General features: G+C 36.8%; 4 protein-coding genes and 2 long non-coding RNA genes across 60 annotated transcripts in view; 2 read left to right on the top strand and 4 right to left on the bottom strand.

Annotated features, from left to right (window-relative positions):
• Nucleotides 1-266: 266 nt before the first annotated feature.
• Nucleotides 267-36,210, bottom strand: mapre3a (microtubule-associated protein, RP/EB family, member 3a). Of its 5 annotated transcripts, none has more exons than XR_015512637.1 (9): nt 36,112-36,210; nt 22,748-22,871; nt 22,274-22,419; nt 17,924-18,080; nt 10,401-10,534; nt 9,888-10,040; nt 2,566-4,484; nt 1,383-2,390; nt 267-1,308 (listed from the first exon to the last, which is right to left on the bottom strand). XR_015512637.1 is itself a non-coding variant. In XM_087289203.1 (7 exons), exons 2-7 carry the CDS (start codon nt 22,866-22,868, stop codon nt 4,416-4,418), a joined length of 822 nt encoding a protein of 273 aa, XP_087145329.1. In that variant the 5' UTR covers nt 22,869-22,871; nt 36,112-36,210; the 3' UTR covers nt 267-4,415.
• On the top strand, nt 8,138-27,668 carry LOC147840028 (uncharacterized). Its single transcript, XR_015513655.1, has 3 exons — nt 8,138-8,507; nt 9,666-10,789; nt 26,373-27,668. It is a non-coding gene; the product is annotated as an uncharacterized LOC147840028 (long non-coding RNA).
• Nucleotides 36,211-40,917: 4,707 nt separating the features above from the next.
• Nucleotides 40,918-163,380, bottom strand: dpysl5a (dihydropyrimidinase like 5a). 2 transcript variants are annotated; one of them, NM_001018149.1, is given in 13 exon segments: nt 40,918-42,618; nt 47,322-47,490; nt 47,569-47,776; nt 48,775-48,917; nt 51,445-51,586; nt 52,466-52,622; nt 52,739-52,814; nt 54,992-55,036; nt 55,253-55,321; nt 56,328-56,507; nt 56,864-57,022; nt 66,877-67,145; nt 74,642-74,793. In NM_001018149.1, coding segments are annotated over 12 exon segments (1,695 nt in total). In that variant the 5' UTR covers nt 67,138-67,145; nt 74,642-74,793; the 3' UTR covers nt 40,918-42,532.
• On the bottom strand, nt 75,948-192,047 carry dnmt3ab (DNA (cytosine-5-)-methyltransferase 3 alpha b). Of its 29 annotated transcripts, none has more exons than XM_087289045.1 (23): nt 191,934-192,044; nt 189,648-189,742; nt 177,783-177,884; nt 151,123-151,456; nt 133,952-133,998; nt 133,365-133,511; nt 112,336-112,686; nt 106,152-106,310; nt 103,679-103,786; nt 103,415-103,571; nt 100,406-100,540; nt 97,341-97,385; nt 97,171-97,250; nt 95,446-95,558; nt 95,191-95,374; nt 90,562-90,646; nt 89,877-90,022; nt 87,289-87,370; nt 85,509-85,657; nt 83,281-83,366; nt 83,124-83,193; nt 82,924-83,042; nt 75,948-80,005 (listed from the first exon to the last, which is right to left on the bottom strand). In XM_087289045.1, exons 2-23 carry the CDS (start codon nt 189,726-189,728, stop codon nt 79,858-79,860), a joined length of 2,928 nt encoding a protein of 975 aa, XP_087145171.1. In that variant the 5' UTR covers nt 189,729-189,742; nt 191,934-192,044; the 3' UTR covers nt 75,948-79,857.
• On the top strand, nt 137,942-145,294 carry LOC147840029 (uncharacterized). The gene is made up of 3 exons (XR_015513647.1): nt 137,942-138,543; nt 138,624-142,139; nt 142,186-145,294. It is a non-coding gene; the product is annotated as an uncharacterized LOC147840029 (long non-coding RNA).
• Nucleotides 192,048-201,266: 9,219 nt separating the features above from the next.
• dtnbb (dystrobrevin, beta b) overlaps nt 201,267-228,084 on the bottom strand; it is an 89,124-nt gene continuing 62,306 nt past the window's right edge. For 5 of the 22 annotated variants that reach the window (XM_087289219.1, XM_087289218.1, XM_087289212.1 and 2 more), the window contains 9 exons: nt 227,246-227,336; nt 226,929-227,014; nt 225,378-225,491; nt 223,778-223,874; nt 222,476-222,496; nt 214,332-214,491; nt 211,636-211,725; nt 211,494-211,547; nt 206,840-208,697 (listed from right to left, as the gene is read on the bottom strand). In XM_087289219.1, coding sequence (XP_087145345.1) covers nt 208,648-208,697; nt 211,494-211,547; nt 211,636-211,725; nt 214,332-214,491; nt 222,476-222,496; nt 223,778-223,874; nt 225,378-225,491; nt 226,929-227,014; nt 227,246-227,336 — 763 coding nt within the window. In that variant the 3' untranslated portion in view covers nt 206,840-208,647. 22 annotated transcript variants of the gene reach the window in all.

Below are 228,084 nucleotides of genomic sequence, written 5' to 3' on the forward strand. Positions count from 1 at the left end.
CTTGCTGATCTCTGCTTTTAGGTCGGTCTCTGTAGAGCAGAGGGCTGCAGGTGCTCAGTGAAGCTCTTTAAAGAGTAATGTTGTGCTGTTGCTTTGAACTCATTGCAGTTATCCAGTCATTTCCTCCCACAGATGGACTAATGGTAAATCTGCTGAGGCATTTTGGAGGAGTATCAATGAGAGGTTACATTTTAAATCTTAAGCATAAAGAATAATAAAAATGCATTTTGTCATGATGGTTTGTTTTATGGAATGCGTGGACAATGTCAATTTTCACCAATGTTTATTTACTCAAAACAATGTATGCAAACACAATTATGGCCATACTGAGACAATACAAGACGACTCAAGACTGTCTAATTTGATCCGGGCCTTTTACAAATCTGAAGTGATTTATGGTTATAAGCCCATTTGCTATTCAATAGCTGAGCCAAATAAATACAAAAACGAACAAAGAGTCACATTAATGCAGCAACACTAGCAGCAAACGTCAGTTCAATTCGACATGACATCATCTGATCAGTAGTATCACGTGTTTGATTGCCACTAAAATAAAATAAAATGTGCACAATAACAACGAGTTCTGTCCCTCATGCTCAAAGCTCTCATGAAAACAAGCTAGATTTGACGCTGACAGCACTTTCCATCAATATGCTGAGCTTCCACTTGTCAATCTGAGGAGTCAGAATGTCAAAATCCAGCACAAAAAGAAAAACAAGAACGATTTTTGAACATTCACTCATCAATTGTCAATGTATAACATTCACATGCTCCCTGGGTAATTAGCAAAACAACCTGTCATACTGTACATTACACATTTAAAGCCATTTGAGTTGACCTTGTCACTGGCTCATCCACGTTTAAAAGTATAAAAGTCCTGTCTGCAGCTTAGCATTTACAGTTGTCCATCATGTCACTGACGAGCTTGACATCGGTATCTTAGCAGATATAAAAGATTGATGGACTTGATATTTGAATGTTTTTTTCATTAAAGGGACAGTTCACCTAAAAATGACATTTTTATCATTATTTATTCACCGTTGTGTTGTTTAAGATGTGTTGTTTTGATTGTAGACTGGATGGAAGATTTCAAGCTTTAAAAAGTATGTAAAAGCAGCATAAATAAATGTAAATTGGACATACAGTTGAAGTCAGAATTATTAGCCCCCCTGTTTATTTTTTCTCCAATCTCTGTTTAACGGAGAGAAGCTTTTTTTCAGCACATTTCTAAACATAATAGTTACAATAACTAATTTCTAATAACTGATTTATTTTATCTTTGCTATGATGACAGTAATTACTATTTGACTAGATATTTGTCAGGAAACTTCTATACAGCTTAAAGTGATATTTAAAGGCTTCACTAGATTAATTAGGTTAACTAGGCAGGTTAGACAATCCAAAACAAAAATAGCTTAACGGGGCTAATAATTTTGACCTTCAAATGGATTTTAAAAAACTTAAAAACTGCTTTAATACTAGACAAAATAAAACAAATAAGACTTTCTCCAGAAGAAAAATATTATCAGACATACTGTATAATTTCCTTGCTCTGTTAAACATCATTTGGGAAATATTAAAAAAGAAAAAGGGGGCTAATAATTTTGACTTCAACTGTACATGCAATGTATATTGTAGCTGTAAGATAACTTTTTGTGTGAAATACAGCCTAAAATGTACTGCTGAGAGAGCAGGGGATTCCAAACTCAATCCTGTCCTGCAGATTTTAGCTCCAACTAACCTCAACAAACCTGCAAGGATGTTTCTAGAAAGCCTATTAAAAGCTTAATTCGCTAGCCCAGGTGTGTCTGATTGTAGTTGGAACTAAACTTCGCAGGAGTTTGGACACCGCTGGGTGAAAGGCTTCAATTTAATTCAATAGAATTCATGATACAGCTCTTCAATATTGTGGCACATTGCTACCATATTTTATTTTGTAGACTCAACGATGCTGTAATAGCAAGATGCTGTCTTGTTAAAACGCTATATTTTCTCATAATAACGAGTTGTTCTTGAAACAATATATTTTATTGTAACATTGTCAAATGTGTTTCTTTAACACTGTTTTTAAATTTAATCTATTATTGAAAATGACAATATTAATACTCAAAGTGAATCAGCTCACAGTTCAACAAAACAACACCTTGTTAGGACGAGAATATATATTGTACTAATTGATTTCATCATCAGAAAACTGTTTAAATTATAAATTAATGCTGCTATTTTAACAAAAACTGCTCAAATAAATAAGAATAAAGCATACAGATCACATCCTGTTTAAAGCCTGAACGCTTCAGTTATTGCAAAGAGCTTAGAATCACCAAGAGGCGACACTCAATAAAGCGATTCCGGCGATTCCACCATTTTGGATTGAAAGCGTTCGACCATATCTTATTGCTGTCGTGATGGCGAGCAGCTGCTTTGTTTGTCATTAATTTATTTAAAAAGCGCATTAAAGCTAAGATACAACCTGAAAAACGAAAATACAACACTTACTATCACAATCATCTATTTTATTCATCATTTATTTTACAGACCTAATGTATATATTTTAACCTATGTTACATTAATCTATGTTAATGTATATTATTATTATAAATATGCATACTGATCTGAATCCAATTAAACACATATGGGGAATTCTGAAGAGAAATTATATAGAGCATCTCTTTGAGCAATTCTACAAGAGGGGTTATTTTTGAAGAATGGAAAAGATAGATGTTTTAAAATGGAGCCAACTTGTTCATTCCATGCCTAGAAATCTCAGTGCTGTCATTAAAAACCATGGTGGCCATACAAACTAGAAAAAGTAGTTTTTAATGTGTGGTATACTCATTTTTGCACCACCCTAATTTAAATAAAGCAAAAAAAAATATTGTAATTTAAGTTATTTTGTTAACCTTGTATACTTTCCTATCATAGGTTAAACAGATATTATATAAATCATAGTCTTGTCAACATTTGGAAATTGTTTTCTTTTCACTGAGATATTGTTTAAAATGTTGCTTTCCAATAGTGGGGTATGAATATATAATATTGAACTCATATTTATGTCTTTCATTCTGTCTAGCGTTAGTTATACGTGCTGTTATTTTATCGGAATTTTCATTCCAAAATGGCCTCTGCATGACACTAGCGCCATCTAGTGGCTGTTTCCCCAAACAGCAACAGAGTGTCGCCACTTGGTCAAGTGAATTTGTCTGCAGACTGCAAGATGGGGGCGTATGATTAAGAGGCGAAACTTGCAGTTATCGTCACAACGTGATGGCGGAAATACTTACCAGAGAACATTTTCAGCAAATGTTTCATGAGCTTTCTTTAAATTTATCCACAACCAATTCATTTGATATAATATTATATTCATTAGCAACTCCACCATGCTACTTCACTCGCTGACTTTATCTGTTTTGCACTGACAGTCAACTTGGCGCCGCCCCCTGTGGTTGCAAATAACAGTACAATGGCAAGCGTGTCAAGTATGAAATTCTCTGCAATTTGTTGCTGTACGTTAATAACTGTAATGGTTGAGTTTAAGTTTGGGGAAGGTGAAGAGTTAATAACTGTGATGGTTGGGTTTAGGTGTGGAGTAGGCGTAGGCAGTAATAACTTAGGTACAGCGCCATCTTGCTGAAAACATAGTTTTGACATGTGGGCCTCAAACATCAAGTTTCGCCTCTAACGTACTACAAGTTATGCCCCAAAGGCCTCGTCACGTTATGCCCCTGTCTTGCAGTCCGCAGACAGACCCTTCTCCTCTTGGTGATTCTAAGCTCTTTGGTTATTGTAACCATGTGGAAAAAATGACCTTATTTTTACCCCTCTTTGTAAAGTCCTACAGGTAAGGAACAACTTGACGGTGAGTAAATGAAAACAGAATCGTTATTTCTGAGTGAACTATCAGAAATGTAAAGTGTGGAGTCAGTGAGAGAAACACATTAGAGCCGAAGACACAGATGATAGACTGATACTGATCATTTCATACTGAATGGAGCCAAGGCAGACCTTAAAGGAAATGTGTATGAAATTCTCACAACAAACGACTGCATTCCAGGAGACACCTGTCTACTTTTTTCCTTTTAAAAATGTCTTTCCCATCACAATATTTACATTTTTTTCTCAGTCCGTTGCGCTACCCACAATATATGCCTACCTTTGTAGTTCATTCTCTATGTCGATATGTAATACATGCTGAGACTGCTAGGATGTGTTGTTGTTGTTGGTGGTGGTGGTGATGCTACTGTCTGGATGAGGTGCATAAACCAGTGTCAGAGGACAAACAGATCGAGTATATATGGTGAGCCCATAGATCTGGAGGAAACTGAGGGGATTTTAAGATCGTGCGTTTTGGGGGGACTCATTCAAAGTGATGGGGAGAGGAAATGGTGAACGGGTCACGACCATGTGGAAGAGGAGGCTCAGTATTCGTCCTGGTCCAAGTGAGACTGCTCGTCGATTTCATCATCTTCTGGTGGTGCAAAGCCATCCTGTATGAAGAATGAGCATCTTTTAGCATGATCATGGATTTTAAACTTGGATTTCTGCCACTATAAATGTATACAATTAAAGTAACATTTGAAATATTACAGTGATTTTAGTGCAGTTTCATATTAGGCATTTGACTATTTCCCATCACTTTTATGACCAACATGTAATGCCTTACGACTAGGTCCAGACAGAATTTTTTTGCTATTTCTGCAGATAATTTTGTAACAAATCAGCAGATTTATGCAGAATGATTTTGGGAGTATCGAAGTAACTAAAAACGTAATCAAAGAAATGAAAAATAATACCTTTTAAACTTCATTCATTCATTTTCTTGTCGACTTAGTCCCTTTATTAATCCAGGGTCGCCACAGCGGAATGAGCTGCCAATTTATCCAGCAAGTTTTTATGCAGTGGATGTCGTTCCAGCCGCAACCCATCTCTGGGAAAACCTTTTTTTTTTTTTTTACTTTTATTTAATATTTACAATGCAAGGCCAATTAGACCCATTTATTTGGTAAACAAAGCAAGTCTCTCATGTAATATAGCTAATAAAAGACAAAATATTACATCACAAACTATATTGTGAATAAATCATATGAACATTTTTATATTAGTCAATAACATTACTGTAATTAATTTAAAAATTGATAAACATAAATTTACAGTAAAAAAAAAACTGATTTAATGATGGGCTAAAAATCTGATGAGATCTGCTGATTTTTGTGCACGCAGATTTTATGTGGGCCTATGTATTACTAAACAAAGGGCACCAATGTAAGTGTGCACAACATGTAAGTGGCACAAAATGCCATGTATTAAAGCAGTGGTTCTCAAAGTGGGGGTCGGGATCCCTTGAGGGGTCGCAGAACAATGAAGGGGGGTCGCCTGGTGATTTCCAAAAATCTACTTATTATTATTAGGCCATAAGAATTAACATATTTTATCCATAACCAACTGAAGAGAAAAAAACAGTCGTTTATAGTTATTATAGTAGCTTATTTACTTGTTCTATTGGATTGCGACCCCTGGGGTAAATACATTATATTAAAGACAGCAATAGCGTCAGATGCAGCAGATTGATTTTATAACACCAGGTTAAACTTTCTGGCCCGTTTACAGCACTGATATACATAAAAAAAAAAATTAACAGAAGAATAGACTTTGGTCTATTGGTGTGTGTGTGTGTGCACCATTGCATGCAAGTTTTCTGTATTTATAACCACCTCAGAGGATATTGGGGGTCGCGAGTCACAATCATTGTTTTGGGAAAAAAGTTTGGGAACTCCTGTATTAAAGCATAATTAAAAAAAATTTTATGTTCGTATTCTTGTATATAATTGTTTGTATATAATTGTTATATAATTGTGTGTGTGTGTGTGTGTATGTATATATATATATATATATATATATATATATATATATATATATATATATATATATATATATATATATATATATATAACAAAATTAAGATTAATACAAATAAAAATAATACTAGGACAAAGTTCAAATATGCCTGTCAATGCAGAGGAATTAAAAAGCTGTAAAGAACTTCTGTATGTTTGATTTTACATTTCTTTGATTTAAACTGAAAGTTACTGCTATTTCATGCAATTGTCTTTACTATTTCGCAAACATTTTCAGTTTTAAAGTGCCCATATGAATTGGAATGGTGTTGAGTTGTAGAGTTCACCTCAAAAACTGAATGTCAAATTTAGCATTTTTTAAGGCAAAATATTATTCCTAAATCCTGAATATATAAGATTGTATTTTAATAGCTTTTTTATTTAATCCATTGTTTCATGCAAGGATATTTAACAAGATGTTTATGGTTAACACAATTTAAAACAAGCTTTAAAACAAGATTTAACATTTGTTTGAAGTTTGCACCATGTTGACCACTTAGGCTACGTTCACACTGCAGGTAAATGTGGCCCGAATCTGATTTTTTTCCCCCTCATGTGACTGACAGTGTGAACAGCCCAAACCGCATGGAATCTGATCTTTTCAGGTCAGATCTGTGCCACTTCCATATGTGGTCTTAAATCAGACACAGATCTGATGTTCTGCAATGCGACCACAGTGTGAACGGTCATGTCGGATTTCATGTGACTTTTACGTAATCTTTGGGTGACATGCGTCATCATTCTGTGCTGCAGACTTCATCTACCCCTCAGCAGCACAGTAGAATAGTACACAGGGCGATTACAGCACCACAGAAAGTTGGTTGTTCATGTTGAAAAAGATTTTGAAGGCATAACTGGTCCTTGTTAACTAATCTGTTTAACGATTGAGGCACGGGTTGATCGCGAAGCTGAAAAGCGTTGTGGGTGTTGCAGATAGGGGATTCGGGTGCAAATGAGGAAGAACTTTCTCTTCGAGAGAAAAAAAAGGGCAGGTGCTCAAGCACCCAAACCGCTCTTCTGCATGTGTCTGCTGTTTATAACGAAGTAAAATTAAATGACTCCGCAAACTGAGATAAACCAACTCCGCCTTCACAGTTCAGTCTGCGGCTGCTCATTAACCCTTGATGAGTTCACTACACCGGTGGTCAGAGCGCCACGCACAGCACTTGTCATAAATCACAAACGATCAGTGTTTTTTTATTTTTTTATCACAGGAGACTTATTTTAGGTCTCAAATGCCGAAATACACATTAGTAGTAGCAGAGCAATCATTTACAGTTCATGAATTACATCACGGTTGTCCGTGAAAAAGGTAATAATCATAAAAGCATGATCTGACAACATGCTTACTCATGCAGCATACACGTGTGCGGATAATTAGACATTTTGTGCTTCTCGTAATGCACTTTTGCGCATGCGGGTCAGTTTAGGACCATGATCTGTCCACACTGCAAATCTGATATTGGCCACATTTATAAGAGCAGTGTGAACAGCCATGCTAAACAATCAGATCTGAGAAAAAATTTGATTTGAGCACTAAGCCTCGCAGTGTGAACGTAGCCTTAGAAAAAAAAACTTTCTTTAAGGATTTTAAAGTAAAAAAAAAAAAAAACATAGATCTTGATTTTACCAATTATAATGTTAAAAAATCTTGCTGCCTTACATTTTTTATTTGAATCAAATTAACTAGTCATCTCAACAACTGATTAAAATTTAGATTTAGGGCTCTATTTTAAGGATCTAGGCGTAAAGTCTAAATAGCAGGGCGCAAAAGCATTAAGGGCATGTACGAATCCACTTTTGCTATTTTCAGGACAGAAAAATATGCTCCACACCGTGACGAATGGTCTAACGGTGTGTTTATTCTTTTAATGAGTCTTATACCCTATTCCTTTTAACAGTCAGTTGATTTACATAATTGTGCATTTGCTTTTTACATCTCGGACTTTGTAATTAAAAAAAAAAACTGAACGCTTCACTAGCGAGAAAACAGTTAAACACATTATGTACAACAAAAGGGTAAAGAACGAGCCTCCTCCTTTCGGCCTCTTTACTTTCTCTTTCTCTTCACTTTCTACGTCACTTTCATGGACAAGGAAATGCCGGAAACTCACTCCACTGAAGACATCCATTACTAGCCTACATATTTAATTTAGTTAAAAACTATTTCTTAATTCAGTTTTAATTTCCAGCAATAAATGAACAATAATAATAAAGTGTGGTCAGAAACCGGAGTTATATCCAAGCACACCTCCTATACTTAGTGGATTTTATATTTCCGTAGAAAGTAATCATTTTTGTACAATATTTTAATCCTTTAATTCTTTTTCATTTGTAAAGATAACTGCGTATTGCTGTACATCCTGTGCATATTAAGCAATGTGTATACGTTTAGGGCACGCAACTAAAGGGCTCTGCGCTAGACTTTAGACCTGCAGTCTATTTTAATCCCTCAAAATAGCAACACAGCAATAATGAGCCTTAACACACCTCCTTTCTGGACTGGAACATCCATGAGTCCACAAAGCCGGGCAAATAGACTTACTATAGACTTACTATTTAAACAACATGGTGCAAAGCAGAACAATTGCATTGCGTTGGTCTGAACCATAGACTGTAAAATATATGGACGTAGTATCCGTGACGTCACCCATAGGTTTCTAAAGAGCGCAAAAGAAGCCACAAGTAGGCGCGGCCAACCGTCGCCATTTTGTTCGCGCGTCATCACACCCACGGCGGGATACCAAGCAAGGGCAAAGAGGCGGAGAGTGAGCGGAGCTACAGACACCTGCAGACATTTAGCTTGGACCTGGTTCAGACACACTTTACTTTGGGAGAAATGCTTAATACTTTACCACCTGTGACTCGTTTGTATTCTGACCACTTGTGCTTGGTTGTATACTATATCAATAAAGTGTTTAGTCTTTTAAAAACACTGCTGTAATACATTGAGCCACTAAACATTGTTCTTATGACGTTTTTCAACAGGAGGAAAACGCGAATTACTTACAAACACTTCAGATATATTCTGTGTTAGTAAATGAATGACTATTGATGAAATCCAGCATAACACTGTATGACAACGCTTCAGATGACTGTTCTAGAGCCAACAGCTAATCAATCTGACAGATTCTGAAGTGCATTACAGCTCTAAATATAAATATAAACGATAAATGTTCTTAAAAAAAACAAATACATGTATAGAGATGGTATATAAGTATATAACTTTACTCACATGGGAAACGGAGGCCACGTGAATGGTTTGTGAGCACAATAAAGTGCACACAGCATGACATTCCATCAAATAAATGTAGGAAACAAGTCCAAAAGACTGTGTAAAGCCACATAAAACAACACAGAAATACGATTAATATGCCGAGTTCAGTGGCTAATCTGCAGGATTCAGCTGAGGTGACGTGACGGCGACCAACGAGCCCTAACTGTCACTCAAGTGGCCACGCCCTTAATTATGCAAACTTAATATAACTTAATATAAAGGAAACGGATGAGTTATAAAAAAATGCACCCCCCTCACAGTTGTCATGAAGGGTAATATTAGCTGTATTAACCAAAATCTTTTTATGTACCAGGCTGTAAACACCTTTTTTCTGCTGTAAAGTTGGCCATTCTAGCAGTGGGCTCAATTGAAATTTGCTCTGTTTTGGAGCCAGGAGCGGCCAGGACTAGCGGAATTTCGGATGAATTGCAGTTTTAGTTACTTCCGTATTGGCTTCCTGAGGGAGAGCGGGAGGTTGCCGCTTGGTCTGAACATAGCAACACATCGCCCAAACACGTCTTGCACCTTATTGCGCCGGGTGTATGATAGGGCCGATAACTTTTAATATTTGTTAATAATATTTGTTGTCTTGACTTTTAGTCATTTTTTTTCCCGGTGTTTTGAATATGAATTGTATTCGGTGTATGAATTGACCTGATGAGTAGATCAGTCATATAATTGGCAAAAAAAAAAAAAACATATAAAGGCATTAGAAGTACCTCTGTGGCATACAGAATGTCAATTATCCTACTGATAACTGGGCTGCTTTCAGGCTCATGGTCTTGACAGATCAGTTCAATGTCTCGTAGTTTGCTGAAGTAGAAATCTCTCTCCTTCTCCAGACCGTCAACAGTTAACTTCAACTCCATCAACTTCACAAAAAAGCACAAGACAAAGAACAAAATGAAGATACAGCTCATCAAAACAGCAGACAAAATCTCAGAATGATCCATTTTCCCCTCAATTAAAGCTAACAGGTGCTAATGTTGTCTTAATTGACGCTCAACAAACACAAATCTATTTGATTATTATAATGAAATGATTCACTTCCAGACTAATTTTAGAATATTAAATGCGATTATCTGAACAGCTTGGATAGAAGATCAGAAATGGTCTGAAGATAAGAAAGACAAAAAAATGACAAAAGCAAAATCTTCCTACACTTTTCTTCCTATACAATCCAAAGTATATTAAGGTAGAGTAAGTCATCCTTACCCTCCCGGGGACTCTACCTGTTGATTAAGCTCCGTGATTTCAGCATCACTCCCCCCGTTTCGGGCATGTGTGGGGTTCTTCCTTATGGTGGTCGTCACCCTCTGTGGCGTGGGCATGTTTTTAGGTACTGTTGGTGATGTTCTCTGAGGCCCTGAAATTGGAAATATTTTGCATTTGAGCAACAACAACAAAAAAGAGAAATAAAAACATGATTCATGCAAGTTTTCAGTTTGTCTCGTTTCTTTTTATTGTAGTCCTTATAATGCATTCAGATCTGTTCTGACCCAAAGACATACACTAAAAAATGCAGGGTTCTACACGAGTCGTTCATTTGTTGTTTCAGCAAAATTTGTTTAAACATTATTTGTTTTTACAAAATAGAGTGGATTAAACATGAAACAATTAAGTTATCCTCAGAAAAACCTCAAGAATTGTGATGATTCAGCTCATTATAAATAAGTAGTTTGCAAAGCAAGCTGCAAAAATGCTTTTTAAACGTATATTAATAATATCATGTTTGCTGTTTGTTCAAACAACTTACTTAAAATGAGCTGAATCAACACAATACTTGAGGTTTCTTAGACAATTTAATTGTTTTATGTTCAATCCACATACATTGTAAAAACCAATAAGTTAACTTAATTCTTCATGTGGCTCCAACACAAATCAATGACATTTTTTTAATAGTTTACAGTTTTAAAACCTGCATAGATTTTAATGAGGGAATTAAGCAATCCACAGTTTTTTAAAACCTTCCAAATAAACTTAATTTATTATTACTATTATTATTTTAAGAAATTATTACAAATAATTTATTTATTTTTATTTTTAGAAAGAATAAATGCGTCGGCACCAATAGCCTAGTGGTACTGTGCGCCAACCTGTTCACGGCGACCCGAGTTTGATCTCTACTGTCTTATCATAATAAAGGTTAAAAAACCCTAAAATAATATTATAAAGAAAAGAGTAAATGCAGTAACAGCAATAAGGTGAGAAAAAATCATCAACTAATGAAAAAAGTTGATGTAAAGACACAACATGGTTTTATCTTGGAAAGAAGGTAAATTCTATTTGAAAAAAATGACATTTCTTTGGATCAGAACAGACCTGAATGTGAAAACGGTGTACAAATATTAAATGCATAAGCAGAATTAACCTCATTTAGCTCTGTTCCAAATCCTAGTGGGCCAAAATGAACCATCACACATGATTGATCTGAAACTTTCTACATAGTGCAGCAGCATTCTTCATTAGGAAAGGTTTTACAGTTATTTTTAATCTTGCACCCTAGGATTTTGAACAGAGCTAATAGCTCTCTAAAATGAGCTTCAGTAAGATCAGCATTTAATAAGCTACAGCACAGGCAACCTGTCACCTTATTACTTTGGTTAAGCCTGTGTATGTGTGTGATCAAACATTAACTGTTTCGAAAGCTTGCTATTCACTTAATATCTGGCAGGTTTAACCAAAGTCAGGGAAGTGTGACAAGATGTGACTACAAAAAATAAATGGAGGTCAGATTCCCCAATCCACTCCAATAACCACAAAAGTAGTTGACTGTCTGCAAATGTTCTAGATCTCCAAAGGCAGCAGCTTATGGCTATTAACCCTCTATTGCGCAACACTGACTTAAATCAGTCAACGCTTTTCCATCAGGTTTAAGATGTCAATAAAGGATTGTTAGTAAAAGGGTTTAAACCAGTGGTTCTAAAACTACATGTACAACAAGTAGTATGCATGCTTCCTTCTAGTGGTACGCGGAGGAATCGCTGAATAATTCAAGTAAAAAAATGAACACACTTTTACCCCTTTGACGTGTACGATAACAACGTTGTGATCAGGAAATTGATTTAATAGGCTAAACTTTTTATTTTATTTTCATTTTTCTAATGTTTGTTATGTACTCTATCATTTGAGGTTATTTTCCTTCCCATACTTGTAATGGTTGTTGAGGGCGTATCTCGTATTTTTACATCCCAATGTTGACAGGTATAGTTTAATCACTTGCTTCCTTGACACACATAGCCTACTCTAACAAGCAGTAAGCAGATCTAATTTAATTTAAATATGTAAATCCAATTCATATATTTAAAATACAAGTTAACATTAAGATTTCAAAGACATAAAAATAAGACATATACATGCAACATATATTTCCAAATTTATTAAAAAGAGTTAAATATGAATATTATGACATATGGTGTAACCTATATTTATGAGGTCCACAAAACATTTGCAGGTTTTGATGAATAGGCTACTTTATGATTATACTTTACATTTAAGTACAGCAGTTTTCTTTTAACTTTATAAGAACACAGTGCTATTTTAAATAACTTTTAAAATCACATTTTAATTTAAACGTTGACATTTTATTCATCTTTTTTTTTAACTGTGTGTTATTGTTCAAACTATTTATTATGTTCAAAGTGGCTGACAATAATAAATATACATAATAAGTTATAATCTGTAGTTTTGTAGTAAGCTGTATAGCCGCCTAATTGGCCCTGCTATATATTCCAATACCAGTCATTATGGTGGTACTTGGACAGACATTTTTTTTCTGAGGTGGTACTTGGTGAAAAAAGTTTGAGAACCACTGCTATGGACAATTCTATAGAATACAAAAAATATGTTTTATAGAATTATTCGCCAACACTCAGAAAGCAAGTTGGGTTTAATTTTTACATTTGTTCACTTGCTATAAATGCTCATGTTGTTTTCAAACCAAAAGAGTGATGGATAGTCATAACCGAATCGAACCGTCAGACCAGTGTAGGTTCACACCTCTAATAACATCTTATGGAATCCTGCAGAGAACATGTTAATGGATGAGCTAAAGTATTCAACACTCATTATAATGGAGGTATGAAGCAGAGTAAATCTGAGAACTGTTGAAGCGAAACAAGAGCGCAGAGGCAACTGCTGATGAGAGATGAACACGACGCGAAGCAGCGCGGCACGAAAGCAGTGGAGCTTTTATTATTTCACTCCATTTCACTATCGTTTATTTTTTTCAGGATTCGAACATTTTTTGAAACATTTGGGAAAATGTAAGTATAAAAAGCAGCAAAATATATAACACAGTTATTGTGTTTTTGGATATTTTAATAAAACAATTGGACATATTGTGCCTTTGTTGTTTTATTTCACGTTATTTAAAAGAAACTTGTGCCCACAAAAGCTGTTTGTTAAATTAAAAAAAACAGTAAAAATGCGCATTATTACTACAACATAATTTAGTTTTGTCTTTCAATGCTTTAAAATGTAATTTATTCATGTGACGGCAGAACTGAAGTTCAGAAGTTTAGGATTGTTACTCCAGTCATGGTCATCGTTGACCAATAGGAGCTCAAAAGCTCTTTCATTCATGACTGCCAATACAATAAGATGGCAAAACATGCCACTTTTGGTAGCCAATCTTTAGAATATTTCCTGTTAATATACTCACCCACAGGTCATCCAAGATGTAGAGTACTCTTTTCTACAGTAGAATATTAAAGAAGCAAAATTTGAGCTAAATCCGTGGTGCTTGGTAATCATTTGATAACAGTAAATGGTCATTGATCCAAATTAATGGCTACTGATGACACACTAAGGTCTTGTAAAGTGAAACGATCGGTCCATGTAAGAGACTGAACATTATTTAGAATAGTATTAGCCTCAATCCAAAGTCTGGTCAAATAGATATCAGCGCATAGGTGACTGTAGTCTGATAATAGTTTGGTCGCTTTTGATGATGAAAGCATAAGAGCCGGTGATGTAATCACCAATATCAGCCAACTGTGTCACCCGACCTCCTGTTCAAATACACTCTCTTAATTTTGTGATCAAAAGCAACAGGACTACAGTCGAACTACATGCACTAATATCTGATTATAAAAAGAGAGCTTTTTGGATGATTCAGTCACAAATGAAACATTTTTGTATTTCACTGCTCTTTGTAACTTTCATGTGTACTTCATACACGTGAAAAAAAAACTTTTATTTCTTTATGATTTTAAATTTTAGAATAGTGATTGCTTTTTTCATAAAACAGCAATAATAAAAACAAATAGTTTTATTTTAAATGAAGAAAATAAATGTTTATTTTACTCGTGATATGGAACATCCTCACGTTATAATATGCATCTAAACTAAATTATTTATTTTTATTTATATGTATGTAAAAAGGCAGAGCAGCTTATTTAATATCGGCTGTTGGACCAAGTCTGTGCACTGTGCCTTGAACACATAACTTCCCTCCTGGCAAATATATTTCAACCCACCCCTTTCTTCAGCACAACCTTAGGAAAACAACACCACGGCTTGACTTGTCAATTTCTAAGAACGAAGGTCCCAGGAGGTCTGACATATTTCTTGTCGTCATTTTCTTGTCAACTTAAAATTGCATAACCCAACAATCTTAACAGACAAAATAAGTGTATGGTATGACATAGTTTTCATAATGCATGCGATAGAGCAGCAGTTCTCAACCATGTTCCTTGAGAACCACCAGCACTACACATTTTGCATGTCTCCTTTGTCTGCCACACCCTTTTCAGATCTTGCGATCTCTGCTAAAGAGCTGACGACCTGAATCAGGTGTGATTGGTTAAGGAGACAGAAAATGTGCAGTGCTGGTGGACGTTCCTCCATGAAATGTGGTTAAGAAATATGGTTAATATAACTGCACATTGCTTTGATAGCTACAACCCTTATGTTAATTACGTTTACATGGACATCAGTAATCAAATTATTTGCCTTAATCTGAATAAAACATTAATATTATTAAGGTGTTTACATGAGTTGCTTTTTGAATGTTCCTTTCATGATACTGTTTTACATGCTGAAGCACATAATTTGATTAACGTCATTGTGTCACTGCAATATCCACGTTTCCTCCAGAGTTTCGTGTAATTTCGAGTGTTTCATTTTTTATTTTTCGACGTTAACTGCAGTTTGGCACTTTCACTTTCATTCAGGAACATTTCATGCATGCCCTCTAGTGACAAACTGAGGTATTGGATGCGAGTATAAAGTAAGGACTGGTCCTTTACTGACTCGGTAGGTGCAGAGAATAGTGTCTAATAGCCATGTGTATATGAAATACCGTCACTAAATGTGGCGAAAAATCCTATATAATAGTAATAGTTTGATTACGGTTTTTACATGTCTGTACTGCACTTCAATAATGCGACTAAATTATACACCACGTCTTAATCCAATTTCTGTTTAGTTTGATTATGACTTTAGTCCACATATGTCTAGGTCAAGCTCCGGCCTGCGAATTAATTATCTATGGCCCCCGGGATGATATTTAATTACAATTGAAACCGGCCTGTAGGCCGCAGCCGCCTGCTTGTGTTTTGCACACACCAACACTACATTTTCCACAATGCAACGGTAGATTGCAAACTCACTGCAGCGCAGCAAGCGGGCCTCGGCTTCATTATTCGCCAGAAGTCAGAGCAGATTTCAACTTTCAGCTACTTCGAGCTGCATGAGGAGATCTGTCTGTTCATGAAAAGCAAACGAAAAGACACAACAGAGCTCTGAGATGTGAAACGGCATTTCTGTGCGACATCACGAGACATCTGAATGTGATGAACCTGCAGCTGCAGGAACGAGGGTGAGAGCATCACAGAGCATTAGCGTATTTTCAGTTTTTAATTCAGTTAAATGTTTACATTTGTTACTACAAGACGTGATTTTTCTTTGTGATTACCTATGTTTCCATCCAAAAATGCGAATAAACTTTATGGGCAAAACTCGATTATCGCATGAAAGTTGTGCGAATGAAGCATCGTTTCCATCCAACAAGTCAAAGCGAACAAAATTGTCACTTCCTGATTAACTGGCGCCAAATATCAACAGTAAAAACTGCATTTGATGCAGTAGGAGAAGCTGCATCAATCTTTTCTAAATGAATGCGCCTCAGAAGACAATCCTGACAAGTAGTGAGCGCGCAGTGGCGTTTGAAGGTGTCAGACGCAGAGCACAGGCGCTCTTGATTCTGGAGGTCATTAATAATATAATAACATTAATACTGAAATGGTAAGGTGTTTTATAATAACCAAAATAACATTTCAGATGTTTTATAATGTGCTCAGCCTGACGTTTTGTCCATTCACACACATTTTAAGTATCACATGATCTCTTTCAACAAAATCACATGACCTTTTTTAATGCGCATGCTGGAGTTTGTGCGGTAAAAGTGTTTCCATCGCAATTTATGCGCATCTTTTCTTATCGAATAAAAAGTTTATCCTACCCAGTTAAGTGCATAAGTTTTTTATGCGCATTTTAAAAATTTATGCGCATCATGGCGTTTCCATCAACTGTTTTTTTATGCGCATTTGCAAAATGCGCATAAATAGGTGGATGGAAACATATCTATTGTTTTGTTTGTGTGCCATAGATTTTTGTATTTTAGATTATTGTATTTTATTCATATATATTTATTTTTCAGTTGAATACAACTGATTTAATTTTTTTATTTTCTCATTTTACTATTTGAAAGCGGTGATTGGTATGATCTTAGAGCAGCACAATAATGCATTTTCAGTTTAGAATGCATGCAGTTTCATTTATGCATTTATCTTGACATTTAGGAACATATTTTTGTTTTTAAAGGACATTTACTTTTTTGCTATTTACCTGTTGAAAAAAAAATCCTTTGATTATTGACAGAGCCATAAAAACATTTCTTTATTTATTTAATGATTAGATAATATACTCTGTGTTAGGTCTTAGTTCTATTGATTTAGTGCAATCATTTTAATATGTTTTAATAAACATTGAATAGTCTGACCCTCAGCTTGTAGTAAATTAGTTTTTTTGGCCCTCTGTGATATTTGACTTTGACATCCTTGCTTTAGTCGGATAAAGGTAATCAGAAATCGCTCTTTACATGGTAGACTCTTAATTAGAGTATTGTCTTAATCGTATTAAAATCATATTATTGGTGTCCATGTAAACATATTCAGTGACAACTAAATAATTGGGAGGGACTGAGGGATGAATAGGACTGCCTGAAGTGCCACTATAAGCAAGCAATGGCTGTTTGAGAAAAGCACATGAGAGAACACTGAGAAAACGCTTTTGCAAAACTGTTTGTTAGTGCTGTTAGTCAATAAAATTTCTTAGTAAAATTAGTTTTTTTTTAAATGAACAAAATAACCTGCCAATGGGGTAAGCAAAGTAATCTTGTTTTTTTTTTTTTTTTTTGCTTAACTCACTGGCAATGATTTTGCTTGTCTAGAAAGTGCTTCTTGATTTAATTTTTAAAACGTATTTGGACTAGAAAGACAAAAACACTAAGCAAGAAAGGCTTTTTTTGCAGTGCAAATGTTTATAGAGGCACAGAGCTGCTTTAATGCTGAATTCATTGTTTTCTCATTAATGAAAGCCTGAGCATGGAGGAACTCTTTCTGAGGCCTGTGCATTGCAAAGCGCGCTGTCAGTCAGGAGAAGCTCAGCGATCGATGCAGCAAAAGGGGCAGCAGAATCTAGAGGTTACCTGAGGGACCAGTTCTCTTGGGTTTGTGGGAAAAGTGTTCACCTGGATTTGGTGGAGGCGCCACGTCTTGGCCCTGTCTAGCTTGGATGGGATCGTATTCTTTTCCGTCATAGTTGGCATCAAAGAATTTTTTAAACCACTGGACGAATTCAAAGTTGTCTTGGAATTTTCCTTTCACTAATCTTTCCACAGGAATTATCTGGATGACAAGGAAAAGAGGAAAAGAAAGGTAAGGTGTCTTATTTATGTTAAAATATTTTCTGCTCTAGCAGGAATTTCATAGCATACATTAGATTTATTTGATAAATGATAAACAACAATAGACACATTGATATTTTCAGATGATCTGGCCGTATGAACATACGTGGACAAATAGCTTTTAACACTAATTTCTATTAGTTACGACAGTCATTATATATAATGCTCAAGAAATTAGTCAGTCAATTAGTCAAATTATACAAATATGGCTACTGAAAATGTGCGAGTGATCTAAAGTGCTGTCGCATCTTAATGCGGTAATGCGTGACAAGCTCAACATGGTCTAACACAAGAAAGACATGACCAGCAGGGGGCAGTTATATAACATAGTGAACATACTGAACTGATACTGTAGTAGCCAGAGGCACATAAGCAGAAGCAGAGAGGTGTGACGCTCCGCTAAGCATTCTTCCATGGTCTTACGAACCGCCCAAAGCAATCGCTCTGTAGCATTACGCTCACGCTCGCCGGTAAACCAATATAGCTCAGATTAGCGCCGACATAAAATTTCTGTATTAGGCAAATTTTTATTTTTTTTTTAACTAAAAAATCTTAAATAACTGCCTAAAACTAAAGCACATTGATAAAATAAGTTCCTGTTTCATCTCTCTAGTACTTTATTTCTTTTACTACAGTTTTTTAAAATAATAATTGAATAGGAGTAAGTGAACAACTGTGATTTTTCCAATCATATGTTATATGTAAAAAAACGAGCGTTCTTAGTAGCCATATCTGTAACTTGAGTAATTTGTTAATTTATAATATTTTATATATATATATATATATATATATATATATATATATATATATATATATATATATATATATATACATGTATATATATATATATATATATATATATATATATATATATATATATATATATATATATATATAAATACAACAGTTCTGTCTGGTTCTTGAATTTGATTGGCTGATAGTCGTGCGATATTCTGCAAATAACAGCACTTGTCCAGCCTCATCACCCTTCACCCTTGCGTATTTCTCCACCCACATACAGGACAAACAGAAGACACTCTACAGTTTAACAAATACTGCTGCTGTTGGACAACATAATGTACTTTTGAGCCTTTTTAGGAGAGAATGTAGTTGTTTGGATTGCAACTATGCAGTTTGTTTATAAGGATAGTGTCTATTTTGAAATAGTCTTTGAGCAAAAACGGCTAACGAGGTTCATCCACAAGATGGCGACAGAGACCACATAATAAGCCCTAAGCGAAAAACTGCGTAATTTCAGGGTGCTTTCACACCTACACTTTTGTTTCGGAACGCATCTCGTTTGCCCAGTTAGCGCGGTTCGTTTGGCATATGTGAACAGGGCAATTGCACTTTGTTCCGCGCCAAAGTAATCGCTCTGAGATCGCTTGAATGAGGTGGTCTCGGCTCGATTGCAACAAACCCTGGAGCGGTTCGATTGCAGTGAGAAAGCGATCTGATCCGAGCGCGGTTATATCACAGTGTTTTATGGATATGTAATAGGCTTACGGCTATATGAAGAGAGAATTATGAGTAGGGCGGGAAGATTTGCAGGTCTCTGGATGCCCGCAAACGAGTGATGATCTCCCGATAATCTTGCGTCTCCCTCCCGGTCCTCAAATAGGCATCGTCGCGCACCCTTCTCAGCCCTCCCCACCGCGTCTCTCCTCAGACACGTCGCGCGCACCCTGTCAATCACCACCAAACCACCACCTCTCCTGACAGCTGAGCGGGACGCTGCAAAATAAACCCTGACACTCTGACCAATGTAACGAGTTTACTCGCACGTGACTTGTTTTAGCTCTTTTGGTCTGATTAGAAACTTTGCAGTGTGAAAGAGAACCGCTCCAAGAGCAAAGAGCCACAATGTAACAATTGTAATCTGTTTTGGAACAACTGAATCGATTTACAGGTGTGAAAGCCCCCTTAAACTACAGCTGATCAAATCATTATTAAACAGGTAAATGACTTTGTAAGTCGATCTCTCTCTTTTGCATGTTGTAGTGCTGAATTTATACTATTTAGGGCGTACTCACACTATATACAGTTGCCTTGAACCAGGCCAAAGCACGCTTGTCCCCCTCCCGTCTTCTCCGACGGCCCGCACTCACATTACATTCGGGCCTGGACACGCTTACATCATCGATGATGCGCTATTCAGTCAGCACTTTCGCTCAGCACAGTGTAGATTTCTTTAGTCATATTGTTTAAGACGTTTGATAGGCAGTTACACACAGTCAAATATTTTGCTGAACAGATCACTCAATTTTGATGCTCATAAACAATCAAAAAGTCCTCGTGCTGCAGAAATTGAAGGTTTGCTGAAGTCGCAGCTGTCGTACAGTGAGGGGTTTTCATCTTTAATAATCTATGACAGTTTGTGTTCATTGAAGAGTAAGAATGCTTAATAAATCCATATGAAACAGTCCCTTAAAAGTCACGTCTTGCTTTCTGTTTCGTGCTCAGGCGCGTTTTGCACTCACACTAAAAACGTCCCACTCCAAACTCCAAGTGAACAGCGCTCTGGCACACCTCTTCCAACCGGGCCAGGTCCAGCCATGTGAACCATGCCTGAGCCCGATTCAGAGCACTCACACTTCTCAAACGATCCAGGAAACGGGCCTGGGCATGGTTTGGAGAGCATAGTGTGAGTCTGCCCTTTTACTATATTGTCATCACTTTAGATATTACGCTAAGGAATCATTCAAATACTAGCTCTAAAGTGACGTTGGTAAATGAGCAATGGTTTCTGCTGTTCTGACATCACCATATTATTTGGATATTTCTTAAGATGAAAGTTATGTAAAAAACACTCATCTATACAAGAGAACTGTGTAGATCAGAAGTTAAAATTACAAGCAAAAATTATCCTATTTTAAATTATACATTTAAAATTGATCTTTTACATTTTTAACTCAAGATATTTTAATTTTGTTCTTATTTTTATGCAATCTGTCATTGTAGCTGTTTGTTAAGTAGATTAAAATTAAGTAGATTATAGATTTTATTATTTCTGTTTCCTTGTAACTTAACATGCAATTTATAATATTTTTATAATATTTTATTATAACCATGTATTATATAATATTTATATTATAGATCTAGTTTATATAATTTATTTCATTGTTATTTTTTATCAGTAGTAGTAGGAGGAGGAGAATTGTTGCTTTGGCAATAAGCTGAAGGAAATCATTTTCTTCTTTTTTTGAGTAAATGTTAAATTTCAAGTTTTTAAAAGGTAATCTTATTATTATTATTCATTATAATTCACATAATCATTTCACTAGTGCACTTCATTAATGTTATTCAGGCCCATAGCCTAGAAAGGTCCAGTATTTGTCCCATACATTAGCTCATTTGTCCTATTTTGACAGTTATGCCATCATAAATGATCAAAATAACCCATCGAAAAAGTCTTTGAGACCTAAAGTAAGACCTGCAAGTAAAGTCAACGTTCACTGTGTAGGTTGTTAAATAGACATTTTACAAGTAACTTGGGCATTATTCTTGAAAGAAAAAATGACCAATAAAATGTTGTGAAGCACCATAGGCAGCCCATAATAAAGTTACTTGTAGTACTTATTAGGCTATTGTTGTTATCCATGAATTATCAATGTACTTTTTGCAAGAGATGCTATTAAAATCGTAAAGCTCAACGCTATTAATTTTTTATTATTCAAATGGGCAAAAAATTCTGACTGGGGAAAGTTAAATTTGCTGCCCAGTTTGTTATTTGTCTAATAACTGACAATAGGCAAAAGTTTTTAATTTAAAACTTTATCAGATTTCTATTTTAACCCCCCAGTGATATATGATGTAATAAATGTGTATTTTAAATATAAGTAGCCTGTTTTTCATATTTCTTTATTCTAAATCTTTAGAAAATGTTTTCAGTACATCAATAAGTGTGACCATCTGACAAACTAATCTAGCAAAAAAAAAAAGTGCCTAAAATGTCACTAAAATGCAGTATTTAAACTTCATAATTAAAAAGAAAATGACTTGAATAACTGCAAAAAGTCCACCAGGCTGGCTACAGGCTTGTTCTTTGAATATACTGTAAATAAAATGCTATTTGAACTTAAGAAAGTTGTGAGATGTACTGTGAATAAAAACAAATGTTTAAAAGTCACTAACTTTATCGACGTTCATCCTCTTAAAAGCTGCCTGGAGTACTTTGAAGTTGTGTATAAACTCATGTTCCAGCTTTGCCTGAAATTTCACTTTCTTTAAAAGAATACACCCAGGGAACAACATCTCCATGAACTGACAATAAGCCGCCCCTGAAGACAAACAACAGAAGATAACAGTGGTCAACACAGCTCTTACATTACACAATAAAAAAGGAGAAAAACATCTTTAATCAACAAATATGCAAGTGATTGGTTTACCTAATTAGTGTTTAGTGATAAAGAATGCAAAGTAAATGCTTCAGTTTGACTGACTGCACTTAATGCACGCACTCAGTACATGTTACCTTTCAACATGACAGATTAAACTTACAGTGGTGCTACTGTAGATGATCTACAGTGGAGCAGGAATAAAAATATGTAGTGCTGTTCATGAGATCAAAGGCAGAATGACTTCATGAAATCAGGCAGTTGGACCCACCTGAACATAACTGCTCTATTTTGGTGTAGGTGAGCTGAAGGGAATCGTTCACCCATGCCAACATGTCATGTCGGCTCAGGTTCTCAATTGTTACTGATGTCGAGTATACATTCACTGCCATCTCCTAGAAAGACGAACAAAATAAAACAAAGTCAACATGGATATAAATGAACTTGAACATTCTGCCATTGCTTGCTCACCATCCCTTCCTATAAGACTTCCAATTCATTTTCACAACAAAACAATCTGAGATTTCTGTCATCAATCAAAGCTCCTTAATGGCTGTTTCTTAATATGCGTTCTTCAGCGGTCTCATGTTCTTGTGTAACGGCATCATCAACTGCCAAAGTTCAGTTCCAAAACTCAAGACCGCAAGAACTGAGAATGCTTAAAAGTTCCCGGATGTGTTCTTGATATGGAGGACGTCTTGAGCTCTAGAAGTCCCAGAAGTCATTTGCGACTGAATGAAGGAGGTGGAAGTGCAGCATTTTATATAGATTTGTTATTAAAGTTTAGAGATATGACTTATTTATCTATGATGATGCAGTGGCGCAGTAAGTAGTGTTGTTGCCTCACAGCAAGAAGGTCGCTGGTTCGAGCCTCGGCTGGGTCAGTTGGCATTTCTGTGTGGAGTTGCATGTTCTCCCTGTGTTCACGTGGGTTTCCTCTGGGTGCTCTGGTTTAGAAGTCTGCATTCCCGACCAGATTTCTTGCGCCGCGGGAATAAATTTCCGAATAAAGCTCGGGAGCGGTCGGTAACTGGTGTAATTTTAAACGGAAGCAGGCGGTCTAACAATATCGCTCCCGACTCCCGAGTGAGCAATGCGCGTATGTATGTGTGTGAATTTAGCTTGTTTTTTGCTGTGTGTGTGTGTGTGTGTGTGTGTGTGTGTGTGAATGAGAGAGAGCGTGATGTTGTCTGTGTGTGTGTCACTTGCTTGGTGCTTATGTGTGTGTGTGTTTATACAAACAGTTTGTTATAGGCTGTCTGGACTCTATATAGCTGGGTGGTTTTCGGTTTTGTTCTCCCCCCCGCTCATTAGCGGGAACTGGCGAGGTGGGTAGAAAATTGGGTGGGCTGGGCAGCGGGACAACAAATGCTTAATATAAGCAGAAACGGTCGTGTTCGGACTACAACCTGGCAGGAGCGGGATTCAAAATTTAGTCCCGTGCAGATCTCTACTCTAGTTTCCCCCACAGTCTAAAGACATGTGGTACAGGTTAATTGCGTAGACTAAATTGTCCGTAGTGTGTGAGTGCGAATGAGTGTGTGTGGTTGTTTCCCAGAGATGGGTTGCGGCTGGAATTTGTATTAAAATCTGTTTTATTTGTATTGTGCAACATACAGTGTATTTCTTTATGCACAGAATATATAGTGAAAAGGGAAAACAATAAATCGCTGTATGAATGCTGTCAGGTTTAAATAATTTTCCATTAAAAATGTGTGAAGGTCATGTGACCATCAGGAAGAACCAGGGAAGACCGCAGCATCTCATTTCTCAGAGGACACGTTCTTCCGAGGTGACCTGGCAAGACCGGTCTTCACAAGAAAACAAGTCCGTTCTCTGCTTTCTTGGAATTGAAAAAAGCCAATGTCTCTTCACAAAGTTTTAATTAAACTGATCATTTGGATTTTGTTTTAAATCAATTTTGAAGCATTGAACAATTTTAAATGGAGAGACAAAAATCCCTTAGATTTTGTTACAAATATTTTCATTTATGTTACAATTGAAGATAAACAAACAGCTTAAAGAAACATTTCACTTTTTTGAAAATAGGCTTGTTTTGCAAACAGCAACAAAAAATGGCAATCACATATTGCACCTTTAACTCTAGGTTGCCTGTTGGGCATTCACATGTGGGGAGGGAGAAGTGGAGGGAATCATACATGTTTTTATTCTTTTATATCATTTAAAAAATTATATTTAATCAGGTGACTACAGTATGTCATGTGACGGAAATTAAATGGACTCTAAGCACTTTTGTGCAATATGAAAATACATGTCATCTGGAATGTGGGACCAGAAGCCCATACTGAATGTCACTATTCGTGTGTTAAAACTAAATCTAAATGTGTGAATAGGTGAATAAATGTTACAAGATGAAAATCAGTCTTCTGAACTCAATTATAAGCAATAATTATGTCAACAGGCCCGACTTGACGAGTATTAAATTGGTTATGCCTCACACGGGTGAGTGGGCTTGACAAACCACCGGCAGAAAACACTCTTTCATCTCTCTGACACTTTAACCTACACTTGCACTAGTTTTGCCCATTTGCACCAGACACTTTATAACAATGACTCCACATCTCAAAAAATAAAAAGTTCATTTATGAGGTGTGCTTCACACAGGTGAGTGGGCTTGACAAACCACCTGTAAAAACATCTCTCTATAAAAAAAAAAAACACTCCCACCTTCTTACTTGTGTGTGAATGAGTGTGTTTGGATGTTTCCCAGAGATGGGTTGCATCTGGAAGGGCATCTGCTGTGTAAAACATATGCTGCATAAGCTGTGGCGACCCCTGATTAAAAATGGGACTAAGCTGAAAAGAAAACAAATGAATGTGTGTATTGCTTCATCTTGTTGAATCGCTGAATGCCTCCTCAATTTTAAATAGCAAAAGCCTGCTTAATTACCAAACATAAATCTAAAGGCCTTACGGGCCGATCACACCAAAGGTGCTTTTTGCTTTGAGAGGCACCTTGTTTGAATGGTTTACTAGCGTCCGCGAGCATTTTGCGCAATGCTTATGTGCTCTGCGCCTCGCGTTTTTGCTGTTCCACACTGAACGCTTCTGTGAGCAGACAGAGTGTACTACGTCACTCTTTACTTTTTTCATCCTCCAATCAATTGAAAGCAGAGGCAGGGTTTGTGAGAGGCTGTCAGAGACTGTCTGTTTCGCTCTATGGTTTCGCTACATGTGGATAGCGTCACATCACCTGTCCAAGTTTGTTGCAAATGTGACATCATCCGGATGGAGGAGCTTGGCCAGATGCGCCCCAGCTCAAACCAGTCATGTGGATCGAGCACGCCATTGTTAATATTAGAAGGAAAATAAATATATTTATGCTTTTTTGGACTCAAACACTTTGGACAACGCTTGAACGAAATTTAAGACCTCGTAAAAATGCCCTTAAGACTTTTTATCACATTTTACCTTTCTCATAATTGATTTATCAACTTTTAATACTTTTAAAAACCCTGCGGACACCCTGTGTATGAGTCATAAATCTTGAATATTACAATATTATTAAATATTAAAATTATTTTAGTATCAACAGCAACTCTATCGCACAATACCCCGCTGATTCATTCGTTGCCTAGCGACATAAACTATTTTTCTTGTCAACAAAGAGGGCACTGTGCTGCGCCTCACGTTTTTGGATTGTAATTGCAACTGGTGTGACCAATAGGTAATTTACATTAATAATTAATTAAATTAATTAAATGTAAACATTCAAAAAAAGTATGTGCTGTTTGTAACTTTCTCAGTGCACTGCATCTGTTGATATCATCTTAGTCCTGCTTTCTGTTTTTAATTAAAACCGTGATACAAACTGAGGCGTGAACAATCATTGCACCACTAATATGGAAGAACAAAACAGAAATGAAATTCTATAGTTCCCCTTCGGGGGGAACTTCAGCACTATAAGTGGATTTGATTGTAAAATCCACGCATTGGGGAGGTTCGGTTCAGAAGCTACTCGTCTGAAAGAGTATTGAACGGGCCAATTAAGAATGAATTGGCAGCGCAAGCCTGCGCAGGTGAGCGGCATAAGCAATCAACTGAGTATATAAGCTCACCTGGCGCCAGCAGACGCTATCCTTTTCGCTTCAGAGACTTTCTGATCGAGTCGATGAGGGTTCCTCCTGCTGTGACCAGCGATTCTGAGCGAACGAGAGCATTCTCCCGGTCCAGAGTGTGTACACGCAGTGGCAGACGGTCGAGCTGGGTTTCTCCCTTGCCTGGCGTTCTTTGGGTCCGGTCCTCCAGAGCGGTGCGTATAAAGTTGCAAACTTCACAGAAAGAGCAACACAGTCGTGCAGCACGTCCTTATCAGGACGGCGCTCCGACTGTGCGTTTCTGGATGCGGTGGTTTCCTGTCCTCGGATGATGGGCGTGGGCACTGCGTTACATGTCTGGGGGTCCAGCATGTTAATGCGCTGCTCGCGGGCAGTTCATGTCGTCATTGCGATGCCATGACTGTTGCGCAAGATCGCGGTTAGCCTTTGCAAAAGGGCGAACCACCCCAGTTGTCCCCTGCTCTGCAGCGGGCACTCGGGCAGATCTGAGGGTTTCAGCGAGAGATAATCCGTCGCCCACGGGCCCGCGGACCTCCCGCTCCTCTAAGCGCTCCATCCAAGCTTCGGGCGGGGGAAGCGATCCGTCTAACAGATGGTAGCCCTTACGCCCGATGACACCGGAGACCAGATGTCCACCGCGGCATCGGAGGGTGGGCTTTCATTGTCCGATGATGATCCAGACCCGCTCGCCCCCTTCGGGCTGGTGAGCGCTGTCACTACGGATCCTGAAACGGACATGTTAGCCATGCTTTCCCGGGCTGCTTTGGCCGTGGGTTGGAGATGGTTTATCCCCCAGCTCCGCGGCCGGACTGACTAGAGGGGCGTTCCCTTCTTCCCGGAGGTGCACAGTAGGCTCACGCGGTCTTGTAAAGCACTTTTTTCTGCTCGTGCTGCGTGTTCCTCCACCCTAACCACTCTTGACGGTGAAACAGCCAGGGGGTATGTGGCGATTCCTCAGGTTGAGTGCGCGATGGCGGTAAATCCGCGCGGCGCCTCTTCTTGGCGGGGTCCGCCTCGTCTCCCATCCAAAGCCTGTAAGTTATCTACCTCCCTCGGAGCTAGAGCTTACATAGCTGCGGGCCAGGCTGCTTCCGCCTTGCATGCGATAGCCACCTACCAGCGCTACCAAGCGCAGGCGCTGGCCGAGCTGCACGAGGGTGGGTCCAACCCAGGCTTACGAGCTTCGCACCGCCACCGACTTAGCTCTTCGGACTACTGAGTCCGCTGCGTGTGCGTTGGGGAGGACGATGTCCACATTAGTGGTCCAGGAGCGCCACCCCTGGCTGATATGCGCAAAGTCGACAAAGTCCGCTTTCTTGACTTCCCCATATCCCCAGCCAGGTTCGGCGACACTGTCTGTGAATTCACCCAGGAATTCAAGGCGGTGAGAGAGCAGTTGGTGGGTGATGTCTTATCGGCGGTCCGTAGCCCGCTCCGCCCGCCGTGCCATTCATACCTGCTCCTCGCCGAAGGCGCCCGCCTACGAGAGCTGCTCCGCCCCCGCACACGCCTCCGGCGAAGCGAGCGCGTCGGGCACCTCGGAAGCAGGCAGCCCCCCTGCCCAGAACGCCGCTAAGTCCGGCAACGGACCGCGAAGCGCCCCTGGGACAGGCCATCTGGAGAAGAGGGAACTTGCTCTTTCCCCGCTGGAGGGCGGGGCCCCATTTCCAACGGCACTTTTTACTGCCATGAAAACATTATGAAAGGGCACTTTTCACTTCCCCAGATGTGACAGCCCGAAATCTGCCAGTCGGGGACGCTATGCTTTCTAGCTTGCAGATTCGGTGCGTTTCGCCAGTGGCTCACGAGCGCTGGGAGGACGGTCTCCTTTCTCCCACCCCTTGAGCCTCCCCTCCGGAGCTCGGGTTTGGAGTGAGAGCAAATATCTCACCTCCAGCTTTTCCGTGGGACCCGCGAGCTTCCCGGATCAGCACACCCACTCCGCGCTGCCCCACTGCTGGTACGTCAGCGATTGTAGCGATGAGTCCATTAGCGAGAGCTCTGCCTGCCTGGTTAGCGCGGGCCAGCTCTTCGCGGTGGCTCATACGCACAATCAGACTCGGCTATGCGATTCAGTTCGCGAAACGGCCCCCCAAGTCACGGGTGTGTATTCACCAGGGTCAGCCCCCTGTCCGCCCCTGTCTTGCGAGAGGAGATTGCTGTCCTCCTGGCGAAGGATGCAATCGAGCCGCTCCCTCCAGCCGAGATGGAGAGCGGGTTTTACAGCCCACGCTTCATCGTGCCCAAAAAGAGCGGTGGGTCACGGCCAATCCTAGATCTGCGCGTTTTGAACCGCTGCCTGCACAAGTTGCCGTTCAGAATGCTCACGCAGAAGCGCATCCTCCGGTGCGTTCGTCCTCTGGGTTGGTCTGCAGCATTAGACCTGATGGACGCGTATTTCCATGTCTCCACTCTTCCTCGCCACCGACAGTTTCTGCGGTTTGCGTTTGAAGGTCGAGCTTGGCAATACAAAGCCCTCCCCTTCGGGCTCTCTCTGTCTCCGCGGGTCCTCACCAAGCCCGCGGAGGGTGCCTCAGCGCCCCTTCGGCTCGCGGGCATCTGCATACTCAATTTCTTTACGACTGGCTGAATTTTGCCCTCTCTTTTGATTATGCACAGAGTTGATTATGCACAGAGACAAAGTGCTCTGGCACTTCCACCTGTGGGGGTTTCAGGTCAACCGAGAAAAGAGCAAACTCGCCCCCGTGCAGAGGATCTCTTCTCTCGGGCTAGGAGCTGGACTCGGTCACCATGGCAGCGCGCCTCTCCGGAGGGCGCGCTCAGCTGATGCTGTACTGTCTGAGAGAGCTCGACAGTAAAATAGTGGTCCCACTGAAACTATTTCAGAGGCTCCTGGGGCATATGGCATCCGCAGCCGCTTCATGCCGCTCGGATTATTCTATATGAGACCACTTCAGCACTGGCTTCACGATCGAGTCCCCAGACGCGCATGGCACGCGCGCGCACAACGAGTCTATGTTACTGCGCTGTGTCGCCGCGCCCTCAGCCCTTGGAGCGACCCCTCGTTCCTACAGGCCTGGGTGTCTCTAGAACAGGCGTCCAGTCTTGTTGTCGTTTCAGCAGACGCTTCCAACATGGGCTGGGGGGCTGTGCGTTGCGGGCATGCGGCTGCGGACCTGTGGAAAGGTACCCAGTTGCATTGGCATATCGCCTGGAGCTGTTGGCAGTGTTCCTCGCTCTCCACCATTTTTTTCCGGTGTTGGAGCGGCAACACGTGCTGGTCAGGACGGACAGTACGGCGGCGGTGGCGTATATCAGCCGTATAGGGGGTATGCGCTCTCGCCGCATGTCTCAGCTCGCCCGCCGTCTGCTCCTCTGGAGTCATCTGCGGCTGAAATCGCTGCACGCCATTCATATTCAGGCAAGCTCAACCGTGCAGCCGATGCGCTCTTACAGCAGCCTTGCGTCCTGGAGAATGGAGACTCCACCCCGAGTCTGTTCAGCTGATATGGGCGCGATTCGGGGAAGCCCAGATCGATCTGTTGCTTTCCCCGAGATCGCTCATTGCCAGTTGTTCTTTCCCTGACCGAGTGCTCTCGGCACGGATGCACTGGCTTACAGCTGGCCTCGGGGCACGCGCAATACGCGTTTCCCCCAGTGAGCCTGCTCGCACAGTTACTGTGCAAGGTCAGGGAGGACGAGGAACAGGTTACTGGTTGCGCCCCTCTGGCTCAACCGGACTTGGATGTCAGAGCTCTCCCTCGCGATAGCCCTCCCCTGGCAGTCCCTTCGAGAGAGCACCTACTCTCTCAGGGACAGGGCACCACCTGGCACCCTCGCCGATCTTTGGAGATTTTTAGACGCGAGGAAGACTTAGGTAACCTCCGATTGCGGTGGCTAATACCGTCACTCGGGCTAGAGCCCCCTCCCCGAGCGCGCCTATGCCCTGACGTGAAGTCTATTCACTGAATGGTGTGTCTCTCGCTGAGAAGACCCCCGTAATTTGCCAGATCAGCGTTGTGCTTTCTTTACGCCGAGAGAAGTTGGAGAGCAGGCTGTCGCCCTCCACACTCAAGGTTACGTGGCTGCCATCTCCGCTCTCATAACGCGGTGGCTGGCAGCACCGTGGGAACGCATAACCTCATCATCCGGTTCCTCAGGGGCGTTAAGCGAATTAACCCCGCCCCCTCTCATGCCCTCTTAGGATCTCGCCCTCGCTACACAAGCCGCGTCAGATCCCTTCGATCCTCGACTCAGTATATTTCTGTCCCTGAAGACAGCTCTGCTGGTCGCGTTGATATCGATTAGAGGGTCGGGGACCCGGAGGCATTTTTCGGTCAGTGACTCGTGCCTGTAATTGGGCTGGCTTCTCTCACGTCCTGAGACCCCGCCCGCGATATGTGCCCAAGGTTCCTACCACTCCGTTTTAATACGAGGTAGTGAGCCTGCAAGCGCTGCCCTCGGAGGAGGCAGACCCAGCCCTTCTTTATTGTCCAGTTCGCGTTTTGCGTATTATCCGGACCGCACTCAGAGTTTAGATCATCTGAGCAGCTCTTCGTCTGTTATAGCGGTCGGCAGCAGGGAAGTGCCGTACCGAAATAAGTTCCCACTAGATTGTGGATGCCTTTCTTTCACTATCAGAGCCGAGATGAGCCGCGTCCCCCGAGAGCGCGTGCGCACTCCACTCGGAGCTTAGCATCCTCTCGAGCGCGCGCACGCGGCGCCCCTCTAACAGACATCTGTAGAGCTGCGGGCTGGGTGACACCCAACACATTTGCAAGGTTTTACAATCTGCGAGTGGAGCCGGTTTCCTCAAGGGTATTAGGTAACCCTTGGTGATTGAGGAGACAATTCGGTAGGGTGTTGAAACACGCTTGCTGCGCCATTTTCCCTAACACGGAGATACGTGCGCCTTTTTATCTGTCAGTAAAGTTCCCCGTCAAGTGAGCCCTGCAGATTCCTCCGTGGCCCCCAGCACTGACTCAGCGGAGGAGTCACTTGCTGGCCCACTACGTTGTAGGTCTGCCCGTTGGTCAGCCCGCGTTTTGGGTAAAGGTGCCTGCTATGCGTGGTCCCCACTAGGCGATCCCATATGCTTATTCAGCCACGGTTAAGTCCCCCCCCCTGGGCGGACCCGTGTCTTCCCTCCCCGCTAACCACTCTTTTGCTATGCGTACTCCCCCTTTTTAGGGCTAGTCCATATGTAAATTCTGCCATCTATCCCCCCTTGGGTAACGGATGGCCTCCGCAGCGTCCTCCCTATCGGGATTGCACGCTTCCCAACGTACTGTCGTATTTTCCTAGAATTATCTAGATGCTCACGACTTCCCAAAAAAAATATATAAATCCGTAAAACTTCTGTTGAAGTAGGATAAATTAGGGCCAGGGACACGTTGGAGGACCGCGCCCCCCATGATGTGGATGCGTCACGCTTGCTTGACTATCTCCTCATCGGGGGTGTTGGTAAGGTGCAGTCATTATGGCGCTTTCAATGGGCTCCCAATGCGTGGATTTTACAATCAAATCCACTTATAGTGCTGAAGTTCCCCCCGAAGGGGAACGTTCGAGGTTACTAAAGTAACCCTTCGTTCCCCGAGGAGGGGAACGGAAGCACTATACTCCGTCGCCATAATGACTGTCCCTTAGCTGTTGAAAGTCTCTTCAGCTTAAAAAGGATAGCGTCTGCTGGCGCCAGGTGAGCTTATATACTCAGTTGATTGCTTATGCCGCTCACCTGCGCAGGCTTGCGCTGCCAATTCATTCTTAATTGGCCCGTTCAATACTCTTTCAGACGAGTAGCTTCTGAACCGAACCTCCCCAATGCGTGGATTTTACAATCAAATCCACTTATAGTGCTTCCGTTCCCCTCCTCGGGGAACGAAGGGTTACTTTAGTAACCTCGAACGTTTCATATTATGCACTACCATTTATTTGATTGCGGTGTTGGGAAAATACACTGTTTATGGTAAGATTTTTTTCATAATTTAGATGTTAAACTGCACCACAGGGATGCAGACAGAAACGTGAATAACAGCAAGTACAAGGTTAAAAGTACAATGTTTCCCTTTGCATTTTATTTAGCATTATTTTATGTTCGGCCAGTAATCATTCGTTTTTGAAAAGTATTTATATTATTTTTCTACATTCTTCCCAGCCCTAAATTCTGCAAAAATGATCTTCTTACATTATTTTTTTGTATTGTTTTCTAGTGCAAATATAATTAAAAATATATAAATAAAAATATATTTTTATATAAATAAAAAAAAAAAACACATTGTCTTGTTTTAAGAAATAATGAGCCAAAATGATGCACGTTTTTTCTTAATGCAAGCAATATAATCTGCCAATGGGATGAGAAAAATAATCGTATGTTAGAAGGATTATTTTACTTACCCCACTGGCAAATTATTTAGCCGGTTTTAAGGAAAAACTCACTTAATATTGACATATTATTTCTGAAAATAAGACATTATGTTTTGCTTGCCTAGAAAATGCTTCTTGATTTAAGAACTGGACAAGAAAGCCAAAAAATCTAAATAAGAAAAGCATTTTTTGCAGTGTAACTCTGAGTGTTTGTATATTATTGACACCCTGATTAATGTTAAAGCCATGTGAATCAAGACTTTTTATTTTTTCACAATATTTTTCCAGTGCCTTGGACTAACCCATTTTTTTTAACAATAAAAAAACATGCATCTACAGAGCACCGAAACATGGAGTTTGTACCCCTGCAGCATCTTTAGCATGTCAGTGGATGTTTATGTTCTATCACTCTTCTGTTGTCACCGCATCCTGTCAGAGTAAAAACTAATCACACTATAAGTTTCAATCCTCCAGAGATAATCCACCCAGATTAAAGTGTTTCTGAGATGTTTTTAACCAGGCACATCTGCTGCATCCAGCAGACTGAAGGATGGAAACGACATCTGTAAACCTTCAGCATTAAACACACACATCTACAAAGGCACAATGTGTGTGTATTTCACAGCAGTTTTAAAAGGTCTGAGTCTGGAGTACTGTGACAAAATAATATTCATTTTCTTTTCAGCTTAGTCCCTTTATTAATTTGGGGTCGCCACAGCAGAATGAACCACCAACTTATTCATGTTTTACGCAGCGGATGCTCTTCCAGTTGCAACCTATTACTGGGAAACACCCATACACTCCCATACACTGTTGACAATTTAGCTTACCCAATTCACCTATAGAGCATGTCATTGGGCTGTGGGGGAAGCTGGAGCACATGGAGTAAACCCATGCAAACCCCACACAGAAATGCCAGCTGACCCAGCCAAGGCTCAAACCAGCAACTTTCTTGCTGTGAGGCAATCGTGCTACCCACTGCACCACCGTGATGCCACAAAATAGTATTTAAAAAAAAAAATCATGATCTCAGCTATACGTGTTGAATTGTCAGCATGAACAGAGAGAAAATTCCACTGATAGAATAACAATTCTATTATAACTGATAGAATAAAATAACAATAGTTTTGAATATCATATTAAATGTATCGGCTTTATTTTCATATTTGTGTAGAAGTTAGAGGTGCACAATATTAGAAATAAATGATATTGCAATATTTTTTGTGTCAAAAATATTGCGTTATGAATATAATTAAACAAGATGAATATTTGGTGGAAAAAAATCTAAAAGTATACAGAAATACACAAAATAATATAATTTAAAGCACAGATGAAAACAATAGAACAAAGATAAAGATTAAATAAACAACCTTATGGCTTTTGGTGGAGTCTACCAGTATTGAGATATAGAAATTCAACAATCAAATGTAAATAACAGTGTCTTCACTGTATAATTACTGCATATAAACCCAATTAATCAAATTTAATGTAATTGTTAAAGCAGAAAGCTTTATAATGTCTTGTGTCCAAATGGTTTAAATGAACTTGAAATCTCTTGAGATCCTGTGATATGACCATTGCAGATTCGCAATCGATGCTGAAACAATATAGTGTGCAGCCTTAGCAGAAGTTAAATTTTATCATAAAGTTATACGTTTGTAAATTTAAATATGAGTAAAAGATAAGATGGACCATGTTGGTGTTGCGTTAAATAAATTCTTCAACTAAATGTTGTGGGGAAAAAATAAATACCATATAAAAAACTAAACATATACTAAATCACATCTTTCTGACTAACTATATTGAGGGTGTACTTTAGGCCTTAAATAGTCTTTTATTTTGAATTTTTTATTTAATTTAATTAAATAGAACACAATAAAAAAATCTTGAAATATTGTTTTTTTATTGGAGGTTTATTCTTAATATATTACCTAATCATACACATTTGCATACACACAAATATGTCATAATCTCTTTCTTCTGTGAGAAAAATATAAAAATATAATATTTCTTAAAGAAGTACATTTACAAGCAAGAAGGTTGCTGGTTCGAGCCTTGGCTGGATCAAGTTGGCATTTCTATGTGGAGTTCTATGTGCATGTTCTCCCCGTGTTCGCATGGGTTTCATCTGGGTGCTCCGGTTTTCCACATAGGTCCAAAAAAAAAAAAAAAAGACATGTGGTATAGGTGAATTGGGTAAGCTAAGTTGTCCCTAGTGTGTGTGTGTGTGTAAATGAGTGTGTATGGGTGTTTTCCAGTGACGTGTTGCAGCTGGAAGAGGATTCGCTGCGTTAAAAAATTCTGCTGGATAAGTTGGTGGTTTATTCCTCTGTGGTAACCCCAGATTAAAGGGACTAAGCCGAAAAGAAAACGAATAAATGAATGATATTTTGACCAAGACAAGGTTTCAATCAGAGTAATGATCATCCAAATAAAATAACCAGTAAATAAACTAAAAAACTTGTTTTATAACTTTCTAGTTAAAACAGTCTAACAGTCATCAGTCAAGTGAATATATTGTAAATATATTGACAAATAAAGTTGGAGGATATTTTTTTTTATCACGCCTTAAACAAAACATGGCTAAAAGACAATTGGCATTGTGATAATATACATTTTCTGATTTTTTCTAAATAAAGCTGGGTGTATTTTGAATAAAGTAGTGTAAACAAAAAGGCCTATGAACGTATTTTGAAGATAATTGTCAACAGCCTAACCTTAAGTCTGAATACAGCAGCAGTGACTGACAGGTGCCATCAAGTGTAGATATTATAATTGTGCCGTGCTCGTTTTGCTTTGTCACGTGATCTTACTCATACTATAATATTTGTATATAGCGCAAACTAATATATTAGGTTAACGAATATTTAAACATACTGCAGACGATGTTTTGAATACAGAAACTATACTACAGCATCTTTTATATGATGGGGGAATCACACAGGCCGTATAACGCGCAGTTTATATCCCTCACACGCCATTCTTACGCTTAAATCAGAATATGAATAGTATATTTTGCTCCGTTACTTAGCATAAAGCAGTCTGAGGTGATATGTAATACATGTGAGTCCGCTGAACAAACGGCTCATTATTGTGACAGCTCCTCCGCAGGCCCTGCCGTACACACACGCTTGAGCCATAAACACATCATTTACACACACGACGCCAGTACAATGACATTCATTAGGAAGAATTCCAGTGAATTGTGACACGTTAACAACATTGTACTCACTGTATTTTGACTGCGTCCTTTCTAATGTTGTTATTACACTGGCTGAAGGCAATCCGCTGCTGCTCCTGTGGGTTGCCAGATATGCGCTCTTCTGCTGCTTGGTTACGGGCAGCCCACGATAGCGCCACGCTCTTCTGCAACAAAACGGCTCCTCTTTGCGCATGCGCGCCGCCCCTTCATTATACACGCACGCCTTTGTGAAGTATTGACAGTGGAGAAAAACATCACGGTAGTTGGGATGTGTTGTGTCTATCACGCATGTTTTTTCATATTGTAGTATAAATGTATATTTATTCTGTCATTAAGATACTATTATACAGTTTTGTAGGTAATTATATTCATGATCGATAATAATAATAATAATATTAATATTAATTAATTCATTTTCTTTATGCTTAGTCTCTTTATTAATCTCGGGTCGCCACAGGGAAATGAACCGCCAATTTATCCAGCATATGTTGCCCTTCCAGCTGTAACCCAACACTGAAAAACACCCATACACTCTCATCCACATTTAGCTTAGTCAATTCACCCACAGCGCATGTCTTTGTACTGTGGGGAAAAACGGAGCACCCGGAGGAAACCCATATAGATAATGATAACTCTTTTAGGCAACATTTTAACAAATGACTACACAGATTACACATAATCATTTGGATTAATCACATAAATAAATACTAAATACATATGTATTCTCTGTAAAGACAACCTTAAAATTTTGAATATTAATATCCAAATGTATTCTTTTAGCTTTTAAAAAAATTAAGGTATAAGTTATTAGTTTTTTCATAACAGATGTTATGTATAAACTGTTATTTATATATACATTTCTTATGAATAAAAATATTTATTAATGTAAAACATAAATACATAAAAAACAAGGACAGTTATTCAAAAATCTCAATAAAAAAAACAAGACAAATAATCAACTTGTTTAATTACTCATTGTAATTAACTCATAAAATCAATAATTTTACACACACACACACATCGGTCATATATATATATATATATATATATATATATATATATATATATATATATATATATATATATATATATATATATATATATATATATATAAATAAAATCGTAAAAATTATACCATGATAAAAATGACTGTATTAGAACAAATTACGTTTGAATTAATAATATAAAGTCTTTACACTTAATAAAAGGTGACATGTTGTTGCAGTAGGTATTGCTATCGCCTCACAGCAAGAAGGTCGCTGGTTCGAGCCTCGGCTGGGTCAGTTGGCGTTTCTGTGTGGAGTTTGCATGTTCTCCCTGCGTGGGTTTCCTCCAGGTGCTCTGGTTTCCCTCACAAGTCCAAAGACATGCAGTACAGGTGAATTAGGTAAGCTACAATTGTCTGTAGTATATGTGTGTGAATGAGTGTGTATGGGTGTTTCCCAGTGATGGGTTGCAGCTGGAAGAGCATCCGCTGCGTAAAACATATGCTGTGTAAGTTGCCGGTTCATTACGCTGTGGAGAACTTAAGATTAATAAAGGGACTGAGCTGAAAAGAAAATGAATGAATGAATAAATAAACGTAATAAAATAAATTAAAAAAATAAAAATTTATAAAAATTAAACTAAAATAATTTAGGGCTACAAAAGGTGCCCTATTTTGTAAAAGTGGTTTTATTTTCTTACAAAGAAATATGAATTAAAAATGAAATCATTCATTGTGATCAGTGTGTAAACAAGCTAATCATTATTTTTTTCAGGGTTTCTGCAGTTTTCATCAAGTCAATTTTTTTAAAGACCCTTTTAAGACCATTATGAATGAGACTTTACACGTATATGTGTAAAGCACTAAGAATTTTTTGTAATGGCCCAGTTGGACCAATGGAATTGGAAAAAACTATTGTAATTATTTCTTAACCACATATTTTAATGTGTCAAAACAGGAAAACTCTAGTTGGATAGACTTTTTTCAACATGATGTTTCTTTTTAATGACAAGTTTAGCATTATTAAAAGTATATTTATTATGAAGAAAACTACACGAATAATCCAAAATATATATGTGTTTGCTTTTGGTTCAAATGAATTAGTTATAACTCCTACTGAAGCTAATGTGTTTCTGTTATAAAACCTAAAGTTTCATGCCTATTTACAAATATTATGTCCACTAACACTTTCTTCAGTTAATAGATTTTTGTAAACGGAAGATTATGTAAAGGGATATATTGCTGTTATTAGGATTGTTTTTACTTTTCTTTTCCTGATTAAGGAATTTAATTAAACAAATTTGCTGTAAAAATGTCTTAAAGCTGTTGTATAAAATAAACATCTCTTTCCATTGAAAAAATTCAATATATACGGTTGAAGTCAGAATTATTAGCCCCCCTTTGATCTTTTATTTTCTTTTAAATATTTCCCAAATGATGTTTGATAGAGCAAGGAAATTTTTACAGTATGTCTGATAATATATTTTCTTCTGGAGAAAGTCTTATTTGTTTTATTTCGGCTGGAATAAAAGCAGCTTTTAATTTTTTTAAAAACATTTTAAGGTCAAAATTATTAGCCCCTTTAAGCTATATTTTTTTTGGATAGTCTACAGAACAAACCATCGTTATACAATAACTTGTCTAATTACCCTAACCTGCCTAGTTAACCTAATTAACCTAGTTAAGCCTTTAAATGTCACTTTAAGCTGTATAGAAGTGTCTTGAAAAATATCTAGTCAAATATTATTCACTGTCATGATGGCAAAGATAAAACAAATCAGTTAGAAATTAGAAATGAGTTATTAAAACTGTTATGTTTAGAAATGTGCAGAAAAAAAACTTCTCTCAACTAAACAGAAATTAAGAAAAAAATAAACAGGGGGGCTAATAATTCTGATTTCATCTGTATATAAAAACAAATTATTTAGATAGATTGTTGGTGATTAGATGAGTGTTGACCTGGGGCCTGTTTCAGAAAGGAGGTTAACTGAAAACTCAGAGTATTTTAACCCTGAAATGAGAGAAACTCTGGGTTTTCCGTTTCAAAATGGCAGGTTTGTTAAACTTGAGAAATCAGGGTAAGTCAAGCCTGTTTCTGAAAGAGAGTTAACTTTAACTCAGAGTCAGTTACTGTGGTAACTTACTCTGTGAATCTAACCTGGTCAGAAGCAGGTTTTATTCTCTAAACTCAGAGTTTCTGTCTGTCTCCTCCCCTTTTTTTAAAGATGAAGCGGTATTTCTCGCCTTAGCCTTACGTTTCCACCCACCTATTTTAATGCTCATTTTGGATACGTGCATAAAAACGATTGATAGAAACGTCATGATGCACATAACTTTTTAAAATATGCATAAAAAACGCACATAACTGAGTAGGATAAACTTTTATTCGATAGAAAATGTGCACATAAACTACGATGGAAACACTTTTACTGAACAAATTACAGTATGTACATTAAAAAAAGATCATGATCATATGATAATGAAAATGTGTGTAAATGAACAAACCAGCAGGCTGAGCACACTGTAACACGTCTTAAATATTGTTTTAGTCATTCTAAAATGCCTTAACTGTTTTAGTATTAGTGTATATTATTAATTACCTCCGAACGTCTGGTGAGTGTCAAGAGTCTCCGCGTCTCATGGCTTCAGACGCCCCCACGTGTTCATTGTGTTTCAGCATTGTCTTCTGACATCGAGGCACAAGTACATTAATTAGGCTAAATAAAGAATTAATTGACGCAGCTTCTTCTACCACAGTAAATTCTGTTTTTACTGTTGATATTTGGTGCCAGTTAAATCAGGAAGTGACAATTTTTTTCTCTTTGACTCGTTGGATGGAATTTTATTCGCATCTTTTATGCAATATTCCAGTTTTGCACATAAATTTATGTAATATATTTGGATGGAAACATAGCTATTGCCTACATTTTAGTCACACACAGAAGAACTGTACTAGAATGGCTTATCCTTTTTTAATAAATAATTAAATTGAATTCACCTTTGACATGCATGTAACTAGATTAATGGGATTATTATTCTTTCTAAAAATAATTTTTAGTACTGCTTACCTTCTAAATGTTATATTAACCTCTATCACTTGATCAATAAAAAAGGCAGACACACAAGTGCACTGTTAAATCATTTAAAACTAATAAATGTATAAAAGAAAGTTTAGAAAAAAAATATATAAACGTCACAAATTACATTACTTATTTTATTATACTTAAATATTTAAATACTTAAAAGGTTAAATTAGGCATTAACTTGAGCAGCTGTTTTCCCACGCTAACTGGTTGATGGCTGCTTCTTTTCAAATATATACACTCATATTTGCTATAACTTTGCATGAGAACATCAAGTTCAGCTGGAGAAAGAAATGCTGATCTCTTTTATAAGATATTGCCATAGTCACTCGTAATGTCTGCGCTCCACTGATAATGTCTTTTTATAGTCACGGTGCGCGCGCTTAACTCTGAGTTGGTCTAATCGAAGTTGATTGACCCAACTCAGATCAGCTGTTCTGAAACTGAAAACTCTGAGTTTTTAATCTCTCGGTAAATCAACTCAGAGTTCAAGTTTAAACTCTGAGTTGTTTGAACCTCCTTACTGAAACAGGCCCCAGATTGAGTAACTTTACTTCGACAAGATTTAAAATTAAGACCTTTTAAAAAATTTTAAACCTACAACACAATATTTCTGTGAATTTAAGACTTTTTAGGGCTTAACATTTTGTTTTGGAAATTTAAAACATTTTAAGACTATTTAAGACCCAGCGGACACCCTGTTTTTTTTTTTTTTTTTTTGCACAGTATGCATCAGTGTTTCATTTTACACAACAAAACACATGACCATGAGGTTGAAGGGAGTTTATTTGCACTTTTCTTTTTTTCATGAGATAAACAATACGTTAATACGTACAACTGTAGTGCGTACACAGCTCATATTAAAAAATCGAAAAAAGCATACTGAAAATACAGAATAAAAAAATACATGGATATTCAGCACCAACAGAAACGTTCTCGCCATTCTACCGCTTGTGTCACAGGAACATCGAGTTGTACAAGCTAAAGTTACGGTGTTTTAAATGGTCTCTACAGAAGGTCTTCAAGTGCTCAGTTAGACACACATGTACAAAGAGAACACATGCCTCACCGGTAAACTGTCTGCTGTCTTTTTACCTGGAGTTTGTGGAGCTCATTGATCAGAAGTGAGTTAATTGGAAACATGCAGATTAATAGTTGCAATAATGTTCATTGAGCAACCAATGGAATGACACTATAGAAGTAAATCTAGAACAAACAGCAAAATTATGCTAATGTTATGAAGAATAATTCAATTATGAGATTTAAAAAGAAGCCAAATTTCAGATCAACAAAATTTGATATATTAAGGACAGTTTACACAAAATTACAATTCTGTCATCATTTACTCACTGTCTCTCTTGTGTGGATTAAAAAGAAAGATTCTGAGGAATGTTGGAAACCTGTAGACACTGACATCCACCGTCTTGTGTGGATCAAAAAGGAAGATATTTTGAGGAATGATGGAAATCTGTACACTGATCCAGTTTTCTGTCCTACTATTGATTTTAATGGCTGCATTTTAACAAACATTCTTCAAAACATCACAAATAACACATATTCATAACGCTTGAGGGTAAATAAATAATGACAGAATATTATTTTTAGCTACACTATCCCTTTAATTCACATTTTAGGTCAGGTTTGTGTGCTTATAAACAACAAATGCTTCATAAAAATGATTTTCTTTCAAAGAGAATAAAAAGTGGTCACAAACCAAAAACATGGATATTTTCTTGTATTTGCTTTGAATCATCAGCATATTAAAAATGAATTAAAAATAGAAATAAAGAATATTAACACCTCAACGAAAGTAAAACCATCTTTTGATGTCTGCTGTCAGAAAGTGTTGTCTGTAAGTGTTGTAATAGAGGCCGGGTGTGAGTGTACACACGAGAGAAAAACACTGAGGTAAATGTATAGTCATCTGCCAACACATTAAAACAGTTAAAAGATTAAATAACTTTACAATGGTTCACATTTTATCAAGCCATGACCAACTACACAAACTAAACATCCCCATTTCTTTAAACGGCAGCAGAAATGTTGTGAATGTGTTAGTGTGGAACAAAACCAATATCTGCGGTTAATTTAGCACTAAAACGGTGTTGTGTTTGAAGTTTTGAACATAACCCTAAGTATTTCAGAATAAAACACCCTGTAGCATTTTGTATTACCAAATCTCTCTGACTTTACCTTGTTTTCCAATTTCTGCACAAATGTTTTTTTTTTCACCTCGTACACATGTATATATATATATAAAAAAATCAACACTGGAAGTTTAGTTGCGAGTGGTTAAATTAAATAATTTTCACCAGATGTGAGGTTGTCAGAATGCACCGTAAGTGTGTAATTTCAGACTTTTTCTTTGTAAGTGTTGATCCAGTTACCAGATTCCACTTGAACGACCACCAGGGGGCGCCAGAATCCTTGCAGAAGCTCTCTTTGGAACGTTATCATCAATTTGGGCACCTATTCGAAAGTAAATAGGTTAGAAATGCAGATATAGACTATAAAATTAAAGTGTTGTGATAATCTGGTACTAAAGGTAAACATATTTAAAAACATACGGACACATACATATACAAAAATATGTAAGTAATCCATTGCAATGTCACATGTCATTTTTTTACATACTAGACCCAGATACATTGATGCGGTGGTAAGTTAATATATTTGTTTTAGTGATTATTTATTCATTCATAGAACACACATTTTTTTATTTATTCTCAACATAGGCATTTTGATTTATTAATTTATATTTCAATGACATTAATAAGCTTCTGTATGTTAAAGAAATTAAAGCATTTGTTAATCAAAGTCATTGGTAATTTTAGCATTTGCTCTTATTGTTTAATGAACTTAAGCTAACATTAATTAACAATAAACATTTGTGTTTTTTATAAGCTAGCATTAACGCATAATAATAAATGCTTTCCTTCGGCTTTGTCCATTATTCATCAGGCGTCACCACAGTGGAATGAACCGCCAACTACTCCAGGACATGTTTTACGCAGCGGATGCTGCAACCCAGTACTGGGAAACACCCATACGCTCTCATACACTAAAGCCAATTTAGTTCATCCAATTTACTTATAACGCATGTCTTTGGACTGTGGGTGCAACCGGAGCACCCGGAAGAAACACACGACAACATGGGGGAACATGCAAACTCCACACAGAAATGCCAACTGGCCCAGCGGGGACTCGAACCAGTGACCTTCTTCTTTGCCTCTGAGGTGACAGTGCTAGCCACTGAGCCACCATGCTGCCTTAACAAATGCTGTAACAAATAATTTTTGTTAACAAATTACCATGAACTAAAGTGTTATGTGTTATCAAGATATTACAATATATTACCAAAATTGAATTCCACCTAGCACTAAAACCTGCTGAATATTCTTACAATGTAAATAATTTAGAAACAACATAAAGACAGTATATTTTATTATTATTTTATTTAATTTTTCTTAAGTACACCAATACGCAATACCTTTATTTCTGTTTACATTTTGTGGATGGAATGATTAGTTATTTCCAAAAACAAACAAAAAGTGCCCTGGGGTAGCTCAAATAACGTGTCGGTGCTCTTTGGGCAATGAATTCATCAAAACAAACAGCAAAAATCAGTCCAAGGCACTAGAGAGATGTAGTAAAAAATATTTAAAAGCCTGTATTTACATGACTAATCTTTAAAAAATGTACGCGTTTCGACAGAGAGCTGCCTTCATCAGGGTAACAGTGATGAGGTTAGTTATTACCATTCAACTTTGCAGTATATTCAAAAAGCACTTAAGTGATCTTAAATTAATCTTCACACAAACCCATAATTATACTTTAAGTGCCACATCCAGTTGTAGACTGTGTTGTATACTATATATTCGGCACAGTAATATATCATTGCTTTAATGCCAGTACCACTACTATTTCCGGCCCCTGTTGCTCTGTTTTGTAGATCTTTCAGGTTTTGTGGTATGGCGACTAGTAGCTCATTGTTGATTTTTAACTCCCATGTATAAACAGCCCTTGTGTTTCTTTAATCAGCTGACAGTATAGTTCACCGTTTGTTGTTTTGTTATCTTTACAATAATTAACCTAGTTATTTTTACTTTCTTCTATAATCTCCATCTAAAAATGTTACTTTTGTACAAAATAACAAAAAAAAAAAACGTGACTTGAATGTTTGGACACTCTTTTTAAACAGCACAATATCAGCACCGGTGTTTACCAATGTTTCCCCTAGGTTAGAGTTTAGGGGAAAGGACTGACACCATCTCAAACATAAGGAGGCATGGTGTTAATTTGTTTCTTTTAATGACAGCAGTGAAAAACTAATCAATTATCTAAACTGTACAAGTTAAAAATTAACGTTTATTTTTCATATATTTTTTCTTTATTTTTCATATATTATCTTGACCTGCAAATACATTAACTGTTAAAATTTAGCTAAAAAGAAGCAAATTCAGTGGTAAAAAGTATTTATTACCCTGTTCATGGTTAAGACGTCCCACTCACAGTTTACACTGCTGACTGGCAATAGAAGCTATTTTAAACTTAAAATAAAAAACTATACTTTTAAAAACTAGAAAAGTGGGCCAGTTCACAAGTACACAAGTACACTACTAGTACATTGATATTAGTACTTACTTACTAAATAAAGTATGCTTTTATACTTGACCTTTACTTAAGTAAACTTCTTTTTCCTAAGGGTGTATTTACTGACTTGCTTACTAAGATGAGTCTTGTACAGCCAGGAAGAGTATTGCTGCTCTGACAGCCACGTTGGGTCAAGGCCTGTCTCTTGGTGTAGTGGTGGGAAGTTCAGATCATTTTACAAATCTGGATTTGCCAGTGTACATCTGTTTGCCCCTGTGTTGACCATTGCTTGCCTGACCATTCTGCTAAATAAACCTGCGTTCGGATCCGCACCCCTGTTGTCAGCGTCATTTCACGTTACAGAAGACTCAGCCATCAGTCTCAAAGTAAACCGTATTTATTTGTGTGTAATCAGTCATTGAGATATTCATGAATAGCATCAGCTGTGAGAGTGTAATCAATGGTGACTTGGAGCAGGTGTGTGTGTGTGTTGCATGACAGGATCTGTAGTTCATTTTGAGGCAGGATTGTAGTTCGTGTGAATGTGAATGTTCTTCAGCAATCTATGGTGGTTAAATCGCTGGTGATCGTGAGTCTCATACAGTGCCCGATTCAGATAGCAGAAATGTGTAATTGCGCAACCATGTAGAGACAGAAATGACATGCCATTGTGTAAATAGGATATTACATACGGCTATTTAGTTTGCTCATTTAAGAACTTGTGATCTGGTGCTATATAGTAAATTATATTAACTTGACTTCAAGGAAGGTGGGGAAAGCCGTTGGGAGGGCGGGGCGCCATTCTAATATAATGGTAGGGGAAGCACTGCAAAAAACAATAGTTGGTGGAAAAACTTTGATTTTCAATCACAACGAATAAAAACATTTGTTATTCTGACGAGCTGTAATTTTCTGAAAATAAACTGCACTAAACAGTTTTTTTATTTGACAAATTTAGTAATTTTGTGGACTTTGACATTTTTTAGTCTGTCTAGATTTATTTTGGAAGATTTTTTGTATATTAAACAAGTTGAAATTACAGTGCAATTGAAAAGTATTCATCATGCTTCACTTTTTCCACATTTTTTTATGTTACAGCTTTATTCCAAAATGGATTAAATTTATGTTTTTCCTCAAAATTCTACACACAAACCCCATAATGACAATGTGAAAAACATTTTTTGAAATTGTTGTAAATTTATCAAAAATAAAAAAAGTTGAAAAATCACATGTACATAAGTGTTCACAGCCTTTGCTCAATACTTTGTTGATGCACCTTTGGCAGCAATTACAGCCTCAAGTCTTTTTGAATATGATGCCACAAACTTTGCACACCTGTCTTTGGGAATTTTTGCCCATTCCTCTTTGACGATGTACAGCCATTTTTAGATCTCTCCAGAGATGTGCTTTGGGTTACTGTCCTGCTGGAAGAAGAACCGGCGGCCCAGTCTAAGGTCAAGAGCACTCTGAAGCAGGTTTTCATTCAGGTTGTCTCTGTACATTGCTGCATTCCTCTTTCCCTCTATCCTGACTAGTCTTCCAGTTCCTGCTGCTGAAAAACATACCCGGAGCATGATACTGCCACCACCATGCTTCACTGTAGGGATGGTATTATTCTGGTGATGAGCGGTGCCTGGTTTTCTCCAAACGTAATGCCTGGCATTCACTCCAAAGAGTTCAATTTTAGTTTCATCAGAACACAGTTTTTTTGTTTCTGATAGTCTGAGAGTCCTTCAAATGCCTTTAGGCAAATTCCACACGGGAGTGGCTTCCGTCTGGCCACTCTACCATACAGGCCTGATTGGTGGATTGCTGCACAGATTGTTGTCCTTCTCTAAGGTTCTCCTCTCTCCACAGAAGAACGCTGGAGCTCAGACAGAGTGACCATTGGGTTATTGATCACCTCCCTGACTAAGGCTTTTCTCCCCCGTTCACTCAGCTTAGATGGTCCTGCTTAGAGTCCTGGTGGTTCCAAACATCTTCCACTTGTGGATGATGGAGGTCACTGTGCTCATTGGAACTTTCAGAGCAGCAGACTTTTTTTTCTGTAACCTTCCCCCAGCCTTGTGCCTTGAGACAATCCTGTCTCGGAGGTCTAAAGACAATTCCTTTGTCTTCATGCTTGGTTTGTGCTTTGACATGCACTGTCAACCCTGGGACCTTATATAGACAGGTGTATGCCTTTTCAAATCATGTCCAATCAACTGAATTTATCACAGGTGAACTCCAATTAAGCTGCTGAAACATCTCAAGAATGATCAGTGGAAACAGAATGTACCTGAGCTCAATTTAGAGCTTCACTGCAAAGGTTGTGAATACTTATGTACATGTGATTTTTCTTTTCTTTTTTTTTTTTTATAAATTTGCTACAATGTCTTTGTAGAGTATCGTGTGTAGAATTTTGAGGAAATAAATGAATTTAATGCATTTGGGAATAAGGCTGTAACATAAAAAATGTGGAAAAATGTAAGTGCTATGAATACTTTCCGGATGCACTGTAAAAGTATTAACATTTCACATTTCCATGTTTGAGCAACATACCCATACAGTTAAGTATGATAAAAAGGAGGCAACTGTACCAGACAAACTAAAGCTGGACTCGTGGAGGTCTCTCACTCCTCCGTGGCGTGTGCAGGGTCGTGGGTTCATGTCCCCGTCTGCAGGGCCGAGATCCTTCTTCCCGGAATTCTGCACCGCAGCCACATCTCCAGTATAGGGTGTGCGCTCCACCCCCTTGAGTGCTTGACACTGAGGGTCAAAAACAAATTTAGTCCAGAACCTGCGCTTCACTGTAACCACACATGTGCAAAAGTAGAGTAGAGTTACCTTCTCCCTCTGGACCATTTTCTTGTAGAGATAGTCTGGGAAGGTTCGGAGAGGGTAGAATTTTCCGGAGCCCTCAGCACAAGTGAAGATGCCGTTTTCATAGACCACGCGACCGCGGCTGATGGTGACCAGGGGGACGCCGTGACAGCGCAGGTTCTCATAGAGGTTCACATCACCACCCTGCCACTGAGTGGTCACTGAGATGGTCCTGAGATAATCCAGATGAAGCCATGGAAAAAAAAAGTGTTCTCTTTTATTTTGCAATCTCTGGTTTGTGGAATTTTACAGTGTTCCCACGGTTTCATGAATAGCAGAGTCAAGAACTTTTTAATGCTGCATTGATTTTAAATCAAGCAATTTGTACCCCAGCATTTGTAGCGCCATGCAAGTGCTGTACTTAGCATTTCACTTACACTTAATATTTATGTAAAAAATGCCATTTACAAAAATGTTGACCATTTTAATGGCCATGTTTAAAGAACTTCCATAAAATTTGTTGAATTCCACACTGGTAATGTTCAAATGCAGTTTTCGAACTATAAAAAATGTGCATTATTTGTTAGTGTTATTGTACAAGATTTAAATGTAAAGTTTTTTTAATTTTAGAATTTCATTTTATTTGTTTTGTTTTGTAACAGTTGAAATAAAACAATAAACAACTTTGATTTGGAATTTTATTCAAGAACTATCAAAGTCCTACGCTAGTTTTTATCAGGGTTCATACACATTATTACTACTAAAATTCCACAATTTTTCCTTGACTTTTCCAGGACACTCAAGTAAATTTTCATGACCTAATGTTTAATGTAATGTCTATGTATACATGGTTAATAAAAAAAATGAATGAATGAATGAATGAATTACACAGCATTCATAATGTGAGGCCATCTTTTTGCATAAACGAGAAAAGAGGTAAAGACAACTAACCTATATTCAAGTTTACAGATATTTGTTAAACTAATTTCCATCACTTTTCTAAAACTTTCTGGGTTTTTCTGATTTTCCAAAACTTTTCCAGGCCTGGAAATGCCTTGTCAAAATTCCAAGACTTTTTAGGATTTCTATGACCGTATGAATCCTGTTTTAAGCACTTTCCAGGCCTTGAATCCATGAATCAAGTACTTAAATCAAGTATTTTTAAAAAGCATGGGAACCCTGATTTTAATTTAAAGCTGCTTTGAATTAAGGCCTTTTGGCATACAGTACCTTGTTGATTCTGGATCCCAAACCACCACGTCAGCATCAGCTCCAGGGATGATCCTGCCCTTTCTGGGGTAAAGGTTGTAGATCTTTGCAGCATTGGAGCTGGTGACAGCAACAAAACGATTCTCATCCATCTTGCCTCCAACCTAAAAGATAGATAGTATGATCACTTCCTGTGCTCTCAATGATTTTTGTCTTTTGGTGGTTCATATGGTAAAATACCTCTGGTCGTAGGTAGATACACACAACTATACATACTGTACTATGCATACAACAGCTTTGAACCAAGACGGGCTCATAGAGAAAAATGCATCCGTCAGCCAGAAGTGTTTTATATTGGCACAGCTCTAGACATTTATCTTCTGACCAATGCTGAGACTGAGCTGATAGTGCCGCATTTTAAACAGAATCGGCCCAAAAGTGCTTAAAGTGCTGAAAACATTAAATTGCACTTAGCTTATCATCTAATATCAATAAATATTCAGCGTTTGCATAATACTCATTCTTTTATCAAGTTTAAAGGCTTATATATATTGTTTCTTCTATGCTGTTTTTTTTCAAACAATGATGTAACTTGCGCCTGAACTACCATGGTACGATGCATTGTTTGGGAAATGAATGTTTGAGAAGTAACGCATGTTTCCCAAAATCGTAGTTTCTCTGTCACAGATCCAAGTTAATAATAGCGTAAAATGTACATAATTATGCTCTAAACAGGGTTTAGTAACAACTTCTTTAGAGAAAATCTTTTTTATTTTTTTGTGCCAACGATGTTGTTTTACACGGACACACATTGTTAAAATAATTCAATATTAGTTTTGAAAAAAACATGCACTTGTTTTCCATATTAAAAGAAATATATGTAAACAGCACAAATCGGGCCTAGTGGGCTATTACTTTTTGTTTTGAAAAGTCTACTTTTACGGCTTTTACAACAAATTCAGTCTTGCCATATAAAGCCAATGTACATTAATACAGTACAGGTATATTTCTTAATAAATAGCCTACCTATAAATTAAAACATCTGTTCTATTCAGATGTATCTGTATTCTATTTACTTTTGTTTTCACAAGCTTTGGAGAAGTAAAGTAGATTGCACTTTTAAATCATAGGTCACCTATAGCTTTGTCATGAGCCACGGCTGCGTTCAAAATGGCCTAAATGTTTTCAAAGTGCATCACAAATGGAGCGCAATTGTCAATACGAAGATCGCTAAAACTCAACTGTAAAAAATACTTTGAAAGCAAACTACACCTAAGTCTACAACACAGTTTGTGAATGTTCACTAAAAAACAATGGATTTAGGAAATACCAAATCAACAAACTGTTTGTAATGAGGGAACTTGCAACCTTAGTTGGCTAACGATGGTTTTCGGAACTATTCATTCATTTTCTTGTTGGCTTAGTCCCTTTTATTAATCCGGGGTCACCACAGCGGAATGAACCGCCAACTTATCCAGCACGTTTTTACGCAGCGGATGCCCTTCCAGCCGCAACCCATCTCTGGGAAACATCCACACTCACATTCACACCCACACTCATACACTACGGTCAATTTAGCCTACCCAATTCACCTGTACCGCATGTCTTTGGACTGTGGGGGAAACCGGAGCACCCGGAGGAAACCCACGCGAAGGCAGGGAGAACATGCAAACTCCACACAGAAACACCAACTGAGCCGAGGTTTGAACCAGCGACCCAGCGACCTTCTTGCTGTGAGGCGAAAGCACTACCTACTGTGCCACTGCCTCGCCTTTCGGAACTATTAACTACTGTTATTCTTTTTTTTTTATATGTGTCATTACAAATGTGTAAATCATAAAACTGATTCAAGATCAGGTAAACAATATAATTGTGTGAAAAAAAAGGATTTGCAATCTTAGCAAATCTGTATGATTCATGTGGATTTGATTATATTATACAGATCGTTCCCCAGCAGAGAACCGTTGAATTTTCAAAATATTTCGAAACAGTTATGATGGATCAAAGCCCGATTTACTGAAATCACTAGACCATGACTTCATGAAGCAGTACTTTGAAAGCAGCCAGTACAAGTTGACAAAGCTACTTTGTAAAGAAACACTATAAGTATAAACACATATGGTCCATGTTTATCAAGTAACCACATTGCATGTGTAATACGCATTATATAGAGATGACATTTTCTCAACACAGATCAATTTTTTTTATAATTATTTTTTAGGGGTTTTTCAACTGGACAGTAGAGGTTGCAGACAGGAAAGTATTGGGAGCAGAGAGAGGGGAAGGTTCAGCAAAGGACCTCGAGCCAGGAATTGAACTTGGGTCGCCGTAAACACCATTGGTGCCATATGTCGGCACACTTAACCACTAGGCCATTGGCGCCGACAACGCAGATCAATTAAATGAATGTCAAACAGCATTAAAACATTTCTTATCAAACCAGTCCTGAATAAAATAAAAACAAGCTCAAAGCTATTTTCATATCTGTCTAAATGGATAAAACTCAAGCCACATATTATATTCACAATATTAATTTTTCCTCCTTAAGTTTTATTGACCGTCTGCTACATGTGTGAACAGATTGGACGATTTCAGTTGAGACAATAAAACTGGTATTAAAACTATTCAATTATATTGTAACAACACTAAAGAAACCAAGCAGTGTGGATTCTGTGATGAAATGAAACATACCACTCCTCGTTCCCACATGACGCTCATACGGTCCTGAACTCCAGGAACGCCGTGAGGGATTTTGGTGAAGTCATCTTTGCCCATCGCCTTCTGTTTAGTGGTGAAGGGTCGGTGGTCCGATGTCACAACGTTCAGAGTATCACTACAACACAATGAAAAAAAAAGTTTATTTGACTGTACAACCCAGCGGGTTAAGAGATCCCATTCATTTTAATTAGTGTGGTTATCGCCAATACCGTTATTATTATGTCACACGCTAAACTAACATGATATTGATATTTCATGTTTTGAATATGACGGTTATCCTCAATAACTGTATATTGCCACACCCTAATAAGAATATAAGAAAAGTAATCCTTCATCTGAAAGCTTAAGTTCCAAATTGCAAATTTACACTAGACATTGTGTCCCTACATGCATTGTAAACTACCTTGATGTCAAAATTACATCAAATTGACATCTAACTGGGCGTCACGGTGGCACGATTGCCTCACAGTAAAAAGGTTTCTGGTTCGAGCCTCGGTTAGGTCAGTTGGCGTTTCTGTGTGGAGTTTGCATGTTCTCCCTGTATTCTCATGGGTTTCTCCGGATGCTCCGCTTTCCCCCACAAGTCCAAAGACATGCGTAATAGGTGAATTGGGTAAGCTAAAATTGTCCGTAGTGTATGAGTGTGAATGGATGATTCCCAGTAATGTGTTGCAGCTGGAAGGGCATCCGCTGTGTAAAATATATGCTGGATAAGTTGGTGGTTCATTCCTCTGTGGCAACCCCTGATTAATCAAGGGACACAGCAAAATAAAATGAATGAATGAATGAATAAATGAATGAATGAATGACATCTAACTTTGGCATCAACAGTCCTGTAATCCATGCTGACATATTTTTGACACCAATGTTACATGTCATATTGATGTCAGTTGGAAATCAAATCGATTTGCATTTTGACGTGTTTTTTTATGTAATTTGGGAATTACAATAGGTCATTCAATGTAGTTATTCAGAACATGGAGAATCCACTTACTTTCCCAGAAGGCTGAGCAGGTAATTGGGTGTGTTGGGGTCGAGTCTGAGTGGCGGCACAGTGACAAAAGCAGCTGCGTGGGCCCAGTCCTGGTGATAATACTGCATCCCGTTTAAGACAGCGTGAGCAGTGGTGGTCTCTCCATGCACCACTTTCCCTGTGGACCGATCATATGTCAGTATTTAGTCATATTACATGCAATAAAAGATTCAGGTGTCATATTTTTTAAAAAGTATGCAAGGTTTTGTGCTGAAAATCCCTTGCATTCCTTACCTTGCATTTTAGCTGAGGCTAAAACGTCTCCTGCTGACATGCTGGAAACATTCACAAGATATATGGGACAGTGGGCCTAAAAGACAAAAAACACAAGCTGCTATCTAACATGACATACTGACATTTTGTTTTACACTGTTTGTGCAATATGCTGTGTGTGAATACTTTAGTGTTGAAATTATAGTAAAAAAGAACACTTTATTTTTTATTTTATCTCCCTTTGGTATGAGAATAGCAGTGTATTTGACAAAAACACCATTAAGAAGATAATAAAGTCAGCTGGAAGTCCGTTGGAGTCAAAATCACATCTATTGAGGAACTGTATCAGCAACGTTGTCTGTCTAGGGCTAATAGCATTTTAAGGGATCCCACCCACCCTGGCCATAGTCTGCTCATGCTCATGCCATCAGGCAGATGTTACAGAAGCCTGAGGAGCAAATCAGTGATAGTTTTATCCTGTCATTATAGGACTTTTATATAATGCTGTCTCTTAAATACTATTGATAGCAACCGTATTATGTAATAATAAATCAATTAATAGTTAAACTAGCACAAATTGTTAATATTAGAACTTAATTTAGTATTATGCATCAATTTATCCCCTTCTGTGTTTTTTTAAATCAGGTGATATTTTGTATAACTATATATTTGTGAAATTATAAAAGCTTATTTATTATGTTAGGCTTTTATAATGTTTAAGGTTTTTTTATGTTCTTGTTTGGTCTGATGTAAGATAGTTTTGTTCTGGATTAAATGTATTGTAATGTTTGGAATGACAAAAATAAATTCAATTCAATTCACCTTTATTTCTATAGCACTTTTACAATGTAGATTGTGTCAAAACAGATTAACATAGAAGATTATAGTAAATTGAAACAGTTCAGTTTTCAGAGTTTAAGTTCAGTTCAGTTTAGCTCAGTTCAGTGTGGTCACTCAACACTGAAAAGCAAATCCATTGATGCGCAGCTCTACAGGTCCTGAACCATCCAAGCCAAGGGCGACAGCGGCGAGGAAAAAACTTCACCAATTGGCAAAAGTGAAGAATTAAGGAAACTGAAACTAATTTAATAATTAATAAAGCAAACTGAAACTAATTTAATAATTTGTAAACTTAATCTGATACTCAACCAGGATTTATTAGACCAAAAATAGAGCAAAACTATTTAAATTACATATTTTAAAATGCAAATATTCATGTAATGGACAGTAGTCATAATGGACATAATGGACATAGTGTCTTACATGATCCTGCATTATTCAAATAAATATATTAAAATTTATTGCCAATATGTAAATATATGTTAATATTTATCTCCAAGAGTAGCATTATGTCACACCATTAATTAACACGATATCGATATTTCATGTTTTGAATATGACAGTTGCCATCAATGCTAAATAATATAATGCTAATATAATTTGGGAAACCCCTAATAATGGGAACATAAAAAAAAAGTTTTATTCATTTCCAATTTGCAAATTTACATTATACATTTACATAATAAATATGTTAATGCAATGTACATACGTATCTAATAAACACTTATTAAAACTATTAAAACTAGTAAAGTATTAAAAAATTATTATTGCCAATACTGAAAACAACTACTGTGGCGAGGGGGCGTGGCCGAGAGCCGTGGGAACGGAATGAGGCCACGTGTAAGTGAATGCACCTGTGGTGCGCACCGGTCTCGAATCCCACGGAAGGAGCTCTGGACTATAAGAGGAGGGATGATGGCAGAGGAAGCCGAGAGAGGACCGGGCTCGGGCATTTTACTTTTGCTTTCAGTTTGACGGCAGTCTCCGTGAGGAGCTGCCGTCCGTTTGTTTTGGTTTAGATGTCAGCCTCCGTGAGGAGCTGCCATCACTGTTATTAATAAATCATTTAAAAACTGCGTCGGTTCTCCGCCTCCTTCTTCCCGGTGGCCAAAGGGCCGTGAACTTCATTACAGCTACATTGCTTAATATTTTGCTAGAAATTATGTGTATAGGCGACACGGTGGCTATTTAGATGGAAATTTAAAACTGAAATACAGAACTGTTACTTTTTATAATCCACCCTAAAATGCTTATGTGAACAACTACTTTCATAAGACACTGCTGTAGCCGGACCAATTGTCCACACAAATGTTAGTGTATGTTGGTACTATAGTTTAGAATCATCGCTTCTGTACAATAACTATGTACCAGTGTCTGGGGATAACAATGGAGCCAGGAATTGACTATATTCCCAGTCGAGTTGATAATACTCACTCTGTTAGCGATGGTGATGGCTCGATGGACGGCCTCTGCTTCCAGCTGTACACATGGAAAATTCCCATGGTAAGTGAGAAAACACAAATGTCACCAGTGAAACCTAATGATGAACAGACGCTTAAGAGTATTAATAATCCATGGAAATGCAATATGGAGACGGGAAAGACTAGGAGTTGGAGAGAGAGAGAGAGCAGCGGTGTGACTAATATCTTAAAGGAAAACCATTTCATGGTAAGAGGATTTGAATGGTTAGTTTACCTCCTCAGGTCTGCTTATTTCAATGCCCTCTGGTCCACTTATACCCAGATCCAAGGCCTCTCGGGCACCCTTGTGTGTAAAAATGAAAACATGAGATAATGACGACTATGCAGGAAGAAAAACAAGATCTAGTAACATTATGCTATCATTATTTAAGATTTTTGTTGACAAAATAAAGACGTTGTACTGTACACATCACATTATGGTTACAGTAATTTCATTCAAAATATTGGGAATGGTTGGTTTTGTTTTAAAAGAACTAATTCTGATTATATGTATTATTAATAATAAAAATAATCATTTCACTTTTTACAAAAGACAAAATAATATATTAAAGTAAAATAAAATATTATCCAAAATATGTTATACATTGCATTAAGTAAACTCAAATTTAAATAAAAAAAACCCACAGAAATATACAAGTATTGCAGTTAAAAAACTATTAATAATAATAATGATAATAATAATAATAATAATAATAATAACAACAACAAGTATAATACAATTATTGAAACCTTTAAAAATAAACAATAAAACAATAAAAAAACAAAATGATTATAACAATAAAACAAAGAATAAAAAAATAAAAGAATTACACAATTATTGTAACAATAAAACAATAAAGAATAAAAAATAAAAAGAATGACACAATAATTATAACAATAAAACATCAAAAAAATGACACAATAATTATAACAATAAAACAATTTAAAAAAGAATTAAACAATAATTGTAAAAATAAAACAAAAATTCATAAAAAATAAAGAATTACACAATTTGTTTTGCATTGCAACTGAATTCGTAAATAAAATGTTATTAAGTAGTAAAATTGTATAAATGTAACTACAATCAAATGTTATGTAAATGAAAATGTCATTTTACATTGTATACATTTCATGCTTTCAGTGAACCTGACAATAAATTAATTTAGAAAAATAGAGAATATTAAAATACATTTATTACTGTTAACTATTAATGAAATAAAACATGAAGATAGCTGCTTGAGGTGTGTAAAGCAGCTCACTAGGATTTGTATTTCTACAGTAGAGTTTTACAGCAGCTCCCTGATTTATACCTCAGCAACCAGCTCTCCGTTCTCCGCGTGGACACGGGCCACAGCACCAATATCCTTACAGTTCTGCAGGGCCTGAAACAGCTCGCTGTCCCTCAGCATGTACATGTCCTTATACGCCATGTACATCTGGAAGGAGTTCACCCCTTTGTCCCGCACCAGTGTCTCCATTTGAGCCCTAGCCTGTGATACAGAAGCAAGGACATCACTTCTTACAAAAAAATAAATAAAAATGTCCACTACGCATTTATACAGTGTGCTTAACACAGGTTAGTGGGCTTGACAAACCACCTGTAGAAACACTCTTCTTACCTCTCTTACTCTAGCACTTAATTGGCTAAGAACTAACAGTTCCTTTGTACAATTAGCACTTTCTGTGTGTATTCTTTTAAAATTACTGAATTTGGACAAAAAGCGTCTGCCAAATGACTAAATGTAAATGTAAATCTATCACATCAAGACTAAATTCACACACAAAAATTCCAAAATTTCAACACATTTTTTGCTGTTCGTGTTTGTGTTTGAACATTTGTTTGTACCTTAGGTCCCCACCAGGTCACTCCCATATGCAGGGCATAATCACAGCAGGCTTTGGCATCAGCGTGAGAGCGGGCTTTTTCATAGGCATCCAGCAATGACTCGTTCTTCTCTGGTAGCACGTGACCAATCACCATAGTAGTGCCTCCAGCCAGAGCCGCCTGGAAATAAACACACAAACAACAGACTGACTGCTGCGGGATCCATACAGCATCCATACCAATTACTCGGTTTAATGGCTTGACGACATTTTCACAAAAGCTTGTATGAAATGAAATGTTACATAACGGTACTCTGTAAGCATCAATCAAGGTTAAATTAAACCTGTATTCAAGCTGAATTTAAATATGTTCTGAGAGGGTAGTAAGCCTGAATAATTGCCTTATAGGTATTTATATAATGTTCTTTTTTGAAGGTATAATTCACCTAAAATGAACATTTCCTGTCATTTTACTCTGCCTCAGGCCATCAAAGATGTATGTGACTTGTTTTTATTCAATAGAACAGTAAAGAACATTTTAGCTGCAACTGTATCTATACTGAGCGACATGGTGGCTCAGTGGTCAGCACTGTCGCCTCACAGCAAGAAGGTTGGTGGTTTAAGTCCCGATTGGGCCAGCCTGGAATTCTGTGTGGAGTTTGCATGTTCTCCCTGCGCTGGTGTGGGTTTCCTCCAAGTGCTCCGGTTTCCCTCACAGTCCAAACACACGCATTATAGGTGAATTGGATTAACTGAATTGGTTGTAGTGTATGTGTGTGTGTGAATGCAAGAGTGTATGGGTGTTTCCCTGAGCTGGGTTGCAGCTTATTTTATAATATATAGTTGGTGGTTCATTCCACTGTGGCGACCCCGGATAAATAAGGGACTTATCTAAAGAAAAAAGAATGAAATGTATAGATATAATGGACTTTAACACAAATATATTTCAAAACAAACCATTATTTCTTCCAGCGGTGATGCACGCTAGGTGCAACAAACTGAGCATTATTTACAACTTTGTTACCTGTTATTCCTGGGCAAAAATTTCTTAGTAAGTACACTGAAGTACACTATGAGCATTTCAAGAGTTCCCACTTAGATATGCTTGGCACTTATAGCAGGTTTGGCATGCTGTCCCGGGAGAGAACCCTGAGCTCGGAGATATTTGAGCCCAGGGCTCCCGCCCGGTCTAGAAGCATATCAGGAGAACCGAGATCAGGTAGGTCTCGATCGCTCCCCCTTTAGAAGGGGAGAAAAAGGAGGAGATGGGGTGGAAGGGGGGATTCTTCCAAAATGAAGATAGTGCAATGGGGAGAAAGTGATCCATTTATACTAAGCTAGGATCATTCTGATTGGATTATTACTGATTACGGATGAGTGGCCAGCGGTGCACAATCATATCACGTGCTCCTCTCGAAATTAGTTTATGAAACTTCACCTCGTCGCATGACATTCTTGGTTCTGACATCACACGAGCTGATGCACTTGAGTTTGTTTACAGCAGAGCGAGAGAGAGGAAACACCTGCAAATATGTTGACTGTTCAATTTGTTGCACTGTAAAATCAGTCATGCATCGTCATGAGCTACTGGTAGTAATTATGATATGATTGAATTAGGGATGGGTAATATGGCTTTTTTTTTTAAATCCCCTATTTTATTACAAAAAAAATTGATGATGCCTTATGACTTTAAATCAATTTTGCCTCCACTACTAAAAATGTCCCTTTTATGATAAGATTTTCTTGGAAATTTTCCCTTAGGGTTAAACTGCGATCAGAAACAAGCCAAAAAAGAAAAGATGACAGGTAACATAACACAAGTGTTAACGTATTGCAATGGGCCACTGATAAACTTTCGGTGAAAGGTTGATGCAACTATTAGATTTTATATGGTTCCTTTAACAGTAGGGGTGTCAAAATTAATTGTTTTCTTAGATGCACAACGATGTAGATGTGGACAATTTGGTGTTGCTTCATCTATAAATCATCACCTGTTATTACGTACTGACATCATTTATCTCATAAGCGATATGTTGCGGTAGAGTACTATTCAAATAGGGCGAGGGCGAGTAATTAAACGCTCCAACTACGTAAAGAGCAGACATCTGTGCACAATTCACTGCATGCGAGTTTACTGGACAGTCTTTCACTGACACTGAAGTACAGCAGTACAGTACCAGGAGACACTATTTCACTGCTAGGAAGAAAATGAAAGCTCTCTCTTTCTCTCTCTCACTTTAAACCTATGAACTGCTGACATGTTTGTAAGGTAACTTTTCCTCTCCTCTTTGGCTTAATTGTGGATCCTGACACGAGTGTGTCTGTAAAGTGAGTTTTCTCCACGGCATCTATCACAAATACTGTTATATCAGTTTAATTAAACTATAGTCCATTAAATAGACATCATCATTCCTTTAGTTGTTTAAGTGTAAAATGAGTTGAAAGCTAGCAGCAGTTTTTAAACACATTTTGCAGCAGTGTGTTGTTTGTTCATTGTCCGACGCTGAAAAACCAAACCAATTTCATAAAACAGATGACACGGTGCCTTTCTTAGGAACGAGTTCTTCCCTGCCCACTGCCATGTTGTTTGTGTATTTTGATGGCAATGCACGGTGAACTATGGGGCCCAGAGGAGCATCAGCAGATGTTATAGTTAAAATTGATGTAAACTATACACTCAAGTTATTCATAAAAAACTATTTTATTTTGAATATGTTTTATAATCTCACAGTGATGCCACGATGGAATCTTGAATTGCCTTTAGTAAACAGGAAGTTTTGGATGAATTATCCCTTTACGGCAGTTCAAGGGTCATGACTCCATTTAGGGTCACCAAAGATTTATGGGGGGTAACTATTGACCTTATTCTTCATGTACGAGCGAACGCAGCCATTTGAATCCTTTTGGCTTAAGACTTCCGGTTTCATTCCCTTCCATTCATTTTTAAATGTTAAAAACAGCTTGTTGTGCTGCTTGATGTCGCAAACTGATATTTTCTTATAATAATATTCTGCTTTGTTTCTACAGTCATAAACACACTTGTTTGTAGAGCAAGTAGTTTAACCATTTTCTGCCGTTTATTATTCATAGTCATATCTACCATAGGCAACTGAATCAGAAGTTCTAAAACAATTGCAAAAACAAGCGCACTTCCATATTAATGAATAAGGTCAATAGTTTGAGGGTTAGAACAAAAAAAAAATATATATATATATATACATATACTAATTTGAAGATAAAACTAATTATTGAACATTTATTTAACCATTTTATTAATCATTAAAGTGTGTTTTATTTGAGTCCTGCATCCCAATTCGTCTACTTGCACTACATCCTTTAAGTATGCACTTTTTTGTGAAAAAAAATTATATAATTTACATTTTATATTTAATTTTCTACCGTACGAAAGAAGCAGCAGCAGGTTAATCTGCCACTTCACAGGTCTTTTAATGAGAACAAATCTCCTTAAAATTTAATGATCAAACACATTCCCATTGTTTTTGCAGATTTAATATAACACAAAAACGTTATTCATTAGGTTAGACTTTTTAACGTATGAATCTGCACTTCAAAACAGCGATAGTAAGACTGACCTTTTATGCACTATTGCAAGTTTAAACAAAAATAAACAGTGCATTCAATGCAAACAAATAATAATATGAACATAGAACATCTTAGGAAATCAGGTTTTGTAATTTAACCAAGCAATTTTTAATAGCATTTAAAATCTAGCCATCATTGTTCATTTTAATACTATGTTAATCTTTGCTCGTTTGTTGCGATTTCTTTCGATCTTCTGTCTGTGTTTGCCTTCTATTGTTTTTTTAAGGCCTTCGGTTGCTAGGGTGTTGATAGGATGTTCTGGAAGTTGCTTGTAGGGGTTAAACATTTTGCAGTTGATCAGAATGGAACACATCTATGGTTAACCACACTTGTGATCTACAAATTAATCGTGCATTTCTCTAAACTTGGGAATTATTTGCAAAGTTTAACGATCGCAAAGTGAAAGACTGCTTCTACTTTTTTAAAATAGGCTACTAAGTTTGTTTGCTAATGAGTTGCAGCATACAGAGAAGGTCATGTATTCACGTAAATGGGGCATGTTAATCAGTCTAGCGGAGAATTTTAAAAACAACTTGAAAAGCCCCCACATCATTCAAGCTGCATATACAGTATGAAAGCATTTTGCCAATAACGTGAATCTGTGACTGTTGCATAAAAATAAAGTAGTTCTGATATGTATATATACTGTATTAATGTAATTTTACTGTAAATAAAATATTATATATTGATCTTTTTTATTAATCTAGATGAATCTGTAATGTTAAAATAAAAAGTAAGACATTATTTGACTCTCCTTTGGAAATTTTAAGTTCTTTTTTACCATTAGAAGATACGATAAAGAGAATGATAAAATAAAGCATAGGATGTGGCTGATGTTTTTTCAAGTGCAATATTCATGAAAATGATCTCAATGCCTTTGGGTAATGTGGTGTTTGTTAGGGACTTTCTATGTTTTTTAATGAGTTCCTGCTGTAAGAAATTCATAGTAAGCAAATATCCCAGATTACTAGATTTTTACAGTTATTGTTCTGTTGGTTTTTGGGACACTGATTGTTGGTAGGGAGTTGCGAAACGATTTGAAAGTACTGAGATGAAGGCTGAGATGTTCAGTTCAATCCTAGGACTTTGCTCCAGCTTTTAGATGATTGCATGGCAAGGCTCAATTTACAGAGAGTCTACAGAGCTTTTCATATGTTTTAAATACATGCTGTAGCAAATGCAGTGTGGTTTATCCAATATTAATTACAATATTAATTAACATCCCGGCATACAAATCTAAGCTTAAAACTTAAAACACTCTATTAAAAAAAGACTCCTCTAGAGTTGAATTTTACCATTGAGTTGAGTTTTATGCGCTACACTAGTTCGCAAAATGGCTAGTAATGTTAATGTAATCCCAGACATCCCAAGTCTCCTGGAAGTTTTGGGAGTCTCCCGCAAATACATAAGAGACTCCCGGATGCCCGCAAGCGAATGATAAATCGCGCGTCTCCCCCCCGGTCCTTAAATACGTCGCACATCCTTCTCCACAACATCCCTCCCAGCTCTTTAGGTACGTTGGGTACAACTCATCGTCTCTGCTGCTCAGGTACATCCACGCACACACCTTCACCGCTCTTCAGATACATTGCGCACCATCACTGTCACCAAGAGAGTGGGAAAAAAATGACATCTGCTAAGAGAGTAAGCTATTTTAGCGGTAATATTTGAGCATATCAACTCATTTACACTGACATCACGGAATCAGTACCAGGAACTGGAACAGCATTCAGACAGGCAATTCCTACAGATTTGAACAGGGCAAAACAAATATCAGAGACAATCGGTACATTTATAGCTGTGGAAATGTGAGATCTTAATCGTGAAAATGTCGGGTTTTAAGAAAATGTTAAATGTAGTAGAGCCCTGTTACATTAGTCCTTCATAAGCCCATTTGAGTCAGATAATTCCTGCTTTTCAGATCCAATAAAATGGCAGGTGACAGTCAAATCAAGCAGATCTGTGCTGTCTGAAGAAAAGGTGGACAATCATCTTTCTGAAAATTGGAAAAAACTTAAAAACTGATTGAACTGAGTTCCATATAAAAACTAAATTGTTCTTTTCTTTTTATTTGTTTAACTACTACAATATTATATTAGCTTTTTACAAGCAGCTTTTTGGTTTTGAGTATAAAGAAGGATTTGTTTTATTTGCTGCTAAACAGAAACCCCTGAAGTATAGCTCTAGTAAGTAAAAGAAAAAAACAAGATCATACTTTTATGATGTTGGTTTTATTACATTAAGTGAAGTTTATGTATAAACAAATTTCGAGAGGATCACGTGCTTATGATTGCAAGCGGCTGGATCCGCATTATCCAATTCACTACGCTCCAATCAGATGACTCCTAAACTACTATAAATACCCTGGGTTTCATTCCACTGCTATCTTCATTTTGAAGAGTCCCCCTTCCACCCCTACTCCTCCTTCTTAGATGGGTGACACGGTGGCCCAGTGCGTAGCACTGTTGCCTCACAGCAAGAATGTCTCTGGTTCCAGGCTTTACCAAACCAGCAGACATTTCTGTGTGGAGTTTGCACTTCTCCCCGTGCTCACGTGGGTTTCCCCCGGGTTCCCCGGTTTCCTCCCACCGCCTAAAAACATGCAATTAAGTTAATTGAATAATCCAAATTGGCACCATAGATAAGCTTCTAGTACGTAGTTATCTTCAAGAGCAATGACTTACTGTTCATTGGTTACTACAGCAGGGGAGTTGTCGAGATCTACCTGAGCTCAAACTCCCCTCCCGCCTTGCAACGGGAGGGAGCCCTGGGCTCGAGGATCTCATGAGCTCAGGGCTCTCTCCCGGGACAGCATGCCAAACAAGCTTTTATAATTAATCATTAGCTAAGAGTGAACTCTTGAAAAAAAATTAAATCAGAAAAATTCTCTGCCTTTTTTTTTTTGCTGTATTGAAAACATACCAAACCGTGACACCACTGTGTCGTGTCGAACCGCACCGTGACTTTTGTGAACCGTTACACCCCTAATATATAATCATATATGTGAATATGTGTGTGTGTATGTGTGTGTGCACATTCTCATTAGCCGCAGCTGTAACACTAATCAATCTCTCTTGACGCAAGTCCCTCCCACTTGATCTAGTGGTGTGAATCTAGTGTGGCCTGAAATGTGTAGGTCTGCTGCTGCATATTACTGACTTGCACAATAAGTGTGTGTAATACCATTGCGCCTGCTGGAGCCATGGTGCGGCAGCGAAGTTACCTAATTACTACGCCACATTCCTGACATTCTATCCTACCCGTCAGATTATCATTCCAACCCTATATGAATGGTTCTATGATCGTGGTTAGGGATTTACGGTGGGTTAGTTCGATTAATACAACCTCATATCCCACCACTCCACATCAAAATTTACATTAGTGGCACAATCTGATAGGTAGCATATTTCGTCATCCAAATGTGCAGTTACTTTTTGAATAGGAGGGTTGGACAAATCGACAGAACAACGAAATAAGAGAAAGTTCCTAGTCATATCGCCTAGAAAATAGCAACTTTCATTTTAAATTCATTTTCGTCAGTCTTAGTACACAATGTACTGTAACTACAAAATAGTCAAGCTTTCAATAGGAAAATGATCAAAACTCTGGTCATTTTGAAGCGAGATGCTAACGGTCTAATTTGATTCCATGATTTATGCTAAGCTAAAAGTGCTCCTGCCAGACTCGGAAATCGGCTGAATGGATTAAAAAATTTAAATTCAACAGTTTAACTTTAGGGGAGTTGTAAAATGAGCCTATTTTAAAACGGGGGAGTGTTCTTTTAATATCTAACAATACACAATTAACCTTCTTTATTACGAGCAAACCTTTTTAAATAGCAATTCAACCACAAAAATATTTCCTATTAAAAAAAAACAACCCTCAGCTGATACAAGCCATGCAGCCAGATCCAATGAAGGGGTTTGTATTTGTGCACCATTGTCTTCTAGCACAATGGCACAAGTGAAAGGCTTTTGCAGCAGTCTTTGCAGCAATGCTCCTGTATCTATGGAAACAGAATCTGATCTCCATTTGTCTCTGTGCCTGGTGAGTCTCATGGCGGTGGCGTGGAGGAGGGAGAGAGAGAGAATGCCACTTGTGTTGCCAAGGCTAACAATAACAACGCCGACAACAACTCTTTATTTGTCATTTCAATGCCTGTAGCGGTCGCAGAATAAGAGTGTGCATGTATTTGTGATGGTGAATCGTGCCCTGCGGTTGATGGGGCCAGACAGAGAGTGTGAGTCTGCTAAGTGACCCATGGGATTTATTTAGGCAGGGCAGCTGAAGCGTAAGCATCTCGGCTTTTGAAGTATTTATAAAACATGAACAAATGAATCTGACAATAAATGGATGTTACATCACTCCTCCTTTTGGTTAAGCATTATATAAAGCTCTTTCATTTTATGCAGTCATTTTTCTCAAATAAGTCATATTGCATCAAATACAGTCAATATTGAATAACAATAATTGTAGTGGAAATTAGGGCTGCAGGATATTGGAAAAATCTAACATTGCGATTTTTTTTATTCTGTGATATACATTGCGATATGCATACAATTTCACTAAATGAGTTGATTAACTATTTGAAAGAATTTATCATTTTAGATTGATTTGGATGATTCTGTAAGGGAATACATATGCATAAAATGTAAGAAACAATTTACATGCGTAAATAAATTCAATAAAAAAAAGATACCAAATAAAACAAACAGCGTTTGATTGCTTTTTCGATGAGTCGAACTGTATTCAGGTGTACAGTAATTGAATAATGAAATGTAAAATAATACTGCATAATCTTCGTTTTACTAACAATTCAATCGTTATTAATTTGTCAAAGTTATAAATTGTACAATTTCTAAGGCCTGAATGCTTTTAACACCCTCACACATGCCTAAAAAAAAAAAAGATCAATTATAATCCAGACTCTGACCGGGGGGGCTAAGTCGGAGCACTCACTCGGGCTCTGCGCTGGTGAGAAAAATTCCAAATTGAACCAAAAACAAACTATTACAATTGGCTTAACATTGGCAATCAAAATTCGGGACATTGCAAACTGCAGAACCTGGAAAATTAAAAAAAAATAAATAAAAATACAAAAAACAGCCTCAACATTGCATATGTTTGCGATGTGACTACTGCAATTTGCGAATGATCACATTGCGATATTGATGCTTAAATGCGATATTGATGCTTAAAAATTTGTGTAGCCCTAATAGTAATTCTAACAATTTCAAACAAAGAGTAGACTTTATATTAGGCTCTAAGCAGTACAATCATACTAGTTTGGAGAAGCACTTATTGAGTTGTTGTGAAATTAAAGGCCCCTGACAGATGGTGGGGGCCACAAAAGGTGTGGGGTGACAGAAGACTAAAAATCTATCTTTTTGCTTCGACTTACTCGTTAAATGTGTCAACTAGAAGCACGTTAATCAATCTTAAAAGTGGCAAAGCTAATGTTGGACGCCTTCTTAACAGCCTGTCTCTGTAATATTATAGTGAACTAATGTATAAAAAATATATAATCCCAAATGTATGGTGTCCTACTATAACCATAACATACTGTTACCATGACTTAAAAATTAATTTCAGCCATAATTAGTTTCTTTCCTCTTTAGACACGATCTAACTAATTAAAAATGAGGGAACAAGTGAATAAAACATGACATGAATAAATCTATTATCTAAAATGTTTAAAAAAGAAGACAGAAAACAAATTATTTCAGGTCTTCAGAAAGACTTTAGTGAAAAAATTGCTGCTTCGGTGCAAGATTGGATCAATTCGCAAGTAAAAATGAATACATATTTTCAACATGTACTCTATGGAATGTGTACATGTAATATTGAGACTACACAAACGGTGAAATAAATAATTATAATACTTCTGATGTTTGACATTGTGGGAATCCAAATATATTCTTAACCAAAGCCTTATATATTCAATCTTATAACTATAATGTGACTTATTTTTAAATCAAACAAGATATTAGATGTAGATATAAGAATAAGATATAAAACGAATCCAGGGGCTTGATTTTAACCATGGAAAAGTAGATGGGATTAAAATATGAGGCCTTGATTATAAAAAGGGGTTTGGATAACATGTTCTGTAACATAATTCCCAATAAGACGCAATTGCTTGGTAGTATCATATAGTAATAAGTAATTATTTACAGAAGACACCTGCTAAAATTTCAGTGTTACAACAGTTTAAATAGCAAAAGAATCTTGCATATTCAGAACAAAAGAAATCTGATGACATATTAAAGGACTTGATTAACATAAGTTATTTGAAGCATTAACACAGACACTTTACATTTAATATGCTTTGATGTGAATATAAAATCGATGGTTGGGGTTAAGATTTAGCCTAATAAAACCCTGGGAGTAAGAGTATGAAAATTAAATCATTTTTGTAAATGACCCCCATACCTTTGTGCCGCTGTAGAAGTCGTCTGCTGTAGTGCCGTTCATGAAGCTCTCGTTTAGGTGAACACTGGTGTCTATGCCACCCGGAAGCACCAGCTTTCCTGTGGCATCTATAACCTTGGCCCCACCTGGGATCATCAGCTCTTTGCCCACCTGCTGGATGATGCCATTCTCGATGTACACATCCGCTTCTTGTGTGAAGTCATCGTTCACCACTTTACCTCCCTTTATGAGGATGCGCACTGTTGCTGAGCTGGAAGACATGGTTCAACCTAAAAGAGTCAAAAGACAGAGTGATGATGCGTATTATAAATCCTATGATTACGGGTTCATTTTAAGCATTTTCCATTCATTTGTATATAAATTGAAATTATATACAAATATATGATTTAGAGTAAACTGAATCAGCAAACATTTCAGTTTTCATGTAAAAGGCATGTTTTATTTGAAAATAATAATAAAATAACTTAAATTAAATTATTATTTCGTGGTCAAAATTAAAAATTGACCAGCATATCTTGCAAGGAAAACTAAAGTTTTAACAAAACACCAGTAAATGAAATATTTTCTATTAGGGCTGCACGATATTGAAAAAAGTTGATATTGTGATATTTTATAATTCTGCAACATATATTGCGATATGAAAACAATAGTTTGAATTTCTCCATTTGCTCCATTGTCTGGGTAGTCTAACAGTATTCAGGTTCAGAAATTGAATAATCACAATGCAAAAAATGCTTTTCAAAATATCAAAATTCTTAAATCAAGAAGCATAAAAATATTGTTTCAAGAGTTTACACTTAGCTGATGATTGATTATAAGGCTTGTTTGGCATGCTGTCCGGGGAGAGAGCCCTAAGCTCAAAAGATTCTAGAGCCTGGGGCTCCCTCCCGTTTGCAAGGTGAGAGGGGAGTTTGAGCTTAGGTAGATCTCGAGAACTCTCTGTGCAGACACCTTTTTATCTTTTCATCAGTTTTTAGCGAGGTAAGAGGGGTTATTCATGAGTTAGAATTGTTTTGTTATCTTTCTTTAGTTTGGCTTCACTATCATCCACTTGCTCGAGTTTAACTAATTTTTGTTTGATACTTTGTTTGAATTTGTTACTTTATTATATTATTTTTATAAATGTAAATAATTCTCTTTTTTTGTATATATTTGGGAATTATTCTGGTTTTACTTTTGTACATTAAATCACTTTTGTTAGCAGTTCTGTTGCTTACACCCTCACATTGTGAAATTAACACACTTTTTAAATGTTTTTCCTTATAAGAAGGTTTCGTGAAACAGTTAAGACAGATAAGCGTGCGCTTTGTCTACGACAAGAATTCCATTCCTGTACTCCACTGGAAAACCAAAATGTTTCTACACAGAGGAATTAAACGTGTCTGAGGGATCTGCAATCTCAGTACTATGTGAAGCAGCCATCCTGCGTACAGTAGTAACGAGTGTGATACTCACTCAAGTCACATGACATGACATGCACTAAAATACTAACTTTAGAATATAACATTTAAAACAAAACCTCATCATTACTAAAACTATTTAATCAAATGTGATAATAAAGATGTGTTTAAACTGGTTTAATTAGTTAGAGACAAGTGATGTCAACCTCAACAATGGGCAGCAGGAGGCATGAGAGACGCTACGAGAGTTTTGCAATACGTATCGTGGTTGGTGTATCGCGATATTTTGGTTCGGTTTTAATATCGTTACACCCCTAATGTCTATGGTGCCGGATTAGTCAATTAACCTAAGTTGCATGTTTTTAGACGGTGGGAGGAACCAGGGAACTGGGGGAAACCCACGTGAGCACAGGGAGAATGTGTAAACTCTGCACAGAAACGTCGGCTGGCTTGGTAAGGACTAGAACCAGTGACGTTCTTGCTGTGAGGCAACAGTGCTAACCACTGGGCCACTTTGCCACCCATCTAGGAAAGAAGGAGGAGTAGAGGTGGAAGGGGGGATTCTTCAAAATGAAATATGGAACTTAGGGTATTCATAGTGGCTTAGGAATGGTCTGATTGGTGAATCATAAATTGAATAACGCGGGACCAGTCATCATTTCGAAATTAGTTCAAAAACAAACTTCATTTTGTTTTCAGAAATAATAAGTAAACATTAAGTAATTTTTCCTTGAAACAAGCAAAACATTGTCAAAAGGAAAAGTAAAATAATATTGTTTTCAGTTTGAAATTTAGATACAGCGGAGAAAATAAGTAATGCACATGTCATGTTTTTTTTGCCGCGAATAATATTTGAATCGATGTTGATCCTGCTCGGATACCGCTTGTTAAGTATTAAAAATACATAAATATGTGTGCGCATATGAACGCACACAAGGACAAAAACGAAACTTAAAAGGTAAAATAAAAATAATCTAAAATCATTCTAGGTCAATTAAAAACATGGATGTTGACTAATTATCATCGCAGCAGCTATGTACACATGTACCGAAACCTATATCCTATATAACTGATATGTACTTGACTGAACCGTAGCAGAACACAGATCACATAATTTTAATGCCACTTAAATACCTGAGCTGTTGATTGAAATCCAAGTCAATCTAAACCTATACTACAATACTGTAGACATGCAGCCTACTTAAACATGCATTTTTTGCTCCACCTAGCTTGTCCACAAGTAGCCATAGCTTAAGCGGGCTGATGCTTGTTTCTCAGTCGGACTGAACAACAACAGCACTACTGAAGATAGCAATAACCAGAGGTGCAATGCCGATGAGTTCATGTGTGAAGAGAAAATTGAATATCAGCTACTACTGTTTAAGCTTAAAGACAACTTTTAGATCATTACTTTGGAATAAAAAATGCAGACACAGCAAGTTACTGGATGAAAGGCTAAGCATGACATCAGGCTTGTGTGTAAATGTTTTGTCAAAATTATTTTTACTAAAAATATCTGTGTATAATGATCCCATGATAGGTCAAGACATGCAGTGAGACCGGAGAGGTGTCATTTTTTGGCAATACAGTTATCCATTTGCGAAGTAATTTGTAAAACTTGACATAAAAACAGCCAAAACCAAAAATAGAGATTTACATTTTTTGTTTGTTTGCTTGTTTTTCTTTTTCTTTTTTTCAATTCTTTGATGTCATCCAAGTTTTGTGACTTTTTTTTTCCAACATCAATTTACTGGTACCGTTTAGGCACCAGTACGCTTTTAAAAGCATTAGTTTGGATACAATACCCAACCCTACTCATAATTAATGCTTTTGTTCTGTAAGTATACTCCAATGATTAAAAATGACAGTACAGACATTTATAATGTAGATACATTTAACCTAAAATAAATGCTTTTCTTTCAAGCTCTATTCTTAAAAGAACTTTGTGACCAAATGATTCATTGTATCCACAAAAGCACTAAGCAGCAGATGTTTTCAAAATTGATGTTAACAACAACTGACGACAGACTATTGAATTATTAATTTATTATTATATAATGTCTTACATATGAAGCCAAAACCTGCTTGGAACTACCATTGCTGTGCATTTCATGCCAGTCAAAATCAAACATTTTGCAGTATATCAGCCCAGTAGTATTTAACAATAATAAATGTTTAATTAGCAAATTAGCAACACAACAGCAGCAGCATATTGAAATAATTTCTGAAGTACAACGTGATAGTAAAAACTAGAGCAAAGATGTCCAAACTAGGGGCCGTAGGGCAAAGTTGGCCCGTGGTAAGCTTTGATTTGGCCCACCATCTCAGAATGGGGATCATTGGGAAGAATCCCTTTAACAGAGATTGTCATTTTGAATTGAATGTAACTTTTTGGTCTGTTTAATAGATTTATAGCAAACTGAAATTAAGCGTTTCAATTAAATGTTGTAAATGAATCAGATTTTTAATAATGTAAGCACTGTCTCTCCACAAATACAGGACAATGCACTGGGCATGAGACAATAGTGTTTTCAAGGTAAACCGTGGTTTGGAAATATGTAAGATTTTTTATTTACTTTTTTTTTTAGGTAACAGTATCTCCAGCAGAAAAGATATCAAAAGATGCTATTTTTAATAGTAAAGAAATCTGTGTTTCAGAAAGAAATGAAGACAGCTGAAGTCAATGATTCTTTTGAATTTTATTTAGCCTGACATGTTTACTGTTCCAAAATATTTTAAATGTTTCTCAAAATAAAACATACTGTATTGTGTTCAAAGGTGGAAAAGTTGATGTTTTTTTACCCAAACATTTAAAAGAATATATTTTAGAGCAGTAATCACAATACCGTCAAACCATGATATTTTTATCCAAGGTTATCATACAGAATGGGACAGTAAGAATCTTATACCCACCTATGTCTACAATGCACATAATATAGTGAGCAAATCAACTTGGCATTGAACTCCATTGTGTAATAAGTGGGATCGTTTTTTTTTACTGTAATAAAATCATATATATATACAGTTGAAGTCAGAATTATTAGCCCCCCTGAATTATTAGACTCCCTGTTTATTTTTTCCCCATTTTCTGTTTAACGGAGAGCAGATTTGTTTCAACACATTTCTAGACATAATAGTTTTAATAACTCATTTCTTATAACTGATTTATTTTATCTTTTCCATGATGACAGTAAATAATATTTGACTAGATATTTTTCAAGACAATTAAATACAGCTTAAAGAGACATTTAAAGGCTTAACTAGGTTAATTAGGTTAACTAGGCAGGTTAGGGTAATTAGGCAAGTTATTGTATAACGATGGTTTGTTCTGTAGACAGTCAGGAAAAAAATTAGCTTAAAAGGGCTAATAATAATTTTGTCCTTAAAATGGTTTAAAAAATTAAAAAATGGTTTTATTCTAGCCGAAATAAAACAAAAAAGACTTTCTCCAGAAGAAAAAAAATATTATCAAACATACTGTGAAAATGTCCTTGCTCTGTTAAACATCATTTGGGAAATATTTAAAAAAGAAAAAATAATTCTAGGGGGGCTAATAATTCTAACTTCAACTGTATATTATCTTTTAAACGATCATTAATATTAATATCAGGAAAATAAATTAGGAAATTACCCATTGCCAAATTTAATGTAATACAGTTTGATATATTTATTTTCGGCTCGCAGCTCTCAATCAACTTTGGTTTTTAGCCCTTCATAAAAAAAGGTTTCAGTACTCCACCACCCCACTATTTATTGGTTGTTGGAAATTCAACGTTTCCATCGCAACAGTTATTTTACATTTAAATAACATTTCACAGTATTGTGGTTTTCACTATATTTTCTTGTCAAATAAATGTTGATCTTGGTAAATAAACAAACAAACAAACAAACAAACAAATTAATAAATAAATGAATGAATGAATGAATGAATGAATGAATGAATGAATAAATAAATAAATAAATAAATAAATAAATAATTTTTAATGATTCATTCATTCATTCATTTTCTTGTCAGCTTAGTCCCTTTATTAATCTGGGGGTCACCACAGCGGAATGAACCACCAACTTATCCAGCATATGTTTTACGCAACGGATGCCCTTCCAGCTGCAATCCATCTCTGGGAATCATCCATACACACTCATTCACACTCATACTCTATGTACAATTTAAACTACCAAATTCACCTGTACTGCATGTCTTTGGACTGTAGGGGAAAACGGAGCACCAGGATAAAACCCACGCGAACGCAGGGAGAACATGCAAACTCCACACAGAAGCACCAACTGACCCAGCCGAGGCTCGAACCAGCAACCTTCTTGCTGTGAGGCAACATCACTACCTATTGCACCACTCCGTCGCCCCGATTTTTTTAATAATTTTTTTTAAACCAACCCTAAACCTTTTTCCTTATATTTTAAGTCAATAAAGAAAACTAAAAACTTGACTTAATATTTTGACTTGATATTTCCATGTTTTTTAAAACTAATTACCATGAAAACTATGAACGCAGATTAACAATAATATCATGCACCCCATACTTTCAGAATGTATTTCAGAATTTTCCCACATTCGGCTATGGAATCCAACCGTATCCTTACTTGACATCCAAACAGGATCAATCATTCATACTGTATCACAGCTCAAATGTTCCACAACATTAGTTTAAAGTGGTTACAATCCATTCCACCATTCCAGAGCCTCACTTAAGTGGTAAGCTTACACCAACATGTGTGATTATCACCAGCTTGGCATAAGTAGTCACATTATCGACTTCAGCTCTTATCATGATAATCACATGTATATGTTAATTATTCATGACACATTTTGAGAAATGTTGAAGCAACACAGCCACAACACACAGAGCGAGTGTACTGTAAAACAAGTTAAATGAGCAGAAAGGAATTCTGACCCAGATTTTCCAGCGTTGAAAATGCGCAGGGATGTGAAATTGCTAGCAGGAAATATATGTAGGCTAGCAGCTGTTGCTACACATTCCCTGCAGCACTGCACTTCCTTATGATCTAATCCCAAGTGAAAGCGTGCATGCGAGTCTATGCTGCAAAGAGTGAGTCGGGGGCAGGTGGGTGCGGCATATTCACAGTATGGCGCTGCCCAGGGTTCCCCCACCCTCTGATTTGAGCCCCTGATGGTGAATTGTGTGTGTCTGTGCATGCAAGGAGGGGCTACTATGGAGCAGGAGAATATAAGGGTGTGTCCTTAGACATCCTACTATAAAAAGAAACAGTACGGTGCATGAGCTTCATCTGTCCTGTCCTCACAACACAGCCCGAAGAAAAATGATTGGAGCATTTGTTCCTTGCCATGACTCATGAAGGCCTTCCTCTGGAATGACCCACTTTTGAACCATGCCATATTCCACGAGATCCAGATGGCACTCATCTGGGTAGTGTAACTTAATGTAGATGGAAACTTGTAATCTTTCTTGTTGAAGCTACTCCCATTCAATCAAATGGTCCAGATAGGGCAATCTGAATCATTGCATAAGAGACAAAAAATGTGCAATAAATTATATATATATATATATATATATATATATATATATATATATATATATATATATATATATGGGGTTTTGATAAATATTACATATGGCATTGATAATAATTAAAAAAAAAACATATGAATTACTTTTGTTTTTAATACATTGCATATTTTTTTTTCATTCCTGCCATTGCAATATGAAAATCACTAGAAATTACGTTATTGATGTATGTCTCAGAGGATCATGCAACCATGTGAATGTAAACATGCGGTATTGTGAACGTGCACTTGCACATCTATGCAATGCACTGCATCAGTAATATCTTCAGCTATGTAGAACGCATTCATTAAAAGGCTGAAGATGAAGAAGATGATGAAGATGGTGGTGATGATGTAGACTCATCCTATTTGGACCATATCGAGGGTGTCACACAAAGGGGCGACCAAGCCCTTGCGCTACACAACACACTCAACATGTCTCAAGACACCACGAAATGGCAACAATCGTTAATTTAGCAGGTTGTTCAATAACAATACAACGACTTCATAAGGGAAATATCAGATGTCGAGTGCGCGCTCGCGTTTAATCGTGTTTATTGCCTGATGGGTCGCGCTGTTTATGGACATACGACGTCCACTAGATTATTAAACATCATTTAATCGATGTTGAAACAATATACAGCTTCCATTATGAAAGATATAAGGTAAAACACGAGTCACTTGACTGAGAGATTCTTTCCATACTACAAAATTTACGTTTCACGATCCCGAGACGAGCAATGTGTGCCTGCGCTAGTCAGTGAGGAGTTTCTTACAACAGCTGACAAATGAATGTTAAAAAAGCGAGGCATAGTGCACTTACTTCCTTTGTGATATCCTTTAAAAGAGGTTTTCCTTCACTTTGAGCGCTCTTGAACAATAAAAGCCTGTTAGACCGGCAGGCAGATGCTTCGGTTGGTCCAGCCCGGTAAACCTCACGCTTGCAGCAGCATCCAGACTGTGAGAGCCGGGCGTTGACCAATCACTGATGAGATACACGGCGATGGCCTCAGCAGCAGCCAATGGCGTTGCAGTATGCGCGTGTCTTGTCGTCAGCGGTACGTACCATTTATGCAGTTTCACAGGGGATTGAACTGGATCATTAAGTCGATGTGGCAACTGTGAAGAATATATGTTCTTTCTTTATAGCTTGCCTACTTTTATTTAATGAAAATTAATGCATTTTATAAAATTTAAATGAAAAATAAATAAATAAAATTTATAAAAAAAACTTATTGATCATTTTATATTAACTATATTATAATTATTATATTAGACAAGAAGACAATAAATAGATTAAAAGTGACAATAAAGACATGTATTCTGTTGCAAGACATAATTCTAAATACTTTGCACCCTTGGTAAGCAGAAACGACTTGGAAAATGAACAAATGTTAATGTATCCTTTTCTTTTTTTTCCCCCGCTGGTGGTGTATTTCTGAGCAAAATCCCACTCGTAACCGCGTGATATGGATTTATATTAAAACAGCTTTGAGTTGACCACTGGCACGAGCTACAGCTATTTACAGAAGTGCTGATATGGAGCCTTAATTCACAGCTTGATTTTCTTGATCTCAATTGTCAATCTGGCAACCACTGTGAGCATGAAATAGGAGGAGGAGCCAGATAACACCTTATCCAATAATTAGAATTTGGATTGTAATACCTGCTTCGACCTCTTCAATATATACAGCATCTGTAAATACTGCATAGACTCACTTCAGAGTCAGCAGTAGATTCCAAAAGTACTGTCTGAGCCACTTAGTTAAGGCTGCTGTCATCGGTGATCATCAGCGCTGAGCTTTCACTGATGCCCCTACATTTCTAAAAGTGACAAGATCATTTTTTAATAGGCAATATTATCACGAATAAACAGCTTATTAGTATACTAAACAACTACGTTCTCACCAAAATAACTCATCATCAGAAATGTCTAGTTGGAAATCTCTAGTCTACGAGGAATGGTATGGTTCTCTTGGCAATACTGATGAGATTGCATGGTAGAAAGACTTCTCATCGAATTAGATCTGACAGCAAGTATGAATTGTTATGTGAGTTTATACGTATATATGTATCACAATCAGGGGCATGTATACTAAATACCTGTAAATGAAACAAACAACTATACATTTCTCACAAAAAAACAATACATTTATTCAAGTGTTCTCCAGCACAAGTACATAAGGAGCCATTTTTTCTTCGTTCTGGGTACATAAAAGGGGGAGAGGTGGCGGATGATTGCTACATTTGCTGTATGAGCAGATTGCAAAAGAATAGAAGGCCTGAAAAATGGTTTGTATGATACAACAAAGGTCACAAATATCAATAGTGTCACTGAGATATACAGAAAACCTGTTAGGAGAGAAAACAAGAGGCTGTTACAGCCAAATATATTCATATATATATATATAAACTCAAACAAAGCAAATTAAACTGAACATAAAAAGAAGAGAGGAAATTAAATTGTAAAAAACTATGAAACAAAAGAGAATGGAGGGCTGAATACATGGCATGGAATGTAGGACTTTGAAGCAATTCTGCCTGGATATTAAGCAAGTACATGTTAACAGCAAAATTTATTACAAGTTTTTTATTTCATTTTTTCCCATTATGAGTACATGATTTCCCACAGATAAGCACCAACTACAGCAATGTCTATTCTAAAACAATATAAGAATCTTTCATCATTTGTCATTATTTTTTTCAAGTACAAATTTAAAATGCCTTTGTTAATATCTTTATACGAGAGAGTAAATAATAGTGCTTCTCCAATACTACAAGAAACAAACGAAAGAGAAAAAAAATTATCATTATCAAGACAAGTTTATTTCTTTTCCAAATAATATACTTTTTCTCAATTAGATAAAATGTTTAGCACCTTAGGAAAACACCTACAATCCCTCTCTTTAAAAGAATCAAAAAAGCAAATTGAAACACGCTTTTGTATGTAGGGCTGTGCAGTAAAGATGGGACTGTTAAAATCACTTAGAGAACTCATCCTTTCCCAGCAGGCACAAGATGTCAACATGATGTCAGATTGACGTTGTACCCAAATGAGATGACGTATTTTGTTTGGAAATGAAAATAGGGTTGAAGTCAGAACCCAATGTCAGACCGACGTCAATGTCCAACGTCCAACCTAAAAGCAACAAAATATCAACATCTAATGACGTTACAGCTTGACGTGTGGACGTTACCACAATGACGACTATCAGACGTTGGATTTTGGTTGCCATACCTGACAAATAAATGTGAGTGTCTAACGTCAATATGAATTAAGATGTTGGCTCGACATTGGATTTTGGTCACCTTCCAACACAACCTAATATCAACCAATTATCAACATCAATTGACGTCAAAATAACATTGTCCTTAGACGCTGGTTAGACGTTGGATTTTGGTCACTTTACAACGCAACCTAAAATCAACCAAATATCAACATCATTTGACATCCTTATTGAACATCAAAACAACGTTGTCTTTAGATGCTAGCTAGACATTAGATCTTGGTCACTATCCAACACAACCTAAAATCAACCAAATATCAATGTTATTTGACGTCATTATTGGACGTCAAAATATTGTTGTCCTTAGATGCTGGCTGGACAATAGATTTTGGTCACTTTCCAACACAACCTAAAATCAACCAAATATCAACGTCATTTGACATCGTTATTGAACATCAAAACAACGTTGTCCTTAGATGCTGGCTGGACATTAGATTTTGGTCACTTTCCAACACAACCTAAAATCAACCAAATATCAACATCGTTTGACGTCGTTATTGGACGTCAAAATATTGTTTTCCCTAGACGCTGGCTAGATATAAGGTTTTGGTCACTTTCCAAAACAACCCTAAATCAACCAAATATCAACGTCATTTCACGTCATTGTTGGACGTCAAAATAACGTTGTCCTTAAATGCTGGCAACCTAAATCTAACCTAATGTTAACGTCTGATGACGTTGTGTGTCTGCTGGCTTTAGTTTTATCCCACATATAAATACGAATTACAAAACACATCCGCTGCTTTATAGCTCGTCAATTAGCCTGTTGCCATTTTGTCAATTACCCCCCTCTTTTTGTTTTGATTCAATGATATATATTAGCAAAGAATTATATTTGTACATCTCATAGGTCATTAAAAAAAAAGCAACAGACAATTTCTATGTACAAAATGTACAAAAAGAAACAAATCTGGGCATGAATATAAAATTTGGAAAACATGACAAATGTTAAGGTATGTAAGCAGTGCAATGCCTTAAATAAACAAAAGAGGATTTCATTATAGAGCCTGTTTCTAATCATCAAATTCACAAATTTAGCCTATATAAGCTTGCGTGATAACTAAATTATTGACATGGTCAACATCCACCATTGGCAAACATAGTAATGTTTTCAGATCTACGCTGCTATAGGGACCAGACGCAGTAAGCGATGTCCCACTGACACCCCATACGACTACTTTTCCTACAGGGATATTGAACAAACACACTCACTTTGGGATTATATAGCGGTGAGCAGACACTATTTCGCGACGTGACTTATGATAAAGCGACTCCGTAGCACATGGAAACATGAGAGGGGAGCTATTCGAAATTCGGCCCCTTCACCACCAGCACGACAGATGGATTTTTTTCCTATCCTAGCTCATTCGTTCACATCTATTGGCACAGCCCTACTGTACACAACAAAGTATTACCTTATATAATGGTTTCACATCAATATAACATAATCAAAAACAAGAAAAAAAAGAGAACGATTCACGATAATCAAGGAAAAAAGGATTTCAACAACAACAACAAAAAAAAACTGAAATAAAGAAGTATACATATACAAAAGTGCTCGATATTGTTGGTAACGCAGCACAAAAAATTGCTTTAAAAAGGTAGAAGAACATTGTGAAGCCGCACCTTTGAAATTTTGCACCTGACTGAGAATAGCTTACGGACGGCTCAGGCGAACGCCAATTCACTTGGCCGATAGTAGACCATCGGCGTTCGTTCAGTACCCGTCGCGTATGCTAAAAGTTGTACAGTAATGATTCGAGCCTGGGCGACACTAGAAAAAAAGTAGCACCCCACAGCCTTTGATTTCAAGGTATGGATGACAAAAAACATCACCGCCCATGTGGCTGGTTTGCAGGCATACTGAAGGAAGCAGACCTCAAGGATTGAAAGGCTGAGGTGTCGTTGTTTTTTTTTTCTTTTTGAAAAGAGCACCAGAGAATATTGTACAAAAAGACTGTAAAAGATATATAAAATGAGATGTGGCAGACCTGGCTTGACCTGTAATAGTTTTTTTTTTTTTGTCATTTATTTGTTTCTTTTTCTCTTTTTCTCAAGGTTTCAGTCATTTGTTTAACCTGACAACAATACAAAACTTGACCTTCGTGATCAGTTTTTTTTTTTTTCGAGTAGTAGCACCACATGAGTTGCAATGTTTTTCACCACCTTGAAGCACCATGTTGTCACCTATTACAGTAGTACCTTTTTTTTTTACCTTCAGTTGAATATAGAAACTGTAAACAAAGAGGTATTTGTGAACTGGTGTTTTGGATTGGTTAAGACAGAGCTCTCCTGACACTGAAGAGGAAAAATAAAATTTCCTGCTCTCTCCGAGGCTCAAATGCTTGGAGGAGAGGAAATACGTGCACCGTTGTAGAATGAGATGGATCTTGCGACCCTACAGTCGATAAAACAAAAAATGTTTGGGAGAAATGCTCTTAAATTCCTCGCTTCTGCTTTGAAGTGTTACATCATCTTTCAGTGCCTTTAAAAGGAGGCCATGTCTCAAGTATAGCTTTCACACATAAACCAAATACCGGATAACACTGCTAAAAAGTCAAAGAATAATTATTTTAAAAATTAAATAGAATTAAAAAAAAAAAAAAAAAAGTCAATTATTCCAAAACAGAATGATGAAAATAGAAACCCAACATGAAATACCGTTTTAGATGTTGCAAATAACAGATAAGAGCTTGGTTTTGATGCTCTTGGTGTTAAATCATATTTCGATTTTTTCTCATCTGTGCTGAGTTTAAGTTCCGACGCAGGCGAAGTACTCTTTGAGTGGTGCAAACAAGTGACGGATGACCGGGACGCTCCACGACCTTCCCAGCAGCCTCTGCCTGGCCAGACGACTCATGTTCGACACGTCTGTGTAATGGACAGGAAAGCCGAACACCCTGAGGAATAAGAGAGACAGGTTTCAATTTAGTTCAAATGTTCAGCGCAGATTATTGGTTCCGGTTTGGTTTGATGCAACATCTGAAACAATGATGTGCCGATTTTTTTTATTTCATAAGGTTTCGTTTCATAGCATTCATTCATTCATTTTCTTGAAGGCTTAGTCCCTTTATTAATCCGGGGTCGCCACAGCAGAATGAACCGCCAACTTATCTAGACTTATCACAGTGGATGCCCTTCCAGCTGCAACCCATCTCTAGGAAACATTCACACACACACACATTCACACGCACACTCATACAATACGGACAATTTAGCCAACCCAATTCACCTGTACCGCATGTCTTTGGACTGTGGGGGAAACCGGAGCACGCGGAGGAAACCCACACGAACGCAGGGAGAACATGCAAACTCCACACAGAAACAGCAACTGAGCCGAGGCTCGAACCAGCGACCTTCTTGCTGTGAGGCGACAGCACTACCTACTGCGCCACTGCTTTGCGCCCTTTCATAGCATTGGTAATGTAAGTTATTAGAAAATATATTCAGTTTAATTAATTAATTCATTCATTTTCTTGCCGGCTTAGTCCCTTTATTAATACGGGGTCGCCACAGCAGAATGAACCACCAACTTATCCAGCAAGTTTTTACACAGCGGCTGCCCTTCCAGCCACAACCCATCTCTGGGAAACATCCACAAACACATTCACACACACACTCATACACTAAGGACAATTTAGCCTACCCAATTCACCTGTACCGCATGTCTTTGGACTGTGGGGGAAACCAGAGCACCCAGAGGAAACCTACGCAAACGCAGGGAGAACATGCAAACTCCACACAGAAACGCCAACTGAGCGGAGGTTCGAACCAGCGACCTTCTTGCTGTGAGGCAACAGCACTACCTACTGCGCCACTGCCTTGCCCTTATTCAGTTTAATAAAGTTAAGAAATCATTCAGTTGTTCAAGTGTGAAACAAGATGAAAGAGCGTTCAAACGCAAGCGCCATGAGGAGCAGCAGGCAAGCCTTAAAACTTTATTGAAAATACAATTGTAAAATAAATGTTCAAATTTAAAAATATGACCCAGAACAATGGATTGAACTGACTGGTAAAAAAAAGCGTGTTCGAAAGATTAAGCCCGGGGCTCTCTCCAGTTTCATCGGGAGAGAGGGGTGTCTGAGCTCAGGTAGGTCTAGAGAGCTCCCCGAATTCATTCATTCATTCCTTTGCCTTCCTCTGTTTATCAGGGATGCCACAGTGGAATACCCTTGGATGCCCTTCCATCCATAACCCCATACTAAGAAACACCCATACACTCTCGCACTAATATACTACGACTACTATTTAATTTGCAATTTAGTATAATTCACCTATGCTGCATGTCTTTGGTCTGTGGGAGAATCCGGAGCACTCGGAGGAAACCCACACGAACATGCAAACTCCACACAGAAACAGCAGGGACTCGAACCAGCGACCTTCTTGCTGTGAGGCAACAGTGCTAACCACTGAGCCACTGTGCTGCCTTACCCTGAATTATGCTAGGAAAAAGGGTGAGGAGTCAGGGTGGATGGGGGATTCTTCAAGACGAAGATGAAATCTGGTTATTTATGTGTGTTTTTGATTCATCTGATCTGGTAAATCATGAGATAGCTAATGTGGGACTAGCCGGGGTCAATCATAAACAAATGATCCCCTCGAAATTGGTTTATAAATAAACTTTACTCAAACTATCCAGAAGGGGGAGTGTGGTGGCGCAGTGGGTAGCGATGTTGCCTCACAGCAAGAGGGTTGCTGGTTTGAGCCTCGGCTGGGTCAGCTGGCATTTCTGTGTGGAGTTTGCATGTTCTCCCCGAGTTTGTTTGGGTTTGGAATTGTCAATTTTTAATTGTCCATGCTGTATGTGTGTGAATGAGTGCGTATGAATGTTTTACAGTGATGGGTTGCAGCTGGAAGGGCATCCACTGCGTAAAACATGTGCTGGATAAGTTGGCGGTTCATTCCACTGTGGCGACCCCAGATTATTAAAGGGACTAAGCCGAAAAGAAAATGAATGAATGAGAGAGCAGCATCCACTAGTATGGGTATCTGCAGGCCAATAAGAGGTTAAGGGTGAAGTTAAAAGGCCTTCTTTTCAGTGTTTTGGACCCAGGAAATTAAGGAAAAACTAGTAAAAATTTGGCGAGAGCACCCGTGTCTGTTTGACTTGTCATCTGAGCAATATCATAACCTGGTCGAAAAAGAAAAAGTTAAAGAGAAAATGCTAATTCCCTTCAAAACCCAGGTGAGCAAAATAAGTCAATTTTCTATCCCACTAAAGGCTTTTCTCGTTATGTAGTTATAGCTTATACTATGTGACCTCACATTGTTTCCGTGTCAGTTCTCATGTGTGTTTTGTTGTCACACATAGTTTGTGGACTGAGACAAAGTTGTCTGCGATTCTTCCTGTAGTAAAGTCATGCAGTGTGAAACCCCCTTGTCGCAGATTCTTGCATTGTAAACAAAGCAGCAACGAAACTCTACCACAGATAGTCATGCAGCGTGAAAACATCTGTGACGTGACTACTTTAAAAATTATGCAGTCCAAACTCTGCATTCATTTACTCACTTTCACTTTAAATTGTATGATTTAAATTTCATTCATCTGTTGAACATAAAAGCAGATCTTTTAAAAAAAAAACTAAATTCTGTAACCATTGACTTCCATAGTATTTGCTTTTCCTACGATAGAGGTCAATGGTTATAGTTTTTCGGCTTTCATCAGATTATCTTCTTATTTTCTGTTTGGCAGAAGACAGACACTCAAACTAGCGCTGAACAAGTAAAAAAAGAGTAAATAGTGAGTAGATTTTCATTCTTTAGTGAACTATTGTGTTTATAGTGAATAATAAAGCATCATGAATTCATTTTGTCGTACCTCTCCATCTCAGTGCACCACAGGATGTCCTCCTTATCATTCATGAAAACAGGAAAATGCTGGTCTTTCCCCTGCTTTATGGAATTCGACCGAGTAGTGATGGTCCGCACTTTACCAAACTACAAAAGATGTGAAAAGAAGCTGCTGTTTTGTGCGGCCACATAAAGTCTTTCATTGAAATCAACTAATATAAGACGTACCTTAGCTGTCCTGCCATGCTCCAAACAGTCTTGAAGATCCAGTTTATCAGTGCACATGGCAGACATTGGTCTGAAAGAGGAAGAAAACACACAACTGGAATACCAAAGTGAGAACAAATAACGAAATTAATTCTGAGTGTGATTTAGAGTGACAAACCTGTTCATGCCAGGCAGGTTCCCCCAAAAATAGCGTGCTCTGTGGGCTGCAGACACTTCCTTGGCATCAATCATCACTGGGTTGCACTGTATAAAATAATGGATGCATCAGCTTTTGTGTTTTTTTTTTTTTCTTGAATGACACATTATATTTTCACAATATTAAAAATCACAGGTTTACTTAAAAAAAAAAAGAATTTAATTGCAAAAGGATCATAAAGTACAACTTTACATTAAGGTCTCACTAGTTAATTAGTATATAGTTAATGCATTAAAATAGTAACGACGAGGGGGGGGGGGGGAGAGAGACTGAGACAACTGGAGGTAAGATCCGCAATGCAGGTTTATTCAGCGTCAGGCAAGCAATGATCAAACAGGTGCAAACGGGTATATTCAGGCAGTCCAGAATCGCAGTCGTACAAACAGGCAATGGGTCTACAAGACAGGGAGAAACGCGTTGTAATGTCACTGGTATAGCTAACAAGACTCGGCAAACAGGATGGGTGAATGAGTGGTTTATGTAGGGTGAGTAATCAGTCTCTGACAAGGCTCAGCTGGTGAGAATGAAATCAGTCTTGATAAGTGAGCATGTGTGAGTGTGACCGGGGAGCATGTATGAATATGTAGTCCAGAGGAATGCGGAAGTGTAGTCCTTAGTGTTCGTGTGAGAACCAGCGATCTCCGGAGAGCGATTGCTGGTTATGTGACACAGGCGTTGAAGATGCATTATTACATTAATGGCATTTGTTTTCATTTAAAACAAATACAACAGCACTTTTTTAAGTTATAACATGAGCCTCCATTAAATGAAACAGTTACAAGGTTTAGATTTCATTAAGCCATTAAGTATGAACTAGGAAATCAACACTATCTAAAAATAATAAATTCTTTACAACTACTTTTTGGTTTTAAACTCAAGCTCATGCTTTATTGTAAGAAAATTTCTTGCTATTAATAAACCCTAATTATAACTTTTGCCTCAATAAACTACATTTGATTTATTGTTAGTTATGAAGCTAATAGTTTTGAGACGTAGAATAAGATCATGCAGAATATGTATTTTATAGGTACTAATTAACAGTCGATGTCTTAATAACATTGTTTTTTAAGTAAATTGTAAAGTGTTTAATAGCAATAGCAGTATAAAGAATTCAATCTCAGGCTTATGAAAATATTGATATTTAAAAATAACCTACTAAGTCTTCATGCCTTTGGTGCTATGATGAACTCACCCTTGAATACAACAGTCTAAATATTCTTAAAATGCATGCTAAAATGTACACAATTGTATTTAAATAATAAATCAATTATTAATTATTGTATTTCAAGGAGTCCAAGATAACAATATTATTGATGATTACGATATATTATACTATTGAATATCATCATGTCTAATATATACTTAAAACTAAAAGTAATTGGTGAAAGTTCTAATGAGCAGGTAATTGTGGTTGAAACAACAATTTCAATCAGCAAAGAAACTCCAAGCAGCAACAGAAGATTACTTTAATGTCAAGATGGATGAAAAAGGAAGGTGTGAGCTGGTTGATTTAGTATAATTAGATCTGAATAATTCTTCTTGTCAAACAGAATATGTCTACACATGTTGAACTTTGCTTATGTTTGAGACTTTGTGCTGTACAGAAAAATAGCATCAGGAATGCAAATGTTTTATTCTTATTTTACAATTAATTCGATAACAATAAACATTTTCATAAAACTTTCAAAGAATTAAATTTTGCAGATGTCTGCAATCGATATTCCAAAATTGTGATTCTGCACACAGTTACATAAATGTTTTTTTATTTAGATATTTTTTTATTAACATTTTTAGGTTAGTTTGAAATTCAGTGTGTTTAACTGGCCTATTTTCCCTTGGATTTGTGTGTGTGTGTGTGTGTGTGTGTGTGTGTGTGTGTATGTATGTATGTGTATATATATATATATATATATATATATATATATATATATATATATATATATATATATATATATATATATATATATATATGTATATGTATGTATATATATAAAATAAACTTTTACATAAAAAACACACAAGACTATTTTTTTCCTGCACATCACTTCATTACACCACTAGGTGGCAGCAAAATCTATTGGTTTATAGTATATCAATGCCGGACTGACTGTAGGAGATCATCATGTGAGGTCATTAAGTACAATTTCATCTCAACCAGAACAAAAATAATGATATCAATCGCTGTAAACCTCTAAAAAGCGAGAGATGTCCCTTTTGTCGCTGACGCCCATGGCCACCACATTCTCAAAGAGCCAGAAGAACGGCCTGGTATCTCCTTCTTTAGGTCGGGCCTCGTGTAACAGTCGATAAAACTCGAAGAAGAGCCGACCGGTGCCCTCTGAAAAAGACAAAAAAACAAGACATTATAGAAACTCAATATGACAAATGTCAAATAAATACATATATATGAGCTGTGTTATAAAATATAAGTAAGATATACACTAGTGTTTAAATGTTTAGGATTGCTAACATTTTGTTGCCATCTATCTTGCATTTATTACTGTTATTACTATTTTTTTATTAATTCTTTAGGGGAAACCATTGGCACAGCGATAATAAAATCTTGTTTTTAAATATCTATGTGATTTCATTGGATTATTCTGTTAATATTGTCTGTAACATGCAATTTCTTTATTTTAAGCATAGTTAATCATGGTTCTTGACTCATCAGCTGATTAATGTATTGAGTAAAATATGAATTTAAATAACTCAACTCTAGTTATGACTACAATAGCAAATGCTTAGAATCCTGCAAAACAATAAAAAAAATACTTTTTTATGGATATAAGGGCTAAGAGTTTAAAAAAATATTTATACAACATACAAAAAAGCAGCTCTATTATGTAAAACAGCATTAAAGCCATTACTTCAACGCAGGTTATTGTATATACAGTACAGCAGGTTAATATAATTTTTCAGTAGTAGAAGTAGCCAAAAAAAGTAGCTGTTACAATCTTGCACCAAGGGGTCAACTGTTTTAACACTCTAACTTTAATTTTAAATGTTCTAATTAGTAAAAATATTTTAACTATATTATTAATTAGTCCGCCTATTTTTGTCTCATGTATAAAAATATAGCTATTTCAAGCAATCTGATCTGAGCTATGAAAAAAAAATAATAATAAAATTGATCAAAGCCCCTGAATATTTTATATGGTAGAAATACATTCATTCATGGATCCATTCTTTTCGGCCTAGTCCCTTATTCATCAATGGTCACCACAATGGAATGAACCGCCAACTATTCTGGCATTTGTTTTATGCAGTGGATGCCCTTTCAGCCACAACCCAGTACAGGAAACACCCATACACTCTCTTCACCTATAGTGCATGTATTTGAATTGTGGGGGAAACCAAAGCACCCCCACACAGAAATGCCAAATGGTCACCACTCTGACCACCCAGCCACCCTGACTCTAGCAGAAATACATAATACAGAGAAAAATATTGTACATAAAGGCAGCACGGCAGCACGGCAGCGCAGTGGGTAGAACAATCACTTCACAGGTTTGAGCCTCGGCTGGGTCAGTTGGCATTTCTGTGTGGAGTTTGCATGTTCTCCTTGTATTCACATGGGTTTCCTTCTGGTGCTCCGGTTTACCCTACAAGTCCAAAGACATGTGGTACAGGTGAATTAGTTAAGGTAAATTGTCCGTAGTGTATGAGTGTGAATGAGGGTGTATGGATGTTTCCCAGTGATGGGTTGCAGCTGGAAGGGCATCTGCTGCGTAAAACATATGCTAGATAAGTTGGCAGTTCATTCCTCTGTGGCGACCCCAGATTAAGTGGAAAAGAAAATAAATGAATGAAGTTCATAAACACAGCATCTTTTATAAATTCAATTAAAAGGATTATTTAAACAACATGCTGATCTCAAACATTAGAAAGGCAATTTGAGTGTCCACTGATACTGCCTTAGTAAATTGACTAAGCCTAGAACACAGCTATATAAACTCCTACCGTAGAGACCTTTTCTTGCTGGATTCACTATGGACAGATCGTTGCATGGACTTCCACCGATGACCAGATCAAAAGGACCCCATTCCTGGATCTGCAGATGAAAAAGATCACAAAAAATCAACATAAAGACTGTCTTCAGTCTGAAGATGTGTGAACAGGTGTAAACATTAAGCCAAATATCAAATTCCCTGACATTCACTGACTAATGCTGAATTTCCATGACAGCTAATAAATGGAAAAACAGGTCACTGTTGTGATTGTACATTGATAATATTAGAATAACAATAACAAAGCATTACAACTGTTTTAGCTTTGAAAGTAGCCTAGCCATGAAGATAAGTGTTAAACAAAGTGAAAAAAAATGGTACAGAAAAATTACTTTCCGATAAATGGAAACTTTTAAGTGTAAGGCGACAAACAAAAACCCCTGATATTCCATGACTTGGTCAAAAAAATAAATAAAAATTCCTTGATGATAACCACTACTGAAAAAAACCCTTTAAAACTCCATGATAAATTCCATGTTGCCTGTGTAAACATTGCCAAGTTTGAAGACATAATACAAACAAGAAAAATTTTTTTAGAAAAAGATCATTTCAACCCAAAATGACAATCATTTTTGTGGAAATCTATTGACAATACAAAACTGTTATAAACATATAACCCAAGCAAATTTCTTAAAAGGAGAGTTAATCCAAAAATGAAAATTTACTCAGAGTTTACTCAACCTCAAGTGGTTTAAATATATATGATTTTTTTTCTGTTAAACTTTCTACAGCTGAAAACCAGATACTATGGAAGTTATTTATTTACAAGTTTTCAGCATTTTTCTAAATATCTTCAACAGTTCAACAGTATATATATATTTTTATAAAGTTTTGAATCAAGTAAAGAAGTAAACTGACGACAGAAATTAATTTTTTGAGTGAACCATGCCTGCAGTCCATAAATTTTGTGTGTTGTTGCCATCTCTGTTTCAAAAGTGCAATTGCAGATATTTGCAGTTACTGAAGTATTGTATATTCTTTACATGGGTTGAGTGGATAAATCTAATATTTTGCTATGTAATGTAATGTGTATTTATATATTTACTTTGTATGGCCATACACCCAAAGCGCTTCACAATCATGAAGGGGAGGTCTCTCCACACCGCCACTAGTGTGATTGGATAATTTGACCGCAGCCACAGGACACTGGCAACAGTGTGCTCACCACAAACCAACTATAGGTGGAGTGGAGAGACAGTGTTAAAGCCAATTCGGTTGATGGGGATGATTGGGAGGCCATGATGGGTAAAGGCCAATTGAGGGACTTTGGCCAGGACACCAGGGTAACACCCCTACTCTTTACGAGAAGTGCCATGCGATTTTTAATGACCACAGAGAGTCAGGACCTCGGTTTAACATCTCATCCGAAAGACGGCGACCACTGACAGTATAGTGTCCCCTTTACTTTTACTGGGGCATTAGGACTCACCCAGACCACAGGTTGAGCGCCCCCAGCTGGCCTCTCTAATACTACTTCTAACAGAAACCTAGTTTTCCCATGAGGTCTCCCATCCAGGTACTGACCAGGCTTAGCCTTGCTTAGTTTCAGTGAGTACCCAGTGTTGGGCTGGGGGGGTGATATGGCTGTCTGTATGTTAAGCTGTAAATCAAAGCACCAGCGTGAATACTGTACGTTGAGATGTTAAGTCTTGACAGTTTGACACAAATAAAGATAATCACCAGAGAATATCAACTGAACAATTACAATAACTTGAACTATGTACCACTGTATACAATTATATTTGTGCCAATCAAAACAAACAGCCTTATATAAACAAATATAACATTTCCATAAAACATCAACAATATTCAAATACAAAAAAGAAATAATAATCTGAAAATGAAAGAAATTTACTTGTGAATTTTGTCGATGAATGTAACGTTCCCCCAATTTGCTTTGTTTATTATTAACGATTTTTCAAAAGTAAATTTTTGCAAGTCATCAATCATGAATGAAATTCAACAGGTTTCTTTACACTGCAAATTTTCAAACATTATTTTGGCAGAAAACTCTCATGGGGACGGGCTTAACAGCGGTCTAGCCTCATTGGTTAGTAAGATTTTGATGGACAGCTCTCTGTCCTGAATGCAGAGGTGGTTACGTAAGATTTGATTGCCACAAATATAATTCACTACATGATTAAAGCTGCTAGCTTTTATCACAGAAAACTGCAGATTAATTTTGTTATACTTTGTCCTGAAATTGCTAGCCTTACCGACATCTGTGTTGCATGACTCTATTGAGTTTAGTGTGTAACAGTACAGGTTCCAATATCTGTATGGTCTAATCTCTAACTGCCATAACATTTAAATTTCAGAACAGGAGATTGTTCTTTAAATCCAAAATGAAAAGGAAAGTTCCTTAGAACTCGTTCTCTTTCAATCCAACGTTTATTCCAGCTCTCCGTGTGTGAGAGAAAAAAAAAAGTTTGAAAGAAGTTATGAACTGCAGCTAAAAAAAGACAAAATGAAAACGGCCCTTAAGATCCAAGATGGCTGCCACATCTGCAGAAAAAGAAGTTGGTACGCTCCAACAAAGATGACACTCACGTTTTTTCGGGTGAGTTGTCTCACGTCACCCACATACATAATGCGCCCCTGGTGCCGGACGATGCCTACAGTGATGGAGTCCTCGCACACTTCTGAGGCCACATAACGCTCCACCTGGATGCCCAGCTCCCTTAGAACCAGCAGCCCTTTAATACCAGGAAAACAAAGGTTTAATATATATTTATTTTAACTCTGTGAGAGTCATTAGCTGTATGACAAATGCAAGTCATGACTAAATATGGACGCAGTGGCATTTTTTTGTGTTTTTATCATGCTGTCAAGTAATACATTTTTTAAAATGTAATTAACTACAGAAAAATAAATACAACCTGAGTCTACAGTTGTGATCAAATCAAAATAAAACATCAGTCATCTTAAAATCACATTAATGATGGATTTAAAAATGGATTTAATTGAGCATTTAGCGACCAGTTAAACCGCTCTTTGGCTGCTAAATATGCTCGTGCCACAAAATAATCAGGCTTTAAGTACAGTACAAACACGACCCATAAACAGGGTCAAACCTGCGACTGCAGTTAATCCCAGTAGTAAAAAATCACACATGCTATCGATGGGAGTGAACAGTTCAGCTAAGTGCACTTTAAAAGCTAGGATGAGTGTAATGTGATCAGCACTATTTTTTCTGCTGAGAGGATGAAAGGAAGGGCGGACGCTCTTCGCTAACCTGTTGCGATCCCATCAAAAAGTGACAGGACGCGAATGGGTTTTCTGTTCTCTGCCAAAACCGGAGGGTAGAGCCTTGGTGGTTCCTGAAAGAGAAGAAAAAAAGATGGAAGAGAGACAGACAAGAAGACAAGAGAGAGAGGCCATTAAATCACACGGCTCTGTTATTAAAAAGAGCACCTGTCTGTACATACTGTCCATTTCCAACAAAGAAGCCTTTACATTAAACCAGTCCAGTAACAAGGGTTTATTGTCGAGCGGCTGTACAATAAACGCAGTATCTCCAGGCTGTTTCATTAGCCATTTTCCCTGTGATTAAGTGTGCCTTCTTATCTAAGGGCTTTGTTAAACATCTTAGCATTCAGTAGCGCTAACAATGGGAAATGCTTTGCTAACCTGTACTTTTGTTGCATCGAAAGAGTGGAGTATGTAAGCTAAAACTCTATGATGTGGAGATGTGTAGTCAAAAGCACAATGCGCAGCGACTGTAACACTTTCTGGCTGCTCTTCAAGCGCAAATGGATGTCAGCCAAGGCGCTCTTTCACATGGTCTGGATAGCAAATGGAGTCGTATAATTGCATAATAAATCTCTCAAATCATCAGCGTTTGTACTGTAAACCACGCCGGTCTTGATTACAATTGCAACAGCTGCTCAAACAACGATTTATAGGAGGAGTGTGATATTTATAGTAACAATATTGCATATAAATAAGAAAGAAAATGTGTAATGTTAATTTGAGGTTTCCAGACTTTTTCATAAACAACTTTTCTCTTGCTCTATTGTAACGACCTAGGCGCAAAGTCTAAAGTGTATGGAATAAAAGCGTTTTTTTTTTGGGGCTCAAACAGCCCAAACTTTTTTAATTTAATGAATTTTTATTTTTGGAGCTTGGGTTGCTGCCTTTGATGAATATTTATTTGCACCTTTTGCGTTATTTTAGCTGAGCACCCAATTAAGAGGGATGTGCGTGCTTTTGCACAATTTTACAAAAGCATTAAGGGCATGTCCGAATCCACAATATGCTTTGCGCCCTGATGCATGGTGTAACAGGGTAGTGCTTATTCTCTTAAGTAGTTATGGGTGTGTTTTGAGTATAATGTGCATTAAATCAATCAGAGTCTCATCTCACATTCCCTTTAAGAGTCAGTTGCGTTGTGCCATGGCGCATTTGCTATTTACATGACAGACTTTGTAAGTGGAAAAATTGAAAGCTTCACTAGCAAGATAAGTGATAAACAGACCATCTGCAGTGTGAGGATAAAGAATGAGCCTCCTCCACTCTGCCTCATTACTTTATTTTTACTTTAATCCTTTACTTTACTCCTCTACTTTCATGGGGTAAGGAAATGGTGTTGTACTAGGAAACGATGTAAGCAATGTGTAAGTGTTTGAACCTGCACAGGTGCATAACTAACGCCTCTGCGCTGGACTTTAGACCAGCTTTCAGTTGGTCAATAGTGTGGTCTATTTCAGTTTTTTAAAATAGCATCACACCAACAATGCGCCTTAACACGCTTCCTTTTTAGACCAGCACACCCATAAGTCCACAAAGTGACGCAAATCGATTTGCTATTTAAACAACATGCCACAAAACGGGAGAATTAGGGTTGCGCTGGTCTGAAAATAGCATCAAATCGCGTCAAACACATCTTGCGCCTTATTGTGCCGGGTGTGTGATAGGGTCCCATTTCATTTCCTTGTTTGTAATGGGACATTTTCACTCACTCTTATTTATTAGATGGTGCTAATAATGCACTGAAAATGCCCTGGAAATGAGGAGACTGGAGTACAGTCATTGGAAGTAACACAAAATATATTTATAATTTTAAATATGGATATTTTTATTACAAAACTGCATGGATTCACTAAAGAAAACATTTATTCATCATATCCGCCTCCATTTCTTATGAATAGATGTGCTTTATTCTCTTAGTGTCCTGATAAAAACCAGCTGACCGTTGGCATTGTACAACTGGAAAAGGGCAAGATCATTTTTAAAATGCCTCTGATTGAATTTGAATGAAAAAACTAAAGTACCCAAACATGCCTTGAGGGTGAGTTGATCATAGGATAATGTTTGATAATGTTTGGTTGTATTAACCCTTTAAACAAACAAATAATAGCAAAATAACTAAATAAATGAATAAATGCATTCATACATGCAATTAAAAAAAAAGTAAATAAATTCCATCTATAGTTGAATATATTACTTCAACACAAAAATTGAATACTGCAAAAATGAATAAACAAGAATAAAGGATTGTTTCAGTCCCATGTGTTCAAGACAATACAATCAAACTACTGTAGTGTGTGAGGATGTCAATATAAAAAGAATATTCCTTCATGGAAACAATTATTTCTCATTTTCATCAGATTGTGGCAGACAGAACTCAATAGCATTTACTGTCATGCTATTTTGACTTTTGAGGAGGATGCCTGATGGATGTTTGGGAACACCATCATCTTAGACATTTCTGGGACAGTTCTTCTTATTTTTTAGAATTATTAAAACAAACATTGAAACTATGTGATCAGTGTGCTTTTTAGTCCAGTTATCACCTGTTGTGGCAAAATCACAAGATCTTTAATGCACACTGAGAACTGTATCCTGCAAATGTGTTTTCGATTAAGTTTATGCACATATTATTTACACAAATAATAACAAAACATCTGCCTCAAATTAGCACATATAGTTGAAGTGGAATTATTAGCTCCTCTAAATTATGATCCACCTGTTTATTTTTTTCCCAATTTCTTTTTACTGGAGAGAAGTTTTTTTTTTAACGCATTTCTAATCATAATAGTTTTAAGAACTGATTTCTAATAACAATTTCTAATAAAATGCTATCTTTGTCATGATGACAATAAATGATATTTACTACATATGTTTCAAGACACTCCTGTACAGCTCAAATTGTGATTTAAAGGCTTAACTAGGTTAATTAGGTTAACTTGGCAGGTTAGGGTAATTAGACAATTTTTTAATGATGGTTTGTTCTGTAGAGTATCGGGGAAAAAATATAGTGTAAAGGGGCTAATAATTTTGTCCCTAAAATGGTGTTTAAAAAAATAAAAAGTGCTTTTATTGTAGCTGAAATAAATCAAATAAGACTTTTTCCAAGGGAAAAAATATTATTAGACATACTGTAAAAAATTCCTTGCTCTGTTTGAGAAATGTTTAATAAAAATAAATAAATTCAAAGGGAGCTAATATTTGTTACTGTATGTTGTTTAGGTGTATTTTTAATGCATGTTCACTTTAGCATTCCAATCCAGCATTTTTTAAATGTGATATCCTATAAATGTGCATAAAAATGCGAATGGAAGCATATGATTACAATTATATATACTTTTATATAATTACATAATTTACATTTTAATATTCAAGATATTTAAAAATGTTCACGAAAATAGCAGCACAACAGTTTTTAAAATTGATAATTAGAAACGCTGAATGAGCACAAAGACGCAATAACATTAAATGATATTAATGTTTTGACTTTAATTTTGAGTAACCAAATCCTGTTTCGCTGTTATTTTACCCGTCTTTACAGAAACACTCCACCTTTTATTGAAAAAGGCAAGTTTTACAAGTCTCCCAGAGCATTTTTAGAATCCATCCGGTTGATTTCTTATTCTGGCTGGGACACTTTTAGCTTAGCTTAGCACAATGAATTGAATCGAATTTGACCATTAGCATTACGTTCAAAATAATTTTAAAAAGAGTTTTGATCATTTTCCTTTTTAAAGCTTGAAAAACAGGCAGCGGTTGAGAGCAGTCCATCCAGAATTCAGCGATTCTGTGATCGCAGAATATTACTCTAAATCCAAACAAGTAGCACAAAGTTTAGACGAGTTTCCAATTTTTTAAATGCGGCAGAATTTCTACCGATGTTAGCCAGCCAAGACACAGCCTAATTCCTTTCGGATCAAAAAAGCCAATGCCTGACACTGGGAGCTTCAGAGCTTGTCTATTAATAATAAATGGTATAGTATTAGAAATTAGATTACACAATATTAGAAAACCTGATATTGTGATATTTTATTTTTCTGTGATAAATATTGCGATATGGGATATTTTCATAAAATAATTTTAATAGCATAATGTCAAGGTTTTCTATGGAGTCTAACAGTATTTAAGTGCAGATTTTGAATTACCACAATGGCAAAAAAAATGCTTTTCTCTGTGACTGTTTTGTCTCGTTTCTAGTCCAAATATCTAAAAATTCTTAGCTCAAGTAAAAATATTATTTGTTTTCAACTTTTTATTATTTTAAGTTTTTCCTGAAAACAAACAAAACTTTGTCAGTGGGCAAGAAAAATAACCTTGTTTTTGCTTTGAATTGAAGATATTTGGACTAAAAACAAGACAAAAATATTAAATAAGGTTTTTAGCTCATATCTAAATTTCGTATAAATATAGTAAGTAAATACAATTCTGTAGCTCCTGGTCAACTATAATTCCGACTCAACATTGCATATCTTGTGATGTGATTATTGTGAATGCACACATTGCGTCATTGATGCAAAAACGATATATTGTGCAGCCCTATTAGTCAGTGCTGATTTTAAGACAGGGCTAGTTCAAACTGCCAATATTTAGATAAAAAACAGTATATGTCACTTACAAATTCTTGGTCGTGATTGTTGGCAAAGAAGTGCTGCAGTCTGCAAGGCCAATCAGCCCGGCGCTCCAACAGGCCATACTGAGTCTTCGGTCCACACATATAGCAATTCCATGGGTCTTCTTTAATAGCTGCCTGCGCCGCACCAGGACCCACCAACAAATCCACACACTCCACACAGAAACACCTGCAGGACAACTTAGAGGTGAAGGACTGAAGGACAGTATAGAAAAACTGAGCATCAGAGTTCAGTCTTACCTGCAACAGTTATTGTTTCCGCACATGAGCACTTCCCTCCCTCCACAGCAGATGGTACAGTAGGACTGGTAGCCATCGTCATCGTATTGATACGCACATTCTAAAAAGCAGTTCTATAAAAGGACAAACGCATAAAAAGTTCATTTGTTTATAGAGGATTGCCAAATAGAAGAAAGCTGGAATATCGGCATGTACTGATGAGAGGACTTCTTTCTGGGAGTTTGCAGTTTATATTTAAAAAACTTCCAAAACATTGTACTTTATGAAATCACTTCCAAAAAACTGCTTATCTTAAAGGAACACTCACCCTTTTTGAGTACATAGAGTTATACAGTTGAGTTTGACCATTTTTGAATCCATTCAGGCCATCTCAATGTCTTGCAGGAGCACTTTTAGCTTAGCTTAGCTTAGCTTAGCATAAATCATTAAATCGGATTAGACCATTAGCCTGTCGCTCAAAAATAATAAATAAAATAAATAAAGTTTTAATAGCTTTCCTTTTTAAAGTTTGACTCTTCTGTAGTTACATTGTGTACTAAGACCAATGGAAGAGCTGTCTAGGAACTATACTCTCATCTGTACCATGGCTGCAGCAGGTGCAATGATATTACTCAACACCTGAAAATAGTCCCTAGCTAGGTAACTAGGTGACAGTGACAGGAAAATTATCAAAATGTTAAAAACAATTGAACGAGATGCAAATGGTCTAATCTGGTTCAATGGATTATGCTAAACTAAGCTAAAAGTGCTCCCGCCCTACTAAAAAAAAACAGCTTAAACCAACATAGGCTGGTTGGCTGGTTTTAGCTGGTCAACCAGGCTGGTTTTAGAGGGGTTTTGGCCATTTCCAGGCTGGTTACCAGCCATTTCCAGCCTGGTCTTAGCTAGATAGGCTGGAAAATGACCAGCTAAATCCAGCTAAAACCAGCTTAAAGAGTCTGGTTTAAGCTGGACATTTTAGCTGGGCTTCCAGCCTGGCTAGGCTGGTCAAGATGGTTTTAGCTGGTCATCTCTCAGTCTGAGCAGCTAAGACCAGGCTGGAAATGGCTGGAAACCAGTCTGGAATGGCCAAAACCCCTCTAAAACCAGCCTGGTTGACCAGCTAAAACCAGCCAGGAATTTAGCAAAATAGATTCAAAAATAGTAAAATTTGATTGTTTAACACTAGGGGAGTTGTACCATTTCCAAAAAAAAAGTGGAGTGTTCCTTTAATAATCAATTTGTAAATGCTGAAATTAGCATAGTATTTTCATTGATTGCTTATTAAATAATATAGTTAACAAATGAAACCTTACCTAACAATGTTTTAAACTAGCATTAGCAAAACTCTGTGTAGCTACTATGCTCACTAACAACATTAACTCACATAATTATACTTTAAACTAGCATTAGCATAACTTTGTGTAGCTACTTTACTCACTAACAACATTACCTCACAACTGTACTAACTCCTAAATAACAGATTGCAATTAGGTGACAGTTGCTTTGATCCCTAAATCTTGACTAAACGTAGTAGTTTTCTTTACCTTTGAACACTCATTTAATGATATTTATTACTATTAAATCTTTAAATCTGTGCTAATGATCAGATACAGCAAACAGTGTGTATGTGTGACTTAAAAGTCAAAGTCAAAGTCACTGCCAATAATGTAGATAATAAAATCACAAGCAGGCAAACAAAGCAGCCCTCAAGGAAGTGGGAAGCAGGGATTTCCTGGCGTTTACCGTACAGCTCTGGCACATTCCTCCAATGAAGAGCGGGTGCTCCAGGGAAACATACAGGCTGCCGCAGGAGATGCAGATGTCTGAAGCGTGGAAAGACAAAGAGATTTCACTAGAGAATATTCTGACACTGACAGACAGTAATGAAACACATCTCTATGCGGAAAACATACCTTCAATGTTTCTACATTTCTGACGGACATCGAACACAAGCCTCTCTGAAAAACAACAGACAAAACTGTTCAATAATGGAAAACTTTCCGGTCTTTCGAGCATCTGGAGCGTTTTTAACTTAAATTATTGCTGAATGGACACTCCAGTGGTTTATATCTTGATAATATTTAGATTGTTTCGATTATTTTTCATTTCTTTCTTTCATTTATATGAGAAAAAAATAAGTGAATATACTTAATACGTCAAATATTTACACAATACAGTTTTAAAAATAAAACTTATTTCCATTGTGGTCCTTGATGTGAAGTTCAGATTATCCTACTCCCAGTAACAGGGACACCATGACACTACATTATAATATAAATACAAATACAATTACAAAAAAAGCATTGCAACATACTGTTTAATCCAACAACATACTATTAATTATTCAAAACTAAGTATTATTTTGCTGGCCTGAATTTCATAAAGTGAAATAATGCTACTTATTGTAGAGGTGCGATATTCAATTCAATTCTATTCAATTCAAGTTTATTTATAAAGCACTTCCACAATGTAGACTGTGTCAGCCGCTTAACATAGAAGTTCTAGTAAAATGCAGATTTCAGAGTTGAAGTTCAGTTCAGTGTGGTTTAAATTTCATTGCTGAATGTTCAAACACTGAAGAGTTTGTCCATATTTTGGGACAATATTAGGAAAATATATAGGTTTAGGGAGGTTGTTGGAGCCGTTGTTGTTAGTGGTAAAAATAGTGTTTTCTTGTACATTTTATCCAATTTGTTTCTACTAAAATGACAAAGGCACATTTAAAAAAATATTTAAAAATGTATCTCATTTTAAGATTAAAAATAAATTGGCAGTTCATTCCACTGTGGCAACCCCTGAAAAATTAGGGAGTAAGTCAAAGAAAAGTGAGTGAGTGAAAATACAAAAATAATGCATTTTATAATAGTATATAATGTCACACTAAATAGTATAGTATGGGGGGATGGAGGAATATAAAATAAACGATTCTGTTAACAAATTTGTACATGATTTTACAAGTAACCTGATATTTGCCAAGCTCTGACTAAACATTAACTAGAATATTACTGAAAATAAATTGACTTTTTTTTGTAGATTGAATTTTTTTCAGCATTGTAGCACACCAACAAATCCTGGTAAAATATCATATAATAAATATATTAAATATGTGAGAAATAATTGATGACAGGCGGTTTAATTATTTAAAATCTTGAACTCAATTAAAAATGAATGCAAAATTCAGAGTCAATTATTTCAGTTGCCACATCAACAATTATCTAAAGGCAAACTAGTTCGTACTGCTGGTTAAAACCCTGTGTAAAATATAAATCCATTGGTTTTAAGATCTTTATCTTTATCTTTGTCATATGTCTTTATACGCACTTCAGTATAAACATTCAGTTACTTTTTGTGCAAATTTTTTTCAATAATTATGTTACTGTCACGATCAGCAGCGATCTAACCACCAAACTACAATCCTGCCTCATGATGGATTACAAAACCCAGCCATGGACCACACTTACGCACACACACACATAAACAACTAGTTCCAGATCCTGACTAATTAGATACTCATAGCTGATACTCATGACCACTATTTAAACCCCTCTGTTCCACACAAATGTTGCAGAGTATTGTTAAGCTGTTGCTGTCCTTATGTAAGAGGGGTCTCCTTGTTTCCAGTGTTTTTGACTTTGGACTGTTTATCGTGTTTTGATTCCTTGCTGCCTGCACTTAACCTCTCGCCTGTTTTTTGATTATGCTTCTGAATTGCCTACTATAATGTTTATGCTGGTATTTGACCCCGGCCTATTTGACCATTCTCATAATTAAGCTGTATGTGGAATTATCCCTGTGTGCATAGCATACATACGCAACCGTTACAAATGATTTCTATTTTATTGTAAAATGCTGTTTATTTATTAAGTGATCCTAAGAAAATCTTTGCCAGTTTCCACAGTAAATAAAAAAGATATTAATAACTAGTATTGATATTTAACTAAATATATATTGAGATATTGTTTAATATTCATTTAAATAAGTTTATTTATAAAATTTAGTTCAATTATGATTAGACATTAAATAATAGAATGATTTCTGTAATCATATAAATTACATTTAAAAAAATAATTCAATAAATAATAATATTGATTAAAGTAATTCTGAATATAGGCGGTTCATTCGGTTGTGGTGACTCCTGATTAACAAAAGGACTAAGCCGAAAAGAAAATGAATAAATATAATTATTTAAGGTAATAACAATAATATTATACATATATTATAAATGTATATATATATATATATATATATATATATATATATATATATATATATATATATACACTATATTACAGTTAAGAATATATATTTACATAAATATATTAAAATGTATTATGTATTATTATCATGATTATCATCATTATACACATTTAACAGACCATACTTGGTATGAATGATATAAATTTAAGTGCATAATATTAATTAAATTGATAATTTTTTTTATTAATATCAAGCATTACATTTAACATTAACGCATTTTATCCAATAAATACACAACATAATTAAAGAAATATACATGCCACTGTATGAACTACCAAACAGTTCCAAGTGGAGTTAAACTTTTGCCTCTCTATTGAACCAACAAAGGAGATGGTGCAACCCTGCTCCACTTTTTCTCCATTTGATTAGTAAATAAAGCTGCATGCTGATTTACCAGCCCTTTTCTTTAATATACCTTTGAGCTTTTCCTCTTCTAAAACATGAGAACTTTTAGGATTATCTTAAAAGTTCTATTTTGAACGCCTTTGCCAACAAAATTTGAGCATGTGCCATATCTCAAAGCGTATCTCTTTAAACTGGCAAGATTAAACACAAGCCTCGTCATAGTTCCAGACACACCCTCTAGTGTTTACACTGCGCCGGCTGAGCAGATGAGTGCTCTAATCCTGATTTAGCATGTGTGTGTGTGTGTGTGTGTGTGTGTGTGTGTGTTTACAGGCTTGAACTCTGTGAACTGGGTTGAGTGAGAGTGTCTGCTCACCTCGAGTCCGCTCGTCGATCATTTCTTTGACCTTGGGTTTCTCTGTGACTGTGCTCTTGCGGGGCTTTTTGGCTGGTGGGGGCAAGTATGAAGCCGCCTCTGGCTCCACCCACTCACACATCTCATAGGGCTCCGCTGATAGAGGCACAACAACACATGTACAGTTATAAAAACAAATCTTTCATGAAGTAAATACCATACTGTAAAAGCTGATTCAGATTGAGAAGATGTAAAGTGCAGATTACTCAAAATATGTGAGAGAAATTAATGATATTTCACTGTGTTGTCTGGTATTTATTGTGATAACCACTAAGTATATACTGAGAGACAAAAACATCCTGTATCTTTAGAGTTATTTTTGTTTATATTTCATTTATTGTCTATATTTTGATTGTTAACCTTGCTCCTGGATGCCTCCCAGCAAATAATTTTGTAGACAGCTTGGCTAAAACAAGGCTAAACTTGGGCTATCAGTGAAAATCTAATAGACATCCAAGAATAGCCTAAAACTAGTCTAGTAGTCAAATAGACAGATTAGACAGACTGTATATTTGTAGTCATTCATTTATGTTTATTTGATGACTAGTCTAGTTTTGGCCTATTCTTAGACGTCTGTTAGATTTTCGCTGACAGACCAAATTTAGCCTAAGCTGACACGAAAATGAATGAATGTTTAAAAATAACAATACTATTCATTTTACCCAATAATGCACTTAAAAATCTACATTAATGCAGTCTACATTAATGAGAAACAAGCTAAATATTGTCTTTAAAATCATCATATGTTTCAGCTCTTGGCGATATCTTTGCCTACTATCTAAAATACTATCGTCGATCGGCACAACCCTATTTGGCACCATGTCTGAGTCCACTAAATCCTTGTTCCTAACAAGTCCTTAAAGATGCAGTATGTGACATCCAGTGGTTGAACTAGGTACTACATGCCTGGTTCAAAACACACATAAGCGCAGGTTGCCAGATTGACGACATCAACAGAAGTGTCTATCGAGGCTGAAGGCTGATTAAAACCGTGCCCTAAACAAAAGCAATGGCGCATGATAAAATGAATATTTTCCATATAAAAAGGAGTTTTTGTTCATACCAACACCTGAAATGTTTATTTTAGAAATGGCTTTTATTTCTTGCAGCTGAACAACAGAAAACTGACAATGATCACCTCAGGTACATCTCATGTGCTTTATACAGTGTTAAATGCTAATACTGTGGGTTTGAATGCCCTTTTACATGACATTTATTAAAGCAACAGCAGATAGTTCACCTCAGATCTTGAAAAGAAAATAAAGTGTTTGAAACTGAACTTTAGAACTAAACACATGTGAATGATTAAGCATCTACATTTAATGATGTTAAAGTGGGTTAATGTGTATTAAATAGATTTTGAACCATACTATTTCATCGGAGTGGAGTAAGTGGACTATTCTATGCCTCTGAATGGCTGTAATTAAAATTCAGTCATGTTTCGTCTGGTGCAGACAGCCAAATTGCTTATCACTGCAAATCTCATCCTGTAGCGTGTTGTTAGGACACAGAGTAACAATGTAACCTGCCCACATAATGTTTGCATTGGTAATATTTATCTTATCTGCTAATTAATAACCACCTCATGTGGGACTCTAAATCTGTGTCTCCAACTCGGAATCTACTACTGTCCAAATTAACTACAGATCTGTTCCTCATTGTACCTTAAAAGTGAACCTTAAAAGTACAAAATTATACCCTAAAGGTACTAATGTGCAGCTGTAAAGTACAAAAGTATACCTTTTGTAAAGGTACCGTTCTAGTCACACCTTCTGAACCTTTATTTCTGAGAATGTATTCAGTCAGCTTAAGTTTACTATTTACTATTTCACATCAATAAGACATCTTTCTTTATTTAACCTGAAATGTTTGATTAAAAGACCTTTCCATTGATTAATTTCACTGTTTGGTTTTACAGCAGACAAAACTAATGTGCATAATTCATTTATCCGAGTGCAGGAACAAGAAAAAAACTGAAAAGTAAATTCTCTGTCAAAGCACATTTCAGGATTGTTGAAATTAAAGGCTGATCTTGCATGTCTTATCTGGAATTGTTTGTTGTTTACAATAGGGGTGTCACCATTTAAATTTTTAATCGAAATCGATCGAAATTTATGCTCAAGTTCGATTATCGAATCAAAAAATAGAATCTTTTTAACTTTTATTCAATGTTTATAATGAAAATCCAAATAGATTCAATTAATTTGATAAACAAAGCAAGTCTCTTATATAATATATCTACTAAAAGACAGAAAATATTACTGTATAAACTGCATTGTGCATAAATCAGATGAACATTTTTATATTAGTCAATAATATTACTGTAATTAATTTAAAAACTGAATAAATATAGATTTACACATTTACTCAAGTAAATAAACAGAATTACTGATGCGCTAAAAATCGGAATGTGGTGTGTCCACGCACATGTCTGGAGGTCAGGATAGTTTTGATTTGACTAGTTTTTCCTTACAAGCTTAATTCCTCGGGTGCTGGCATGTGTACAGGCTTAAAGGATAAACATCTAGAAAGCATCTACGACTGTACTCAGATGCCAAACTGACAAAACCAACAGAAAATCTCCCCAGATCGCACATATCTTAATAAAAGTTTGAAATAAATACAAATAAACTTGAATTTCGTCACAGTTATAGGGCTACTTTATGTAACACATATCCATATTTCAACAGATCAAGTTTGTGTAAACACTTAAGCTTCTGCAATCAGAGTTATATACAAACCAGGCTCATTCTGAAAACATACCTCTATATACATTGCCAGAGAGCGCTAAATACCTCTTAGCAGTTACATTTTTTTGCAGTTTTTCCGATTTTTTCAATATCGTGCAGCCCTAATCCAAATGACAGAATTTTAATTTCTCAGCGAACTATCCCATTAAACCAGTTTGATATTTTTCAAGGCAAAGCAAACGGATATATGAATATCAGTAGGAAACCACGGCATTCTTACATTCAGGTGGATCCAGGCCTTTAGGTCCCGTGGGTTGAAATCCAGACATGGCCCATTCAATCATCTTTTTATTTTCCACATCTACTAACTTTGAAGAGTCAGTGTCGTCGCTCGCTGGGCAAGAGAGGAAGGTTTTGCCTGCTCTAGTGCTGGCTACCTGTAAGACAAGACAGTCCAATGGTTCCATTAGATTATTAATGCACAAAATATCAATAAACTGAGCTTGATTTAGTACTCTGTTTGTACCACAAAATAAACTCCTACCTGTAGCACCTCAAAGATGGCTTTCTTGTACATTGGTTGCTTATTGTAGGTTGGCTGGTGAAAGGCGTTGTGGAAGGAACTCAAAGGCAACAGTTTCTCAACACAGACCTACAGGATGAAGTTGAACAACAAAAGTATTTTAGACAAACATTTAAGGCAGTGCTTTACATAACAATACAGGGTGATTCCAAAAGAATACCACAACTTTGAAAATCGTGAACTCTGCGAAGAAGAAAAGGAGAGCTAAGCTCTATCTGTCATCAATTTAAGGAAGCTCTGAATGCTCTTTTGGTTGCTCATTTGGTCGCTAGAAGTGCTGTTGGCCCATATACCTTCAGTTCTGTTGTAATGCAAAGATGGAGTCTGCTCAACAAAAAGCTTTTTGCGTTATAGAGTACGGCAGAAGTGAATCATAGGCAAACCTATCTGGAAATGTTGCAGAATTGGCTGTTCCCTCAACTCGAAGAAGAAGCACGTCAATTCATAATTCAGCAGGATGGGGCCCCATCCCATTGGCACTTATCTGTCTCTGCCTATTTGAATGAAAGGTACCCAAAGCAATGATTTGGGTAACAGAGCACTTCATCACTGGCCTCCTAGAAGCCTTGACCTTACCCCCTCTGATTTTTTTCTATGAGGGAAAATTAAATATATTGTGTTACTACCAAATCTACCAGCTAACATTGAGGAACTAATTGAGGAAGGGGAGGGGGGGTCATATTGAACATCTATCAACTTGCTTTCCACTGGAAAACAAAATTGTTAAGTACTCTACACATTGATTAATTACCCAAGGTTCCATTATTAATTCATTCATTTATTCATTTTCTTGTCGGCTTAGTCCCTTTTTTATCCGGGGTTGCCACAGCGGAATTAACCGCCAACTTATCCAGCAAGTTTTTACGCAGCGCATGCCCTTCCAGCTGCAACCCATCTCTGGGAAAAGGTTCAATCATGTTTCTTTAATTAAATAAAGATTTTCAAAGCTGTGGTATTCTTTTTGATTTACCCTGTATAATAAAATAGTTTTGGCAGAATATAAAATATGAAATACAATATATTCTGTTATTAAGGCTTACAGGGATAGTTCACCAAAAAATTAAATTGTCCTCATGATTTACTCACACTCAAGTGGTTCTAAACTTTTAGAACACAAAACAAGATATACTGAAAAATGTTTGAGAAAAGCAGTCATTGATATCCATAGTATGAACAAAAAATACTATGGAAGTCAGTGGCCTTTTTTCCAACATTTTTCAGTATATCTTCCTTTGTTTTCAGCAGAAGAAAGAAACTCCAACACGTAAAGAACTTTCATTTTTGAGTGAACTATTCCTTTTTATTGTTTCCTTAAGGCAGAATCAAACTGTGCCATTTTTCTATAATCCTGAACGATTGTAACATGTTGGACTGCACAAGCATGGCTGCTATGAAACACTGTAAAATATCAGCTGTCATAATGTCAAAATGAACAATAAAGATGCGCCAAACATAGAAGAAAACTCCTTTACAGTTTGACTTCATCCATCCGTGACACTTTCACTATCCTGCATTCTGAAATGATTCCTCACAGCAAATGCAAACAATCTGCAGCTGCAGTGTTGCACACGGCATGTCTCAATAATAAAACCAAGAAGATAAAAAACTGTTTTTTGTCACATGGTTTGCGTCAGCAGATTCGGCGCTCCTATTGGTTCTTAGATTGAGGCTCAACGCAGCTGTTGCATTAAAGAGTCTGAAATCTTCTGACACTGCCAGAACTTCATCAAAGGAAAAATCTGATTGCAACATATTAAATGGCTGTCTGTGAACATGTCAAACCAACGATCAAAGATCACAGATTTTAGCCTAGGATTTCAGGAATCTTTTAGGATTTCCCAAATTTGTCTGAGATGACAAAATCATGGCTGAAATCTCACAGTGTGAGCAGGGCCTTAAATACAAAAGTGATTTTTTAAAGACACAGATTAACCAATAATGAAAATGACCTCATTGATTACTCATTATCTATTCATTACATTATGAGTTTCTTTTTTCTATTGAACAATAAATACTGTATATTGTAAAGAATGCTGGTTAATGGCACTCATTAACTTCGACAGTAGCAAAAGTAATACTATGGAGTTCAATTAGTGCCAGTATTCTAACATGAATTAATATGAACAATACTAGTTCAGCACTTATTAATCATCGTTCAACATCTACTAATGCCTTATTAAAATCTGTGAGTTAACACTAGCAATGAACAAATGCATTTTCTCTAATTAGCATGAACAAATACTATAATAAATGTATTGTTGATTGTTTGTTATTAAATACAACCCATATTGTAAAGTGTTACTAGAAACTCAATTAGATTTTGAACAGGTGAAGGGTCAGTAAATGATGACAGAATGATCATTTTTGGGTGAACTATGCCTTAAAGAATTAATTTGTTTGACACTTTGTGCAGCAAGAGTGAATAGAAACTCACCACAGAAAACTTGCCATCGCCAAACCATGTAACCCATCTGGTGCCTTCGGCTGCTGGGCTGCGTCGAGTCATCCTCCAGGATACGACCCGGCCCGGCCACCAGGAGTATCCTCGTAACTTTCCCCACACTAGCTCGTTAATGCCAAAACCTCGGCCATCCTGCAACAGACGAGACAAAACAAGATGAATCACGTTACATTTACACAATAAAAGGAGAAAAGTCATAAGTACTCTTAAACTACCTACAGTATAAGGTGCCTTTCTCAAGATGTAATACAACTGTCAGGTGTCTGTGAAGTTTCAGTTCAAATACAACACAGATCATTTGTTTTACCATGCCGTTTTTGGAGATGTTTCTTTAAATGCAAATGAGCTGCTCCTTTCCACCCCTTTCCAGAAAAGGGCTTTGTCTTCAGCATGTGCCTCAGTAAGTCTCAAGACAACACATAATTTTACTTTATCAGTCATCAAGAACATTTATTATCTGAATGCGTTTTAAAGCCTTGACCTGTACTATTTTAGTTCGGATCACAACAATACTATAGTACAAAGTTTCAAATTACTCCCAATTTACACATGAGACGAGCCATTCAACAAAAGAAGGGTGCCGTTGTTTAAACCAGACTTTCAAATCTGTTAAGCCAGATCAGTTCTAGGATATCTTGGAATAATCCAGGGATTTCTCTGAGAATGATTAGCTTATCAGTAAGCAGATGTCAGAGGTCAGATATTTTGCTTTGATAATAAGTCTAAACACAGGTTAAGCTCTAAAGAAACTTTCCGACTAACCAAATAAAGCCCAAAGCGTGGTTTTATATTTACATGTATGTTTGCGTGTACACAGATATAATGAAGGGTCTGACACAGAGGGATCCATTTGCAGTATATTTATTAAATAGAGTTTAATAACAATAAGCACACAGATGTTATCCGTGTGCGAACTCACATCAAACACAGTAGTATTAAGTCGAAGGGCTGGCGGCAGGCAAACACAAGGCGAGTAATCAGGCATGGGTCAGAGGCAGGCGGCGAGGATCAAAGTCGGTATTCAGGCTTGGGTTCAGGGCAGACGGCAGGCAAGACAAGGTCGAGATACAGTCCAAGGTAAGCAACGGGAAAGCAGGCAAGGATGAGAAATGCTCAGTAGTGTTAGCCGGGGCAGAACAAGACTTTGCACTGAAGCGTGTGTGAGTGCTGCTTATATGTGTGTGCCAGGTGATTATGAGATGTGCTGAAGGTGTGTTTGTGACAATCAGTCAGTGAGGATGACGTAATATATTAGAAGTCCGGTGATGATGCTGGCCAGCGAGGGGAATGACTGGGACCGAGTCGGTAACAGTAAAACACACACCCTTTTAAAGTTTACTTCATTTTATATGCAAGTACTTGATTCACGTACACTAGAAAGATCTGTCTGTGACAGGTATTTGTGTGTTTTAATAACAAAAAACATGATATAAGTGTGGATATCTTTAATCCCCTCACACAAGCATTCATAAACACAATTATCTAATATTTTTTCCTGTCTCTAATGTTTAGTTTACTAGATCTTTTACATCTGTGAATGAATGACCTGGTCCAGTACTGATGTCTTGTGGACAAACCAATAACTGCAAATACAATTAACAGGGAATATGCAAGCTGAGCAAACATTTACATCTAGTCAAAAACAGGCAGTGTTTGTAGGTACTAGCAGAGGTGGGACCAAGTCATTGTTTGGCAAGTCACAAGTAAGTCTCAATTCATTGCCCTCAAGTCCCGAGTCAAGACAGGCAAGTCCCGAGTCAAGTCCCGAGTCAAAGGCAACAAGTCTCAAGTCAAGTCCAAAGTCCTGCAGTTTGATTTTCGAGTCTTTTCGAGTCTTTTTAACAGAAAAATAAAATATATACAGATTAGGTATGGTTGTAAGATCTGTATTAATTAAACAAACCTTTTTTTATGAAAGAACATCGCTCAGATATATAAAAATACAAATGCAATTTTCTGAAAAAGTACTGAACAGTGCTGCGTCTCGTCTTCACAGCATAATGCACAAGAACGAGTTCCACCAAAAAAAGACTCCATATTGCCTCACATCACACAGAAATTGCAGGTCTCCTGCTGTCTAATTCATAAAGTTTAGTTGTGCTATATTATGTCTTCGGTGATCAACTTGTGATTAACCAAAATTACATAACCTCAATGTGGTAGCAGTAGACCAACTCCTGTATGCTGCAAAGTTAAATTGAGTGAAATTAGAATTTTGTCAATTGAATCTCGTGTGTGCTAAAGAGATGGAGTTGCAAATCCATCTAGCAGCAATGTAAAATGGTAGCACATATTGTTAATGAAGTAGGCTACTTCATACAAACAATAACGTTGTTTTCTTCACATAACGTTGAAGAGCTTTGCTCTCTACCTTGTGTGATGCTCGGGCACGGATTTCCTCTGTTTGTGGACAAAACTGATTGCGAGTTCTCAAATATACGCTGCTCACGCGCAAATTTTCTCTCGCTCTCAAATATGCACTGCTCACACACAAATTTTCTTGAGCGCTCTCAGAGATTATATGCAAACTCACAATTTGTGTCGTGTTCCCTCTTCCTTTCATGCTTTTTGATATGATTCATATTGCTGCACTGTTTAATAACAATAACCAAAATACTAAAATAGACTTACATATTAAATGTTTAATCTAATAAACCATAACATTTTTGGTTGTTTTATATGATGAGATATTTTCAGTTTCAAACACTTAAAGACAGAGAATAGACCAGTGGTGCCTCCCTGAAAATTTGCTTAAGGGGGGCCAGAAGAGGCCAGCTACGTCAGTGGCACCAATCAATCCACAATAATTTAGTGGCTGCTATTTATTTATTGAAATATTGCATTTTATTGCATTTATGTAAGTAGATTTAAATAAATAATGTCAACAGCAAAATCATATCGGGTTGGCCACAGGGGTGGCTAGAGTTTACACAGGGGTAACACCCCTTGTAAAGGGGTTTACACCACTATAAGGCACCCCTGGAATAGATGTTGGATGTAAAGAATACATTTTATTTTAAAAGCATTTAAACAAAAACTAATGCAAGCAGAAATGTAACTGTGATAAAAATAAGGAAACACTTGATAAGGTATTATAGCCTACTGTATTATTCACTCTTCAAATAAATCTCACTATCAATCTCATTTTATCATGGCAGATAAAATAAACTAGTGTCTGCTGGCTTCCACTTTGCTGATGAGATTGTGGAGGACATTTTCCATGTCATCCTCTTCATTTTGAGGAAAGCTGTTCCACAGTGCCCCTGAACGCGTATATTGGCATGTACTGTGAAGAAGGAAACCATATCAACATTCTTGGAATAACCCTTCGCTAAGCCTTGCCCTCCTTAGTTACTGTTGCTACGCCTGTCAAGCTTTCATGCCTGGCACATCTATTACAGTGTATGCGCTTGTGTCAGACATTTCCAAGGATTTAATTAGTCATTTTTGGCATACAGGTGAGATATCTGAGAAAGCCAGACAAAAGAGGACTGCAGTATACATTACAGGGGTATATTCACAACATAATAGCAACTGATTAGAAAATAATTTTATCAAAATTGAAGCAAGGTTAGCCTAGCCACCTCATACGCTGAACATTCAACAGCATAGTTCATGCACAGCAGGAGAGGTGAAATTATAAAATAATCTAATAACCTAAGAAACTGATGGATTTGTGCCGAATATTGGCATCATTGACCCATAACAGTGTACAGTACCTATTACTGTCAGCATGTTTGTGTGCTCTTTATCCAGTTTTTATTCAAATTTGCAGTTAAGTGGAAGAAAAAAAAATTGAAATGCAAATCAAAGTATAAATAACAGAAGTGAACAAATAGATTTTTCCTACCAGCAAATATTAGTGTATGTATTTATATGCGTTACAATAGCGAGGGTTTAAACATAATATCGAGTGGAAAAAAAGAAAAAGACCGCTGGGAAACATAACCTGCTTTGTTTTTTTTTTCTTTTTTTTATAAGAAACACAGTTTAGATCTGTTTAGGATAAGAGGAGTGTGAGTTATTGCCACCTATCACTGAATGTGAATATCGAAAACAAAACCAACTTAGCTTAACTCCTTTACCGCCCCTCACACAGCTTGATCCACGCTGGCATTTCTCCTCTTGGGCTTTGGTTTTGAAAAGGGAAAAAATCCCACCACCCAGTCCAAACTTTTAGGATAGCGGGTGTCAGATTTGCACAATCCAATTGCGCAACGATTTGGCTTGTCTCCCTCGCTCGAAAGCTTGACAGAGCCCCTGCCCGTAGCTACGATTGGTAAGCCGCGATTGGTGGGTGGCTGTTTTTGGGCGTGGCTTAGCGAAGGGTTTAACAGGAGGATCCCGTGAGAGCAAAAGCACTAAAGGTATGAGACGCCATCGTAAACAAAAGTCAAGCGAACGCAAAGAGACTGAATGCACGAGAGAGAGAAAGAGAGAGAGAGGTGTATGTTGTATGTGAGTGAGAGAGAGAGAGAGAGAGAGAGAGAGAGAGAGAGAGAGAAACCGAGTATTGGGACGCGAGTATTGGCTCGATCTCAAGTTCAAATTCAAATTCTCTCTGCGTTCGCTTGACTTTTGTCCACTCCGGCGCCTCATAGTAGTCACGTTGGATACTGTCGAATCAAAACAATCTACCGTGCTTTGATTGGATGTCATGCCGAAAGCGCGCATGCTCACACACACACGCGCGCATGCTGTCACACACACGCGCGCACATGCTGTCACACACACACACACACATACATAAACGGGGAGAGAGAGAGCGGTCCATGTCAACGTACTTTATTATCTTTGGGCTTTTCATGGGAAGCAGCAAGTCTTTACAAGTCAATAGGGGCAAGTCCTAGTCAAAGTCCGAGTCATTTATGTTCAAGTCCAAGTCGAGTTGCAAGTCTTTTTATATTTTGTCAAGTCGAGTCTAAAGTCATCAAATTCATGACTCGAGTCTGACTCGAGTCCAAGTCACATGACTCGAGTCCACACCTCTGGGTACTAGTGGCAAATAGACAACAAAGCATGTTTTTTTTTTTTTTTGTAAAACTATTTTTAAGAACGAATATTGTTAAGTTTCTTGTAAGTTTTGTGGTGTTTTGTTGTTTGTTTTCTGTTTTGCGTTCTCTTCCGCTGTGTATCCTGTCCTGTTTTAGGTGTGCAACCATTGGTCGAAGGGGCTGTCAATCACCATTGTGACTCATTCGGCGCGCCAATCAGGAGCTGGTTTGCACAGTATGAATGCCGTGCGCTTGCGCTGTTCTTGAGGAGTGCTTGGCTCACCGTCAGTCTCCTCACTTCTGTTGGCCGGTCTGTTCACTTATGTTTTACTTAGTTTGTTTGATGTTGCTGTGTTCTGTTTTTCTCTCGAATAAGTGATTAATTTATTAGATAAAGCTTGTGCAGCTCAATTTAGTATCTATTGCGAAGCTGAACAATCTTCATGAGAATTGGATTATATGAAATCTTGTTTTGCTAATGGCTAACAGTTTGTACTTCACGAGAACTCTAGTAATTTGAGCAGCTTAGTATCTCTATTTGTTAGTTAGTTTATGAAGGTGTTGCCACATGTGTAGTTATGTTTTGAAGTAGTTGTGAAGTTTAGTTAAGCTACATGTTGAAGATTACGGTTTTGTTTCTGCATTTTTCTTTGGTTAGTTAGTGTAGTGGGTTGGGGTTTAGTTGATCGTTTGTTATATTTATTTCTTTGTTTTGGCAACACTCCTGTTTTCTTTGTTTAATTGAATTATTTAAAATTCCATCTACATTATATTTCCTATTTGCATTGTTTGACATTCTCTTTTTAATAAATCCTTACTTTTTGTTTCACTTAACCAGCAGTTGTGTCTTCTCCTTGTTCATCCAGCATCACTAGACTCACTGATTGCTACGTTTCATCCATTTAATATCTTAAGAACTTAAACGCGTAACAATACACATATTTTTGTAGTTTGAAATCTGATGTTTGAGAAAATATGAGAGCTCACTTACTTCTAAATCAATACTTTCACTTTTTTCAATGAACAGTGACATAGCAAACGTTAAGAAAACACGTAAAACAGTTGTTTCCTTATGAGATCAGGCTGGAACGAACCACTCAAACCCCAATACTTCTTAATGCGTACTTTAAAATGACCAATGATAGTGAGCAAGCATGCCCTACCTCGTATTCTGACTCAGTGGACTTGGGTGAGGTCTTGTCTCCATCCCCTATAGACACAGGCTCTGGTGTGGTGGCAACAGTTGGAGAGGCTGGATCTGTGGGCTGCTGCTGTTGCTGCTGCTGGAATGGTGGAGGTTGCTGCTGAGGAGAAGGCTGGGGTTTGAGTTTGGTCTGATGTTGAGCTTGAGGCTGCGGTGGTTGCTGCTGCATTGGCGGAGTTGGCGGCGTTGGTGGCATCGGCGGGGGAAAGAGCAGCGGGACGGTGATTACGTCTTTTTTAGGCTCCGACTCTACCTCGCCATGGTCCTCCATTGAGTTCATCACAGACACCAATTTCGCCTTCTTCTCTGCCTGCAACGTAGGGAACAGCGGGACAGGAAGAAGACGAGGTAAAGCACACAGAACACTAGTGTCTTATCCTGAGAATGGCACACAGTTCGACCCTTGAGTAATAGTGACTACTCGGTTTGTTTATAGTACTTTAAGCCCACGTGCCAACACAAATATCCCCATCCTCTTGATTGTTGCCCCTTTGAGCATGGTAAGTGGCTGAAAACAGTCTCCTTTTCATTGCATTGAAAGCTGTTTGCGATCACTTCGTAACAATCAGCACGTAACCCTCCCACCACACACACACACACCCACCTACCCACCCTCTCTTGGCTGAGATAGATGCGCTCTGGAGAGTTCAGTGAGTTTGTCCAACCTGACTCTAAGCTATTAGGTCAAAAACAGAGGACACGAGCCAAGCCATGACTTAAGCAGCTCACAGCAAATCCCCAACAGCTGCACCTCTCTCGACCCTCTCCTTCTCTCTCACTCGCACGTGAATCTCTTTCACAGCTGTACTTTCTCTGCTGTTGGGGTCCGGCTCCGTCTCCAATTTCACTCACACACACGTGAACCTGGCAAGGATCGGCGTGTGAGTGTGTGTAGAAAACAGTTGGATCTGTCCCCAGAAAGCTCTCCTCACATCTCTCTTCAGCTCACTCCCTCCATTATGGTGTCCATACATTCATATAAGCCCGCAAAAAAAAGGGGTGGGTGGGGGTAGGCTCTGGAGCCAAAAGCTCATGAGTGTGCCTGAATAGACGGGATGAGTGTGGAGTAGAAACATGTGGCCTCAAATCAAGAAGCCCTACTGTAGTTTATAAATATCTGTATAGCTTCTTCTATGAGCTGGGCCATATGTGCCAGCCTGTTTGTCTTTGACAGCGGTTGCCGGTGGAAAGAGTGTTTAAGCAAGTGGTTTTGTGCATATGTGCATGCATTTATCTCTGTAGGAATCTTGGTACCAGTGGTTTCCTGCCAACACTAAGTACACTTTTTAGGGAGATGTCTTAACATGGCGATTTTTAACATATATTAGTTTCTTAATTTCGAATGAGCAACACTCTTGCTAAAACTCAATTGCATCCACTTAAAAAAAAATTAATTAATAGATTAGTGTTCACTATAATAGTTGACAGAATAGCCATCCATATAAAAGCAGCTTATATTTGAGCCATGCTTTTAGTTTACAGAGCTCCTATGATGAAAATCATCTTTTGTAAGCTGTTTGGACAGAACTGTGTGTCCACAGTCATATTGGAGTGATAAAAACACAAAAAGTCTCTTTTTTTTTTTAAATCTCCTGACGTTAAAAAATGATCCAAATCCCTCCCATTTTGAGGCAGACCCCAACATGACGTAGGAGTGTGGTTTCCTTGCTTACCGAATTGATTGACAGCCGCGTAATAACATGTCTCCGTAGTAACATGTATAATCATATCAACAAGACAGGATGTGCGCAAAGCAACTGCCATTAAAAGATCTGTTCAGCTCTCTGTGATCATCAATCATCATCAAATGTGATCAAGAATGAGATTTACAAGTTTAAAACGTTTAAAACAGTGCATTTTTGTAATGAATTACTGCGATTTTACCATCTTTATCACCACAGCCGCATAGTGTCAGTACCATTATACAAGAAGACGCTTCAATCCGGGTTTGTGGACGTTAAATCAGGTTTATTTTGTACATTAACATAACGGATAACCATACAGCAGTGGATATTAACATGTATCCTGTCATATTTGCTGTGCAAAGTTAAATGCGCATGCCGTGTTTGTGTGTGTGTATGAACTTTGTAACAACATTTGTGTGACTCATCATTGCAGAAAGGCTTGAATCAACTCCACAACAAATACATCTAACAATCATTGGGAAAGTTCTTACTGTAGAATTTCTTACAAACGTTATGTGAGATCTGGTTCCTTCATGTCTGTCACTGTGCTGTTTATCTGAAGCAGCCAAGGTGGAGATTGAGGCACACCCTGACAGGCATGTGAGAACGGTGGGCGGGGAGAACTAGCATTAAAGGCACAGGTCACAAAAACAGGCTACTTTGTTTTCAGAGCAGAAACTTCCAATATTCTGAAAGCTATAATAAATAATCTGATGGGTGTTTTAAACTGAAACTTTACAGACTTCTTCTGTATTTACAAAAGACGTAAAATAGGTGACATTTAATGAATAAAATGTTTGTCAGAATTTCGCTAAAAGAAATGTTTGTCCATTGTACCTAGTCTACAGTGCCCTTAATAATGTACAACTGAAAATGTAGTATAGAGCAAATATTAAGCTGCACTATCAGCATTACAATATTGGCTAATTTTGCATTTCCTGATGTCTCCCAAGAGAATCCTGTACAAGGAAAACTACAGAGGTCTTAGCGCAGAGCCTTGGGGGACTCTTGGGACAGCCTGTGTCAGGGCCTGTGTATAAGTCAGGGACCTCAGAAGTACAAAGGTAAAGACCCACTGTTATACACAATGCTATGTTAGAACCATCATGGTGTTGCTATACCTTCCGTGCTAGTGTTTAACACTATTACTTTTTTTAATTGATGTAGTACTTTTATTTAATAAAAAAAGTATTTGTTACACTTTATAATAATGTTGTATTATTTAATGCACTCACTAACATGAACAAACAATGAACAATACATTTATTACAGTATTTGGTTATTTTAGTTAACATTACGGCGCATTAACTAATGTTAACAAGCATGACTTAGGATGTTAATAATGCAATAGTTAATCTCGAAATATGATTAACAAATGTTGTACAAGTATGGTTCATTATTAGTTGATGTTAGTCAATGCATTTACTAATCAAACCTTATTGTAAAGTGTGACCAAAGTATTTAAATCACTAGATTATTAAATAGTAGACAATATCATGGTTATTCAATACAGAATCAATATAAAAATAACTATATTTTGATATCTACTCATAACATTAGATATAACAATTGTTTATAATTGTGTATAATTTCTTATATTGTACATAAGATTTAACTAATACAACAGTGGCCTGATTTTACCTTACTGTAATCTTAGCTTAATCATTTAAAGCAAAACATATGAAAATAATTAAATCAGATGGAATCTAAATAATATATTATCTGTAACTACAAAACATTATATGAGCTGATCCGGCTCTATGTGAAGGGTAGAAATTACTTTCTTTTATAAATGTCTTACTATCTGTAAAAATAAACCCTTAAGCTGTCATACAATAGACTGATCATTCAAACTTAAACATAAAAGGTGCTAAAACGGATTGTGCATTGACGGCATGTAAGAACAACAGCCTTAAAATAAACATTCCTTAACTTCATAATTCTATGTATTGTTAGGGATGTTTTCATTCACTCTGGTGTGCTTTTGAGTTTAATTTGGCCATAATGTTTTCTGTGTTTCAGCAAGCAGAATTATTTTTGGTGACAAATGTTATTTTGACACATATTTTGAGAAAATGCTTAGAATTTTTAAAATGACTCAACAATACACTCCAGGAAAATTTCCAATCCTTTTGTTATCTTTTGCAATATGGCTGTATATCGGCACTGGTGGGAGGCATGCGTTGGCTTAGTGCCACCACCAGTGCATTTTTTGGCATAAATCTTTTATTCAACCTCAGTTCTGATCTAAATTAGTAAAAATGACAGGATTTTAAATAATAAATAAATAATGTCACTGATTTGATGAAACCCCCCCCCCCCCCACAAAATTACATATTTTCAATAAAAAGTAATCGTGGGCTGGATTTTTTTTTTTTTTTTACCCTTTAGGAAAGTATTGGACCTGAGAAACAACATTGCCTTTGATGCATTGTTTTTGATTCTATTTTCTCCCTGATTTATTGTTGGTGGCTGTTTTTGCCCTATTAACTTCCATTATAACCACATTTGTTTTATTACAAAACCATGACACCATATAATCATACATTTTTGATTGTTGGTGGTTTTCCCTGTTGGGAAGAGGTAACATTTTTCATTTTACTGTTGATGATCAGATGGCACCATTAATCCTTTAGGGGCCAAGGCCTGTGCAAAAATATATGGAGTAAAACAGCAAATTAAAGTGTAAGTGTATCTGTGAATGTGTGCGTGTGTGAGAGTGACCATTATGCACTTACCTTGATGTGTCTGAGAAAATCAAAAAAGCATCTCAGCTCTCAGAACTACATAAAGTAAACAAAGTCAATGGGGCAAAAACAGCCACCAACAGTATATTAGGAAGAAAAAATGAAAATCTAAAGCATCGAAGCCAATGTTTTAACTAATCGTTTACATGTCCAAGACTGTGATTAAATGGAAAAATCCAGTCCACAATTACTTTTCATATTGATAATACGTCATTTTGTGTGTTTTTTACCAAATTTGTGACATCACTTGTGAACTTGACAAATAAAGAGTTAAAATGCTGTAATCTAAACAATTTATGAGGTTGATTAACAGATTTATGCAAAATAATAATAATAATAATAATTAAATATTGATGTAATACATTATTACAGCAGTTTAATTCAGTGGATGTTTTCATCCATAACATAACAAAAGGGTAGTAAATTAAAACAGTGCACAAGGGTTAAAATAACTTTCTTTTTCGAAGTGAAAAATCCCCAAATGTTTACTACTATTAAAATATTATTAAACTAATGTCATTAAAGGGTTTGTTTTTAATTGGCCAACCCTGAATACAGTGTACAGTGACAGGAAGAAAAGAATGCTGGTTTAGGGAGAGGGGAATGATTATCTATATATAAAAAGAAAAATAGACAACTCACTCTCTCCAAAAAAAAAAATTGGGGGAGGTTAGAAAAGCACTATGGCTATAAGTGGAGATTTGCTTCTGGACATATTTTTTTTTTCACCCCAGCTGTAAATGCCCCTCTTCGGGGGCCTCACTGTAGCGAGTCTGGCTCTTGAAATTAAGGGAGGGGGAGACGAAGAGGAAGGAAAGGGGGAGGGAACCAAGAGTACAGTACTTTACAGTCTTTGTCGGCCACAAACACACAGCCCAGCTTGGCAATAACAACATATATAAGCCGCATGTCATCCACTTGAGAAAGATTCAAATATCCAATGATGCAGTGTACATGCAGAGACTAAAGTAAGAGTATATATTTGAGATTCTGGAGAACGAAACACAACAAACAAGAACTAATCAAGCCAATGTATTAAATACACACAATTACGATTATAAGAAACTTTAAAAAGTTTGTCACTGGTAGGGAAAATAGCTTGGCTGACATTCTTATTTGTATAGAAATAAATAAACATGAAGGGACATGAGAAGATCTTATCAAAATGTATGAATGACGTTACACTAATTAGGCACCACTCTCATAAAAATAAAGCTAATGGCTCCTAAAAATTCACTAAAGGCATTGATGGTTCTATGAAGTCCATGTGAAATCAAAATAGTTTGTAAGATGTAAGTATCAGTATGTTAGTCTTAAGGATATCAACAAACAAGCTTGCTCCAAAACAGTGATAAAATTTGCGTTAAGAAGAAATAAACATCCAAAGCTTGCAGTTTGTCACTTCCGCCTAAATGAGGGGTCTGGATGCAGACCTGGTGCAGTGCAATCTGGGCTGCATCCAATGCTTTTTAATGTGCTCATCTAACCCCACCCCTCACCGTGATGTCAATAGCTCTATTTGAGTGCATTGTGTCTGACATTGCATCGCTGAGTGATGCAATTTCAGCTTGCATCATAAAGGCTGCATCCAGATACTATTGAAATGAATCAATGATTTTTTTTTTATGTGACCTCATATTTCAGTTTCCATCAAATCTTTTAACCAATCAAATGCCTTCTAGTATCTGACATATCCCGTCTTGTTGAAGAAGCTATTGCTATGTGCAATTAAGCTCAACCACCCTCACTGACAGAGCAGTAATAATAACAAAATGCTATTGGCTATTTATTTTATATGGGGGAGGAGCTACTCTATGGCCCGCCCTGTCTGTTTGTTTCACTTCAAATTAGATCACACATCGAACAAAACTGTACATTTCAGAGCACTCAATTGGACCTTTAAACAGCCATAGGAAAATAGGTACAGTGTAAAAGTTTCTTTATATTATCCAATATTGCAAAATTGTATGGCTTAGTTTGTCACTCTGCTACCGAATGTTGCTTTGTGGATCCACCCCATAGGGGCACAAAATGGATTGCAAGGATCTCTAAGGGTGCTTTCACACCTGTGAATCGATTAAGTCGTTCCGAAACAGAGATTACAAATGTTACATTGTTGCTCTTTGCTCTTGGAGCGGTTCGCTTTCACACTGCAAAGTTTCTAATCGGACCAAAAGAGCTAAAACAAGTCACGTGCGAGTAAACTCTCCTTACATTGGTCAGAGTGTCAGGGTTTATTTTGCAGCGTCCCGCTAAGCTATCAGGAGAGGTGGTGGTTTGGTGGTGATTGACAGGGTGCGCGCGAGAGACGCGGTGGGGAGGGGTGAGAAGGGTGCGCGACGATGCCTATTTGAGGACCTGGAGGGAGACCCGAGATTAACGGGAGATCATCACTCGTTTGCGGGCATCCGGAGACTAGCGAAACTTCCCGCCCTACTCATAATTCTCTCTTCATATAGCCGTAAGCCTATTACATATTCATAAAACACTGTGATATAACCGCGCTCGGATCGGATCGCTTTCTCACTGCAATCGAACCGCTCCAGGGTTTGTTTCAATCGAGCCGAGACCACCTCATTCAAGCGATCTCGGAGCGATTACTTTGGCGTGGAACAGAGCGCGATTGCCCTGTTCACATATGCCAATCGAACCGCGCTAACTGGGCAAACGAGATACATTCCGAAACAAAAGTGTAGGTGTGAAAGCACCCTAATTTAAATTTTCATTCTGGCGGAATGACATGCCTAAATCTACTCGAATTGCGAAGAGCATCTGGCCATCTTTAAGTAACATCAAAAGATCTGTTTCATCAATTCTTAACTGATTAACACAAGCAAGGCTCATTCTGAGAACGTAAACCCAACAAAATTTTTTTGCGTTTTTGGTTTTCGCAAATCCATCATTGTTTTTCACTGCTTTGTATGATTTTTTAGCTCTCAAATTTCCCTCAGAAATCCCATTCACGCCTGCTTTTCTTGCGTAAGTCCACCAGGGGCCGCTGTTGACTCACTGACCGATCGACTGACCCAGCCTCCTTTTTAAAAGCACAGATTGACAGAATTGTAGCCCAAATAAACAACATTTTTGGACTGGACATAGATATAGACCCTTTGTCCCTTCTCCTGGGTTTTCCTTGCAAACTAATCAAGAACAAGTATAAACAACGACTCTTCTGCCTGTTAACTTTTGCTGCCAGAAAGAACATTTTGATGTCATGGATCAATGATAAGCCCCCTTCCATAAAAGGATGGCATTCAATAACTCGAGAGATTATTCCCCTGGAATACCTAACATGTCTTAGCCACTCCACAACTGATGCATTTATTCGCACTTGGACACCATATCTGGACAGTATAAACCTTGCTTTATGTGACATTTTGAAACTCTGAATGACATAATGTCTGTATAGACATTCATTTATGTGTTTTCTGTTTTCATCAAACTTTTCACTCTTCCTGCCATATTGTATTGTTTGTAATATAACAGCTTATGGCTTTGGCCATATGTATATTTTAGAATATGCATTTATGTTTTGTGTCAGGCATTTTATGTTATGTTTGTATTTTTGTTTTGTGTCTGTCTAAAAAGAAAAAAACAAAAAAAAATTATATTCTAAAAAAAAAAAAAAAGCACAGATTGACCCACTCACCCACTTTGCCTAACCTAACCGACAGTTTTAAAAAGCAATCAAGAAAAAGAAAGCTCCCGTCTGATTTTTACCACGTTTTCAGATTTTATCACATTCTCATTCTGTTATTTACTAGTTTATTTTATTCTTTGGCTTTTGTTTTTGTCTTACCCGCTTTCTGGAACCGTTCTTTGCAGACTCAAACCCCGTCATCAAGTCTGCTGACGTACATGGCGAGCTAACTGGACAAACTGGTAACTGTGGGAAAGCCATCCATACGGAAGCGGTCAGCTGGTAAGCGCAATTAAGAAACGTTATCATACCACCCTGTAGCAACTTCAAACTTTCAGATTCGGCTTTTCAAGCCACCATAAAGTTTGTCTTCAAACTTTAATATCTAGTTTTAAAGATGAAATGCAGCAATACGTACTTCTGGCTACATAATTTGCGACCTCCAGAAATGTATGTAGGGCTACATTTTCAGAATGACCCTATATTAGATTAACAATAGCGGTCACTAGTTATTAATTTATATTTTTCCTGCTTCTATATTTGTATATTTTAAAATAGCACTACTAAACTAACTTAGACTTGTCAGGGCATTTATATATCACTGCTCTCTTGTGAACTGTAGTGCTCATTATTATGCTCATTTGTAAGTCAATTTTGATAAAAGCATCCGCTAAATCAGGGGTTCCCAAACTTTTCAGCCCATGACCCCCAAAAGAAGAATGGCAGTGATTCGCGACCCTCACATTCCTCAGAGGTGGTTATAAATACACAACTGTTGCACACACAACAAAAGGCCTATATAAAAACGAGCATATTGACAACACAGAAAGATGCAACAGTCTAACAAGGCTATAATTTATACAACCATTTATCCATTCATTCATTTTGTTTTCGGCTTAGTCCCGTTATTAAGTTATTAATCCGGGGTTGACACAGCGCAATGAACGGCCAACTTATCCAGCACATGTTTTTTACGAAGCGGATGCCCTTCCAGCTGCAACCCATCTCTGGGAAACATCCATACACAATCATTCACACTCATACACTATGGACAATTTAGCCTACCCAATTCACCTTTACCACATATCTTTGGACTGTGGGGGAAACCAGAGCACCCAGAGGAAACCTACGCGAATGCAGGGAGAACATGCAGACTCCACACAGAAATGCCAACTGACCCAGCCAAGGCTCGAACCAGTGATCTTCTTGCTGTGAGACGATAGCACTACCTACTGCGCCACTGCGTCGCCCTACAGTCATTTATTATTTTTAAGATGCAGCAAATTGATTTAATAGCACCAGGTTAAACTTCCTGACACCTTTATGGGAGTCAAATAGGCTTACATAAAAAAATAAAACCAAAAATAGACTTGGGCTGAAAACAATGTGCCCACCAGTGTCGTTGGGTGAGGTTAATATTAAATTAAACCATTGCTGTGTTGTTAAACTAGTGTAAACACAACAATCCTATGAAAATAAATTAAAAGGCTGATGGCTTTTTTATTTGAATGTTGTTGCTTTTTCATGTAACTATTAACGCCTATTTTTATCTTCTTAGGGTTATGAATAAAATATAGTAATTCTAATAGTGTGATAAAATTTGTTTTACTTTTGGAAATCACTAAGCAACCCCATGTCATTGTCCCGCGACTTTGGGAACCACTGTGAAAAATGACAATGTAATTGTACATAAGCAAGAGAAAGAAATAAGGTTTGCTAAAAACAGTTCCCAGAGATGGGTTCCGGCTGGAAGGGCATCCGCTGCGTAAAAAGTTGCTGGATAAATTGGTGGTTCATTCCGCTGTGGTGACCCCGGATTAATAAAGGGACTAAGCCAACAAGAAAATGAATGAATGAATGTTAAAAAAACACAGAATATTTTAAATAAGATGCTTCATTTTTATTTCAGTATGTTGATGTACTTCCAACTGAAACAGAATATTAAGTAGGGGGCGGGGCTTTCATTTTGCACATTATACCCTGATAGCAAACTAATGGTAAGAGGGGCGTGGTTAAGAATACCAAACACCAAATGCAGAAGCAAACAGTCACACTTTGGTGTGTAAAGTCTAGATAGGATACATGGCCGACCAGACGTATGACATGCACCTCAATATAGCAACTTTTTTTATGATACTATATAACAATAATTAATATTTGTACAGGGCTGTGACAGTTGGGTTTAGAGTTAGAGTAGGGTTAGATGTTAAAAAATACAATTTATTGGGTAATTTAATATAATATTAAACATAAATGGGGTGGGGTAGACATTGGGTTTACGGTTGGGGTGGGGGTAGACGTTAATAAAATACAATTAATTAAATTGTAAATACAATTAAATAATTTTCGTCAACTTCTGGCCGCGACCATTTCTGATCTAGCAACAACCCACTTTGGTTGAAGATTATAAACAAACTTTTTTTTAATGGATCAAATTGCACGGGTTAATTGTTCACCTAATGCAGCGGTTCCCAAACTGGGGTGCGCAGTCTGACCACCGGGGGTGCATGAGAGAATGTTTGTAAAGGTGGAACTTTTTATCTTTTATTATTTTTATGCATTTATCTTGGGAAAACTTTACGTGTCATATTTTTGAGAGAAAAGAAATTCACTGAGAAAGAAAAAACAATCACAGTACAAATTGTAATTTACAACCTATGCATACTCACTCATCTCGTGGTTTCACGTCTTCGTCACAATTAGGCACTAAGTTACAGTACATTCGTAATTTTTTTTTCGCTTACTATATTAATCAAAATGGACACCTGGTAAAAAACAGGCACTTTAAAGAAGTCAAGTGGCAGTAGGAATGAACCATCTACATCGGCCTCTTCTATGGAGACGTGCAGCGGCCTTGAATATACAGTATGAACTCGGAGGATAACGAACAAGGTGAAGAGGCACAGGTGGGAACAGAGAAATCCAGCAGAGATGTACTGATGAAGAGAATTAGAAAAGTTGCACCATTGGTTTCCTGGGTACACTGCAACATCCACTAAAAGCATCCACAAAAGTCGATCAAAGGAGGTCGAGCCTTCTCATTTATGGCTCCAAAACTCTGTAATAGCCTTCCTGATAATGTTCGAGGCTCAGACACACTCTCGCAGTTCAAAACTAGATTAAAGACCTATCTTTTTAGAAAAGCACACACTCAGGGCATCACTTAGCGGTATGATACATGAATGTGCCCCACACAGGTTTTTGCATCTCGTTTATATACACTATGAACAGCAGCTACGCTAATTATTCTCTTTATTCTCTATTTCCACCAAGGGATACTCTTTCCGAGGCCCTCAGATTATGCAGCACCACTGATTCGATCCATGACCAGCGACGAGATGATCGCAAGGTTTCCATAATCCTGGACAAGGCTGTATCCTGAGCAGCTGCTGTGGTGGTCATGGAGAAGTGGAGAGCCTGAGACTGATTCCTGTGACGCTCCAGGGACAGACAAGTCTCTGCTGAGGTCCAGCATTCTCCAGCCTCCAGCGTCTAGACTGCTGCTCTGCACAAGACGTTTGGCCATAGGAGAAATTATTGTGCCCAACTGAACCTGGTTTCTCTCAGGTTTTTTTTTAATTCTTTACTTTCGCCAATTGGTGAAAAGTTTTTTCCTCACTGCTGTCCCCACTGCCTTGCATTTTTCGGGATCTGTAGAGCTGCACATCAATGGATTTGCTCTTCAGTGTTTGGACTCTCAGTAGTGATTGTTAACCACACTGAACTGAGCTAAACTGAACTGAACTTAAATTCTGAAAACTGAACTATACTGTTTCAATTTCCTATAATCATTTATGTGAAGCTGCTTTGACACAGTCTACATTGTAAAAGCGCTATAGAAATAAAGGTGAATTGAATTGAAAAAGCTCTAGAGATGTAAAACTTGCCAGATGAACTTTTGTCTGTACTTAATGACTTCTTTACTTCGTAAAAGCTTGTCCATTAAATTAAAGTATTTTATTATTTTTATTTTAATCATGTATACTGAAAATCTGTGTATTAAGTTAATGTAGTTAAAAATGTTAGTTTAATCGTAGAAAGGGTGCTTGACAGGTGTCAAATATTAGAAAGCGGTGCACATAGCAAAAGCTTTGGGAACCACTGACCTAATGAATAACAATGTCGAAAGTAAAATAAACATTGTATATTTTTATTTCACACCACTTTAAAAACAAAAATAGTATTAGATTTAACACTAATATAGAATATCCTCCAGCCACTGAAGTAATAAGATGCAGATCTCTGGCTTTTAATATTCTAATTGAGCCTCAGCGCTAAGAAAACGAACTTAAAAGCCACTATGGGACTAAAAATGTGAACAGAGAATAACCCAGAAGCTTATGGTATTAAGTGCTATACTATCCTTTTCAGTTACAGTAAATACAGTGCACATAAATCCAGTAGTGAAAGGTAAGAAGGGTAACATTGTGATAAAGAGATTTTTTAAAGCTCTATGCTAAAGCCGGTTTGCTGTAATATAGGAGCGCTACCTATATCTGAAAGGAAACACCCATGGCCTTAAGCTTCGCTCCACATTACAATGATCAGCCAAGCCTTTTTTCCCTAAGAAAGCTCCTCTGGCGAATTCTTTTCTATAACCTTTTTCTATAAATCTTTTTTGCAATTATTTTTATACCACTAGCTAATGCACATGGATGCCTGTATTCAAGATCTCCATGCATGTCCTGCATTCTGAGTATTTTGCTGCATGCACAGCCATGAAAAGAAAGCACATGCTTAAAAAATATGATTATATACAGGGCTCACTATATGAGGACTGCCTACGGCCAAGTGAGATGGTTTCAGGCTCCATAAGCCAAGTTTCGTTTGCCAGTGCTTGTTGTCACTACTGTATGTCTTACATTCATTGATCATGTGCATGTGCTTTTAAGTCTTAGAAATAAAAATGTTTGGTTTTCTGTGACAAAGTGAATGTTGTAGTGTGCTTATTCAAACATCGGAACAAGCAAGCGATTCATATGGAGTCAAATCAGTCTCAAATATAATGCATTTGCAAACATTAACTTACGTGCACCGCCCCATTCACATTTACAAAATCCAATTCATACATTTAAAACACAACTCATAAATGCACAAATCCAATTCATAAACTGAAAACACAATGTGTGAAAACAAGTAAAAATCATAAATGTTTCCCCTAAGTAATTGAATGTGTGCATTTATGTATTGTGCTTTGAATTTTACAAATGATGTATTGAATTGATGCATTGTGTTTTGAATTCACTAATTGAATTTGTGCATTAATTAATCATGTTTTGGATTTACAAAGTAAATTTTGTAAATGTGAATTGTGTATGAATTTTATTTTCTAAATGTATTATTTTTGAGACTGATCTGGCTCCATAGATTTAAGCTAACAAGAATGAATGCTGTAAGCCCAATTTACACGCAATAAATGACTTGTCCTGCTTGTTTAAACTACTTATATAAAACAAACTGAAGCAACACAATTCTAAGGTTTTTTGGGGACAGCATAATTGTTTTACGTTTAATCCACTTAAATTTGTAAAGAGGATTAAGTCGATTTGTGTTGGGACAACATGAAGGAATTGTGTGGAACCCAGAACCTTTTACAGTGTAGCAACAATGATAGCCTAGGAGGGAATCGTTTAATAAACTCATATAATTTGGGGATTATACAATATGTTAGTTTTTAAGTTGAAATATATTTATTTTAGGTTATACATTATTATTTAAATCATATATAGAATGATGCAATGTATTAATATTACATTATTACACTGCATGAGTAGTTTAAAACATGGTAATATATATGCAATAAGCTAAAGATACATTCAAATTAATAATAGTAATAAAAATAGCTAATGATATAAACAAGGTTCTATTATTTAACACTGCCTAATGCATGAATCTTTATTACAGTTGAAATCTGTTGAAAATTATGAAACCCCCCACAGTATGTCTGATAATATTTTTTCTTCAGGAGAAAGTCTTATTTGCTTTATTTCGGCTTGAATAAAAGCAGTTTTTAATTTTTTAAACACCCTTTTAAGGTCAAAATTATTAGCCCCTTTAAGATATACATTTTTCAATAGTCTACAGAACAAACCATCATTATACAATAACTTGCCTAAGTACCCTAACCTGACTAGTTAACCTAATTAACCTAGTTAAGCCTTTAAATGTCACTTTAAGCTGTATAGAAGTGTCCTGAAATATATCTAGTAAAATATTATTTACTGTCATCATGGCAAAAATAAAATTAATCAGTTATTAGAAATGAATTACGTGGGGAAAACATGCAAACTCCACACAGAAATGAAAACTGACCCAGCCGAGGCTTGAACCAGCGACCTTCTTGCTGTAAGGCAACAACACTACCTACTGCACCACCGCGTCACCCTCTTTGCAGAGTTTAGTAAATAAAAAATATATTTATTTATTTATTTGGCAGGGACTGTGTATATTAACTAGCATTGCTGCAAATGCACCCGAATTAGTCAGAAAGCTATATTTTATCCATTGTCACTGGACAGATGTTAAAATTGTCATCCTAAAGAACAATACAAAAATTATACTAAGAAACACTAAATAGACATAGTTAAGTGGATCCTAATAAATGAAATGTATATGAACAAAATATACCAAAAACACCAACATTATGTAATGAAGAGTAGTTAAAGCATATTTAAACAACATAGGGTTTCACTGCTAGCTCATGTTAGCATAATAGAATAATAAAATAATATAAACAGATGAAATGTAATAGTGAAATTAACATTAAGGAGGATTAATACATTCTCTAGATGTACTCTTACTATTAGCGAATGTTAAGTATTACAGTTAAATCGATATTACAAATGTGTAACAGTCTCAACTGAATGATTCTTAATACATAACATTATTACTTCATAAGTAATAATAGCAGTACATACAGTTGAAGTCAGAATTATTAGCCCCTCTGTTTATTTTTCCCCCAACTTCTGTTTAACAGAGAGCAGATTTTTTAACACATTTCTAGACATAATAGCTTTAATAACTCATTTCTAATAACTGATTTATTTTATCTTTGCCATGATGACAGTAAATAATATTTGACTAGATATTTTAGGACACTTCTATACAGCTCAAAGTGAAATTTAAAGGGTTAACTAGGGTGATTAGTTTAACTAGGCAGGTTAAGGTAATTAGGCAAGTATTGCATAATGACGGCTTGTTCTGTAGACTATCGAAAAAATATTGATTAAAGGGGCTAATAATTTTGACTTTAAAATCATTCATATAAAATTAAAAACTGCTTTTATTTTAGCCAAAATAAAACAAACAAGACTTTCTTTAGAAGAAAAATTTTTATCAGACATACTGTGAAAATGTCCTTGCTCTGTTAAACATCATTAAGAAATCTGAAAGAAAACAGATTTATTAAACTAAAATATTATTTTAAACAATTTATCTGTCCCAGAACATCTTTAGGAATCAAACAAAATTTTGTTTCCGTTGATTTTTCCTCTTTAAAAAAAAAAATTATTTCATATTTTTCCCTAACATATAAATTTGGGCTGCAAATTTTTGAACCATTGTAAGTTATTTTGTTACATAAGCTCCAGATTTGGCTTCAGTATTGACTAAACATGTATATGCCCAAATATAATATTGTAAAGCATCCTATAGAAACTATTCATTCAAATGAGAGATTTGTGAGGGGTGTACTTATATACATTCAATAATAACCTCATTTGTATTATTTCAACAAAAAATAATCACGTTATCACATATAAAGAATATACAACTTAAAAATGTACAATTTAATTAATAAAATATACATGCATGTCTCAACAGCTTGTATCACTGCAAAATGTGAATCATAATATCGTCCAGCTCTGCTAAATGTGACTACAAGGCATGAAGAAGTTTTGAAACTGTAATCAATCCAGCGCATAAAGACATTAAGCACTGCTTCCAAAGAAAGTCACGTTAAATAAATAACCTTCCCCTTAAACTTTGAACAATATGAGGAAACAGTTTGAATGAATTCCCTTCAAATGCCAGCAGCGCACACTGAAATTCCAACAGGCAGGAGGATGAATGGCCATCGACACTGTGTGACAATCGCATTTATATTGATGTGACTTTGTAAGAGACCGAACAAAAGCTCTTCGCTTTTTAGCCCCCAGAGTGCAAAGAATAGAGGATGCATCTAGTTTAAAGTGCATTAAAGACTCGGCTGATCAACAGTTCAGCAGAGGTCAAGCCTGCTAAATGAGCCTTAAACATTAAAAAGTCTTAAAGGCTTTCACTTCTAAATGCTTGTTTTAGTCAAAGTGTCAAAAGCTGAAGTGCAAAAGTCTGCCTGCTTCAGTGTGTGTGTGTAGCCTTGACTAGCGCTGGCAGTGCACTAATCACACGCGCTTCCCGGGTTCACTCGGTTCATTCATATTTGCATATCCTTAAAAAGACACGCACCGCATTTCCTTTTCAGCGCAAACGACAACCGATGCAAGATTCACATGTTTACAGTGATAGACCCGAAATAAAAAAGCACATGATCTCTGTTTTCAAAACAACTTTTGGAATAACTCTTAAAGCGCTGGTAAGAGTTCAAACATGCTACGTCTCTGCAGACTGACTGTACACAGAACACACTTGTCAGATCACAGCATACTTAAATACCCAAACTTTCAAATGAGAACAAAGCCAGTATGCACAACAACGTCCTGCACAGGCAATAAAACAGGAAACACAGTCAACTCTCTGCAGTGATAACATAGAGGCTAGACTATTTAAAGCAACAGATTTGTTTTGTACTTGCAATGTTTTAAGCCCGCTGCCACAACCAGCTTTTAAAAGAGATGTGTTTTCCTTTAAGCTAGCCAGGGGCAGATGGTCCGTAACAAGTCTCCTGGAAATACCTGAAGTCAGCATAATTCCTCCTCCAGCAACTCTACTCAGACATGCACACTGTCCCCTGCGCTATCAACAACAAACAAGTCAGCCGACCTACCCATACACGCCTGCACTCGGCACTTTAAATCCAACGTGTGAGTCACTTTTTTTTCCTGCCCCACTCTTGGCTCGGTGGACACCGCTTCCCAAAAAAAAAAAAAAGAAAAAAAAAAACAGAAAGCATGAACATTTCTTTGTCTGGGAATTCAGGGTCAGGTGGTTCCCAACAGGAATTCTGGTTGGCTAGAGAGGACTTGCAGAATGTTGGCGGCCGTCCAGGAGGCTGTCTTGCAAGCAGCGCTGGAAATTCGCTGTAAACCTCATCTTCACCCTTATATCCATAGTACGGAGTTCATTTCCACTGCGGAGAGAGTGTAGTGAGGGGAGGAGTGAAGGGAGTGGGATGGGGGTGGGAAGGAAGGCTCTACTGTAGTGTTAAAAAAAGAGAGAGAGAAAAGGAGATGACCCCCCCCCCAACTCACTCACAGAAAGTGAAAGCTGGGTTATATCTCCCCCCTCGCTCTCTTCTAAGCTGCATGCGACTCAGGCCTTGTAGCCAGAGGAAGGAAACATGTCAAGGCCCCCCTGGGTTTCCTGCTGCATTGTTGTGTCCGGTGTGCATTTGGCTGCACGGTTACAGAGAGCAAGCAGAGAAATAACATGTTACGATCTGCGCTCCTCCACAATGTGTCTATTCAGAGGGAGAAAAAAACACACACAAATTCCCAGGCTCCTGACAGAGGATTCCTCCTCTCTGCGTGAAGAATGCCAAACGCCCATTTCTCTGGAATTTTACAACATTCACTCACGAGACAACTGTGTGTCCGGCTAATTTGGCCGTATTTTTGGGATCGCTGACACTTTTATGGCTGATCCTCAAACACCGCGTGGTGAGAGGCAGAGAAAAGGAGATCGGGGTGGGGGGGAGCTCGATTTCCATTGGCCGGCTCTCTTTGGTTACTGAGGAAAAGGGAGGTTATGTAACAGAGCAGTTCTCACCGTATGACACAGAATTGTTAGGAAAACATGAACTACTTTTGCCTGCAATCATGCTTCAGATTTGCCATAGCTGTGGGGCTAAAGGACTGACCTTAATCAATGCTGTACAATCTTTTTTTGGTACCTCTAGAACCTAGAAAAAATTCAATTCACGTTTATTTCTATAGCACTATGTAGATTGTGTCAAAGCAGCTTAACATAGAAGCTCTAGTAAGTCCTTCCAGGATTTCGATAGCTTTATTAATACTGACAGAAGCCTGAAATTATTGTTTTTGTGAGTAAAGTATGACTTTATTTACTTAAATTATTGAGTTCTGCTGTGAAAATACACACAAAAAAAACCTTTTAAAGGTTTTTTTTAATATGAAGAACTCGGGGGGGGATTGATTAACTGCAAAATTATACATGCATACAATGATGTTCTCACACTGGTCATACTGCTTTACATCATGGTCACAAGTTTCTTTAACCACACTGAAGCCTATTGATTCGATGTATAAACAAGCAATTCAAATTATGAACTTAAAGCCTATGCGATGACATTTCTAGCTATGTTTCTTTCCACCTATTTTAATGTGCATTTTGGATATCCGCATTAAAAAAAACGTTGATGGAAATGCCAAGATGCGCATTAATTTTGAAAATGCGCATTAAAAACTAAGAACTGAGTAGGATAAACTTTTCATGCGCATAAACTACAATGGAAACAATTTTACCACACAAATTCCAGAATGTGCATTACAAATAGCTCATGTGATTTTGTTAGAAGATTTCATGTGATGATAAAAATGTGAGCGATTTTACAACCGATGGACACTTCGGACCTCCTTTCAGTAGGGAAGATGTTTGGTGTTACACTCAATTCGGAAGGGCTCACTATGCTCTACTCCTTTCAGAGAGACGCTCACTCAGAAGGGATTAGTTCATAGAGATGAGCCCTCCGAATGGAATCCAGTGAAATTGTTAGTTTATATTGCAACGCTTAGTTGAAAGCAAGTCCATGTGAAAGCACCCTTTAGCCTCCTTCTGAGAATTACTATTGATCACAAAACCATGCTTTCCTGACAAGATGAGCATGACAATCACAGCTTTGCTCAATTGCATTTGCAATTTCATTTCAAGTATTCACCTAGAACTACAGTATCGACTAGTCAACTGATTTTTAAAAGTGCTAGAGTGCAAAACTAAGGCATGTGCTTTTAATAAATGTATGTTATAGTATGATAGCGTCATTGTAATAATTGTTTGTGATGTGAACCAACCTTAAGGCTCAGGCACAACTTTCAAAACAATAAACTATTGAACTATATGTCTGATTGACCAGTAGCGGACAGTAGAAGTGCCCAGAAAACCTGTCTCTAGTGGAGCAGTGATCATACAATTAAACTTTAAGACACTGCAACAATTTGAACACTGCAGCTCAATGTAAACATGCACAGATTCACCATGAGACAGACTATAGATCTTACTTTAAAAAAAGAATTTTTACTAAAATGCGTCACAATTTTTATCTTCGATTATTCCGGACATTTCCAACAATCAGCGTAGCAACTCATTAAAGGGTTAGTAGCTGACCCTGAAATATTAATTCTCACATCATGAATTTATGTTATACACCCAAAGACTAATATTCATCTTTGGAAAGTATGTATTCATTCATTCATTCATTCATTCATTCATTTTCTTGTCAGCTTAGTCCCTTTATTAATTCGGGTTCGCCACAGCGGAATGAACAGCCAACTTATCCAGCAAGTTTTTACACAGCGGATGCCCTTCCAGCCGCAACCCATCTCTGGGAAACATCCACACACACACTCATACACTACGGACAATTTAGCCAACCCAATTCACCTGTACCTCATGTCTTTGGATTGTGAGTGAAACCGGAGCACCCGGAGGACTCCCACGCGAAGGCAGGGAGAACATGCAAACTCCACACAGAAACGCCAACTGAGCCGAGGTTTGAACCAGCGACCTTCTTGCTGTGAGGCGACAGCACTACCTACTGCGCCACTGCCTCGCCCGGAAAGTATGTATTGAATAATAATAATTATTATTATTATTTTTATTATTATCATATATAATACAAAAACGGGCTCCTATTCGCATGTGAACATTGATCTGCAAACATTAACATGTTTTATGCATAGGAATAAACCTCATTGGTTCTTGCAAAAGGTATGAAAATGCTGAATGAATCTTACTAATTCTCAAGCGTCAAGCAAGCATGCAAATTTGAATTTTGTATTATCATATAAAGCACTTACTTTCCTCCAGAAAACTCTGATTAAATGTATAAATTGATAGGGATTTTCTTAGCTCTTAGAAGTTATTTAAAACACCAGAGTTTTGGGTGAAAAGACTTTTAGTGGAAGAACAAAAATCCTTCAGATTTACATTCATTTGTGTTGAGATGAAAACAAGTCCTATGGCTTAGAAAAAACAAAAGGGCGAATGAATGAAGGCAGAATTTTATAAATCAGCATTCATTCATTCATCCATTCAATACCAATGAGAATGGTCACATGCACATTTAACTCGATCATAAAAGTTGCCATTTATGACGAGCTTATCAACCAATTTACACGCCTCTGATTGGCCACCGTATTCCAAACAGATATGCCTGTAATTAGTTTAAATGATGGATTTCCAGTGTTAAAAGAAGCCAGTACTGGATGTCACACAATTTTGTTTTCTTACATGTAAAAATGTCTCAAATCGGATCAATTTTTATTAAGAAGTTGCATGACAAACATTGGTATAAAATAGCCAATGGATTTTCAGTGTGAAAAAAAGCCAACGAGATGTCTCATGAAATAAATGGTACCTTCATGCGTGATCAAAAATGAATCTTCAAATACACTTGGATTTATGCTGTCGCTGGTTTATTCGCATGCTAACGCATTCTCAACTGTTGCTGCTATTATTAAAAACTGACAGTTTCCCTATCGCTCCTAGTTTCCTTGGGACAGTGGTGAGCAATGGTACTCACCTCCAACTTCCACTTGGCCAGCAACTCCTCCCTGGTCCTCCTGCTAATGTAATAAGGGTCACCAGCTTGGAAGGTTACTCTGGGCATGGGTCTTTGACGGAGGCTGACTTCCCAGCCCACTCCCCCACGGAGCCTCCCTCGAGCTCCCTGTTTAAAGTACAAAAGCAAAAAAACAAAAAACAAAAGCAAAAATAAAGGTAAAGGAAAAAATTACGACTCACTGTTTCTTTAGAGTGCTTATCTATCTGTGCGCTCTCAAATGAAAGAGGGAAGTAGGCGGTTTGTGGTTTTGTGAATTGGCTGGTTGGAGGACTCTCAAACTAGTGTACTCAACGAGCGGTCCGAGACATTTATAAACTTCGGTTTGAGGAATAGAAACCCTCACTTGAAGCGGAGGACCAAGTGTATTTGATATTGCACCATTAGGGTACCATTTCTTTCATAATCAGGTGGCTGGAGAAACAGGTTCCACGGTTATCTTCCGAGTACGTTTCTTTGAAGGTCTTCGGCAGTTGGTGGAAGAAGTGAACATTTACAGACAGAAGCACACGAACATTGACAAGCACGCAACAGGAAGATGGTTTTACCTCATTCTTTGAAGGGTCCCCGCTCTCGTCCTCCTTGTGCTCCACGTCTAGAATGAAACAGCCAACAAGAACAAGCAATTACCTGAAATGTTTCTGACAGTCCAGGTTTAATCGGTCTTGGTCAGTCTGCTGTACGAGACCTCAATGACATTTTTAGAAAGCATAACATAGCTTTGAGGCTAAATAAAAACCCATTCTTATTTGTGTGCAAAGTTATTTACCTCAAACAAGGGTTTATATAAAGAGCCATGAAGCAGGAAGCAGGAAAGGGAGGATTTTAGCTAGAGGGTTTGTAATACTAAACAAAAGTCCTTGGAGAACTTTGAATAATTTTCAGTTTAGAAAGTTTAGAAATCACTAGGGGTTTGGTCAATCAGTGGGGAGGACTCATTTGGTGACAATGTACTGTAAGTACTGTAATGACATGGAATAGCAGACAGCATGGTTTCTTTGTTTGTTGTATCAATATTACACTCAAATATGGGTGACACTTTATTTTTGATGGTCCATTTGAGTATTAGTAGACTGTCTGCTTAATATGTGCATATACTGGTGCTAAACAGACACTGAATTTGCTGTAAGAAACTTTGCAAGTATGTCAACTTACACTAACCCTAACCCCAACCTAACAGTCTACTAATAATCTAATGAGAACAAGTTGGCATGTAGATGCAATGTAACTTAAATTCAACAAACAGACTTAAAAATAAAGTGTGACCCAAATATGTAATGCATATGTTACTGTACAGCATGTTGCAATCTGTTCAACTATATTATTTGCACTACGATTGGCTGGATTAAAGGGACAGTTCACCCAAAAATTTAAATTCTCTCATTATTTACTCAACCTACAGTTGTTTCAAACCTGTTTGAGTTTTTTCTTCTTCTGTTGAACACAAAGATATATTGAAGAATGTTAAGGAAAAAACAGCCATCATCTTTCAATGTATTTTTTATTCCTTCTATAATGGCTGCTTTTTCCACCATTCTTCCAAAAAACTTGGTTTGTGTTTAGCAGGGGAAAAAAAATGATGTTAAACATTTTCAAACCACTTCAGTGTAGTATAGGACAATTATACTAATTTTATGAGGAGCACGTGATATGATTGATCATAGTTGGTCCACCATCCGTGATCATTAACAAGCCATTCAGATCATACCAAATGCAACATAAACATCCCGTCTAACTTTACTCCCTGATCTTTGTTTTTTTGAAGAACCACCATCTCCTATCTCCTCTTTCTAGATTAATACAGGATTGGGTGACACTGTTTCCTCACTGCAACAAGGTCACTGGTTTGAAGCCCGGTTGGGCCAGTTGGCATTTCTGTGAGAAGTTTACATGTTGTGCCCATGCTCACGTGGGTTTCCCCCAGGTATTCCGGTTTCCTCCCACAGTTCAAAGACATGCCACATAAGTGAATAAAATATGCAAATAGGAACAATATGGTACTTAGTACTGAGTTTCACCGTGTAGGTATGCACAGGTGTGGTTGGCAGTCTATTCCTCTGGGGCTGCCCTTGATAGTCAAGGACAAGGCGCAACAAATTCGGGGAGCTCTCAAGAACTATCTCTTACCCTTTTAGGCTCAATTATCTCTGAGCTCAGGGTTCTCTCTCGGGACAGCATGCCAAACCTGCTAACATTATCCAGCAATATCTAAGAGTAAACTCTTTAAAAAAATTTACTTCTGATGTCCGAAGAAGATGTAATGTACTTACAAAAAATGCATTCACTCATTCATTTTCTTGTCAGCTTAGTCCCTTCACTAATCCGGGGTCGCCACAGCGGAATGAACTGCCAACTTATTCAGCAAGTTTTTACACAGCGGATGCCCTTCCAGCCGCAACCTATCTCTGGGAAACATTCACACACTCTTACACTACCCAATTCACCTGTACAGCATGTCTTTGGACTGTGGGGAAAACCGGAGCATCCGTATGAAACCCACGCGAACGCAGGGAGAAAATGCAAACTCCACACAGAAACGCCAACTGAGCCAAGGATCGAGCCAGCGACCTTCTTGCTGTGAGGCGACATCACTACCTAATGTGCCATTGCTTCGCCAAAAAAAAAAAAGAAAATGCATTCATAAACTATAATCTATCAAAACATTTTCATGGTAATTATAGTGTGAAGATTGAAGAATGCAACAATTGGTATGTTAAAGGGATCATCAAGAAATTTAAATCCCCTTGATTGTTTGACGTCATTATACTATAAAAACATCTTGTAAGTTTTAGAACCCAAATCTTCATATTGAAGAAAAGCTGCCAAAATGATGAGCCTCTTAATTATGTAATAGTGTCAAAACCCAGCCTCTACAAAAAAACAATGCCCACTTCTTCATTACTGCCTGTAAGTCACAGATTTGTCCAAACTCTGATTAACAGAAAAAGAAAACCCAATAAAAACTCACTGAAGAAAATATGAAACTGTGCTGCACCAATATTTGGAAACAGTCTTAATCACAGCATTAGAAAACAGTGGATGAACTTTACTGTTAATGATATTTAGTAAGAACGTAGTCCTTTTTTACTTCATTTGTAGTGGATTCTTTTACAAAGAAGGAATAATTTAGCACTATATTTTTAGAAAGATTGAGATTAAAAGGTTATCATCAAGGTAATCAAAAAGTCTTTATTATATGCAATTTGAACTAAACTATTGGCAAAAGACGTGTTTTGTTTATGTTTGGAAGCTTCGTTTTGGACAGATGAAGCAGTGTATGTATTTCATAAAGTAGGCTGGTATAATGTGCAACATTTTGTGGATTATTTGTTTCTATTCATTCATTTTCTTTCGGCTTAGTAGCTTTGTAATCTGGGGTCGCAACAGCGGAATCAACCGCCAACTTATCCAGCATGTTTTTTACGCAGCAGATGCCCTTCAAGCTGCAACCCATTACAGGAAAACATCCATACACACTCATTCACACACACACACAAACTACAGACAATTTAGCTTACCCAATTCACCTATACCGCATGTCTTTGGACCTGTGGGGGAAACCATAGCACCCGGAGGAAACCCACATGAACATGTGGGAAACATGCAAACTTCACACAGAATAGCCAACTGACTCAGCCGAGGCTCAAACCAGCAACCTTCTTGCTGTGAGGCGAACGTGCTACTCACTGTGCCACTGCTTCGCCCCTTATTTGTTTCTAAATGAAAGAAATTGGGTTTCTGCTAATTATTATGACTTGTTTTTACCTGCTATACTTTTTTCTACCAAAATCGGGCCACTCTAGAGCCAAGGAGTACCTCAATCCCTCAGTTTTCTTAAACTGTGTATACAGAATAGAGATAATGATACACATTTAAATTAATCGTTAACAACTAGAGCTGTTTTTACACTATTGTGCTCAACTGTTCAAGAACAGTCAGGTGTGGTTCCAGTTGTGTTTCTTCATGAGCCAGTAAAGGTGCGGAAGCATTAATAACAGTTCTCGATGTGGAAATCTAGGCATTGTTATGCTGCATCAACACCAGATGCGGATGAAGTGTCAAGCATGAGTGTTTTACATGTTAAGTCAATGCAAAGAAGCGAATAGACATCCTGCGGCACGATTTGAACAAATGAAGCGATCAGCGCAAATGAAGCAGCCCGAGTTGAGCGTTTTGTGCGCTTGACATGCTTGACATGCGAATCGCACGAGTTACAAAATCTGAACTTCAGTGAACATTTGTGCAGCATTAACCAATCAGGAGCTTGCACTTATAGAGGTGTGATTATGACGTAGTGCCTGTTGTTGGAGTCCCGAGGGAAAAACCTCTTGCTGACACGGGACAACATTTTATCAAACTGGGCCGGCTCAGTCGGAAGCACCGCTGAAAGCTTCCATCATCCAGGTAAAGTCTCTAGAGGAGTTGATGAACTCGCAGAGCTGGATGCCGTGGACCCAGACACGGCGCTGAATGAATGTATGCTGTTTTTCAGTCTTCAGCACATACACACAGCTATTCTCTCAATACAATGTAGCCATTTAGCAATACAGTTAGAGTCACCGGGCAGACAGAAGCCCTGCCCATGACACAAATCCACATCTATTGTGAAGTGAATTTGACGTGTGAATGAAGTGAGTAAACTCAAAATGTTCACGTGTTTATTTACGCGCAGATAGTGTGCTGTGCCTGGTTTGAACACAGCATTAGACAGTGTGCAGGACTAGTACAGCATGTGTTTTCATGACGTCGCCAATCTGTTGCCTTGCTGCCAGTTTCTCTTTAGCAGGCTAGGCGAAAACACACAATTTATTTATTAATTGTTATTCAGCTAAATAATTATCAGAAAAAAAGAGTTTTAAAAGCTAAAACTACTTTAGTTTAAAGATCAGATAAAGTAGTTTAAACTACTTTATCTGATCATTGTCAGTGTCAGCGTTTAAATTGAACGTATGCTACCAAGGCAACAACTGGCGCATTTGTATTGCATTTCAAAGATTTTCATTATCAGTACCACAGTGTAAAATGAAACCTTTTTATTTTTGCTGTTTGGCCAGGATTAATACAGAATGGAATGGTTAAGCAAATAGAACTGTTTAGCCTGAAAAGCAGTTCAGTTGTTCAGTTTGGTTCAGTTCACACTGTGTAGAATATTGGCAAATACAGTTAGGGTTAGGATTGCAACTTGGCTTTTTCAGGAGTTAACTCAGTAGTTGAATGCAGTTTTGCTTGTATAAGATTTAAAACAAGATTAAATAGACAACTGAATTTAGCTGCACTGTGTATTTGGCCCATTTTGAATGACACGTTAAGTTACAGATTCGTAACTTTCAGACCTCATAAAGGATTGTTGACAAAAAAATCTCATGTTGTGTCTTACTGTTCTGTTGTTGTTTTTGATCATTGAGGCAGAACTAATGTACTTTTTTTCAGATGCTCGGTCAAGTTAAAAATAGCCGCATTAATCTCATCTCATTTAGACATTTCTGAATGTAATAAAACAACAGTACACCCCTTTCTCCAAAATCAGCACAGAAGTTGTGAAAAAGCCTCAGCCTAATAATGATTAATGTGATAACTAACTAATCTGTTCAAACAGTCAAGTAAAAAAATAATTAATAACTGACTAGTCTTGAGTGATAACTTCCTCAGCACTTATGCTTCCTCCTTACTCAACCAGAGCCGGTCATCTTTCACACATTCCACGGCACACAATCAATCCTCCCAAAAATTCCTGAAACCTTCGGACTCCTTTATAACCCAGGCATTGATTTACACTCTTGACATCTCGCATACAAAAGGATGTAGTTCAGGCCTAAACAGCTTTGTCTTAGCTGGGTTCAGCAGGTTAGGTCGAGGTTAGGCAGAGGCTACGATTACCAGTGACCTGAAACATTAGCAGGGCTATCATGATGATTCATGATTCAGGAGTACTCAACCTCCTCTTCTAACTAGAGTTTGAGTAAGACAATATTACAGAGAGCTCGACAAAGCTTTCCAAAAGCACACCCACAATTCCAGTAGTGCATCAATAGAATGTGGCCCTTCGAAAGCCTTTGAAAGAATCATTCTCATTTAACTGGAAAAAAAAAAACAAGTTACAAAACAGATGCACTCATTTAATGTGATTCTGTGTGGATAATCTGACTGAAAATCGTTCCTTTTGGCACAAAGCCCTAACATAAAAATTACATTCAGATCAAAAGTAACGTTCGCCGTTGCAAATTCCCTCACATCAAAGTCCTGGTGAGATGTTTGCATACTTCAGAGAGGTGAAAAAAAGATTGGTTATGAACTCTGCAAGTTACTTTAATATAAAAAGCAACATATATCTTTTGCTAGATCAGTCAAATTTGCTAGGTTGTCACTGTAGTCCCAATGGTGATGTGTAAGTGTTAACATGTGATAAAAATGTAGGTTTTAACAAATTTTTTCATAAGCCACAGCTTCCTCTGAGCGCATCTATTGAAAGGAAATTGCAAAAAAAAAAAGGCCTGCACTAAACTGAAAGCATTCCTATAGTGCATACAGCAGACTGTGGCAAAACCAACACCAAAGTTCAACTTAAAGGCTACTTACTTATATACTTATTCAACTCTATGTTCAAAGCATGTTTGATATACAGTACACTTACCGGCCACTTTATTAGGTGCATCTGTCCAACTGCTTGTTAACACAAATTTCTAATCAGCCAATCACATGGCAGCAACTCAATGCATTTAGGCATGTAGACATGGTCAAGATAATCGGATGCAGTTCAAACTGAGCATCAGAATGGGCAAGAAAGGTGATTTAAGTGACTTTGAATTTGTCATGGTTGTTGGTGGCAGACGGGCTGGTCTGAGTATTTCAGAAATTGCTGATCTACTGTGTTTTTCACTCACAACCACCTCTAGGATTTACAGAGAATGGTCAGAAAAAGAGAAAATATCTAGTGAGCGGCAGCTCTGTGGGCGCAAATGCCTTGCTGATGCCAGAGGTCAGAGGAGAATGGCCAGACTGGTTTGAGCTGATAGAAACACAACAGTAACTCAAATAACCACTCGTTACAACCAGATATGCAGAAGAGCATCTCTGAATACACAACACATTCAACCTTGAGGTGGATGGGCTACAGCAGCAGAAGACCACACCAGGTGCTACTCCTGTCAGCTAAGAACAGGACAATGGAAGATTGGAAAAACGTTGCCTGGTCTGACAAATCTTGATTTGTGCAGCGACATTCGGATGGTAGGGTCAGAATTTGGCATCAACAACATGAAAGTATGGATCCATCCTGCCTTGTATCAACAGTTCAGGATGGTGGTGGTGGTGTAATGGTGTGAAAATATTTTCTTGGCACACTTTGGGCCCATTAGTACCAATTGAGCATCCTAACAACGCCACAGCCTACCTGAGTATTGTTGCTGACCATGTCCATCCCTTTATGACCAAAGTGTACCCATCTTCTGTTGGCTACTTCCAGCAGGATAACGAGCCATGTCATTAAGCGCGAATCATCTCAAGACTGGTTTCTTGAACATGACAATGAATTCACTGTACTCAAATGGCCTTCACAGTCACCAGATCTCAATTCAATGTAGCACCTACAGTATGGGATGTGGTGGAATGGGAGATTTGCATGATGGATGTTCTGCATACAAATCTGCAGCAACTGCATAATGCTATCACGGCAATATGGACCAAAATCTCTGAGGAATATTTCCGATACCTTGTTGAATTTATGTGAAGGATTAAAGCAGTTGTGAAGGCAATAGTGCGTTCAACCTGGTATTAGTAAAAGGTACCTAATAAAGTGGCTGATTTATATATACATACACCTAATTGAGTCCTAAATACTTTATTTTAATAATCAATTCGTAAGCAGGGAAACTTTGTACAAATAGTTATGCAGGATTTAGACCCAGGCCTACATGCAACCTTTCATGATTCATGACATCTCTATACTGACACGAAGCCAAAATAATCAGGCCGAGCCCACGTTAATAACCCTCAAGCCTAAGGAAGATGTGTTTGAAGTCCATCAAAGCACCATCTTCCAGCCACATCACAACACTTGAGAGTCGAGAGGCCGTGGGCAAAAACCTGAGAGCTTGTTTTCTTCACGAGAGCCATCAAAAGCCTGCCAGTGAAGTAGCACACACTCCCCACCAAAACAAAAGGCCTTGACCCCAGAGTCTTCTTCACATTTACAGCATGTGCAAATCCTCTCCTGTTGCATCTTTCTGTCTTTTCCTCTTTTCTCTATTGCATGACTGGAATAGGCAAATGTCTGTACGGTGAGGAAAGGGTTCAATCCGCTGAGACTGGCAAGGTCACTGGGTTTGCGAGCGTGGTTGGCACACTCTGCCCATCCAGCCCTCAGCGTGCCAGTTTGAGCACATGCCAGCCAGCGTGTTCAGAACGTTCAATTCCACTTCACTGGACTGAAATCCATCTATGGAGAAGGTACACAAAAATGGCACAGGTACCAGTCCCTTCGCCCACTCGCTGTCAGTCAAAGCATGGTTGATCTACAGTAAAGCATTCAGGAATCAATGCAGTCTTTGGTGTAGGTAATCTTTTGTTTTTGTAACTAGGATTATCTTTTAGTGACTAGCATTGCATTACAGATAGATTAATGGAATCCTAAAGGTAATTTCAATACCTTTTTTAGACGTTTAAGACCTCATCGTCATTTCAAATACTAATCAGTATCAAACCTTTAACTTAATAAACAGCTGTTAATAAACATTTGAAGTAAATAAATCAATGGAGCACAACCATGCAACAGAACTCAGATAAGCTCGGAAGAAACAAAGCTTGAAAGAATAAATTGCGCGCTTTTTTGCAGCGACAGGATTTAGCCACAGTTTAAACTCGTCTTTCTACAACCTACATTTTCCCATTTTGCCATCTGTATCGCTTTATGGTTTCACTACATTCCACATAGCAAAATATCTCTGGCCCAGCTCTGGCACACACAATAAGCTTTTGCTTGGCCCAAACGCGGCAGTGAATTACAGTACATGACTCGACCAAGTTTCAGCCAAGTTAATAACCCATAACTGAGCCTAAACTGGGCCAGATATGTTGGTGTGTCGCTACTGCAATGAAACTGATAACCCCATGAAGCATTGTGATTTAGGCCTGCTATGGGTGTGCTTTTTCTCGAAGTGACCTGATTAGTAGATTTTTTTTTTCTTTATTAGAAAATAATAAAAAAATATTTTAAATGTGGGTCAAGATAGACCAAACTTACATGGCCAACATATCAATTATTAACATCTTGGCCAAATACTACATTTTATATCTGGCCCAAGTATCCTGAACACCTTCAAGGATGGTGCCACCTCTGCCAAACCAGGGCCATGTTTGGCCCACATGCTGTATGTCAGCGCCGGACGAATGCCTTCTGTGCCAGCTTTATGCCAAATCTGGACCAGAATTCTTTGCTACCTGGGATGTGGAGAGCGTCACATCAGCTTCCCGCGTTTGTTGCAAATTACATGACATCATTCGGACAAAGGAGCTTGGCCGGACACTCCCCAGCCTAAACCAATCGTGTGGATCGACCATGCCGTTGTTAATATTAGGAAGAAAATAAATATATTTAGCTTTTAAGAGTCAAAAGCCCCTTTCACACAGTGATACCGGTAAATATCCGGTAAATTTCCGGAACGACTTTACCGGTAAATTCAAAAAAGCGCTGTTGACACAGGCGAGGACGTTATAAAATTTTTCCGGAAAAGAGCATTCACACATCCATCGCAAAATGCCGGTAAATTCGGACATCATTAACCAGAAATGACCTCTGAACGGCTGCGCTTGTGTTTGTAAACATTTGACTACATTAAAAACTCTTTGGATGGATCAGTATTGAGTACAACTCCAATGAAAACATATAGAGGAACACTTTCGCATGTCGAGATGTTCATGATATGTGTGTGTGCTGGTACTATGGGCGCTCACGGGCACACGCAAAGCTTGAAGGTAAACAAACAACGGATTATCATAAACATTTTATCGATAATTATTTACACAGTTAGCATTAAGAAGGAACATAGAAACGTTATCTGACTAACATCTAGCAGCTAAAGGTGTCTGGAAAAATATTCAAAGGCTTTTATTCTCATATATCGCGCGCACGTGAATGCGTCTGACTGTTCTGATTGGCTAAAGCAGGTGTCTCACGTCAGCACGTTCTAGACATGGACGAGCTGTTTCCGGCAATCTTCCTTCGTCATTCACACAGCGCAGCATTCCGGCAAATTACCAGTAATGTTACAACTTCTCTTTCCGGAAAATAGCCAGAATGAATTTACCAGTATTTTTAAAAAGGGCCTGTTCACACATACAACCTTTCCGCAAAATTGCTGGTAATTTTCCGAAAAGGTATGTATGTGTGAAAGGGGCTAAAGACTGTGGACAACACTTGAGATAAATTTAAGACCTCGAAAAAATTTGTTTAAGACTTTTTAATATCTTTTAAGGGCCTTCATTTTCTCATAATTGATTTTTTCAACTTTTACCTATACTTTTTAAGACCCCGCAGACACCCTTATAAATCATTAGACAAATAAAAACCCATTCAACTTTACAAACACCAGGGGCCTCATGTACGAAGACTTGTGTTGAAATCATACTAAAACATTGCATACGCACAAAGCTGTAAATGTACGTACGCAGTTAAAAATTTAGATGTTTCATACACTGCGTGCGCGGAGTCCCATGCATATTCTCTTTGTACATCCGAATTAACGTGAAACTAAGTGCACATGCACAAGTGCAAAACCCCTCCCTGCCTCCTCCCCCGTATGAATATGTTAATGACTCTACTCTGGCAAAACCACCAAAAAAGCAAAGGCAATTTAACATAATTGCCTTTAGGAGTCGCCAATGGAAATAAAACAAACACACACAAGGTAAGGACATACGCTAGACATGAAGTTGGCGTGGACCAACGCACATTCTCAAGTTAAATTCATCGTTAGTAAATCCAAACGTCAGCGTGAAACCTGGCATAAGCAAAGTTTTTGTGCATACGCAGCATTGATACATAAGGCCCCAGTTCTTTGCCATGGTTTCATAAAAAAAAATGACAAAAATATCTTTATAAACATTGATTGAAATGATAACGTCAGAACCCACATGAAAGAACTGAAAAATCTGTCCCTATGTGCTCTACAATTACAGCACAGCATACCCTTGTGACTTTTATAACTTATGACAGCAACAGCTCTGCAAGATCTGACAACAGTCAATCGACCGGACACAAAAGGGACAATGACCACCTGAAATCAAAAACATTGAGGTAAAGTTGGTTTTATATTCAAGGTTAGCACTGTTGCCTAACATCAAGAAGGTCCCGGCTGGGCCAGATGGTGTTTCTGTGTGGAGTTCTGTGTTGCGTCTAGGTACTCCAGTTTCCCTTAAAGTCTAAAGCAGGGGTCACCAACACTGCTTCTGGAGAGCTACCTTCCTGCACATTTCAGTTGCAACCCTGACCAAACACACCTGTTTGTAATTATCAAGTGCTGCTTTAGGTACTATTAATTGGTTCAGGTGTGTTTGATCAGGGTTGGGACTGAATTCTGCAGCAAGGTAGCTCTCCAGGAACAGGGTTGGTGACCCCTGGTCTAAAGAGATGCGCTATAGGTGAATTGAATAAACTAGATTGGCCCTAGTATATGTGTGCGACAACAGGTGTGTATGGGTGTTTCCCAGTACTGGGTTGCGGCTGGAAGGGCATCTACTGCGTAAAACGTGCGCTGGTAAAGTGGGTGGTTCATTCCTCTTTGGCGACCCCTGATAAATGAGGGACTAAGCCGAAGGAATATTGATAAATAAATGAACTACTGAACGGGGGAAGTTATTTTAGCATCCACTGACTATCAATGTACAACATGGTTCACAGTCAACTAAACAGTGCTAATGTTGGTAAAGTCATACATACATGTGATTTCACAGTGAATATTCAAAGTAGCATGGTAAATAATATAGGGACCATATCAGAAGTTGTCAATAAACGTATAAACACATATAAAACCAACTTTACCACAATATCTTTATCAAAACAAGTAGAAGCTATAAGGCAAGAATTTAAAAAAATTCAACAGAAAAAAAACTGAATTTGGTACAAAAATAAAATGGGATTTGGGAAAAATGCATTGGATTTCATGGTGCCTTACATAATTCACTCAAGAAATGTATCTTTAGTGGTTTTAGTTACACTTTTCTGAACTGAAATTCATCCTGTCCCATTGAGGTAGAAGGTACACGAAAAGCTCATTTGCTCACTCACTGTCAATCAAAGTATGGTTGATCTACAGTAAAGAGTTTCGAAATCAATTAAGTCTTAGGTTGGAGTAAATTAGTGAGTGACAAGAAGCTTGTAGGTGTGATTATCTTTTAGTGATTAGCATTGATTAGCATTAGTGTTGAGTAAAAGAAGTCTGGCCATTGGGAGTTAAAGGGAGCTTTTTGTTGATGGTCTCTGTTCATGGGCTTGTGATGAGCTCAGCAAAACACACAGGTTTTAATGTTTGAAACTGTCTCACACTAATCAGGACCTAAGAACTGTACACTTTTTGCCTGTAAAATTCAGAAACGGAGCCAATTTTGCACGTGTGTCTGTTGCTTTATTACGAACATATATAGAAAAATTAATTGCATATAGGGTGTAATAGGTTATCAAACAATTGGCCTGTTTTTCACCAGGATTTGAAATGCATGGGATTTACATGAAAACAAGGAAACTGTAGTGTTTGAGGTTCACGGTATGTGACTTCTATGTACTGACTCTTATTTAGCTATGCCTAGGTATATCCATATTTTCATTCTATGTCACCTTTAAACATTAGTATATGCATACTTATTTACTCCCAGAGCGATTTATATTGAAGTTACTATTTAGCTGTACCATGTTGGTGTTTTGTAACATAAAATTTTTGAGGTGGGTTGTTAGCCCAATGCTCAACCCCCAACCTGGAGGACCAGGACATACATATGGACAATTTAGTTTGCCCAATTCAACTATAATGCATGTCTTTGAACTTGTGGGGGAAAACGAATCATCCAGAGGATGACCTTCCAGCTGCAACCCATTACTGGGAAATTCACCTGTGCAACAGCTCATAATCAAATATCCAAACAGCCAACTACACAGCAGCAACTCAACACATGTAGGAATGTAGAAATGGTCAAGACGACCTGCTGAAGTTCAAACTGATCATCAGAGTTAAGTTGTGAAATGAGATTTAAGTGACTTGAGAATGTTCAGAAGAAAAGAAACGCAGTAAGCAGAAGTTCTGTGGGTGGAAATACAGGAAATACAGTTTTGATGCCAAAGGTCAGAGGAGAATGAACAGACTGGTTTGAGCTGACTGAAAGACAACATTAAATCAACAACACAAGCTCTAATCATCTCATACTGTTTTTACACTTTAATTCATTCATTTAGCAGATGCTTCTATCCAAAGAGACTTACAAATTAGGATATGTATATTACAAATGAGAATACATGTATTATTAAGTCCTTGCAGTGGGAAGCTGGTAGGAAAGTGTTTGGTGTATTTGGAAAGGAAAAAAGTGTCTCCTACAGGTGGTTTGTCAAGCCCACTCACCTGCATAAAGTACACTCAGAATTACACAATGTTTTCCCAGAAACATGGAGTGTTTATTGGAAAGTGAAAACCTATGGAGGAGCTTGTTTTCTCTGATAAACCATTACATAAAACAATTTCTAGAACAGGGGATGCTTTGATGCTAAGACAACCTTTGACTGGCCCAGATAAGTCTAAGGCTGCTTTCACACCTAGACTTTTGTTTTGTTTGCCCAGTTAGCATGGTTTGTTTGGCATATGTGAATCGGATTTGCCGCTCAGATCCGCGCCAAATTAATCGCTCCGAGATCGCCTGAATGAGGTGGTTTCGGCTAGATTGAAACGAACTCGGGAGCGGATCAATTCTAGTGAGAAAGCGATACGATCCAAGCCCGGCTATATCACAGTGTATCATAGATATGTCATAGGCATATATACAGCTATATGAAGAGAGAGTTATAGTTAGGGTGGGAGGTCATTCCTACCGGTAAATGTGAGTTTTATGTAAAAGCCTATAATGCATAAGCCAACTGCTCTGTATGAGAAAGTCTTACCACTGATTAATACTAGGTGACGATGTCTGTGGGTGTCACCATTCAAAATGAAAGCTCAGATTTTCTCTTATAATGTCTTTTTGCTCATCATCATAAATTAAAATAAGGACGCATGACAGCTGAGCAGGAGAAGGAGAGTTTACTCGCACGTGACTTATTTTAGCTCTTTTGGTCCGCTTAGAAACTTAGCAGTGTGAAAGCGAACCGCACCAAAGAGCAACAATTTGTAAAAAAGATTGTAACAATTTGAATCCCTGTTTCGGAACAAATGAATCGATTCACAGGTGTGAAAGCACCCTAAAACTAGATGGGATCAGAAATTAGGGATAACACCAGAGAATGACCTGTGGGGTCAGCTATGTAAAGATGGGGTTATCTTAACTTTAAACTCCAGATTTAGACTAATCCAGTTTAATTTCTTACACTAGCTTTATTATACTCCATCTAGATTACACACATTCTCACCTCTGCTTCAGGTGTGGTATAGAAGAAGGTAAATATTTGCATTTTACACGGCTGTGCCCTAAAGTGAAAGTGTTGTGGGTACAAGTATGCAATATCATATCACAGATTCAGGGAATTCGTTTTCCATTGGATCGGCTAGAATATAGGCGAAATAAAACATAAAAATAAAAAAAGTTTTTAATTTCTTAAACACCATTTTAAGGTCAAAATTATTAGCCCCTTTAAGCTATTTTATTTGATAGTCTACAGAACAAACCATTGTTATACAATAACTTGCCTAATTACCCTAACCTGCCTAGTTAACCTAATAACCTAGTTAAGCCTTTAAATGTCACTTTAAGCTGTATAAAAGTGTCTTGTAAAATATTATTTACTGTCATCGTGGCAAAGATCAAATAAATCAGTTATTAGAAATGAGTTTTTAAAGCTATTATGTTTAGAAATTTCTTGAAAAAAAACTTCTCTCCATTAAACAGAAATTAGGGAAAAAGTAAAAAGAGGGACTTCAACTGTAAATGCGCCTTTATAGCACTGTTAGCACAAGCTTTAATTGTTTGGCATGTTCCGTTTTACTGGATTTCTGAAATATTTCAAATGGAGTGTTTAGACTTCATTGCATTTTATATAAGCTTAAAAGTCGGCGTCTACCACCATAAATAGGGTGAAGGGAGAGTGATGTAGGATCAGTGTGTAAGTGCCCTGGGCATTGTGCCATCCACCTGGCAGAGCCCTCACTGAGAGAATGGCCACAACACAGACCTGCTGTCTCTCGTGCACTGCACCAAATCAAGGCAAACTGCCAGGAGAGAGACCACTCTGTCTATCCAGCCTTCACTTTACTGCTTTCATCAAGGTCAGTGTCTGACCCTAAGATATGAGGGAGAGAGAGAGAGAGAGAGAGAGAAAGAGAGAGACATAGCAGAGAGAGAGGGAGGGAGAGAGAGATAAAGGAAGAGAAAGGGAGGAAGGGGGAGGTCTAATAATTAAGCATTTGACAGGAATATTACTGTATTACTTATGAATAGTTAAGCCAGAACTTATTTACTCAATTTCAGGCCTGACTATTTTCTTATCTGACAGCCATCTTGAAACAATTGGCCCATGTGCTCCATTATTCAAAATAAAACTTTATTTAAACTCTTTACGTGTGTTGAAACAGTACTTGCGGAGGATGAGAACATCTGTCACGAACACATAATTTTTCAGCATTTTTTTATAATTATTATACATAAATATCCTGTAAATTATTTGTTCTGTCATGTAAAACAATCTATTAGTTTATGTTCTTTTAGTTTGTTAATTCTGTTTATGATGAAATGTTCATGCTGATTTGTTTAAATTACAACATAACACACATTCAGACATACACAGACATGTTTCTGTAATGAGAATTTCAGTAGAAAATGCAGGAAAATTATTCAAAAATGAATGAATTATGCTGAAATCACACATTGTGCTTCATAGAGAACAGTGTTGTCTTTATTGTGATGTTTTTTGTATTACCAAACTACAATGTTTTATATTTAAAATCTTAAGTACCATGTTGTTTTAATGGTTTGGTGAGGATATACAGTTGAAGTCAGAATTATTAGCACCCCTGAATTATTAGCCCCCCCTGTTTATTTTTTCCCCGATTTCTGTTTAATGGAGAGAAGATTTTTTTCCAACACATTTCTAAACATAATAGTTTTAATAACTCATTACTAATAACTGATTTATTTTATCTTTTGCCGCTTCTATACAGCTTAAAGTGACATTTAAAGGCTTAACTAGGTTAGGCAGGTTAGGGTAATTAGGCAAGTTATTGTATAATGATGGTTTGTTCTGTAGACTATTAAAAAATGTAGCTTAAATTTAACTTTAAAAATAAAAACTGCTTTTATTCTAGCCGAAATAAAACAAATGAGACTTTCTCCAGAATAAAAAATATTATCAGACATATCAACTATATCATATAGACATTATCAACTATATATATATATATATATATATATATATATATATATATATATATATATATATATATATATATATATATATATATATATATACACACACAGTTGAAGTCAGAATTATTAGCCCCCTTTTGAATTGTTTTTTTTTTTTTCAAAAAGATATGGTTATTCAGCAGGGGTGATGGCTCCTCCCCACTGGAAACCTAAAATCCTGTATGAAACACTGCTGGAGAGAACATCTTGCCAAATCGTTTCTGTACACAGTGTGGGCGGCTGGTGTCTTTTGTTTGCAAATGTAATTTTTGTGAGCGTAATTACTCTCATTTACATATTAATGCCCTCATTTACCAATAATTACTTGTCCTTCAAGTCAATAGTTGCTGTAAAGCCTCCAAAAATGTTACAACCCCCAATTGTTTAATGATTAAATGCTGCATATACTGAATATATATAGAGTTGAAGTCAAAATGAGAAGCTCTCCGGGAGTTTTTTATTTTTATTTTCATATATTTCCCAAATGAGGATTAACAGAGCAAGGAATTCTTTACAGTATGTCCAATAATATTTTATAGCCCCCCTGTATATTTTTTTCCCAATTTCTTTATAATGAAAATTTTATTTCAAGAAATTTCTAAACATAATAGTTTTAATAACTCATGTCTACTAACTGATTTATTTTATCTTTGCCTTGATGACAGTAAATAATATTTGACTAGATATTTTTCAGGACACTTCTATACAGCTTAAAGTGACATTTAAAAGCTTAACTAGGTTAATTAGGTTAACTAGGCAGGTTAGGGTAATTAGGCAAGTTATTGTATAATGATGGTTTGTTCTGTAGACTATCCAAAAAATATATAGCCTAAAGGGGCAAATACTTTTGACCTTAAAATTATGTTAAAAAAACTGCTTTTATTCTAGCCTAAATAAAACAAATAAGACTTTTTTCCAGAAGCAATAATTTTATAGAAAATACAGTGAATTTTTTTTTGCTCTGTTAAACATAATTTGGGAAATATTTGAAAAATAAAAATAAAAGCATGTTATAAGCAAAAATATTAGCATAAATAATTATGCTGACACGTCCTTGGCATTGGGCCCATGAGTAGCTCAATGAGCAGACAGCTGCGAAACATGATGCAAAGGAAGACCGAGTGTAACTCACATTTAGTCGGCCTCTCCAGTTTCCGTCTCCCTCGTTTTTTGCGAGGCAGAGTTGGCAGTGTCTCCTCGTCGCACTTCTCCGAGTCCTGGCTGCTGACAAATCCGTTCTCCAGGGAAGGGCTCAGGCTGGAATCAGAAGTGGACTCTGCCTTACACCCCGATTGGCAGAAGAGCCCATTTTCCACATCTCTCTTGTCCAGCGTGGAGTGGCGACCTTCAATCGATTTGTTTTCATGCCTCTCAACTTCTCCATTCTGAGACTGCAGAGATGACTGGAGCTCCGCCTCTTTGTGCTGCTTAGCCATCAGCTGATTCAGTGGCCCGTAACACGTTACCTGCAGCAGAGAATTGCGTAATCTGATTGGACGATCAAGCTTCTCTAATTGTTTTTCAACTTCAATTTCTGATAAACAATACTGGCTCCCGGTGCGGCATTAAATTTAATATTTTATATTTCAATACCTAAACTGTCCATGCACAACAATGGAAATTCTAAATAATTACTACTTTATTACTAGACCAATGTTAACATCTAAAACAAAAACAAACAAAAAACACGTACACGGACTTTTCCCTAACTTGACTTATGTTCAACACATATTAAATGTCAGAATATTGACTAAAATATGACATTTATGTTAAAATTAACATATTTAATGTTACTTGTGAAATGAGTGATAACCAAATAATTCAAGCATGAATTACTGTATTAGACTAAACTGTGTATGCTCTTTTAGCAAGTGAAGATGACTCAATTTTAAAATTTTGATAACAAGTCCTAGAATTGAGAATTGTTATGACACGCTTTTCATCAGGCAGTTTGATGATCTTGGGAGTCTGGAGTTTATCACACTGAACAGCAACACAATGGCACAAGCAACGCTATGGGGAAAAATATTCTATTTTTATAAATCTAACCCAATATAAAATGAAGATTTAAATAAAAATGCTCTAAATATAAACTGCATTTCCAGAAGGGTCACTTACTTCACTTACTTCAAAATGATCATCAATCACAGTATAAAATAATAAACTAAAGAGGAAGACTCAATTTGCAGTAAAAAGTCAAATCTTTCATTTGCAGTCTAGTCTCTGTCTTTCGTCTGCTCAAGATCCGGTGTCCTTGGCTTGACATCTAAACAGCCTATCTCTACCATCTAATCTAATCTGAAACGAAGACGACACAGACGCTCACTTCCTACACATTGAGTGTAATGTGAGCACAATGTTTTCATGCATCTGTCAACAAAGAAACACAAAAATAGCACAATAACAAACTTCTTCTGCCTTTTACTCTTTAATGGGCAAAGAGACAAAAGCTACGAAAATTATTGAAGTACACAAATTAAGGTAAAAGTGCTGGTGTAAAGTCATATTTAAGTTTTTGCTTGTGTCTATTTTGAGAAACTAAAAGAAATTGTATCTAACTTGCTAACAGATGTTTTCACTGGATAACACTATCCAGTTCAGAAGATTTGAATGATTTGTAGTATTTTTAGTAGTATTTAGATAGTATTATTCTTCATGTAAATTCAATATATCTATATTTTATTATAGTATAGGGTAGTTATTAATATTTTAGAAAAAATGAGAAATAGTTGCACTACCTTCTGGGTAAAATTGACAAACAATTAAATTCTATCTATAGAAAAAAATCATACTAAATTTATCAAATGACCTTTGAATAGTTTTTTCTATTGTCATGAAACTGGCCTTGTAGATTCCTTGGATCATACAAAGAGCATTGATATAACTTATTCCCTAACTCAGTGGTTCTCAAAGTGGGGGTCGGGACCCCTTGAGGGGTCGCGGAACAATGAAGGGGGGTCGCCTGGTGATTTCCAAAAATCTACTTATTATTATTAGACCATTTGAATTAACATATTTTATCCATAACCAACTGAAGAGAAAAAAACAGCCGTTTATAGTTACTATAGTAGCTTATTTACTTGTTCTATTGGATTGCGACCCCTGGGGTAAATACATTATTTTAAAGACAGCAATAGCATCAGATGCAGCAGATTGATTTTATAACACCAGGTTAAACTTTCTGGCCCATTTACAGCACTGAAATACATAAAAAAAATTAAACTAAGAATAGACTTTGGTTTATTGGTGTGTGTGTGTGCGCCATTGCATGCAAGTTTTCTGTATTTATAACCACCTCAGGGGATATTGGGGGTCGCGAGTCACTGGTATTGTTATTTTAGGGGTCGCGTGCTGAAAAGTTTGGGAACCCCTGCCCTAACTGACACGACTTCCATCTTGAATTAGTTTGAAAATCTGTTGTCTTGAACTCTCCATAGTTCATTAACCCAACTTCCACCAAAATTGGCTCAGACCATGCTGTCAAAAAGTTATAAAATTTTCCCGTTGCTTCTTAGCTTGTTGCCATGCTTGTTTATGATGTGGCCGAGGGCTTGCAGCTATATTTATATATGGTATCAATGTTATCTGTATATATATATATATATATATATATATATATATATATATATATATATATATATATATATATATATATATATATATAAAATTATTATTATTTAATTTATTAATTAATTAAAATGTATTAGCATTTACTGTTTTATTTGTCATTAATCTTACAGTGTTAATTTAAATGCAATCTGAATCTATCATATCTGCTACTATGAAAATGTTGAGGTACGAAGGATCATTTAATGTCTCTAAAACAAGTCTCTTATGTTCATTCATTTGATAGAAAATGCAGCAAAAGCATATCTTTAAATATTTTTACAACTGATAATAACTGTTTGGCATTTGAGTAGATTTTGAAATGTCAATTTTCAGCATATTTACTCAGGGTCACATAATCTTTGTTTTTCAGTGTTTTAATTTTCAGTGTCTCAAAATCTTTAAAGAATCAAATATACTGATTTAGAGTAAAAAGTGACATTTTAATTCTTAAATATAAGGCTGAACAATATATCGTTTGAGCATCGATATTGTAATGTGTCTATCTGCAATAGTCACATCACAGGATTAGATTGTTTATTAAAGATTAAAAGATAAAGATATTATTTAATATTATTTTCAAAATCACAATGATGACTATGTTCTTTTACATATTTAATTGTGAAATGTTGTTAAATATTGGTACACACCAAAAACACATAAAGCACTGTTTATTTATTTATTTTTTGTTTGTACATACAGCAAGGACATTGTCACAGTATGCCTGAAAATATTTTTTCTTCTGGAGAAAGTCTTATTTGTTTTATTTCGACTAGAACAAAGCAGTTTTACATTTTTAAACACCATTTTAAGGACAAAATTATTAGCCCCTTTAAGCTTTATATTTTTTCGATAGCCTACAGAACAAACCATCGTTATACAATAAATTGCCCAATTACCCTAACCTGCCTAGTTAACCTGGTTAACCTTAACCTTAACCTTAAATGTCACTTTAAGCTGTACAGAAGTGTCTTGAAAAATATATAGTCAAATATTATTTACTGTCATCATGGCAAAGATAAAATAAATCAGTTATTAGAAATTAGATATTAAACCTATTATGTTTAGAAATGTGTTGAACAAATCTTATTGTAATACAAAAATTGAGGAACAAAAAAAACAGGGGGACTAATAATTCAGGGGGGCCAATAATTCTGACTTCATTTGTATATGCTTGTAATTTATTATAATTTATGCAGATGTACTGCGTAAAAAAAGACTTGATCATGCCAATGAATCTAAATTAATTAATGGTGTCCTAATAGAGCCATACTAATCATCTGGTGAATTTTTATTCATATTGCAATATATATTGTAGCAAAACAAAATATTGCAAAGTCAGATTTTTCCAATAATGTTCAGCCTTAATTATAAAGTTGTCATGATATTTCATATAATTTTTTGTGATTTTTTGTTTTTTTAGGATTAATAAATAAATACAAAAAAAGTTATTTAATAAAAGTAAACAGGAAGTTAAAGTAAATGCTGAAACTTTTATTTCAGTATGTTGATGTACTTCAGATTGAAATAGTATATTGAGTAGGGGCAGAGCTTTCTTTGTGCGCATCATTTCCTCATATCAAACTAACGGTAAGAGGGGCGTAGTTAAGAATATTGTGACTGATGCCATCAAACTGATGTCAAATGTTGTCAAATGGGCAGACTTTGATTGAAGATTACCAAAACAAAAACAAATTCAGTAGATTAACTTACAGAGATTCAATGTCCACCTAAAGAATAACAATGTGCGCAAGCAAAATAAGCATTATAAATCTAGCTTTCACACATACTTTAAGAGACCTTCTAAAACTAGAAGCGTCTTTACTGTTTAATTGATCAATCTACTGACAAAAAACATCAGAAAAAAAATACGATTTGAATAGTCAAGTTACCATTTGGTTTACGTTCAGATGAAAGCCCTCTCAAGTCACGACAGACACACAAAGGCCTGCATGTCTGCATATCCTGTACAGCAAATAACTCATCTAAAACCTCGACAGACATCACTCATCAGCATCAACCACCTGCTTAGCATGTGCAGTCGAAGCCAAACTGACACAAGAGGCTGGCGAAATGCAGACAAACAGACTGGGAGCCCACAGAGAGATGAATCTCCAGTCTGACAGTGGCATTTCTCTTTAGAGGAGCAGCTGCCGCTCCGCCTCGCTGCCTCGAGATGTCAAAGCCGGTCTCATGAAACAGAGATTGAACAGCGATCTGACACGACGCAACCGTTACTCGACAGACACTGAGAGGAAAAGACCATTTCCTGAAACGTCTGTTGGACGGTTTGCTCTCGTGTTAGTTCTCAATGTGTATGCAAATGCTGGAAGACTTAAACCAGTTAAGTTGTTCAACAGCATACCTTTGACAGTTTAACTTGTCATAGCAAGACTCTGGGTGATGGTGGAAAAGTTGACTATGAGCGGGGTTAGCGAGGCGTGCCGCCCACAAATGCTGGATTTCTGGGTTTTGTTCAGTTTATTTCTTTCCGTTTGCTTCATTTGTCATTCGGCATTACAGAGAGGACGTGGTATGGTAGGATTGTTCTGCGTTTGACTGAGGTGATCTGGTGCTGTGAGACAAATGTGTTTTTTTTTAAAAGCGCTTCCTTTGAAAAGAAAATAGGGGCATCTGTTGAAAAAAAAGTGCTATAGTTAGGTCATGTTGACATTTCGCATTGTTCACACTTGCTGTTATGGAAATGCCAGCTCTCGCCACTCTTTTCCCACTGTTCAGATGTCAAAAATGCATTGAATGAATATTTTTATCAGCAAAGTTGAACTTTTTTTTTCATTTGATCTGCAGAAGAAGACGTTTTAGTAAAAGTAGGTTTTAAGGGTCGTTCGCATATGTGAAGTTTATTTATAAACTAATTTCAAGAGGATCACGTGCTTATGATTGTCCACGGCTGGTCCCACATCAGCTTACGATTGATTCACCAATCAGGTAATTCCTAACTAACTATAAACAAAGACTATAGAATACACAAGACGTGTCTCTTGTATAGTTTTGAATGAAGAAAAGTGTAACGGTCAATGAATGAAGCCCCGCCTACTAGTACAGGAGCCAATCATCGATCGACATAGACTGACGTTTCTCCGGGGGAGAAGCTCAGACCTGACGTGAGCTTTTACGGCACGTGGGTGGTCAACAAACGCACTGGAATCTCAGTGAGTACTTGTTTTACAGACATCAGAAAAATATCCAAATAAAACTAAAAAAAAGTACATCTGTACTTTTAAAAGAACCAAGTGCACTTGAAAACAAATGTTTTCTGCTTTTGTAATCTGTATGAAATGAACATAAGGTACAGTCCGCCAAGCACACATCACATGACAGCAACTACTCAAACATCTGCAAACTTGTAAACAAAGAGTTGCTGTCATTTCTGGAGGAGGTTTGCCATCAAGACCAAGTTGTGGATTACTTCAGAAGACCAATGCAATCAGACGATCATTATTCAGAGGATGATAATGTGTAGAATGACCATAAATCAGGGGTTTTCCAACTTTTCAGCCCGCGACCCCCAAAATGACAATGCCAAACTCGCGACCCCCAATATCCTCTGAGGTGGTTATAAATACAGAAACATGGCATGCAATGGCACACACAAACCAATAGAGCCAAGTCTATTCTTCGTTTAAATTTTTAAATGTATGTCAGTGTGGTAAATGTGCCAGAAAGTTTAATCTGCTGTTATAAAATCATTCTGCTGCATCTGGCGCTATTGCTGTGTCTTTAATGTAATGTAATTATCCTAGAGGCCACAATCAAATAGAAATAGTAAATATATAGTAACTATAAATAACATTTTTTTTCTCTTCAGTAGGTTATGGATAAAATACAGTCATTCTTATGGTTTAATAAAAATAAATAGATTTTTGGTAATTATCAGGCGACCCACCCCCCCCCTTTTAATGTCCCGCGACCGCTCGGGGCATCCTGACCCCCACTTTGAAAGCCATTGCCATAATTGAGGTTGGTGTCATGTTTCATTTGAGTGCGCTTGGCAAACTAAAAAAATTCCAATTTTGTTTGATTCAGACGTTTAGAAACAAAACTTATGACAGTTGTTGTTTCATTTTATTGGTGATTCCAAATATGTAATGTAATCGTAAGCCTGGCAAACAGTTTTGAAGAATTTGATGTTTCCCCATTTAGACAGAATGCCCGAGCATACTGCTTGAGAGGTGTTTCAAAGATGGCCGCCAAGTAAAATGACTTGCCTTAAAGGGACTTTGCTATAAATAAGTTTCTTAACTCAGTATCTTTGTCTTGAAGGAAAGGAAAGGAACTTTTGCTACTTGTTCAAACTATGTATTTAAAATCAGTTAAAACATTATAATTCTTACACATTTTTTTTGGGACAACATTGTTTTATGTTCAATCCTCTTAAATTTGTAAGGATTTAGAAAATTAACTTAATTTCTATTAAGATTGTGTAAAACCCAGGATTTTTTACAGTGTTTTCTTTTTTAGAAGTGTTTTTTTTCTTTCTTTCTTTTTTTTACTTTAATATACACGTATACTGTACAAGAGAGTGTGTTACAAAATATCCGAGAATATATGGTAAACCTTTCCCTTTGTGGAAATCCAGCAACTGACTGATTGGACGAGGAAAATATGGCAACATTTTACTCCTTTTAAGTGTGCTTTGAGTTTATCTTTGTGCTGGAATATTTGCTTGCACCTGGCAACCCTGCGGTTGATGCATCTATGCTCCATCCCTGGTCTCTGTTTACTTCCTGTGTACAGGCGTCATAATATTTCAACCCAAAAAAACGCTTTGAAAGGTAACTGATTCAGTTCTAAACATAGATCAGCTCTGCATTTACTGAAATTTCAGTATTACTGAATCGCAAATAATGACTCACTGTTCAAAGTCCATCAGCTTCACTATGACTGTTAGCTTTAGTTATAGTTATCGATTTGAACAAACTCTTAAAGTGATGGTTCACCCACAAATGAAAATTGTCATCATTTACTAAGCCTCCACCCATTTCAAACCAGTTTCTTCTGGCGAACAGAAATCTAGATATTTTGAGGAATGTTGGAAATGTGTAACCATTAACTTCCATGTGAGGAAAAATTTTTACTATAAAAAATTGCGTCACGTATACTTTTAAGAGGAGTATATTTTAAATAACTCTTGAAATCTTCTGAGAAATCTTCCAATGATTTATCAAATTATTTATGGACTTTAAAATCCAAATTGTGGGGGTAAAAACAAAGACAACTAATAAATCATTCTTTAGACTGAGATGAATTATTGGGATAGAAAGCAAGTGACCACAGAAAGACATAGAGAAAAAAAATCAGTCTGCTTGTGAGTAAATCATTTAGGTGTATTTCTATCCCATAGATTTAATCCCTTTAAGAACACCATAGCAGCACCCTAGCAACTACTCAGTATACCTTAGCAACCACCTATCAATGCATTACCAACCATCCACTTTACCCAAGTATTGTGGTGTTTAATTTTGTATGGGAACTCACACTCACTTCCAAAAAAATAAAAATGCCCTCAAGTTCAATCGAATACAAAAATGCCCTGGAAACTGTGAAACAATGGCGTTGGCTGCGGTCCGGTGATCAAAACAATGTGGTATGCTTTGATATTAGCACCTTCCTTATGTGACCTAGAAACAAATCCCCCCCGTGTGTATCTGCTGCACAGAAGTTTGAAAATACTAATAGGCGGCATAAGGGAGGGTTGCTTTGTAAATCCTGTGTCTAAAAATAGCATCGTGGAAAACAATGCTGTTACCATTCAAGATCAAAACAGATCAGATTTTCCGAGTTCCGGTCATCTCTCTTGATTCGCCATTAAGAGCCTGGTCTTTCTTCAAGACACCAAGATGTTTTAGCGAAGCAGTCGAACATAAGAGCGCCAACAAAGTCTTCCACATCAGCAGTCAGCACCTCTATGAGCGATGACTCAAACATTATTCTATCTGTCTTCACGTGGCTTACATTTCACAGAGTAAGACATCGCTCTCCTCGCAGGACCGCAATTACCTGTTGAAGGAACGGGATAGCGGGATAATACAATCAGAAAGTCCTCAGGGGAAGGCAGGAGAGGATGTGGGCCAACCGAACATCCACATGCCCTGACATGCCCTCGTGGATTAATTATGCAAGAGCTCGGATTATTTTCAAAAACAGAAGTAGTGGCTCCGGAGAAGTGGGGGGACGTTTAAGAGGAAGTGGACAAGAACTTATTGCTGGTTGTTCAACTATTATTTAAAATGAGTTCAATTAAAAAAATTCCTGAGAGTTTTTTTGGAAGAACTTAACTGTTTTATGTTCAATCCACCTACATTTGTAAGTTTGTAAGTAAAGTTAATAGATCTGTGTTGGGACAACATGACGGAATTGTGTGGAACCCAGAATTTGCTGGGTTGCTCTGTTCCACACAATCGATTTGCGTTGGGGTAACAGAAAGGAATTAATTTAAATTTTTAGTTTCGCTAATTTAGGTGGACTGAACATAAAACAGCTCAATTGTGGGCGGACTGGGGCGGACTGGCCATCTGGCAATTCCGGCAAATGCCAGAAAGGCTGGACCTCTTTTTAAATGTGGGCCGGTCAGTTAATTTTTTTTATATGTATTGGTTTTAAGTGCAGGCAGCTTTTATCTCTTGCTAGATGTGATATTATGATGATGATGATAGTAAAAAAAAAAATAATAATAATAATAAAATAATAATAATAATAATAAACGTAATAAGCATTATTAAAAATAAGCATTTGGCTCAATCGGCGACGGCCGCCTGATTTCAAGATGGGCCGACCCAATCCGAGATCACCCGGACGTAATCAAAATCTGGCAAGAATGTCATATTATTTCACCATCTGTACACCAAAATAAATAGTGAATGTGCGTGTCTAGGGGTGGGGCTGTGTCAGTGTGGTAATGGGGGCTTGTGTGGCTACAGTGCCAGGGCTGAATTTTTGTCCCAGTCCGCCCCCAACTTGATGAAAAATGAAAACACAAGATTTGTGTTGTTTCAACTTATTTTAAGTAGTTTGAACAAGCAGCAAATATACAGGGTTCATACACATTTTTACTACTACAATTCCATGAATTTTCCGTGATTCTTCCAAGATTTGCAAGTAAATTTTCATGACCTTATGTTTCATGCAATGTCTACATATGGGTGGTAAAAGAAAAATAATGCATGTTCAAAATTATTACAGCATATCGTAGAAAACGCAACAATCGATTTAGTTTCGATTTATATTTATATCTATGTAAAATTGATTTAGATAATGCTTACACCACACCAGGGATGTCCAAGCTTGGTCCTGGAGGGCTGGTGTCCTGCTGAATAAAACTCCAACTTAGTTCAACACACCTGCCTACAAGTTTCTAGGATACCTAGAAAGAGCTTGATTAACTGATTCAGGTGTGTTTAATTGGGGTTGAAACTAAAATATGTAGGACACTGGCCCTATACGACCGAGTTTGGACACCCCTGCGTCACCCTAATAATGTGAGGGTATGTGATTGGCCAAGGACAGAAAAGAAGTGAATAACCTATATTCAGGTATACAGATATCTGTTTTCCATGATTTTTCAAAAACTTTGTTTTTTTTTCTGTTTTCCCAGGCCTGGAAACTGCCAAAATTCCATGACTTTTCCAGGTTTTCATGACCGTATGAACCCTGAACATAATATTTTGAGTATATGATTATTCCAATGAGAAGGGCAAATGCTGCATAGGGAGTTTCCAAGAGCCAGGAGAGCTATTCCCAATTGGCCCAGTCCCTAACAATGGTCCTGAGTGATTTGTCAGGAATGTGCAAAACAAGCTAGAACACAAACATGTTTGCTATACACCGACTGTACACATGTATAACTCCTTTACAATAAATGTAATGACAGACCTCAAAAGCCTTGCTATTGCATTTTAATGATGTAATCACAACGTGGATGCAGGCGCTAAATGCAGGATCTGAAAATAGTTATAGATGATCTGAAGAGTTTGTATTTAAAAACCTTTAAGTGCCATCTGAAATGTTCTTCTAAAATGAGCAGTTTTCTCAGACTCCTGTATTTATGTTAATTAATTTCACAATTAAGGCAATGAAAATAATGTATTAATTGCCATAAAAGTGAAATTACTTAACCTATACGTAGAAGCCTGAGGAAAAATTTACTATTTAGGAGAAAATTTCAGATTGTACTTAGAGGTTTTCGCATATAGACAACACCCATAATGCATATCAGCTGATATCTGTATATTTTAATGTTATTTGTTATAAGCTGCCCAGTACAAAAAAAATGTAAATAATTATGGAATATTAGAGTTGTTGGTTGATCTACTTCTACTAGGCATGAAAGTTTTGACATGTTATGCACAGCTGACACACACTTTAGAAGAGATAATGCTAGAGGCAACTGGTTAATGTGCAGTTATTTTTTGGAAATTTTGGTGTTTTCTTGAAGTTTTTTTTTTCTGTGGTTAAGGTGTTCGAATCAAATAAGCTGTCTTTTGTTTTGTGTTCTTGTAAGTGTGTTTTTTCACACTCAGCAACATTTATATAAAAGTTTTAATAACCGCTCTATACGCTGTACTAGTTATCAGTTTCCAAATATAACGAGTACTGGCCAACAGTTCCACATCTCTTCCATTCCATGTTTGAGTCTGTCTGTTACAATCACAGAGGCTAGGTGGCTAAGTGGTTAGCATGGTTGCCTCCCAATCGATGGTTCGAGTCCAAGTGGCCTTTTTGTGTGGAATTGGTATGTTTTCCACAAGCTCATGTGGGTTTCCTCATGGTTTTTCCAGTTTCCCCCACCGTCCAAAGACATACGATATAGATTAATTGAATACACTAAATTGGCCATAGTGTATGTGTTAATGAGAGAGTGTATGGCAGTATTCCAGGACTGGGGGTTCATGAGTTCATGAGTGTACTCTTTGTGCTGGGTTGCGGCTGGAAGGGCATCTAAAACATATGCCAGAGTAATTGGCGGTTAATTGACCCTCCGCTAGGGCCAGACGGAATCTGCGGATGTTTTTTGCTATTTCTGTTGAGAATTTTGGTAAAAGTTGGAATTATTTTGGGAGTATCAGAACTAAACCCTTAATATATTAAATTAAAAAAATATATTTTTTACTTTTATTTAATGTTTAAAATGCAAATCCAATTAGATTCACTTTATTTGGTAAATAAAGCAAGTTTTTCATATAATATATCTAGTAAAACACAGAAAATATTACTTTACAAACTGCATTGTACATAAATCAGATAAACATTTTGACATTAGTCAATAATATTACTGAAATTAAGTGAAAAACTGAATAAATATAGATTTACATACATTTACCAAAGTAAATGAACAGATCTAATGATGGGCTAAAAATTTGCAGAAATCTGCAGAAAATCTGCAGAATTCTGCGCGCGCAGATTCCGGGTGGGCCTACCCTTCGCCCACACCTGAAAACCGCCACACACCAATCGTGGCTTAGCAACTGTAGCTACAGTACATGCAAGATGTCTGTCAAGATTTCGAAACAAGCCAAAGCGTTGTGCATATGGATTGTGCATATAGATACCCGGTATCCTAAAAGTTTGGACAGGGTGGTGGAATTTTATTCCCTTTCCAAAACCTAAAACCAAAGGGGAGAAGTGGATCAAGCTGAGTGAGGGACGCTAAAGGAGCGGAGTTAAGTTTTGTTTTCGGTATTCCAGACACATTCAGTGATAGACGGCGACAACTTTTTCTCATTTTTTCGCTCAATGTTATGAGCACTGCTCCGTTTAAGCCCTCACCATAGTAGTCATACTAATAGCAATCATATTTCCATCTGTTTCAAGCAACAAATATTTGTAATTACATATCAACAGAACAAAACCGAGCTGTGATCACAATCTGAGCACTTGCGATTATTATACTTCACCTGCAGCTGTTTTTCAGTCATTTATAACCCTCATGTCCATGTCAGAGCTACAAATCACTGATGTTTTTGTCGGTCTTTTGGAGATTTAGTCATTGCTGATGATGTTATTTCGGGTTAGTGTCTGCTTTTATTTGCTGTTGGATTGACATTTGCTGGTAGGGAAAATCTATTTGTTCGCTTCTGCTATTTGTACTTTGATTTGCATTTCAATAAACTAATTTTTTCCACCTAACTGCAAATTACAATAGAAACTGTATAAAAACCAGACAAACATACTGACAGTTATACAGTAGGTACTGTACATTGTTATGGGTCAATGATGCTAATATTCGGCAAAAATCCATCAATTTCCTTTTTCTGTTCTTTCTATGAAAGAATGATGTAGAAGCACTGTCCATGCGTGTTTCCTCGTCGGTTAGTAACGCTTTATTTTACTGCACAACAAGTCTATTTTGAAATAAGGCTAATTTTAAACAGGCTTTTTGGTTAAAAAAGAGAAATCGCCGTTTAATTTGTTGTTTATTATTAGATTATTTTTAAATGTCACCTCTCCTGCATGAACTAAGCTGTTGAATGGTCAACGTATTAGCTAGGCTAGGCTAACCTAGCTTTAGTTTTGATTAAATTATTTTCTAATCGGTTGCATGTCGTGAATATACCCCTGTAATGCATACTGCAGTCCTTTTTTGTCTTTTGTTTTTGCTTTCTCGGTTATTTCACCTGTTCACCAAAAACGACTAATTATATACCTGGCAATGTCTGACACAGGCGCATACATATTGTAATAGACGTGCCAGGCACGAAAGCTTGACAAGCGTAACAACAGTAACTAAGGAGGGCGGGGCTTAGCAAAGGTTCAATTCCATTGTGGCAACTGATAATGTGTTTGATTATCAGTCCGACACTGGGGTAAAAAGGGTTTTTTTTTATTTGATTAGTGCATCTTTACTTGCAGAAAACCACAAGGAAACATTACAATTGTATTTCTTTTTCCAAAACATTTACAAATCTCAATTCTAAATTCCTCTATTTTGCAGTGAAAACCACCCACAACACCACCCACATCTTGTCTTCGCTCTAGCATTACCTCTTCCAAAGCCCTTGTCTGCTGCGTCTAACAAGCTATATCACGTGGAAGCTTGGTCTGGTTGATAAATCTTTGTGTTATAAATCGCTTTGTGTTAAAAAAGAAAAACAGAAAAGAAAAAGGACTATATAATATTTCCTTAAATAAACAGACTTTATCACAGCCACAAAAAGACTGTTACTAAAAGCTGAACAACACTCTTTCAGCCTAGGGTGGAGCCAGTATGCACTTGAAAAATGATTTGGGACAAATATGATGCAATTTAGTGGAAACCTATGCGAGTGGTGCTCTGTGGCGCAGCACAATTTAAAACAGCAGGAGAACACAGATAGAAAACTGTGTCTTCCAAATTCATCAGCGCCGTCTGTCCTTCAGTGCACACGAGTTGGGCAACAGCACAACACATATTTTCAGACACTCACAGAACATTATTGAAGGCTAGGATTTCAAAGCTATTAATCGGTAGTTGATGATTATGTAAAATTAGATGTTCAAAATGCCATTGCTTTGTCCTACAAGAACAGAAATTTTAACCGTCCTAAACATTTCTCTCAAGCAGCAAAATCATGGCCAGAATCATATAGTGTGTGGCTGTCCTGTACTTTTGTCGATTTTTTTCTGTAGGTTTCATCAGGTCAATTTTAAGACTTTTTAAGACCCTTTTAAGTCCATTAAGAATGTAATTTTAGACTTATACAGGGGTAAACACTAAGGATTTATTTTTTCTAATGACTCGGTATTATCATGAGGAATCATTTAATTGTTTTCAGTTGTTCTTCCCTGATTAGATAATTTAATGAGGAATTTGCTGTAAAAGTATTTATAAGACGTTGTGAAATGTATCTCTTTGCAATAAAAAAAAAACTTAAATATAAAGAATAAGGTTTTATTGAGGTGTATTGTTGGTGATTGAATACACAGTAAATAAATCCATAATTTTACAGCTTGTTTCCAGCAGGGGTGCTGGAAAAGTACGTAAAATAACGGATATTAAATTACAGAAATTAACTCAAAAATTAATGGTAAATTTCTGTAATTTAACCTCTGTTATTTTACACTAAATTTCTGTAATTTAACAGCCGTTATTTAATGCTTTTTTTCCAGCACCCCAGCAGCCGGAAATAAACCGTAAAATTATGGATTTTTTTTTTTTGGTGTAGATTTCAGCCTGATTAAGTACCTTTACTTGGACAAAGCAATCTTTGCTTTGACCTACAACCGAATATTTCAGTGAATTTAAAATATAGTTTTTGAAATTTAAGACATTTTAAGAATTTTTAAGACTCATCGTACACCATGTATACAGTACTTTGCTTCAGATCAAAGTTTGTAATATTTTGATTCTCCTTTAGAGATACTAGGATAAAGATTTTGTGATCCTACGACTGCTGAATTTAATGCTAAACTTAAATTGCAATAGATTTCCTGCATATTTTAGGCAGTTTTACATTCAAAAACATTATAGTATTCTTGTGCTAGTCTGATGTGCAATGTCACGCATTGTCAATACACACTTTCTATACAATGTGTGATTCACGTCACGTGACGTTAATGACAACGTGCATTCAAAAACTTGTTTGAACTAGGCTACGTGAGTTGTATCAGTCACTAAACTTCTGAATATTGTATATAGTGTATGCATCTGTTATCATAAGTGTACAACTTAGCATTTATTTTCAAACAGTTGGCTTCATTTTCAAATATGATACATCAGGCTATATACACTACCTGACAAAAGTCTTGTCGCCTATCCAAGCTTGGAGGTTTGCACCTATACATCTCTGCAATGACTCAAATAACTTATTAATAAAGTCATCTGGAATGGCAAAGAAAGCGTTCTTGCAGGACTCCTAGATTCTTTGGATTCATTTTCAATGCCTCCTCCTTGATCTTACCCTAGACATGCTCAATAATGTACATGTTTGGTGACTGGGCTGGCCAATCCTGAAGCACTTTGACCTTCTTTGCCCTCCAGAACTTTAATGTGGAGGCTGAAGTATGCAAAGAAGCGTTATCCTGCTAAAGAATTTACCCTCTTCTGTGGTTTGTAATGTAATGGGTAGCACAAATGTCTTGATACTTCAGGCTTTTGATGTTGCCATCCACTTTCACGTCCCCATACTGAAAGTAACCCCAAACTATGATTTTTCCTTTACCAAACTTGACTGGTTTCTGGGAGAATTTTGGGTCTATGCAGGTTCCAGTAGGTCTCCTGCAGTATTTGTGATGTTTGGGATGCAGATCAAAAAATCAACTTACTGCCATTTTTACAAATGATCATATAGAAGACAAGTTATTATTTGTTGCTCTTACAACTTGGTTCCATGTCAAGACTTTGTCAGGTAGTGTAAGGGGTAAACTCTAGTTTCTCTGTTTCACTCTGTGTTTTCTTTAAATAATAACCTTGTGCTTGTGATTAAAATAAATGGCTTTTTTCCGTTTACATATGAAAATGTTTTGTTGATTATGACGAAATCTATTTGTGCTTGAATATTTTTTTAAGACTGGATTATACTGTTTGAAATAAATGAATCAGATCAATAAAAATGTAAATATATAAATTACAGAGAACAAAGGGTTCTCGAGGCTAAATACTTAATAAAGAATAACAGTAAAAAAAAAATGCTACAAAAATATTAGAATTTTTTTTAAAGAAACTAAATCTGTGAATCTTTTTATCGCAAAATTCAAGTTTTTAGTGAAAACATGAAGGACTGCATTATAACTGTTTGGTTCGGTTCATCTATTTGTAAACCTCTGACTAGTTAATACAACTTGCATATTATTCTCACAATACATCCATCTGTAAATATTACAAATAGCTTTCTATAATTACACTTATACCTACAGTTGAAGTCTGAATTATTATTCCCCCAATTTCTGTTTTTTCAGCACATTTCTAATCATAATATTTTTAATAACTCATTTCTAATAACTGATTTATTTTATCTTTGCCATGATGACTGTACATAATATTTGACTAGATATTTTTAAGACAACTTAAAGTGACATTTACAGGCTTAACTAGGTTAATTAGGTTAACTAGGCTGGCTAGGGTAATTAGGCAAGTTATTGTATAACGATGGTTTGTTCTGTAGACTATCAAAGAAAATAGCTTAAGAGGCTAATAATTTTTACCTTAAAATGGGATTTAGAAAATTCAAAACTGCTTTTATTCTGGCCGAAATAAAACAAATAAGACTTTCTCCAGAAGAAAAAATATTATCAGACATACTATGGAAATTTCTTTGCCCTGCTAAAAATCATTTGGGAAATATTTAAAAAAGAAATAAAAAATCAAAGGAGGGCTAAAAATTCTAACTTTAACTGTATATACTGATTTTGATGCTATTGCATTCCTGGTTAGACCTAAACTGCATTTTAAAATATAATAATAAATAAAATCCCTATGGCAAAATAAATGAGAAAAATACGCCCGTAAATAGATTGTGCCATCTTTAGTCTACATCTATAAGGATCCTTCGTCTGTTGGGTTGACCACAGGATGCAAAAAGTTCGATCGGTTCATACAATTTCTCTTTTACCCCTGATGTGTCATTAACAGCAACCACATGTTTGCATGTTTACCCATTTGTAACGGGTATTAAACCTTAAAGGACCAAACAATTAAAATCAGAAGATTACTAAGAACGGGAAAGGAGGTAGTGGTGATGCTGAGTAACTCACAGAGACAAACAGGTATGTTGCACAACGTTGTTCTGTATTAAATACACACACAAAAGAAATAACAATAAAATAAACACTAATTAAAAATATACCCCGGGTGCACCCTTTATATGACGCTGTAAATTTTGTTAAATTCACAATTTAACAAATAGATGAGAGTTCAAATAAATCAGCAATTTCCAAATTGTTTTGTTACATGTAACCAAATAAAATCTTTCCAAATATATCAAGTTTCAAATCCAGGAAGATCAAAATAAAATAAATGAATTATTTACTTCCAACTGTCTTTTGGGTACTCACAAAATGTCCTCCTCTTGGAAAAAAAAAAGACAAACAGTCTTAAGGATCAAATCCTCTTACTTGAGTGAAGGGAAATAGTGAAAAAGCAAGTGTCCTTTTTCCCTAGAAGTCAGTCCTTTCCTGTAGGTCCACTGAAACTGCACTTGGGAGGCTCGCCATCAACCGAGAATCGCAAGAATTCCAAAATCCAGCAACAAAAAAAAACCTGGCCTGTTTTCACAGACCAGAGCAAATATTCAGTATTACAATATGATAAAAAATATATACATAAAGAACAAAATAGCATAAAAACATCCACAAAACATATACAAAAACTACTGTCATAACAAATAACATTAATTTCAGTTACCTGTTCTTCTAATGTATTCTTTTTTTAATTCCTATCAGGTACACGTGACCACAGTGATGTCTGTGAGCTGTAGTAAATAATAAAACACCATGCGGTTTTATAACCTTGTGATAATGGATAATTCTTCCATTAAACAGAAAAATACAACTTTCTATCACTTCTTAAACATGAAACTAATAAAATATTATCACATTCAACATGTTGTCACTCAATATGTTTCTATTATTTTAGCAATAAGCTAATGATGAACTCACCGAGTCAAAATGCATCCATCGCGCTCAAATCAGCATATATCTACTCAATCCCTCGCCATCCTCGTGCTATAGACTTATATTTTTAACATTATATTGGTTTTAAAAGTTTTAACTTATGTATTTTTGCTGTATTTACTTTATAATCACTCGGTTTTCCTTTCTGTCACGCTGTGTGTCTCTTCCGATGCTTTAGTAATATCCGCAACCACAAGGGGGCGGAGATGAGCATCCAGCGCTCTCATTTGCTGACTTAAGACTGCTGACAGTCTGACACCCAATCAGAGAATTATAACTCACATATACATGTTTTAACATTTTTTATACATTTTATTTTAATACTTATTTTAGCATCAACACTTTAACACTTTAATAATGATGATGAGGTGTATATTTATTTATTATTTTATCTGTTTTATCTAATTTTATTTGTCTTATCTATTTTATCTGTCTTATCTGTTTTATTTACACCCATTCATTATTTTATGGGGGTTACACCTTCCCCTCTTGAAACAATGCAAGTCCCTTTGCATGCTCTGAGCGGTTGGGTAGTCACTATGTTTGCTGGAATGTCAGAAGTTATAGGAGAATCACCAAGATCTTCAACACTATTGAGAGAGTTAACAAGAGCAGTGCTTAATCCTTGGAACAGAGACTGAACAACATGAGACAGAGGATTTCCAAGCTGAAAGTAGGTAAGTCTCTCAGGTTTGTCTCTCTCCCTTGCAGAACGTCTTAGTGGAGGTATTTCTTGTTCTGATTGTTGTTCTTCTCTTTCACAAGAAACAGAGTTTTCTGAATCATTTGCCTCTTCAACTTTACTCTCTCTCTGAGTGGGTAAGTCTTTACTGTTATCAGTTTCAGGTTGGTCTTTTCCAGGTGTCTCAGTTGTTTCACAGACTTCCAGAACATCATCAGATGGGTTATCAACTGAAGAGTGTACAGGTGCATTATAAACTGGAGGATCATTGGCTGGAAGATCATCAGGTAAGTTGTCAACTGGAGGAGTTACAGGTAGGTTATCATTTTGAGTTCCTTCCTTGCATTGAGTTCCATCTTTTCCGAGGTTTTGACCAGCTGATTCATCAGCTAAGGACACACTCTTCCCTTTTACTGGTTGGGGAACATCATACACTGTAGAGAACTGCAATGGTTCCACATTTTGATGGTTATCACCATACCACTCATAATCCTCATCTTCTGGACTAAGGAAAGAACAATCCTCTTCAGGTTGTTGGAAACCTGGATTCTGCCTTGTTCTAGGTCTTGACCTTTTGGGTGGGGAGGGGTTTGAACTGTTTGACAATGGCAGGTAACCACAAGGAAGAAGAAGGTCCCTATGAAGGGTACGAAGGGGACTTTCACTGTTTTCAGGATGAACTGTGTAGACAGGTAAGTCGCCAGCCTTCTTTACCACCACATACACCTCAGATTCCCACTTGTCCGCTAACTTGTGCTTACCACGCAGTCTGACATTTCGCACCAGGACACGATCCCCGACCTCCAAAGAAGAATGAGTGACAGATTTATCAAACCTGGTTTTGTTCTTTTCAGCAGTTTTCAACATACCTTGTGAAGCAAGCAAATAGCTTTCCTTCAAGTGTGATTTCAGCTGTTTCACATACTCTGAATGAGGAATGACATCTGATTTCCCATGATGAGGCAGACCAAAAGCAAGGTCAACAGGCAATCTTGGCTGTCTGCCAAACATCAATTCATAAGGAGTAAACCCAGTGACTTCATGCTTCGTACAATTGTACGCATGGACAAGTGGCTTGACAAAGTCTTTCCAATGGGCTTTATCTTTCTCCTCCAAAGTACCCAACATGCCCAGCAGGGTCCTATTGAAGCGTTCAACCGGGTTTCCCTGCGGGTGATAGGGAGTTGTTCGGCTTTTCTTTATGCCTGACACTTCACAGAGCTCTCTGATGACATGTGACTCAAAATCAGGGCCCTGGTCACTATGCAAGCGTTCAGGAAACCCATAGTGTGTGACAAAGTTCTCCCAAAGACACTTTGCTACTGTTTTAGCCTTCTGATTAGGTGTAGGATAAGCCACTGCATACTTGGTAAAAAAGTCCGTAATAACCAAGATATCTTTGGTATTACTCCTGTCAGGTTCCAATGAAAGGAAATCCATACACACCAGCTGTAATGGCCTAGTGGCATGAAAATTGACCAGAGGAGCTGCTTTTTGGGGTTGTGCCTTCCTAAGCACACAGCGACTACACTCCTTGACTTTTCGTTCCACATCTGCAGCCATTTTTGGCCAGTAGAAACGAGATCGAATCAGATCTACAGTCCTCTCAATCCCTAGGTGACCCATGTCATCATGTAAACTGCTCATCACCAAGGGTCTTAACTCCTCAGGGAGTACTAGTTGGTAAGTGAGTAAATTATTTTCCTGCCTTCTTCTATAGAGTATTCCATCTCGCAACTCAAGTCGATTCCACTCCTTTAGAAAAAGAGGAAAAGTTGGAATCTCTTTTCGCACTGTAGGAGAAGGTTTCTCCCCCAACTCCAAGTGGAAAATGACTTCTCGAAGGACTGAGTCTGCTCTCTGCTTTTCACCAATCTCATGTGGTAGGTAAGGCATAACAGGTAATCCATCTAAATTACAATCCTCTCCATACTCATCAGGTATAGCATCAGGACAGAGTGCAAGTGATCCCACCAGTGCAACCCCAGAAGCTGCGTCTTGATTGATAAGGTGCTTTTCGCAAATAGCATGAACTACATCATTTGGGGCACTAACAATGTCAGCAGCATCATGGTGATGGTGTTGTACAAATTGATGGATTCTTTCCTGCTCTTTACTGGACCAAGCAGTCTCAGGAATGGGTTCCTGGGGTCTCCTTGAGAGACTATCCGCATCTACATTCTGCTTGCCAGCTCTGTATTGCAATTTGAAAGAGAAGGTGGAAAGAGCTGACAGCCATCGATAACTTGTAGCATCCAATTTTGCTGTAGTGAGGATATAAGTCAAAGGGTTGCTATCTGTAATAACGGTGAAATGGTTACCGTATAAGTAGTCATTAAACTTTTCAGTCACTGCCCATTTTAGGGCAAGGAATTCAAGTTTGTGAGCAGGATATCTAGACTCACTGTGAGACAACCCTCTGCTTGCGAATGCTATTGCACGCATCTGCCCATCCTGTTCTTGATAAAGTGCTGCCCCTAGTCCCTTTGTACTTGCATCAGTGTGGAGAAAATAAGGGAGTTTGGGGTCAGCAAATCCCAGAATAGGTGCAGAAGTGAGTTTTTCTATAAGGGTTCGAAATGCTTCTTCACAAGAAGGCGTCCATCGATCACCAAAGGACTCTTTTGGGTTATGGTACTGGCTTCCTTTGTTACACTTCTTGGCACCCTTTCTTAGCGGAGGATATCCTGAGGTCAGATCATTAAGTGGCTTCACTATTTTAGAGTAGTCCTTGATGAAACGACGATAATATCCCCCAAAGCCTAAGAAAGACCTAAGTTCTTTTAGGTTTTTAGGTACAGGCCAGGTTTTTAAAGCTTGGACCTTCTCAGGGTCAGTCTCCACTCCATGCTCTGACACGATATGTCCCAAATAGCGGACTGAAGTCTGGAAAAACTTACATTTTTCCAAGGAGAGTTTCAGACCATATTCCTTTAGACGAAACAGGACATTTAATAGTCGAGTCTCATGTTCTTCCAATGTGTCTGAGAAAACTATTAAGTCATCCAAGAAAACAAGTACCTCCTTCAGATTAATGTCCCCCATACATTTTTCCATTAATCTTTGGAATGTACTTGGGGCATTCGTTACACCCTGTGGCATGCGATTAAACTCCCAAAATCCCAGCGGACAGACAAAGGCGGTTTTGGGTTTGTCTGCCTCATCCACTTCTATCTGGTAGTACCCAGACTTTAAATCGAGGACAGAGAACCATTTAGATCCTGTCAGAGCCGAGAATGTTTCCTCAAGATTCGGCAATGCATAGGCATCTCTCACTGTTTGAATATTCAGCTTGCGATAATCTATACATAGACGTACATCCCCATTCTTCTTCCTCACCACCACAATTGGGGAAGAGAAAGGTGACTCTGATTCCCGGATGACTCCACTTGCAAGAAGATCTTGTAGATGCCTACGAACTGCCTCAATATCTTGTGGATGAATAGGTCGTGCCCTCTGTTTAAAGGGAGTTTCATCGTGCAATTTAATGCTATGCTTCACTTTCTGGGTGTGGCCAAAATCTAGGTCATGATGACTGAACACTTCCGGTATTTCTCTGAGTTTTTTAGAAATGCGCTCCTTCCATACCTGAGGTAAGGGGGAATCACCGAAGTTCAGAGTGAAATCACCCTCTCCATTACTATTGGAAGTTTTTGAAAGAGGCTGTAAAGAGTCCACAGCATAGAGCTCAGCGATCACACATCTGGGTGGGATAGTAATGTCATGATTTGTCTCATTGGTAAGCACAACTGGTATACTATTCATCTGGTTCTCAGACTGATTAAGAAGACACCGCTTGACAAACACCCCTCCAGGTAGAGACGAATCAGGTGAGTGCTCCACAAGTATAGTCTGATCTATTCTGCATGGATTTGAAATTGAACCTCCCACCACTACAGTCTGACCAGCCATTAAAACTTTGGGTGCTCGACTCCTCAATCGTACATGGCCAAGAACACCACTTGTGTTTTGTCTCCATCTTATTTCAAGAGTTTTAAGTACCACTTTGTAACCATATGAACAAGGTTGAAATTTTGGGGGATCAGCACTTAAATACTTCTTATAGAGAACATCCAAGGTGTTTGTCCCAATAAGAACCATTGACTGATTGTGAGCTTTTACATCAGGAACTACTAAGGCTACTGTAGGTATTTCAACGCTCACTCCTAGTAATTCTTCTGGAAAGGTAATTCCCATTTCTATGTAGCCTTCGTATGGAACAGATAGACCATTTGCGCCTTCTACTTCCAGGATATCATCAATGGACTTAATTGGGTATCCTGAGAGATGCTGTTCATAGAAGGACTTTGGAACTGTTGTCACTTGAGAGCCTGTATCCAATAAACAGCTGCATTTTTCATTGGCTATAGTAACTTCAGCAATGCTCATAGCACCTATTAACCCCTTTGGCAAGCTAGTGCTTTGCACTTTAGAAACCTGACTTTTTTCAAAAACATGATTAGTATTGGGACATTGTGATTCCAACTCAGCCCCTGTCTGTCCCACAACAAGGACTGATTCTAGTTTAAATCAGGGTTGGAGTTGGCGTTCTGAGAGTCCCATAGTAGCTGTTTTTCTCTCAAAAGTTTACGCTTGGCATTAACAAGTGTGGGGTTTGGCTCAGAAGTGCAAGAGGATGCAATATGACAATCCTCACCACAGGTAAAGCAGTACCATGGTCTAGGCCTGTCCTTTTGTCTTTGGCTAACTGGAGCCCTAGTTAACTGGTTAGCAGTATCTGACTTCTTTTTGTCCTGTTTATTTACTACTGCTTGCTGTGAAGCTTTCTTCTGGGTTTTATGCGCAGGAACAAGGCTAGCCAACTGACTTTGTAGTTTTGCTATCTGTCTCTTGATCTCCTTAGTTTCAGCTGCAAGTGATACCATGTTTGAAACTTCTCCTTGCTCCACCTCAGAAGAAACCCACGTCCTTTGCGAGTGCATTACTGCTCTTGGTTTAGAAGACCCAAGATGCTGCTTCATACGAGTGACTTTTGCAGTGTGTTTGTCTTCTTCAGTGCGTAACATAAGTAGAAGCTGCCCAAATGAAGGAGGATTATTACGCCTTCGCTCTAGCTGCAGGTCAGTAATTAGATCATTATCCCAGCAGCCTCTACAGAACTGCTTGAGAAGATGCCGATCTGCTTCTTCAGGTGAGACACCACCTCTTTTTATTGTCACTCTTAAAGCTGTCTGCAATCTGTACAAGTAAGTAGATGGCTTTTCACCAGCGTCCTGCAGAGTATTCATGAACTTTGCAAGGAGTTCATCTCCATCCTCAACAACTCCAAAAGCAGAATCCAGCAACTGAAGGTAAGCTGATGATGGAGCTTCAGAGCTAAGATGTTTTATAACATCTGCTGCGGGTGGTAAAAGACTGTCTACTATTTTCCTGGATACGTTCAAATCAGATAAGGTGGAATCTTTCAGCATTAGCTCTACACTGGAGCGCCAAGTGTCGTAATCGACCTCACTTCCGGGTCTGGGACATTTTCCTGAAAATACCCTAAGCCTTTGCTGCATAAGTCCTTGAGTAGCCACTTCACCAGTTCTCACCACATGTTCAATTACGAGTTTTTGAACCTCAGGTGGATTTAACACCTCTGAAGAGGTTAAGAGGGGGGGCTTATTTGGTTTAGCAGAGGTATGCTGTGACAGTGAGTCATCTGGTTGACTAATTTTGACAGGGGCTGGGGTAAAACTCTCTTCAGGACATACCTGAGCTTGCGGTTCATCCAGATCCTCGTCATCAGCCTCTGTGTCAGCGGACGTTGGAGTAAGCTCAGCAGTCATTTGTGACAGCATCTGGCTCAAGACAATCTCAAAATCAGTCCCACTCAATTTCGCTACTTCTTTCAGTCCCTCCAGGTATGACTTTGTGACACTGGTTCCCTTATACTGTGTAAACACACTAGATAATGCTCTCACATGGTAAGTAACACTTGGGTCACTGGACAGCTGGTGAGTATAAGGTAGCTGTGGCTCTAGAGAATGCAAAGCTTGGCCACTGGTATATTCAAGTATAACACTTTGATAAAACTCAGAATCCTTGTCACTAATAAAAACTGTTTTGGCAAAAGAACCATATTGTTTTAGGAAATCAAACAGCTCATCATCACTTTTGTCTTGTGTTAATCCGCTAATGATCACTGAGTTCGGAATTTTAATCCCTTCTGCCTCTATTATATCCATTGTCAATTGTTACTGGTCAACGTAGGCAAAAATAATGGCTTAGAATGTAATTAATACTCAGCAACAGCGCCACCTCCTGGCTGGCTCGCCACTTTGTAACGGGTATTAAACCTTAAAGGACCAAACAATTAAAATCAGAAGATTACTAAGAACGGGAAAGGAGGTAGTGGTGATGCTGAGTAACTCACAGAGACAAACAGGTATGTTGCACAACGTTGTTCTGTATTAAATACACACACAAAAGAAATAACAATAAAATAAACACTAATTAAAAATATACCCCGGGTGCACCCTTTATATGACGCTGTAAATTTTGTTAAATTCACAATTTAACAAATAGATGAGAGTTCAAATAAATCAGCAATTTCCAAATTGTTTTGTTACATGTAACCAAATAAAATCTTTCCAAATATATCAAGTTTCAAATCCAGGAAGATCAAAATAAAATAAATGAATTATTTACTTCCAACTGTCTTTTGGGTACTCACAAAATGTCCTCCTCTTGGAAAAAAAAAAGACAAACAGTCTTAAGGATCAAATCCTCTTACTTGAGTGAAGGGAAATAGTGAAAAAGCAAGTGTCCTTTTTCCCTAGAAGTCAGTCCTTTCCTGTAGGTCCACTGAAACTGCACTTGGGAGGCTCGCCATCAACCGAGAATCGCAAGAATTCCAAAATCCAGCAACAAAAAAAAACCTGGCCTGTTTTCACAGACCAGAGCAAATATTCAGTATTACAATATGATAAAAAATATATACATAAAGAACAAAATAGCATAAAAACATCCACAAAACATATACAAAAACTACTGTCATAACAAATAACATTAATTTCAGTTACCTGTTCTTCTAATGTATTCTTTTTTTAATTCCTATCAGGTACACGTGACCACAGTGATGTCTGTGAGCTGTAGTAAATAATAAAACACCATGCGGTTTTATAACCTTGTGATAATGGATAATTCTTCCATTAAACAGAAAAATACAACTTTCTATCACTTCTTAAACATGAAACTAATAAAATATTATCACATTCAACATGTTGTCACTCAATATGTTTCTATTATTTTAGCAATAAGCTAATGATGAACTCACCGAGTCAAAATGCATCCATCGCGCTCAAATCAGCATATATCTACTCAATCCCTCGCCATCCTCGTGCTATAGACTTATATTTTTAACATTATATTGGTTTTAAAAGTTTTAACTTATGTATTTTTGCTGTATTTACTTTATAATCACTCGGTTTTCCTTTCTGTCACGCTGTGTGTCTCTTCCGATGCTTTAGTAATATCCGCAACCACAAGGGGGCGGAGATGAGCATCCAGCGCTCTCATTTGCTGACTTAAGACTGCTGACAGTCTGACACCCAATCAGAGAATTATAACTCACATATACATGTTTTAACATTTTTTATACATTTTATTTTAATACTTATTTTAGCATCAACACTTTAACACTTTAATAATGATGATGAGGTGTATATTTATTTATTATTTTATCTGTTTTATCTAATTTTATTTGTCTTATCTATTTTATCTGTCTTATCTGTTTTATTTACACCCATTCATTATTTTATGGGGGTTACACATTCCCAACCACTGCCAAGACTAGCGCCTGGTGGATAAATGAAAATAAACCAAATCCCAGGGGAAGTTGGGTGTTTTGTGGTTTGGTTGAGTGTTGAGAGCTCAGTCTCCAGGATACTCACGTGGAGGTGCTTGCGTTTGCGGCCGGGCCGTCCAACCTTGCGGACAGGAGTGCAGAGTGAAGGCATCTCGTCAATAATCATGGTTTCCATAGAGCTTTCATTCTAAACAGACAGAAACGACCACCATCATTAACTTTTACTGCTCAACCAGACCTCAAAGTCAAGATTTCTGGCATTAGGTTGGGGTGATTTGGCTTCAACCAAGTTATTTATGTATATTTTAAGACTCATATTTATCCAGTGTTTCATTTAGGTGCATTAAGTAGCAGATATTGGAATATTTCCAAAATGAGGGAGATCTTAAATAGAGATGCTCCAAATAATTGCCAAAGAACTGGTATACTCTGGCAATTTGAAAACAGCCAATAATCAGGACCTATTATATCCTGCCAATCATCATACAGCCACATCAAATTGGTGCCTTTTTGTAAAATAAAACGTCTTGTGAGTACCTTGTGGAATCATTTTGAATTGGATGAAAATGAAAGTAGCGCTGTCACAATCACCAGTGATCTAGCCTATGCAGATTGCTGGAGAACTACACATCTGCCACCACATGAACTACAACAACCACAAGGCCTTGCACCAATCGACACCCGCTACAGCTGACGATAATCCGGGCACTCACTTACAAACACAAACAGCTGAAACTCATTCTCACTGATTACCAGGATAATATATAAAGAACACAGCACACTTCTGGGCTGAGTCTTGTTCACCTATAACATTACCAAGCCTTATTCCTGTCTAGCCTTGCCATGCCTTTTGATCCTTGCTTTGTTTATTGTTTATGCTGTTTGCCACCTGCACCGACCTCTTTGCCTGTGACCACAACCAGGTTTTTGGATTACCTTCATAGTACTGTTTGCTCCTGTTTTGACCATTGCCTGCCTGACTAAGTAGTAAATAAACTGCATTTGGACCCTCACCTCGGTTGTACCCCGACTCCCTTGTTACAAGCGTCTGCATTTATTTTGCGGATGCACATGAACCCTTACCTAAAAAGCTAAGAAATCTTCAGGACTTTGTTAATTAGTTACAAAATATATATATATTTATGATACTAGTTATAGCAAAACTATTTTGTTTAAATGCATTTTGTGAAATTATTTGAATTATAATATTCTACAAACAATCACTATTGACAGATTTAATGTTGAATAGTCACACACTGTAAAAAATATATGTAAATTTGTTGTTTTCCATATTTTAAGATTATTATTTAAAAAATTTTCCCTGTTTATTTATTTTTTAACTGCATGAAGGGACCTTAATCTTTCGTCCAACAACTTTTAGCCTCAAAAAGTTCAACAAAGTCCCTTTTATGATAGTTTAATTGACATATTGACTGGGTTGGTGTTGTATATTACGATACAAAAACCCTGTAATAAACTGCCAGTACATTTTCTGTTATTTTACAGACTTATTTCTCTCTACATTGTTTCTTACACATTCTATTATTTTAAACTGCTAAAATATCAATAAAAGACACTTTATTAAACTGTAGAGTTGAATTTTTAACATCAGAAGTCGACAGAGCAGAGATCAACATCCCATAATGCAACTCACAACTGTAAATATACAGAAAACACTTGTAAATCACAAAATACAGAAAATGTTAATTAACAGACATTTTTTATGAAATTTAGTATCAAATAAATGCAGATCAAGTTGTTAAAAACTGTATAAAGCATAAATTATAATTAAAATAATAATAAATTTTAACAAGTGTGAGTGTATTTAGCCAAAATAGCTAATATTTGTGTAAAATAATATTAATCATCATCTCATAATGGATTTAATATGAGTTCGTTGTTTTACAGTGGGCGATACAGTGGCCCAGTAGCAAGAAGGTTGCTGGTTCGAGCCTCGACTGGGTCAGTTGGCTTTTCTGTTTGGAGTTTGCATGTTCTCCCTGCATTCGCGTGGGTTTCCTCTGAGTGCTCTAGTTTTCCCCAAAGTCCAAAGACATGCGGGAAAGGTGAATTGGGCAAGCTAATTTGCCTGTAGTGTATGTGTGTGAATGAGTGTTATTGGATGTTTCCCAGAGATGGGTTGCAGCGAGAAAGGCATCTGCTGCGTAAAACATGTGCTGGATAAGTTGGCGGTTCATTCAGCTGGGGTGACCCCGGATTAATAAAGGGACTAAGCCGAAAAGAAAATGAATGAATGTTTTACAGTGATGACATGAATTTTCTGATGAATGTCCGCTCCCGGATAGAGTAACACAGATTCTTTCTTATGTCTTTATGATTATTAATAAATTTAAATGTTTAAGAGCCTAGATTATATGATGACCTTAGTGTCATCCCACTTCAGTAAAACTGGAATAATGTGAGTGTGTAATAATTGTAATTGCTTTTTCTGTATGCCAAATGATTTATTTCCTCAGGATCTGCCCAGCCAGGTCAGAGATCATGGAGCCCTCTTGAGTGGACCCGGACTCTTGAAGAATTGGAAACAGTTTTGAGTTTCTGAGTTATTTGCCATTTTATGTATTCTATCTTTATAAAGTTACTTCTCATGTATGTAAGCTGGCAGTTTGGACGTAGATTGTAGCATTTTTTAACCAGTTTTTTAACCAGTAAACACGTCTGTACACTCAGCCTTGGTAAGAAATAGATTGTACTTTGAATGTGCATGTTCTATCACTTTATGGCCCATTTCACAGGTCTCGAGTCAGCTCTGAACAACTTAGTGGCTGTATAACATTTATATGCTTGAAATACAGAGATATCATTCACAATTGTATGCATGCACCCACATGGAATTTTTTCTATATGTATGACGCAGCTAATGACATTATGTAAGAGTATAATTGTTGATGTTTTGGGATAGTAAGCAGAGCGGCCTACAAACTTTTTGTGAGTGTTGAAGCTTTATTCTGTGGATGAAAGTACAAACTATCTTCAATTAACTTTTTAAATGAATCTCTGACTCTCATTTTTGGGTTCAAACTGCAAATTTCCTACAACAGTTTGTATCCTTAACCTTTATGTGCCAAAACGTGCCGGTATACACGCCAAAACCTGAACTAGCTGAATAAGATTTCTAAATGTCACCCAACAAATTGCATTTTGGCGACAAGGTTATTCAGATAATGAGAAAAGCCGGTGTTTGAATGGCATGTTCTTTTGAGCAAAGTGAGGATTGACACAGCCGTGGAGAGACCGCAAACTCTCTGGGCTCTCTTGACACGGTTACAAAGACATTCAGCGCTTCATTCTCTGCCCTCATTCACTTTCTCTTTGTTTAACATAACCGTGTCTTCCCTCCTCAACAATAGCCACTCTCCGTCCAGGCAAGCACCCTAGGGTGGATGGAGGAGAATAAAAAAGCAAAAAAGATGATCCTAATGTAGCCCCTGGGCTGAATGAAGCCACCGGCTCCAAATCTGAATTCAAATGTCTGCCATGACTACTGAGAAGTCCAGCATGGACGGAAGATGGCGGGACACCACTGGAATTTACATTCATGCTTGCGACTACAAGGTACACATAAATCGATTCTTGATTTAACTAGGACTTGAACCCACAACCTTGGGTCAAATTTCATTATCATAAACCTTGTTAATCCTTACAAACCTTTTTTGAGTTTAGTTTATTATGTCACCCTTTTGGTTCTGTGTTGGCACAAGCATGTATTTTTATTGACTTTTTATTGGATTGAAACTGAAACTCATTAAAAAAACGATCCAATTGTCACAATCACTAGAGATCTAGTCCATATGGATCGCTGGGGAACTACAATCTGCCACCAAATGGACTACAAATCCTGTCATGCACTTCACACACACCTGTTTCAGTTTCCCCTGATGACACACAGCTGAAGCTCATCATTAATGAATTACCTGGACTATAAAGACACCTGTCCATTCCACACACATTGCTGAGTCTTGATCACAGTATTGTAGCATTACTAAGCGTTATCCTATCCAGTCATAATTTGTTTGATCCTTGCCTGGTTTTCTATTATTGATTCTCTGTCACTTGTACTGACTACTTGCCTGTTTTTAACTACGATATTAGATTACCTGTATGCTACTGTATGTTCCTGTGTTTGACCATCACCTGCAAGACTATTCTTTGTAGATAAAATTAGTGGTGGACAAAGCGAAGCTTAGGGGCGACGTGGTGGCACAGTAGGTAGTGCTGTTGACTCACAGCAAGAATGTCGCTGGTTCGAGCTTTGGCTGGGGTCAGTTGGCATTTCTGTGTGGAGTTTGCATGTTCTCCTCGCATTCGCTCTAGTTTTCCCCACAAGTCCAAAGACATGCGGTACAGGTGAATTGGGTAGGCTAAAGTTGTCCATAGTGTATGTGTGTGAATGAGAGAGTGTTTCCTAGTGATGGGTTGCAGCTGGAAGGACATCCGCTGTGTAAAACATATGCTGGAAAAGTTGGCGGTTCATTCCGCTGTGGCAACCCCAGATTAATAAAGGGACTAAGTCGAAAAGAAAATGAATGAATGAAGGTCGAAGCTTCGAAACGTTTCGAAACCCGTCTCTACATTGATGCCTTGTGGTCATTTTTTATGTATAGCTCTGGAACAGCTTCAGCAACCACATTGTGCTTCAGCACAATGAAGTACTGTAATAAACCCCACGTTGTAGAGTTGAGGTTTTAAGTGATTTAGTGAACTGGTGAGAATTCATGAGTAGCATGCAGAGAAAATGGGTTCGAATGCAGGGTGATGCAGTTATAAATGTTAGTTTTTAAAAGCTCTGTTCCTGTAACGTGTTTTGTTTTAATATTGGTCTGACATTCAAATGAACAATGTGTGAATAAATATGTCTTGTTTTGATCATAAAAAGTAACATTATTGAAATACATTAAATCATAATTTTACAGAATTTGTACAAGTTGGCATTCGAACTCGGGTCATTTGCCGTTGTAACTTTGTGTACACGCACAGTCCTGTAGACTACAAGAGACTTTTTTCCTACCCTGTCAGTCAAAAAAGCAGATTTGCCAGGTCTCAAAACGCTTCTTAATTGACAGAGGCTTTGAATCGGTTTCGAAACACTTGCACTTCGGGATCTCGAAACTGTGTAAAAACATTAGTTTCATGTCAGCCACCCCTAAATAAAACCTGCATGTCGATGGGCATGGGATGATAATCGGTTTCAAGGTTAACTGCAGTTTGAAAAAGTCAAGGTATCAAAATTGCAAAAATACTTTGTTATACCTTTTCTAAGGTACATGTGTACATGTAGTTGTTTTTTTATGTGTTGTAAGGAAATCTGTGTTATTGAAGCTAATGAAGATTTTAATGGTTTATTTTATTTATGTAGCCTGACATGTTTAGTGGTACAAAATATTTTAAATGTTTCCTAAAATGTAATATTTTGTGTTAAATGGGGAAAGAAGTTGATGTTTTTTACTGAGACATTTTTTAAAATATATTTTATAGCAGTAAACACAATACCGTAAAAATGTGATATTTTTATTCAAAGTTATCATACTGGCAGAAACTTATTCTGGCCCATGCCTACAAGTAAATCCTCAAGTCCATTATCACCGTCCCTGTGACACCAATATTTCATCCTAGTGCCATTTACAGAAAAGAAAGTCAGAGATTATGTGACTGCTAAACATTTTTTTTATCATAAGATTTGATGTTTTAAAGAAATCTATGTCTGTGTAAGTAAAAAATTTATATATATATATATATATATATATATATATATATATATATATATATATATATATATATATATATACATATATATATATACACACACACAGAGGAATAGCTATGTTTATATATAATAGCTTTAACTTTGAAAAACTTGAAAAAAGTTACTAGTTAATTAGTTTAAGTTTTTAATAACTAATAAAGTTATAATAACTAATAACCTTAACCTTTTCAAATTTGATTGTAATGCAATAATGTGCACCTTTTGTAAAGCTGCTTTAAAACAATAATTATTAAGCGTTATATAAATAAACTTAAATTGAATTAAATAAATTTAATATAAACTAAATATAAATTTCTATATTTTCTTTAGATATTTGATATATATTTAGTAAACATTAATAATATTATTATTATTATTATTATTTCAAAGCAGAATTTTGTAAATCTGTGACCTCTCATCAATGCTCTTTTTCCAGTGAAGGTCTTCCAACATATCCATGACTAAGACGTCCTGCTAGCCTCACATGATGTTCTCATTACGCTACAAATACACAAACAAAACGTTTCAACAAACAAAAACAAAGGGTGTACGCAGAAATCGACTGTTGCCTTGTGTGAACTCAGTAACACCGTCTACATCTTTGCTCTATTTCTGTCGGCAGCCGGTTATTTAAGGCAAGAGCTTGTTGCCAAGCAACAGGACTGCGAGCGTAGCACGGGTCCATGGGTGCAGGGGCGAGGAAGAATGAATTCCCCTGTAAATCAGCCTTTCCTACACACTCGCCAACACCCACGTCACTGAACACTCATACAGACACTATCTCTGATAATAATTCACTCGCGTTTACTAATTACGTCCTCCAAAGACTTGACGCTGACACCCGATAGCCCCACTGTGGAAATGAATCATGGACAGTTAGAATGATATATTGAATGAGATACTGAGTATGATACTGATGGATTTGAGGAGAGAGTATAGTTCTTTCTAACAAACACACACGCTTGTTTTGGGGGGTTTATGAGGACTCTCCATTAGCATAATGTATTTTATTACATATTAATTATAATGTCTAACCCTACAAACAAAACCTGTGGCCAATGTTGAATGTCAAAAGAACCAGTTAAGTATGATTTTTAACAGTTTTGAATTACAAAGGCACATGTCCTCATAAACTAAAAAGGGCATGTCCTCATATACAGTACCACCTCAATATTGTAATATATATGTCATTAAACAAATCTGTATTGCCAAAACCAGTGCACACACACACACACACACACACACACACAAGAGAAATGCCTCATAAGCTATGTTTCTATCTACCTATTTGTATGTGCATTCTGGATATCCGCATTAAAAAAACGGTTAAGTAAAACGTTATAATGCGCATAAATTTTGGATGAACCTTTTATTTGATAAGAAAAGATGCACATCAACTACGATGGAAACACTTTAACTGAACAAATTTCAGAATGTGCAATTAAAAGAGGTCATGTGATTTTGTTATAAGAGATAATATGATGTTAAAAATGTTTGTGAATGGACAAACCAGCAGGCTGAGCACACTATAAACCATTTGAAATGTTGTTTTGGTCCTTCTAAAATGTCTTAATCGTTTCAGTATTAGTGTAATTATATTATTAATCACCTCCAGAATCAACATCGTCTGTGCTCTGCGTATCACACCTTTAAACACCACCATGTGTTCATTGTGTACTGGCATTTGTCTTCTGAGGCGCAAGTCATTAATTAAATGAAGAAAAGATTGACGCAGCTTACCCTACTGCAGCAAATTCAATTTTTATTTTTGATATTTGGCGCCAATTTATCAGGAAGTGACGATTTTGTTCTGTATGACTCATTGGATGCTTTATTCGTTCATCATTTATGTGATAATCCAGCTTTGCACATACATTTTATTCGTATCTTTGGATGAAAACATAGCTAGTGTTTGTTTGGAAGTTAAGAAGGAACAATTCTGATTCTTCTAAATGTTTTCTTTTTTTGAAGAAAGATTTGTTTCGTAATGATGTGAAGGATTAGAAATGACAGATTTTATTTTTGAGTGAACTATGCCTCTAATTTTTAAATAAAATGTCGATGTGCATTTATTCTTTATGACAAAAATATCACAAGAGTTTGTTATGATTTTAACAGTATGCACGTTGACATTATCGAGGGTTACTTTTTATTGCAAAAAAAAAAGCATTTTAGGATTCTTAAAGCATTCAGTTTGTGACGAAGTCTATAAAAATATTATAATTTAAGTTATCAAAGAAAAATATTGTTGTATGGGTTTTGTTTTTTATGAGATACGATAAAGTTAAGTTACAGCACACGTGCATGAGTGCCGTTTTTCTAAATATCAGACTGTGAGCAAGAGATTAATATATTGATATAGAACATTTAAAATCTCTGAGTGTTTAGACACCCGCTTCGAAAGTTATCACTCGATTGAATAGGTATTTTTTTGTGGTTTTCAGCTGATAAATATGGGCCAGCAGGGGCCTTCTGCGCCTACTGGTAGGCTCAGAAAGCTGTAATCTTCCTCCGCATGATTAATCAGATATACTATTAGAAAAGACTCCAGATTCAGATCTGTTTTTAAATTACTGTGACAGTTGGGTTTAGTGTTGGGGTGGGTGTAGACGTTAATAAACTACAATTAATGGGAAATGTAATTAATAATATGAATAATTCTCATGGTTAATCAGCTATACTAATATAGAAGACTCCAGATCTGTTTTTACATTACTGTGACAGTTGGGTTTAGGGTGGGGGTAGACGTTAATAAAAATACAATTAATGGGAAATTTAATAAATTACATAAATATTTTTTGTTAACTTCTGGCTGCAGACGTATGTGATCTATAGCTGATTAACCATGTGGGTGGATAATAACAGCCTTCTGAGCCTACTAGTAGGTGCAGAAGGCCCCTTCTGGCCCATATCTATCAGCTAATAACCACTGATAACGGTCATTCAATCGAGTGATAACATTTAAATCGGCTTGTTTTGATTGAATAAATTGGTTTTTGAATCATTTGAGTTAATGATTTAATGATCACGTTGTGAAGACTATATATTTGGTTTGTATATGAATAAGTCAACTTGAATGAATTGTTTGAATGAATCCTTTAAATTAATGAATCATTCATCAAGACTCATTCATTCATTTCTTTTCCTTCGGCTTAGTCTTTTTATTCATCAGGGGAATGAACCGGCAACTTATCCAGCATATGTTTTATACAGTGCCCTTCCAGCCACAACCCAGTACTGGGAAATATCCATACACACTCATTCACACATATACACTATGGCCAATTTAGTTTTATCCAATTCACCTATAGTTCATGTTTTTGGACTGGGGGAAACCAAAGCACCGGGAGGAACAAATTCCACACAGAAATGCCAACTGACCCAGCCGGGACTCAAAACAGTGACCTTGCTGTGAGGCAACATTTCTAACCACCGAGCCATCTTCTTATCCCCCTCATTAATACTGTTTATAATATTTTTTATTACAAAATACTCTGTTTTTAATATAATTTCTCAATATAGCTGCAAAATGAAAAAAACTAAAATTAACAATAACTGAAGGAAATGAATTAACTGTGTTCTTTTGGTAAGCACTTAGTGGGCTTATCAATTGGTTTTAACTGAAACGTTTCAAATAAAACTTCATCTATATCATATTTAAGATATTTCTTTTGGTTTGGCACCGAAGAGTTAATCCTGCAAAGTATTAGCTAACTGCATCAGCAATCAAAATGAACAAACAAATGAACGCATATAGGAAAGACATTGAGCTAATCAGCTAATCAGATAATCAGCGACTACTGACCAAATGTTATGCAGTGTTCAGATTTTCCATCTTATAATTACCATAATTACTAGATGACAACCCGGATGCTCTCCTCTGAGCTCTTCTAATCCACTTAATTATGCATTTCTATGACATAAACATGAATGCTAATAAAAAAATTAATCAGTGTAATTTAGGTAATAAATATACTAGTGAAAACATTATGAAAATGCCTTATTAATATTAGACATTAAATAGTTATTCAGTTCTGTACTAACTAAACTTTATATACAGTAGTATTAAATATCATTAAATTTAGTCAATTATAGAGACTAATAAGTCAAAAATGTAAATAAAAAGGAGATTTATGTGAGATTAGGTCAATATCTATAGTCTTTAAAACTGACATGCTGTAGATGCGTCTTTATTGGGTAACTTTACTTGAAAGAGATGTTCATAAGTCACCTTTTTAATCATGATATGACACGTCATGAATATGAATGAGATTTTATGCATGCTTATTACCACTGGTATCAATCATTTTAAGTGCAAAGCTGACATTGTTTGAGATGTATTTATGACAACTGGACATAATCAAATAAACCATAACCTGATTTGTCATGGCATCTTGACATTACCAACATAACTTGTCATAAGTCTGTCATAAACATGATTGTCATGAGGCCATTATAATTGCGTCATGAATATTTTTCTGCTCACTTTTTTCAAAGGAACAAATCGAATTTACCATCTAAATTTATTATACACGATTATAATGGCTTCATAACGATCATGTTTATGACAGATTTATGACAAGTTGCGCTGTCTAATAATGCAAAGTAATCATTATAAGAACACTGACCGCTTTTGTTGTCTTGATAATGTCAAGTTGGCATGACAAAGAGATGTTATAAAGTATTTGGTTATGTCAAGTTATCATAACAAAGACAACTCAAAAAATGTCTTCTTTGTATCTAAAATGACCAAACTGAGCAAATGACACTTAAATAGTTATTCAGTTCTGTACTAACTAAACTTTATATACTGTAGTACTGAACGTCTTTGAATTTAGTCAATCATAGAGACTAATAAGCCAAAAATGTAAATAAAAACAACACTTTACTGCTAAATCTGCTGCGTTTGGCTTGTTTCCACACCATGCTGCAATAGTCAAGTCATTAGCTCTCAGGAAATTCAGTTTACAAGATGTAATTAAGTTAGGAGATTTATGTGAGATTAGGTCAATATCTATAGTCTGTAAAACTGACATGCTGTAGATGCGTCTTTATTGGGTAACTTTACTTGAAAGAGATGTTCATAAGATACCTTTTTAATCATGATATGACACGTCATGAATATGAATGAGATTTTATGCATGCTTATGACAACTGGTATCAATCATTTTACGTGCAAAGCTGACATTGTTTGAGATGTCTTTGACAACTTGACATAACCAAATAAACCATAACCTGATTTGTCATGGCATCTTGACATTACCAACATAACTTGTCATAAATCTGTCATAAACATGAATGATTGTCATAAGGCCATTATAATTGAGTCATGAATATTTTTCTGCTCACTTTTTTCAAAAGAACAAAAAGAATTTGCCATCTAAATTTATTATACACGATTATAATGGCTTCAAGATGATCATGTTTATAATGGATTTATGACAAGTTGTGCTGTCTGATAATGTCAAGTGGTCATAACAAGGATACTGACAGGTTTTGTTGTCTTGATATTGTCAAGTTGGCATTACAAGGACGTTGAAAGGGTTTTGTTGTCTTGATATTGTCAAGTTGGCAAGACAAAGACATGTTATGAAGTATTTGGTTATGTCAAGTTTTCATAACAAAGACATCTCAAACGATGTCATCTCTACATTTAAAATTACATAACTGAGCAAATGACACTAAATGACAGTTGTCATAAGCATGCAATAAATCTCCTTCACATTCATGCCCTGTATCATGTCATGATAATTAAGGCTTCATGACAGTCTTATAAACACCTCCTTCAAGTAAAGTGTTACCCTTTAATGCATCTAATTAATATTAAAAAGGTCATGATCATGAATATTAATTAGGCAACATAAGGATTCCATGCTGGATGAAGCAATAAAACGTCTCCACCACATAATAAATCATTTATAATCACCCTGGTCAACAGAATGATGCATACATTTAATAACAATTAGAATTTAGAAGATTTTAACATCAAATGCATTTTCATTAACATTTACAGCGCATTGAGCATTTGTCCCAAAAAAGCTGAAGTTTTGTATGAAAAAAAGCTGAAGTTAACAAGAGGGCTTGCATTTCCTTGCCATTGCAGTGACAGATGTGTAACTAGCCTTATTTTAGCCAGTCCACAGCAGGCCGATCATAAAAATGTCCAAGGACTCATTAACCTCTTACCATTTGATTTCCATTCGTGTCACAGTTGAAGTCGGAGCTCTTGAATGCAGCGGCGGCGGTGGCGACTGTGTTGGACGGCATCGCCAGACGAGTGACTGTTGAACACAATGCAAAAGTCGAAAAAGGTCAAAACAAAAATAAAAGAACAAAAAATGGTGACCCTCCTTCTTCAGGATCCCCTGTGAAAAGGAACATCACAATCAGAAGAAACAGCACTCAAACAACAAAACATTCACGATAAGCACAATAATGTTTCACCTTATTTTACATTGCCAATCTGAAATCTTAATAAGAAATAAAACATTCGTTTTTATGCAGATTATTAGGAATTAGATCATGTCACATTTAAGTTGTGCATAAAAATCATCCTTAGTAAAGCTTAACTGTTCAGTTCATTAAATCTGTAAGTAAAGTATTGCTGGACTGACTCGTACACGTTTAAAACGTACGCTTTCTCCGACTGCTACATGAAAACTCTCCTTGGAGGTGAAATATGAACTCTTCGCTTTATGGAATTTCCTATTCTCTCCCTCAGAGCAGTTTTAAAGGGGTCTGTACATTATATTCTTCACTCCCATGCATGTGCGCTTCAACGCAGCTTTTCTGTACAAGTAGGACACCAAAGTCCCATGAAATTAGATTTAGAGGTCAATAAATTAGGCGTCTATCGTTAAAGGAATAGTTCAGCAGTGAATTAAAAGTCTGTCTTCTTAATTCTTTTCATACTGTAAGGTTTTTCCACACTGATTTAACTTTCTTTCTTCCGGAGAAAACAAAAGGAGAGGTTTAGCAAAATGTTCATGCTGCTTTTTTCCAAATTATTGAGTTAAAATGATTGAGGTGGCCAATTAAATTGAATAGTTATGGTTTCCAGTCAATCAAATATATCTAATTTGACAAAATTTCACCATTTTGAATTGAAATTATTGTATAATCTATTCGATTTGTGTAATTCTTGACATGTCAGTAAATATTTTGCATTTTCAACATATTTTGCATACAATTAGTATTGTGTTGAATTATCTTTTTTAAATAATTCTGCAAACAGTTCACAGTTTTCATTTTTTCCCAGCTAGAATCTACATCAAGCTTCTATATTTTAGAAATCAAACTGATCGCTCTCAATGATCATAACATGATTACATCTTTTAAGCTCCATAAAAAACTGTCCAATGAGTCTTCATAAGTTATATGATAACTTTTCCCAAAATTGAAGCTTCTGATTTTCAAAATTAATTTGCTATTTGTATTTAGATACAGCGCATTAAGAAGCAGGTCTTACATTACTGATGCCAAATCTCATTTGTCTTTAATTCAAAATTGAAAAACGGATGAAAATGAATAATCATTTACATACAAGATTTAAAATCTACAATTCATATTGTTTTTTACTTCAGGTGACTGAAAATAAAGGATCACAAACGTCACTCGCTATAATCACTTATAATTATTTTAATGGCGATAACTATTACTGAGTAAATATACTCTTAATCCTTACAAAAATGACCATACAGTGTTGTTTGACCATTTTTCAAAGATACAGTCATGATGACTAAAAAAAACTGAGATAACTTGGTCATTCAAATGTTTGAAAGCTCTTAAAACTTTCACATATTAATTTATTATAATTTACAGTATTTCACTGGTGTTGTGAGGTAAAATCTTGCCTCTAGTCAATAAAGCATGAAAAATCTTAGGTAATTAATATTCAATAAGCGGTGAGATGTGTCGCAGGTACTCAATAACACGGTTATTAATTGGTCAGGTGTCTGTCATATCTATAAAAGCCTAAAAACCTCTCCTATCATCCGCCTACTCGGATTATTCGGCCCTTACAAATGTCAGTCATTTGCAGCAGGCCAAGGCGGCTTAAAAATGACACCCTTCTCAAAACCTAGGTGAGGTGCCTGCCTGCACGGCACTTCTAGGCATCTAAGCCTCATCTTTAAGCATTTATGTGCATCAAAAGCGCGCACGGAACAGAAATATGCGCGAAATGCTGTCTAGTTAGGCAGCTCGTGCGTTTCTGAAACACAGCCATTGTTTCAAATGGAGGGGTTTGACGCTGCGTGCGCTCTCCAGGCGCTGCAAATGAACGGCCGTCAAGTTCAAGCGCATATCGCGGTGTATAATCGCACATCTGTAAGGAGCAGGAAAAACCTCTGGACACATCGAGCCCACCCCCTTCCGTATATCGCCCTCTCCGCAAAAACAGCCAGCCCCACGGCGGAGACTTATTTCGATGGCGGCTTCAGGTTTTAGATAAGTAACAGCAGTGTTAATTACCCGCTTCGCCAAGTTCCAGGCCTGACCCCTTTTTTGTTTTCGCTGACTCCCGGATCCCCCTTCAGCTTCGCTCTCCCCGTCCTCCACCACCTCCCAGCCGGCCAGCTCTCCTCCAGATGCTCCGCTCACACCGACTGCAGCAGAGGCCGCCGCTCCGACAGCTCCGCCGGGTCCTATAGACCGCCAGCTAACAGATTTTCTTGTCAGAGAGAGTCTGGTGTGTGATGTCTAACTCACAAGTCTTCCTTAAAGACGGCATGGGTCGAAAAAAACACTATTTTTTTTCTAAATGCATATTGTAGATCTAATCTTATAATGAAGGACAATGTGCATGTTTTTTGTTGGTATTTGTAAGCTAAATGCCTTCAGGGCAAATGACAGATTCTCTCTGGGGTGGTGACCTTTAATAGGCCTAAATTGTGCAGGACATGTTCAATCGGTAAATAGATGGACTTGTTCCACAAAAAAGTAATACACACATAATTTTGTTGTTAATACACTCACCCTAAACAATATTCAGATTGCTTAACTGTGATTCACTGTCAAAACGTAAATCAATGCATATTGCTTTTTGAGAGGCAATAATAAGGCATCCTGGTGGACGCATTGACATCAAGGCAAGATTAAATTGACATTAAGCATGACAGAAAAAACATATCAAAAATGCAATCGATTTGGGGATGTCGAATGGACATCCATCTGATATCCCCACATCGATGCCCATTTGACTGCCCAAATAATGACACAAATGGCCCGCTTCCACTGACTGGTACAGTACAGGTCGATACGGGTTACCTTTATCAGGCTTGCGTTTCCACTGCCCAAAGGGAACCAAGGGTAAACCTTTTGCACTTTTAGAGCTCACAAAAGAACAACAGGACAATGTGTCGGCTGTGTTTTTAAAAATGGCGGTTACTTTGCGTTCGTTCTCCTGCTTCTGCGAGTGACGTAGCTCTGTAAACCAATATCGTTCAGCTGCACGTCTAGCTCCGCCTTTTGGTACTAGCAAACAAAGAATAACTGGTTCGATCCCAGTTCAGACAGGGTTGGGTCAGTAGAATCGGTGGGTTACATGTGGGGGCTCGATAGGATGAGGTTTAGGGGAATGAGTGTAACGGAGGCCAGTTAGTGAAGTGCTATGCTGGTAAACTTTACTTATCTGACCTCAAAAGGTGATCTAGTGAGAGGCCATGGTTTTTATCCTCCTTGTTAGAGCAACCGACACCCAAACAAAGATTCGCCGGTGCGATCCCAGCTCAGACCGGGTTGGGTAAAATATAATACTTAAGAAAATCTAAGAAGTTTTATTCTTCTTAAAGTCTCATTTACAAATTTATGCTGGATTTTATATCCCTAAAATTCATGTGATTCAACTTGATGTCAAAATGACATCTAATTAGTCGGCGCAATAGCCTAGTGGTTAGCGAGCTGACATATGGCGTAGTAGCACGTCAGGGTGTCCTGAGTTTGAATCCTGGCTTTGTGGATATTTGCCCACCCCCCTCTCTCCCTCCAACTTCTCTTCCTGTCTCATTACTGTCCTGTCTAATAAAACCAAAAATAAATCTTAAAAAAATATATATCATAAAAATGACATCTAATTAAGGGCTAGCATTGGTCAAAGATCAATTTTGTCATGTTTTTTGACACCTAGGATGTACTTACACTAGGTACGATTGCCTTGAATGGTGCCCGGGTGCGCTTGTCCTCCCTCACCTTTGACCTGGGCTCACACTACAATTTTTACATTCCGAGCCCGTCGAAATGGGGGCCTGGACAGTGTTCGGATTGCCTAAGTGAGCACACCTTCAGATGCCAATTTGATGTAATTTTGACTTCAAGGTAGTTCGTTTTGTTAGTCAGATTTTGGTAGGATTTTGGATCTTTTTATTTTGTTTAAAAATCAAGGTGCTTGAGTGCAGCCCAGTGGCTCAATGGTTAGCACTGTTGCTTCACAGCATGGTTGCTGGTTTGAGTCCCGGCTAGACCTATGTGGAGTTTGTATGTTCTCCCTGTGTTCGTGTGGGTTTCCTTCGGGTGCTCTGGTTTCCTCCACAGTCCAAAGACTTGAGCTATACACTCAAAAAAATCAACTAGGCATGTATTGGATTTACGAAATAAAAATTTGTCAGATTGAAAAGAACAAATCAAGTTTATGTATGTTAAATGATTAATTCATGTTATTTGAAACTGAATCAAGAAATAATCAAATGAATTTGATCAGAACATGTTGATTCAATGAGACTGAGACGCTTCAAATCGACAACTCTCACTCTGGAGAGTCACTTCGCGCAAAACAGTAGGTGGCGGTAGCGCGTTTGGATGTCACCATACAAAAACAACAAGAAGTATCACCGCGTGTTTTCGGCACAGTTTGGGAATTGGTTTTCCCAAGAGCTTGAATGTTATGCATGTTATGTTGTTGGCTATATGTTTTCTATACATTTTATACTTTTACATTTTGAATAGGAGTACCAAAGTGAAGAAAGCTGTTTAAACCTAATTGGTAAAAAAATGACGTTAACGTCCTACAGTTATTGCTTGGGGATCAGTTTTCTTAAGAGCCAAGGTTATTTTGAAGGCTAAATGTTTCTTATACATTTTATATTACATATTACAATTTTGGATATTATATAACATTTTGTATCAGAATATTAAAGAAGAAATTTGTTTAAATGTGATTGGTGCCTGCTAAAGGCTATAATAAAAGAAATATATGTGTATATAACTTGTTTTCTGTCCTTTTTGTGTTGAATTACTTAATTTTAAATCTTGCTTCATAGTATTGTCATTTAAAAAATGTAATTTAAACAACAGGGCGAGGCAGTGGTGCAGTGGGTAGCACGTTCGCCTCATAGCAAGAATAAAGGGACTAAGCTGACAAGAAAATGAATGAATGAATTTAAACAACAATATTGCTGATTACTAGCTGATTTAACAAGACATAATTTTGTTAAAGTAAAGCTTTAGTGTTACATTGAGTAAATTAGATTCATTTTAATTAGAATAACACAATACAAACATTTTGAGTCAATTAGTTGCAAAGAAGTTAGACTGACATATTGAAACCATGTTTTATCTACAAATGTGCTTTGTGTTCATACAACATGTTCAAAGCAGTTCAGGTTTACTTGATTGGATTAGATGCATAAAGGGTGCCACGATTAAATCATGTTCATTCAACAATTATTTTTTTTTTTTGAGTGTAGGCGAACTGAATAAACTAAATTGTCCATGGTGTTTATGTGAATGAGAGTGTATGGGTGTTTTCCAGTACTGGGTTTCAGCTGGGAGAGCATCTGCTGCATAAAACATATGCGGGAAACAAGGTGCTCATTGGAATCTAAAGTGAAAACTTATGAATCTTATGAAGGGAAACCATTACACTGTGCAAGAAATCATTATTGTCATCAACATTATTTACTAGAAATCTTTAATCCACAGCCTCTGTGAATGGTCCTGATCATGTTCAGGAAAAGTCTGAAGCGTGAGCATCTATTATGTATAATTATGTAATTATGCATATTATTACACACTGAGAATTTGAGAAAAGTCAATCTTTGAAGAGAAAGGACAGTTCAGATAAAGTGGAAAATTTTGTCATCATTTATTCACCCTTTACTTGTTTCAAACCTTTATCAGTTTCATGCTTTTGTTAAACACAAAATACATTATTTTTTAAAGTTGGAAACCTGAACCCATTGACTTCCATTGTATTTGTTTATCCGGTCCCATTTTATATTAAGTGGCCTTAAATAATATGCCCTTACATAGGAATTAATAGTTTGTTGCTTTGTATACTTATTGTGTAAATACATGTATTTACTCTACTTATGCTTGATTAAATACATGTATGTAATTACATCTGTAATTAACTTTTGTAACTACATTTGTAAATACACTGTTGACCATCCCTTACACCTTAACCCACCCTTAAACCTATGCCACCAAACCTGTCCATAACCCAACCTCTATCCCAACTCAAAAGCACCACAAGTGTTCTCAAATACATTATAAACACAGTAAGTACATTGTATTTATTTTATTGATGTAAGTACATAGTAGTTAAGGACACTTAATATAAAGTGGGACCGTTTATCCTATTATGGAAGTCAATGGTTAGCGGTTTGCAGCTAAACAAATATAATTTTTAGTGTTCAATCGAAGAAAGAAACTCATAAAGTTTTTAAACCATCTGAAAGTAAGTAAATAAGAATGAGCACACTATCCCTTTAAAGTCGACAGTACGTCTTAATGTTACTTTGAAAAGGAAATATCTCAGATTTAAGTTTTTATGACTTTCAGAAACATGCACTTTGAAACGCACTTTGTAGGGTCAAGTTTATAGGCCCCTAAAACAACACTGTTGTGCAAACTAACAGCTAAAGCACAACGTTTTCAGCTTCAGTTGAAATCATTGTGTAAATGTACCCTCAGTCTGCCTAAAGCCTCTTCAAACTCATGTTCATCCACCTTCAGTGTTGGGAACAATGGCTGCATCTCAACCAACAATCGATCCATACAATGTTTTCCCAAATGTAAGCAGATTCAACATGAAAAAATTTAGTTGTCCTATAAAAAAAACTCTACAATTGTGTTGATTTATTCATTTATTTTCTTTTCAGCTTAGGCCCTTTATTAATCTAGAGTCGCCACAGCGGAATGAACCGCCAACTTATCCAGCATATGTTTTATGCAGCGAATGCCCTTCCAACTGCAACCCATCACTGGGAAACATCCACTTTTAGCTTACACAATTTACCTGTACCACATGTTTTTGGACTTGTGGGGAAACCGGAGCACCCGGAGGAAACCCATGCAAACACGGGGAGAACATACAAACTCCACACAGAAATGCCTAGTGAACCTGGGAGGCGATTGTGCTACCTACTGCGCCACCGTGCTGCTTGTGTTGATTCAGCTCATTTTAAGTAAGCAGAAAAATAAATGTGAGTTCACTGTACTGTCTCAAATGTAAATCACAATTCAGAGAACAAATATTAATCTTTAGCAGATTCACCCAAATCTGAAACATTCATAAGAGACATCTATTTCATTGCTGCTTTCACCATTACAGTGTACAACACTGTCTTTGCATAGCCTATTCACACCAGAAGAAAGTGTTGCATCACCTTTGTCTGTCAACATGATCTGAACTTATAGACAGCATATTTAGCATTTGGTGAACAAAAAGGTTTATGAGAAAATCATGTGATGCAAGCGTAATGGCTGACATGAATCATGTGCCTCTCACAGCCAACCACATTATGCAATTATAGCCTTGACATCTGTTTACTTTATGCTATGCAACTGTCCAAAGACATGCGCTATGGGTGAACTGAATAAATTAAATTGGCTGTAGTGTATGAATGTGTGTGTGTGTGTGTGTGTGTCTATGTGTTTTTGTGACAAATCAGGACACAAATCAGTATAAGGACATATGTATGACACAGGTATTACAAATGGCTTTCCCAGTACTGAGTTGGAGCTGAAAGGGAATCTGCTGTATAAAACATTAGCCGGAGTAGTTGGTGGTTCATTCCACTGTGGTGACCTCTGAAATAGAGACTAAGCCAAAGGAAAATGAATTAATGTAAAATTGCAGTGTGAGTCCAGGTCAAGGGTGAGGGGGGGGGGACAATGAAATAATAAGCTGCTTCGATTGACCTCCATTAAAAACAGCTTCTTGTTTCCTTAACAGTAGTAGATTTAGCTGTTATGCTATTTCGGCTAAATAGGTTTGCCTTCAACTGGCTTTGAATGTTTATTTTTGCTGCTTGTTCAGACTACTTACCTAAAATGAGTTGAATCAACACAATTCTCGAGTTTGTTTTGAAGCAACTTAATTGTTTTATGTTCATTCTATTTCAATTTGTAAAAAGAATTAAGTGAAGTCATCGATTTGTGTTGAGACAACATGAAAGAATTGTGTACAACCCAGCATTTATATACAGTGTTCGAAGTTGACTATATCTGGAATAAAATTCTGGAAATCATTTGTTATAAAATGTAGACACTGTATTTTACATTAAAGTTATTAAATAACACAAACTCTAAATCACAAAAATAGCTACACAAATAAATGGGAGAAACCTTATACTGTATGCCATTAGGCATCTGCAGTTCCACCTTAACAATAAAAGAGCCAAATCTGATTTCTGACAAATGGAAGCATCTCCTATTTTACACTTTATCTGAAACGGGTTTAAATAATAGTCCTGATATAATGCCACTGTACACAGCTTGATGTGAGCTAAAAAAAAAAACACAACTTAATTCCGCTGCTGCAGCTGTATTTGCATAACTGGATATTGTTGCCCCAGGGTGTTAATAAAAATGGCCACAAAGTGCACAGACTTGCCTTTAAAGCAATTTTTTTATTTAACTAAACCAAGTCCGTTTCATCATCAGAGAATTTTTAGGACAACCCCATTTTTGGAAAATGTGTTTACTTGATGACTCTGAATAGCATACACTCAAAATAAACAAAACATTTTTAAAAAAAACTTGTTTAAACTACTTAATTAAAATGAGCTAAAACAACAAAATTCTTGAGATTTCATTGGAACAACTTAATTTTTTAAAGTTCAATCCACATGAATTTGTTAAAACTTTTACTTAATGGATTTGCTATGGGACCACATGAATGAATTGTGTGGATTTTTTTACAGTGTAGCTTGACCATCTGTTATGTTAGATACTGAAAACTCACAGAAAATCTACAAAACGGCACTGAAAAAAGTGTTGCATGCAGAACCCGTGCAAACAATTTATTTGTGTTGAATTTAAACAAACAAATTAAGTCTAATAATGTGTAACTTAATTTGTTTAAATTCAGCCCAAATAAATTGTTTAAAGCCACTTAACGTAAAAAATTTAGTAAATCCAAGGAATCATCTTTTAATTTTTTTTTCAGTGTATTAAAATGTTTTTATTTTACTCTCTATCTGATTATACTTTTTTATAGCTTTAAACACCAGTGAAAAAAACTCATTGGATTCATAAAAAAGTTTTATGGTAAGTGATAGCAAACAATTTATTTTGGCAGAATTTAAACAAGCTATTTAAAGTAATGTTCAACTTAAATAGTTTGTTCAAATTCAGCCCATGTGAATCGTTTGCAAGCCCTTACCTTAAAAAAAATGTAGTAAATCCAGTGAATAATTTTTTTTCAGGCCAGGAATATCCACTTTCGACCACATTTATGTGACAAAGGGCCCAATTCCTGTTTTTTTTTTTTTTTTTTGGCTCAGATTTGATACAGTATATGACCCTCAAAATACTGGAAAACGCACATAAAGACTCTGATATTCTCAGATCAGTTTTTAAAGCCCAATTCATTCCTATGAAAATACATCTGACATGAAGATAGCTACATTTGCGTCTATCTTATACTTTAAAAGACTGATCTGATATTACTTTGTCCAAGCAAGTTGTGCATCACTAAAAAAGAAACAGTTGGAAAAATAACATCTGTTGGACTCCACCCTAGCAATTCTGTGTTTAAAAGACATCTAATAGATGTCTAACAAATAGACCATAGTCATCATGTAGGAATGAATGAGTACATGTTGAGTCTGTCTATTTGATGAATTTATTTTTAGACTGTAGAAGACTATTAGATTTTCACTAAGACAGAAATTTCAACTTTACCATTGGAAATAGTGAGTTTGATGGGATGGGAGATAAAATGTCAAATTTTCTCTAACCAGTCCTGATTCAATCACATGGAGTTTGGTGTAAATTGCACATTCCCAGCAAGCAAACAACGTCATAAGACACTAATATTAGGTTAGATTTAGGTTGTGACGTCAGGTGACCAAAATTCAATGTCTACCCAGCGTCTAAGGACAATGTTATTTTGACATCCAATAACGACATCAAATGATGTTGATATTTGTTTGATCTTAGGTTGGAAAGAAACCAAAATCCAACTTTGAGCCAACATTTTAAACCAACGTCATATTGACGTTAAATACTGACTTTTATTCGTCAGGTATGGCAACCAAAATCCAACATCTGATAGATGTCATAGTGTTAACATCAACACAGTGTCAAGCTATAGCATCATAAGATGTTAATTTAAGCTTGGATGTTGGACCTTGACATCAAACCGATTTTATTTCCAAAACAAAATGCAACGTTCCACAACATTGGGGTGCAACAGCCTGATCTCACAAAAAATTTAAGTATTTTACGTTTTGCTAGTTTAGTGGCTAATTCGTACGAATTCGTACGATTTCAGTCAAACGAAAGGATACGATTTTAAAAAGGAGGCGTGGCACCTAACCCCAACCGTCATTGGGGGATAAGCAAATCGTACTAAATTGTACAAATTAGATCGTATGAATTCATACGAATTAGCCACTAAATAAAAAAGTTACGAATTGCCGTGAGATTGTGTTGGGTACAACGTCAATCTGACTTCATGTTGACATCCTGTGACTGCTGGGGTTTTTCACAATAATAGATTAAAAAAGGGCTCTTATACTGGACACACAGCCACGCATAAACTCTTCCCTCAAACAAACAAAAAGAACAGACAGAAAAAAGAACAAAAAACAAAAGACAGCCTTAAAAAATGGACCAAAGACTTGAATTGTAACCCCAACATAAACAGAAATGTGTCCACTCCTCAACTTGTAAACCAACTGGCCTAAACAGATCTTATATTGAAGGTGAATTCTTAGCCCTGCTGTTAATGTTTTATTTATAATCAAATATTTCCCAAGTGATGTTTAACAGAGCAAGGACATTTCCGCTGAATTTCCTATATTATATGTATTTTTTTTTCTTTTAGTTTGGCTGGAATAAAATCAGTTTTCTACATTTTTAAAAACAATTATTAAGGTCAATATTATTAGCCCTCTTATTTTTTTCCCTTGCTTGGCTAAAGAACAAACCACTGTTAACCAATGACTTGCCAAATTAACCAATACTATGATATAATTAACCTAGATAAGCTTTTAAATTGTACTTTAAGTTGAACAGTGACATCTTGCAAAATAAAAGTCAAATATTATGTACTGACATCATAGCAAAGACAAAATAAATCAATTAAAATGTGCTGGGGAAAGTGGCTCTACTTTAAATCGCACTTGAAAAAAAAAATACTTGATGATGGATTTAAAAACATCACAGGAGGGAACTGTGGTGGCCTTGCAAGGACATTAGAGTAAGCAGGAAAGTGCCATTTTCAAGGCTGTCAACAAACAACTCAGAGACTAGTTTGTAACTCAATCACTCAATAACTTAGACTCGTTCTTTATGGGTCACTTTGACAACAGCTCTTCACTTCAATCACACACACACACACACACACACATGATTCGATTGAAGATTTTCATATATTTTACCCTTTAATCGTTTACAAAAAGACATAGGGGTGACGTAAACATAAATATGGACGTAAACCATTGCAATCAATGATTGTATACAGCAGCAAAAACCTTCAAAGGAAATAACTCAACAGTGTTTGTACCTTCAACAGACAGTTTTGTTTTCCGTAAAACAATAAAATCAGGAGTTGCTAAAGAAATTAAAGCCTGAAGTTGCCGATTCAGCTGTCGTAATAGTTTGGTCTATCTTCGATAACCCAGGAGGTCCCCTGTTGGAGGCCCATCTGTAACATATAAATTCGCAATGATGCTTGAAATTGATTTCAAGCAGGGTTCCTTCCGCTTAAACCGTATTGTGTTTCAACCATTTAAGGCACCCCGTTATTAGTTCCCCTCTCAGTGGACTGCTTCGGTAAATTCAGAATCAATAAACTGTGGTTTAACACACACAAATACACAGAACAAAGACCTAAAGGACACACTACAGGTTGGCAAACAGTTTGGCACAACTTTTAAAGGCAGAACAATTTTTTTTTTCTCCAAAGATCACAGGTAAATAATGACTGCATTCCGACTAAGTCACATACTAAAACTCCTATCTAAGGGCTGACTTGCACATGTGCAGGATAGTTTATTTTATACAGCACTTTATACAGTACATCTAGGCACACACCTACATCAGAAGATTGCATTCATATTTGTAGCAAATGTTGGAACATAATCGAACTCGCCATCTGAAATAGTCCGTAAGCCATCAGTCTTTTTTTAAAGGGATGGTTCACCCGAAACTGAAAATTCAGCCAGCATTATTTACTCACCCTTCACTTGAGTACAAAAGATTTTTTGCAGCTTGTTCAAATAACTTATTTAAAATGAGCTGAAACAACACAACTCTGATGTTTTTGGGACAGCTGAATTGTTTCATGTTCAATTCACTTGAATGTGTTAAGTTAATCAATTTGTGTTGGGACAGCATGAATGAATTGTGTGGAACCCAGCAATTTTAACAGTGTACTGGAAGCTGCATTCCACACAGTTTCTTCACAATTTTAAGTGGATTGAACATAAATCACAAAAGTTGTCCAAAAAAAACAACAACATCAGCACAAAAGCATTGTGTTGTTTCAACTCATTTTTCATAAGAAGCTTGAATATGCAGCATAAGTCATTTTTTGAGTGTATGAAATCATCCCGGCAGACACACAACATCATGAGAAGTTATTATTAGGTTATATTTACATTTAAAAAAAATATTTATTTATATTTGAAAAAAAAAAAAAAATATATATATATATATATATATATATATATATAATTTTTTTTTTTACTCGTTCAAACTACTTAATTGAAATGAGCTGAAGCAACACAATTCTTGAGATTTCATTGGGACAACCTATTTTTTATGTTTAATCCACATAAATTGGTTAAAAGTGTTAAGTTTACTTAATCAATTTGTGTTGGGACAACATGAATAAATTGTGTGGAACCTGGCATTTCTTACAATGTAGGTCACGTGAATTGACCATGATATTTGGTTCATTTTAGGACATTACCTTGTTATTCCGATAGCCATGATCATATATTCTCTCAAAATTTTAGTCTCTCAATCTCAATCTCAACAGCTTGTGTTGGAAAGAGACCAAAATGCAACATCGAGCCAACATCTTACTGCAACGTCCTATTAACGTCAAATACTGACATTTATTTATCAGGTATGGCAACTAAAAACTAAACTCAACATCTGATACGTTATAGTGGTAACGTCCACACAACGTCAAGCTATAACATCATTAGATGTTGATATTTGCTTGATTTTAGGTTGGACGTTGGACAATGACATCGACCTAATGTTAAGTTCTGATGTCAACCTGACTTTAATTTCCAAACAAAATGCAACATCCCCACAACGTAGGGGTACAACCTCAATCTGACGTTATGTTGACATCCTGTTCCTGCTGGGATAATTATAGTGACCAAAATGATTAATATGATAAAATTACCTGAAAATGTTCAAAGATATGCTTCACACACACATATTCCATCATGTTTTGTATCTGAAAATGAACAAAGAACAATTCAAATTTGCAGCTTCATGCGATTTTGTGACAAAAAACAGACGTGGTCCCTGCCTTTTGAATCTGTTAACTTATGTTTGTATTATTTCATGTACATAAGATTGTCTTTTTGGTATAGTTTTTGGCACATGTGTGTTTTTATAAGTTATTCAAGGTATTGTTTGTAAAACCTGCAGTTGGAAAAATACTTCACAGGGATCATAAAGCTGCTTTATAAAAACCAAAAATAATTATGTGATTTGAAAAAAATATCAGATTGCAGTTTTTCTTACTGATATTGCGATATTATTTAGTAAATTTAAGCTCCAGCTCAGTATTCTTAATAGTGTACAACACGTACTTGGAAAAGAATACAACACACTTTAGCTGTATATACACCGTGTCTCAAAAATCCAAGCAAAATTAATTCTGACAGAATTTCGTCAAAATACCTCCTACTTTAATTGGTAACTATTTAATTTTAGTTTTCTCAAGCCCCTGACACCTAGACTGTAACTCTGCACAAAAAGTTTGGCCAGAGGGAAAATGGTCATCCCCAACTGAGTCTGGTTTCTCTCTAGGTGTTATTTCCCTTCACTTTTGTCAATTGGTTATGTTTTGTTCCTCGCCACTGGCATACTTGGTTTGGGGCTGCGCATCGATGGATTTTCTCTTCAGTGTTTTGACTTCCAGCAGTGAAATTTAAACCACACTGAACTGAACTAAACTGAACTTCAACTCTGAAAACTGGACTGACGCATCTTTAATTTACTAGAACTTCTATATGTGAAGCTGCTTTGACACAATCTACATTGTAAAAGCGCTATAGAAATAAAAATGAATTGAATTATATTTTGAAATTAGATGGCAAATAAATGAAATTACATGATACATTTTCCACCTCATCTGATTTATATCATCGCATTACCTACATAATAACCCAAATATTGACAGAAGAGTACAATTTTATTACTTGCAAACTAAATTAGCACGCACAGAAAATCAATTCAATTCATTTCAGCTTTATTCGTATAGCGCCTTTACAATGTAGATTGTGTCAAAGCAGCTTCACATAAATGGTCATAGTGATTGGAACGGAGTAGTTCAGTTTTTAGTGTTTAAGTAATAAAGCAACGATTACAATATCAGACTTATTAATTGGCATGCTCCCATGCAATCTGTTGGACAGTGTGATGGGTGCGTGGTGTGTCGTCTTGGCTCAGCACCATGTCTTAGACAGTGATGATAGTTTCAAAAGTACGGACAGTGCGCGGACGACCACTGCTCACCACATGGCATACTGATTCAGTGCGATCAATTTTCGCCAACAAGTAATCCAATCCAACTTTTGTCCGGTTTTTCGTCGGAAATTCATGAAGAAAACGTGAAGCACTGTAGCCTTTGAGTTCTCGTAAACCTTCGATCACCTTTAGTTAAGCCTTACACAATAAAAAATAAATACGTTATCATTATGCCATCTTTACATCATCACCAAAGAAAGTAAATAAAAGGATTATTCTAATGTAGACATTGCGCTGTTACTCCTGTACAAAATGTAGTCATTTTTATTGTTGTAGTTCGATAAGCAGTCTTAATTTTCTATGATATATTATTGCTTGTTTTTTTGAGACACGGTGTACATACAATGTGATTGGTTACCGGGTTTCAGCTTTCTTTAAATCTCTTGAGGGCGAGTAAATCAAGAGGAAATTCTCATTTTTGGGTGAACTATCTCTTTATAGCTATATTTTATATTCCTTTCATTAAAACACAGGATAAGCATTATGATTGTGTAAAAATCGAAAAGCAAATATATCTATTCATATTAATATGATTGCACCCACTATAACACACGTTCGCCTGGTGTAAAACATTGATTGAGACCTCACTGTTCATATTGTAGCCATTCGAAAGACTCTCTTATGCAGAATTACAAGCTTTTTTAGAAAATAATTCATAAACTGTGGATAAATCATCTGTCGATGCTCATAAAAGTCAAAGAATCTTAATATTCTACACCAAAATTCACTTCAAACCGTTGCTTGATGGATTGATCTAATTTAACATTCAAATGTTAGCAGTCATAAATTAGATATATTTATTTTAAATAATGGTATTGTTTCTAATATAAAAGCAAACTAACGAAGAACAAATCACGAGTGTAACACAAGTACGTACTTAATAATAATAATTAAGAGAGATGCAATTGTTGAACCTGAATTTCTTCTGATTCAAGTACAGTAAGTCAAACCGTCTTCACAACAATAAAGCTTTGGACTCTAATCACGCTCTCTTTCTAACACCTTTTCTCCATGTGCAACACTGTAAAAGCCCATTTCTGTCACATTTAGAAAAGAAACACTGTGAAAAATCATTAAGACATAACAAGTCATAATTATGACATAAAAACCTAAAATATATGCCAAATCAAAATGACATATTAAGTTAAAGGGTTTTGGAGAGATATATTAGTATCCTGCAGTATTGGCATCCATATTAGCTGTCATATTTTAGAATTGTGGATAATAATTATGACTCTGTATTAGGGATGGGCGATGTCGACCAATTTGGCATCGTACGATGTCTAATGTGAAACATCGTGATAGTCTATGGCATTGTCGTTGTAGGTGAAATAATTATTTGTGAATAAGTTAATAATTATTTATGAATAGTTTTGTTTATTGTTAAGTTTATTGCTTGTAGCTTACCGTTTTAACTACCTGACCTGCAAGGTCTTTGTTTTACCCATTACCAAATCATAAATAAATAATGATAAGTTACACACAAATTACCACCTGCCAGTCACTTTTTCAGCGAGACTTACGAGTGATCTGTGTCGTTAAAATGGCGTCGACAAACTAGGTTGGTAAAAAAGGTGCACTACCAACAAGAACCAGCCAACAGTATCTGAGGTTTTTATTAAAGTACAAGCATGAAAGCAAAGATTGAAGCAGTGAACTGACACTGTGAAACATTACCTGATATATTCTAAAGACAGAAGAGTCGTTAAACAGAGACAGGATGAATTAAATCTTAAGTTTAACAACTATTGTGAAACGCGATCCAGTGGTTCATCCTTGATAAACTGTCTAACGTGCACTGCTCTCAGGGGTTTTGTGCCCACTGACCCAGCTGGGACTCGAACTAATAGCGTTCTTGCTGAAAGGCGACAATGCTAACCACGGAGCCACCATGACGCCTGCATTTAGACTTTTACAATGTTATTTTTTTATTTAATATGAATTTTTAATCTCAGTTGAGACTTGCTGTCTTGATGTATAGTTTCTGTCTCATAACTATGATTTAGTATACCAAATAATATAGACTTTTGCAAATAATTTTGACTGTCATAATTATGGCTTTTCATTTTTCAGACTTTAAATGTCATAATTTGATTTTCCATAGCATACTTAGTATTATTGACAACAGTATTTATGACTTTTTTTCTGGTTTTGACTTTTGTCTTCTAATAATTTGGACTTTTTTTGTAAGAATGTTGACTTTATTGTATATAATGTTTGTTTTAAGCTTTGAAAATTTTTATAGCATCATTTAAATTTAGTTTTGTTGGTTAGTCATTAGCACTGTCGCCTTACAGCAAGAAGGTTGCTGGTTTGAGTCCTGGCCAGTTGTCATTTCTGTGTGGAGTTTGCATGTTCTCCTCGTGTTCACATGGGTTTCCTCTGGGTGCTCTGGTTTCCCCCACAGTCCAAAGACATGCGCTATAGGTGAACTGAATTAATTAAATTATCCATAATGTATCCATGAGCGTGTGTGTGAATGAGTGGGTTTCCCAGTACTGGGATGCGGCTGCAAGAGCATTCCACTTTGTTTTTGCATAAATATGGGTTATTAAATACAAGTATTTCATATATGTCTAAAAATAATTGAGTCTTTTGTCTACTTTATTTAATGATCATGTTTTTATGCTATAATTAGTTATTGCTTTATAATTATAATATTTAAAGGGAATTTGGGCTTTATCACAATCTTTATGTTAATTTTAACTCATAATTATATTTTTCATAATTTCTCTTTATGTTTAACTCAAAATAAATGTTTCTTTCTGTTAAAATAGCTGACAAACTATTACTTTTAAACACATACAACTCATTTATGTCTGTTTTTCCATAATATGTTTTAATCTGCAGTAATTAAGACTTTTTTTTAACTTTTTAATTATTAAAGTCCATTTTGACTTTTGTCATAATTAATTTACTACCTTTTATGTCATAATTATGACTATAGCCATCTTTTGAACTTCTTATGTCACATGCATGATTTTCCAAAGCACCTTTTTTTGTTTTGTTGTTTTCTTTCCAGCATATCAGAAATGTGCTTCCACCCAACATCGCTGACCGTTGCCACCCTCCGCTGTTCCATAAAGTTTTTATGACCTGTGCTAATCTTTAACATTTGACCTCTGCCGTGTCAAACCAAATTCCCCTCATTTGTTCACAAGCGCTGCTACCGCGTTCCTCTCTCCACAGTCCCTGAGCACTGATTTCATTGATTTCACACAAGTACACACAAACAAAACCGAACTCAATAAAGCTTTTACAGAGACACGTGTGCACTCAAAAATGCCTGGCTAAGCTGGTTTATGGATATACCCAATATATATATCCATCAAAGTCCCTTTATGCTCTGCAAAATTACAAAGAGATACATTTGCCTACTCTAAACTAATACTGAAGCTCTAAAACAACGGCTACGACGACGGGCCAAACTAAACACAGAAGCGTAAATCCCAGACAAAACAGCGAGCTCTACGAGACGTCCCTGATATATGGTGCTTGTTTCCGAGATGCTAAAGCAGCAGTTTTGATGAGCAGAAGACTATAAGAGGCTTCACTCGAGTCGCTCCGAATAAATGCCACATGCAGAGCAAACACAAGCCTCTCCACCAATCCAGCAGAGCCACTCCATGCATTAAAACACAACAAAAATTACACTAGCTATACAAAACCAAACAAAAAATGCTCCCAGCGTGGGGAAAAATAGCTACAGCATAGATCAGATCTGAGTGACGTGATGAAAATGCACAGTGCGTTCATTTTTAGAGAGTAAGAAAGCACAAACAAGCCATTCTCATGAGTAACAGGATGATGACGATGAGTTTATACAGATAGACATAGAGCTATATTTATATATATTTATATATATTTATATACTGCCTAATAAATACACTTGCTCTGTGCAAGGTGTGATGAAGAGCTTGTTTCACATAGTGAAACCCAGTTGGGGAAGAGCATGCATTTGTCAATGTGCGAATGCCAGGGAGATTTTTCCTTCTTGAAGTCGCTGGTCCTTTCCTGGGGCTCAGAATGAAGGGGTGGAGTGCCTTTTCCCAGAATGCTTCAGCGATGACACTGGATAAAATGAAATAAAAAATAAAAAAACATAAAATGTCAGGCTAGGAAGGTCATGTTGGTTCTGGAGCTTGTTGTGCATTTAACTTTGGGATTAAGCGTAGGGCTAGGCAATGTTCTGTTATACTTACATGAAACATTCTATATTCTTTTACTCTGACTCAGCTAGAAGAAAGAAAAGAGGCCTTAATCAAACCGTGAAACTATGGATGACTAATGACTACTTTCTGTAGAATGGGAAGTTTAGATGTTTGATCTATTTAAAGGGGTTGTGAACTGAAAATCAACTTTTACTTGATCTTTTGTTGTATATGAGGTCATTGTATAAAAAGTATATCCTGTAAGTTTTAGAACTGAAATCAGCCTTGTTACTGAAATAACAGCTTTTACTGACAGCAGGGCCTGAAAACGCCTGATTCTGGAATGTACCCATCTATGATGTCATAGGTAGATTAAACCAAGACTGAAGAATCTCAATGCCTGATTCTATAGCTCCGCCCATTAATTCATGCAAGGCATGGCCAGATGGTGTCGCAGCGGAGCAATCTGTTGAAGATTTTTGTAATTTTTTTATTGTGGATAAACACAATAGGTTTCCTTCAGAATGTACACAAATACAGACAGACACACTTTGTAATCTATTACAGTGGTCCCTTGCTATAACGTGGTTTACCTTTTGCGGCCTCGCCGTTTTTTAGACTGAATTTTTTATTTTTGTTATTTTTACAGTGCATTGTGTTCAGCGTCCTGATTGGCTGTAGACCATTGTCAATCAATCTTCTCTGTGTACAGAATGTAAAGAATGTGTTCAGCTTGCCAAATTAACATAAATATTCGATTGCTAGCAGTGTGAGTTTCAACAAGGATGCAAAAAGAGTTGTAATTGTCTGCAGCAAGTCCATCGTAAAAGGGGTTGCATACTGGATGTGCCTCGCCACGACGCACCATGTATTTTAGAATTGTAAACAGGATTATATCAGAGTGCACACACCGGCACCGCATGTTGACAACTGTCTGCAGTGCTCAGGTACGACTCAAGACCCTGTTCACATTTCTGTCTGGTGTGTGTTACTTTCAACTGCATCAGGTGTACCTTAAAGATGTTACCTGCTAGTTCTGTGGATCAGTGACTGCAGGAAAAAGAACATTACGCTGGATGCCAACATTATCCGGACAAAAACTAAAAAGCTTTATGAACCTTTTACTGACAGTGATGAATGTTTGCGCCTGACAACAGGTTTTGATCTTTGGTTTTATCTATAATAGATTACTGGATTTATTTTTCGATGAAAGTTTAAACTTTGAGAGTCCTTAAACAAGAGAGAAAAGTGTGAGAATGTTAATGCCTGTCAGTGAAAAGTTTATAAAGTGTGCCGTGAGAGGCTTTACAACCTTAAAACATCTATAATAATTGTAAAAAATAAAGCTCAACTTTGCAGATTTTGCCCACCACGGATTATTTTTAGAATGTAGTTTCTGTGAATAACAAGGGATCACTGCACACACATTGTAATCTATTAGGCTATTATCTGTCATTTTATTTATTTATTAATTATAATTTTGACATATTTAATGCTTTTACATTTTATTCACATTTTCACACTAATTATTAATAAAGAGTATTGTAGGGATGCATATTCTCCACATTCAATGAGTAAGGAGAGAATTTCTAATTTCTAAGTTTTGTTAATAGTATGATCATACTGTACACATATATGAGAAAAAACTACTTTACAGTATCAAATGATCTCTTATTTTTTATAAAGCTTGTTGGAGACTCGTGCACATACAATATAGCATCTACTTAAAACTTGACATTGCAGCCTGATCACGGTCAAAAACAAACTTTAATGGAGTACTATTGTCATGGGATGTTACTGCTTAAACACTGCTAAAAGTCAAAAGTAAAAACTGAAAAGGTACTCTAGAAGTCTAAAAAGTTGACAGCTAGTGTATTAGGAAGAACTGTTATTCAATCATAGCAATAGGCATTGAAAAAAAAAACTTTACATTCTGCAAGAAAGTCTCAAAACCAGAGTAGAAAAAAAGTGTATTACATTACAAGTGGACCACAGAAGAATAATATCTTTTCATGACAGTTCATGACCCCTTTAAATTAATAAGGATGCACTGGTATTAAATTTCTAGTAATTTCTTTACACTTGATAACCGATAATCGGCCGATATTAACAGATTAATAGTATTTATACTAGTTAAAATGTAAAGTTGTTTTAATTGCTAGGATGAATGTTAGCATCACAATATTATATGTGGATATTAATTCCAATGTTATTTGTGTGTGTGTGTGTGTGTGTGTTTTTAAAGAGATTAACTGTAAATGAGCTATAAACAACAAAGGTTCACCAAGACAAAATTTATAAGAAAAAATGTCACATTTTAAAATATTACTGTTAATGTAATGAATCATTTGAATAATTATGCTAATTGAGAAATGCTATTACTGCACACTATTGTATTCAAAAATGGTTCCATAAGTGTTTTTGGACCCATTGAGTAAAAGAAAATTCACATTTGTGGAAAAAAAGACCATTGGGCTTCAAAGTTACTTTGTGGAACCATCAATGCCAATAAGAAACCTTTTTTTTAAAGAGAGTTTAGAGTTTAAAAAATGTTTAAGAGTATATAAAATCTTAAATATCGGCCGATAACAGACAAGATACACATAAAAAAGTGCATCCATTTAATTTTTGGCTTGAAATCTTATGAAAGAGAAAGATTTACTCTTTTATTTCAGTTGTCATTCTGAAAGAAAGGGAAATGGCCTTTGCGACTCACTCTTCTCCCGTCCATTTCGCATGTTCTCTTCCTCTTCCTCAAGCCCGTCATCCACTGTGAGAGTTACAAACATTAAAATGAACAACTGAAATCTTGAAGAAGGCACTTGAAGGTAAAAGTGTGTGTGTGTGTGTGAGAATACCTGAGTGAAGTTCTTTCACTAGTGACGACATAGTGTTTGTGATCGAGTCTGCAGCCACTAAAAGATCATTGCGGAGATTTCTTGGTACACCTGAATAAATAACACACAATATTCTGAGCTTTAATGAAGATTTCCACACATATTTAAATGAGTGATTAATTTTTGGCTTGTTTCATGTGGCATTAGATTTAAAAACTGTACAGCAAAATTGCATAGGCTACAGTTGTAATATATTTAGTTATTCTGGACCTACAGATGGCCAAACAACATAGAGAATGACCAGATTACAGTACATTACTTTTCAGACAATCCATAACCCAAAAAATCCTAAATTAAAGTGTGGCACAGAGCCCGTTAAACATCACTAGATGGAAACATCCTCTTGAACATCTTCTAGACATCTCGTAAACATTTGAAACATTTCCGTCTAAACTGTTAATGCAATCACATATCTATAGTATTCATATAACTGGTGTTCACAGAATAATCAGCATCCATCCATCTTTCCATTACCCAAACTGCTTGTTTCTCTGCAGGATCATGGGGATGCTGGATCTCATCCCAGCGATTGGAGCCACAGGCGATGAGGAACCCTGCGTGGATAGCTGTTCCATCACAGGACTCACACATATTTGCACTCTCATTCACACTTGTGGAACATTTCTCTAATTCTCCCATGCTGCATGTTTTTTTGGATTGTGGACCAAACTGGAGGCAACCCACACAAACACAAGGAGAACATGGAAACTTCACATAGAAATGCTTCATGGCTTAGCCCAGGACATTCTTGCTGTTAGTCGAGACAAATCTCTTATGCATCTTTTATTTATCCAATTAATCATTGTAAAATTCTCCTATATGTCATCAAAACATATCCTAAATATCTTCTAAACATCTGCTAAACATCTAAACATACTTTAAAAGCAATCCAGGCTCTTTATTTATATGCACCCATATATACATTTCTGGATATCATGAAATACGTCCCAGGAGGTCCGTTTCTTTGCAGTTTTTGTATTCAAATGTCCACCAGAGGCCACTGTGTAAGCTTTTCAGACCCCCTAGTTTTTCGCGACTTTATTGTGGTAATTCCCAGAAATTTGGGGACAATTTTGTATATATACATCACATATATAAAATGGTAGGAATTAAGCCGAAGGAAGGTTATATGACTTATTTTTAAGCACAAACTTACTTTTTCTCTTTCTCAGATTTTGCTCCTCGGAGCATCTGACAGGTACCTCACTCAGAAAATGTGTTTGGGCTTCCCCTACCGTAACACATCTAAAACACAGATCACGATAAAACTCGTCGCAGGGAAGCAATTTATTTCGGTAACTGCATCGCAAAACAAAATTACTTATCGATTTTATAAACACCATAATACCAGACATATGAGTAAAGCAAAAATAATGTTTTTCAATTCGGTCAAGGCAAGCAGCCGTCATCCATGAACCAATCTCCATCATCGTAAGCTGCTTTCTTTTCTGTCTGTTCCATTGCTCCGTTTTTTTAGATGTTTGCTCCCCATTTTTGCAGTCTGAAGCACGCCAAATGCAAAACAACCCAACATGGGGCCTCCATGTAATGTAATAATTGTGAGGGCGTAGGCGAGACGTAATTTTTCGAGAAACACGCAAATACATCATGTGTGCTGCATATGCAATGTCTATGTGTGTGAGTAATGTAAAACAATTAATTGCAAACTGAAATAAAAATATTTTTATTATATGGTTTGGAATTTGATATTTGCAACTATTTCGCGTTTAATTAATTTATGCCTGCTGTTCTCACATAAATCCACCAGAGGCCACTGTCGACAAACTGACTGACTGCCTGACTGATACCCCCACCCAACTGATAGTGTTTTCAAAAGCAATCCTGATTTTCACTGTGTTTTTAGATTTTACCACGTTCTCCCCCTGATAATTACTTGTTTATTTTATTTTTTTGCCAATTGTTGTTTCACCTGCTTTTTGGAACCGTTCTTCATCGGACTCGAACCCTGTCATCGAGGTCAACTCCTCTCTGCATCTCATGTCTGCCAAGGTACATGGCAAACTAGTGACAGAGGAAATGCCGTCCACAAAGGTAAGCGATTAAATTAGTGTGAGAAAAAAAAAGACAGAAGCTATCAGCAGCATCAAACCACCTCGTAGCTTTTGTTTTAAAGACGAAACGCAGCTATATATAGCTCTGGCTACACAATTCGCACTCTCCAGAAATGTATATAGAGGAACGTTTTCACCATGAGCCTGTGTTGTATAAAAGTTTTAAAAATCTGCCATTTTAAACATCTCTATTTTGAACATATTCTAAACAATTCCCAGTAACCTTCTAAACTTAACAAACATCCCCTTACATTTTTTTAATAATCTACCCCTACATCCTCTAAACATCTTTTGAAAATCTCTTAAATGTTCTTTATTTCTTCTCTATAAATCTTCTAAACATCCCCTAACATAATTATATACTTTAATTTTTTTCTAAATATATCAAAACCACCACCTACATTTTTAATTATCTCCTAAACACCTTCTTAAAATCTCCTAAAGTACTTTTAATATGTTCTAACATTCCCTAAATGTTTCGTTAACATCTTCAGTGTGTCTCCTTAATGTCTCCTAATATTATTTACCATGTCTCCAATTGTGTGGCTAATGATGTTTGTCAATGCAGAGCTTCATCCTGCTCACCCTGAGAGAAGGCATCCAGCACGTCGTCTCCAACCCCTGCCAGACAGTCCTGCGGCGTGTGTGTGGGGGTTGAGCCGGCCGAGGTGGAGCGGATGGGCATAGGCATGGTGCAGCTGGCACTGTGGCTGGGCGATGAGTGTGGCGAGGTCCCCGTCTGAGCCTGTAGAACAGGGATGAAAGAAAAGAATGCAAACATTACACAAGGTGTGCAATAACCTGAACATCCAGGGTTCCCTCGCTCCCTCAAAGACACTGCAGACAAGCCTATAGATTTCTGGTCGACATTGCTCCTAAAGATCGACAATCAGCCATTTAATTGCTTCACTCAACAGATCTTTACTCTAGACTTGACATTCTACTTTCAATTGAACAAATATAATAAATATTGACCTTTGTTTATTCAAACTTGTGCAATTCTATTAAGCTTTCAACATTAGATTTATAGATTGTACAATTTTGTTTCAGAGTTTTATTTGCCAGTTATTTTCATAGTTCATGTGTACAGCAGGTGATTAAGATTTTATGTTTTCATAAGACTTAATTTTAACCCAGGCTCATTGTGAAAACAAATCCTGTTTCTACCTACATTTCAGGAGAGCGCCAAATAAGTCCCAAGAGCTACGTCTTTTTGCAATTTTTGTTTTCACGAATTCACCAGGGGCTGCTGTGTATGTCTTTTAAGATCTCAACTATCTCTCACGGGTGCCATTCATGCCTGCTGTTCTAACTTGAATCCACCAGAGGCCGCTGTCAACTCACTGACTGAATGACTCACTGACTGACCCACCCTCCTCTTTCCTCAAACCCAACCAATAGTATTTTCAAAAGTACCGATTGGCCTGCCCATCCACTTCCCTAAACCCAACCGACAGTTTAAAAAAGCAATCTAGAAAAGCCCTGATTTTTACCACGTTTTAAGATTTTTCCACATTCTCAGTCTGTTGTTTACTTGTTTATTTATTTATTTTTTTGCTTCTGCTTTTTTCTTACCTGCTTTCTAGAACCGTTCTTCGACAGACTCAAACTCAATCATCATTATCAGACGTACATGGCGAGCTAACTGGACAAACTGGTAACTACAGGAAAGCCGTCCATATGGAGGTAAGCGGTCAGCTGGTAAGCGTGAAAAGGAACTGCATCATACCACCCCATAGCGTTCGCTTTAAAGACAAAATGCAGCCATACGTACTTCTGGCTACATAATTCGTAATCTCCAGAAACCTATATAGGACTACGTTTTCAGAATGAGCCTATGTTGCTTAATTGCATGCCTCATGTATACTTCTGCATCAAGTGACTACTGTACCCCACGGTCCATACCTTTGCCAACGCTAACATGTAGACAACGCTATTGTGAGCATTAATACATGTTACTAGCATTAATGCATTCTTTTTGTGTTGCTCTGACAATAATACTTCTCAAACACTTGTAGACAGTACGGTTTGCGCCAGAATATGTGCGATGCTACTCTGGAAGTAGCTCAATCTCACAGTCACAAAGCAAAAGTATCCATCAAGAGCTCCACTGTAGGACTCGACACATGTTAACACTCTCGCCACTGGCCTAGCTCCCACGACTCTCAGGCCTGCCCTACACTCTTCACGGCTTCCAATGCCGACCAATCAGAAAGCTTGTGCTTCATGTCTCTGCGATGTTTAGTTACATTTCTTGAGAGGTGCACATCAGGGTAAATGCGAAGGGTATGTGTGACTATGCAGGACCAACCATGTGCAATCATATGCAGAAGTATAACTTGGAATTTAAAATAATGCACCAGCAAAAGCTCAGCATAAGAAGAAAATCCTATACAGAGGAACAGGGAATGCCGTGTCTTCAGAACAATTCAAGTGATATTTTCTTTTCAAATAATCTCTGTCTAAAAGTGCACAAAGCAAACGCCATCAATAATGCAGACCTATAATTACCACCTATTGGTGAAGATTTAATTTTCACTTTGTTCAGCATGTCTACTGTTTTTGTTTCATACCAATTTTCATCATAGTCACCATGATTCAGAAGTTAAGAAGTGAGTTTTCCTCTATCATGATGTACACATTTACTTGAAACAGTTCTGAATCTAGAAAAAAATTTAGTGCATTGCATGATTTCGTTCTAGGCAACGCAGTGGTGCAGTAGGTAGTGCTGTCGCCTCAACGCAAGAAGGTCGCTGTGTCGCTGGTTCAAGCCTCGGCTCAGTTGGCGTTTCTGTGTGAAGTTTGCATGTTCTCCCTGCATTCGTGTGGATTTCCTCCTGGTGCTCCGGTTTCCCTCACAGTCCAAAGACATGCAGTACAGGTGAATTAGGTAGGCTAAATTGTCCATAGGGTATGAGTGTGTGTGTGAATGTGTGTGTGTGGATGCTTCCCAGAGATGGGTTGCAGCTGGAAGGGCATCCGCTGCGTAAAAACGTGCTGGATAAGTTGGCGCTTCATTTGGCAGTGGCGACCCCGGATTAATAAAGAGACTAAGCCGACAAGAAGATAAATTTAAAGTACACATGGTGTAATGTGAAGAGAGGCTGACAACAGAAGTGCGGATTCAATTGCAGGTTTATTAAACAGAGATGGTCAGGCAAGCAACGGTCAACACAGGGGTAAACAGATGTATACAGGCAAACCCAGATTCGTAGTCAAAATAACAGGTGAGTGGTCAGAAAGCAGGCAGCATACAACGATAATAAACAAACAAAACAAAGCGAGGGTCAAACACGGAAAGGTAAGGCTAAGGAAAACGCCTCGTAATGCCACACACAGTTAAAGAAGACTCAGCCATGATGTGTGTGTGTGTGTGCTGATTAAATAGTCCTGTAATCAGTTCGTGAGCAGCTTCAGCTGTAAGTGTTTGCAATCAGACAGGATCAGGAACCGGTGTGTGTGTTCACAGTGCATGACTGGATCTTGTAGTCCAAATACCAGCGGATTTGTAGTTCTTAAGCGAACTGCAAATTTACCAGGGATCTGCCAGGATTAGATCGCTGGTGATTATGACACATGGAATCAAAAGTAACCATATTTATTTTGTTAGCTCAATTTACTATTTTTGTGCTGAACAATTTATCTGTGCATCTCACTACGAATAAATTACGTTTGCCCTTGTAATCTTTACTCGAAATCTGAAAATGCACTTCCTGTTTGTTTTCAGTTGAATTTTCAGATTACATCTGTCTGAGGTATACCAAACAGAAATGCTGAGGAGGAGGTGTCTGTTAGGTTGTAATAACTGTCCGGAAACCTTTTTTTCCAATCTTTCTGATCAAAATGCCTACTCCACTACATCCAATCAGCTGGCAGTAGAAAAAAACAAGCCACAACCACTGTTCACAACCAAGCATTTAATATTCCGTTTCTCTATGAACTGCTTAACAACATGGAAAAAAAATGCTCGCAGCTTCCGGACTTTAAAAGTCAAATAATACATTTTTACTTTCTATTTTGAAGTCTAAATAATTTAGGAAAAACTAAATGAAATAAATAGATCAAATAAATAGAACATTGAATTGGGAAATTGCTTGTAAAAAAAATTAATAAATCAGCAATTGGAATCAGTCATGAAAAATCTAGATTTGTGCTTCACCAGCATTCTTCATGCATCTTTGGGCCGGGAGCTCACTGAGCAGCAGGCAAGGGCCACTAGAGGAGCAAAAGGATGGTAGAGAAGGGCTGCACTGTCCCACAGATTGACACTGAGCCCAGGGATGTGGCGCAGGGCCAGGCAGCAGATGGCTGGCCAGACTGCAGTCACATTAGACACGAGGTGCTTAGCCCTGATGAAAGGAGAGCAGGTCTCTGATATTTGGCAGGCAGACATGCAGCTCGTAGTCCCTGCCTGGGTCACAGGAACAAAGCAGCGGGACTTGACTGGAAATGGGAGCTTCATGTCCTCGTTATGAGGAGCAGACGTGACAGAGATCGCCCACAGAGATGGTCTGCGATAAGCTCATGAGATATCCTTGATTTAATCAGGCAACCTTTACTGTTCAATCATTTTTTAAAAATCTCTAGTAGTAAGGTATTGACTGGTAAAGATATAACAAATCTCTCGTCATTTAGTCATCCTTGTGTCAAAGGTAGAAATACAATACTACTATATTTTTGACTGATGATCTGTATCAAGCAGAATTACAAAATTATAAATTGTACAATCTACGCTATTAACAAACCATTAACTAAGACTTTTTGATCAATCACTAATTAGATGCTTATTATTAGTATTTGTGGTAAGCAGGACTGCACGATATACACTCGCTGGCCACTTTATTAGGTACACCTTACTAAAACCGGGTTGGACTCTTTTTTGCCTTCAGAACTGCCTTAATCCTTCATGGCATAGATTTAAGGAGGTACTGAAATATTCCCCAGAGATTTTGCTCCATATTGACATGATAGCATCATGACTTGTCTGCTGCACATCCATGATGCAAATCTCCCGTTCCACTACATCCCAGAGGTGCTCTATTGGATTGAGCTCTGGTGACTGTGGAGACCATTCGAGTACAGTGAACTCATTGTAATGTTTAAGAAACCAGTCTGAGATGATTCGCAATTTTTGAAAGAGTGCGTTATCCTGCTGTAAATCAAGACTAGTCAGACCAGGCAATCTTCTGTTGTCTAATTTTGGTAAGTATGTGCAAATTGTAGCCTCAGTTTCCTGTTCTTAGCAGACAGGAGTGGCACACGGTATGGTCTTCTGGTCTGCTGCTGTAGCCCATCCACCTCAAGATTTGATGTGTTGTGTGTCAAGTGATATTCTTCTGCATACCTCAGTTGTATAACAAGTGGTTATTTGTGTTACTGTTGCATTTCTATCAGCTGGAAGCTGGAGGTCTGGCCGTTCTCCTCTGACCTCTGGCATCATCAAGACATTTGTGTCCACAGATCTGCCGCTCATTGAATATTTTCTCTTTTTAAGACCATTCTCTGTAAACCCTAGAGATGGTTGTGCATGAAAATCCCAGTAAATCAGCAGTTTCTGAAATATTTAGACCAGCATGTCTGGCACCAACAACCACGTTCAAAGTCACTTAAACCACTTTTCTACCCAATTCTGATGCTCGGTTTGAACTGCAGCAGATCGTCTTGACCATGTCTACATGTCTAAATGCATTGAGTTGCTGCCATTTGATTGGCTGATTAAAAATTTGCGTTTACAAGCAGTTAAGACAGGTGTACCTCATAAAGTGGCCGGTATTTACATATAATAAACAAACTAAAGTCATAAATAAACACAACGGAGCAAATGTTAAAATGAAAAAAAAAAAAAATGCTGTATTGTTTTCTGAAGAGAGTTTGCGGGTACAGAAATTGAATAATCAAATGTAAAATAGCACTGCATAGTCTTCATTATATAATTAATTCAATAAAATTAATATTTATTTAACAGGCCTCTATTAGTCACATTCAGGCTTGAAAACACATGTACTGTAGATGATAAACTTACACTCTACTTTGGTTCAATTCTGCAGTGTCTCCACAAATCTCATGTGTCTGACCTGCGGTTTCTGGTCATCTATAATCTCAACTCAACATTGCATATCTTTGCGATGTGACTATTGCAGACGCACACATTACAATATCGATGGTCAAACAATATATTGTTCAGCCCTAGTAGTAAGGTAGTTTTGGGTAGGATTATGGATGTACAATAAGATCTTACTTTATAAGTGCTAATATCCAGTTAGTATGTTAATAATAAGCAGGCAGGTGATAGGCCAGTAGTAATTGTTGTTGTTGACTTTTTTTTACTTACAGTGTTACCATATGTGGCTAATGTGGTCTTTTACATACTGTAGCTAGTGCTCATTTCATATAAATACATAAATCAACCATTTCTCAGAATTTCAATGTGCCATCTTTAAAAAACATTTTAAGATTTGATAAAGATAATATAAAGATGTATAAAGATTCACACTAAAATGAAAAATAGTTAAATATTAAAACTGCATATTCGTTTTGAGACTGCTAATGATTACATATTAACAGTGTTATTAGACATTAGTTTGCATTCGGTTGCATCAGGTTGCATTAGGTAATGTTACTTAATGTATATACTAGAATGAACAAACAATAAATTATTTATTTATTACAGTATTTATTCATCTTAGTTAATGTTGGCAAATGAAAATAATGATGTTAATGATGAATGTTGTGTTAACTCACCGGTTATTAACTTAACATGTAAAAGCTTGGATTTTGATAATGCATTTGCAAATGAAGAACTGTGATTATAAATGCTGTACACAATTGATCATGCTTAGTTTGTGCTAGTCAATACATTACCTAACTAATGAAGCATTGTTGTGAAGAGTTAAAGTGTAAAATCTATCACTTTCGCTACATGGAAAAGAGCAGCCTAAACATTGCCCCAAACATCTCCTTTTGTGTTTTATAAGGTAAACAGTCAGCAATCCTTCCCCTTTTATGCGTTATACACTGTAAAAAATGCAGGTCTCCACACACAGTTAAAATTAGAGAATTATTAGCCCCCGGAATTATTACCACCCATGTTTATTTTTTGATAAATGATTTATTTTAACTTTGCCATGATTACAGTAAATAATATTTGACTAGATATTTTTCAAGACATTTCTATACAGCTTAAAGTGACGTTTAAAAGTCTTAACTAGGTTAATTAGGTTAACTATGCAGAATAGGGTAATTAGGTAAGTTATTGTATAATGGTTTTATAATATGATGGTTTGTTCTGTAGACAAAAATAAATAGCTTAAAGGGGCTTATAATTTTTTCCCAAAAATGTTTTTTTTTAAATTTAAAAATTTTATTCTAGCCGAAATAAAATAAATAGGACTTTCTGCAGAAGAAAAAATATTATCAAATATTCTGTGAAAATTTCCTTGCTTTGTTGAACATAATTTGAAAAATATTTTTAAAAGAATAAAAAAGGGGGCTAATAATTCTGACTTCAACTGTAATTCATGTTGACCCAACACAAATCAATTAAGTTAACTTAACACTTTTAACAAATTTATGAGGATTGAACATAAAAAAATTAAGTTGTCCCAATTAAATCTGAAGAATTGTGTTGTTTCAGCTCATTTTAATGAAGTAGCTTGAACAAGCAAGCAAAAATATCTATATTTTTTAAGTGTGAAACCCATGAAGCTTTTCTGCCAGTCAATTTTTAGAAAAATGTCGGTTTTCTCATATATAATAGGGCTGCACAATACATCGTTTAAGCATCGATTTTGCAATGTGTGCGAAAAATTCGCAATAGTCATATCGCAAAACATGCAATGTCGAGTTAGAATTATAGATGTCCAGAAACCACAGGTGAAAAGACACAAGATTTGTGGAGACACTGCAGAATTGAGCTGTAATAGAGTGAAAGTTCATCTGCATGTGTTTCTAGAGCCTGTGTCTGTGTGAGCATTTAAAGACCGTTTAAAGCATTTTACTAGTGCATAAAGAAGTTACATAAATGTTAATTTTATTAAATGATTTGGTAACACTTTATTTTAATGGTCCATTTGAGTATTAGTAGACTGTCTGCTCAATATCTGTTCATACTGCTCCTTCAACAGACATTTAACTGACATAACAGACATTTAACTGAAGTAAAAAACTTTGCAAGTACAGGTACATGTCAACTTACACTAACCCTAAACCCAACTCTAACAGTCTACTTTTAATCTAATGAGAATTAGTTGGCATGTAGATGCAATGTAACTTAAATTCAACAAACAGACCATCAAAATAAAGCGTGACCGTATATTTATATGGTGAAGACTGTGCAGTGCTATTTTACATTTGATTATTAAATCTCTGTACCTGAATACTGCTCTCTCCAGAAAACCCTACAGCTCGCTTTATATCATGTTATTATTTGCTCAATTGTGTTTATTTATAACTGTTTTTAGTTTATTATATGTATTTAATTAATTACATAAATATATTTTTTTATTTCAATCCCCTACAAAATCATCCTAAGTATGACTTTTTAAAATAAAGCTGTTTAAGTCATCTGGTGAAATCGCAATATATATGGCAGAGAAAAAAAGTCGCAATATAAAATTTTTCCAATGTCGAGCAGCCCAAATATATAGGATTCATATGTTGGATCAAACATTTGCAGCTGTGACCCAGCATGTTTTCCTCAGACTTTTGAGCTGTATTAGAGAAACACTTACTGCCTGTTTCTGCTCTTCGTCCTGTCAGCCAGAAGATGAGAGACGATAGTGAGTGAACGCAGAACACGGTGAGAGACAGAGAGAGAGAAAAGAGACCATAAGTGAGCACAGATCAAGAAACAGTTCATGTTTTCATACAGTTCTTCAACAAATACTTGGTCAAAATAAGCAAAAAGGAATGTAAAAATATATTTATAGTAACATTTTAATCTTTTGCACAAACTTTTACTCTTCAGATGTTCATGCTGCCGTGAATTGTTCAGTTAAATCAAATGAACTTTTCTAGTAATCTCAGCTTACATCAAACAAACTGACTAAAATATTAAGGTAAACTTTGTAAAACTTGAGAAACAAATATCTTTGATAAATACATGTGTTCCACCCCTGCAAATGAATCTGAGCTAAATCTTTGGAAGTACATTCCATTGATATTTTACATTGTTTTAGTACACCTGGGTGACTAGGAACAGGAAATTATTCAGCATTGACTTCCTGTTTTTTACATGGCTATACACATGTTGTGACTCATGAGGTGGCATAATAACTCATTCATCCATCCCACTGTAAGGCCAAACAAAACAGCAGCTATTTTGCTAATATAAAATAGCAGCAAAATATCCCCATTTATCCTAAATATCAAAATTTCCAGCATCAGAGCATTCATTTAGAATTCATATAAGGAAGCAAGAGGATGAGTGTCAAAACACACTATTAGGAGAACACACTGTAACAAATGCTGGGTTCCACACAATCCGTTTGTGTTGGGACAGCATGAAGGAATTAGGTTAGCTTGTTAGTATTTTACAAATTTAAGTGGATTTAACATGAAACATGTAAGTTGTACCAAAAAAATCCCTCAAATAGCCTCCAAAACTACAATCTGACATCATCTAAATCACTGCAGTGTCAGTGTCTCCACGTTTTTGTTGATATTTAAAGAAACACTGAAAAATGCATTTCTTATTTATTTCTTACTTATTTCTAACCAAATAAGACTTTTTGTATTGTTTTCAGACAAAACAAATCATAATTAAGTGAGTGTTTCATTAATAAGGAGCAAACTAATCTGCCAGCGGGACAGGTTGAATAATCTTTTTTGTTGTTTGTACGAAATAAGAACAACCTACCCCCATTGAATAATATGTTATAAGAATAAAAGACAAAAGTAAGACTTTTTTGCAGTAAAAAGAGTTAAAAGTTAAACAACAAAGAGATTTTTTACAGACTTCTGTCATGTTTACTCAGGGTGCCAATACAGGTTGGGAAATGAAAAGCTAAATTGTTGTCCAGCAGGTTTGGTACCTTCAGGAGCCTCATGAGGCCCTCCAGCTGGACCATCAGCTCTCTCCTGCTCTCCTGCAGAGCTGACATGCGCCTCTCCAGCTCATCTTTTCTGTGCCTGAGCAAAATCACAAATAAAATCGATAACAGGGATCTGCCAAAAATATACAACTTGAAGCTGGCATAGGATGGAAAACTGGAGTTTCTTTAATCTTTCGGATAAAAAGCTCTGTTCATAGGGCAAATCTCCTTCCACAATCCACTCATGCAGTTCATAATAAAATATAGGTGGAAAAATGGCTCAAGATAAAACACTACTGACTATGGGCTCTATCATAAACCCGGCGCAAGATGTGTTTGATGGGATTTGTGGCTATTTTCAGACCATCTATTTATCATGTGGTCTATTTTTAGAGCACAATAATCTGAACACTGGACAAACATCAGGTTTAATATTCTTGTTTATTTTTTGACACAGTATTAGAGTAAAAAACAAGTGTAGATGGGATTTCAGATGTCTTTTTATCACTTCGTAATTCATATTGGGAACAGCTAGAAAAAAATTAACTAGTTTTCATAATGTTTTGTAAAATAAAAGGCTATATGAACTCAAATATATATGAATCAGCAAATTATGTATGAACAAATCCCTCAGTAAAAAAAAGCTTTAGAATACAGATATATTTAAAATTGTGGTGTATATTGTATGTGGTTTATGTACAGTAAGTGCTGCTAAAGAAGAAATGTATGGCTCAGTGCAGAATACAAAAACTAAAATAGCAGCCTTTAATTAGTGTTATTTATCAATTTATGTCTATATACTGTATATATATATAAATTACTACTACTATATACAATATAAAAACAAGTATAATTATATTGTTTACTATATTGTTTACAGTATAAATACAAAACATTGATAAAAAAAGTATACAAAAGAAGGAATCTAAAGAAGCAACACATAAAATAATGCATTGCATAATACTTTTCATTGGACAAAAAAAAAAAAAAAAACTATTTATAAAAAGCCAGAAGGGCAAAAAAATAAAAAATTCACAAAATTAACACGTGAATTTAAAAAAGAGTGTTTTTGCCTGCAGCATCTTACTTTAAGAGTCAAATAGATTGCATAAAATGGTCATAATACATTGGATTTATATTAAATATCCTCTCAGATATGACCTCTATAAACTCTAAAAGCAACTGCTCACACAGTAATGAGGCTGAATCTCCATGAAAGCAAAAACAAAGAGGGCATAAACTACACATAATGGAAATGTGCTCATTCATTCGCTCATCTCGGGAGACTAACATACTATTAAGCAAACTCATTTGGCTCGTACATGCCCTCTGGTGCCCATAAAAGGTACTCCTTTTTAAATGACTTCGACAATGACTAGAGGGATGTGAAGTCCCACCCAGTCCATTTAAAACTTATTACATTCATAACAGTCTGCAATGTTCTGAAACGCTCGGGTGAACTCAAGCTAAGGGTCATTTAAAGTGAAAAACTTCTCACTTACTGCTATAATATTACATCTATATATACGTGTATGTATGTGTGTGTATATATATTTAGTGTTCTTTTTGTGAATAGTGCCTCAAGTGTGTGTCATCATACCGCAGCAGTCGTAGCTCTGCCAGAAGTGTTGGGTTCTGCTGGGCTTTTTCAGGGGTTGGTTGAGAAGCTTGTTCATGTTCCAGACGCAAACGCTGGATCTCCTGCAGGATCTCCCTACATCAACATCATACAATAAATAAACCGAAATGATCTCAAATGGCACTTAATGAAAGCTGTCAATATGTCACAGACTTTGTAGTCACTCCTGCCTGTTATTCACATTAAAGTTAATATTATTTTGTAAACAAATGATTATTATAATTCACTGCAAGTAAAATGACATTTAATTAAGTACTTTTATATATACAACTAGTTATAGTAATAAAATTAATAATGGAATAATGAACTGATAATTAAAAATGTCATTAAATAGTGCTTCTTACATCCTCGTGTGTAAGTGGATCTGTATAAATGCATTCGCTAAATGACTAAATTGAAATGTCATTGTTTTTATTATATTTATTATTATTGTAAAAGTTTAATAATGGAAAAACTTGAAATATGTAATACATTTTAATTGAATCAAACTAGTAACAATTATTTAATAGTATTGTTTAAAATAGGTGATGATGATTATTATTATTATTATTACTATTATTATTATTATTATTTTAATTATGATTATTATTATGTTGGTGTAGTTGTTATAAATAATATAAAATATACAACTGCTATTTAAACATTTTAAATAACAAATGACAATGTTTTATTAGTTCCATAATTAAATTTATTACATGACTACAGTATTTCAATGGTCATTATTTTTTATTATACATAATCAGTATATTGTTAACAAGGAATGTATTTGTTATTACTTAGAACAGATGTTTGAAGTGAATTTTATAGCTGAATTTTATAACAAATAATAATAATAATAATAATAATAATAATAATTATTATTATTATTATTATTATTATTATTATTATTGTTATTATTATTATTATTATTATTATTTTATTACTGTGTAATTCATTGAACCTAATTTTCATGTTATGTTAGCTAATAATTACAATAATAATAACTGATTGAATGAAGTTATATTTGTAGTAAAATGTGTAAATATAAATAATATAAATGTGGTAATAATTAATTTACATGACATTGTATGTCTTCATATGTTCCTAAAGGTTCAGTAACATTTTTAATGGTTTAATAATTAAAATATATAACATGATTTTTTATGGTACAGTATAAAGATAATAAGTTACGCGTGTTTTCGAAGACCCTCTTCCACCCCAGCTCCACCTGTGTTTAGATCTGCTACAGGGGTTACATGTAGATTAAGTTTGAGGCAGCAGTGTGTTATATTATCAGACAGCATGTCTGTGTCTATACTGGCAGTAGCAGGTCTCGGTACTTGTTCTGCCATAATAAACAAAGCAGCAGCTGCATGAGCGTAGCAGCTGTATACCGCCAAGACCAAATACATCAACACTGACATAGGTTTAGGGGCATTTATTACCATTACAAAATGTTATACTATAAAAACTAGGTTAATAAGGAAGTGTTTAATCTAAAAAGCAGAGCTTCCACCTGTTGGAAAAGCGCACCTGTTTTTATTCTCCAGCTCTGCAATGAGTTGCCGCTGCTGCTTATTAGCATCAAAGTTGAAGCTTAGATCAGACGGAGGGCATTGCTGAAAGACAAAATAATTAGAGAAGTGGATTACTGATTATGAGCAAAACTAATTAGAAAGATGCTGTTAAATCAACACATAAAAAAGGAGTCACCCTGCAATGAAAAGCCAGATGTACTCTAAAATGAGCATTGCATGCTGCTGATTTTCAATCAATTTAAAACAATGAAATGAATGTGTCCTGAAAACTTCCTCTATCAGATTTTTTTAGGTGTGTGTTTAAGGTCTTACAGTGGAGTTGCTGGCTTCGGCTGCCAGACGAGCCGCATATCGAGCAATGAGACGATGCTCTTCATCCAGTCGGCTGGGACTCTCAAGAGTGCTATTCACAGACAAACACACAAAAGATGAGAAATAATACATACAGCAGGACGAAAGACTGTGATGAAGCACGAGACGGATGAACTGAAGATCGAAAACCAAAATGAGAGATTACAATATCTGGAAACATCAGAACTGACTGCTACCAATACCTGAATATAATGTAATGCTATGGTGCTATTGAATGCTTGATTCTGATTGGCTGATGAACATTCTTAAGCCCTGTTCAGATTACAAAATTGTAAACCTGATTTCAGCACAATTTGCTTGAAGTAAGGAGTCATGGGTATTTGAAAACAACAAATGGCACTCAAAAAAGAATTTTTGCTGCTTGTTTAAACTAATATATTTAAAATGAGCTGAATCAACACAATGCTTGAGGTTTTCTTGGGGCAACTTAATTGTTTCATGTTAAATCCACTTAAATTTGTAAAAATTAAAAAAACAAAAACAAACAGTTAACAGTCAACATGAAGGAACCCTGCATTTTTTGTGATTTCTTCTCATGTCATACGAAGTGTACAACAGCTGATGATATGTCCGTGATGCTTCATGATACCAACCCAGAAGATCTAGCATGTTTCATGAATGTTAAAATCAAATTTGGTGAGTACTGGAATAAGCATGTAAACCAGGGGTGACCGCCAAGGAAACTAAAATATTAAATTTTAAAATATTAAAAATTTAATTCAGAAAAGAAAAAAGCTATTAGAATGGCCCGGCCAATCACCTAATGTGAATCAAATGGA

Source organism: Danio rerio, chromosome 17, assembly GCF_052040795.2.
Source record: "Danio rerio strain M-AB ecotype USA chromosome 17, GRCz13ab, whole genome shotgun sequence".
In the NCBI taxonomy this organism is placed as follows: Eukaryota; Metazoa; Chordata; class Actinopteri; order Cypriniformes; family Danionidae; genus Danio; species Danio rerio.

Bases quoted from the DNA above. Each gene is read 5' to 3' on its own strand.
- dnmt3ab (XM_087289041.1), bottom strand. From the start codon at position 174,273: ATGAGCATTGCTGAAGTTACTATAGCCAATGAAAAATGCAGCTGTTTA.
- mapre3a (XM_087289203.1), bottom strand. From the start codon at position 22,868: ATGGCAGTGAATGTATACTCGACATCAGTAACAATTGAGAACCTGAGC. The intron at 10,041-10,400 runs GTAGAGTCCCCG...TTTTTTGTGAAG, and splicing joins TCACGGAGCTTAATCAACAG to TTGATGGAGTTGAAGTTAAC. The intron at 4,485-9,887 runs GTACTTCTAATG...TTCTTCATACAG, and splicing joins ACATTCTGTATGCCACAGAG to GATGGCTTTGCACCACCAGA.
- dpysl5a (XM_087288613.1), bottom strand. From the start codon at position 56,998: ATGGTGATTGGTCACGTGCTACCAGAGAAGAACGAGTCATTGCTGGAT. The intron at 55,322-56,327 runs GTATAAATCAGG...TTTACACACAAG, and splicing joins ACGGAGAGCTGGTTGCTGAG to GGTGCCCGAGAGGCCTTGGA. The intron at 47,777-48,774 runs GTACTGTATGCC...GGATTATCTCAG, and splicing joins TGGGATCCAGAATCAACAAG to GACCATCTCAGTGACCACTC.